General features: G+C 35.7%; 1 protein-coding gene across 1 annotated transcript; it reads right to left on the bottom strand.

Annotated features, from left to right (window-relative positions):
- Positions 1-13,638: 13,638 nt before the first annotated feature.
- On the bottom strand, positions 13,639-240,548 carry LOC150107669 (uncharacterized). The gene is made up of 12 exons (XM_090392164.1): positions 240,366-240,548; positions 206,941-207,003; positions 192,901-193,039; positions 185,147-185,237; positions 155,271-155,406; positions 125,073-125,236; positions 115,081-115,116; positions 108,223-108,242; positions 97,875-98,022; positions 78,218-78,318; positions 49,306-49,475; positions 13,639-13,808 (listed from the first exon to the last, which is right to left on the bottom strand). The coding sequence occupies exons 1-12, from the start codon at positions 240,445-240,447 to the stop codon at positions 13,639-13,641; spliced, it is 1,320 nt and encodes a 439-aa protein (XP_090248290.1). The 5' UTR covers positions 240,448-240,548.
- Between the last annotated feature and the right edge of the window lie 47,810 nt (positions 240,549-288,358).

Here is a 288,358-nt window from a genome sequence, read left to right on the forward strand (position 1 = left end):
GGTAAAATGAGCACAGTGTGAAGCACAGGGAGTGTGGCTTGCCATGATTTGGGTGGTGCACCATTTATTATATTTTTTCAATAATGTTGTAAAATATCATCACAGTCAGATCTTTTAGGACCTTTAAATGCATAAGAATCAACTATTAAAAAGTTAATGTGGTATGTAACAAATAAAAATAAATATTTCCAATTCATTCAGCTAGCAATTTCATGAAAAATGTGAAAATGAAAGTGGACATGGTATTCACTTAGACCAAACCATCTAAGATTTATTTAAGGTGTAGCATACTACTACTACTAACCTTTTGCTATTGTTTACTCTCAATTTTAACAAGGTTAAAGGAAGAAAATTAGTTCTGAGAATAAAAAGAGAAATTAGCTACTGATAATTTAACAAGGATAAAAAAAAAAATCAAAGATTGTATACCTCTGGTACACAAACATCAAGAAAATGCACCTGAAAATGAAATCATACAAAGCAAAATAGGATATGTATAACAGTGAAATGAATCATCTGTGATTTAAAATCTGAGAGTACAGATGTCTCAAGGTTTAGAACACTAAGGTTTTAAAAGTCAGTGATATAACTTTATTTTTAAAGCACTGACAAAAACTGAAAATGCTTAGTTAAAAGCTAAAAATTACAGCAAACTAACATTGAATTAATCTAAGTACAATAGCTATAATTAAGAACCATTTAAAAACAGAATATCACACAAAATTCATTAGCAGATAACAAAAGGAAAACTGAGGATGAGAGTAAATCAAAAATAGCAGCAGTAGTATGTATATAAACAGATTACTTGTTATTTCATTTAATTCTATGAAGAATTTTTTTCACAAACTGTCAACAGCAATAACATGAAAATGTTAATGTAGAAAAAAAAGAGATAAGATTTACAGTATAATAACTGAGAGAGCTTCCCCCTCACAATAAATTTTATCCAGATATAAATATGATTACATGTGACTTGCACATTAAGGAAACACTATAACAGGCTTCTTTAAAATACAAAATATTTTCAATATTTTGTATTTCAAATGCTGAAGCCAAAATTGGCATTAAAAACTACTCAAAAATAGCAGGTGTTTCTTAATTTCCTAAAAAAAGTTGCCCTGATTTACTGTCTTCCTCCCATATAAATTGGAGGAAGACAGTAAATCGTTGAAGTTGCACCCTTCAATTTGGAAAGGCCTAAGTTCGAGTCTCATCATGATGGGAGGAATCTTTATATGGACTTTTTCAATTGAAGGTGAGTTAGCCGATCTCATATGGAGGTAGCATGGTTTTTTCTCCCGGAAACTCTGATTTTTCATCCAGCATACAGACAAATCGACCCTTCAGAACACACGCAATTTACAGACAAAAAAATACTAGCTGTGGTGGTGGTGTTAGACAGTAGATGACGCTGATGAAGATGATTGGTAGTAGAGGTTTGGTGTAGTGGTGGAGAAGGAGAGTTGTACAATAGGTGTCCTCCCGCGATGGGTCTTCGGACTCCTTGGAAGTGTCATGAATAATAATATTCAAGAAAAGAGAAGTCCTATCTACAGATTGAAGCCTGGCAAACTTGCTGAATTTCCAGTTTACCTTATGAGATTAAACAAATCATTTTAAAAAAGAGATACTTTGGTATATAAGCATTTAATAAAAATAAGCAAAAGGGACACACTAATGAAGTCTCATACTCGAATGTGACTCAAAGATATGTCTGCATCTATTTCTTAGTTCTGTTAGTCACCAAACAAGCCATTATGCTGCAATGATTTTGATAATCATCTAAAATTATATGTTTAGCCTACCCCAAAAATAGGGCATTGAATTTATTTTGTATTTCACCAAAAAAATCAGATGAAAAAAATACGACTTGGAGTTCTTTTGGTCAATTGATCCATAGTATTAGTTATACCAAAATCAAATGATCAATGAATATTACTAATTAGCAATGTGCTTTTAATATGCTGATAGTGTTCTAAAAAAATTCATATTAACAATAATGTTAAAAAACAAAAAAGCCAACTACTGATTTCTCTCAAAGATAAACCAACACCATTTTCTCTACTTAGATGCTAATAAGTTCTCTATTTGTTCCATTTGTATTACTTTGGCCAGACTTGTCAATCGGCATAGAAGAGTACTACAGAAAATAAAAATTATGTCAGGCTTGTAGCAGCATAACTGTAGTTTTACACATCATGGAGAGTACTTAAAAAAAAAAAAAAACTGTGCATTCAAATATGAATGTTTATATTTAAAGTTGCATGAAATGCATTATATACAGCGAAACCTCGATTCATCATTTTTACCGTCATTTTCTGACATATCTCATCTGCCTTTATTGGTCCCAGAACACTATTTTTCCCCAGCTTCATCAATCCTCAAACTTTCATTTCACTGTATTGATCATTTACAAATGACGGTTGTTATCCTGACACAACATTTTCCCACATGGATAGTTTTTTTTTTTTTAATTTGAAACATGTACTCGTTGCTCTCCTTTCTTTTCTTTGGACTAAGTGAAGGCTTGGCAACACTTGTCGAGAATAACACTTCATCACGGATGGTCATGTGCATGTCACTTTTGAGCTTTACTTCATTGCAAGTGGTTCTGTGTAATTTCATGTGCTTCACAGTTTCATCTGTTACCCTGATTTAACCATTTATGAATTAATTCGTTCCTGTTTTTATTATAGCCTTCATTATATTTTATTTCTGTTATTGTGTTATTTCCTTTGTTCTTGTTAGTTATTTTATTATCCTTGGAACATGTCCCAACCTAAAAAGCAAGTGAGAACTCTGCACGAGCAATTGAAAATAGTAGAGGAGGTAGAAAAGAATCCCAGAGAGAAATGTGTTAACATTGCCAAATGTCTTGGGTTGACTCCAAGCACACCACTCGATATTTGCAAAGGACAATGAAATCTGAAAGCAAATAGAAAAATGTAGCAACAACAGTAAGAAGATGAAAACAGGTAAGCAGTCAACATTCGCTGAGTTGAAAAGGGTATTCTTCACAAGAGTACCAGCAGGCATGGATATTGAATATTCCAGTTGATGGAACCATTCTTTGTGAAAAGGCAAAGATGAGTACAGGCGTAGATGAACACAGAAAATTTCACTGCATCCAACAGCTGGATAATGAGGTTAAAGGACTGGCATGGCATAGTATACAAGAAGTTAGCTGGAGAAAGTGTTACAGTGGACAGCAAAAGCATGGCTGGAAATAATGTCATCTTTGTTGGAGGGCTACAAACCAAATAGCATTTATAATGCAGATGAGATGGGGCTTTTCTACAACATACTTCCTGATAGAACCTTGGCTCACAAAGGAGAGTCTTGTTATGACATGAAAAACTCTAAGGATAGACTTACTGTTTTACTTTGTGTTAACAGTGATGAAGGTGACAAACAAGTGCCAGAAAATTGGAAAATTTCCAAAACTGCAATATTTCAAGAATATAAAAAAAAATCACCTGCCAAATACTATGCAAACAAAAAAGCAACAGAAAAGAAGATAAATATGTTGGAAGCAATGCACTACACTGTGGCAGCCTGGCAACAAGTAATCCAGGAGACAATTGAAAATTGTTTTTGGAAAGCTGGCTATGTGCAGGGACAATTTTCAGGCAATAGTGACATATTGACCAATGATGATGACAATTTCAGACAAGACTGGGAAAAGTTCAGTGGCATGAACAAAGATAAATTCAAGGAGTAGATCTCTATGAACTACCATGTGCAACCAGTAATATGGAGAAGAAGAAGAAGATGGCAAACCTGAAGTTGTGCTGAACTTTGAAGTGCTGATGAAAGTAAAAGCTTTCTTTTATGCATATAGCATGAGTGACAGTAATCATGAAAGTGTTCTAGGCCTTGAAAAATTGCACTTTGAACTGAGGCATAAAGTTTGCACAAAACAAATGTCAATCAAAGATTTTTTTTCAGCAAGAAGTAATGTTTTAAATATACTGCAATGTATCATATACTATATTTCAGTGAATATTAATCATTAAAATGTTCTTATCTATAATTTTTAATGGTTTCCTGGTACTATTATTTTCCTGTACATATCGTTTTTGTTCTCAATCCCTCTAAAAATGATGAATCGGTTTTACTGTATCATTCTGAAATGATACAGTAAAATGACAGCACTTCATGCATCTTGGCAAAGTTCAGCACAACTTCAGGTTTGCCATCTTCTTTCCCTCTATATTACTGGTTGCACATGGTAATTCATAGAGATCTAGTCCTTGAATTTATCTTTGTTCATGCCACTGAACTTTTCCCAGTCTTGTCTGAAATCGTCATCAACAATATAATTATATACACTCAATAATCTAAATATCCTTCTTAAAAGTCATATAATGCAACTGTACTTTCATAGAGATGTGTTATATTTTGTAATAGTGTATTACTTTAGTCCTCCAGCAAACAAGTGACAGCATCTTAATGAAACTATTTGAATATGCTTAGTTTCTAGTAACACAACCAATGATAACTATTGTTTACATGAAATTACATCTGATCGACTGAACTGTTTACCTTGTATCTCAGCACTGATGATGCTATATAAAGACAAGGAAAAATATTTGTATACTTTAAAAATTTCATTATTACACTAATTTTCATTCTCATTTGGATGTAACTATTCAGTATGACTGTCTGCAGTTATTTGTCAGTACTATCATCTTGCACACAGAGAGAGATAAATGACACATTAGCATAGAATCTGCCAGGAAGGAAGAGAGAGAGAGAGTGTGTATCATAAAATGATATCAATGAGATCTGAAATGAGATTTAAAAAAAAAAAAAAAAGCTGTTTTGCATTTCTTGCAACTCAAAACAGCCTTATATCGTTGGTGGAGTAAAATGAATTAGGTATATGAAAACCAGCACAATATATATGTTGAGATACAATTGACAAAGCTGCCTGATTAACACCAACAAAAACAGAATTCCAATTTTAATTCTACCATTTCTGCTCAGATAGCAAATGAGGTTAGATGGTGATATTGCCATATTTCTAATATCATAAAAAATATCAAGAATTGAAAACATTAGTTTTTAAGCCTTCAACCTATTTTTGATTCAAAAATTAGATGAATTTGAAAAGTGTTTAAATTCTTAAAGAGTATTATCTCAAAAGAAAATAAGCACTGAAGCAATTCATGGAATAACTGAGATAATTTATGGCAAAACTATTTCTATCAGAAACGATCACTTTTTAGAGTGCTTCTTAATTTAAAAAACTTCCTGAGCTAGTGCTGTTCATTACAGGATAAGCATAAATACTGGCAGTAAGAAATGTATATGAAGCTTACTTGAATGATTATATATATATATAATCATTATTAATATAACAGATAGTCATATATATATATATATATGCCTGCAAGGTTGCTATTCTGGTGAGCATACTTTTGTGATTTTAATTTCACACACCTTAAACATCATTTTGAATAAATCAACCACCATTTTACTGCTTCCTACCTCCCTCCCCACGAATCGATTAATTGAAACAGATTTACACCTACAACAAAAAAACAAAAATCTTTAAGAGATTAGCACATTGATAACCTTAATGTTTGCTAAATTGAAAACTAACTTATCCATTCATTAAATTTATATCTGACATTTCACATCTAATTCATTTCTAATTTCTTGAGACTAAAACATTTTTGGTAGATTTGTTTAAAAATAAATAAATAAAAATAAACAAAACTTGCAAATAAAGTTGAAATTTTAAGTCTAATCTACAATAATCAACTTAAAATATGTTGTCAAAATTTGCTAATTTACAACCTCAAATTATTCTCTGCAGAACAATCCAAAATACCAAGGAAGTCAAAGTAGAAATAGCACAAAATCATTTCAAAATACACAATAATAAGAATAATAAAATTCATTCAGTATACAATAATTCAACAAAGGCCAGGTTTATATAATGAAATTATATAACTAAGTGGAATTGTAGTTTGTTACTGAAGCACAAATATTTGTTTACTCACCAGTAAATTTTTTACCTGAATGAAAATAAACCTAATTACTTGTTATTTGTTACTAATTAAAAATCTTTTTTTTGCCTTTCTCATTTACTACAATTGTACGTATCACAGATACTATATATTCAGAAGTCTATAAGCAAAGTTTCTAAACCATGAGGAATTATTTTAAAATTTATATCTCACATTTCACATCTAATTTCTTGAGACTAAAACATTTTTGGTAGATTTGTTTAAATAACATAAAAGTATAGAAATTATAATTTGCATAAATGTTTCCTCATTAACAGTCACATATTCAGGCTTATGTGCTGGTTTAAACTCATTAGGTTCAATGGATCCTATATTCCATTTCGGTCAGAGAGACATCATCAGGGATACAATCTAGAAAACTGGAAAAGCAAACGAAAACTATAAGTGGAAAATGTTAGACTAAAAGCTTAAAGTCCTATGAGGGGGAACTCTCTATGGATGTTGTTGGGTGGGAGGCCTAAGAATTCAAATTTCCCAAATCTTTGGAAGTTTATATTTGTTGCAGTGAAGTATAATAACTATAGGCCTATCTGTGTGTCAGGTGTTGTGGTTAAGTTGTTGGAGAAACTTGTGAGAACTAGGATCCAGAGTTGGGTTGACAACAATGGTATTATCTTTGATGGACAGTATGAATTTGCTAAAGGGAGGTCATGTTTTAGTAATCTACTTACTTATTACAATAAAATGACTGCTTCCTTGGACAGAGGAGAAGGATACACAGTAATATACTTAGATTTCACAAAGGCTTTTGATAGAGTACCTCATGATAAATTGATAGTCAAACTAGAGCAGATGGGGTTTGATATTAGATTAGTGCATCGGATTGGAGACTGGCTATCTGATAGGTATCAACAAGCTGTGTATGGGGGGGGGGGGGGGAGAGCGATATCCAGGAAAAGGAAAGTCACTAGCGGAGTGCCTCAGGGGTCTGTTTTGGGGCCATTACTGTTTAACTTGTATATTAACGATATAGGTGAAGATTTAGATGGAGATATTCAGTTGTTTGCAGATGATGCAAAGTTGGGATGAACCATGAAGAGTAGTGAAGATGTTGTGGCCTTACAAGAAGACTTGAATAAATTGAGTGATTGGGCACGGAAATGGGGATGCGAGTTCAATGTTGCAAAATGTAAGGGGTTTTAAAATTTGGAAAACAAAGATGGGATGCAGAATTTATGCTTGGTGAGGATATATTGTTGGAGGTGGAAGAAATAAGAGATCTGGGGAGTGATAGTGGATAAGGATCTGAAATTTAGGGGACACATAGCCAAAATTGTGAAGACAGCACAAAAGGCTTCTGGGAATGATGCAGAGGACACTGACGTGTAGAAGTAGGGATATTCTTGTTCCGTTGCATAAGGCTTTGATTAGGCCACACATGGACTATTGTGCACAGATTTGGTCATCTGGTTTTCAGAAGGATGAAGAGATATTGGAAAGGGTACAAAGGCGATTGACTAAAGTAGTTTCTGACCTCTGGAATGTCGAGTATGAGGAAAGATTGAGAAGATGTGAATTGTAGAGTCTGGTGGACAGGAGGAAGATGGGAGATATGATAGAGACCTACAAGTTGGTAAGGGGTTGTTATAGGATCAATGCTGGAGAAGTTCTATAGAAAATCATGGGAGAACCAGAGGTCATCCCTGGAAACTGTATAAAGAGGGTGTGAGTAGGGGGAGTGAGAGGCAGGTTTTTTCGTGCAGAGTTGTAAATGATTGGAATGCCTTGCCTGAGAGTGTGGTGTCTGCAAGGAGTTTGAATGTGTTCAAGGCACGGTATGATGAGCTGTGCGTGTGATAAAAGGACCTCACAGATGAGGCTTTGACTCCATGAGGTCTTAGGGTAATAATAATAAAAGGACCTCCCAGATGAGTTTTTGACTCCATGAGGTCTTGGGGTAATAATAATAATCGTTCCCATCCCCCATTTGATTCTTTTCAAGGTATCTGAGGCATGGTTAGCTAGACCAGACTGACCATAATTATGGCAGCAGATCTCCCAGTTTGACCATAATAAGATAAATTTGCAAGAACAAGGAATCTTGTAAACACCTGGAAAAAGGGAAGGTTTGCAGTAAAAGCAGTGCAGAGATGATATTTCTTTTAGAGTTTTAGCTATTTTTTCTGAGATGCCTGGACAGGAACATCTGGTAAATAACACCATATTTCGGAGCGGGCGTTCTGTAAATGGAGAAAGAAAGGGCGCTATTGAGAAGACTTGTGATTAGAGTATCTAGAAAAATCAGGGTATAATTATTATTATTATTTTTATTCTACAGTGAACTGGATTCTGGGATGCTGGCTGTTGAGGGGGGGGGGGCTGTATCAAGGGCATTTTTTTTTTTAGATGTTAAAAATATCATGGGGGGGGGGGCATTTTTCAGTAAAGCTAAAGTATCAGAAAGAGATATTGATAATTAAAGGACTGACATAAAAGTTCACCATGGTATTATTTAAAACTAAATTTTGGATTTAGTTTTGAATAATAATAATATGGTGAGCTTTTATGTCATTTTTCAGTAAAACTAAATATTAGAAAGGGGAATATTGGTAAATAAAGCCCCTGCCCATGATATCGTTGATCTTTTCAACTTTGCTATCCATGCTGGCTACTTCTCTTGGAGAATACCATATATAAACAGAGAAAGGGGATAGCCATGGGCTCTCCCCCCCCCTCTAGCCAATTTCTATAACAAACATTTTGAAAAACATGCCCTTGAAATTTGCCATTCTCAAACCTATCTGGAAGATATATTGATGATGTTTTCTCTATTTGAACACACAGCTCACACACACATTAAACTTCTTCCTCCTCCACTTCAACAGCCAACACACCGGAATCCAGTTCTGTAGGCTAAATAAATAATAATAATAATAGCCTGCATTTTCTAGATGCTCTAATTACGTCTTCCCAATAGCAACCTTTCTCAGTTTACAGAAAACCTATCCACACAGGTATAGGCATACATAAACTTTCCTATCACTCCCACCCTCTCAAAAATATGGTATTGTCAAAACACTTGTCAACAGAGCCTCCAATCTCTGTTATTTACCAGACCTTCCTGTCCAATGGTTACAGGTTACAAAAAGATTAACAAATTGGTTGTTCCTCCCATCTCTTCACATCACTCTCAACATACAGACTGCAGTAATGCTATTACTATGTCATATATTTGAGTTGGATTGGAGAGGGAGGGAGGGATTAGGTACCTCAGAAAAAATAGCCAGAATTCTAAAGAAGTATAATCTCCGTACTGCTTTCTAACTTCATCCGAACCTGGCTGCTCTTGTCTGCTATGCTAGCGATCCTCTACCCCTGTCTGTTAAAGGGGGTTTACAAAGATATTTACAAGGTGTTCTTGCAAATTAAAATCTTATTATAGTCAAAATGGGAGATTAACTGCAACAAGTTGAAAAATGTTTCTTAGAAACAGCAGCAGACTTGAAAAACCAGCTTAATCTTAATGCATATGGTTGTGATAAACTTCCCAATATTTGAAAAACTTGAATTCTTAGGCCTCCTGCCCAACAGCACTTATAGATGGTGCCTCTCATTTTTCCCCACTCATTGTTTTGATATATTGTTTTTGTGTGCTTTTCCAATTTTCTAGATTGTATTTCTAATGATGTCTGTGACTGAGACAAAATACAGAATCAACTAAACATGTATTTAATTATTTCTCTGTGCTATATTCATTCCATTAAATCTAATAATGAGTTTCCACATTACTGTGAATATTTTCTGTAACTATAAATAACTACAAACTAGGGTTTCAAGTTTATACACAGCTTACTAAATTAATAATGAAATAATAATAATAAAAAACTGAAGATTAAAGTGGAGAGAGTTCCTCTGTGTCAAATTCACAAGGCATTCATGACAGGTGCCCTTTGGTCACAAAGACCTGAGTTTGAATCCTGTCTTGGATGCAAAGAATGTTTCAAGGATTTTTTCAAGTGAAAATTAGTAGGTCTTATGTGGAGGTGGTAGAATTTTTCACCATATTACTCCCACATGAGACATTCTTGAAACAAGTTTTTCATCTTATAGAACAAGCAAATTGGTTAGAGAAATACAGGCAAGTTGTTTTAGTTGTAATTCCAACCAACCCAACAACTCACATATATAAAAGTGTGGACAAAAATATACAAATATTACTGGGAGAAAAGTGAGAGTTGAAACAAGACCCAACTAGACCCAATATCAAAATCTGAAGAATAGTAGCCAAGGAAGCACATGGTGAAGATGTCTGTAGAAACAGAAAAAACAAGAACTCCTTGGTCAATTCAAAAAGTTTGAGAAGCAGTCCAAGAAAAGAAGAAATCATGTGGAGAAAAAATTATTAGTACTAAGAGTACTAATAATTTTTTCTCCGCATGATTTCATGACAATATTGACACAAATATAAGAAAGCTAAATTATATTTAAAAAGAAACATGGAGAAAGTTCTTCCCCATATTTCTTTTTTATACACAGATATATGATTAAGACTAACACATATACAGATCAACAATATTACTGCCTTAAAAATAATTTGTAATTTAAAACATCAATGCAGCATTTATGGTTCCTCAATCTAAATTATTTTTTAATTCGAAACTACACTTAATTTTTACAAAAAACATTTAAAAAAATAGTCTAACATTTAGATGTGTGACAACAGCTCGAATGGACGTTTTAATTCAAGGAATATGAGACTTCGAATATTAACAATATAAGATATAGTATGATTATATTATTTCTATTCCTGATTGTTATAAGGTCACATGTAATTATTAACTAATGATAAAGTACTGATGTAGCATTTAGTCTATATTCATACTGACCCCCCCCCCTTACACACACACACACACCTACTTTCATTAATATCAGTAATATTAATAATTTTAAATAAAAAAGTGAGCATTACTAATATACTAGTTTCTTCAGTTATCAGTATACTATATATTTAATCTTCTTATGATTAATTAAATGTTATTAAAACATATAAAGATTTATCACACACTTTTTTTTTTAATTTTTATCCTAGGAACAAAAATTTTAAAAAAGAAAATGTTTGCAGGCAATGTATTCATAAGATAGCTGAAGTGCATAAAAACTGTCTTATTAATTAAAATAATTTGGGATATTAAATAGTAATGCTTTATTACTGTATGTAAAACTTTCATTTTTAAGGGCAAAAGAAATAATCATCTCTTTTAAATAATCTTTCTGAGTCATTTTCATGAGAGGCATTCTTGCATGAACTGAACGAGCAGTAAAATATACAGAAAACATTTAGAGATACAGCATAACATGGAAATGTCAATTAAAAAAAAAAAAAACACTTGCGATTAGTAGGCAACCAATCAGGTGAAAATTAGAAATAACCCAAAAATAATAGAACCAAGTGATGACTTTTAAATACTTAGGAGGAATCCAGATTAACTCAGGAGGAATAACAGAAAATAAAGTGAAAGGGCAGCCACTTAAGTCAAACAAAATTTCTTGATATTTAAACAGAACAATATGGAAAAATAAAATTTAAATATTGTAACTAAGACAAGTGTTTAACTTATGCAGATGAAACAGTTAAACACTACTACAGAAATGAAAACACTTGGGAAAAATTATGTGTGTGTGTGTGGGGGGGGGGGGGACAAAATTTTCTAAGATCAGATCAGAAAGGATATAGCACAATGGGCCTAAGTTCCAATCAGCAAATGAATGGCAAAACCATGTTAACAGAATGCAAAATCGGAAACCAAATACTAAAAGATGGGTTGCAAGACCAAGCAAATTGTAAAAAGAGAGAGAGAGACTGCAATCAACAAAGTTAAGTGAGAATTTCCGAGCTCACGTATGAAAATCAGCTGGAAATTACAACTTCAACAAATATTTGATGAATTAAGAGCTCGCTTTTAATTCATCAGATATTAATTTTTTTTTGTTATTATTTTTAAAATTTCATTTTGCTTAAAGAACTTCAGACTTTGAAGTTCTTTAAGCAAACACTTTGCAATGTTCATGATATTGAACACTGTGAATATCTGAATGCATGTTTAAATATTTTTTTCAATAACATGGATGCTTTAAATTTGGAAAAATTAAGTGACTTTTTTAATGGACAATGCAAGATGAATTTTTATTAAAAAATGGATTATAGCAATGAATAAAATACAGTATGGTCAGATAGGTTTATACTTGCATGCAGGAAAATTTATTTCCATTAGATAAAAAAGTTCCCAGTTATGTTTAGTAACCATATGTGAACACACTTTCTGTGCTTAATATTATATTTAAAAACAAACAAAAAAATGACAACAGTTCTTTTAATTCTAATTAAAATGTGGATTTTAGAATACTTCTACATATCTATGATTCAAGATTAAATTAAATTGGATGTGAAGATAAAATATCTGCACCATAGCAAAAAAAAAAAAAAGTTTATTAGAAAGCATTATTTATTAAGATTTTGTTATAAGTGACAAACTAATAAATGTTATTTGTAGTCAGTGTGATGTCTATACCAAACCAAATCATGAGTTCATTTCTAATTCCAATCTCTTCAGAAAAACATCATAGATAGAAGATGATATGTTTTGTTACATATGAGCATTAATGAAATGTTAAACATGTTCAAAACAATGTTTTTTCTAGCTTTTTATCTCTTCTCTTTGCACAAGACAGACACTGTTCCCAATGGTATCTCCCTTCTATTTTCTGCTATGTTAGTCAGGAGAAATTAAAGCCTCGAACTTGGAAACAAAATCATGATTTGGAAAGGCATACACTATTGTGATAAATGGACAAATGTTAAGTCTTTGATATTTTTTTACATTTTTTAAAGCCATAATACAGAAGATTATGTTTATTAAATATAATAACCTAATTTCTTTCATATGTAATATGTCATAATTGTTTCTTCTGAGCAAGATTCTCTGTTCTATATAGAATGTTTCCATAGCAAATGCAATTTTAATCACTAAGCTTGGATATTATCCAAGAATAAGCTTGGATAATAACACAATATTGAAATGTTACAACTGCTATATAAAGAAAAGAATATATAAATATGTGAATAATTTACAAGATTAATCTACAGATGCAAAACATGTACATAAAAAAATACATCCATAATAGCAATAATTCAAAAAATAGATTTAAAAGGCAAATTTAAAAATGATAAAAAAATGCCCTTTTTTAACAACACTCAAAAAAAAATTATATACTTAATTTACATCTCTTTTAACCATTTATTTATTGCTATCTAGATATACTATTTTTAGCGAGCATTATCAAGATTTAGAAAGTCATATCATTATGATATACATTACATAATTTAATATTCATTAAATTCTATTTTTTAAACCATAATAAAGATACACTAATTGATTATTATATTAAAACGATATTTAATACAATAGCATTTTTTAATTAAAGTAATGATGACAACTGATAATGCATCAAAAATTTTAAAGACCCACATATTATATAGAAAATATTTAATAAATTAAATGCATATAGAGATTTATACAATTCACATTTCTACTGGAATGACTCCTACTTTCACTGAAGACTTGGTCAGCAAATTTTGCAGAAACAAAATTAGTCCCAATTATTACTGAGTTTTACACCCATCCTTTTGCTTCCTTAGTTTCTTCCCCTTATCAAGTGAAGCTGTTCGCCTTTGTCCTTGTATAGGCATATATGGTGGAACTGCATTATCTCCATCCTCTTCTCCACTATCATAATATCCATTGTTGATTCCACTGCTAACTGGAGAATTGCCTTTAAGAAATAAACCATGAAATGATATTCAGTAATAAATAAATTTGAATGAAAATATTTAATCTAATCTCTTCTATTATATATTAAGCTACATTTATGGATGAAACAGATAAAACATGTAATTTGTGCTAAAATAAATAAAAATTATAAGTTTAGTGTAATCAACACAAAATTAAGAGTATGATAAGTAAGGTTTACTACACTCCATATTTGTAAAGATCTAGCTTCCCATGATGTTACCCTTAATAAAGCATGAAATTATTTGGGAAGTGTGCTGTGAACTAAAGAATACTTACAACTTAATGAAGCTCTAATTATAAAAATGAGCAACAGTGATTACTTCACATGAAAGTTTTTGTTTCTTTATGCTATGAAACAATATAGTGAAAACAATAATATAATTTCAGTATATATGTAATCAAAAATCCCTAAATGATAATTGCTGTTAGTTTCTCTGGCATTCTTTCCACCTGCAGGTTTTACCTAAATGAAAAACAACAGAACAATCCAATTTGTCAACACAGTGTAGACTGTACCTAAGCATTAAGTACTAGCATCACCAAATTTGATACAGAGCTTAATCTTATAACTGGTTATAAAAGTATAACCATTATAACCTTTTATATTCTTCCTTATAAAAGGAAGAATATAAAAGAAGACACTCCCTATTATAACTTTTGAATTAACTGATTTTCTTACTGAGAAATAATGAATCTAGATCGTTTACATAATATAGTTAAAGAGTAAAGGTAGATTTAGTTTTTCCATTTGTACATCTATTCCTTCCAGCAACCTTTCATTTCTTTCTCTCTTTTTTACATGCAGTCCCTTCTTACATTTTTTGTCTCCATCATTCACTTTATCTAACAGATAAGATTAGGTGTCGATGGTTATTCATGACTTATTTTTAATGGTATTAACAACACTAAATGAACTATTTTATAAAAGGATGTTTTATTAACTGTTTATATTTTGCTGAATTTCATATCAGCATCATCAGAGCACAACACAGCATGTATATGTGACAGTGAGTAAGTGAAACAATACACTTGTAACAGACAAAAGATCTAAAATCCTATTTTGGGGTCCTCTAATGTTGTAAAAATAAAATTAAATTAAATTAAACTTTAAAAAAATTTGCCAAATGAATGCAACCATATTTGTTCAGGTTAGGAGAATTCTTCATGGCCATGGCTGACTCAAAAAATAACCTTTCAGATCTGTAATGACTTTTAAATAGCACATTGGTTTTCTTCCATCTAATCCTGCATGAAGGAGTGTCCAAAAGCATGGTCTGCAAGTCCTGACTTGCCATAATAATGGTAGCAAATGTATTTTTTATGTTCTTCCAGGCAGATGTTAACAGATCTTACTGTCTGCCCATAGTAGATCAAGTCACAGTTGCAGGGAACTTCATACACTCAAGGGTGTGCTAGAGGGTGAAGTTTATCCTTAGGTGAGCAGATCAGAGTTGCAAATTTAACATCAGGTTTGAATATGATGTGAAAGCAATGTTTCATTAGTACTTTGGCTATTTTTTCTGATGTACCTCTCACACAGGGAACAGAAATTTTTTACAAAAGTAGAGGGTTTGTCAGTGGGGGTGGCAAGATATTTGGCTAACCTGTTGGGCAAGTTTATACGTGGGACTATCTGCAAAATTCGATGCAGTAGGAATTTTTTTCTTAACTTTGCATCAACTTTTACAGAGGTCACAAATATTGTATACAGAAGGATACTGTAATTTAACACTGATTGTGGATTTTTGTTATTACGAATTTTGTATATAAGGTTTATATTAACTCTGTAGTTATAATAATTTTGTGATTTGAAAAACATGCAAGTATATATTGAAACAATAGGAATGTTAAACTGTATATTTCAAGGGTAATGTCTCAGAAAGCGGCTCGGCATTTGAAGTGGTTCCGATTTTAGAGAAATGACTTAGAAGCTTAGTTTGTAAGGTAAAGTGGCTTCAAATGTTCGAGCTTAACCTAATGTATGTCTCAAGGACAGTGCAACAAGAGGCAGCGAACATCTAAGGATGACCCGTGTTTGGTAAATAAGATTGTTTTTGTGTGTTCTGTGGGAAACAGAAGTAGTCAACAACTCTGAAGGTCACATCCCCTTTTGGGGAGGAATGTTAGGGGTTCTCAACCCTTAATCCAGGGCCCGCAAAAGGAAGTATAAGAAAGGATCAAGAAAAACTCGAAGGGGGATTCCAGAGGCAGCAGTGGCAATATGTAGTAGGTGGAGGAGACATTACCCTTGAAACTGTATGCAGCAACGCAATGGTAAAATGCCGGTATGCAGAAGCAGAAACGAGGAAGGAAGCGCAGGCTCCTCGTAGTGTCTTGGGATCCAGCATCGCGGACGTGGGTCCATTGGATGTCTGGAGAGAAGTAGGGAGATGTTGAAGGAGAAGTCAAACCATGATATGCATCATGTCCCAGAAACCCTCAACGATGTGACAGCACTAAAAAAAGAAGCCCTCACGAATGTTGAGGTCCAGGATGGAAAAGTAGTCAGTATCAGTATAGTGTGCATCCATTCCCTGGAAATCTTCACGATGTGACGGCGCTAAAGAAAAGAAGCCTGCATGAATTGAAGCCCAGGACAGAAAGGCAGTCAGTATCGGTGTAAGATGCTCCAAGCCCCGGAAATCCTCCAAGATGCAACAGCACTAAAGAAAAGAAGCCCGCATGAGTGTTGAGGCCAAGGACGGAAAAGAAGTCAGTGGAACCAGATAAGAGATGAAAGAGCCAGTTCAGATATATGTGTCAAGAGAAGAACTGTGAGTAAAACCTTTATGTGCATGTTTAACATTGCGGAAGATTGACTGATATTTGGCAGGACATTTAGAGTTAAATTGTGATTATTTGTTCCGACTAAGAGGCTGAAGAATAATCAGTATAATTTAGATATGAGAAACTTGTTGATTGAAATATATATACAGGGTGTTCGGGATAAATTTGACAGTTTCGTAAGGAAAAAGAAAATCTTCTTTGTATCTATTAAATTTAATGAATTGACAAAAAAACATTACAGGCAGAGTTAATTACAATACTATCAACAAGATTTACTCAAAATAACCACCATTAGCATCGATCACAGCTTCAATTCTGCTTCGGAACCTCGAACAAGCTGATGCTACAGTCTCCCTGGGAAGGGCCGCAAAAACTGTTTTAATTTTATCCATTAACTGGGCTTTTGTATTACTGGAAGTGCGATTGGTGTCTTTTTCAACTGCGCCCCATACAAAATAATCCATGGGGTTAAGGTCTGGGGAGTTTGGAGGCCAAACATTTGGACTGGTGAAGTCGTAGAAATTTTCAGACAACCATTTTTGACTTTTCCCAGAGGTGTGGCAAGGGGCCGAATCCTGCTGCCATACATACGGCCTACCATTGGCTACCCTTGTTATCCAGGGCTTGACTACAGTTAGCAACTCCACGAACAAAGCCCGAATTCCAATGCCAGGGTTCTTCAACACCTGTTCCTGCAGATTTGCGAGGAATTATGCTGTATGAACGCAATCAGATCGTCTGCTAGGGATCTTTCTTCTTGCTACATCCTCGTAGTCACCATTGCAAGTCTCTAGTTCATGCCTGATTGTTTTTACTGTATTCAGGGAGCATTGGGCATCAGTCGTAATATCCTTATTTTGATGGCGGGCACGAATCATCATGATACAAGTTATTCTCTTCCATGATTCAGGTGGGTTCCAGCTATCCATCCTTTCTGACATCTTGTATATGAATGAAGAAGGGTCCAAACTTTTAAATGAAGAGAAGTGTGTGTTAATACATGTAACTTACGGAAAAATATAATTAATTATAAATATGTCAAATTTATCCCGAACACCCTGTATATATATTTCAATCAACAGAAATATATTATTTATTCATGCAATATATACGTAGGCTGTTCAATAAGTAATAAGACTATATTTATACAGAAAACAGATTACGTTTGATTGTCATCATTTACATGGTCTTTTTCGAACTACTGTGAGACGCAATGCATTTGTCCCAACGTTGCGTCCGCTTCTTAAACACATGTGAGAGTCCGTTTTTTTGAGAGTTCTGTCAAAGTCACCTCTGCAGCTTTTACACATGCTTTGTTGCTTTCGAAATGGCGGCCTCTTAGTGGTTTCTTGAGCTGAGGAAACAGCCAGAATTCACACGGTGTGAGATCAGGACCGTATGGAGGTGGTAGGATATCTGTGTTGTTCTTCTGCAAAACGTCCACTACACACCAGCAATATGTGGCCTTGCATTATTGTGGTGCAATAAGAAGCCATTCTTCAGCAATGGACGCTTCCTTTTAACATGCTTGATGATAATCGCTGCTGTGTTGATCATTGTCTCTGTGATGGACGTTGAAGGTCTTCCCTCACGTTCAAGATCTTCCACATTTTGCCTTCCTTCCTTAAAAGTTTTATGCCAGCGAAAAACACTTGCCCTCGACATTGCTTCATCGTGGAAAGCTTCGCGTATCATGTTAATAGTGTCCGATGGCGATTTTTGCAAACGCACACGAAATTTAATCGCATGACACTGTTCCAAGGACGCTTCCATTTCGAAGACTGGTCGCACCTCGTAGGCGCACCGATGAGTACTTGCGTTTAGTCATGTGACACTCTGGCACATCAGCCCATATACGCCATCTATCAACCTCTTTTGTTAATACATACAGCAACATTTCTTTATTCTACAGAAATTAATATTGTGATGAGTGGTTTCGCCACAGTAAAATTAGTCTTATTACTTATTGAACAGCCCACGTATATATACTGCATGAATAAATTGGTATTGGGATGGGATATGATAATATTGCTGCATGTTTTAATGTGTGTACAATTATGAGATATCATAATTCTTAGCTTTAGAATTTTTTTGTTTTAGAAGAGCCAATTCATTTAAGAAACTGTATGATTGCATCCTAGTTTAATAAAAATGTTTGTTATGTTAAAGAATGTGTATTCACTGATCCTTAATCCAATGCACTGCTTCTAAAAATATGTGAACCTATGAGCGAAGGTAAATAAGAGTAGCCACGATTGTCAATAACGCTTAAGATAGTTCTAGAGAGATTCTGCAGGTGAATCTTAATTATATTTAATACCCATAAAGGGGAATCTTGGTGGCACAGTTGTAACATTAAATAAATTTTCCAAGGTTCCCAAGATATTAGAAACTAGATAACTGTAGTATCTTAAGAAAAAGTGTAAAATTAGAGTACAGAGCATAAAGTAGATAAAAGTATAATATTACAAAAAGAACAACAGAAAAAACATTTACATATCTATGCTATTGACTATGGGGAATAATATATTTGTGTATTCTTGGTAATCCATAAATGGGGGGTGGTTTCGCATTAACCGGTTTTATTTATTTGATGATTTCTTTTTGGCAGGAAGTCACTTTTTTCAATAATTTGTGGACTTTTTCCCTTTGAGACAGTGGCAATCTTGATCTATAATTTGGTATGTAGAACCCACATAGAAGATCTTGCATTTGGATCTTGCTTTGGAAACATTTGTCACTTACCTTAACAGCCAACACCCCAAAATCCATTTCACAGTAGAAAAAGAATCTAATAACTTTTTACCATTTCTTGACACTTTAGTCACCAGCCTTTCAGATGGATCACCATCTTTTTTCCATTTACAGAAAACCAATACACATACACAGGAAGATATCTACATAAAAAATCACATCACTATCCAGTCCAACAGTATGGCATTTTAAAAACACACAGAGTCAGAACCATTTGTACTAATGATACAGCTCTGTCCACAGAACTCAAATATTTGTGCCACATTTTCTTGGTCAAAGGCTGCCATTCCTACAAAATAGATAAAATACTACACAGCCCCATTACTTCTCCCTCCTCTAATACACAGGAACACAACATTACCATTTTTGTTTCCTATGTCAGAGGTACATCAGAAAAAAGAGCCAAAGTACGAATGAAACATGGCCTTCACACCATATTCAAACCTCATATTAAATTAGCAACTCTGATCTGTTTGCCTAAAGATAAACTTCACCCTCTAGCACACCCTGGAGTGTATGAAGTTCCCTGTGACTTGACCTACTATGGGCAGACAGGAAGATCTGTTAACATCCACCTGGAAGAACATAAAAAATACATTCGTTACCATTATTATGGCAAGTCAGGACTGGCAGACCACACTTTGGACACCCCTTTCACACAGTACTAGATGGAAGAAAACCGATGTGCTATTTAGAAGTCATTACAGATCCAAAAGTTTATTGTTTGAGTAAGCCATGTCTATGAAGAATTTTCCTAACCTGAACAAATATGGTTGCATTAATTTTCTAAAAATTTGCAAGACTTATCTTAAGAGCAACTCCCACATAGTTGTAATAAAAAAAAAAATTTTTTTTTATTTTTCACTTTCTCACTGCTACGTATACATGCTGTGTTGTACTCTAATGATGCTGATTTGAAATTCGGCACAATATAAGCAGTCAATAAAACATCCTTTTCTAAAATAGTTCGTTTGGTGTTTTTAATACCATTAAAAGTAAGTCATGGACATTAATCACTTATATGTCAATGAAGAGCAAGAATCAGGCACACTTAATTGCTGTAGTGTGTTCCCCACAATTTAATTAAAATAGCGTATGTTGTTTTCTTTCTTGTTTTATTATTTTTCATGCCGGCTCTAGAACATAGCATTTAATAGAGCATTAAGTGGGGATATACTGTCTGGCATTCCTCTCTCCTCACTTTCCCAATCACACAGCTGTTACACAATGGTTATTAAGGTGTGGTTTAAGGCCAATTTAGAACGAGTAATTAACACGTACTACAAAGCCAAAAACATATGTGAGAACATACCTAATTAATTTTTATAATAATGGTTCATGCCAGAACTGATGTTTTTGGTTCTGGCATGAACTTATGACATTTAATATAGAAAATTAATGCACATAAATTCCTTACTTTGAGAAAAGCAGTAAAAAATATCATCATCATCAAATTCCTGCCATGTACTCTCAAGGGGTGTACAGGATATGATAGTACTACATGAAAAAAATTACATCATTATTAATTTCCTATCTACAATTTTCCTCCAATCAGTCTGTTACTTGTCAAGACTCCAACATTATCAGATCTTATATTTCTATCGTCTAAGGCACTTTATACCGTATCAATCCACCTATATCTTGGTCTTCCTCTGGGTCGTTTTGCTGCCAACCTGGCAGAGAACACCTGTTTTGCTAATCTTTCCTCGCCCCTTCTGTTTAAGTGACCATACCACCTGAGATTAGCTCTGCTAATGCATTCCTGGATGCTGACAATGTCAAGTTCTTTCCTAATATCCTCGTTTTTAATATGATATTGCCATTGTTGCCATCTGTTCAAACCCCAAATCTTTTGCAGAACTCTCATATCTGTGGTCTCTAGTCTTTGGTCAAGTGTTTTACTTCTGACCCAGCTCTCAGATCCATAAGTTAAAACTGGTTTGAACACTGTCTTGTATACAGCTAATTTAGTGTTTTGACTAATTTCTCTCTTATTCCATATGAATTTATTCAAATGACTTCCTACTACACACAGCTTTATTGATTCTGTTGTCTATTTCTATATTTAATTTACCATCTTCACTAAAAATTGTGCCTAAGTAGCTGAATTGTTTTACTTGTTCCACAGGTTCTCTGTTTACAACACAGTTGACATTTTCAACGATTCTGCCTATTTTCATTGTCTTTGTCTTTTTATTGCTGACCTTCATACCATATCTATTACAACAGCTATTCAATTTAGTCAGAGAATCTTGCAGACTTGTAGCAGATTTATTTAGAAGTATAACATCATCTGCATAAAGCAAAGAGCTGACATTAACATCTCCAATTCTGATATCATGTTTAATACCAGTTTCCTTCATAATGTGATCCATATAGATAATCATATAACAGAGGGAATAATGTACATCCTTGTCTCACATCAGATTTAACATTAAACCATCTTCCTGTACTTCCTTCAATTCTAACTGCTGACTTACAACTCAAATAAAGACTAAGTATTGCTTGATATAATGCCCCATTGACACCATATAACTGCAGTGTATTGAATAGCTTCTCTCTTGACACCTTGTCATATGTCTTTTCCAAATCGACAAAACTTAAATACAGATCTTTGTTATATTCCCATGCTTTCTCGACTATTTGTCGTAAAGTGAAGATCTAATCCTGACAGTCACTATTTGGCCTGAATCCAGCTTGTTCTTCACCAAGCTTTTCTTCCACAATTCTTCTCAACCATTTCCCAAGTATACTTGCATAGATCTTGCCAGGAACACTCAGTAGGGAAATACCTCTGTAATTCTCACATTCAGTTTTATTTCCCTTTTTATATATGGGTACTATGAGAGCTCTACTCCGATCATCGGGAATTCGTCCCTCTGTCCAGGCTTTCTGAACTATGTGGTGCAGCCTCTGTAAGACTCTTATACCACCATACTTCAGCATTTCTGGTCGAATATCATCCACTCCTAATGCCTTTCCACATTTCAAGCCTTTGATGGCTTTTTTTATGTAAAGTATGGAAAAGTATTCCTGACTGCATGCCTGGTCAGTGTTTTTTACCACTGTGCTGTCATCACTGCTTGATTCATTTAGCAGTTTTTCAAAGTAATTACTCCATACTTCAAGGATATCTTTTTCTCCCGTTTTCATGTCACCTTTATCATCTCTAACTCCTTTTACAGCACTCTTTCCTCCATTCCTAAGCTTCTTCAACAACCTCCAGAATATTTTGCCACCTTCTTGAAATTTATTTTCTATATTCTTGCCAAAGTCCTCCCATGACTTTTGATTAGCTAGTTTTACACAGTGTTTAGCATTCTTGCATTTGTCTCTATATTCTCTAAGAGCACAAGCTGACTTGTTTGACAGGAACTTTTGATATGCTTTCCTCTTTTCCTTCACTGCCTCTTTAACTTCCTGTGTCCACCAGGGAGTTCTGATTTTTTTAATCCTTGCACACAACCTCACCACATGCCTCTCTGGCAGAATCAATCAATGTTTCCTTCAGAGTTTGCCACTGAATCTCCAAGGTTTGATTCCTGTTCTCAAACTCTTTCATTTTCTTTTCAATAATATTTCTGTATTTTAGTCTACAGGTCACATCTGAGAGCTGCTCAACTTTTATTCGCTTTAAAACTTTCTTACATGTTATTCTTTTCAATATGAAATTCAAGTTTTATCTTGCTCAAGACTAAATAGTGATCACTTCCAATTTCAAATCCTCTGTACACTCTGGTGTCCTACACCAGGGAGAAAACATCACAATCAACAATAACATAGTCAATGAGACTTTTCTTATTCCTAGCCTCTTCTCTCTATTTGAATTTCTGCACATTTTTATGTTGGAACATGGTGTTAGTAATAACCAGTCCATGTCCTGAGCAGAAATCCAACAGATATTTGCCATTATTATTAGCTTTGCTCTTTTCTCCAAATATTCCCAAAATATTTTTGTATGTCTCACAATCATTTCCTACTCTGCTATTCAGATCCCCAACGAGGACCAACTTTTCATTTTTCATTGTGTCAGTTGCTTTTTCTAAAGCCTCAAAAAATTCCTCCACTTCTACCTCAGTAGAACCTTCTGTGGGACCATAGGCACAAATAAGTCTCATTGTCCAGTTCCCCCCATTCTCATATTTGCCCACATTACTCTACTTGAGACTGCCTGCCATTCAAGAAGATTAGCCTCGTATTTTGTGTTGAATACTATGGCTACTCCTTCTTTTCCTTGATTGTCATTGCCTGAATATAACATTTTGTATTTATTGCTCAGAAAGATCTCACCAGTTTTGGTCTTTTTTGTTTCAGTCACCCCTATTATGTCGATCTGGTACTTATCTAATTCCTCAGCTAGCTCCATTTCTTTGTCATTCAGGCTTCTTACGTTGATAGTACCGATCTGTAACTTTGGTGATGTTGAGTTGGGGTTTGTTTTCAGATTTGTTCCAGTAGCTGACTTTTCGCTGTTCGCCCTGGTTCCCTGGCGAAAACAATGGGGCGCCTTATTTAACTGGATGACACCCCAGCCGGCATGAAATTTTGTCATGTTGTACCATCATTTATTATTTTGGTTTAACCAATAAGAATACAATTTGGTCGGCTAAATCCCAAATTGCCAGCCCATCCTCGTTCGTTCAGTATCCAAGTAGATACCCAACAGGGTGCACCACGAGAAGGTGAGGATTTAGGTCAGAAGCACTGGTCGGTTCTCTGCATTCCTTTCAAGGCTATGTGGAGGTCTCCTCTCAGTTATACAGCTTTGACCCTTAAGCACCCCTCCGCCCCCAGTAAAATATATTTATTTTTAAAAGCTTATACACTATAATGGTTGGCTTCAATGATATCACCTCACTAGAAGTCTGGCCTTTTCCAAACATTATTTGCATCTCAAAAGCAGCACCCATTTTTTTTTTTTTTTTTTTTTTTTTTTTTTTTTTTGCAGTGGCAAATAAAAACTGATAATGACCTGCAAGGCTTTTTATTTTACAAATTATTTTCAAATCTAGCAAAAAATGGACTACTCTTCACTCATTTGTATTATATTTGCATAAGACAACCAAAAAGATTTATGCCGCTCTTTGCAAAGTGAATATTTTGACAAAAATCACATGAAAAAAAAAAAAAAAAATGCAAAAATCAATTAATACCTGGTATGCATAGTTCAGTAAAATAGTGAAAGCAATGATAAAATATGCACTTCAAATTTTTATATGACTCCCATTCACAAAAGGCTGTAAACTTATATACAATAAGGTGTGATCAAAAAGTATGGTGAATGTTAGAATTCAAGAAAGTTTATTAACCTAAATACAAATATACATTAATTTCCTTCAAAATAGTCTCCTTGGCTTGCCACACACTTTTTATCAACATTACAGTCACTTTTTGAAACATTTCTGGAAGATATCTTTCTTTAGTTATTCTTAACTGGTAATTAGTTTACGGAATTAACAATGCATATAAAGTATATTAATTAAAGGTAACTTTAATGAATAACTTCTATATTTCGGCAACGCCACATTGCCATCTTCAGGAACATAAAGATATGGTATGTGCACTCAGGAACTAACACAAAGCAAATGAGGAAGTAAGCAAGAAACTAATAAATTTTTTTTTTGTTCCTAAAGTCCTAATGGTGCCCTCTTGCGGGCTAATTTGGTAGTCTTGGCAGTTGGGCTGAAGTTCTCATAATGAAAGTCTCCCAAATTTGGGGCAGTTTCATGCACCCAAATTTGTTGAGGTTAGGAACGTTTTTTAGAGCTGCTGAAGATTCTTTGAATAATCTTTCGTATTTAAACTTGCTGCGATGAATTATTTTTGTTTTCTTCCAATGAATTTTATGGTGGGTATCTAAGGCATGGTCTGCCAGCCCAGAGCGGCTGTACTGGTGAAACTGGATGTAGTCTTGGTGTTCTGAAATCCTGATATTTGATGTTCTGCCTGTTTGGCCAAAGTAGGACAATTTGCAGCTGCAAGGGACCTGGTATACACCAGGTAGGTCTAGGGGAAGTGGTTGGTCTTTGGTAGAGCAGATAAGGGATGCCAACTTTTTATATGGTCTGTAACAGGAAGTAAGGTCATATTTTTTGAGGATATTGGTTATTTTCTCAGAGGTGCCCTGGATGTAGGGGATGGTGATAGACTTGGTGTAATCTTTATTGTGGAGGGGGGGGAGGGGGAGTTGTGGTTTACAGGTTTTAGTATTTTTTGGATTTTTTTGGGGTTATAGCCATTGGCTAAGAAAGTGTTGAGGATGTGGTTTAGTTCAATAGTCAGGGCCTAGTCATCTGAGCAGATTAATTTTGCCCTATTATATAGTGTTTTTATCACCCCATATTGTTGTGAGGGGGGACTAGTTATTCTTATTTTTTTGTCTGACAAGAACTGTCAAATAAGAAGAGATATGTGGCAAGGAACATTATTGTGATGCAACTGAAACCATTTTCCCACTTTTTGTGATGCGATGCATATTGTTCTACAAAGACACCAGTACCCCTTTATAATATTCAGAGTCAACTGTAGTTTCTTTAGGTATGAACTTTCCCTGGACATTCTCCTTCCGATTGAAAAAGAAAATTACAGAACTTTATAACTGGATTTCAACTGACATGCCCTTTTCAGCTGAGGTGAGTTGGGTATTTTCCATTGTGAACATTGAATCTTAGCCTCAGAATTATAACTGTACACCCAAGATTCTCCCCTGTTACAGCATTTTGGAAAAAGTTCAGATATGAATTTGCATAATCATGCAATTCCAAGGAAATCACTAAATGCTCTCCTTTGGAAAAGCTGTAAAAATGAGCAGAACAAATTTTGCACTCACTCATTTCATGTTCAAATCTTATGCCAAAATGTCAACTGAAAATGAGATGTGAAGATCATCAGCAATTTCTCAAATGGTCAATCTTCAGTTTGATTGAATCATTTCATTCATTTACATAACATTTTTGTCTGTGCACAAATTTGAAGGGCATCCCAGTCATTCTTTATCATCAATTGATTTAAAACTACCGAACCATTTGTAAACAGTCTTGGGCATGACAGCACCATCTCCATAAACTGCTACTAACATTTCATGAATTTCTGATGATGCACTCCTATCCCATTTAAAACAAAATTGTATGTTCACTCGTTCATGATTACCAATTTCTATTTTTGCAACAATGATGCAAAGAACAGGTACACAGCACAGTGTACTGTATTTATAACTAAGTGAGTGAACTCAAACTTGAAACTCATTGTGTGTCTGACACACAGATATGTGATCATGTGATTCCTCTAAGCTTCGCTCTCCTCCGATAGAGAATATGTCTATGTTCTGTTTTGATAACACCTCATATATTATCACTGTGGGTGGGCTAAGGATTTTTCCATTTTTTATTAATTATATATTTCTTGTATTTTTTTTTTATTATTATTAAGAGAGACCTCATGGACTCATTCAGGGAGGCCACATATCACCCTCACCAGCTCACACCTTTTCTTGAATTCATTCACACTTCCTGCACTCATAACATCCAAAAGGCAATCCATTCTAGTCGTGTACAACTCCATGAGAGAAAAATCTGGCTCTCACTTCACTCACCATATCTTCACTGTATTCATTCTCGACTTCCATGAATCCTTTCATCATTTCTCTCAAACCTCCATAAAATGAAATATCCCATCTGCTAGTATTTTGTATAACCCTTTCAGAAGTTTATTAAGATTTAATCATATCATCCCTCTTTCTTCTGTTTGCTAATGCATATCAATCACAAATTCTCAATCTGTCTTCATAAACTGTATTCCACAATCCCAATATAATCTTTAACACACTCCTTTGCATCCTCTCCATGGAAATCAGGAGACCAAACCTGCACACAGTAGTCCAAGTGAAGTCATATTAAGGCCTTGTAAAGAACAAAAATTATTTCCGTATCCTGACATGTTAAGATTTGTTTTAGCATTGCAATTATCCCCTGAGTTGTATTTACAATCTTTGCTATATGTCTCTTGATCTTCAACATCCTATTTATTAAAACTCCAAGATCAAGCCTGATCAATTTCTTCTAGCATAATCCCATCAATATAATATGTCACTGGATATCTCATTATAACAAAGTACTTAATTTACATTTACTAACGTTGAGGTGACAGCTAGTTTCACATGCTCATAATTCCAGCCTACTGGACTTTGAAAAAGCATTTGGCAGTATTCCACATGGAACTCTGTTGCATAAATTGGAGCAAATGGGAATGAATCTGAAGTGGTGATATGGATTAGAGAGTGGCTAATGAACAGATATCAAAGAGTGGTTTATGAAGGAGTTGAGACCATAAGAAGCAGGGTGACAGGGCTCAGTACTTGATCCTCTGTTGTTTAATTTGTACATTAATGATATTGGACATACCGCATTTTCCAGTATATAAGACACACCCAAGAAATTTAATACAATTTTCTGGAAAAAACCTAAACTTTAAACCATTTCAAAATTGTAATTTTTTCGATGTTGAATCACATATTTATGAAAAGAAATGATTTTGTCTTCATATTCTTTTGGCATTTTTTGACTGATTTTTGTTTTTGTACGCATACAAAGTCCACTGTGTTTCATGAAACGGTAACATCATGACGCGCCACCTTTAAAATCTTCAATGTTACACTCACAGACTACTTTGACTGCATATGTACGAATCATTTTTGATGCAAAATTTTGTCGATTTTCTTGCACCCATTTCAAAACTTCGGTCTCTAGTTCTGGCCACTTCGCAATTTTTCCACGTTCCACGCTTTTCATTACGCAAATTGTACAAAATCTCCTTGTGACCACGCCAAGTTCTAATCATTTTTTCTGTAGGCAGAGATCCAAAATGTCTTTCAGCTTCCCTATTCCTGTGTTCTTCCGCATATTTTACAACCTGCAATTTGTAACTTGAAGAATATGAATGTCGCCTGTTTTTCTCCATCATTAAAATCTACATGGAAATATCATATCTCACCACGTCAACTCAATACTGATAAACGTTGGTAACTGATTACTCAGATAAGATATTATGAAACTTGAATAGGCACACCCTGTTCTTAGCCAATGATGTGGTAGAAGTCACGTGAAGGTCACGCATCAATTTGATTGCACCATTAACCGCCTACAAAGATCTTGGAACATAAAAGGGAGTGAGTATGACTTTGAAAAGAGGAAACAATCTTTACCTTCATTATATAAGATGCACCCCATTTTTAAGATAAAAAAGTGCGTCTTATACACTGGAAAATACAGTAATTTGACAGGAAATATCCACTTGTTTTCTGATGATGCAAAATTGAAAAGAGTAATAGTCAATGAAGGTGATGTAGATATCGTGCAGGATGAGTTAAATATGCTAGCAGTATAGGCAAAGGAAAATGGCTACCAGTTTAATGTGGCTAAGTGTAAGGTGATGCACTTTGGGAGGATGAAATTACATGATGTATACTATATTAATGGAAATGAACTGCAAGAAGTTGAGGAGGCAAGAAACTTGGGAAGTGATTCTGGACAGAGAACTGAAGTTTAGAGAGCACAGGGCAAAGATGGCCAAAACAGCATATCAAATTATGTGGTTGTTGAAGAACACACTGCCAAGCAGGGATAAGGAAGTTATGGTTCTACTTTATAAGGCATTAATAAGGCCACACTTAGACTACTGTGCACAGGTCTAGCTACTTAGATCCCTTGGTGATGAAGAAGTGGCGGAGAGAATTCAGAAGCGAGTGTCAAAGATTGTGACATGTCTGTGGAATGCTTCCTATGAGAACAGGAGGTTTTTGGAGCCTGCAGATGAAGGTCTGTAGGCTCCAAAAACTAGTCGATAGGTGTAAGAGACGAGATACGATAGAAGTTATTGAAGGGATTTTATAGAATTGATAGTGATGATGATACTCCTAGAAATGGAGGAGATGTGATGAAGTATATATGTTATTAAAGGGATTTTATAGAATTGATACTGATGATGATACTCCTAGAAATTGTGTTAGAGTGTTAGGACTAGATTTTTTGCTTGATGATGAATAGGTAGAATGCATTGCCAGAGATAGTTGTGAGTGCTTCATCTGTGATGAGTTTAAGGAGAGGTATGATAGGTATTGTGTGAATAATGGCTAGTGTATACAGTCAATATAGGGTTCCCGCAATCAGTCTTCCGACTATATTGAGACACCCACCTGTATATAATAATAATCTAGAAATCTCACTCTAAAGAGTGGAACTTTTTCAAGTCACTTGAGGCCTCCAATAAGAAGGGCATGGTCTTATCAGGTGATGAAATCCATCTCCCTCCTAAAGACAATCACAAACATCCATGCCCATAGTGAAATTCAATCAAATAGCTTGTTTGATGGAGAACAGATATGCTAATCACTTGGCTAACCAGACTGACCACTACAGTTATTCATATACTTGACAACTATGAACTTGGCAGAGAAGATACAATGAGTGAACACATTCTAAAGGCAGTTTTAAAAAAAAATCACATCAGGTGTTGAGCCACTTAATGATATGGCTTGTGAGGGATGACCGATTGACAATGAACCTAAGATCATCATCAAATTCCTGATATATACCCTCAAGGGGTGTACAGGATATGATAGTACTACATGAAAAATTTACATCATAACTAACTAACTAACTTCCCATCTACAATTTTCCTCCAAATCAGTCTGTAAAATGTCAAGACTCCAATATTATCAGGTCTTATATTTCTGTCTTCTAAGGCACTTTTTTTTTTACTGTATCAATCCACCTATATCTTGGTCTTCCTCTGGGTCTTTTCCCTGCCAACCTGGCAGAGAACACTTGTTTTGCTAATATTTCCTCTTCCATTCTGTTTAAGTTACCACACCACCTGAGATTAGCTCTGCTAACGCATTCCTGGATGCTGATTTCCTAATATCCTCGTTTTTAATATGATATTGCCATTGATGCCATCTGTTCATGCCTCTAATCTCTCTCAGGACTCTCATATCTACAGTCTCTAGTCTTTGGTCAAGTGTTTTACTTCTGACCTAGCTCTCAGATCCATCATCATCATCAAATTCCTGCCAACCCTCAATGGGGTGTACGGGATATGATGTACTACATGAAAAATTTACATCATTACTAACTTCCTATCTACAATTTTCCTCCAAATCAGTCTGTTGCTTGTCAAGATTCCAACGTTATGAGATCTTATATTTCTATCGTCTAAGGCACATTGTACCATATCAATCCACCTATATCTTGGTTTTCCTGCCAACCTGGCAGAGAACACTTGTTTTGCTAATCTTTCCTCACCCATTCTGATCAAGTGACCATACCACCTGAGATTAGCTCTGCTAACGCATTCCTGGATACTGACAATATCAAGTTCTTTCCTGATATCTCATTTTTAATATGATATTGCCATTGATGCCATCTGTTCACACCTCTAATCTTTCTCAGGACTCTCATATCTGCAGTCTCTAGTCTTTGGTCAAGTGTTTTACTTCTGACCTAGCTCTCAGATCCATAAGTTAAAATTGGTTTGAACACTGTCTTGTATATAGCTAATTTAGTGTTTTGACTAATTTCTCTCTTATTCCATATAAATTTATTCAATTGACTTCCTACCATACCAGCTTTGTTGATTCTGTTGTCTATTCCAATATTTAATTTACTATTTTCACTAAAAATCGTGCCTAAATAGCTGAAATGTTTTACTTGTTAGACAGGTTCTCGATTCACAACGCAGTTGACATCTTCAACGATTCTGCCTATTTTCATTGTCTTTGTCTTTATTGCTGACCTTCATACCATAACTATTACAACAGTTATTAAATTTAGTCAGGGAATCTTGCAGATTTGTAGCGGATTTATTTAGAAGTATAACATCGTCCGCATAAAGCAAAGAGCTGACACTGACATCTCCAATTTTGATATTATGTTTAATACCATTTTCCTTCATAATGTGAACCATATAGATAATGAATAAAAGAGGGGACAATGTACATCCTTGTCTCACATCAGATTTAACATTAAACCATCTTCCTGTACTTTCTTCAATTCTAATTGCTGACTTAAAACTCAAATACAGACTAAGTATTACTTGATATAATGCCCCATTGTCACCATGTAACTAGAGTATTGAATAGCTTCTCTTTTGGCACCTTGTCATATGCCTTTTCCAGATCGACAAAACTTAAATACTGATCTGTGATACATTCCCATGATTTCTCCATTATTTGTCGTAAAGTGAAGATCTGATCCTGACAGCCTCTATTTGGCCTGAATCCAGCTTGTTCTTCACCAAGGTTTTCTTCCACAATTCTTCTCAACCATTTCTCAAGTATACTGGCATAAATCTTGCCCGGAACACTGAGTAGTGAAATACCTCTGTAATTCTCACATTGTTTCATTTCCCTTTTTATATATGGGTACTATGAGAGCTCTGCTCCAATCATCAGGAATTCGTCCCTCTGTCCAGGCCTTTTGAACTAGGCAGTGCAGCCAGTGTAACATTTTTATACCTCCATACTTCAGCATTTCTGGTTGAATATCGTCTACTCCAGTTGCCTTTCCACATTTGAAGCCTTTGATGACTTCTTCTACTTCAAGTATGGATATGTATTCCTGACTGTATGCCTGTTGAGTGTTTTTTACCACTGTGCTATCACTGCTTGTTTCTTTTAGCAATTTTTCGAAGTAATTACTCCATACTTCAAGGATATCTTTTTTACCTGTTTTCATGTCACCTTTATCATCTCTAACTCCTTTTACATCACTCTTTCCTCCATTTATAAGCTTCTTCAACAACCTCCAGAATATTTTGCCACCTTCTTGATATTTATTTTCTATGTTCTTGCCAAAGTCATCCCATGACTTTTGTTTAGCTAGTTTTACGAAGTGTTTAGCTTTCTTTTCCTTCACCGCCTCCATAACTTCCTGTATCCACCATGGAGTTCTGATTTTTCTATCCTTGCAGACAACCTCACCACATGCCTCTCTGGCTGAATCAATCAGGATTTTTTTCAAGGCTTGCCACTGAATCTCCAAGGTTTGCTTCCTGTTCTCAAACTCTTTCATTTTTTTTTTTTTCAATAATCTTTGTGTATTTTAGTCTATAGTTCACATCTGAGAGCTGCTCAACTTTTATTTGCTTTAAAACTTTCTTACATGTCATTCTGTTCAATATGAAATTCAATTTTATTCTGCTCAAGACTAAATAGTGATCACTTCCAATTTCAAATCCTCTGTACACTCTGGTGTCCTGCACCAGGGAGAAAACATCACTATCAACAATAACATAGTCAATGAGACTTCTATTATTCCTTGTCTCTTCTCTCCAAATGAATTTGTGGACATTTTTATGTTGGAAGATTGTGTTAGTAATAACCAGTCCATGTCCTGAGCAGAAATCCAACAGGTATTTGCCATTTTCATTAGCTTTGTCTTTTCTCCAAATTTTCCCAATATATTTTTGTATGTCTGACAGTCATTTTCTACTCGGCTATTTAGATCCCCAACAAGGACCAACTTTTCCTTTTTCATTGTGTCAGATGCTTTCTCTAAAGACTCAAAAAAACTCCTCCACTTCTACCTTAGTAGAACCTCCTGTGGGACCATAGGCACAAATAAGTCTCGTTGTCCAGTTCCCCATTCTGATATTTGCCCAAATCACTCTACTTGACACTGCCTGCCATTCAAGAAGATTAGCCTCATATTTAGTGTAGAATACTATGGCTGCTACTCCTTTTCCTTGGTTGTCATTGCCTGAATATAACATTTTCTATTTTGTATATATTGATCAAAAAGATCTCACCAGTTTTTGTCTTTTTTGTTTCAGTCAACCTTATTATGTCCATCTGGTACTTATCTAAACTCCTCAGCTAGCTCCATTTCTTTGCTATTCAGGCTTCCTATGTTGATAGTATACCGATCGTTAACTCTGGTGATGTTGAGCTTGGGGTGTGTTTCAGATTTGTTCCAGTAGCTGATTTTTCACTGTTCACCCTGCACCCCTGGGAAAAATAATGGGGCTTTGTTTAACCGGGCGACGCCCAACGGGTATGAAATTTTGTCGTGTTGTACCATCGTTTTGTATTTTGGTTTAAGCCAATAAGAATACAATTTGGTTGGCTAAATCCCAAATTGCCAGCCCATCCTCGTTCGTTCAGTATCCAGTTAGATACCCAACAGGGTGCACCACGAGAAGGTGAGGACTGGGCATTAGGTCAGAAGCCCTGGTCGGTTCTCCGCATTTCTTTAAAGGCTATGTGGAGGTCTCCTCTCAGTTAAACAGCTTTGACCCTTAAGCACCCCAAAAAATTAATTAATTAATAATTATTATTTTGGGAACAGTACAAAAGAAATATTTTATTTTAGATGGGAGGAGAATTATTATTCTCCATTTGATTGAAAGTACATTTGTTATATACAGTTCAGGAAAACAATGGCTTGCCATTAAAAAACAGACTTGTATATTCATATTCAAGTGAAACTACTGTTTTTGTTTATAGTTTGTTTTGATAAATATTTCTCCTTCAGAAATCTTCTAACAGCTAACTTCTTTTGTTTGCTTGTGAGAAAGTCATTATGCCAAAAATGTTATTTACTACTTTTTTCTTTTTAAATTGATGTAACCAAGAAGCTTCAGTGATTATATTTTAATTTAACGATAACACAAAAAGCATTCATTGGCCCCAAGACTTGCACTTCCCAGCAGCATACGAAGCGTTCCTTAAAGTTATTATTACAGTAATATCCCCCCCCCCCGCGCCCAACTATGCCACTTCACTTTATAACGATCCACTTATACGACTCTTTTCAGTTATGATTGTTGTTTATTTATTTATTTATTTGTCATTTATTTGACACACCATTTTGCTCACATGATGTTTTAGCAACAAGATGTTTTCATGAACCAATCAATGTGTTTTCATAACTGTTTTTTTTACGACATTCATTGATTGCTACATCTGTTTGTGTTTCAGTGTTGCACGGTGAATTATAAATTGTTTATTACTATTGTTTTATTTTATTGTTATTAATAATGGTAGATACCATTCAAAGTAAGGGTACTGTTGCTTCCAGTGAAAAGAAGATGCATAAACCTATTACATTTTATACGTGCTGTATAAAAAGCCATTTTTATACAGCTTCCAGGAATGGCATGGCTTCTTGTTATCCCTTCCTGGTCCCAACCCAATCTATGAAAAATCTGATCCACATTAATCTGGTAATAACCCCTTACCAAAGTATATGTCTCAATGACCACCACACACACACACACACACACACACACACACACACACACACACACACACACACACTTGTCCTATCCTTCTATCTGATAGACTTTAATGCCTTTTGATTACTCAGCATTCCAGAGACCAGAAACCACTTTAGTCAATCACCTCTGAACCATTTCCAACATCTCTTGATTCTTTTTAAAACCTGGTTACCAAATCTGTGCACAATAGTCTGATCAAAGCTTTATATAGTGGAATCGTGATGTACTTACTTACTCCTAAATGTGAGTGTTTTCACTATCATTCCCATAATGCACTGTGTTGTCCTCACAATTTAGCAAAATTGTCTCCAAAATTTCAGGTCTTATCCACCAACCAACACCCCAGATCCCTCATCTCCCCCACCTCCTCTAAGATATCACCCCACAAATCTTATACTATGCACCCTATCTCTTCTTCCAAAACTGTAAAGTCTTTCACTTTGTTACGTTGAACTGTTCCTTTTTATTCGCTCATTCAGAAAATCTATTCAAGTCCACTTGCAAGGTTAACAACATCCGTTATACTCCTCATAGTTCTCTCAACTTTGCATCATCTGTAAATAACTGTATATCACCATTCAAGACCTTCCCAATATCATTTACATACAAATTAAACAGCAACCAAACAGAGGGGCACACCACTAGTGGCTTTCCTCTTCTGGGACATCGCACACACATATTCAACTTGCTGATGCCTACCAGACAGCTATTCTCTAATCCAGTGCACTAATCTAGTATTCAACTCATCTGTTCCAGTTTAATTATCAGCTTGTGATGTAGCAATCTATCAAAAGATACTCCTTTGGAACATGGGTAAATCTGACTAGTGATAAAAAGGAAAGTTAAAGCTGTTATTAATTCCTTGGAACATTCCCTCAAGACACGTGGTGATAAAATTCAAGCCAAATATACTGCCAGTGACTGAAGAATAAGCAAGTGAAGGCAGGGGCTGAAAGGCACCAAAGACAGAGCCCACTTTCAGAAGGATGCAGTCAATGATCAAACTATTTATACGCAACTGTACTGAATATGACATTTGTAAAAATTTAGACAAAGGTTCCCATATAAATGACATCAAATTTCAGAGACTGCCAATTTGCTTGCAGTCTGAAATTTGTGCAAGTCATGTTTTTGCATCACAATCACACAAGTGGTGGTTGTCAGTCTGTTCTCACAATGATGTTCATAATCACTGATGCAATTGTGAACATCCAGTACAGGGATCAGCAACCTTTTCAGACTCACAGGCCGCATTCAACTTTTATTTTTAATAATCGGGCCACAAGCGTTTTTTTTTTTTTTTTTTTTTTTTTTCAGTCCAGTTCTAAAGAATCAATAGTTTCTTTTATTTTTATGAACAAACCATTGTCGGTTGCGGTACCTTTTAAACTACACAAAGTGGCCAATTCTTCATGAACTTTAAAGTCACTATTGATGCCCGAATAAATACCATTAACTGCTCAATGTATATTACATCAGTTACTTTCATCTTTGCCAGAGCGCAACAATCAAATGATTTTGCTTTAAATTTAAGATGCTCAAATAAATGAGTTCTGATTTCTTCTACTCACTTTGTAACTCCTGGCAGATAAACTAATATCTTGAAATAATGTCTACTTTTCTGGGTGTATTCATTCAATTACAGCTAATAAACATTGTTTAATAAATTCTGTATAGGGCTTTCTTTCTTTCGTTCAACTTCATTCTTTCGCTACGACATAACTAGCACGAACAACAGATTCATTATGAATACTTTGCTTCTTAAATATATTATGCTGAGCAGTCAAAGAAGCTTGTAATTTATTAATTTGATTTTTTCCAAGTTCACAGTTCAAATCCTTGTATTGGCTTTCATGTTCATTCTTGTAATGACATATGATATTATATTCTTTCATAACAGCAACACTTTTATGACAAATGAGACAAAGGGGCTTATCCCAATTTTCAATATTGTTTTAAATTTAAGTTGCTCAAATAAATTGGTTCTGATTTCTTCTACTCACCTTGTACAAGTATATTAGTTTATCCTGTTAGATAAACTAATATCTTGAAATAACATCTTCTTTTCTTGTTCCATTTATCATTAAATCTTCTTCCTTTATCTGCAATTTTATGTTTTCTTGAATCCATTTTTGAAATTATTTTTAACAAATACATATCCTCTTAAAATAATAGTCCATGTTATTGAATTATATTAAAAGACGGACTAGGGAACGTGCCTTCAAAATCTTGGTTGCCATCAGATGAAGTTGTCTTTGTTATCCCCACTCATGATGACTCGCGCCAAGTTGCACGGCAATATCACGAAGTATAGGTATAAAATTCTTTTTAATTTATTCATATCATAAAATGTATTAAAATAATTCAACATTCGGGCCACATGCCATGTAGGTATGGTAATGGCATGTGGGCCACTTTAATGGGCCACCAAAAATGCATGTTTGGGCTGCATGCGGCCCAAACATGCATTTTTGCCACTTGCTGACTCCTGATCCAGTAAACTGCTGTTGCATATATCAAAACCAACATCCTCAGCAAATTTTCATCTCTGATAAAATGAAGTTGGTATCATCTGTTATGAATTTTTACCCTTTAGCCAAAAATCTGCAGGAAGGATATCCATTCAGTAAAAAAAAAATTCTTTTAAATTTATCCCACATGGAAGGCTGTAAAACCAATAGCATGGTGTTATATGTAGACAAGTGATTAAGAAAAAAACTGCTTATGTGTGTTTTTGAACAACTAGAGGTTGTGAACCTTAGGAAAATTACTATCCAGAAAGATTTCAATAGCACAGAGGTAGACGGAATGAAAGAGGAGGATGAGAAGTTGTCTGATATGTTTATTGATGAACAGTGAAGAGATATAAAACAGTTGCTAGTGTGCAGCAGTGGAAGCTGCAGCATATGTGTAATGCACTGGTCCAGAAATGGATTATGCAGGTTAACCAAAGATGTGCCTTTAGGACAATACAAAGAGAAACAATGCATATCAATCCCAGACAAGCTCTATAGCCTTGACTGAGAAAATCTATCCCATCCTTCATATTTGCCAGACATCCCATCATTATTTTTTCTCACTTCTAGTATACATATATGCTACTGACAATTTTGCCTAAGACTTGGCAGCAGAAACAGAGATGAATGATTCTAATCAGTTCAAAATATCAGGAGTTCCACAGGAATAGTATGTATTTATAAATTTGTATTTTGCTGGGAAAAGGTTACTGGTTATAAAAAGTGATTATTTTACCAAATAAAACCTTTTTGATAATTTTTTTTAGGAATTATAATTATTATTACACAGTCAGATGACTCATCATGGAAGACCCAACCTATCCACACAATATCTATTACACTTGAACTCACTGACTGACAGAGCATTCAACACTGACTTCCACTCACAATCTCTCCCTCTCTAAAAAAAATCCCCTTGCTAACCACACTCTTAGTCAATTTCCAGGGATGACCTCTTGTTCTGTCTCCATTAGTCTTTCTTTGCACTAACCCAACAAAAACCCAACTTATCATTGGGGTTTCCAAGAAATGGTGACGATCTGAATACAATAATCCAGATGTGGCATTATCAAGACCTTATGGAGGAATGAAAACTTTCTTATCTCCACTGTGTGTGTGTGTGTGTTCGTTCTTCATTAACCAGTAATCTATGATCTACACTGATCACTTCTGCAACAATATCCTCTGAACATGTGTATTAAAGCTTATGTGCTGGGAGAAACTCACGTTAGAGACTTAATGAGGTGAAACAACTGAGGAAGGATTAAAAAGAATATTTATTTATTCCAATATTTCATCTCAGTCACTGAGACATTGCCAGAGAGTACAATACGAGACGTAACACACACATACACACACACACACAAAGGCAACACAAAACTAAGTGAAACACATGGAAAAGACTCAAGTTCTAACTAGGTGGGGTGTCCTCTGTGGGTACTTGTTGGCAGCCTAGAATGTAAACTGGGATCTTGAAGTATTAGTGTTTACCATATTTTGGGAAGTTTAATGCAACCATATTTATTCAAATTATGCTGATTTCTGAGAGCAGCTGCAGATTCCAAAAAGTCTTTCTCTTCTAAATTTACTGCAGTGGAGCATGGTGGTCTTTTTCCAATTGATTCTATGAGCCCTATCCATGGTCTGCAAGGCCCAATTCATTACAGTCATGACTTAGAGATGTATTTTCTGTGTTCTTCAATGCAGATGTTGGCTGATCTTCTTGTCTGTCCATAGTAGGCTAACCTGGAGTATATAGAACAGAAAGCTCTATATACTCCAGGAATTGAGAGAGAGAGAGATCTGTCCTGGCACAACATGGAATTGGAAACACTAGCCACAGGATCCAGTGGGAAAACACATATATCCATATATAATATAAACATGAAAGGTTATACAAAGAGTGCTGAAGCCCTACTTCATTAATCTAACCTCAATCATAACGACTGCCTTCCAATTTTTAAACTAAAGTGTGGGAAATTCTTGTCCCCTCCCATCTCTTTTAATTTTATTTTTGGCCCAATAGTCATAACCTACAAACATACAACTGTATACATACAGGGATTCCAATTTAATGCATGTGCACTACTGTTTCTTTATTCAAATTCCTTACTGTTGTTCACTGTTTGCACTGATTGATGTCTTATGATATGCAAAACAAAATACCTGTATAATAAATCTAATTTTTACTGCGGTACACATATGATTCTATAGGCTTAGAGCTATTTTGCCAACATTACCCTCAAGTCCGTAGTCTCCCAATTTCCAGCAATCCAGTACCATCAATGTGATACACAGTATGCTATTTTTTCATCCTGAAGTGCAAAAATGTTACCTTTTGCAACATTAAATTGGCAACGATTATCCTTCACCCACAAATTTATTAAGTCATCCTGCAGGATATTTACATCATCTTTATCAACTATTTTCCTTCCCACTTTTGGATCATCAGCAAACAACTTAATATCCCCCACCCCCATATCATTAATATACTAATTAAAGGGTAATGGCCCTACTACATAGCCTTGAGGCATTCCACTAGTCACCCTCATTCTCATAGATTCCATTCCATTGATCTCTGCCTCATGGCTACTCCCCCCCACCTCACATGCCATCAGATTCATATCATTCCCACTTGCACCAACTTAGTTTTCCATGTGGCATTCTGTCAAAGGTGCTGCAAAGTCTAGCAGCATCATTGTGTAGCTATTTCCATTATTAATTCTGCTGACATTCTATTATAAATTACTAAGGTAGGGCCTATCCTTTATGAAGCTGTGCTGCCCACCATGAGTATTGTATCCCTATCTACCCATTCTTGGATTTTACATTTAACTTTTCCAAAAACTTTAACCACCACCTGAGATACTAATTCATCTGTAATTTGCTACGCCTGTCTTAAAGCCAACTTTATGTAACTTTAACTAACTTTATGTAACTATCATACTCTCTTTCCACTTCCTTGAAACCTTGTCAGATTAAACAACTTCATAAGAGTCATTACCAATTCTCTTGTATATTCATTATACAAACTATGGAAGCAACTACCATGTTAAAGTAAAAATTTCAGTTGAATATAAACCAAAATAATCACTCAACATTTTGACCTTCGCATTAAGGTCATCATATGGAGCACGCGCACACACACACACACACACACACACACACACACACACACACACACACACACACACACGCACGCACGCACACAAAGAAACAAGCTACATAATCTACATGGTATGCTAAAGTTATATTAATTTGGTCAACCATTAAAACTACTGGCCTGACCTCTGGGAAAAAAAAAATACTAAATCAACGCTAGAGTCCTGTTATTATTATTATTATCTGGTTGGTTACAAAAAATAAATTAAGCTAGAGAGCAACATGCTCACATAATTACTCATATATACACATTTTTATGCCACTATTATTGTTTAGATTAGGATGGTTGATCAAGATTTCACAGACTTCTTTAAATTTACGTTTATATCTGGGTTTTTATGATGTAAAGAACAGGTGTAAGGAGTTAAAGGCATGATCTGAGAGGCCTGCTTCACCAAAATTGTTAAATTTAATGTGTTGTGTTCTCTTTTACAGATAGGAATTGTACACCCAGTTTCACTAATATAAGGTAAGTTACAGGTGCAATGGATGCAATATACTCCAGGGTGAGCCAATGGGGGGGGGGGACCTTAGAGGTGTTGAATTTGTACAGATAATGAATTTTGATCATCATGTAATCATGAAGGAAAGTATTCTCTTGCATATTCTTGTAACATACAGGCTAACAAACTATCCAGTCCCACTACTGTAGTCACATTGATATTTGTTAATATGCTGAGCACCTCCAGTTCATCCACCTCCACCAGACTATCAGCAATGGATGATATACCCTTGCAAAGGGATCAATTGGTAGCTATTTCACCTCTTCTGTCACTTTCCTACCATCGGTACTGATTAATCTTAGCTAAATTATAATCTGATTTAGTCTTCCTTACCATACTAGTCATTCTTCTTGCCTGTACTTTGTACTGCTCACAAGTATGCCATCAACCTTTTTCTTTATATTCCTTCCACAATGGTTTCTTTTTTTGCAGTTCCTGTTTTATATCACTACTCATCTATTTAACCTCCACTCGATTTATCCTCCTAACAATCCCATTTACTTCCCATGCAGTACTGACATTCTTTCCTTGTAACTTTTTAAATTGTGGCACTGCTCCAAGCTGCATCCTCAGTCTGTCATACTTACCAGTTCAACATAAATCCTTTCTTGACAGAGAATTCCATTTGTTTAGCAACTTTCCCAGAACAAAACTGCATGGTCACTTTTCCATGATCAGAGGCAGAATATTTACTACAGTTACATATTCTGATGCTATTACTAGATCCAGCACTCTCAAACCCCTGGTTATCCTCCATGCTGAGCACCTCCAGTTCATCTACCACAATTTTTGCACCAGACTGTCATATCAGGATGTTTCAGGTAATAATCCCTTAGTAACTGTATAAATTCCATTTCTATCTTGCCATGTCCCCTTTCCTCCCTCTAATCTATGATCCCATAGTTAAAGTTTCCCATAATAACTGCTTGGCCTGCACTCATTTGTGCTAATCTACTGATGCATGGCATCCACATTTTTCAATAGACTCCCTAGTTTATAGCAGCAAACATCGATAGATTTGTCCCATTCCTCTTTATCTCACACCAGACAACCTCAAATTAACTATTGCCCTCAGACTTAAAATTGTCCTTAATTTCTATTTTGTTGGTCAAAGTTCTTCAGACATCAGCAATATTATTGGTATCATCAGTAAAAAAAATTATCAGTATCGGTTCACTGATACCGATAATTTTTGGTTAAGCTGAGATGACTAATGCCGAAAACTCCTTTCCTTTATTTCTAATACTTGCATTTATGTACACATATTTCAACATTCCCTTAGATCCACAGTTACCAGTATAATGTCATTACCAACCTATTCAAGATCTGAAACCTGTGAAACTGTATTTGACATTGCATAATCATTTCTGTGGATGAGTGGATATGACTGGACTGCATTTGAATGATTTTGGAATTAGATAAACATCTAACTCCAAAACTATTTGTTTAAGAAAAAGAGAGAGAGTTGTTCAGCAGGAGATCAGAAGTGCAAAATTGGTAAAAATAGCAGTTCTGAGGTGGGGGGAAAGAGATGCAGTCAAATGTGGGTTCAGCCACTGCAACCAATTTTGCACTTCTAATCTCCTGCTGAACCTCTCTCTCTAAAACAAATAGTTTTGGAGTTAGATGTTTATCTAATTCCAAAATCATTCAAATGCAGTCCAGTCATATCCACTCAAATATGCCTATAAACTGCACACTATTCCTCTTGAACAACTTCTCACTGACTCATTAGTAATCATGGTCCTTCTTCTTCTCTATTCAGTCCTATCATACCAAGGCAAAAGACTTGCAATCTTTACATTCTCAATCTTTTTCACAACAACCTCTGAGCAACACTTTCATATCTTCTATCATTGCATGTTTCTCAAATTTTAAATAATTTCTGCCTGCCAAAATAATCAACTCTTTCACTTCTCCCCTCTGCACACTGCAAAGACCTTCACTAACATCCTTGATCTTCACACATAAGAAGCATGATTTAACATACTTAAAGAGACTTACAATCTTTACATTCTCGCTCTTCTTTTTTGCTCCTATGGACAACACTTTTGTATCTTCTTTCATAGCATGTTTCTCGATTTTTTAATCATTTATGACTGCCAATGTAATCAACTCTTTTACTTCTCTCCTCTGCACACAGCTTCATCCTTGATCTTCACACCTGAAACATGCTTTTTGACACACTCATTAAAAAAGCGCAACATTAATATGAGAAATATTACATTAGTGCACACATAAGTACACCTCTTATCACTGAATCTCCATAAAATAGCTTCTTTTTTTCCAGCTTCTTGCTTTCACTTTTTCTTTCAATTCTCCTTCCTGCTATGCCATATGCCAATCATTTCTCATGCTCAGTTTGTCCTGTGAAGGACTGAATAAGCATGCTGTGTCTCTCATCACTGTCACCTCATTATCCACAGCTACTTGTTCCCACTTTCATTCATATTCCATCTACAATCACTCCCTCCTTCCACTGCATTCTCTACACTCACTATCTTGCCCTACATCATTAATATTTGTTACTTCATTCTTCTGCTTTTTTTTTGGCATGATTCATATTTCTTGCACTTTCATGAAACACTTGCAACACACTCTTTCATACTATAAGCCATTCACTCTTGGTAATGAGTACATTGAATAGACACAAAATCTCTTATGTTAAACTCAGTGAATAAGAAAGCTCTGGATGTCATTTTTCTTATATGCACCAGTGTCATGCAAAACGCTTTTTAAATGACACTGCGTAATGAAATTTACAAACAAACACACTCAACTATACAGTCTAAAATAAGTAAAACACTACCAATAATAATTACTAAAATAAAAAGACAGGTGTGTGCCACATGTGACACTGCTACTTCCATGAATGATGCTAGCCAGATGAAAAATTATTTAAATATATATTTAAAGTATTCTGTACACCCTCTGAGGATCATCATAAAAGTTTTAAGTGGGGCTGTGTTAAGATTGGGGTAAGACATTAACTAAACTAAAAAAAAAGTAAAATTATAAGTAAAAACTTAATAGCAAAAATAATCTATAGTTAAATATATTTGAAAATATAACTAAGCTACAGTATAATACTACCTAATGGTTATGCCACATGTAACAGATGGATGATGATATAGTTCATGTGTTTACTCATGGCCAAAACTTCTTGAAAGCTGGTCTATTTGCTAAGTAATTCATGCAAGCTGACTACATGAATTGTTTAAATTTTAAAGGGGGGGGGGAGGGGCTATAACCACTTCTTACATTTTCAGTACTACATCTTTTAAAGTTATAAAATCATTAATGAATTCATTTCAGTTAAATTCATCACTCTTGCAACTATAAAGTTAATTAGTGAAGTTGGAAAAGAAAAATCTAAGATTTTTTTTTTTTAAGCTATGGAGCACTCCCTTTGTGACAACTAGGCTAAAAAAGTCATAATCAAGTGAGGTTTAAATCAAAACTTATTAATGCATATACCTGTGTAAAAACTTTTGTAGGTAAAGCCAGTAAAAACTTGCCAAAGACTTGATCAGAGCTGAGGCAGTATACAATTAAAAGTGATGAGCATAAGATACTGACACCTGAGTGTAGAAATAACATTCAGATAAATGAAAAATGTAAAAACTCAATAAAAATGACCAAAACGATGAATTATGTAAATTTTGGATTTTGAAAGAACTGAGAATAAAGAAACAGGAACAAAAACCTGTTTTATATATATATATATATATATATATATATATATGGTAAGCCTGCAAGATACATGATGAGTGCTGATCGTTTCATTAAAGCATCATCAGATGTGCATAGCCAAAAACTCCCTGTGAGTCAGGGAGTTTTTGGCTATGCATAAAAACACGTTTTTGGCAAACGTGTATCAGGAGTTTGGTTGGTTTGAGAGTATATGGGAGTTGGGCTCGTTTGAAAGTAGGGGAAGTAATTTATTTTGTTTTTTTTACCATGAAGGGGAACAGCACAGGAGGTTGATTGGTCAACCTATAGTACATTAGTACCGTGAATGGGTGGTGGGTTGGGAAATGAGGAATTTGTTTACATTTGATTTGAATGACTTTAAATTGTATTCGTTGGGAAACACAGCAGGGTCATTTCGTGTTTATGGCACATTGGATGGTTCTTATTGCTAATGATTCAAAACAACATAATTTGAATTAAATTTCTTGGAAATCAATGATGACCTTTTCGATTTCAGGGGTATGTTTAGATTGTATTGCATGCAGGAATATCTTGGTATGTTTTTTCTTTGTGATAGAAAGTAAGAAATCTGGTATGGGAATATTACAATCTCAATAATGCTCAATTAAGTGAGATTTAATAAAAAGAATGGTAGAATGAACATAGCAGGTATTGCAACCAGACTCGCAGTTAAACTTATGGATGACATTATGACATAATAGCATGTCAGTCTGAGTTATAGTAGTTCTGTTTCAGTAAATTTTGTAGTGTGCTGTCAGTAGTGGTAAAGATAATTCTGTAAATTGAATATTTGAAGATTCGTTTTATGGCTTTATAAATGTTTTGGATATATAGGAACTTTAAAACTATATGCAGTTTTGATATGTGGCTATGAGAAAAAAGGAGGTGATTTTGGGCTGAGTGAATGATGTAGTCTATGAGTTGTTTGGGATACTGTTGAGAGCTGGAGATGGGTAATTTTTTGGTTAAAAGCTGTAGTTGAAGATGGTTGGCCTCAGAATTTTAACTATTTTTAACAAATTTTTAGGCATTAATAACTTGTGTTAAATGATAGATATTTCTGATGCAATAAGGGTGAACTTCTATTCTCCTTGGCTGCAGCTCATCAGCTATTATCAACAATGCTCCTCCCCCCATTTTATTCTCCCTGTCATTTCTGAACAGTGACAGCTGAACTGGATAGGGGTAATGGGTTTACAGTAATGCTACTGGACCTTGCCAAGGCTTTTGATAGGATACCACATAGAACCCTAATCAGTAAACTGGAGCAGATGGGGGATAGATTGGTGAGGGGTTGGTGAGATGGATAGGAGGGTGGTTGAAGGAGAGATACCAGAGAGTGGTTTATTCAGGAGTGGAGTCTAAAAGACGGCTTGTGACTAGTGGAGTGCCACAGGGCTCTGTTCTTGGACCACTGCTTTTCAATTTGTTCATCAATGATATAGGAAAGGATTTGAGAGGAAGTGTTCACTTGTTTGCTGATGATGCAAAGTTGGGTAGAGCAATTATGAGTGAACAGGATGTCAAAATTTTACAGGATGATTTGCATAGTTTGGAGGACTGGGCTAGGAAAAATGGATGTCAATTTAATGTGCCAAAGCATAAGGTTATGCACTTTGGGGTGAAAAGAATAGCAGCAGTATATCGCATTGGTGGAACCGTACTCCAGGAGATTGATGAGGCCAGGGATTTGGGAGTGTTGGTGGATAGGGAATTGAAGTTTAGGGGGCACATTGCAAAAGTGACTAAAACAACTCACCAAATCACTTGGCTTCCGAAAAATACTTTAACATGCAGATACAAACAAGTTGTTGTTCCTCTGTATCGAGCCTTGATAAGACCCCATCTGGACTACTGTGCCCAGTTATGGGCACCAGGGTTTCTTCGTGATGGGGAGGAGGTGGAGAGGATCCAGAGACGAGTGACCAAGATGATAGCAGGTCTGTGGAATGAACCTTATGAGAATAGGTTGAAGTTTTGTGGGTTGCAGAAATTGGTAGATAGGCGAAGGAGGGGTGATATGATTGAGACATTCAAATTACTGAAGGGTTTCTATAAGATTGATCCAGAAGATATTTTTGAAAATATGACTGGTGGTGGGAGGACTAGGGGCCATGAATGGAAGCTGGGCAAGGGCGTGGTTGACAAGGGTGTTAGATGTAGGTACTTGGAGAGTAGTGAATGAGTGGAATAAGCTTCCAGAGCCTGTTGTGGGTGCTATGACCGTGAATGAGTTCAAGGCAAGGTATGACAGATACTGTGTGAATGTCGAATAGTTGTTCTGGACATGATGTTAGGGCCTCCCTCGATGAGTCTGTCGACTCCTTGGAGTTGCCCGGAACAATAATAATAATAATAATCTACCATAATAAGAGATGCCAGTGGGTAGAGAGGGGAATAAGAATTGTTTTTCCGTAAGGGCAGGAAAAAAAGTTCAGAGAATATACCACCAATGTTCTGGGCCCATGGGAAGACTGAAAATTTGTTCATAAAACTGGTTATTGTATTTAAAGTAATTTACTAAGATTATTAGTTTTATTAGAGAGAGGATATCTGTAAGAGGTAATTTTGTGTGTTCCAATAAAGTCTGGTCATTTATAAGAGTGTGTGGATGATGTCTAAGGTTCTGGGACATCAATGTTTGTATATAAAGCAGAAAGAATATTACTAGATGATGTGCTTGTTATGTTGGAAGAGTTGATTAGTATTTTTTATAATAAATTTTGAATATTTTAACAATGGTTTTAGTAGAAGTGCAATAAATTTGGAAAAGGGAGCTCTTGTGATATGCTCGTACATGTTGATTTAAACATTTTTCAATTTGATTTATATGTGGAGTGGGGTCTTCGATGATTATTTTATGTGTTAGAATCATTGACAATGTCTAAGATTTTATTATGGTAATCTGTTTTGTTTATTATTATGTAATATCTCCTTTCCAGCTTTACTGATAATAATATCAGTTATGTAAAAAAAAAAATAATAATAATAATATAGCATGTGCAAGTCTCGGTGAGAGATTTTGTATAGGATAGGAATTATTTGACTATTTGTGATATTGTCTTTTGGAAAAAATGTCTTTGTTTGGATCATCTTCTAGTTTAGTTTGGGCTTTAATGAAGCATTCTTTTCTGTAGAAAGTTTCTGTGGGAATAGTAAAATTTAAACCTTTGTTTAACTCTACTAGAGAAAATATATGGTTAGATAAATTTATAAAGGAGCTAAAAGCTCATTTATGTTTACTCTCTTTGGGTGCAGAATAAGTTGGGGGTGGGGAAGCAGAATGTGCTTGTTTATACTAATGAACAGTGAGTTAATTAGTGAATTTTTATTTCAGGATGATGTATACATGAAAATATACTGAACAACATAATATATTCATTATGTTGCTTCATTACAACATTCATGTAAAAGCAAGCAGCCACCAAAGTTTATGATTTACATAGCACTGAAGAAGTAAGATAACCTCTCCAATGAATCAAAACTAGTACAACAATGACAAAGGTTGTCCTTTCAAATTTTATTTAAGAAAGCAAAATTGGTGAAAATGAGCATGTAATAAAAATAAGTGTTAATATTCTTAATTTATACATATAAATTTAGTATGAAAAAAATATGCTGACTTGACAATTAATGAATAGTTTGTCTTGTGTAACTAAATTATGCAGCATAAAGCACCTGGTTTTTGAAACCAAAAAATAGTAGAAAATGAATAAAAATATTCAATCATAATAGAATTACACAGTAGCTTTATTAAACAAATAAATTATAAAAACCTGCAATTTTAAAAATAGTAATTTCAAAATATATTGATCATGTTATGGCTTTGCCTCACAAATCACTCAGGAGATTCATTACCTGTTTTAGGAGTTTCAATTTGGCACTTTATATCTTGCAAAAGTCTCAGACAAGGACTGAAATATTGATAATTACATGACAATTTTAACCACACATTAATTTCCATATGCTTCATTGATACAACTAATCTTTTAAGGTACCTGTGGCATGACTATAAATAATAAATTACACGATAACCACAGTAATTAACTTTAATGAAATGAAAGTACAGATATTTCGTACTGAAAATAACAGTACATCCGTGTACCAAATCAAACTACCAAAAAGAGTCTTGGCAAAGCATTAATGCAATTCTAAATGAAATTTGATACGGCAAACTTTTCATTATAAATAATTCCTTTGGTTCTTAGAAGTTCACACAATAGTAAACACTGCCTTTATCAACAACAAACCTAAAAATGATTTCAAATAAACAGCAGGATAGAAGTGAAGCATACCTGGAGAATGACTGACTATTCTTTCTGGAGAAAGGCCAGGACTACTTGATTATGATAACTGGGCACTAGTTTGGCTATTTAAAGTTTTTCTGATAGCAGTATTTTTTACCTGTCCTGATGCCATTGCCTTTTCATCTTCCATATTGTTTCTACACACTGATGATGTACTGTTATTTTCAGTATGCAATATCTTTCATTTCATTAAAGTTAATTACTGTGGTTATCATGTAATTTATATTAAAAACTAATTTTGCAAATCCTATTACAGTAAATGCATTCACCAAATCAAAGGTACAAAAAAAAAGGTCTTGACAAAGCATCAATGCAATTTAAACGAAATCTGATAAAGCAAACTTTTCATTATAAATAATTCCTTTGATTCTTAGAAGTTCACATAATAGTAAACACTGCAGTTATCAACAACAACAACCCTAAAAAAAATTTGAAATAAACAGCAGGACAGAAGTGAAGCATACCTGGAGAATGACTGACTATTCTTTCTGGAGAAAGGCCAGGACTACTTGATTGTGATAACTGGGGACTAGTTTGGCTATTTAAAGTTTTTCTCCGGCTGTAAGTAGGATCAATTGCCATAGCAATATTTTTTACCTGTCCTGATGCCATTGCCTTTTCATCTTCCATATACCTATAAGCAGCAACAATATGATTTTCTCTTAGATATTTTGCATCCCTAACCTTCTTCAACAATTAGTAGAATTCTTTGCTTAGAAACAAAATGAAATATTGAAATACAATATTATGCAATTTTGGAGTTTGGTTAGAAAAACAAAATTGTTGAAGTCTCTATATACCATTTAGGACCAAGTCTGGACAATATTTAATCTTCACCTCTTTAAGTCCATTTCTAAGCATCCAGAATGCCTGAAAATTCTCTGACAATTTGAAACTATATGGCCTAAAGTGTATTATACACTGCTTGGAAAGAAGTCTGTTGACTTCTTTCCAAGTTACCCATGCAAGGTGCACTGTATCATGTAACAAGTTGTGTTTGTAACCAGTATAAATTGGAGGAATATGATGTACCCAAGTCATTGCAATTGTGTCTGGAGAAAATGGCTGAGTAGGGAACTGATGGAGTTTGAAGGAGGCATTGTGATAGGATGTTATAAGCCTATCTGTTCAACAAATTGGGGCATCCGAGGTCAACAATTAGTGATACCATACTGAGATGGTATGGTATCACTTCGTAGCATCCAACAGTCATTGGAACATGACTGCTGGATGCTACGAAGGATATGTAAAAACTGCCATTCGTCGGCCAACATGTTGAATGCAGAGTTGCGGACATTGAATGGACCACAATCTGCACAAAATCATTCAGAATTGAGGCTCACAACATGGGTTTCCATGGTAGAATCACAATATGCAAGCCTAACATTACCTGAACCAACATGCAGCATCATCTTTAGTGTGCAAAGAGTGTGTGCAGTGGGATGTGAAAGCTTGGAGAGCTGTGTCATAGAGCAACGAATCATGCTACACCATCCACCACGCAAATGTCCAGTGAACATTGGAGGTGGCAGTGTGATGTATGGTCATGTTTTTCCTGGTTAGGCTCATACCTCTGTTTGTGGTGCCACAAACATTGAACTCTGATAGGTATCTGAACATTCCGGACAATGCAGTGCTCTTACTTTGTGGCATTGCTACGGAATTGACCATTGTCTATTTCAGCAAGACAATGTACCATGTCATAAACGCTAAATAAATAACCATTTATTTAGCGTTTGGCTAAGAAGAATACATGTATATACCACTACACACACACACACACACAAAGAAAAAAAATGGACATACAAGACAATAAAATGTATAAAAGATGTATAAAATAATACAATAGTATGAAGTGATACTGTAGTCATATATACATATAAATATATACAAGCAAGCATAAAGTCCATGCCCTCATTACATGCCTACAGAAAGAATGGTTCAAAATTCCCATTGATCGCTATCATATGCTTCTGGAAAGTGTGCCCAGCAGGATAGCTGCACTCATCACAGCAAAAAGAGGTACTACAATATTATTAAGATGTGTGCCATGGCTGGTTGTTTCCTCATATTTATGGTGTCTGTTGATTTCTTCCAAAGCAGTGTAAGGGTGTATACCTTGCTTGCGAATTTTTGATGCTCCATATCTTCTGGATGTTTTAACATGGTAGGACTTGAATTTGTTAACTGTTTCTTTAGGCAAGGAAGTGACTTTTTTCAATGATTTGCACATCTTATTCTTTTGTGAGTTAAGTTCCCAAGCAAGTTCCAAAAGCCAAAATAATAGCTTCTGTTGAACGGGGAATATACAACCTGCCTCCAGCAACAGTCAATAACATTTGTTTAGATGTGGCCAACATCCTAATCCATTCTAAGCCTCCCAAAAATAATATCCCACACAAAGAAATTATTGCTCTAAAAGAGCTACACAATAATAACCACATTATCATAACCAAAGCAGACAAAGGTAACGCAACTGTGGTGATGAATTCAACAGAATATGAAAGCAAAATGCACACACTCCTACAAGATCAGTCAACATACCATATTATAGATCAGGATCTCACTAACTCACAAAAGAAAAAGGTGTGCAAATCTTTGAAAAAAGTCACTTCCTTGACCTAAAGAACCAGTTAACAAACTCAAGCCCTACCACGTTAAAACACCCAGAATATATGGAACACAAAAAATTCACAAAAAAGGTATATATACCCTTACACCCTATTGTGGATAGTATAAACAGTCCCACATATAAACTTGCTAGACATCTAGCCAAGCTACTAGTCACTATCACAAACAATTCTCTCTTTTTTGTTAAAAATTCTACCTACCCAAAAAGTATTTTAGAAAACCATACCTTAGAAAGTTCAGACATAATGGTGAGTTTTGATATCATCTCACTATTCACAAATGTACCGTTAAACGAAACCCTTGAATTACTAAAGTCACATTTTCCCCCTGATATATTTCAACTACTTAAATTCACAGCACAGGCAGGTTATTTTACATGGAAAGGGAAAATATACAGCAATGGACTTGTACAACTTCTACATAGAACACTTGGAAAAGCTAGCTATCAATACATCCACTCTCAAACCAAGGCTTTTGGCTATGCTATGTTGATGATGTGCTTGCTATTTGGCCACATGGCCCAGACACATTGGATACATTCTTAGTGCATTTAAATAGTCAACACACAAAAATCCACTTTACAATGGAACTAGAAGCTGACAACTGTCTGCCCTTCCTGGATCCACTAATCACACAGCTTCCAGATAGTTCCTTATCATTTTCGGTTTATAGAAAACCCACACATACAGGGAGATATTTACACAAACAATTACACCATCACCCATCTCAACAACATGGTATCCTAAAAACACTAACCTACAGAGCTAGACAGATTTGTTTCAATGACATTGCTCTCACTGCTGAACTCACTCACTCACATCACACATTTTTGGCCAATGGCTATAATCCCTATAAGATCAACAAAATACTAAATGCTCTCCAGAAATCCCCCCCCCCCCCAATGTCTACAACAGAAGACAAAAACTGTCACCATCCCACACATTAAAGGCACATCTGAAAAAAAATATCTAGAGTGCTTAACAAACATCAACTATGCACTGTATTTAAACCGTATGTGAAATTGACAACTTTTATCTGTTCACCCAAGGGTAGAATCACTTCCAGGAGTCTATGAAGTGCCCTGCTTTGTATGACCAAGCTTACTATGGACATCCACCTCAGTGAACATAAAAAAATACATCCAGCACTACTGCTATGACAAGTTCAGGTCTAGCAGACCATGCTTTAGATACCCTAATTAGTATTTTTTTTTTCCCCAATCGATCCTGCACACAGGATCGATTGGAAAAAAATAAAAGTGAGGTTGTTCCTGGAATAAACAGAAGCCTTGAAACATACTCCAAATCTCAATAAGTATGGCTGTATAAATTTGCCAAAGATTTCAGAGACTTTCATCCTAAGACCAAATTAATACTTGCTTTCTGTCTTTTTTTTTTTTTTTCTCCCAATATAGATGGATAATTAGGACTTTCATGTTGTACATTACAACTGTTCAAACTAGTCCCACTGTTATACCTGATTGTTGTTATCTCGCATACTGTGACAAACTGTTTTTGTGCTCTGAAGATGCTGGATAGAATATCAGCGAAATATCAGCAATAAGTTAATAAATATTTTCTTATCAATCTGTGTTCTCATCTATACCATTAAAATTAATCAACATGGTTTGAAACACTGTCTTGTATACAGCTAATTTAGTGTTTTGACTAATTTCTTTCTTACTTATTCCATATAAATTTACTGAGCTGACTTCTTACCATACCAGCTTTACTAATTCTGTTGTCTATTTCCATATTTAATTTGCCATCTTCACTAAAAATTGTGCCTAAATAACTCAAATGTCACACTTGTTCTATAACTTCAAGATTCAAGGTACAGTTGATGTTTCCAATGTTTGTACCTATTTTCATTGTTTTTTTCTTTCTTTTTTTCTGCTGATTTTCACACCAAACTGATTATGACAGTTATTCAATTATTGTTATTATTAAGAGAGACCTCCAGAGACAGGAACTCATCAAGGAAGGTCATAATTATTCACACCAGCTGTCATAACTGTTCTTGAATTCATTCATACTACTTGCATGCATGCGCGCGCACGCACGCACACACACACACACACAACATCCAAAGGCAATCCATTCCAATCACTCACTGCTCTATGAGAGAAATATTTAGCCCTAACCTCCCCTTATCGATAGTGTTCATTCTCAACTTCCATGGATGCCCTTGTGTCCTTTTCCCACCCTCTATAAAATGAAAAATTCCATTTACTAAAATTCTGTATAATCCTTTCAGAAGTTTGCAGGTATCAATAACACCCCTCTTTCTCCTGTCTGCTAGTGTCAGCAGCCTACCAATTCTCAATCTGTCTTCACAATCCTGATATCATTTTTGACACTCTCTTCACAGTGTTGGCATCATCACGGAAAACAGGAGACCAGACTTGCACGAATTAGTCTAAGTGGGGCCTTATCAAGGCCTTGCAAACTGCAAAATGACCATCTTATCTTTACATGTCAAGATTTGTTTCAGTATTGCACTTATTCTCTGAGCTGTATTTGCAATTTTTGCTCTATGACCCTTGAACTTCAACTTCCTGTCTACTAAAACTCTAAGATTGATAACCTCATCATTCTCTTCAAGCATAATCCCACCAATATGATACAACATCGGATATCTAATCACACTGAACAGTATAACCTTACATTTATTAACATCAAAATGACAGCCATTCTCACATGCCCACAGTTCTAGCTTATTCAAATCATTTTGCAAGTAATGCATATCAGCAGCACTCCTGATATGCATTACTTACTCGGTGCACAATAGATAAAGTATCTATTGTGGACCAAGGATTGATCCTTGAGGTACACCACTCTTATCCATACTAATATTTTGTAATCCAATCCCACATTCTCCAATTTATGCAACAACCTTCCATATATTCTGTGAAAAGCCTTAGCAAAATCCAAAAGTATCACAGCGAATCCATTCACACTGTCTAACTCAGTGGAACCATTATTACAGAATGTGAGCAAGTTACTAAAACATGACCTTCCCTTAGTAAACCCATGCTGTTCATTGCCAAGTAGAGATTTTCTGTCAACCCATTTCTGAATGCGAGTCCTAACTTTTCCGAAATCTTTAACACCACTCCTGAGATAGATTGGTCAATAGTTGGATACATGTGTTTTTGCATCACCCTTGTGCAATGAGAGACATTTCCTTTCTTTCAGTGTAGCACGGTGATCAGCATTCATTTTAGAAATTATGGACTTTACAACTGTGTTATAAAAAACTCTTTTAATTTCCTGACGTTTCGATCTTCATATTAAGATCATCATCTGGAGCATATACAAATATACAGGACAAGCTGGGTTACATTACATACAGTAAGTTACAGAAACAATGATTTGATCACTGGTTATTCTACTGGCATGACCTCTAGTAAAAATAAAAAAAAATATTTAGAAACTACATCAAGCTAAATTCTATTTATGATAACATGAATAAACATTCTCTTTCTTATAGATGGTTTTCTTTCAGTAATAATGATGTCCTATTTTTAGCATTACAATTGTTATTTTTGATTTAGGATCCTGGATTATCTATAGTCCTGTTTATAGTTACTCTTAGAGAGTAAGGTTCCATGGGTAGAATATGTGCCTTCCATATGTTTGGGATTTTTAGACCATCAGTATTGTTCAGATTAGGGTGATTGATAATAATCTCACAGGCTTCCTTAAATGTGCGTTCATACCATGTTTTGGTTCACACCAAAACACGCACATTTAAGGACTCATTTAAGGTATGAACACACATTTAAGTTGTCTGATGTAGATAACTAGTGCTTTTCCAGTCAATTCTATGTAAGGTGTTCAGGGCATGATCAGAAAGGCCAGCTTCACCATAATTATTATATTTAATGTGTCGTTTATGTTCTTTTTGTCTGATAGGAATTGTGCGTCCTGTTTCCCCCATATATGGTATGTTACAGGAGCAATAAATATGGTATACCCCAGGGTGGGCCAGCGGAGGGAGTGGGTCTTTGGATGAGTTGAGTAAGCTTTGTTAAAAACTATCAGCCTAGTATATGCAACATTGAACTCATCGCTACCTCTTCACCTTATGAGAAACTCATGTGGATGAGGAAGAAATACTAGAGCTGTTGCACAAACTGAATAAGAATTCTGCAATAGGAACTGATGGGATATCAGCTGGCCCCACCCTGGAGTATACCATATTTATTGCTTTTGTAACATACCATATATAGGGGAAACAGGGCGCACAATTCCTATCAGACAAAAAGAACATAAACGACACATTAAATATGATAATTGCATTAAGGAGAGCGGTTGGAGTCTGGTTAAACAATGATAGTGGAATGAATGTGTGCAAAAAGTGTAAAGAATGCGAGGATATAAAGAGTGTTTCAGGTCGTGTGAGTGATATCATTGTCGAAAGTGAGAATCTAGATAACAGTGATATGCGAGGTATGAATGGTGATATTTGTGAGGTAGTACCTGATAACTGTGAGAGTGGCATTGAAAGTGAGAATGAAAGTAAACATACAGAACGATTGAATGAATCATCGGAGAATAAAAATGATGACACTGACGCAATGAGTGAGATCACTCTACTACATGGAGCGATACATAGGGCAAATCGGCAGTTGGAGCGCTGGCAAAAATGTTTACCAAGCGTACTAATAATCGGCAAAAGTATGATAGAAAAAATAAGGGTATGATAGTGAGTGTAAACAAAATGAAAGAGCGAGTGTTGTATGGAGATTCCTTAGTAAGAGGTGTGTTAGTTGAGAGTTTAACAAAATCGTACCAACCTGGTGCAAACATTAAGAATGTAAGCGAGTCAATTAGAATGCAAAAGCAGCAGGTGAAAGAATTGATAGTGGTGGCAGGTACAAATGATTTGAAAGGAAACAAAATGCTATGAGTGAGGTTGTGAAGGAATTGCTTGAGGTACCATAAGAGAAGAGTGAGAGAGTTAGGATGGTGAGTCTGTTGCCGCAGTATGACAGTGAAGAGTATAGAAGGAGGGCCATAATTGCTAATGACTTTCGAGATTTGCAGGTGCTCCAACTGCCACTTTGCACTGTGTAATACTCCGCATAACCATACGATCTCACTGCTTACAAATAATTCCTCATTTTTTTCATCATTTAAACCATTTTCTCTCTCTGTATAATTGCTTTCACTCTCTCTTTTTGATCACCGTTCTCATTGCCATTTTGTACAATATCGTAATTCCCTATCAAGCCACTAATTTCTGGCTTTCTTCTACCACAACAATCTCAAGACCCGACACATACTTCAATTCCTCACTTTCCTTACACTTTCTGCACAGTCTCTCATCACTATCATTTTCCATCCAAACTCCAACCTCTTTTGGGAAAGCATACATTCCACACACATATCACACTGGACAAACTCCCTCACATTAAAGTTTTTGAACAACGCCGTCGTATTTTTGGATGCCATTATTTTTCATCGCATTGGCACCAGGTGCTACTCTATGAAACGTATCTTTAAAATACTAAGTTAAATAAAACTAAATTCACACCAAAATTACACAGACACAACAAGCTACCAAAAATAAACAATACTACTTAAAGATTTAAACCAATATTCCAATTTTCACTCAAAATAATACTTAGCTTTCAGGAGCTCTCTGAAAACACTATGAATATTAACCAAGGCAACAAACAAATTCTACTCTTTTGTTTCTGATACACTTCACATTTGTGTACAGACATAATAAATTATCTACATGCTCTTTTGTATACACTAGTATAGCCTGCATGACACATTTCGACAATTGCAGATCTCTGTTACTATCTAGTTCCTTACTTATGCAAAAATCGCTAGACACGTTGGATAGGTCCGAACTGGAGGAATACAGAATCGTTTCCTCTTCATAATCATTTCCACAATAATAATAATAATAACCATTCCTTTGATTAACACAGTTATCTACAATTGTCACTTTTACACACAGATTTTCTCGATTCCTCCAATCAGATATGTTTTCCCCAACTCTCTTTGTTAGGTTTTATATCAATTAATCATTTTTCAAGACTCCTGATGCTAAATGCATTCAAGTTCAGGCCATATCTTTTATACAAACACAATCTTCTCTCAAACAAATCTGAAAACAAACCACAACTTAATCACCAGAGTTAAATATCAGTACTATCAACATAAGAAGCCTGAATGGCAAAGAAGTGGAGCTAGCTGAGGAATTAGATAAGTACCAGATCAACATAATAGGGGTGACTGAAACAAAAAAGACAAAAACTGGTGAGATCTTTCTGAGCAATAAATACAAAATGTTATATTCAAGCAATGACAATCAAGGAAAAGAAGGAGTAGCCATAGTCTTCAAAACAAAATACGAGGCTAATCTTCTTGAATGGCAGGCAGTCTCAAGTAAAGTAACGTGGGCAAATATGAGAATGGGGAAACTGGACAATGAGACTTATTTGTGCCTACGGTCCCACAGAAGGTTCTACCAAAGTAGAAGTGGAGGAATTTTTTGAGGCTTTAGAAAAAGCAACCGACACAATGAAAAAGGAAAAGTCGGTCCTTGTTGAGAATCTAAATAGCAGAGTAGGAAATGATTGTCAGACACACAAAAATATTTTGGGAAAATTTGGAGAAAACAGCAAAGTTAATAATCATGGCAAATACTTCTTGGATTTCGGCTCAGGACATGGACTAGTTATTACTAACACCATGTTCCAACATAAAAATGTGCAGAAATTCAAATGGAGAGAAGAGGCAAGGAATAAGAAAGGTCTCATTGACTATGTTATTGTTGATAGTGATGTTTTCTCCCTGGTGCAGGACACCAGAGTGTACAGAGGATTTGAAATTGGAAGTGATCACTATTTAGTCTTGAGCAGGATAAAATTGAATTCATCATCATCAAATTCCTGACATATGCCCTCAAGGGGTGTAAAGGATATGATAGTACTTCATGAAAAATTTACCTCATTACTAACTTCCTACCTACAATTTTCCTCCAAATCAGTCTGTTACTTGTCAAGCTCCAACATCATTATCAGATCTTATATTTCTATCATCTAAGGCACAATCCACCTATATCTTAGTGTTCCTATGGGTCGTTTTCCTACCAACCTGGCAGAAAACAGTTGTTTTGCTAATCTTTCCTTGCCATTCTGTTCAAGTGACCATACCACCTGTGATTAGCTCTGTTAATTCCTGGATGCTGACAATGTCAATGTCCTAATATCTTCATTTTTAATATGATGTTGCCATTGATGCCATCTGTTCATGCCTGTAATCTTTCTCAGGAATTCTCTTGTCTCTGGTCGAGAAAGTTTTTCTTCTGACCCAGCTCTCAGATCGATAAGTTAAAACTCGTTTGAATACGGTCTTGTATAGAGCTAATTTAGTGTTCCGATTAATTTCTCTCTTATTCCATATGAATTTATTCAATTCACTTCCTACAATACCAGCTTTGTTGATTTGTTGTCTATTTCTATATTTAATTTACCATCTTCACTAAAAATCGTGCCTAAGTAGTTGAAATGTTTTACTTGTTCCACAGGTTCCCCATTCAAAACACAGTTGACATTTTCAATGATTCCACCTACTTTCATTGTCTTTGTCTTTTTATTGCAGCCTTCATACCATATCTATTACAACAGTTATTCAATTTAGCCAGGGAATCTTGCAAACTTGTAGCGGATTTATTTAGAAGTATAACATTGTTCGCATAAAGCAAAGAGCTGACATTAACATCTCAAATTCTGATATCATGTTTAATACCACTTTCTTTCATAAAGTGATCCATATATATAATGAATAACAGAGGGTATAATATACATCCTTGTCTCACACCAGATTTAAGATTAAACCATCTTTCTGTACTTCCTTCGATTCTAACTACTGACTTGCAACTCAAATAAAGACTAAGTATTGTTTGATATAATGCCCCATTGACACCATATAACTGCAGCGTATTGAATAGCTTCTCTCTTGGCACCTTATCATATGTCTTTTCCAGATCGACAAAACTTAAATACAGATCTTTGTTATATTCCCATGCTTTCTCAACTAACTGTCGTAAAGTGAAGATCTGATCCTGACAGCCTCTATTTGGCCAGAATCCAGCTTGTTCTTCACCAAGCTCTCTTCCACAATCCTTCTCAACCGTTTCTCAAGTATACTTGCATATGTCTTACCAGGAACACTCAGTAATGAAATGGCTCACATTCAGTTTTATTTCCCTTTTAATATATGGGTACTATGAGAGCTCTATGCCGATCATCTGGAATTCGTCCTTCTGGCCAGGCCTTCTGAACTATGCACTGCAGCCACTGTATGACTTTTATACCTCCATACGTGAGTATTTCTGGTCGAATATCATCTACTCCTGCTGCCTTTCCACATTTCAGGCTTTTGATGGCTTTTTCTATTTCAGGTATGGATATGTATTCCTGATTGCATGCCTGGTCAGTGTTTTTTATCACTGTTCTGTCACTGCTTGTTTCATTTAGCAATTTTTCGAAGTAATTACTCCATACTTCAAGGATATCTTTTTCTTCTGTTTTCATGTCAGCTTTATCATCTCTAACTCCTTTTACAGCACTCTTTCCACCATTTCTAAGCTTCTTCAACAACCTCCAGAATATCTTACCACCTTCTTGATATTTATTTTCTATGTTCTTGCCAAAGTCCTCGCATGACTTTTGTTTAGCTAGTTTTACGCAGTATTTAACTTTCTTACATTTGTCTCTGTATTTTCTAAGAGCACAAGCTGACTTATATCCCAGGAACTTTTGGTATGCTTTCTTCTTTTCCTTCAATGTCTCTTTAACTTTCTGTGTACACCATGGGGTTCTGATTTTTCTATCCTTGCAGACAACTTCACCACATGCTTCTCTGGCTGAATCAATCAAGTTACTTCAGGAATTTCCAACACTAAACCTCCAAGGTTTGATTCCTGTTCTCAAACTCTTTCATTTTTTCTTCAATAATCTTCGTGTATTTTAGTCTACACTTCACATCTGAGAGCTGCTCAACTTTTATTTGCTTTAAAACTTTCTTACATGTTCTACTTTTCAATATGAAATTCAATTTTATCCTGCTCAAGACTAAATGGTGATCACTTCCAATTTCAAATCTCCTCTGTACACTATAGTGTCCTGCACCAGTGGGAAAACACCACCATCAACAATAACAGTCAATGAGACTTTTCTTATTCCTTGCCTCTTCTCTCCATGTGAATCTCTGCACATTTTTATGTTGGAACTTGGTGTTAGTAATAACTAGTCCATGTCCTGAGCAGAAATCAAATAGATATATGCCATTATTATTAGCTTTGCTCTTTTCTCCAAATTTTCCCAAAATATTTTTGTATGCCTTTCAATAATTTCCTACTCTGCTATTTAGATCCCCAACAAGGACCAACTTTTACTTTTTCATTGTGCCAGTTGCTTTTTCTAAAGTCTCAAAAAATTCCTCCACTTCTACCTTAGTAGAACCATCTGTGGGACCATAGGCACAAGTAAGTCTCATTGTCCAGTTCCCCATTCTCATATTTTCCCACATTACTTTATGTTGCATCAGAAAGATCTCACCAGTTTTTGTCTTTTTTGTTTCAGTCACCCGTATTATGTCGATCTGATACTTATCTAATTCCTCAGCTAGCTCCATTTCTTTGCCATTCTGGCTTCTTATGTTGATAGTACCAATGTTTAACTCTGGTGATGTTGAGTTGGGGTGCGATTTCAGATTTGATCCAGTAGCTGACTTTTCGCTGTTTGTCCTGGTTCCCTGGCGAAAACAACGAGGGCCTTGTTTAACCGGGCGACACCCCAGCCGGCATGAAATTTTGTCATGTATCATCATTTTGTATTTTGGTTTAGCCAGTAAGAATACAATTTGGTCGAATAAATTCCAAATTGCCAGTCCATCCTCATTCGTTCGGTATCCAGGTAGATACCCAACAGGGTGCACCACGAGAAGGTGAGGATTAGACATTAGGTCAGAAGCCCTGGTAGATTCTCCGCATTCTTTTAAAGGCTATGTTGGAGTCTCCTATGAGTTATACAGCTTTGACCCTTAGGAAACCCTGTGGTCAGGGGGTGCTTCTTAAGGGTGGTATTAAACATGATATCAAAATTGTAGATGTTAATATCAGCTCTTTGCTTTATGCGGACGATGTTATACATCTAAATAAATCCGCTACTAGTCTGCAAGATTCACTAACTAAATTGAATAACTGTTGTAATATATATGGTATAAAGGTCAGCAATAAAAAGACAAAGACAATGAAAATAGGCAGAATCATTGAAAATGTCAACTGTGTTGTGAATGGAGAACCTGTGGAACAAGTAAAACATTTCAGCTACTTAGGGACGATTTTTAATGAAGATGATATTAAATTAAATATAGAATTAGACAACAGAATCAACAAAGCTGGTATGGTAGGAAGTCAATTGAATAAATTCATATGGAATAAGAGAGAAATTAGTCGGAACACTAAATTAGCTGTATACAAGACAGTGTTCAAACCAGTTTTAACTTATAGACCTGAGAGCTGGGTCAGAAGTAAAACACTTGACCAAAGACTAGAGACTACAGATATGAGAGTCCTGAGAGAGAGAGAGATTAGAGGCATGAACAGATGGCATCGATGGCAATATCATATTAAAAACGAGGATATTAGAAAAGAACTTGATATTGTCAGCATCCAGGAATGCGTTAGCAGAGCTAATCTCAGGTGGTATGGTGACTTAAGCAGAACGGGCAAGGAAAGATTAGCAAAACAGTTGTTCTCTGCCAGGTTGGCAGGAAAACGACCCAGAGGAAGACCAAGATATAGGTGGACTGATACAGTACAAAGTGCCTTAGATAATAGAAATGTAAGATCTGATAATGTTGGAGTCTTGACAAGTAACAGATTGATTTGGAGGAAAATTGTAAATAGGAAGTTAGTAATGATCTAAATTTTTCATGTAGTACTATCATATCCTGTACACCCTTGAGGATACATGGCAGGAATTTGATGATGATGATGATGATGATGTGTTATAATTTTAATTTCTGCTCTGGGAAAACTTGACGTTATAACTGCCTCATCAATGGATTGTTTTATGATAGTCACCATATGAAATAACATCCTTCTTTTATAATCAACTTTACTTACCAAATTTTTGTTATTACACACTAACTTACCTGATTCCATGCTTTGTTTTCCATTCTGCTGTTCAGATTTTTGTATTCTCTCTCTTTGTTCCTCTAAAAGCTGCTGGACTTTCTGTAGTTCCCTCACTGTCTGTCTAATAATCTGCTTTAACCTAGCAATCTCAGAGATAAATTATTTTCAATATCCTCTTCATTATTGTCTAGTGGACAAAATCTTCTTGTTCCCTACTTTGCTGTTCTTGTTAGCATTCTGTTTCTTCTGCATTTTTTGGTGCAATTTAACAGTTGTATTTAACTTTTTGATTGTTAATATTTGGTCCTTTTTTTATACTAAATAAGAGACATTTTCTTTGGATTTTATTGGACCATGATTCTTTATAATTATATGTATATAATCATCTACCAGTTTCGCTAGCTGGAGTCTGTCTGGCTCCTTCAGGACGAGAGTGGTTATACTAACATTAAATGCCACAACAGAAGAATGCAGTAATGACCTTAAAATCAGTTAAAAAAATTTGAAAAGGATGTGTGACATTAAGAGCATAAAGCATGGAGACAATCATTGTGGGTTGTTTTTCTCTATAGAAACAACCCACAGCGACATCCTCAAGTGATACAGTACACATCGTCATACCTTATGCAGGCTCAGTCTCCACCAAAATAGCAAAAATCATGAAGTCTTTCAAATACGCAGGAGTATACAACATCCCATGTTCCTGTGGACTGAATTATGTAGGCCAAACATCACGAAGCCTAGAAATTCTAAAAAAAAGAACATATTGGAGATGTCAACAACAACAGAACAGACACCTCAGGATTAGCACACCATTTCTCAATTTTGAACCATTCCATTGATTGGGACAACAGCTCCGTGTCGTACATTGAAGAAGATTTCAAATGTAGAAACTTTAACGAAGCTGTAGTGGTACTCCGGACAGGAAACAATATCAATAGAAATCAAGGCATGATATTAAAAGACATTTGAAAAAGCTTAATAAATTCACTATGTTCAGCAGAACTGAATTACATGAAAAACTATAAAACGAGATCTACTAACAATGATTAAGTCTCCACGCTTTATGCTCTTAACGTCACGCATCCTTTTTCAATTTTTTTAACTGATTATAAGGTCGTTACTGTTCTTCTGTTGTAGCATTTAATGTTAGTATAACCACTCTCGTCCTGAAGAAGCCAGACAGACTCCAGCTGGTGAAACTGATAGACTATTATATACATATGATTATAAAGAATCATGGTCCAATAAAATGCAAAGAAAATGTCCATTATTTAGCTGTATTTAACATTAAAATATTACAATAAAAATATGCCATAAAGACACTAAATACTCTAAAACACTAATTTTCAAAGGAAAAAACAATAAAACAGACAAAAATCACCAATTTTACATGTGCGCTAAATTACACCAACCACTCTCCATGTTAGTCATGGAATCTTACAGACTTGTACTAGATTTATTCAGAAGTATAACATCACCTGCATAAAGTAAAGAGCTAAGATTAACATTGACAATTTTGATATCGGATTTAATACCACTTCCTTTTATAATGTGATCCATATAGATAATGAATAACAGTGAAGATAATGTGCACCCTTGGTGCACACCTGATTTAACCTCAAATCATCTTCTTGTACCTCTTTCAAATATATATTATGTATTGCGTGATATAATGTCCCAATTACACCATATAACTGTAGCACTTTGATGAGCTTTTCTTTAGGCATCTTGTCATATGGCTTTTCCAAATATATGAAACTTAAATATAAATCTTTGCTATATTCCAAAGATTTCTCAACATTTGCCTTAAAGTGATCTGATTCTGACAACCTTTATTTGGTCTGAATCTAGGTTGTTCTTCACTCTTTCCTTCTACAATTTTTTTTAGCTGTTTCTCAAGTACACTTGCATAAATCTTACCATGAACACTCAGTAGGGAAATTTCTCTGTAATTCTTACATTCGGTTTTATTTCCTTTTAACAGATATGTACTATTATGTATTAATCATCTAAAATTTGCACCAGTGACCAGGCAATTTAAATTATACAGTCTAGCCATTGTGAAACTTTTATTCCTCAATACTGAAGCATTTTGATCTAATCAGTGCGACAGGATATGGTGTCGCACTGATTAGATCGTCGGCTTGTCGAGAGCTCCTGAAAAGATTAGTATTATTTTGTGTTAACATTAGATATTTTACTAGAATTTTAAGTAGTATTGTTTGCATTTTGTTTCTTGGTGTGTCTGTGCAATTTTTGCGTGTTTTCTGTTATTTTAATTAGTATGCCTTGCGAAGAGCGGTGGGAGTCTGGTTAGAAAGTGATAGTGGAATTAATATGCGTAGAAAGTGTAAAGAGAATAAGGACTTAAAGCGTGTTTCGTGTGTCGAGACTGATATCGTTAACGATAGTCAGAATGTAGAAAATGGCAGTGTGCTAGAGAATTGCGTGGTAGTGCCAGATAGGTGTGAGAGCGTCGCTGAAAGTGTAAATGAAGGTAGAAACACAGAAAGAATGGATGATTTGATCGATAATGAAAATGGTGAGATAAATCCGAGTAGCGAAATTGCCCGTTTGAATGGCGCGATACACAGAGCCAAAAGACAACTGGAGCGTATGGAAAAATGTGTGTTGAACGTACCGACAAATAACCGGCGGAAGTCTGTGAGGGCAAATAATAGAATGTTCGTAAACGTCAATAAAATGAAGGAGCGAGTGCTGTATGGGGATTCGCTATTAAGAGGCGTAATAATTGAGAGTTTAACGAAGTCGTACCAGCCGGGTGCGAACATAAAGGACGTCAGCGAATCTATTCGACTGCAAAAACAGAGGGTGAAAGAGATGATAATCGTGGCAGGAACAAATGATTTGAAAGAGGACAAAATGGAAATGATAGAGGATGTGAGGGAGTTGTTTGAGGTAGCAAAAGAGAAGAGTGAGAGAGTTAGGATGGTGAGTATCTTACCACGGTATGACAGCGAAGTGTTTAGAAGGAGGGCCATAATTGCCAATGACTTTATGCGTGGGTTATGCATGGAGAATTGCGTGGAATTTGTGGATGTGTATAATGAGTTCGATGGGCGAAAGGACTTATATAAGATGGATGGATTACATTTGAATGGAGTTGGTGTACGGAGACTTGAAAGAGTGTTGATGAATGATGTGGAAGTGGATGTACAGACTCAGGGAAACTAGATTTATTAAGAGGGGGGAGTAGATATGCAGACTTTAGGGGGAGGCAGTTAAGTGTATGAATGAGTATATTATGCCTGGGTGAGTACGACGGACAACAAATCAGAATGGGATAGTTAGTATAGGGCATCAAAGTAAGGATGGGACAAATGGGCTCTGTGATTCATGTACACTAATGCCAGGAGTATTAGGAACAAGAAGGAAGAGTTTTTGGCAATGGTTGGCACTTCCAGGCCACAGGTTGTCGGTATTAGTGAAACATGGCTGACAGAAGATGATAAAGCTAGTGGGATTGAATGCGACGGGTATAGCGTGTTCAGGAGTGACAGGGTGAATAAAAAGGGGGGGAGGAGTGTTATTGATGATAGCTGATGAGCTTCAGCCAAGGAGTATAGAAGTTGAACTGCAGGATGGGGAAAAAAAGCACATTTGAGGCTGTTTGGTGTGAGATAGAATCTAGCAGAACAAAATATACAATTGGGTGCTGCTATAGACCGGGTGATGGAGTGGATGGTGGGGATAGTATGCATAAGCAAATAGAAGAAATGAGTGGAAGGAGGGTAATTATTATGGGTGATTTCAATTATGGTAACATTGACTGGAAAGAGGAGAGGGCACATGGGAGGAAGGAATTGGATTTTATGCAGTTATTAAGGGACAACTATCTACGGCAACATGTACTGGAAAATACCAGGGGGCAGAGAGTGCTGGACCTAGTAATTGCAACTGAGAATGTGGCTGTAACGAACATGACTTGGGAGGTGGCTAAAGGAGTCAAATTTACAATTAAGACAGGGTACATGTGGAATTACCGGGCTGGTAAGTATGACAAGCTTAGGTGTGTGCTTGGCTCAATGCCATGGCATGTAAAACTGCAAGGGCTGGATATTGATAGTGCATGGGAGGTGGTTAAGAACTGTTTGCAGGAGGCAATGGTTGACTATACCAAGAGTCCGAATAATAAATCAAGTAGGGGTTAAATGGATGAATAACATTATTAAGCTTGAGCTGCAAAAAAAGAAACAATTGTGGAGGGAATTTAAGGAGAAGGGTGACCATCAGGTGCAGGAACAGCATAAAGCTCAGGCCAGGATGGTAACAAGGGTGGTAAGAAAAGCACAAGCAGATTACGAAAGGAAATTGGCCATGCAGGCTAAAGAGAATTCCAAACAGTTTTTTCAATATGTTGCAAGTAAAAGGAAAAATGCTCATGGTAGAATGATCTTAAAAAATGCCGAGAGTAGGGAGGTAACCGAATCAGTCGATGTTGTGGAATTACTGAGCGAGCACTTTGCAAGAGTATATCATCCAGGTGGTGACTCTGCAGAAATGGAAGAACCAACAGCTTATACTGGATTGTGATGAATGAAGTAGAGGTAACTAGTCCATTACAGAACCTCAATGTCAATACATCTGTGGGATTGGATGGTATACCAGCTCGTGTCGTACGTGAAGCGGCCAAAGAATTGTCAGTGCCCTTGACCATTTTGTTTAATTTGAGCCTCAGGACTGGGTCAGTCCCAAGGGGGTGGAAAGAGAGGAAAATAGTTCCACTGCACAAAGGTGGTTCCAAGGCTGCTGTTGAAAATTACCAGCCAATCAGCATAACAGGAATCATTATCAAGGTCTTAGAGAAAATAGTCAAGAGGAAAATGCAAGATTGGATAGAAGAAAATGGGATACTGTATCGGGGACAGCATGGTTTTGTGAAGGGTAGGTCATGCCTCAGTAACTTGCTCACGTATTATAACACAGTGACGGCTGAACTGGATAAGGGTAATGGGTTTACAGTTATTCTACTGGACCTTGCTAAGGCCTTTGACAGGATACCACATGGAATTCTAATCAGTAAATTGCAGCATATGGGAATGGACATAGGGTTGGTGAGATGGATAGGAGGGTGGTTGACGGAGAGATAGAGAGTGGTTTACTCAGGAGTAGAGTCCACAAGACGGCCTGTGACTAGTGGTGTGCCACAAGGATCTGTTCTTGGACCACTGCTGTTTAATTTGTTCATAAATGATATAGGAAAGGATCTGAGAGGAACAGTTCATTTGTTTGCAGATGATGCGAAGTTGGGTAGGGCAATAGTGAATGCAGATGAGGTCAAAATTTTGCAGGATGATTTGGATAGATTGGAGGTCTGGACTAGGGAGAATGGATGTCAATTTAATGTGGCAAAATGTAAGGTTATGCATTTTGGGGTGAAAAGATTGGAGGCAGTTTACTGCATTGGTGGAACCGTGCTCCAGGAAATTGATGAGGCACGAGATTTAGGAGTGTTGGTGGATAAGGAATTGAAATTTAGGGGACACATTGCAAAAGTGGCCAAATCAGCTCATCAAATCACTTGGTTGCTGAAGAATACGTTGACAAGCAGAGACAAGTAGGTTATTGTTTCTCTGTATCGAGCCATGATAAGACCCCATCTCGACTACTGTGCTCAGATTTGGTCATCTAGGTTTCTTCTTGATGGGGAGGAGGTGGAGAGGATCCAGAGGCGAGTGACCAAGATGATAGCAGGTCTGTGGAATGAATCGTATGAGAACAGGTTGAGGATTTGTGGGTTACAAAAATTGGTTGATAGGCGGAGGAGGGGAGATATGATTGAGACATTGAAATTACTGAAGGGTTTCTATAAAATTAATTCAGAAGATATTTTTGAGAACAGGGCTGGTTGTGGGAGGACTAGGGGACATCCATGGAAACTGGGCAAAAGTGTGGTTAGTAAAGGTGTTAGAGCTGGGTTCTTTACTTTTAGAGTAGTGAATGAGTAGAATGTGCTCCCTGAGTCTGTGGTGGATGCTGTGACAGTGAATGAGTTTAAGGCGAGGTATGATAGATACTGTATGAATGTCGAATAGTTGTGATGAATATGATTTAGGGCCTCCCTCGATGAGTCTAATGACTCCCTGGAGTTGTCCGTAATAATAGTAATAATTTCTAGCAGGATATCATCTTCTCAGCTACTATTCAAGATTTCAGGTTTTTGATGGCTTTTTCTACCTCTAGTACTTTTCTGCACTCCTGATTGCATTCCTCTTGATTATTTTCTGCTACTGTTCCGTCACTTCGTGTTTCATTCAATAATCTTTCAAAGTAGTTATTCCAGAACATCTAGATTATCTTTATCTTTAGTTATCATGTCACCTTTATCATCTCCGATTCTTTTTATAGTACTCTTTCCTCCATTTCTAAGCTTTTTTCAACAGTCTCCAAAACATTCTGCCACCTTTCTGATATTCATTTTGTAGGTTCTTACCAAAGTCTTCCCATGACTTTTGTTTAGCTACTTTTACATAGTGCTTCAGTTTCTTACATTTTTCTCTGTATTTTCTAAGAGTACAAGCTGACTTACTTGTCAGGAACTTTCTATATGTTTTCTTCTTTTCCAAACTGGCTCTTTAGCTTCTTGAGTCCACCATGGAGTTCTGATTTTCTATTCTTATAGAAGACAACTTCTCCACATGCCTCTCTGGCTGAATCAATCAAAGTTTTCTTCAGGGTTTGCAATTGAATCTCCAATATTTGTTTTCTTGTGTTTGTCTTTCATTTTTTTTCTTGAATGTTTGTGTATTTTAGTCTACAGTTTACCTATGACAGCTGTTCAACTTTGATTTGTTTCAAAACTTTCTTATACATCCTTTTCTATATGAAGTTCAATTTTATTCTGCTCCTTTCTTCCTCAACACTAAATGGTAATCACTTCCAATTTCAAATCCTCTGTATCTTGTTTTGACCCTGTGAGAAAATGGCTATCAACAATAACATAGCCATTGAAGCTTTTCTTATTTCTTGCTTCTTCTATTCATGTGAATTTGTTCACAATTTTATGTTGGCACATGGTGTTAGTAATAACTAGTACATGTCATGAACAGAAAACAAAGTAATTACCATTATTATTAGCTTTGTTTTTTTTTTCCTCCAAATTTTCCCGGAACATTTCTATGCGTCTGGTAATAATTTCGTACTCTGCTGCTTAGATCTCTAACAAGGGCCAACTTTTCCTTTTTAATCGTGTCAGCTGCCTTCTCTAATCCTCAAAAAATCCCTCCATTTCTTCCTTAATAGAACCTTCTGCATGTTCTTTTTAGGCACAAAATATGAGGATGTGCTGAAAAGTTGTGATAATTACCATGAAGGAATTGAGGTGTTTGACATGTCTTTTTATATATTTTAAAAGAACAAATAATTACAATTTGATGAAGCATGAGGGTGGGTTAAAGGATTTAAGATATGTTCTTTTTTGTGGTTATATCAGTTGCTTTAATATCATTTTTATTCTAGGTGTTTATCAGAATTTTTCAGCCCCCCCCCGTCTGGTTTCCCATTCTGATATTTTCCCACATCACTCTACTTGATACTGTCTGTCACTCAAGAAGATTATCTTAATATTTAGTGTCGAATACTATAGCTACTCCTTCTTTTCTTTGATTGTTATTGCCAGAATACAACATTTTGTATTTGTTGTTCAGAAAGATATCTAACCTGTTTTTTTGTCTTCTTTAAATCGTGCCTATCATGTCAATGATTTCATTATTGAACCTTCTTACCAATCTTGAACTTTTCTGATGTTCAGTTGGGACGTGTTGGAGGATTTGTTCCAGCAGCTGACTTTGTGCTGTTAAGTCTGGTTCTCTGAAAAAACAATGGAGAGGGGGGGGGGCTTGTTTAATCCGACAATGACTCAGCCAGCATGAATTTCTATTATATTGTATCATCATTTTACATTGTGGTTTAGGCTAAAACTGCACACCCATCCTCATTTGTTCAGTATCCAGGTAGATACTTAACAAGGTGTACCATGAGAAGGAGAGGATTGAACATTAGGTCAGAAGCCCCAGTCAGTTTTCTCCATTCTTTAGAAGGCTACATGGAGGAGGTCTCATCCCAGTTATACAGCTTTGACCTTAAGCACTCCATTGTTACTATACTTTATTTAGTGATATAATAAAACTACTTGTTTTTCTTGGTTCTGTAGTATAGTGCTTGTTGAAGATGGGATATTTTTTTAACACTATAGTAACATTTTCATTCTAGTCTTCGGAAAGAATAGATGTAACGGGTAAAAACATCCCATCTTCAACAAACTTTTTTCATTTATTCGTGAATAAAAATGAATCTTGTGTATTATAAGAAGTGGACTGCAACCACTGATCTCCAACAGAGTACTAGAATATGTGAGATATCCATTACTGATAAGAGAGTAAAGCTGCTGCTAATGCAAAAAAAAAAAGATGTAATGAAAGGAGGATTTGTGAAAGGGTGGATAATTCCAATAATGACTGGAAATTATGTATATATCATTATCTAAAAAGTGCATAATGATCATCGGTAAATAAAAGAAAATTCTTAGAAAACCAAGCAAAATATAAATAAAATACAGAAATAAATACACACGACAAGCAGTACAAATTGTGTCCACAGTTTGTAGGATCACATATTATTCGTTCCGCCCAGCAACTTATAGGATACACATATAATATCATAAATGCCAATTATTAATAATTCGTTCACCAGTAATGAAATTATTTCTATTCCCACATGTTCTTTCTCTCCCTTGTATTCCCTATTCTCACATGGCTCATTAATGGTGCCTCACATATTTACACCTTTCAGTAATTCAAATATACCAACTAAATATAGCAATCTCATATTAGAAAACTATTGTTTGTTAATATATCCTAAAACAAGCACATTGGACCCATCTTCTATGCAGATTTGGCTAGAAATGAACTATAACAAGATGTAATTGTGTCTGCTGTCACAGGGGTAAGTCGTTTTCTCTCGCACTGCCAGATGGTTAGTGGTGAGAGAGTTCTGATTGCTCTGATGTGAACATGTTAAATGATCCGAAAACTGTGTTATTGAGACCAAAGATGGGTCTTTCAAGCCACTTCGTGCCTTCGATAAGCAAGATGGCTGTTTTACACTGGGTAATGAAATTTATCTTCATCAGAGTGCATTCATAAACATCTATCCCCATGACGGTATTGGAACCCAATGCCTGTTGGACGGAGGATGAATATGCTATATGTTGCAACAACTGTGCACATTTAAGTTTGTATAGTTTTGTTAATGCCAATTTTTTGATGAAGAAAAATTGTGAATACAAATATTTGTAAGGAAGGGTGTGCAGTTGATGTAGGAACAGAAAAGGGAGGGAAGCAATGAGGGAAACAGACTGAGGCTTCCAATCCAAAGTCCAGTCCATCTTGTTACAAACTATTATGAAAGATACAGACTAAGTAGAAAACATTGCAATAATTAGATTTAAATATGTTACTGAATGCTGTTAAAATACAAAGATAAAAAGTGAAAATGTTAATAATTTTGTCCAGAATTATTGAAAGTATGGAATGTGAGAGGATATGAAGGAATTACTGGAGAAAAAAAAAAAAAAGCCGTTATAATTTTGCTGCTGTCTGTTGTTAAGGTATGACAGGAGTGAAATGCAAAGAACCATGACAGCAAATGAGTTAATGCAATGGTTGTGAATGAAGAAGAGTGTGCACATTTTAGATGAAGGTATGAGTTAAAGTTAACAGCAAGGATGGAAAAAAAATCACAATGCCATGGATAAAAGCATTTTAAGAGATAGTCCTGGAAAAGAAGAAAGTATATTGAAAGTTCCTAGCAAGAAAAGAGGAAAATGCCCTAAAAAAATGTAAGAGAGCTAAACTATGTGCAAAAGCAGCTAATAAAATGACAAGAACATAAAATATAATATCAGGAGAGTGGCAGGAAAAGGCTATTGAAATATAACTATTGCTATGGAAAAAGCTATGAAATAAAGGAAAAAGTACTGTAAAGGAATCAGAGATAATAAAGGTAATAGGAAAAAAACTGAAACAAGCAATGACAGAAGAGTGGTAGAAAATATTCAAAAGGTATGCAATCACGAGTATTTATCAATATTTGAGGCAAAGGCTTTTAAAAAGAATGAAATGATGAAGGGCAACTGAAACAGATTTGGCCAGAAAAGCTCAATGGAAGCATAGAAGTTTTAAACTAATTACATGCAAGCATGCACCACATAATTCAGAAAAACTGGTCAGAAAGTTGAATTCTGATGACTGGAGTACTCTTATCATTCCCTTCTATAAAAAGGGAAATAAACTGAATGCAAGAATTAAAGGAACTTCTCTACTAAATGGTCCAGGTTCTAGATTTATTCAAGCATGCTTGAGGAGAGGATAAAAAAAAATCTTTCATTTTCTATGATGCCAAAACAAGATATAAGTTTTAGCCAATATCTTGAAAGAAGAACATCTACACAACTGAAAGATATTTGCTCAAACAATCACATCATCATCTTCCAGAGTCACCTTTAGGTGGCATACTGTGTGTACAGAAATTATTAAAACCCCAGAAGAATAAGTAACTTTTTCGTATTTTAGTTGAAAATATTAGGTTAACTTATAGTAGATTTTGTTTTAAATGGATATGTGATTGACTGTGTTATTTAGTTTGTAAGTAAACTTTGTATTTTTTTTTTAAATACGGTATAGTTGGCATGGCCCCAACAATGGTGGTAAAGACCATATTGTAGGGAGATATGAATTTGTGGGATTTTGTGCAGTGTAGCAGGTGTGAAACGTATTTGTTGAGAAAATTGATATGTGGAAGGAACTGAAACTGGAAAAAAAGTGTGTATTAAATATTTCAAAAGTGAGCACCTATTAGGTGACCAGAACATGGCTAATGTTAATAGAGGGGGAGGGGGAATACCAACAGTAGGATGAAAAATATTGGAATTAATGCCAAATGTGTAGCCATGGAAATAGAAGAGAAAAAATGGAGATAAATAGAGAAATAGTGCACCTGAATATTATCCTTCATAGGGCAAAACACAAAACTGAAAGATTGAAAGACAAAAAAATTGCAGAAGCTGCAAGACATTAGCATGGCTGAGAAGAGAAAGAAACCGGCAGTCCAAAGTAGTAATAGAGACAACGTAAACAAAAAAGAAAAACAGTTAAGGAGAAAATTATTTACAGAGACTAAATGATCAGGGGAGTACTTAATGAAAGTGCGACAAAATCATGTTTCCTTGGTGCAAAAAAAGGTAAGGCAAAGAAACTGATTGCCATGGTTGGCAAAAATGATTTAAAGGCAAGAAGTATTCTATGACGGAGGATGTAAAAGAGTTGTTGAAAGAGGCAAAACTGAAGAGCAAGAAGGTGAAGATTGTCTCCTGCCATGCTATGATAGATGTGAACTTAAGAAGATGAGAGTGTTGAGGGCTAATGAATTAATACGTAAGTTGTGCAGAAGGAATGATGTAGGATTTGTGGATCTGTGGTCTGTTTGACAGAAAGGATTTGTACAGTGTTGATGGACTGCATCCAAATGGTTTTGGTGTTAGGAGTCTAGAGAGAGCATACTTCACCAAGCATGCTGAAGTGCAAATTCAGAAAAACTTAAGCAATTAACATAGAAGCAGATGAGTTCATGTGAAGGCACCCATTAGGCGAGTGATGTGAGAATGACCAAGTGCGGAATCTAGATTTTCAAAAAACACTGAATAGGGTAGTCAATTCCGGAAGTAAAGGTGGGTGAGGACCTAAAGAGACGCTTCAGTTTCTATATACTAATACCAGAAGTATCAGGAACAAGAGGGAGAAGTTTTGGACACTGGTTAGTGCAACTCACCAAAAGTTATAGGCATTAGTGAGACTTGGTTACAGCAGATGATGTAATTACAGAGAGGGGAATGTGAAGGATTTAGTATTTTCAGGGAAGATAGAGAAGATAGGAAGGGAGAGGGGTACTGCTGGTGATAGCGGATGAATTGCAGTGAAAAAAATAGAAAAATAGGTGGGAGGGTGACTGTTCATGTGAAGCAGTCTGGTGTGAGATCAAACGCAGTAAGACAAAATATACAGTTGGTTGTTGCTATAGGTGAGGGAGTTTCAGAGATGATCTGGAAGACATGCATTGCCAAATTAGTACAACGAGTACAAGTTGAGTGATTATTATGGGTGACTTCAACTATGGAGATATAGACTGGAAGGAAATAGAATTTATATACCTACTAAGAGATAATTACTTAAGGCACCATGTGATGGAGGGAACTAGGGATGGGAGAGTATATTAGACCTGGTCATAAGATCAGAAGAGCTATCCATAACCAAGGTTGGCACATTACCTCTGATTGGTGAAAGTGACTATGCAGTCTTCACTTGGGAGATTGTAAAACATGAGGAATATTCTGCAAAGAAGGGGTATATGTTGAACAAGGCAGTTATGACAAGCTTAGAAGAAAGCTTAAATCTGTGCCACAGCATAAAACACTTCAGGGTAAGATGTTAGTAGTGCATGGGAGATAGTCAAGGGTCATTAAAAGGAAGCAATATTAAATTGTATACCTAAGGTAAGGAGGATTAATCAGGTAGGAGTTAGATGGATGAGTGATATCATTAAGTGTGAGCTACAGAAGAAGAAAAGGTGTCGAGGGTACATAAGGAGAAAGGTGGCTAGCAAATTCATGAATAATACAAGGCTCAGGCAAGAAAGGTAACCAGCATGGCAAGGAAGGCAAAATCAGATTACAAGAAGTAATCAGGTAGCTGATTACTTCTTGTAATCTGATTCTAGATTACAAGAAGTAATCAGCTGAGCAAGCCAAAGGAAATCTCAAAGAGTTCTTTCATTACATGGCAAGTAAGATGAAGAATGACCATGAAAGACTAACCTTAATGAGTGATGATCATGAGGTGACAAAAGCAGATAAAATAGTTCAGTTACTGAGTTATATTATCCAAGTGAGGTTAATGCTTTAACATATGTGACAGACACACTAATGTGTGAACAGAGGGAGGTGGATGAATTGGAGGTTCTTAGGATATTGCATAATCTATGTAAATACAGCTGTGGGATTAGTTGGGATATTAACTCAGGTTTTACAAGAATGTGCAAAGGAACTGGTAATGTCTCTAACTATGCTCTTTAATTTTAAGTCTCAGCTCTAGTAGAGTTCCAAGCGAGGTGAAAGAGGAAAAAATAATTCCTTTGCATAGGGAGGTTCTCAGACTACAGTAGTAAATTATAGACCAATCAGTATCTCAGATATGATGGTAAAAGTACTGGAAAAATTAGATAAAAAGAGAATTCAAGAATGGGTGGATAAAGATATGATACTGTATAAAGGGCAACATGGTTTTTGTGAAGGGTAGGTCACGTCTTAGTAATTTATTAATTTTTTATAATAGAGTAACAATCGAGTTGGATAAAGAAAATGAACTACACATTGATTTTGCAAAGGCATTTGACAGAATACCACATGGAACACTCTTACACAAATTAAAACAAATGGGGATAGAGAGGACAATGGTTATGTGAATAAGAGGGTAGCTGCTGGACATATATCAAAAAGTGGTATATGGAGGGAAAGAATTAATACAAAACAGGTGACTAGTGGTGTGCCACAAGGTTCAGTGCTGGGTTCACCACAGTTTAATTTGTAGATAAATGATATAGGAAATATTCAGTTGTTTGCAGATGATGCAAAATTAAGTAGAGTAATAGTGAATCAAGGCAGTGTGGAGTGCTTACAGGATGATTTAAATAAGCTGTGGGTATGGGCAAAAGATAATGGTGTCACTTTAATGTGGAGAAATGTAAAGTTATGCATTTTGGGATAACTAGATTACAAGCTGTGTGTGTGTGTATACCACATTAATGAAACTTTAATCCACGAAATAGATGAAGCTACAGATTTAGGGGTGGTGGTAGACAGAAAGTTCAAGTTTAGAGTTGTAAAGTTGCCCATAAGATTACTTGGATATTGAAGAACATATTAACAAGTTAGGGATAAGGAAGTTGTTATTCCTCTTTACAAGATTACCTGGAGTAATCCAGGTAATCTTGTAAAGAGGAATCTTGTACTCAGATCTGGTCTCCTGGGGATGAGGAAGCAGTGGAGAAGATTCGGAGGAAAGTGACCAAGATGGCGAGCGGACTATGGAATGTTCTCTATGAGGATAGACTGAGGGTGTGGATTGCAGAAACTGGTCAATAGGAGAAAAGGGGATGTGACAGAAACATTTAACTTGCTCAAAGGATTTTATAGGATTGATGCAGGGGAAATGTTTCAACACTTGGCTAGAGGGATCAGAACAAGGGGTCATCCATGGAAGTTGAATAAAGGTGTGGTGATCAGGGGTGTGAGAACTAGATTTTTTGCTCAGAGAGTTGTGAATGAGTGGTATGGGTTGTCGGAGTCAGTTGTGAGGTCTTTGTCTGTCTATGTGTTTAAGGAGAGCTATGACAGATTGTGTGGATAGTTTAGGTCTCCCATAATGAGTCTTTGGATTCCACTGAGACATCCATACAACAACAACAATAATAATAATCCAGATCAAGAATATATGACATATGTTCAAAAAAAACTCAAAGAATATTATCTGTTCTTATGATAATTATCTACCTTTGCCGCATATTTTTAGCTAATGGCTATAATCCCAAAAAAAATAGAAAAAATACTAAATACCTCCCTCAAATCTACTCCCTCACCTAATATTCTTCACCATAGAAAAACTGTTACTATCTCATGCATTCATGGCATATCTGAAAAGATATCCAGAGTGTATAATAAATATCAGCTCACCTAAGGACAAATTCTCTCCTTTATTACATCCAAGAGTATATGAAGCGTCTTGCACTTTTGACCTGGCTCACTACTACAGACAGACAGGAAGATCTATTGTCATCTTCCTCGGAGAACATAAATACATTCAGCAATATCATTATGACATTTATTATTATTTTAACGGCTATTTTTGCCTGTTTTCGTTTAGGAGTGTCCCTTATTTTAAAAATCATTATGACAAGTCGGGACTAGCAGACCATGCCTTGAATATCCCTTCACACAGGATAAGATGGAGAAAAACAAGTGCTACACAGAAGTTATTATATGTCAGACAGACAGACAGATTGGTTTTGTAATCAGCAACAGCATTAACAATTCCTGAACCTCAACAAGTATAGCTGTATCTATTTATCAAAAACTTTGTGGACAGTCATTATAAGATTGAGTCAATACTTGTTAACTCTCTCTCTCTCTCTCTCTTTATCCAACAATAGATGGTGCCAATTAGGACTTTAGTTATAAAGTTTCTTGTATTATCCATTACAATTTTAAACTGTTTGTATGGTCTGAAGATGCTGAGTATAACACCAACGAAATATTAACAAATAGTAAATAAAATGAATTATTTTTTTTTTCTCTTGTGTTGTGAACTAATAGTGCTAAATAAACTAAACATGAACTGCCAACACACAAGCCTATCTACCCGGTGATGTAAGGTGATGAATGTATAACTATTTAAAATTTTTCTATTGAATTAAAAATATGCAAAATACTAATTGCTGGTTTACCTTTCTGCTTCGTTTGTTAGTCTAGATTCAACACCTGATTTATTACTGCAATCCTCTTCATGATCTGAAGAAAAGGGATAACGAACCTCTTCAATCATCTCCTGTTAAAAATAATATTTACAATTTAATATATATTCATGAATACTTCAAGCATAAAATGTTTATTAACATGTAGATTTAATTATTTAAAACATTTTCAAGTCAATATCTAATCACCAGTCTGGTTGGCTAAGTGAATGGCTTACTTCTTCTCAACCAGCAAGCCATGGGGGGGGGGGGGGTTGAATTTCAAATAGGCATAGATTTTATGAATGTTTTTAAATGGGAGATGAATTTCACTGGCCAGTGTGAGACCACTATGCCACTTATTGTTACCCTGAACTGGCTTAAAATTTTAAGTTTTATGTTTGGCCTCTGGTCTAGAGTTTACAGATTATGCAAAAATTAAAAAAATAAAGATATGATATACACCTAAACCTCTTTTTATGTGAATTTGGAGTTATGCGAATTGGGATATCAAAAAGAATTTTTTTATGCGATTTTTATTCACTTTTATGTGACCAACCTGTCTAAGTTAGGAAAAAATATGTAATTCAAGAAAATTCTGAGAATTTTGTACAATTGCATTCTCGTTTCAATTAAGAAAATTCTAAATTCTTACGAATTCATTTATTGGGAATTCCACGAATTACATAACCGACTGCGCATAAAAAAGCAGTTCTCAGCAGTTTGAATGTGTTTTAGGAGACAACACAGTTACCGCATTTTTTGCATTTGCATTTTTTAAGTGAAATCAAAATAAAAATCACATTATAAAATTAATAATTTTGCCAAGAAATAATAAATGGCAAGCTATATGTAATTTTCAAATTTTCATTTTATTAACCGAAGATTTTAATCCAGCCATCATATGATGTTGCCGATAACAAAAAAAAAAAAAAAAAAAAAAGGAAAGTCGTTTCCTTGGACATAAAAATTTAAATTTTAGATCGTCTTCAAACTGGGGAAGGTGCGACAGCTGTGGGTAAGCACTTTGGAGTCTGTGAAATCAACTGTCAGATCTATAAAGAGAAATGAAGAGGCCATTAGAAAAGCGGTATGTTCTGGTACAAAATCGAGTGCAAAATTATCATTATACACAAGAGATGTTGTTCTAGAAAAGGCCGTAAAAGCTTTAGTGATATGGATAGAAGATAATGTACAAAAAAGAATGCCAGTTGACGAAATTTGATCAAGCAATCAGCACTGAGATTTTATGAACAGATTAAAAAACTGCAGCCAGATACTTCATCTCAATCAAGGAAGAAATATGAATTTCATGCAAGCAATGGTTGGCTGGCTAAGTTTATTAAAAGACATGCTTTTCATAATATAAAAATTAAAGGTGAAATGGCTGCTGCTGATGAAACAGCTGCTAAAGCATTTCCCACAAAAACTTGCTAAAATAATTAAAGATGGAGGTTACACTCGTGAACAAGTTTATAATATGGATGAAACCAGCCTTTTCTGGAAAAAATGCCAAAGAGACCTTACGTATCAAAAATGCAAAAAACCGTTGGTGGGTTCAAAGCAGCAAAGGATCCCATAACACTCCTATTTTGTTCGAACACTTTAGGAGATCGGATGTTAAAACCACTGCTCATAAATCGATTATTAAGACCACAGCCAATGAAAGGCATAGATTTTCAAAAATTGCCAGTTTGTTGGATGGCCAACAAAAAAACTTGGGTGACCATTGATATTTTCAATGAGTGGTTCCACAAACATTTTGTGCCAGAAGTTAGATGCTATTTGAATGACAAGGGTCTCGAATTTAAAGTGCTTTTGATTCTTGATAATGCATCCGGTCATCCTACCATAGAACACCCAAATGTGCAATTTTTTTTTCTGCCACCCAATACCACATCATTGCTACAACCTCTAGATTAGGGTATAATTGCAACTTTTAAAACATTATGTCAGACGAACATTTCAGTTCATTTTGAACAAGTTGAATGATCATGAAACACTGTCAGTTATGGATGTGTGAAAAAAATTTTCAATTATGGATTGTATTGATCAGGTTCAATTATCGTTATCTGAATTGAGACCAGAAACTATGAATGCATGCTGGAAAGCTATTTGGCCCGCATGTGTTAATGAGAATGCTCCTGTTCCCTTCAATCACACTGCAGAATTCCCAAATATAATAAGTTTGGCAAGTGAAATTGGTAGAGAAGGATTCGATGATCTTACGTCGGCAGATATCAAAGAATTGTTAATTGATAAACCTCTTAACGAAGACGAAATAGTGGAGGTTGTTTCTGAGACTCCTGAAAGCAAAGAAGTTAATGATAATGATCAAGATAATTCTACTTTTACTGCTAATATAATTAAAGGAGGTCTTAAACTGGCCAGTAATTTAGGCAATTATTTTGCCCAACATGATCCAAATGAAGAACGTGCTGGAAAGTTTTAACGTGAGCTTAAGTTGTTAATGTCTTCATAAAGAGAATTATATCGTGACTTATCTAAAGCATCAACACAGTGATTAATAACTGAGTTCATGCCTAAAACTACTGAAACAACCAGTGGTACTTTTCTTCAAGAGATGACAAGAAGAGTTCCACAAGTTGAGGCAGAAGTCGATGATGATAATACCACATCTAGTAGTTCTAGTGATATTACAGTCTCACAAAAACGAAAGCTTTTCGCGTTTATTGTCAGAAACTGATAGCAAATAACATAATTTTTTTATAGAATCCTTAGCAAACAACTGAAATGAATATGTTTTTTTTTAAGTTATTAAAATTCATTATATGATGTGTGTTCTCCATGAAATGTAAATAAAAATCTTATGATCCTAACGAATTTAATGTTTGTTTTTTTCATTATTTTGCTTATATTTCAGGTTTGGAACCAATCTTCACTTTTTCTATGGAGTCAGTAGTTCTTTTTACGTGAATTCTATTTGTGTAATTTTTAGGAACGTATCTATCAAGTAAAAAGAGGTTTAGGTGTGCACACACACACACACACACTGTCCAACCACAGATGTGAACCCCCCCCCCCCCCAACACTTCTGAGCATGGCAGAAGAAGGTGAATCCATTCCGATAATAAGGTGATCAATGCATTGCTTGGGATGAGTGTTTATTATTATACGTTGGAAAATTAGCCTTTCTTTTATGAAAATTCTCATTTTTAAAGTGGTAACTATTTTGTTTGTACAACAGTTGAAAAATTTTATGTATAAAGCACGTGATTTTGCGTGTCAGTGATGAATTTGTACATTGCCTTATTCCTTTCTTCCTTTTAACATGAATTGACTCTTCTTGGCAATCTGTCAGCCAGGGTTCGCATCTGCAGTCGGAAAGTGTGTGTGTATATATATATATCTTCTTCTTCTACGCGTTATTCCCGCTTCCTATGCAGGGTCCACATGTTACTTTTAGATGCGACTTCTTGTTAATACAACTCCCAACCGTCCCCTCGCCTGGTCTGCCGCTGGGGGGGGGGGGGTATATTTTTGACTGTAGAGGCGTATGTTCACGAGGCCGGTTTGCCTGTTTGCGGGATGAAAAACACCAGATAAACTGGCGGAAAAACCCTATGGCTAACTTGGCTATGCCTGAGGAAGATCCTCAAATTCCTCACGTCTACAACGGGAATCGAACCTGGGACACTCCTTCCCCGGGCATATGGTTGCGAAGCGCAAAGCCACTAGGCTAACCGCACGGTAAAGTGTGTGTGTGTGTGTATATATATATAAAACCCTTAGTCTACCCACACAGTACTAATGTACTATAAGATTACAACCTTTCATAGATGAAAATCATATAAAAAGAACTCTGACAAAAACTGAAAAAAAAAAAAAAAAACAGGACTACTTGAGTAGTGATCCATAACCTTAGATCAAAATGAAATCCATATCATTATAGTAAAGTTTTATTTTATTATTATAAACAAATGACTTTGGCCATATATCAATTACAACTGTTGCATAATATACAAATCATAATTTTAATTGCAGTAAAAATTTATATAATTCAAGCAGATTATTCAGCACTGCTGAAATAATTAATTTCACGAGGTCCCATCCACACGTTATAAAATAATAAAAACTCAGTTTTCAAGTCTAGCAGCTCTTAAAATCAATCCACTTTCTCATTTCATAATAGCCCAAATTTATACATTATTTCTTAAGCAAACTTTTTCCTGCTAAAAATTCTTCTTCTTCTCTTCAAGGATTAGGCACTTGCCTGTTCCAGTTTCACTGGTTGTTCCATCTTGTAACCAGTTTCTGCTCTCTCTCTCTCTTTGATCCATATTTATCCACCTCTTCTGGTAGCAGATATATGTCCATCCTAAATAAATGTTCTTCCCATTTCTCTCTAAATTTCTTGTTCTTTTCATTTATCTTGTAAATATCTTGTCTCTTATGAAGTCTTCATGTTTTATATAGTACAATTTTGTGCATCCTTTATTTCCACTTAAAAATCTTATTTATACAGCTTGTATTTTACTTTCATCTTTCTTTTTAACAGTCCCCTGTTTTTGAGCCATATAATAAAGTGAAAAAGGCCATTACTTTATAAAATTTAGTTGAAATTCTCACCTTGTTTTTTAATTCATTTTATTTCATTCTGCAATTTCTTTACTTTTTCATTTATATCTTTATCTTTTAGATATGTTATTATGCAGCCTAAATAATGATACTATGTCACCTGTTCTATTATTTTATTTTCTGTGACAATTTTTGATCTAACATGATCATGGCCTTTAAATGCCATGATGTATGTTTTCTTTTTGAAATTTTTTAATTGTATCGTTGGCTTATTTTAATTCATAAACTGAATTTTGAAGGTTATCTTTACTGTCCTCTAATGAAGCATTCCCCAAGTTTTTTCTATGACAGAACACTTCACAAATCCTGAAATTTTAACAGAACACGTTGAAAATTTAAAAAAGTTTTTAAAAAAGGTGATAAACCTTTTGGCAACTCCCATAGGCACAGATGACTTGCTACTGCTTCTGCCTGGTATCTCCAGCTCTGGGCCTGGCTCCCACTGAAGAGACCTCAATAAAGGTCGAAACTAGTCTGGGTAGATGGCCAATCCCTTTAATGCATAACAGTATACATATCCACATAGGAAATGTGTTTTGCATTTGGGAGATACTGGGTTAGAAGTGCCTGGTAGCTTGCTCCACCTTTGCCACGAGTTGCCTTGGTGTTGCACTACTTACTGGATAAGATAGTACAACACTATATTTAGTCCTGAAGATATTTTCAGGCGCGAACTTTGTTTGCTCTCACTGGGATAAAGGATTAAACTAAATCTATTATATTTAACAGAACACCTTGGTTAAAGTCAAGTATAATCGGTCTCATATTCAATGTAAAGCTAAGCGCACACTATCGCTGAATCAAGCTGTATCGCATCACATGTTTCCTAAAATAGATACCTCCGTACTTCACTCGCGCTTGGGGGTATCAACAACCGTGGGCGGCTGAGTCAAGGCCAGTGCGAATTGGCCTTAATAGAACAATCCACATGCAAAATGAGGAGTGCCTGATTTTCAAACATGTTTGAACTTGTCGCAGCATTTAAAACCATTCCAGGCTCATATTAATTTTGATAATTTTTTCGCAGAACACTTATTCACTTTCTGCAGAACACAATTTGGGAAACCCTGCTCTAATGTAATCTGATCACCTGCATACAGCACTGTATTGATAACAGTTTTTCTAGTTAACTGGGTACCTTGTTTTATTGTTGATTGGAGATAAGCTACATCCCTCTCTTACACCTTGATTAATTTCAATCTCCTCTGATAATTTATTACCTATCCATAATAAAGCTTAATGGTATAATTAACAATAAGTGGAAAAAACACATTTACTAAACTCACTAATATTTCATTGGTTTTCTACCCAGCATCTGATGATGCTGGGTAGAAAAGTATCACAGTACTATTCTACCCAGCATGTAGAAACAGTATCAAAATGAAACTGTGATAGGCACACAGCACAAAACCAAGTAATTGTAGAAACAATTTAAATTGTAACTGACACCTAACGTCCTTATGTGGTGCCCTCTATGGATCAGCAACTGCAAAGTTAATTGAGAGAAGTCCAGCTATTAATTACGTCTTAAAATGATAGTCTACCAGATCTTTGATAAATAAATGCAACCATACTTACTGAAGGCCCATGCAGTTAGCCTAGTGGCTGTGCACTTTGGAATCATATGTCTAGGGAAGTAGTGTCCAAGGTTCGATTCCTGTTGGTGATGTGAGGAGCTGAAAGATCTTCCTCAGCCATAGCCAAGTTAGCTGGTCTTGGGCATGGACAGTAGGGTTTTTTCCCCAGTTTATCCTGGCAATTTTCATCCCACAAAGCAGGCAAACCGGCCTTAAAAACTCAACACTACAGGACATAGGATACACCAGGGCTTAGGGCTGACCACCTTATCCTGTGAATGGCTTAGGTCCGATGATTAATAAACCCTCGACACCACAAGGTAAAAGAGGGTAAAAGGAAAATGAGAAATTTATTAAAGTTTGGAGAGTGCTTCGTAGCTGATTCTAAGAAATAGCCTCAGACCTGTAATGACTTCTGCATAATAAAGATGTTTTTCCTCCATCTGATCCTATGTGAAGGAGTATCCAGAGCAAGGTCTGCCAATCCGGACTTGCCATACAGATGATCTCGGATATAATTTTTATGTTCTTCAAGGAATATGTTAACTGATCTACCAGTCTGTCCACAGTAGATTAACTTGCAGGCACAAAGAACTTTATACACTCCCAGATGTTCAAGAGAACGAAGTCAATCTTTAGGAGAATGTATAAAAGAAGCTAGCTGAATGAAAGATTTAAGAGTGGTATGGAGATCATATTTGTAAACAAGACTATTTTTTCTGATGTACCCTTAACATGTGGAATGTTAAGAAGGAATGGAAGGGGGGGGGGGGGGGGGGAATGAATGCAATTTTTTTATTTTATTTTATTTTATATGGCTGTAGCCATTGGCTAAAAAGGCATTGCGAAGATCCTTAAGGTCAGTTTCAAGGGCTGTGTCATTTATTTGAACAAATAGCCCTGTCTCAGTGAGTAAGAGTTTTGAAGATGACATATTGTTGGGAATGGTGGTAGTGTGCTTGTTTATGTAAATACCTACCAGTATGAGTGAGTTTTCTGTAGATAGAGATGGCTAATGAGCCATTGGAAAGTTGTCTCACAGTGTATCTAAAAAGGAGAGAGACTATTGTTACTTTCTTTTTCTATGGTGAAGTTTATTTTAGGAATGTTAGCTGTTAAGACGCATTAAAAATGTATCTAAAGTATCTGAACCATGAGGACAAACAGCAAACACATCATCAACATAGCACAGCAAATGTTTTTTTCTGTGAGAGCTTGGTTTTCAAAATGCTTCATATAGGAGTTTGCTGGGGGGGGGGGGACCCATAGCAGTCCCATCTAGCTTTCCCCAGGAAATAACCTGCTTATATGGTGCATCTGAATAATTCAATTATATCAGGTGGAAATGTGGCTTGATAAGATCAAGGGTTTATATTAAAGATACATTAAGGAAAACTGAGGGAAATCAAAACTGACCATGAAATTTGACCATAACAGTCCAAAACAGTTTGTAAGTTTTCATAGAATACTTCACTCTCTTCTTCAGGCCTATCTGTGTGGGGTGCATAAACTACCACAATTGATACATTGGTAGGCTGAGCCTTACGTCTAATGGAGAGTATCCTATCATTAATGGGGTTATAACCAAGAAGGCTTCTTGCCTGAGCTGTCTTCAGTATCACAGCTACCCCATGATGTTTTGAGTCACCACCTGAGTAAATAACTAGCTTACCATCCTGTCTTTTGAAGTGACCCTCTCCATTCCATCTGTTCTCTGTAATTCCCAAGATGTCAATTTTATAACTATCCATCTTTACAGACAATCTCAACAGTATCCATCTGTAAATCCCGGACATTCCATGCGCCTATGTAAAATTCCTTTCTAAGATTAATCTTGTCTTGCTCATTCACAGTATTACTGACTTTTGATGGAGTTAATGGTGTTAACCATTAACTCCATCATTAACCATTAACTCAATATGGTGTTGATGGGGCATTATATCAAGCAATACTTAGTCTTTATTTGAGTTGTAAGTCAGCAGTTAGAATTGAAGGAAGTACAGGAAGTTGGTTTAATGTTAAATCTGCTGTCAGACAAGGATGTACATTATCCCCTCTATTATTCATCATCTATATGGATCACATTATGAGGGAAAGTGGTATTAAACCTGATACCAAAATTGGAGGTGTTAATATCAGCTCTTTGCTTTATGCAGATGATGTTTTACTTCTAAATAAATCTGCTACAAGTCAGAAAGATTCCCTGACTAAATTGAATAACAGTTGTAATAGATATGGTATGAAGGTCAGCATTAAAAAGACAAAGACAATGAAAATAGGCAGAAACATTGAAAATATCAACTGCATTGTGAATGGAGAACTTATAGAAAAAGTAAAACATTTCAGCTACTTAGGCATGATTTTTAGTGAAGATGGTAAATTAAATATGGAAATAAATTTAGTTTAATCCTTTATCCAAGTGTGAGCAAACAAAGTTTGCACCTGAAAATATCTTCAGGACTGGGTAAGGTGGTACAACACCAGAACACTCCTAGCAAAGGTGGAGCAAGCTACCAACACTCCTATCTCAGTATCTCCCATAATGCAAAGCACATCTCCTTGCGGATATGTCTAATGTTATGCATTAAGGGAAGGGCCCCTTAATGCATAACATTAGACTAAATTTATTATACTCTAACCAAGTGAAAAATAAGCTTTCAACATAAATATGGAAATAGACAACAGAATCAACAAGGCTGGTATGTTAGGAAGTTAAATGAATAAATCGAATAAGAGTATATAGCTAATTTAGTGGGCTAATTTCTCTCTTATTCGATTTATTATTCAGATGCAGTCTAGTCTTTGGTCAAGTGTTTAAACCAAAGACTAGACTGCATCTGTTCAGCAAGACCGCTACAATGCTCATAATTGACCACATCTGTTCATGCCCCTATTCATGTTTCTCATCCTGAGAAAGATTAGGGGCATGAACAGATGGCATCAATGGCAATATCATGTTAAAAACAAGGATATTAGGAAAGAACTTGATATTGTCAACATCCAGGAATACAATAGTAGAGCTAATCTCAGGTGGTATGCTGATTTAAGCAGAATGGGAGAGGAAAGATTAGCAAAACAAGTGTTCTCTGCCAGGTTAGCAGGAAAAAGACCCAGAGGAAGTCCAAGATATAGGTGGATTGATACAGTAAAAAGTGCCTTAATAAATTTAGTTTAATCCTTTATCCAAGTGTGAGCAAATAAAGGGAACCAGGGCGAACAGCGAAAAGTCAGCTACTGGAACAAATCTGAAAACAAACCCCAACTCAACATCACCAGAGTTAAAGATCGGTACTAACAACGTAAGAAGCCTGAATGGCAAAGAAATGGAGCTAGCTGAGGAATGATAAGTACCAGATCGACATAATAGGGGTGACTGAAACAAAAAAGACCAAAACTGGTGAGATCTTTCTGAGCAATAAATAAAAAATGTTATATTCAGGCAATGACAATCAACGAAAAGAAGGAGTAGCCATAGTATTCAACACAAAATACGAGGCTAATCTTCTTGAATGGCAGTCAGTCTCAAGTAGAGTAATATGGGCAAATATGAGAATGGGGAACTGGACAATGAGACTTATTTGTGCCTATTGTCCCACAGAAGGTTCTACTAAGGGTAGAAGTGGAGGAATTTTTTGAGGCTTTAGAAAAAGCAACTGACACAATGAAAAAGGAAAAGTTGGTCCTTGTTGGGGATCTAAATAGTAGAGAAGGAAATGATTGTGAGACATACAAAAATATTTTGGGAAAATTTGGAGAAAAGAGCAAAGCTAATAATAATGGCAAATATCTGTTGGATTTCTGCTTAGGACATGGACTGCTTATTACTAACACCATGTTCCAACATAAAAATGTGCACAAATTCACATGGAGAGAAGAGGCTAGGAATAAGAAAAGTCTCATTGACTATGTTATTGTTGATAGTGATGTTTTCTCCCTGGTGCAGGACACCAGAGTGTACAGAGGATTTGAAATTGGAAGTGATCACTATTTAGTCTTGAGCAGGATAAAATTGAATTTCATATTGAACAGAATGACATGTAAGAAAGTTTTAAAGCGAATAAAAGTTGAGCAGCTCTCAGATGTGACCTGTAGACTAAAATACAGAAATATTATTGAAAAGAAAATGAAAGAGTTTGAGAACAGGAATCAAACCTTGGAGATTCAGTGGCAAACTCTGAAGGAAACATTGATTGATTCTGCCAGAGAGGCATGTGGTGAGGTTGTGTGCAAGGATAAAAAAAATCAGAACTCCCTGGTGGACACAGGAAGTTAAAGAGGCAGTGAAGGAAAAGAGGAAAGCATATCAAAAGTTCCTGGCAAATAAGTCAGCTTTTACTCTTACAGAATACAGAGACAAATGTAAGAAAGCTAAACAGTGTGTAAAACTAGCTAAACAAAAGTCATGGGAGGACTTTGGCAAGAATATAGAAAATAAATATCAAGAAGGTGGCAAAATATTCTGGAGGTTGTTGAAGAAGCTTAGGAATGGAGGAAAGAGTGCTGTAAAAGGAATTAGAGATGATAAAGGTGAAATGAAAACAGGAGAAAAAGATATCCTTGAAGTATGGAGTAATTACTTTGAAAAACTGCTAAATGAAACAAGCAGTGATGACAGCACAGTGATAAAAAACACTGACCAGGCATGTAGTCAGGAATACATATCCATACTTGAAGTAGAAAAAGCCATCAAAGGCTTGAAATGTGGAAAGGCAGCAGGAGTAGATGATATTCGACCAGAAATGCTGAAGTATGGTGGTATAAGAGTCTTACAGTGGCTGCACTGCATAGTTCAGAAAGCCTGGACAGAGGGACGAATTCCCGATGATTGGAGTAGAGCTCTCATAGTACCCATATATTAAAAGGGAAATAAAACTGAATGTGAGAATTACAGAGGTATTTCCCTACTCAGTGTTCCTGGTAAGATCTATGCAAGTATACTTGAGAAACGGTTGAGAAGAATTGTGGAAGAAAAGCTTGGTGAAGAACAAGCTGGATTCAGGCCAAATAGAGGCTGTCAGGATCAGATCTTCACTTTACGACAAATAGTCGAGAAAGCATGGGAATATAACAAAGATCTGTATTTAAGTTTTGTCGATTTGGAAAAGGCATATGACAAGGTGCCAAGAGAGAAGCTATTCAATACGCTGCAGTTATATGGTGTCAATGGGGCATTATATCAAGCAATACTTAGTCTTTATTTGAGTTGTAAGTCAGCAGTTAGAATTGAAGGAAGTACAGGAAGATGGTTTAATGTTAAATCTGGTGTGAGACAAGGATGTACATTATCCCCTCTGTTATTCATTATCTATATGGATCACATTATGAAGGAATGTGGTATTAAACCTGATATCAAAATTGGAGATGTTAATGTCAGCTCTTTGCTTTATGCGGATGATGTTATACTTCTAAATAAATCCGCTACAAGTCTGCAAGATTCTCTGACTAAATTGAATAGCTGTTGTAATATATATGGTATGAAGGTCAGCAATAAAAAGACAAAGACAATGAAAATAGGCAGAATCATTGAAAATGTCAACTGTGTTGTGAATGGAGAACCTGTGGAACAAGTAAAACATTTCAGCTACTTAGGCACAATATTTACTGAAGATGGTAAACTAAATATAGAAATAGACAACAGAATCAGCAAAGCTGGTATCGTGGGAAGTCAATTGAATAAATTCATATGGAATAAGAAAGAAATTAGTCAGAACACTAAATTAGCCGTATGCAAGACTGTGTTCAAACCAATTTTAACTTATGGATCTGAGAGCTGGGTCAGAAGTAAAACACTTGACCAAAGACTAGAGACCGCAGATATGAGAGTCCTGAGAAAGATTAGAGGCGTGAACAGATGGCATCAATGGCAATATCATATTAAAAATGAGGATATTAGGAAAGAACTTGACATTGTAGTCATCCAGGAATGCGTTAGCAGAGCTAATTTCAGATGGTATGGTCACTTAAATAGAATGGGAGAGGAAAGATTAGCAAAACAAGTGTTCTCTGCCAGGTTGGCAGGAAAACGACCCAGAGGAAGACCAAGATATAGGTGGATTGATACGGTACAAAGTGCCTCAGATGATAGAAATATAAGATCTGATAATGTTGGAGTCTTGACAAGTAACAGACTGATTTGGAGGAAAATTGTAGACAGGAAGTTAGTAATGATGTAATTTTTTCTTGTAGTACTGTCATATCCTGTACACCCCTTGAGGGTACATGGCAGGAATTTGATGATGATGATGATGATGTTAAAAGGAAAGTCTAAAGTTCTTTGTGCCCATAAGTTGGTCTTACTTTGGACTTGTAGATCACTTAACATAGACCTTGAAAAACATAAAAATTACATCTGAAATCATCTGTGTGGCAAGTTGGGATTGGCAGACAATGCTGTAGATATTTCTCTACATAAGATCAGATGAAGAAAAAAAAATCTTTATTATGTAGAACTCATTACAGGTCTGAGAAGCTATTCTTAGAATTCACATCAGCTATGAAGCACTCGTCCAACCTCAACAAGCATGGCTGCATCTGGGAGACTATCATTTTAGCACACCATAGCCTAACTTCTCTGAATTAATTTTGTAGTTATCTGACCCATAGAGGGCACTATAAGGACATTACGTGTCAGTTACAATTACTTGGTTTAGTGCTGTATGCCTTGTCACAATTTCCTTGTGCTCTGATGATGCTGGGTAGAAAGCAGCTAAATATTAGCGAGTTCAATAAATGTATTTTTTCCCATTGGTGTTAGTTATACTGTTAAGATTTATTATGGATAATGAACACCTAAGCCTTTCTGTATTAATTTATTACCTAATTAATTGTATCTTTATAAAAATTTTGTATAGCTTATACCAAATGTAATGGATATTACATTTGGTATAATTGATAAAATTATTTATATGTTTAAGATGTTTTTTAGAGTTAGATTTAACACAAGAGAAGTATTATCATATGGCAAAAACTTTATCAGAATGAAATAAATTCTTTACTGATTGAAAAAAATGATAAAAAAAAAAGAAAGAAATCCACATTTCTATAGTTTCATATTATAAGCCAAAAAATCATAAAACATGAGAGTTATAGGTAGAATGCATAATGTAGTCAGAAGCTTTGGACTTCATTAGGTATTTGAAGTTTTTACTCCACGGGCTACTTTTTTTTATGTTGCATAGTCTAAAAAGTGAAGTTATCTGTAAGGACAGACAAATAAGAACTCCAATGCAGACTAATAGGAAGTTGAAGAAGCAGTCTGGTGGAGGGGGAATCAAATTATATAAAAAGTCCTCAATAGTAAGTTAGTATCCACTTCTAGAGAATATAGAAAAAATATAGACAAGCTAAGTTATGTGTAAAGATAGCTAAACAAAAATGACAAAGATTTTGGAAGGATCATGTAGGATAAATATCAAGAAGGTGGCAAAATTAGGTGCTACCAAGAAACATTACAAATAGAGGAAAAAGCATATGACAAAAAGGGGAATTATGATATTGAACAATATGCAGTATCATAATGTCCTTTGATTTTCAAATGAAGAGTTGCATGCAGATATAATCTGCATCATTATTATTATTATTGTACACCTCCATGGAGTCTGAAGACTCATCGCAGAAGACCCAAACTATCCACACAATCTATTATACCTCTCCTTGAACTCATTAACAAAATGCTAACAACTGATTCTGGAATGTATTCCATTCATTCACAACTCTCCAAGCAAAAAATCTAGTCCTAGATTTTTGAACCCTACTAACACACTTTTATGATCAACTTCCAGAGATAACTTCTTGTTCTGTCCCCCCTCTAGACAGGTGCTGAAACCTTTGCCATGCATCAATCCTATAAAACCTTTAAGCAACTTAATGTTTCTATCATATCCAATCTTTTTCTCCTATCAACCAACTTCTGCAATCCACACATCCTCACAATCTGTCCTCATAGGGAACATTCCACAGACCACTCACCATCTTCGTCACTTGCCACTGAATCTTCTCCACTGCTTCCTCATCCCCCAAGAAACCAAAGAGACCAGATCTGAGCACACTAATCAGGGTGTATCAGGATCTTATAAAGAGGAAGTACAAATTCTTCCTTATCTCTCTGCTTGTTATTGTGTTCTTCAATAACCAAGTAATCTTATCAGCTACCTTAGTAATATGTCCTCTAAACTTCAACTCTCTGTCTACCATTACCCCTAAATCCCTATTTCATCTATTTCCTGGAGTACAGTGTCATCAATGCTGTACACAGCTTATAATCTATTTATCCCAAAATGCATAACTTTACATTCCTCCACATTAAACTGATACCCATTATATTTTGCCTATACTGACAGCTTATTTAAATCATCCTGCAAGCTCTCCACATCACCTTGATTCACTATTACTTTACCTAATTTTGCATCATCAGCAAAACAACTGAATATTTTCTTTCAATTTATTTCCTATATTATTTATCTACAAATTAAACAGTAATGGTCCTAGCACTGATCCTTATGTCACACCACAAGTCATCAGCTTTTGCCTGGATTCTGCTCCTCCATACACCACTGTCTGATATCTGTCTAGCAGCCATCCTCTTATCCAAATAACCAACATCATATCCATCCCTATTTGTCTAATTTGCATATCAGTTCCATGTGGTATTTGGTCAAATGCCTTTGCAAAATCCAGCAGAATCATCATGTAGTCATTTCCTCTATCCAACTCAGCTGTTTATCTATTATAAAAAGTTAGTAAATTACTAAGGCATGGCCAACCCTTAACAAAGCAATATTGCCCCCTGGTACAGTATAATATTTTATCTACCCATCCTTGAATTCTTTTTTTAACTAATTTTTTCAGTACTTTTACCACTACTCATGGTCGCTTGGTGTCGCACTGATTAGATCGTCGGCTTGCCGAGAGTTCCTGAAAAGATTAGTAGTATTTTGTGTTAACATTAGATATTTTACTAGAATTTTAAGTAGTATTGTTTACTTTTTGTTTCTTGGTGTGTCTGTGCAATTTTTGCGTATTTTCTGTTATTTTAATTATTATTTTTAAGAAAAGATAGCATACACATGGCACCAATAAAGAAAAAAATGGTGGCCAGGTCGCCATGTTTGTTTAAGAGTTTTGATGTGAACGAATTTATGCAATGTGCTGTCTGTGAGATGTATGCCTTGCGAAGAGCGGTGGGAGTCTGGTTAGAAAGTGATAGTGGAATTAATATGTGTAAAAAGGGTAAAGAGAATGAGGACTTCAAGCGTGTTTCGTGTGTCGATAGTGATATCATTAACGATAGTCGGAATGTAGAAAATGGCGGTGTGCTAGAGAATTGCGTGATAGTGCCAGATAGGTGTGAGAGCGTCGCAGAAAATGTAAATGAAGGTAGAAACACAGAAAGAATGGATGATTTGATCGATAATGAAAATGGTGAGATAAATGCGAGTAGCGAAATTGCCCGTTTGAATGGTGCGATACACAGAGCCAAAAGACAACTGAAGCGTATGGAAAAATGTGTGTTGAACGTACCGACAAATAACCGGCGGAAGTCTGTGATGGCAAATAATAGAATGTTCGCAAATGTCAATAAAATGAAGGAGCGAGTGCTGTATGGGGATTCGCTATTAAGAGGCGTAATAATTGAGAGTTTAACGAAGCCGTACCAGCCGGGTGCGAACATAAAGGACGTCAGCGAATCTATTCGACTGCAAAAACAGAGGGTGAAAGAGATGATAATCGTGGCAGGAATGAATGATTTGAAAGAGGACAAAATGGAAATGATAGAGGATGTGAGGAAGTTGTTTGAGGTAGCAAAAGAGAAGTGAGAGAGTTAGGATGGTGAGTATCTTACCACAGTATGACAGCGAAGTGTTTAGAAGGAGGGCCATAATTGCCAATGACTTTATGCATTGGTTATGCATGGGGAGTGGTGTGGAATTTGTGGATGTGTGGAATGAGTTCGATGGGCGAAAGGACTTATATAAGATGGATGGGTTGCATTTGAATGGAGTTGGTGTACAGAGACTTGAAAGAGTGTTGATGAATGATGTGAAAGTGGATGTACAGACTCAGGGAAACTAGATTTATTAAGGGGGGGAGAGTAGATATGCAGACTTTAGGGGGGCAGTTAAGTGTATGAATGAGTATATTATGCCCGAGTGAGTACGACGGACAACAAATCAGAATGGGATAGTTAGTATAAGGCATCAAAGTAAGGATGGGACAAATGGGCTTCTGCGATTCACGTACACTAATGCCAGGAGTATTAGGAACAAGAAGGAAGAGTTTTTGGCCATGGTTGGCACTTCCAGGCCACAGGTTGTCGGTATTAGTGAAACATGGCTGACAGAAGATGATAAAGCTAGTGGGATTGAATGTGACGGGTATAGCATGTTCAGGAGTGACAGGGTGAATAAAAAGGGGGGGAGGAGTGTTATTGATGATAGCTGATGAGCTTCAGCCAAGGAGTATAGAAGTTGAACTGCATGATGGGGAAAAAAGCACATTTGAGGCTGTTTGGTGTGAGATAGAATCTAGCAGAACAAAATATACAATTGGGTGCTGCTATAGACCGGGTGATGGAGTGGATGGTGGGGATAGTATGCATAAGCAAATAGAAGAAATGAGTGGAAGGAGGGTAATTATTAAGGGTGATTTCAATTATGGTAACATTGACTGGAAAGAGGAGAGGGCACATGGGAGGAAGGAATTGGATTTTATGCAACGGCAACATGTATTGGAAAATACCAGGGGGCAGAGAGTGCTGGAGATAGTAATTGCAACCGAGAATGTGGCTGTAACGAACATGACCATGTTGCCACCGATTGGTGAGAGTGACCATAAGGTCATGACTTGGGAGGTGGCTAAAGGAGTCGAATTTACAATTAAGACAGGGTACATGTGGAATTACCGGGCTGGTAAGTATGACAAGCTTAGGTGTGTGCTTGGCTCAATGCCATGGCATGTAAAACTGCAAGGGCTGGATATTGATAGTGCATGGGAGGTGGTTAAGAACTGTTTGCAGGAGGCAATGGTTGACTGTATACCAAGAGTCCGAATAATAAATCAAGTAGGGGTTAAATGGATGAATAACACTATTAAGCTTGAGCTGCAAAAAAAGAAAAAATTGTTGAGAGAATTTAAGGAGAAGGGTGACCATCAGGTGCAGGAACAGTATAAAGCTCAGGCCAGGTTGGTAACAAGGGTGGTAAGAAAAGCAAAAGCAGATTACGAAAGGAAATTGGCCATGCAGGCTAAAGAGAATCCCAAACAGTTTTTTCAATATGTTGCAAGTAAAAGGAAAAATGCTCATGGTAGAATGATCTTAAAAAATGCTGAGGATAGGGAGGTAACCGAATCAGTCGATATTGTGGAATTACTGAGCGAGCACTTTGCAAGAGTATATCATCCAGGTGGTGACTTTGCAAGAATGGAAGAACCAAGAGCTTATACTGGAATTGTGATGAATGAAGTAGAGGTAACTAGTCTATTACAGAACCTCAATGTCAATACATCTGTGGGATTGGATGGTATACCAGCTCGTGTCGTAAGTGAAGCGGCCAAAGAATTGTCAGTGCCCTTGACCATTTTGTTTAATTTGAGCCTCAGGACTGGGTCAGTCCCAAGGGGGTGGAAAGAGAGGAAAATAGTTCCACTGCACAAAGGTGGTTCCAAGGCTGCTGTTGAAAATTACCGGCCAATCAGCATAACAGGAATCATTATCAAGGTCTTAGAGAAAATAGTCAAGAGGAAAATACAAGATTGGATAGAAGAAAATGGGATACTGTATCGGGGACAGCATGGTTTTGTGAAGGGTAGGTCATGCCTCAGTAACCTGATCACGTATTATAACACAGTGACGGCTGAACTGGATAAGGGTAATGGGTTTACAGTGATTCTACTGGACCTTGCTAAGGCCTTTGACAGGATACCACATGGAATTCTAATCAGTAAATTGCAGCATATGGGAATGGACATAGGGTTAGTGAGATGGATAGGGGGGGGGGGTGGTTGACGGAGAGATAGAGAGTGGTTTACTCAGGAGTAGAGTCCACAAGACGGCCTGTGACTAGTGGTGTGCCACAAGGATCTGTTCTTGGACCACTGCTGTTTAATTTGTTCATAAATGATATAGGAAAGGATCTGAGAGAAACAGTTCATTTGTTTGCGGATGATGCGAAGTTGGGTAGGGCAATAGTGAATGCAGATGACGTCAAAATTTTGCAGGATGATTTGGATATATTGGAGGTCAGGGCTAAGGAGAATGGATGTCAATTTAATGTGGCAAAATGTAAGGTTATGCATTTTGGGGTGAAAAGATTGGCGGCAGTTTACTGCATTGGTGGAACTGTGCTCCAGGAAATTGATGGGGCACGAGATTTAGGAGTGTTGGTGGATAAGGAATTGAAATTTAGGGGACACATTGCAAAAGTGGCCAAATCAGCTCATCAAATCACTAATTGCTGAAGAATACATTGACAAGCAGAGACAAGCAGGTTATTGTTCCTCTGTATCGAGCCTTGATAAGACCCCATCTAGACTACTGTGCTCAGATTTGGTCATCTAGGTTTCTTCTTGATGGGGAGGAGGTGGAGAGGATCCAGAGGCGAGTGACCAAGATGATAGCAGGTCTGTGGAATGAACCGTTTGAGAACAGGTTGAGGATTTGTGGGTTGCAAAAATTGGTTGATAGGCGGAGGAGGGGAGATATGATTGAGACATTCAAATTACTGAAAGGTTTCTATAAAATTAATTCAGAAGATATTTTTGAGAACAGGGCTGGTTGTGGGAGGACTAGGGGACATCCATGGAAACTGGGCAAAAGTGTGGTTAGTAAAGGTGTTAGAGCTGGGTTCTTTACTTTTAGAGTAGTGAATGAGTGGAATGCGCTCCCTGAGTCTGTGGTGGATGCTGTGACAGTGAATGAGTTTAAGGCGAGGTATGATAGATACTGTATGAATGTCAAATAGTCGTGATGAATATGATTTTGGGCCTCCCTCGATGAGTCTAATGACTCCCTGGAGTTGCCCGTAATACTCCTGAGATATTGATTGGTCTATAATTTGCTATTGTAGTCCTAGAACCTTCCTATGCAATGGAATTATTTTTCCTCTTTCTACTCCCTTGGAACTCTACTAGAGCTTTGGTGGGCCATCTATGGACCTTCCTTGGAGTTCATTAACAGCATGAACTCCATGGATTACATAAATTCTTCTTTAACTAATTTACACTTAAAAACCACTATCAAATAAATTTGAGGTCAGTTTTATACTGCGAGAAGAAAACCAGAGCATCAAAGAATAATTCATTTAGTGCTGTCAGAGAAAAAAAAAAGCAACATATTTAGGTAATTACTGTGACCAATAAAAAATTGGCCAAAAAAATATTTTTTCCCTAACAAGGTTAACATTGCCTATACATGTCTCAAACGTGTATAGGCAATAACACTTATACATGTATCACAAACATTAACAAAATTTGCTTACCATTTCTTGCTGCTGTAATAATGCTTTCTGTCTTGCTTTTTCCTTCAACTTTTTTGCTTTTGCTCTTTCTTGTTCTTGCAAAACTCTTGCTAATTCTCGGTCTTGAGCTTCAATAGCAACTTGGCGATCACGTATATTCTGTCCTCGCCTCTAGAAGATAGAATGTTTGTAAAAAGAGGACAAATGAAGAGCCACACGTATAGAATATTCCAAAATGTTTCTACAAAACTTTAGATCCCACAAACAGAATGTAAACTTTTTATTTGCAATACAATAAATACTTATTGCAAATACTTATTATTTGCAATACAATATATAATTTTTTTTTTATTTATTATCATCAAGAGGCTGCAAAACCTATAGAAAATCAATGCTGTTCATGGTAGGGATCAAGAGGAAATATCTGTTCATATTCTTTTGAAGAGCTAGAGGTTATAGTCATTGTGGAATATTTCATGGAGAAAGCTGTTCACAGAACACATGTATATGGAACAATAGATGAATGGGAGCAGCAAGTTCAGTGACAGTTAAACATTCTGAATTGCTGGCCAAGCTAAAGAGGCCAATTAACTCAAGTTCAGCTGAATAGCATCGAAATGATAACTTTACAACCAAAAGACTCATTTCTTTGACAAAACTACAGAGGTACTCTATATAAGTAACAATGGTAAGGATAAAAGTACTTGTTAACTAACAGATTCAGTAGATGGTCATTCAAAGTAGGATAAGTTTTCTGGGAGACTGAAATTAACAAACTAGGAATAAAAACAGCTAGATTTTGGCAGATGACACAAATTCCATGAAGTGTCGGCATTAAAATGTGTGGTGATTCCATAATAAGAGGGGTCAAAAACATTCCCATGTAGGTCAGATCATAAAAATGTGACTTTAGTGTGTATCCCTGAAAATAGACTAAATGATCAAAACAAAGCTATCTGTGAAAAATATGAATAGAAATTCTGATTTGTTTACAAGTGAAAAGAAATCATTATAACTAGTTTTATAAAAGACTAAAGGAGAATTTTTTTTGATGAATTTTTCATATCATCATCAAACCATCATCATCATCAAATTCCTGCCATGTACCCTCAAGGGGTGTACAGGATATGACAGTACTACATGAAAAAATTACATCATTACTAACTTCCTGTCTACAATTTTCCTCCAAATCAGTCTGTTACTTGTCAAGACTCCAACATTATCAGATCTTATATTTCTATCGTCTAAGGCACTTTGTACTGTATCAATCCACCTATATCTTGGTCTTCCTCTGGGTCGTTTTCCTGCCAACCTGGCAGAGAACACTTGTTTTGCTAATCTTTCCTCTCCCATTCTATTTAAGTGACCATACCATCTGAGATTAGCTCTGCTAACGCATTCCTGGATGCTGACAATGCCAAGTTCTTTCCTAATATCCTCGTTTTTAATATGATATTGCCATTGATGCCATCTGTTCACGCCTCTAATCTTTCTCAGGACTCTCATATCTGCAGTCTCTAGTCTTTGGTCAAGTGTTTTACTTCTGACCCAGCTCTGAGATCCATAGGTTAAAACTGGTTTGAACACAGTCTTGTATACAGCTAATTTAGTGTTCCGACTAATTTCTTTCTTATTCCATATGAATTTATTCAATTGACTTCCCACGATACCAGCTTTGCTGATTCTGTTGTCTATTTCTATATTTAGTTTACCATCTTCAGTAAAAATTGTGCCTAAGTAGCTGAAATGTTTTACTTGTTCCACAGGTTCTCCATTCACAACACAGTTGACATTTTCAATGTTTCTGCCTATTTTCATTGTCTTTGTCTTTTTATTGCTGACCTTCATACCATATCTATTACAACAGCTATTCAATTTAGTCAGAGAATCTTGCAGACTTGTAGCAGATTTATTTAGAAGTATAACATCATCTGCATAAAGCAAAGAGCTGACATTAACATCTCCAATTTTGATATCATGTTTAATACCAATTCCTTCATAATGTGATCTATAGATATTGAATAACAGAGGGGATAATGTACATCCTTGTCCCACACCAGATTTAACATTAAACCATCTTCCTGTACTTCAATTCTACCTGCTGACTCACAACTCAAATAAAGACTAAGTATTGCTTGATATAATGCCCCATTGACACCATATAACTGCAGCGTATTGAATAGCTTCTCTCTTGGCACCTTGTCATATGCCTTTTCCAAATCGACAAAACTTAAATACAGATCTTTGTTATATTTCCATGCTTTCTCGACTATTTGTCGTAAAGTGAAGATCTGATCCTGACAGCCTCTATTTGGCCCGAATCCAGCTTGTTCTTCACCAAGCGTTTCTTCCACAATTCTTCTCAACCATTTTTCAAGTATACTTGCATAGATCTTGCCAGGAACACTCAGTAGGGAAATACCTCTGTAATTCTCACATTCAGTTTTATTTCCCTTTTTATATATGGGTACTATGAGAGCTCTACTCCAATCATCGGGAATTCATCCCTCTGTCCAGGCTTTCTGAACTATGCATTGCAGCCACTGTAAGACTTTTATACCACCATACTTCAGCATTTCTGGTCGAATATCATCTACTCCTGCTGCCTTTCCACATTTCAAGCCTTTGATGGCTTTTTCTACTTCAAGTATGGATATGTATTCCTGACTGCATGCCTGGTCAGTGTTTTTTATCACTGTACTGTCATCTCTGCTTGTTTCATTTAGCAGTTTTTCAAAGTAATTACTCCATACTTCAAGGATATCTTTTTCTCCCGTTTTCATGTCACCTTTATCATCTCTAACTCCTTTTACAGCACTCTTTCCTCCATTCCTAAGCTTCTTCAACAACCTCCAGAATATTGTGCCACCTTCTTGATATTTATTTTCTATATTCTTGCCGAAGTCCTCCCATGACTTTTGTTTAGCTAGTTTTACACACTGTTTAGCTTTCTTACATTTGTCTCTGTATTCTGTAAGAGTAAAAGCTGACTTATTTGCCAGGAACTTTTGATATGCTTTCTTCTTTTCCTTCACTGCCTCTTTAACTTCCTGTGTCCACCAGGGAGTTCTGATTTTTTTATCCTTGCACACACACAACCTCACCACATGCCTCTCTGGCAGAATCAATCAATGTTTTCTTCAGAGTTTGCCACTGAATCTCCAAGGTTTGATTCCTGTTCTCAAACTCTTTCATTTTCTTTTCAATAATATTTCTGTATTTTAGTCTACAGTTCACATCTGAGAGCTGCTCAACTTTTATGCGCTTTAAAACTTTCTTACATGTTATTCTTATTATTTACTAAATCAAAAGTTAAAAAAGGTAAATTTCCATAATATAATGCCCAGATTTGATAACAAGGAATCCAAGACCAGAGAGAGAGAGAGAGAGAGAGAGAGAGAGATTGTGATTATGAGATTTATGATTATTGAATTCCTATTTGGGTAGGAATATCAAGAAGGCATGGAGTTTGTACAGTTCAAGGGAGGAACACGTTACCATTGTGCAGGAAGTATTGATAATAGTCTGCTATCTAAAGAGATAAGGAGAAACAAATATTATTAATAATGATTTTAATATAAGAGGTAATGAATGAAAATGAAACAACCAACTAAAACAGGCAGGAAATTTTTGAGAATTATTTGAAGTTATAAGCGGGAACCTACATAAAGGGAGTAAAATCTTGGATTTCATAACAGCATTACAGGAACAATGACAATGGACTGAATGATCTAATTAATTAGGATACCTATGTGACAGTAATCATCCGACTTGAAATTAAGGGTTCCAGTAGTTGGAAGAATTATAGTCAAGGCAACTAAAACAACAAGGTCAGCATATTATGTCTATTAACTGTGTGTTCTCTAACCAGTTTGAGTGTTTGGAAAACACACATAATTCTTTGGTCATATGAATGCTAGGATCAAACGATGGCAGCACTAGTTTTTTGTACTCTCTCTCACTCCTGAAAAGCATTTATTGCTTAATAATACACTGACGTCACTGTCTTTTTGCTTTGGTCATAATTCCAATCACTCCAACCCTTAATTCCACCTGCATATAAGACCAGTTAACTCATCTTCAGTTAAGAAACCCTTTATAAAAGTTACAAATTTCCTAGATGATATTCATTAAGAGGAGAAGTGACAATTAGAAAGCTTTGAGAATGGAGTGTTAAGAAAACCAATGTTCAGAGTACATTAAGGAGTATTAACTGGAAGACATTTTGCATAATTTAATGCCTCAGTTTATTCCAAATAAATTTCATAATAAATTTGGAGCTGGCTTGATGAATAATCAAGTTCTCTAAGAATATGTTATAATAAAAAGGTGTAGAAAAAATACAGAAATAACAATTCAGAAGAATACAGCTATAGAAAGAATCTGATAAATATAGATAATATGTGTAATAAATATAAGGAACTAGCATTAACTAAGTTGTTAATTAAAAATTGTAGAGCAACATTTAAATTAGTTAGCTGGAAATGCTAAGATTAATCAAAAACAATAACAGTCTCCCTTTCCTAGATACTCTGATTACATGCCAGCCTAATGGATCCCTGGCTTTCTCGGTTTACAGAAAACCTACACATACAGGTAGATACATTCACCAGCGTTCACGCCATTCCCCCCCTCCCAACAATATGGGATTATAAAAACCCTATATAACAAGGCAAAATTAATCAGTTCAGATAACAATGCCCTTACTACTGAACTTATTCATATTCTTAACACCTTTGTAGCCAACGGATGCAAGCCCCATAAAATTCAAAAAATATTAAAACCAGTTAACACTACCCCCCACCACCACCACCACAATGACTACTCTAAATCTGTCACAATTCCTTATATTCGTGATACTTCTGAAAAGTTAACAAAAATCTTAAAAAAATATGACTTGACAACTTGTTACAAACCATATCAAAAATTGGCATCTCTTATCCGCTCTCCCAAGGACAGCCACTTCCTCTAGACTTACCTGGAGTTTACCTGGTCCCTTGTAGTTGTAAACTGTCTTACTATGGCCAAACAGGCAGGACTGCTAATATCACGATATCTGAACATAAGAATTATATCCGTTTCCACCGTTATAGCCACTCAGGACTTGCTGACCATGCTTTGGACCCTGCCATAAAATGCGTTGGAAGAAAGCTTCCTTGCTACACCGCAGCAAGTTTAAATATGAGAGATTATTCTTAGAATCAGTCTCAGCCCCTTAAGAAACTCCCCAAACCTCAATAAATTTGAATGCATGAGACTACCCCAAATATGGGAGGCTTGCATTCTTAGAACATCAGCCCAAACAGCCAAGATTAATACCCAATTTGGCCCACTGGGTGGTACCCTTTAGGACTGACTTCAGTTGTTTTCTTCAGCCATTTTTGCTCAGTGTTAGTGTCTGCATGCACATTTCATTAATTTTTATGTTCCCTGAAGATGGCAATGTAACATTACTGAAATATTGGAAGTATTAATTAAAGTTATTTAGTTAATATAATAATATACGTTGTTCTTTCCTTAAAATTAACAGTTATTAATCAAAAACATTTTTTCACATTTATAAATAAGCAAGGTGCTGTGTAGTTCTGTGGAAATTATTTACATCTATAGTGCTAGGCTGCCCAAAGAAAGAGGGTTCTAAGTTCAATTCAAGTCACTGACTAAGGGAAGTTTTTCCTTAGCATTTCTTCAGCCAGTTCCCAAGTTAGCCTCTGACACAGGAAAATAGTTTTTCATCCTGGAAACTTGGGTTTTTAACCCTATACCTCAAGAAAATTGATCATAGAACTTGCTGTTATATAGCAATAAATATGAATGCTAGGCTCAAAAGATGGCAGCACTTGTTTTTTGTATACTCTCTCACTCCTGAAAAGCATTTATTGATAGTCTGAGCTTACCATCAATAAATGCGTGAATAATAGAGACTGGTTGTTCATTTACTAGTCTTCAAAAGTCAGTCAGGACTAAAGGAGCTCCTCACCTATTCCCTTTTGGGAATAAAAGGATTAGAGGATTTTATATATATATATATATATATATATATATATATATATATATATATAAAATGGTATAACATAGCATATATTATAGAAATTATAGAATTATAGAAATCTTAGAAATGATCCAGCTGGAGTTGCAGAAGTTAAGTATTTTGCAAGTGTATATGTGTAAAAGGCAAAATATTTACATAATACACACCCACACATGCAACAGTGATATACAAATTTATTAACTACACTAACAAATATTTCATTTTACATCTTATAAATCACCATTACTATTGACTGAACAACAACAAAAGTATTTTGTTAATGTGATCAATAAATTAATATTTATGTAATAAAAGAAAAAATACCATTTGAAAGGTCAAGCTTTACCTAATGATATAATACAGGAGGAGGAAACTGTTGATATCTTAAATGATTTGCCAATTAATAAGACTGAAGTAACAATATCTCCCCCTTGGTGATATGTTGTTGACAAGATAACAAGAAAATCTAGAAATTGTATCCAGGTTTCCTTCACAGGAATCCCTTATTCAGCACAGCACAACATGGTTTTGTTAAAGGGAAATCTATTATGAGAGTTGCCTAAGGTACAAAGCTTAAAATAACTGGGAAGTGCACATACTCTTTTAAGGAATGTGGAAACTGACCAGCTTTTGACCTAATGGGAAAAAAAAAAAGTCCTAACTATTTTCATCAGGGACCCAGAACAAATAGTGAAAATTTTAGCTACTGGAACAAAATTCAACTCAACATCAGCAGAATTTCAAGATAGCCACCATCAACTGAAAAAGTGAAAATGACAGAAGAATGAGAATAACAGGTCAGCATAATTGGTGTTACTAAAACAAGGAAAAAAAAAAAAAAAAAAACAGGTCAGGTTCTTCTAAATAACAAATACAATATGTTGTGGAGTTATTAAGCTATTGCCCATCACTTTCTGTAGCTAGTACCAAGACATATCATGACAATTACTAATGCTATAACACGTTCTGGTAGACCAGGGCACACTGGCCATATGTGCAATGTGTGCGATGCACACAGGCACCAGGATAGTAAAGGCGTCAAAGAGGAGGAAATACTTTTTAAAAAAAATGTTTTTTTAAAGTGATTTTTTTTATTGGGGGGGGGCACCAACTAAAGTTTTGCACACAGGCGCCGGACACTACTGGTACGTTACTGGGTATAGGGGCAGCAACTAAAGTTTTTCACACAGGCGCCAGACAGTACTGGTGCACCCCTGGGTAGAGACTAACATGCCACAGCTAATTACTACTTGTTTGGGATGTATCAGAAACACAAAAGCCTGCGGAATTCATTCATTGAGAAAAACTGCAGTCAAACATAGCTAAGTTTAGCTGCATGCATTGATCATACAAATCTCAATTATCCTATAGATTAAAAATAGACACAAATGTTATAACAGTCCTCTGATATTACTCTTGTACAAAGTTTTAGGAAATTATTTGTGAACTCCTGAGAGTAAATGTGTAAAGTTCATCTCCCAAAAATCAGATACAAAAATGCCTAACATCAATTGTTATAATCATCTTCTTCCTAACATGGAATATAGGCCATGTGGCCTGTTCCGGTCTTATGCCATCTCTTTCTTGGTCTTCCGATTCTGTTATAATCATTAAATATATTAATGTGACATTTGCTTTTCATTTGATAAAACCTAGATTTGAATCCCGTGTAGAACAAGAGGAACATTTACAAGTATATTTTTAAACTGAAATTTAGTTTACTCATCTCACAAGGAGGTGAAAAAGTTTTTTCCACTTCCAAGAAGACAGCGACTAGAGAACATGCAAAATTAATAGGCTACAGTGATTAGGGAAAGGAAGAGTAGCTATAGCATTCAACACTAAACATGAGAATGATCTTGAATGGCAGGCAGTATTAAATAGTAATGTGGGCAAATGTCAAAATGATGAATTGAGCAATGAGCCTTATTTGTGCCTATGGTCCCAGAGAGGGTTATACTAAAGAAGTGCAGGAATTTTTTTTCATTAGAGAAGGTAGTGATGCAAAGAAAAAGTTTGTCCCTGTTGAAGATCTAAACAGCAGACTGGGAAATGAATACTACATATAGAAATATTTTGGGAAAATTTGGAGAAAACAGCAAAGTTAACAATAATGGCAAATTTCTGCTGGATATCTGTTAAGGACATCAACTAGTCATTACTATCATCATTTTCCAACATAAATGCACAAATTCACATGGAAGGAAGACACAAAATAAGAAGTCTCATTAACGATGTTCTTGTTGATAGTGATATCTTTCATGCTGGTTTACTTGTAGGACACAAGAGTATTCAAGGGATTTGAAACAGGAAGTGACTGAGTGGGCAGTTCAGTCTCCACCAGTAGTTAATCAGAGATAGCTGTCACATGACTATCACTAATTACAAGCAGCAACTGATGAAGAGACAGGCAAACAACTGCTATCATCTCTTGGTACCTAACTCTAACAGGATATGTTACTGTCTGAAATAATATGGGTTCTGTCTATTAACTTGGGAACCAGTTTAGGTACAACTTAGAAGAGTTTCTCTAGTTGGCGACTAGACTTGAACTCAAGTCTATCTTTGGGCAGCCTAGAGCAGAGGATGCAAGTGCCACTTCTACTGAGCTACAGAGGCCTCAGTGAGAGAAAAATTGAATATTATACCAAAAAAAAAAAGTGTGTAAAAAATTTAAAAAAAAAATAACTACATCAAGCAGCTTTCACATGTAAACTGTAGACTCACACATAGAAATATTATTCAAGAAAAAATGAAAGTGTTGAAAACAAGGACCAAACCTTGGAGACTGAAGAAAATGTTGATGGATTCAACCAGAGACATGTGAAGAAGTTGTTTGAAAGGACAGAAAAATTAGAAGTTCAGGTGGACTTGGAATTTAAAGAGGCAATCATGGAAAAGAAAGTACACTGAAAGTTCCTAGCAACTAAGTCCTCTGAAGTAATACAGACAAAAATGTAAGAAGGTGAAGCAATGTTTAAAAAGTAGTTAAACAAAAGTCATGGAAAGAATGTGCAGAGTGGTAAAAATACAGAAGAGAAATATCAAAGGGGGACTACTGAGAAACCTTAAAAATGGAGGAAACTGCACTGTAAAAGGAATTATAGGTGATAAAGGTGAAAACTGAAGCTATTCTAGATGATGTCTGGGGTAATTTGAAGCATTGCTAAATGAAACAGGAAGTGATAAATGTCATAATCCGGTATATACCCCCAGAGGGTATGTATCAGGAATTTGATTATGAGGATATCTATTGCATGAAACCTGCTTACTTTTTATAAAGAAGCCTCTATGGAAATAAATCAAAGTAATGGTTACGACATGATTTATTTCATTGTGTTCTACATTAGAACCTACTAATTAAACCACACCAAACAAGTAATGAGGATAAGTAGGAAACTGAGTATTACCTCTCTGGACCTGGCTGAGGACACCTAAGGACAATCACAAAATATCCATACCCATGACGGTATTCAAACCTGCAGCCTGGAGAGGGAGTACACTACCACTCAGGTGGTAGATGAATTTCACTGCTCGGTTCAAGAACACTACTGTTTATGAGAGGCCTATTTCGAAATGGCTTGAAAAAGTTTATCATCGATTTCTAGCAAAGGTTTCTGAACCAGGTAAAAAATAAAGAAAATACAAAACAATTATAAAGATTAATAAAAATAGGGTAAAAAATCCTTAGTCCATCCACAGTACTGATGTATTATAGGTTTATAATATTTCGTAAGTGGGAGTCGAATAAAAAAGACAGATGACAGAAAGTAATATTTAGAGGAGACTTTAGACTATCTTCTTTAAAGATGGTTACTAAAATTAGGGCTTATTTCATATATTCATAAATGATTTAGGTTCAAATATTAAGAGTAAAATTTCTCTCTTTGATGATATGAAGCATATAAACTTATTCAACTATTTGGATAACCCTCATTCTTTACAGGGCAATCTTTGCCAAAGTCTGGAAGAGTGGACAAGCAAGGTTTAAAATTTAATGTGAATAAATGCAAGTATATGCAATTTAGTAGGAACATAGTATTAGATTACACTGACTAAACAGGCTTCAAAAAGGGTTAATAAATACATTAATGAGGATGTTGGTAGAGAATTTAAGTTCGTGAATCATAGCAAAACCACTACTAAAGCTTAACATATTGTGGATTTGGTTAAAAGAAGCACTTATAAGAGAATGGAAGCTATGATACCATTATAAGTCTCTAGTTGTTGTTTTCTTCAATTCATAGAACAGATGAAGTTCCAAAAGGTTCATGTCAAGACTTATGGAGAAAAGGAGAGGTGGGGGGAAGAGTTTGAGAAAGCATTATCCACCAATACTTTTCTGTAAGATAAGGTACCTTGTGTGAAATGTGCACTCATGCAACGCAAAACAGGCATGATATCCCGACCTAAGTTAGAATCTTCTTCCAATCCTTTCTCCAAGTCATATTTCTCAGAAAGAACAGAAAGTAAGCACATGGCATTTTTACTCAGTCTGACTTATGAGTGACAGGAGTATGGAAACATATCATCTCACTGGCCATGCATATGTAGGTGTGCAGAACTTTTGAAATTACCCTTGTGTGTGTGTGCGTGTAAATATAAGACAAGAGATTGTTGCACTTGACTAAACCATTCTTCTTCTAATAAAACTGTAACGAAAGGAGTTAAGAATGGATAACAACACCTAATTCATTTTTTAGTTCTCATTATTAGAAATATGTGAAATGACAATAAATTCACCACTTCTGTAGCCCTATTATGTAACTTGAAGAAAAAAAGTTATTGTGAAATATGAGTGAATTAAAAATTTATATGATTACCTAATATAAATGATATAGATGATTACCTAATGCACCACTGAACATGTATGTATTATTGTTTGTTTATATATATGTATAAACAAATAAATAAGAACATGAAGTCCATGCAGCTCAATTTTGGCTTTAATCAAACCATTTTTGGTGGCAAAATTATGACTAAAGTATGTATGCCAAAATAGGCTAATGTTTCTCAGATGCACACTTCTAACACTCAGATTTTTTTTTTTTTTTTTTTTTTAAATACCACTATTTGACAATTTTTGAATAATTTATTTTAGTGTAGATTTCATTATTTTCATGATAGTTCTCATAAAAGCAATGGAAATATCAGCAATCAAAAATCTGACATTGAATAATTTCAAGCTGTATGTCAACATGACCATATGCTTATTTATTCAATATCAAATTTTGAACTCATGATTGCACTGCAACATGTATGCTGCAGTGTAATCCTGAATTCAATGTATTGTAAAAATTTTTTCCATCGTTCTATCTTTATTGGCAAAATATTTTGAAGTGTTCATAATCATCACACACACACACACACACACACACATACAGAGATATCAACCAAAACTATTCCTTTTTATAGGCAAAATTATATGAAATGATAACAATTCCCTTCTGGCTTTATGCAATTTAATGAACTTTGGTGTTTATGATCACTATTAAAATTTGTCATCTCAATGGACTGTTTTAGTGAAAAAATTAGGGAAGCATAATTATGTATATAATATATGAAGCAAAAATGGCTTTAGATTCAATTATTTGGTAAGAAATAGTCACTATACAAGAATGCTATTACAAAGTGCACTTTTTGTTACGATTCTCTGCAATTATTACTTTGTTTTTCCAATCTCTCTATTTATATAGGGAGGTAGTCTCCTCTGAGTGCTCCAGTTGGAAAACTGGATATCCTAACCCACAGAGATCATGGAGAAGAGATTTGGACAATAGGGGAAACATGGTAGCACTGTGAGTGAGAAAATAGTGAATTTTGCCATAAGGTGGTATAAACAAAGGAGCAAGACTGACTACACAGTCGTTTGACTTGCACGATGGGTCTTACTTGGCCTGAACATACCTTGCTTGTGAAGTGTTTCTATAGGAATGGGGAAAATGCTGCAGCAGCATTTTGTGAGTACCTAAAGACCTTGCAAAAAAAGCCCTAATAACACCAAATACAGTGCAACATCAATTTTAAGAGACAGGCAGTTTGACAGTCCAAAACAGAAAGGTGATGTAAATCTGAAATTCTGCAAATGACAGTAGATGTTGCAAGTGCAGTTGTCGAGCAGTCAAATGAGATTGTTGTAGGTTCATGCACTGCACATGCTGAAGCAAGAGAATTGGATTTGCTATTCACAACATTATGGAAAACTTCGCATAAAGCATTGCATGATGCTACTCATATTGAACTCGGTCACAGCCAAGAGAGTTACAAAAGGGGAGATGCTAGTATTCAAGGAACATTTGAATTGACATTTCTGGCACACAAGGATTGGCCTTAGAACATCCTATAGATGATGAAGCACATTTTCATGTTTCAAAACTGCTGCATCTGGGATACAGAAAATCCCTTTGCATTTCATCACGTTTCCTTACATTTAGGGATGCACCGAATACTCGGTTTTGCTTTGGTATTCAGCTGATTTGGTGTTTTTCAGATATTTGGCTTCGACCGAATTAGTAGAATATAATTCGGTAGTCAGCAGGCCAAAGCAGAAATATTCCTGTTACAAGTTATAATAAATGCAATTAATCTGGAAAAGCCTTCTCATATCTTGTGCACCGTTCAAATAGCAGGGTTTTGAAGGCTAATGAGTAAACTTATTTCACAGTACAATTTCTCAGAAGATTTTTTTTGGCTCTATCAGGTTATTCCTTGAAATTTTTTTTTTTCAAAAGGCAGAAATATTTATGACGAAGCCAGTTGTATGCCAAAAAATTCATTTTCTACATCATAACTTAACATGAATTCATTTTGATTATTAAATCCAGAATTATCCTCTATATTTCACAGTTTAAAATAAGTTGCATTAACATGTATATTTTTTATGTGAAGAAACAAGTGCAATATTTTTTAATGATATTTATGCTGTATTGTTTTTTTAAAGACAATGTTCTCTATGAAATTAAATCCTCCATTTCAATATAATAGTTTTATTATATCAAAATGGAGGATATTATGGACCCATCTATATTTTATAGTCAAATACAAAACAAAGCGAAGTTTCAAAAATATACCAGCAGGCTTATGAGAACAAGACGAGAATTGGAGTTAACCTTGGCTGCACGATTTAAACAACACAAACTCTAATCCACAATTGTATATTCACCTTTTATTAATGCATTGAGTAAGTTTCACCAGCCTAAAACACCAGGCTTCAAATTTACGGAGTCAAAAAAATACATGTGGAAGAGAAGACAATAGCTCATTCACAATGCTGTAACTTAGAATGTCAGTATGTTAAATTCATCATAAGTGATCTCCAGATGGATGCATGATAAAATATTAAACTATAGAGTGAAGATGCTTATATTTGTCTTAGATAGATGTTATAATAGATATTATTACAGATTCATCTATATTTTATAGCAACATATGGAACAAGGGAAAGTAAGAAATGCAGGAAAATTTCCTTACTTAATATTGAATATTATGTATCTTTTAACATTTTTGTATGCTTTTTTTATTCAATGGAATTTAAGAATTTTAAAGCATTCCCCCCTTTAAAAATGGATTTAAATAAAAAATAAAAACATAATGTTCGCATCGAAAGCAACTTTGTGTGAACTTTAAGGGGGAAAAAAATAAAAAAATGGTGAAACATCCATTAGTTATATTGTATTCATATTTTGTATTCATATTTAGTTATATTGTAGTTTTTGATGTGTTTAATTAAAATAAAGTTTGGTTCCTGTCATAAATTTACTTTTAAAAGATGTTTTAGTGATGTGTATAAATATGCAATGTAGATTATAATAATACTTTATTCATACTTATACATTATAATAACATTTCATACATCCTGCACATTGTTAAGTTCATTATTAATACAGCTAACCCTCGTATAATACGGATGTTAGGTTCCATAGAAATTGTGTTATATAAATCGCGTTATGCAAGACTCAGATCACATAGAAAAAGTAGGGTTATGTTCCGATATAATTTTTTTTAAAAATTATATAAACAACAATGACATATCCAACAAAAATATATTTTTATTTAATTCGGGTAATTCATTTAAATTAAGAAAACATATGAGCTATGAAACAAATACATAGTATAAACTTATAAAAATTACATATTCTACGTAAACTTCATTGCATATAATGCATAAATTAGGCAAAATAAAATAAGCTGCATATTTTAATCGTCATCACTGTCTTCAAAACTAACATTTTGTAATGCTCTTTCTTTACAAGTGTCCAGACGACGTCATCTCTTGGACATCATTTGTATAATTCTCGTTGCATACTTCAGCTGGTTTAGTTATCAAGAAGTCAGTAATAAGACCTTGCTTACCACTATGCTGCAATTTTTTATGAAGTTCATAATATGGAGCTAAACAAATATCCAATTGTCTCGTGAATTTTCCGGAGCACTCCATTGAGGGATCATTATCCATAAAATAACTTCCTACTTTTCTTGCCAAGTCTAATCCTTCTACTAATTTCTGTAAACTGAATTCTTTAAAGGATTCATCACAATCTGAATTTTCAGCAGACTTTCCCTGCCATTTGATTCGCCATCATCTATTAACTGTACCAGTTCCTCCTCATTTATATCTATTTCCCCATCAATTCATTCATTAAGTTTGTTTTCGACCATATCGCAAAAGCCCTCTAAGTGGCCATTACTATAAAAATAATTTTTTTACATAAAAAAAGCATGGCATATTGTATGTAACTCACCAGAAAATAAAGTGCTCAGCTGAGATTAACACACTTATAGTTTTTAATGCGCTCTCCTGGCAGAAAATGAAAACAATTTTCAAAATAAACACTTTTTATGGTAAACAATTGACGTACATGTGTGCTAAAGGGTATTTCCCCTAATATAAATTCGCTACTTATAACTACATGCACGATATGGACAGACGCAAATTTACCGAAGATAAAATTTGATTTTTAAGTCGCGTGGGCGGTGAAAAATATATGAAAAGATAAAGGGTTACTACAATTTGTAGACAGTGTTATATCAAAGCTGCACTGTATAAATACCAGATTGAACAAGAGTTAGTAACAATTTGCAGACCGCGTTATACGAGGGTTACCTGTATATGTTTTTAAAATACATTCAATTTAACAAACTTTCGGCAATAACGGACACCCCTTCCCACCAATTAGTCCGTTAAATTGAGGGTCTACTGCATACATAAACTTGGAGTTTCGAATAAAGAGAGAGAGAGAGCTTATGAGAATGCAATCATCTGCATCTGAGTTGTCATTGCTTGCACTACTTAAAAACCTTTCCAAGTTTCTCAAGTAGTGCATGAAATAAATTGATCTGTTTATTTTATAAATCTGAAATGATGTTTAGGCTCTTTGATAATTACTCTTAAGAACCGACTGCTGTTCACTTATGAAAAATATAATTTTTTGGTATCGAATGAGAATTCTTGTTATTTTCAATCTGCCTGATCTCTGATGAAAACTAACTGTTTGAAACAGCTGTCAGGCCAGTGAAACCTTAAACAAAAGAACTAATATAAAGCAAATATATGGATACCTCAACAGCTCGCATGTCTTTTTAGTAGTGCAAGCTAAGGTAACTCTGATGCTGAAGATTACATTCTCATAAGCTATCCAGTCAGCTTTCAAACCTTTCAAAGTTTATATATATATATATATTTATTTATTTTCATTTGAACACATGGTGAGGTGAAATATTATTAACCATGTTTTTTAATCTTTCTTCATTTTGCAATTTGGCCAAAGCATAATTAATTAAATTTTAAACATTGCAAATTGAATTTTATAAATAAATGCTTTGAACAAAAAAAAAATACTCATTAAAAATTTTTATCAATTTTTAGTGAGCGTTATTACTATTTGAAAACATTTGCTTAAAAATTTTAATTCAGCATGCTTCAGCCAAATTTCAAACTGAATATTCGGTTTCGTTTGCTAAATCCTGCTTCACCGCATCCCTACTTACATTCTCTAAAGGTCACAGTATAGACAGGATTTATAGCTAAGTTCATTATCGGGTTGTTTTTTCTTCGAACAAATCCATCAAACCGAACACATGACCTGCATAGTCACAGCTGCACATTATCAGGATGTGCTGAGCAGTTTTGTCATCCTGCAACTGCAACAAAGAGTGTAGCTAAACACAACTGTGTTGATGAAGGATGGAGCACCTCTCCACATAGGATGGGAAGTTCAACTATTATTACGTCAACATTTCATGGATGATAGAGTAACCAGTTCCTCATGTTCTATAAAATGGCCACTGCGTTCACCAGACCACTGACTTTTAGCTTCGGGGTTACCTCAAAAGCAAGGCATATCAAGGCAAAGTTCTTCACCTGGCAAGTTTGAAAAACAGAATTCCATATAATGTGCGAAACCTTTCAACAGATCAGTTGTGTTTCACTGCAGACAATGCTATATGGTGGTATTAGCTATTGGTCCTGCACAAAGAATAATACATTGAGTATCACCTAAATGGATCATCTGAATCTTCTTTACAGCTCCATGTAGCATGTCAACTCTATATGATGTTTTTTTTGTATCACATTATTTTATGAAATGAGCAAAATAAACATCATTGAATAACTTTATTTGTCATTGACTCAGAATCATTTCACAATCACATACCATCTGATTCACATTAATGTAATTTTCTCCTGCTCACAGAACCATGGTCAGTTTTGAACTAACTTCTTTACAAAATCTCCTCTACATGATCGTTAGGTATCAACCAAGTTTAAGAGGATTTCATCTAATGGTTCTCTCTCTCTCTCTCTCTCTACAGACTGCTCTGGACATACATTGATTCAAAACACCCTGCATGAATGTGAGTAATTTTTGAGTTTATGCTATTGTCATCACTCCTAGATGGATTTAAGTCTTCCAGTGGTATGCTAATAATGATAATTAAAAGAAATTGAAGACCTTCATTTTGCATATATTTTTACTTAATATCTTTCTTTTCTTTTTATTTTTTTAAGCATTTTCAACTGGATAACTGTTCAAATAAGTATGAATTGCTGAAATATCAGAATGATGTGCATTTTCGTAAGATTGTACTAATTCAAACTACATCAATAACTAAGCTTTCAATTTCTAAAACCTATGAAATCAAGAGATTTACATTAAATATAATAATCAGATTTTTGTAATATTAAGATATTAAACTTACTTTAGACTCTTGTTCCTGCAACAGACTTGCTAATTCCTAAACAGAACAGTAGCATTTTTGTTAAAAACAAAATTATTAATTTCATATAAGCAGCATTTTTTTTTGACAGGATTTTTTTAACAATAAAAATAGTATTTGTATAATAAACAAAAAAAGTCAGACTGACTTTGATCCAGCGTATAGATAACAAATGCATGTTTCTAATGTGTAATAATAAATGATAATTATTATTATTATGGGTGACTCCAAGGAGTCCTTAGACTCATCGAGGGAGGCCCTAAACATCATGTCCATCACAACTATTCGACATTCACACAGTATCTATCATACTTTGCCTTGAACTCATTCACTGTCATATCACCCACAACAGACTCTGGCAGCTTATTCCACTCATTCACCACTCTAAAAGTAAAAAATCCAGCTCTAGCACCCTTACTAACCACAATCTTGCCCAGCTTCCATGGATGTCCCCTAGTCCTCCTACAACCAGTCCTGTTCTCAAAAATATCCTCTGAATTAATCTTATAGAAACCCTTCAGCAATTTGAATGTCTCAATCATATCTCCCCTTTTCTGCCTATCAACCAATTTCTGCAACCCACAAATCTTCAACCTGTTTTCATAAGGTTTATTCCATAGACCTGCTATCATCTTGGTCACTCACCTATGGATTCTCTCAACCTCCTCCCCATCAAAAAGAAACCTAGGTGACCAAATCTGGGCACAGTAGTCAAGATGGGAGTCTTATCAAGGCTCGATACAGAGGAACAATAACTTGCTTATCTCTGCTCATCAAAGTATTCTTCAGTATCCAAGTGATTTGATGAGCTAATTTAGCCACTTTTGCGATGTGCCCCCTAAACTTAAACTCCCTATCCACCAACACTCCCAAGTCCCTGGCCTCATCAATCTCCTGGAGTATAGTTCCACCAATGTGATATACTGCTGCTAATCTTTTCACCCAAAATGCATAACCTTACATTTTGCCACATTAAATTGACATCCATTCTCCTTAGCCCATACCTCCAATCTATCCAAATTATCCTGCAAAATTTTGACATCTTCTGCCTTCACTATTGCCCTACTCAACTTTGCATCATCATCAGTGAACAAATGAACCGTTCCGCTCGGATCCTTCCCTATATCGTTAATGAACAAATTAAACAGCAGTGGTCCAAGAACAGAATCCTGCAGCACACCACTAGTCACAGGCCATCTTTTGGACTCTACTTCTGAGTAAACTACTCTCTGGTATCTCTCCATCAACCATCCTCCTATCCATCTCACCAACCTTATATCCATTCCCATATGTTGCAGTTTACAGATTAGACTTCCATGTGGTATCCTGTCAAAGGCCTTAGCCAGGTCCAGCAGTATCACTGTAAACCCATTACCCTTATCCAGTTCAATAAATAAATATTCCCAGATATTCAGTAATCAGAGTTATTCAGTGATTTGCTTACTGCCAGAATTGGCAGCAGGCAAATAATTTTGATACACAGTGTTATGAAAAAATAAAAAACTTTACAATGTGGAAATTTTAATGAAAAGCATCTTCCTCTTCAAGCACCCTGTGCTCTGACATTTGACTTAGTCATAATTCTCTTTAGCACAACATTATCATAGTGTATCCATTCCATTGTTCCATAACACTGTTATAAAATATGAGAAAATTGCTAAAACATGACCTTCCTTTCATGCTGTTCCTTGTAGAGTATAGCATGATTATCTACCCATTTCTGTATGCGAGTTCTTACCAACTTCTCTAAAATCGTCACATACCAGAGATACTCAATATCAGATGGAATATCAGCCTGTTTGCTACAATATAGCAAACGGGCTGATATTCCATCTGTCCCTATATACAAATTTTTGTCCAGGATATACAACAGCTCTTCAACCTCATTTTCATGAACCTCTAACTCTTTATCGAATGTAACAGTAGCACTAAGCACCATGTTACATACACCTAGTTGATATATCTTAGCAAAGTAAGCACTCATTAATTGAATGATCTCATTAGTTTCTGATACTTGAGTACCATCTGCATTCAATAAAGTTATTCTTCCACATTCATTCTTTATTTTGCTTGCGGCATAATGATAAAATTCTTCTGGATTGCCTTTAGCTTATGAAGTTAATTTCTTTTCATATTCAGGTTTAGCATTCCTAACAATATCTGTTACTTTTCTGTCCTGAGTTTTATATTTCATAACTTCAATTCTTATTCCTCTAACTCTTATCTCACGATATTCTTTCCACATCATCTTCTTCCTGTGGAGCTCTTGATTAATAAGGTTGCACATCCATTTCACTCCCAACCTATTTATTCTTCGAACACTAGGGATACATTCAGATACAGCCTCATTTATGCACTTTTTCAAAAGATTCTCATGCATTGCTGACATTTTTCCCATTCCGTAACTGATACCATGGGACTAAAGATAGTATTCTCCTAAGTTGATCATAATTTTCAGCTTTGTAGTTCAGCATGAAACCTGTTTTAATCGGAGCATCAATACAATTAGATACTTCCCAAGAAAGCACATCATGATCGCTGTCACCAGTTAGTGATAAAATAGCCATATTCTTGACAGAGATCCCTTATGACGATATGAGCAAATCCAACATTCTTTGACCTCGAGTTCCTTCTTTCACATGCTGCTCGAGAAAGTTGTCTCGCAACAATTCAATAAATTTCTCTTCTTTCTTATCACGAGATTTCTCTTCTACCCAATCAATGTTCGTAAAATTAAAGTCGCCCATAATGATCATATGTTATAAAGACTAAACTGATGATGCATTTCTTTGTCAACTGCAACCGAGCCGCCAGGTCTGTAGCAATGCCCCACCATATATTTCATTCTGTTAACTTCCACTTCACACCAAATAGACTCAAACTCAACATTACATGGGACACAGTTGCATTATGGTTTTCATGTGTTTCTACCCTAGCTGGACTTTAGTCATCTGATATCATTAGTAGCACTTCTACTCCTATCTCTTCTGTCATTCCTAAAAATAGTATACCCATTACACTCAATCCCACTTACCATATCTGATTCTGATAGGGTTTCACTAATGCCAGCAATCTGAGAGGCCACATCGTATTCAATAAAGCAGCGAACTCAACCCCTTTGTTTCTAATGCTCCTGGCATGTGTGTGTAGACATAATAAATTACCACCTAGCCTATTCTTATAATTAGGTATGCAGTCTATTTGGTCTTGTTCTAGAATTTTCTCTTTTCCCTTCCTAGACATACTTAAAAGATCCAAATCCAAAGCATATTTTTCCACTCCTTTGCCACATATATAACCATGTTCGAAGACAGTTATATCTTTATCACGTTTGCATACCATAGCTGAACTTGCACACACCTTTTTCCCCATTCCTCCCTTGATGATCTAGTTTTCCTGACTCTCTGCATTAGGTCTCATACCAAGAAGTAATACCTCTAGGCTTCTGATGCCAAATGAAATCAAGTGCAGGCCATCCTTGTTATACAAGTTTTTTCTGCCATCAAAGATACCCCACACATCTAAAAACTCGCATCCATATCTTCTCCATAGCCTGCGCATGAAATCATTTTCTATCATTGATGAGACCTCAATAAAGGTTGAAACCGGTCTGGGTAGTGACCTCCTCTCATAATGTAGAACAGTAATACATCTCCTAGGAGAAGTTCACATTATGGGTAAATACCAAGAATAGTGATTGGAAGCTTGCTCCACCCTTACTATGAGTTGCCTCAGTTTGCACTGCCAAATGGGTTCAGGTGTTGCACTATCCAGGTATTTTGCTTATGCTTGGAATCGCCAAACTTTATATAGTTTCTATATTCGGCATGAAACTCTGAGTTTTTTTATTCGGCTAAGAAACAATATGGAATGTAATATCCCTTAACTTAAATAAGTTCATGTCACTGAATTGAAGCCTTTGGCTCTTCATATAATTAATAATGTCTACCTTTGTTTCCTTGATGACTATAGAAAGGCTTTTGACTCTGTTGATCATGTGCAACTGTGGACTGTGCTAAGTAACAATGGGAGTACCAGAGCATTTCATTATCCTTCTGAGGAATCTTTATTATGAAAAAGAAGCTACTGTCCAAACAGATCTTGAAGAAACTAAGTATTTCACTATAGGAAAAGGGATGCAACAAGGATGTATTTTATCTCTGTACCTGTTTAACTTGTACAGCGAATACATTTTAAGAATGGCAGTGCTGGAGAAGTCTTCAGTTAGAATTAAAATTGTGGAAGAAATAATAATTTGAGGTATGCTGATGATACCACCTTGCTAAAAGAATGCAAAGAAGATTTGGAAGAACTTATTATGAAAGTTAAAGAAGAAAGTGCTAAATATGGTCTTAAACTTAACCTCAAAAAAACAAAAGTATGGCAACATGTGAACTTAATGATTTTGAAGTAGATGGGGAGAAAATGGAAGCAGTTAAAAATTTTGTGCTCCTAGGATCCTGAATTGATAAAGATGGTTATTCTACTGAAGAAGTTAGAAGATCATTACTCAGAAAGAAAGCAATGACAAATTTAAGCAAGATCTTTAAAGATAAAGATATTAGCCTCGCAACAAAAATCAGAATCGTGAAAGAAATGGTATTCCCTGTGGTACTGTATGGATGTGAAAATTGGACCCTGAGAAAGAGTGAAAGAAGGAAGATAGATGCATTTGAATTATGGGTTTGGAGACGCTTACAAAGAATACCAATGGACTGCAAAGCAAACCAATAAATCAATGATAGACAGAATAAAGCCAGATTGCTCCCTCGAAGCTATGATCATCAAGCAAAAATTGTCATACTTCGGACATATTATGCGAGCAAATGACAGCCTGGAGAAGATGATGATGATGCTTTCTAAAGTTGATGGTAGCAGGAGAAGAGGAAGACCAAGAATTAGATAGGTGGATGGAGTTAAAGAAGCAACTGGAATACACTTGAAATTCTGAAAGACATGGCCAGGGACAGATCTGAATGGAGAATGTATGTTCATAGAATCACCAGGAGTCGAAAACAACTCGATGGAACATAACAAACAAGCCCAAGCTGTTTTAAGTCCTTATAGCTATCTGCGCTCCATATGCCATGTAAAGAGATGGTTGCGCAAATAAACCTCGGAGTTTCCCCATGCTCCTCCCGTATCTTACTAACTAGATCTTGGTTATTCTTATAATAGCTTACCATATTATTATGGCTATAGGCAAGTGGGTGCCCTGTTCCCACCATCTGGGCATCAACTACCCAAACATCACCATCTCTTTTAATCACTGTTTGGCTTACACAAACCCGCAGAGGTCCTATAATGTGGCTCCACCGCAGTCTCCCAACCTTTGTTCTTAAAGCAGTTGTTCAGAATGGAGACCACGGCGTCATGCCTCCACATGCGGACCCCATGAGTGCAGAAGCAACACTGGGCTATATGAGATAATGTCTCGCTGTAGTGGCAGCCAGCGCTACAGTTTGAGTCGTCACTACCCCATCGAGCTGTGCAGGCTCGAATGGGCAGGGCATTATTCCTCGTCCTGATAAGGCCAATATACTCGAACCCAGGGAGGAATCCGGTGCCATCATGATGGGAAGGCACCAGATATGACTCTTTTAAAGGAGCAACATCTACAGAACAGTGCAGCAGAGATGCCCATCTCTTGTGTTCTGCAGGTGCTGACTCAATTAAGGTAACTTGATAATGGGACCAGCCTTTAGCCCACCTAAAGTCTTCTTGTATTAATGGACTATAGACAGCCTCTCTGTAGATAGGGGAAGAAGATAGTTCTAACTTTGCAATTCTGGACAGCTGCAGGCATGGGATCAGCCATCTAAGTGATGGAACTCTGAGCCTGCCATCCTTCACCCTCGATTGGAAATATGCAGTAGGGATGTCAGGTAGCAGTTGGAGCCATGATCTCATGGCTGAACAGATAGCCCTGTCCATTCGGGACAGTACCGAGATATATGTCCTACCAAGCACCGACTTGTGGTAAAAGCGAGGTAGGAGATAGTGGGAAAGGAAAACAGTCTTTGCTGGGGCTTGAGAGGAGCTCTCCTCAAAAAAGCGATCCCAGCTTCTAGGATAGAAGGCACAGAAGACCTTCCCGTTGGAGTGAACATGATACGAGGTACCTCCACTCTTCCAGGATGGTCAAAGCATACAACAGCCTCCCATGCAGGGAAAAACTCTATAGTCTCGACCTTAAGCTTCTTGTCACACCAGCAGGGACAAGAGCTAAAGAGCAGGCTTCTCTACATTAATAGAAAGGCCTGGTCAAGGAGTTCCTGCAAGCCCATCTTAATAGAGGCTACGAGAATAAGATCGTCCACAAAGGCCATAGCATTAAAGGAAGAAGCGGCTGAGAGTAGCCTATATGGCTAAGAAGGGAGTGAAGAAACTCATCTATGATGCAGTTAAAGAAAAGCGGAGATAGAGGATCACCCTGGCGAACACCCTGCACCGTGGGAATAGCAGTTGCACGGGACCTTGTTGTGATAGTGATGGAGCTACCCAAGTATAGCTCCATAACATAGGAAAGAAAGGGTTCTGGACATCCAGCAATAGACAGCACTCGAAGGAGAGCAGGAAGGGAGACTCTATCAAAGGCCTTTTGGAGGTCCAGCGATGCCATATATAGAGGCTTAAGGCAGCGTTGGGAATCAGAGAGAAGAGAAGAAAGAAGATATATATTCTCGGCACAGCCATCCAAAGGGACAAAAGCTCTCTATCTATAATCATGCTGTATATGTTGCTGAAGTTGTTTAACTAAGATTTTATGATAGAGTCTAAGTATCACAGGGGAGATGGTAATAGGTCTAAAGTCTGATGCATGGATTGAAGTTTCTTTCTTCAGAATGAAGATAGTTCTTGAAGCACGTAGGTATGGTAAGGAGAATGTCCAATAAGTCTTGAAGAATCTTCAACGGCACCTTCCAAAGCCTAGCCGCAGGAAAGCCATCAGGTCCAGAGGCAGAGAAATTGGATGGAAGAGCTGCTTTGATCTCCTGGATGGAGACAGGCTGGTAGATTTGAAGGGCAGGAATGGACTTCAATATCGTAGGTGGTCATCATCAGAGATTGTGGAGGTGGAGCAGAAAAGACTGTACTCCCTACCTGTGGCAGACAGGCTGCCAATTCTTGAACTAAGGCTTTGTAACTAGCTTTTCATCTATGACACTTGATGGCATCCAAAGATCTTAATGGGAATACCCTAAATAAAGCCTCATTGATGTTCTTTATTCCTCGAGCCGTCAACTGGATCTCATGAGCGGCAAGGATTTTTTCTTCTTTGGCAGTCCAACATGCTTTGACGAGCTCAGTTCTTATTGCAGCGCTGGCTTCTGCTGGATGTTTTGAGGTGCCATGCACACCAAGGCCAACTGCGGTGGAGAATGCATGATCGCAGACCTGACACACCAAGTGTCTGAGATTTGGAACTCCTTGGTTGCCGGAACAAGCATGATGAGAACTTGAAGAAAGGGGTTGATGACAGTCCTCGCAGAGCTTTCTTTTAACTTTCTTCCTGAGGATGGCGCTGGGATGGGTGGCAGGATCACCTCCAAACAAGAAACAGATATCTGGAATCACACTTGATGAGTTTCCTGGCTCCGGCCTATAAGAGTCGGAGTTTTCATCTGATGAGTTATTGCAAGTGAGGAAACTTAACCCTACCAGGGCTGCTAACCCTGGAAGGGAGGAATAGCGTAGCAGGCCAGTCAGTCACCAGAAGGTGTCCAGGAATCGCCCCTAGGAGGCCGCCTACTGTTGCACTTGCAGACTCGCATCCCCCGTATATCACTTTTTGATATCTATCAGTCAGCCATACTGTCATCCATGCTACTACTTTATAATCCAACATATTTATCCAATTTATGCAACAGTTTTCTATGCTGTATTCTGTCAAAAGCCTTAACAAAATCCAAAAGTATTAGGGTGTATCCATTCCACTTGTCTAGTTCAATAGTAACATTATTATAGAATGTGAGCAATTTGCTAAAACATGACCTTCCTTTAGTAAACCCATGCTGTTCATTACAAAGTAGAGATTCTCTGTCAACCCATTTCTGAATGCGAGCCCTAACCTACTTTTCCAAAATCTTCACCACCACTCCTGATATGCTGATTAGTCGATAGTTGGATACATCAGTCTTTGCACCACCCTTGTGCAATGGGATTACCATAGATTCTTTCCACTTCTGCAGAATCTTCATTGTTCTGAGATTCAAATTATGTAGCCTGGTTAGAGGAATAGGCAGTTCAGCTGAACATTCTTTTGTGCAACAGGTCTAATACCTCCTCCTCATACACCTAGGTTTCTTCATCCAGTGATGACGTGGTAGCAATGAACTCAATGTTGTATACACCAGGCTGATAGCTTTTAGCAAAATGGACACTCATTAGTTGAACAACCTCTTCTGCATCTGTCACCTTCACACCATCTGCATTCAGAAGAGTTATTCTTTCATATTCATTCTTTCTTCTACTTGCAGCATATTGATAGGATTATTTGCAGTTATCTTTAGCTTGTAGAGCCAGTTTCTTTTCATACTCAGACTTAGTTTTCCATACAACAGTTGTGACTCTTCTGGCCTGCTGCTTATAATTTTCATAATAGACATCATCCTTATGCAGACGGTATTCCTTCCACATCATCCATTTCTTACAAATCACTTGTTTGATACGATTACACATCAACTCAACTCCTACCCTATTTATTCTTCGAACTCTCAGACACATTCTGATATTGCATTGTTTAAGTATTTTATTTTTAAATGCTTCCCATCACTGTCGATATTCCATCATCCAGCAACCGATACCACTGCACTGAACTAAGTATGCTCCTCAGTTGGTCATAATTTCCTGCTTTGTAGTTCAACATGTAGTAACCTTTTCTGAATGAACATTCATAAACTTAGCCACTTGTCAACCGAAGCAGAACAGTTACATCTTTAATTTAAACACCCTCTGACACTATAGTCAAATTTTCTGTCATATGCTGCTTGAGGAAGTCATCCTGCAACAGCTCAATAAATTCAGTTTCATTCTTCTCATGAGATTTACTGCTACCCAGTCAATATTTGGATAATTAAAGTATCCCGTTATTACTCTTTTCGAACCCATTGTCTCTATTTAGTGGTGCATTTCTTCTTCACTAGAAAACAGATCCACCAGGTCTGTAACAATACTCCACTATGTAATTGATCTTGTTAGATTCCATCTCACACCAGATGGCTTCAAATTCACTGCCACATGAAATACTGTTACTAGTACTAGAATCATAATTCTCAACACTATGGATTCAAGTCATCTGATATCATTAGCAGCACACCCTGCTTCTCTCCTATCCTGTTTATTCTTCCTAAAAATACTGCACACTTTAAACTAGATACCTGTTAATATAACTGATTCTGATAGCCAGGTCTCACTAATGCCTATAATCTGAGGTCCCAACATACTGACCAAGGCAACAAACTCTACTTTGTTTCTGATACCCCTAAAATTTCATTTAGATTGTTTTGATGGTTTGTCATAGTGAGCAAGTTCAGTGTAACATGCCTTTTATAATATAGTTTGATTATACACAAGAGTGAAATATTGCATACACACTAATGAACAAATCCAAATAAAGATTATGTAGAAAACTGGTGGCTATCAATATAAATGATATGAAAGTATTCTACAAAAATTGATAAAAAATGGCTTCAGTGATAATAAACCTACGTTTTCTTTTCTTTTTTTTGAAGTACTAATTTTAGATTTTTGCATAAGATAATGGAAGTAAAGAATGTCTAACAATTAACAAATGCATCTTGACATCCAAATGCCCTTGCATGCATAAATGATTTGCCATTATTCGCCTAGCCACATCTGTTTCTAAAACTAGATTCTGATATTATACTAGATATATCTTTAACTAGACACTGGAAGAATTTTCAGCAACTAAACATCAACCATTATATTTATATAAATTAGTATGAGCATACTGCATCTTGTTCCTCTTGAAATTTGCGAAGCTCTTCTTCAGTTAATCCTGGGGGTGGTTTTAAGCAAAAATCAGTGAGGTCTGAATTTCTGATGTAACCTGAATGTTCACCAATTTTTAGAGATATATCTGAAAATGTTTGTGATAAATCTTCTGTTTTGTCTTCTGTAAATAAAGATACAATGTGTTAAATAAAGACATAGCAAACAGTACATTTCAGAATATGATTTATGCATATATGTAAACAAAATACAGAAAATTCATTAATTGACGTGATATCTAGCCACACAATATCATGTATATATATTACAAAACACTCATGTGCTGACTGACTGCTCAATGATGCTACTAAGTGTTTCACTGGCATGTGACTAGACAGAGGTTTGTAATACAAGCCAGATATTGAATAGCTAGTATCCTATTGATCACTATAGTGTTATCAACTACTGTCTCCTGCGCCACCAGTGAAAGACAAAAAATTAACATATATTTTACATTCTCATCCTTCCAATATGATCACAAATCATAAGGATGTAATAGTAACCAAATTTGTCCATCAGATATTCCAAGTGCATAGTTTATAAAATTAGTAACTTGTGTAGCCATCACATGACATATGATCATTATGTATGTTCATTTAGGTTGCTAAATAAACAACAAAATTACATTATAACAACAGCGATAAACTTGAAAGTAGTACAGATAATTTGTACTGAAACTATACTGATGTACTGTTATTTTCAGTACAAAATATCTGTACAGTGAACCCTCGATTTAAAGGACAAAATTTCCAGTCTGTATGTCACATGTGAAAATTAATACCCTGTTAATTTTAAAATGCTTTTAACCAAGATTTGCTTATAATTAAATTAACAGGTTATTTTTTGTTATTAATTTCCTGTTATTTTTAACAAATTTTGGTGAATAGGCCATTATATGTTGGAAAAACACTAGTAATTAATTTAGCTGACATAAATGAGTCACCGCTCATAAAACATGTTCGGTGAATGATTAGGATGTGATCACACCAATCAATGTAATTGGTTCTTTTGTCGCGCATGGCTTTCTGCGGCAGTTTTATTACACACACATTTTCGTAATTTTAGGGAATTAATTATAAAAAAACAGCAGAATTCAAAAGTTCAAAAAAAACTTGGTTTAGGTAATCCTGCTTTGAAAAAACTATCAAGTGCCTCAACACTGAACATTAACTACACATTAACTTATCTAAAAGTCTCTGTAAAACAATTTGTTGGTTATTACACTGCTAATATTGATAAAATTGCAGTATAATGTTACAGATATTTTTATTTAAAAAAATTTGTGATTTAACGGACTTTCGATTTAATGGACATCCCTTAGCCCCTATTAGTCCGTTAAATCGAGAGTTTACTGTACTTTCATTCACGTCTATTACTGTGGTTATCATGTAATTTTTTTTGTTTTATACCTTTAAAGATTATGTTGCTAAATGGATATAAATGATATTGACTATATATTCATTCAGCAACCTCACATTAAGGTATCTACTAGTATATAAATATATTAGAAATATATACACTAATAAAAAATATTTTATATAGAACCACCTATACAATCTTTCTCACTTCACACAGGAAATGATTATTATTATTATTGTACAGGCACTTCCATGGAGTCAAAAACTCATCGTCGAACACCCAAACTATCTACACATATAATAAAACTATTTTTCTTACCTAAAATTTTATTTTACACATTGTCTGTCCTACTCATTGAAATAGAACTTCAAAAGTTTAGCCAGCAGTAACTCAGTTGTCTGCACAGATGTCTGTGATACAGTGCAACTTGTTTTAACAACTGTGTTGATATTCAAATAGAATATATATGGAGGTTTTTTGAAGGGAGAGTATAATTTATAGTTTTGGTATTTTATTCCTTAAATTAACAGCTGAAACAATTTCTTTCAGTAGTGAATGACTACCAGAAGATATAAACCTAAAAGAAGGTATCTCATAATATATATATATATATGTATGTGTGTGTGTGTGTGTGTGTGTGTGTGAGGGACGACCAGAAAGTAAGTTCCGTTTTTAAATATTTTCACTGTCGCAATGGTACACATGCTTAGTTTGTTGATTCGATAGCAAGGCTTGGTGCCATTTTCAGACATTCTCACAGTGCATACACTTCTTGGTGTGTGTTTATAATATCTAAGAAAATCGAATTGCCCGCCGCATGTGAAATTAGGTCAGTTATCTATTTCTTGAATGCGAGGAATATTAAAGCAGCTGAAATTCATCAGCAAATCATTGAGGTTTACGGAGAACATGCAATGAGTGATTTAATTGCTTCAATGGATTCAACAACTTCTCGCCACCTCCGGCTAGGAACAATTCCATCATCTCCCATATAGTCCTGACCTCGCGCCAAGCAACTTTCACCAGTTCAAACATCTGAAATCTTTCCTTGGTGGCCGGAGGTTTCAAGATGACAACGAGGTCAAAGAAGCGATCAATACGTGGTTTGCGTCACAGGCAGCAACCTGCTACGATGAAGGTATACAACTCTTGGTGCCCCGTTATGATAAGTGCCTGAACAATGGTGGAAATTATTTAGGAAAGTAGTAAAAGATGTCTACTTTAATTTCCAATAAAGTCTTTTTTGTAAGTATCTTTTTGTTTCTCTGACAGCCCATCGGAACTGACTTTCTGGATGTCCCTAGTATACGTATACATATATATATATTTTTTTTTTAATAAACTATAAGTTTTAGACAATTATTTTCCTTTAATAACTGCACTGCTGTTGGAACCCATACTGATATGTGTCAGCAATAAAAGTTGAATAAGAGAAGGCACATTATAATTATTTTAAGAGAAAAAGTTACAATTTCTTTTAATAGTGATACTGTTGCTCACGAAGTTTGCACATTTTAAGACATGGTGTAGTATATACACTGGAGAAAAGAAGGAAACAGCAGTCTGGAGACGGAGACAGAGACAGAAACAGTTCATAAATGAAAGTGTTGTCTAGACTGTACAGTCAACAGAGTTCTTTGCGCTTTTTTTCCTGAAGTTTATTTATAGATTTATTATTATATTTTTTTTATTCAAAGAAAGAGAGAAAAAGAAAGATGCTAGCACTGAAGCACTGAATCAGAGCAAAGAGTTTCAATTTTGAAGAATTATATGTGCATACAAATGCAATGGTAAACAGAATTTGTAAAGTTTGAAAGGATTAATGAAGAATTTTTGTGTCAAACTTTGTAAAATTTATCTTCAGAATAAAAAAAAAATTAAGTTGTGTGTGAGATAATCTTTTAAATTAAATTTTATGTAAATAAATGTATTCATGTATTTTTGATATTCAGGAATTTGATATTTAGAAAATCTACCAGGAAATTGGAAAAACATTTGACTAAACATAGACAAGATAAGAAAAAGGATGAGAACAAGAACAAGCAGGAAAGTACCAAACTTAGTAATAAAAATATTAATAGAAAGGTAAGTCAGTTAAAATCAACGAAAAAAAGAGATGATATGATGAGACTCAATTTTAAAATTGCACTCGCTGAGGGAGTTACCACTTCTAGTTTCCTGGTAGCAAAAATTAAATATATGACAAACGCAATTCAAAACTAAAAAAGAAAAGTAAACGAGATGGTAGTTCTGGTAGGTACTAATATTTTAAGTAGTGACAAATATAGTATGAGAGAAGATATGAAAGGTCTGTCGGAAGAAGCAAGAAAGAAATATGAGAGTAAAAATTGTAGGATCACTACTCAGATATGACAGTACTGAGTTAAAGAGGGCAATGATAGCAAATGATTTCATGCGCAGGCTATGTAGAAGATATAGATGTGAGTTTTTAGATGTGTGGGGTGTGTTTGATGGCAGAAAAAACTTGTATAACAAGGATGGCCTGCACTTGATTTCATTTGGCATCAGAAGACTAGAGGAATTACTTCTTGGTATGAGACCTAATGCAGAGAGTCAGGAAAACTAGATCATCAAGGGAGGAATGGGGAAAAAGGTGTGTGCAAGTTCAGCTATGGTATGCAAACGTGATAAAGATAACTGTCTTCGAACATGGTTATATATGTGGCAAAGGAGTGGAAAAATATGCTTTGGATTCGGATCTTTTAAGTATGTCTAGGGAGGGAAAAGAGAAAATTCTAGAACAAGACCAAATAGACTGCATACCTAATTATAAGAATAGGCTAGGTGGTAATTTATTATGTCTACACACACATGCCAGGAGCATTAGAAACAAAGGGGTTGAGTTCGCTGCTTTATTGAATACGATGTGGCCTCTCAGATTGCTGGCATTAGTGAAACCCTATCAGAATCAGATATGGTAAGTGGGATTGAGTGTAATGGGTATACTATTTTTAGGAATGACAGAAGAGATAGGAGTAGAAGTGCTACTAATGATATCAGATGACTAAAGTCCAGTTAGGGTAGAAACACATGAAAACCATAATGCAACTATGTCCCATGTAATGGTGCGTTTGTCTATTTGGTGTGAAGTGGAAGTTAACAGAATGAAATATATGGTGGGGCATTGCTACAGACCTGGCGGCTCGGTTACAGTTGACAAAGAAATGCATCATCAATTTAGTCTTTATAACGAATGATCATTATGGGCGACTTTAATTTTACGAACATTGATTGGATAGAAGAGAAATCTCGTGATAAGAAAGAAGAGAAATTTATTGAACTGTTGCGAGACAACTTTCTCAAGCAGCATGTGAAAGAAGGAACTCGAGGTCAAAGAGTGTTGGATTTGCTCATATCGTCATAAGGGATCTCTGTCAAGAATATGGCTGTTTTATCACCAACTGGCGAAAGTGATCATGGCGTGCTTTCTTGGGAAGTATCTAATTGTATTGATGCTCCGATTAAAACAGGTTTCATGCTGAACTACAAAGCTGAAAATTATGATCAACTTAGGAGAATACTATTTTAGTCCATTGGTATCAGTTACGGAATGGGAAAAATGTCAGCAACGCATGAGAATCTTTTGAAAAAGTGCATAAATGAGGCTGTATCTGAATGTATCCCTAGTGTTCGAAGAATAAATAGGTTGGGAGTAAAATGAATTGTGCAACCTTATTAATCAAGAGATCCACAAGAAGAAGATGATGTGGAAAGAATATTGTGAGAATAAGAATGGGAGTTATGAAATATATAAAACTCAGGACAGAAAAGTAATGGATATTGTTAGGAAAGCTAAACCTGAGTATGAAAAGAAATTAACTACGTAAGCTAAAGGCAATCCAGAAGAATTTTATCATTATGCCGCAAGCAAAATAAAGAATGAATGTGGAAGAATAACTTTATTGAATGCAGATGGTACTCGAGTGTCAGAATCTAATGAGATCGTTCAATTAATGAGTGCTCACTTTGCTAAGATATATCAACTAGGTGTATGTAACATGGTACTCAGTGCTACTGTTACATTCGATGAAGAGTTAGAGGTTCATGAAAATTAGGTTTAGAGCTGTTGCATAACCTGGACAAGAATTTTTCTTAAGGGACGGATGGAATATCAGCCTGTTTGCTAAAGGAACGTTCAGTCGAATTGGCTATACCTTTCACATGTTTGTATAATGAGTCTGAGCTCAGAAATGATACCACAGGAATGTATGAGAGTTCCATTGTACAAGGGTGGTGCAAAAACTAATGTGTCTAATTATCAACCTATCAGTATCTCTGGTCTTGTAGTGAAGATTTTAGAGAAGTTGGTAAGAACTCGCATACAGAAATGTGTAGATAAATAATGCAAGGAACAGCATGGGTTTATGAAAGATCATGTTTTAGCAATTTGCTCATATTTTATAACAATGTTACGGCCGAGTTGGATAAAGGAATGGATACACTATTATAATGTTGGATTTTTCTAAGGCCTTTGATAGGATTCCACATGAGAGGCTGTTGCATAAACTGGAGAACATGGGATTGAAATATAATCTATTGACTTGGATCATGAATGGTTGACAGAGAGATATCAAAAAGTGGTATACAGTGGGTGTGAATCAGCCAGATATAAGGTGACCAGTGGTGTACCTCAGGATTCAGTCCTTTGGCAATTACTGTTCAATCTATACATTAATGACATCAGGACCTAACATCTGATGTGCAATTGTTTGCTGATAATGTGAAGATAGGCAGGGCAATCAAGGATGCTACTGATATTCAGCAATTACAAAATTATTTTAATAGACTAGAAATATGGGCAAATGAAAATGGCTAACAGTTTAATCTTAGTAAATGTAAAATTATGCACTTTGGCATGATTAGAGTTCCAGTGGCATATTATATTAGCAGGGTTATGCTACAAGAAACTGAAGAGGCAAGGGGATCTTGGTATATTGGTGGAAAGGAATTTAAAGTTCAAAGGTCACATAAAAAAGTTGCAAATACAACTCAAGAGGATAACTGCAATGTTGAAGCGAACTTTGACATTTAAGTCTAAGGAAGTCATTTTGCATCTTTATAAGGCTTTGATAAGACTACACCTGGATTGTTGTGTGTAGATTTGGTCTCCTGGGTTCCAAGCAGAAAGGGTTTCAAGTAGAAGCTGTAGAAAGGGTGCAAAGAAGAGCAAAGATTATATCTGGATTATAGGATTTAGATTATGAGGATAGATTGCAGACTCTGGTTAACAGGAAAAAGAGGGGTGATATGATAGAGGATTATAAACTTTTGAATGGGTGTTATAGGATATTAACTGATGAAATTTTTTGGTATATGGAAGGTGGGGAGAAAACATGAGGCATCCAGTTTGTTCACAGTCAAGAAAGGGGGTAAGAGCTAGGTTTTTCTCCCAGATAGCAGAGTGTATCTAGTGTGAATGAATTTAAGAGACGGTATGAAGGTATGATAGCTGGTTTTGGTGATTTATAGCCTCCCTCAATGAGTCCTTGACTTCCTGGAGGTCTCAGATAATGATAATATTATTAATTAAACATATAATTTACACATAATTCTTAAGGTTTCTACCTGGTCTCTGAAGAGAACCAACCAGTTCAAAACAGCTGTCAGGTCAGTGAAACGTTATCAAAATGGACTAATAAAAGGCAAATTTATAGATGTTTGGGCAGTGCCTGTGTTCTAAGTAGTCCACCCTAAGGCAACTCACGAATGCCAGGGAGCATATTCCCATAAGCTCTCTGGTCAACTTACCTTATGAAACTTTCACAGTTTCTATCTTTGCCTTTGAAATAATGCTGGCTCTAATATTTACTTTAGTTATATAATTTTGTATTGCCAAATTGTAGCCTTTTGGCTCTTTATTTCAGTAATATAATTTACAATTCCTAAAGATCTTTTTGAGACTAAGATAAGTGAATGCAATGAATGAATTCTAATAAAGACACAAGAAACCAATGCTGTTTTTAGTTAAAAAATTTTAAATACTGGAATGAAAAAAAAATAGAATCTTAGCTGCAGTAAAGAATCTGACATTACTCATTCAGTTTTATGAACATTAATCATGGAAATATTTGTAACAATACAAATAGCAGAATGTGGGCCGAGTATTTAAGAGAACATATAGGGTCACTATTCCAAATGTGAGAACAACATAAAATGTTTGTATGGCTCTGTAATTCATAAAGAGATAAAGCAATAACCTGAGCAAAAGGGGGAAACTAATATTTTGAAGATGAAGTGATATTTGTAATGTATTTATGCAAAGAAAGATGTGAAGGGAAATCTTATCATGACCAGACATTTCAATGCTGTCAAAAGCAACACTTTGAGGGCAGAGGTATTTTCTCATCATCAATTTCGTGATATGTATCCCCAAGGGGTGTTCAGGTTACTATGACAGCACTAGATGAGTAATTTTACATTATTATTAATTTCCTATCAACAATTTTCTTCCAAATTAGTCTATCACTTGTGAGCACTCCAATCATGTCATATCTAACATTTTGTGCTTCTACGGCACTTCTAACCATATCAATCCACCTAGGCCTTGGTCTTCCACTGAGTCTCTTTTCTGACATCTTGGCATCAAACACCTGTTTTGCTAACCTTTCTTCACCCATTCTATTTAAGTGGCCATACTACCTTGGATTAGCTCTGATGACACATTCTTGAATGCTAATAATGTCAAATTCCTTTCTAATATCTTCATTGTTAATACGATTCTGCCATTAATGCCATCAGTTCACTCTCCCTAATTTTTCTCCAAACCCTAAAACCCACAAACTTCTGTTTGTGGTCTCTAGTCTTTGATCAAGTGCTTTATTTCTAACTCTACTTTCAGATCCATAACTTAAAACTAGTCTAAACACTGTCTTGTATACCGATAGTTTCACGTTTTGGCTAATTCTCTCTTATTCCATATAAATTTATTCAGTTGGCTACTCCCCATACCAGCTTTGCATATTCTGTTATCTATTTCCAGATTTAACTTGCCATTTTCACTAAAAACTGTGCTTAAATAGCTGAAATAATTTACATGTTCTATAAGATCTCCATTCAGAATGCAGCTGCAGTTTTTCTATATTCCTGCCTATTTTCGTAGTTTTGGTCTTTTCATTGCTGATTTTCATGCCAAATTTGTTAAGCTTTATTCAATTTAGTTAGAGAAGCCTGAGACTTGCACTAGATGTGTTTAGGAGTACAACATCACCTGCATAAAGCAAAGAACTAAATTTGACATCTTCAATTCTAATATCAGGCTTGATGCTACTTTCTTTCATAATATGATCTATATAGATGACATAGATGAAGAATAAGAGTAGATATAAGGTGCATCCTTACTCCCGATTTCACATCAAACCATCCTACTTTATTTCCTTCAATTCTAACTGCTGACTGAAAACTTAAATATAGGCTATGTATTGCTCTGTATAATGTTCCATTCATCCCATATAATTGTAGTGTTTTGAAAAGCTTTTCTCTGGACACCTTGTCGTATATGCTTTTTCAGATCTACAAAACATAAATACAGATCTTTGTCAATATGCCCACGATTTCACAACTATTTGTCTTAAAGTGCAAATCTGATCTTGACAACCTCTATTTGACCTGAATCAGGCTTGTTCTTCTCCAAGTTTCTCTTCTACAATCTTACGCAGAACACTAAGTAGAGAAATTCCTGTGTAATTCTCACATTCAGTTTTTTTTTCTTTTTTAATTTATACTATGAGAGCTCTACTCCAATCATTGGGAATTCGACCTTCTGACCAAGTCCTCTGAATTATGCAGTGCAAAACTTTTATAGCTCCTTACTTAAACATTTCTGGTCAAATATCATCTACTCCAGCTGCATTTCTACATTTCAAGTTTTTGACGGCTTTTTCCATCTTTAAATATTGATATGTAGTCCTGTTTGCATTCCTCTTGAAAATTTGCTAGTATGGTTCTGTCACTGCTTAGTTTGTTTAACAGTCTTTCAAAGTAATTACTCCAGACACTAGGACAGGGGTGGGGAACCCATGGCATGCCAATAACTGTCTTCCAGCATGCAACCAAGGGCTCACCTTACATATCCAACATCTTCGCTGAGGTGTATATTTTAACTTAATAGAATACAATTTTATTAAGTAGAGTGATATCAAATAAAAATGCAATAAAGAAACAAACACTATCAACTGTTTTAGTAATAATAAGTAATAAGAAAATGAAACAAACATCCTATTTCCAAGTCATCTATCTCCATGACACACAGATGTACAAGTTTCATCCTGTTCAGTTGTTGCATCATTTGCCAAGCAGCTAAACGTGGCGCGACTCCTTTACCATCAGTTTATATTTTTTTTCGTGCTTTGTACAGAATTTATTGGTTTTCCAAAGTGTGCATATATGTGGCTTTAGATTTAATTAAATCATAAGTTATTAAAATATGGATTGGAAGTGTTTATTGTCAATTAATATGTTTAATTTATTAGATATAAATGCAAATTTTCTTTACATTGCCATAAACATAAGTTGTGAAATGTATTATCGACATTCAGGATTATGAGGTGTTATCTGCACATGATTAGATGGCATGTTTACCCTGCTCTTTCTTTTGCGTGTGTGTAAGTTTGCTTAAACTTGCAAGTTCGATTTTCTTTCCATTAGTAATCCTTACATTGATGGTGCCTATCTTCAGTTCTTCTAATGTTGGGTTTATTCTTCTTCTTCTAGATGTTGAGTTGAAGATTGTTCCAGTAGCTGACTTTTTACTGTTCGCCCTGGTTCTCTGATAAAAACAGCAGGGTCCTTGTTTAACCAGGCGATGCCCCAGCCAGCATGAAATCTCATCATGTTATACCATCATATGCATTTGTGATTTAAGCCAACAGAGAGTACAATTTGGTTGGCTAAGTCCTAAACTGCCAGCCCATCCTCGTTTGTTCAGTACACAGAAGATACCTACTAACAAGGTGCACCACACGAAGGTGAGGATTGGATCTTAGGTCAGAAGCCCCCAGTAAGTTCTCTGCTTTCCTGAAAGGCAATATGAAGATCTCCTACCAGTTATTTGGCTTTGACCCTTAAGCAACCTGGGGATATTTTCTGTTAGAAATAAAACAACACAGAGTTTTATAAAGTTCATCAGCACTCCACTGAAGAATGGTGTGGAGATCAGGTTTAGGTTTGGAGAGATTGGCGATTTGTGTAGTACAAGGTCTGTCAAATGATAGATAGAAATGCCCTATCATCTGCAAAGCAATGCACTGAATTTGCAGTTCAATTGGAGAAGGCCAACAGAAAGAAGAGTATGTGAAAGCCTTATAAAACACAAACATTAGTTGCAAAGTTTGTAAATAAAGATCTCTCTCTCCACCATCACATGTATTGTTTAACAGTCAGAAAGCTGGAAATACAGCTGCAGAAGTCAGACTATATCATGAGAACTAGATAATAGTCCTTTGTGCACAACCTGATCAAATAGTATAGAAATATCAACACCACAAATTCCCAGAGTTTTCCATAGCATTTGTTCAAAGGTGAGTGACATACTCAAGGTATCCAAGTTGATCAACAGTAGCATAATTCATACTGACAAATGTTTATTAGTTGAGCAGTTTCATGAAGCACAGAAGGTATATTAATGTTTTTCCCCCATTAATTTAGAAAGAACTGAAACAAAGGAAATAGCAATAAACAGAATACAAAAGGATCAGCATACAATAAAGCACACAACATATACCAGCTTAGACACTGAATATTATTACTTATGGTATCACAATACCGACTGAGCCTCTGTAGAAAGACCCAGGTTCGATTCCCATCCGTGACGTGAGGAACGAACCTTTATCTGGTCTCTTTCAACTAAAGGTTAATTAGCCGGTCTCATACGGAGGTAGAGAGGGGGGGGGTTTCACCCAGAAACTTGGGAGGTTTTTTTTGTTCCCCAGAACAGGCAAACTGGCCCTGTGAACACACACACACACACACACACACACACACACACACACACACACACACACAGATTTACAGCCATGAATATTTACAACAATGTGGAAGAGATAGAGTCCTCACCACATTATCCTTATGCCCATAGTCAACCATGAGTCACATCATGGTAGTGAACCTCCTGGATGGAAACGACACATGACGATGATTACAATAAGAAAACAATAAATTATAAAAACATGTTTCTTGACTAGCTTATATTTTGCTGGATTTCAAACCAGCATTGACATCCTTGAAGAACACAAAATATACATTTACTACCATCATTATAGAAAGTCAAGATTGGTAGACCACAGATGAGATAAAAGAAAACCATGCACCATATAGAAGGTCAGACTTTTTTTTTTGAGTTACAGGTCAGAGACTATTTTTAGTCAGCAATGGATATGATGCATTCTCCTAACCATAACAAATAATAATAATAAATTTAGTTTAATCCTTTATCCAAGTGTGAGCAAACAAAGTTTGCACCTGAAAGTATCTTCAGGACTGGGGTAAGGTGGTACAACACTAGGACGACTCCTTGCAAAGGTGGAGCAAGCTACCAACACTCCTATCTCAATATCTCCCATAATGCAAAACACATCTCCTTGCAGATATGTCTAATGTTATCCGCAAGGAGATGTGTTTTGCATTATGGGAGATACTGAGATAGGAGGGTTGGTAGCTTGCTCCACCTTTGCAAGGAGTCGCCCTGGTGTTGTACCACCTTACCCCAGTCCTGAAGATACTTTCAGGTGCAAACTTTGTTTGCTCACACTTGGATAAAGGATTAACCCAAATTTATTATAGTCTAACCAAGTGAAAAATAAACTTTCAACTAACCATAACAAGTATGGCTGAATTAATCTGCCAAAAATTTGGGAGACAATATCTTAACATCAGCTTCAACACAACTGTAATAACCTCTTTTATATAGCATTGGGGAACCACATTAGGACATGAGATCTTTTGTTCATTACAATTTGAAATGCTTCACTTATTCACTGTGTGCAGACAGCAGTGTGCTGAGGATGTTGGTTTTAAACACATTGAAATATAAGCTAATCCATAAACATCTTTTTATAATATAGTGATTTTAGGTTGTAATAATGTAAAAAAAAAGTTATGAATAAGCCGAAAACATGAAAAAGTACAGTTGCAAACAATAATAGAAGACATGTACGGAAGTAGTAAAAAATAAAGCAAGAAATTATAAAAATGAAATTCCAGAATAAACATTGAAATTTTGAAATATTACCTTAGTTTAAATTAATATATCTTATTATTGTCACTTAACTAAATTAATGCCACTTCATGTGTACATATTTAATTCACAGTGAACTAAATATGTGTATTCCAACCAGTCAGTGTTGAACAAGTGATGATCAGTAACCTGAATTATCAGTCTAAAAGGAAGGGAATGAAAAATAGATGCTGTGAACAAGTCAGCTTTCTGAATGAACTAATATGGGACATTAGTTGTCCGCAAAATTAGAAAGATGACTTATTCACACCAGCTGTACCAATCATGTTTCCATTCCCTTAGGCTGCTGCCTAATGCAAGCTAACTATTCATCACTTGTGTCCCTTTCCTCTTTGTAACTAGAACGGACCAATTATAAAGTTGACTGGATGCCTAGGTGTTCAGGTTATTTTTGATTTTAAATGGTGCAGATCACACATATTTAATTCAGTATGATTTCAAGTGGCACTAATTTAAGCTAAATGCAACATTTCAAAATTTATATGTTAATTCCGAATGTTCATTTTTATAATTTTATACTCTTGTAGTTCTCTTCTTTCTTCCGTGATTGTTTGTATTTGTGCTTTTTCATGTCATTTGTGTATTTTACATATAGTTTCTACCAGTACTTTGTGTTCCTGACAGAATGTTGTCAATGTACATTTCTCACCACAGCCTTTCTTTACTGACCTCAGCTACAGTTTTGTTCTTTCTTTCATAATTTTAATACAAAAGGAATAAATATTATGAACTATTTTTGTAGCTCATGTAGAAAAACTATTTTTAAGTCTGTTTTGGAAAAGTACTCTAACAAGTGTCAATCTTTAAGCCATGGAGCTCATTCATTTCTCTAGAAAGAAAATCTACATCATAGTAGCACAAATTCCACTCTTTGCCTCAAAAATGTCTTGAGAATTTTGTTTCTATTTATAGAAAAGTTTCATTCATGAAGCAAATATTTGTTGAAGACTAGACCCAACCAGTTCCCAATGCTGTTTAAGTAAATTCACATCTCTGACAAAATCATTTAATTCTATTTTTAATTAGATGAGGTGTGTTAATTTCATAAATGCTTTCAAGTTGTTATGAAAACTTCCTATACACAATGAAAGTAGAAGGTTCGTCATCTGTTAGTAATGCAATATTTTGTATTGGTGGTAGAACAGATGCTAGAAGATCTAAAGAATGAGATGCTAGTCATGGTCTGGATATGGTATCAAATGTTCTTTGTTGTTTTTTAATAGAAAATACAAATATATCAGTTAAAGAAAAATTTTAGTTAAAAAAAGTCCTTGATTCATATCCTAAACTGAATTTGAATCCAGATCTTTCTAGAAAAACACTAAATATTGGAATGTTGTGATTCTGCCAAGAAGACAGAATAAACAGAAGTGACCATCTATCTAATCTTAGTTAAGCATAGTTCTGCTAATGGTCTAAGTTACCAATTTGGGATGCCATTGATTCTCTCAAAATCAATGGCATCCCAAATTGGTAACTCCTGGAATACCACTGATTCCCTGAATCAACTGAGAAAAATTAACTTCACAGGATATGTAACAATAATGAATGGCACACATATTTTTACTAGGTCCCCAAAGTAATGAAAGTATGCAATACTGACCACACATAAGTCATGTTTGCTTGATACTTGTTAATACATAACAAATGTAGTCTGCACTTGATTTACTGTTCTAATTTTTAAATGTGATAAATACAGAAACAGAGATTTAAAGATGTCTGAATATAAAAACTATAACAGATTAATACAGTTTGAATTACAGTATTCTTGTATTTCTTGATGTGATAATAATTTAAAATTTTAGTATTACTGGCTTAATTTATAAAATATGAAACCTATGCAAAGCATATACATTTGTTAAAAAAATCCTCAATTAATGAAAGTTTTCTGGGTTGCAGATTGTGATTCTGTACCTTGAAATACATTAGAATCATTTAATTTCAGTTATAAAAAAAGTTTTAATTCATTAACCAGGCTTATTATGAGTTTTCAAAGAATGTACAGATACACCCTACCACAGAGTATCTCAAACTCTAAGGAATTAAATTACACAATGTTTGGATGAGTAATAGAATGTCACAGGCTGATAGATAGCCTTAGGGTACAATAAACTTTACTTTCAGAAACTGCACCAATAAAATTGCGAAGATTGCCTGAGTGTTATTTAACATATGCATGGCTGTCATAAAAAACTGGAAAATGTGAAGGGGAAAAAAAAAATGCATATTAAATTGCTCTTTAAATATATATGCTACCTCCCCACCCAATAGTTTTTTTTGTACTCTAAACCAGTGCAACAAAACCTACAGCCCCCAAGGGGGGGCCGGGGGCCATAGGTTTTGTTGAGGGGGGGGGGGCGTGATATAATGAAAACAAATTTAAAATGTTTTAAGACTAAGTAGATTTTTTTTATTCTTAAAGAAACGTATTTAACTTTTATTATTTATTATTTCTTTTTTGTTATTTTTTATATTTTAATGGAAAAATTCACATATTGGTGTTGGTTCACAAACTTTGCTTCCTGCATATTTCTGCACTTAATGAATATTAGTATATATTGCTTATTCATATGTTTCATTTCAAAGTAGTGGTTAATTGTATTTACTTCGAATGCTCTCCAGGGAAGCTCCAAATCTTCCTGTCCCTTTCATCACGCGTTCGTAATCAGGGACTGTTGATACTGACTTTATATACATATCTAAACTCGTTTTATATTATCACTGTCATCCGAGCTAGTTTTCTGTTACCAATAAAAGTTTCGCATATACTTCACACATGAAAAAAAGCTTAAACAAGTTCATGTGGAGAGATAGTAATTCGCTTGCATTGTAAACAACACCCCTCCCTAACAGCCACTTACTGCAGAGGCAATAAAACAAGTACTTTTATTATGCCAGTGAATAAGGTATGGGGAGTCTGTGTAATATATTTCTCGATAGTGCAATTAGAGACAACTAGGATAAAAACACACAATTAATGAATCACATGTCCCCCTCATACAGAAACTATGCTGTATAGACTGAAACAAAACCATATATTGCATGGGCAAACACAGTATCTAACTAAAAACTATTGTTATTAATTAGATGTGCGTGAGTTCGATTTCCCAAGGCAGCAATAAAATTCAACCGAATGTGTTAAAATTCATAAAAGTGTTAAAACTAAGTAATATATATATATATATAATGAATGTTATGGCAGTTTCACATACGGAATTCGGTTGAAGAGAGTTAGCATTTCAACTCAATTGTCAGCTATGCTTTTATCTTTCGGTTGCACAATCGTTTGTTAATACTGCACCAATCATATGCACGTTTTAACCTCCCTACCGGCTAGGACGTCTATAGACGTCCAACTAAATCTGGATATGATTCAGCCCACCTGTTTAAAGAACCTGGATAAGAAGTGCAATTTGATTGTCATGTCCATTAGAAGGTGTGATAAACCCTCACGCTGAAGAGAACGGTTAATCGGATTATCTCCCGTTCGTAGCTGCCTCTCAGTTGCCTATAACAAGAAACGGACTTTCTTGTTCCATGCTGGTGAACTGGATTTTAGTTATATATAATAGACTAAAAATAGAGAAATTATTTATATTTTTGTTTTCTCTTTTTATTGTACAATACAATTTTAATTTCTGGACAAAATAAAGGTCTTGCATAATTTCTTCACTTAAATATTGCCTTACCTTGGAGAACCAATTTAATTATTTTTTTTGCGCTAATTTTTTTCTAATCGCTTAGTAGACAAAATATTTTTCTTTGTTCTCGAAGAAATTAATTCACTATAATTATTTGAAATATTCTTTTAAAAAAAGAAAAGAAAACCGGCTGCCGACGTTCCAGTTTATATTATTTTTATTTTTGTACAAAACCTTCGGAATCGAATAATACTTAACAGATTTCCTTTAGAGAATAACATGAAATTCTTTAATCATATTACTAAATTTTTTCTTCATGTTGTATAGTAATCTGTACTTTCACTTTCTTGGTTTCCTTGTATAATTGGTCATTACAAAACGAAATTAACAGTTATGATTTAAATTTATATTTTCCGCATAATTCAGATATTTTATTCTCCAATTTTTAAAGTAAGCGATACATTTGCTTATTTTTATCATTCAAAATATGTATATCAAATGTGAAATTTCATTTCCATATTTTTACAATAGAATTGAACTTTATTTCGCCTCTGATAGTTTAACCCCCCCCCCCGTTGCATTACTATCACACATCCGAAAACTGTTATGAAACATAGGTACAGTTTTTATTTAATTCGTTATTTTTCTCTAGAAATTGTTCCACATTGTGTGTGCATACAACGACACTATGGGTTGAGTCGACAGGTGCGATCAGCAGCTATCATTCTACTCTGTAATGAGGAAACAGCATAAAAAATATTACAAAAAAGTGTTTGGACATGTTATTTGAATTTTGAAGTGTTTGGATTTTGTTATTTGGAACAGTTTCCTCCTGTACAAGAAAAAATGTTTGTCTACCATAACATATCTAGAATACAGAATAGAAATTGCGAAAGCATTGCTGCATGCACCTTCTTCAACAAGCAGAAAAACAGGAAATCCTGCCAGACATCTGAGGTTGAAGGCTGCTAACTCCAACCATTATCCCGAAAATCTACCCCCAACTGCTAATAAAAAAAAAAAACCTGCACGCAAATATTATGTATGTAATAAAAAAAATATCAGAAAGGAAACAAAAATTTGGTGCCCTGAGTGTAAAACTGCTTTGTGTGTTTACCCTTGCTTCAAGGTGTTCCACGTTGTTCAAGAATTTTAAATTCTGAACAGTATGAAATAAAAAATGTTTCTTTTCAGGGCCATCAAAACAGTCCTTTTCAGGACTACAAATATTGATAGAGGGATACCCGAATGCACTGTTTCTTTTTCATCTTGAAGGCTAATTTTTAAGTTCTTTTTATGACACAGAGAAACTGGAAAGAGTATTCCAGGTAAAGTATTTCATCAAAACAATAAAAAATAATGAAATAAAATCTACCCTATATATATATATATATATAAAATGATAAGCCTTTTTATGTCATGTTTATCGAAACGTTTTGAAACTCAGGGGCTACCCTGAGTGTCGAGTCTTCAGAATTCAGGGGCGGAATCCCCTTTCGAGTTATCACAATTGAAGGAGAACTGGTCTACCATACCGGAACACGGGGGGTTGGGCATAGCCCCCTAGTTAATAAATGAAATATATAAATAATAACGGGAACATTTTCACCTTGCCAACACTCAACATTGATGTGATATGGGTTCCAAATTTCTTGTTTTGGAGATATATATATATATATATATATATATATATATATATATTACAAAGCTTTGTAATAAAAATTTCTGCTACAATAAAGTTTGGCAGAATCAACAATATTATTACTACCTTATTTCTGTTTCTCGTGTGGGAGAAAAATGGTAAAATGTCACTCTTATAATTATATGAGATGTTATAATGGCAAAAATAGTAAGAAAAAAGTCATTTGCACTTTCTCTTCAAATCACAAAGAAAGAACATTGTAAAATTCAGTCAGTGGAAAAGAAAATACTACATATTTTTCTCCTGTTATCTGATGTTTTTTCTTGTAGTACAAAGAAGAAATCACTGCATATAACATGAAGTCTGCAGGAGGGAAAAAAATCTGGAAATTGGCTACATTATAACGAACAGAGAAATCGTGTCAGAAAAATTATTCACGTAAGATTCTAATCTCAGCAGACATAACATTTTCTTCTAGATTAGATATCTAAAGTAACTGAACCTTTGCTACTATTTTACACTAAAATGAATGGGTACGTTCCCCAAGTGATTTACATTTGTAACAGCTGTCTTGCGAACGATTTATGAAATAAATTATCTGACATATCTGCAGATTGATTAGGTCTATACCCCCCCCCAAAAAAAAGAAGATTATGAAACGCATATGCACTTTTTCTTTGAAAATAATTCAAAACCTCTTTTTCAAGATAATTGTATGATTTAATTTCTAATTTTTGATAATAAAAGTGAAACTGATCATTATAAATTAAGCAATTATTTTGGCATAAATAATGTATAAGCATGTAAAAGTAATATCAGTATTTCTGTTAGGAAATAGGTAATCAACAATCGAAAAGGAAACAAGACATTCTCGAATTATTCTGCACTACAGCCTGAGGCACTTTAGTGTTCTCCCCTTTCTTCTCAATAGCACTGAGAGTAATAAGCCTTCAACTTTTCCTCCAGCTAAGAGGATATTACCAAGTATTTAGAAGACGTAGATTATTTCAGAAATAGCTTCCAGCAGCAGAAGTAATATTTAGATGTTTTTAAAGAAAAACAGGCACAAATAATACTACTGAACTTTCGTTTGTGTGGTATGCATATAAACAATTTTGCATGGTGAAAATATAGCATATTATTTCTAAAATTTCACATAATTTCAGTGGACAGTAGAACAGCTGGTTTTAGATTGCAAATAAATAGAACAGAATTAGAAGCCTCACAATACAATCTGATTGCCGTATATCTTTTGTCAAAATGGTAAAATGAAGTATTTGATTTTGAATGCTGTCTAGAAAAGCTTTCAAACCTGTGAGTTCTAGGAGAAGATAAGGGGGGGGGGAAGCATTAGAAAATCTTCAAAATGAAAAAGAATTTTGAATCATTCCGTATATGATATTTTTCACATTATATTTTCAACATATCTACGAGGATGTGCACTAGATATTATCGTAATATGCATAATACAAATAAATAAATAAATGACGAAGGCGAAGAATCACTGCTAAAATATCATTGGATATAAATTTTTGATACCAAAAAGAAACGATCGGAAACCAAGTAATGCAATTTAGCATTTTAACATTTTTTTTTTAATTTTGTCTTTATGAATAACAAAAAATCGTTTCTAAATCTGAAATGTGATGATCCATATAATGCAATTTCGCTAGAAACGAAAGAAAAAGGACATATTTATTTCAATAAATATTATTTAAAAATAGAAATATTTGACATAATATTTTCAAAGCAAACATTCGAAAATTCGAAAAAAATTATTCAATTATTATACGTAAAGTGAAAGAAAACAATCAGTGCAACTCTTCCGGTGCACTGATTTGTAGAATAAAATGCACCAAATTTACTATCACTAAATAGATTCATTGCAAAAGCTGATCAGTGGTCATTTCAGGATTGATTTTTTTTGCATATGTGAAATTCGTTTCAATTTTTGGGAAGAATCATAATAAATCATTTTAGAGGCAAGAAAGGTCAAATAACTTAGGACAGCAAATGAAATTCTAAGCAACACAATAGACGTAAAGACAGGGGACACAAAGGTCACTCAGCAACAGTTAATCTACTAATGGCTATAGAATAGCCGTAACGAGATTAACAGCGGAGATAGCTAATGGCATGATAAAAGGTAGAATGCCAACAAAGTTTTGATCCATGAAAACAGCTAGGGAGTGTTGAATATTTCATCCACACTGGCCGGTTGGGAGGTTAATAACCTGCCTTTGCTGTCTGTTTCGCGTTAGGCTTAATTACCATAAAGGGAGAAAAGTCACAAAAGAGAAAAATGTTCCTGGTCCGGAGATTCCCTTATTCAGGTAATATTCACTAATTTCATGTTATCATTCTGTGGTGTGCCAGTATCAGTAAGTGGTGATATTATTTGATCTATTCTACATTAAAAAATTTAACCCTGAGATGGATAAGTGGCTGATAAAAAATAAAAAAAAAAATCCCGCGAACAATCAGAAGCAGAAACAGACTCAAGAAAAAGGACAGTATTTCATATTTTACAGAATAGCCTGCATCGTCTTCAGAACCAAAAACGGTAAGAGGCAAAAAATATAATATATGCATTTGATTTTTGCAATATTCGCTGTGTATGTTTTGTATTGAATATAAATACAATAAATATTATAATAATATATCTCTCTATTACGATTTTTTTTTCGAGGGGGGGTGTGAAATATTTTAATTTTTGCAAAGGGGGCCCTGACATCCAGAAGTTTGGGAAGCACTGCTATAAACCTAAGGATGTTGAAATAAAATATGGTGAAATGTATCAACTTACATTTGGTACATTATAGGGGCTGGCAATCGGCAGCCTGTATGCAGCGCAAATGCGAATTTTTGGCAGCCCATAAAAGGTTTACCATTGTAAAATCTTGTATAGAAAGAATTTTGTATAAAATTCTTATATACTGATTTTACTTGAGAAAGAAAGTCAATGCAAAATACTTGTAGTTAAATTAACAATTTTTCATAAGTGTTTTATGTAATCTGTTAAAATATTAGAATGAATTGTTAAGTTATTTGACCACTAATATGTAATCTATAAAAATAATAGAATTAATTGCTAAGTTATTTGACTGCCAATATTGTACAAACAAAGAGATAGCCCAAACAGAATTAGAATGTAGACCTGAGGCTATTGGCAGGCGCGAAGGTCAGAGAGTTACGGAGTTTTCCTGCCATTACTCAGTGATTTTTGTAGGGGAGAAGGTACCCCTGGTATAACATCCGGGGAACTCGATCTAAAGAAGTTCCAAGGCCGTCGAGGGAGAATAAAAAGGGAGCAAGTGCTCTGCTCCCGGCTCTTTATGCTTTTTAGCTCTTGCTCTGACTGTCTCTGTTCCTGACTTGTTCTGGTGTCGCTTCGAATAAGGTACAACGATAGGAGAATTTTAACAGTGGTGTCGGCCTGTTCCAGAAAGTCACGTCGCGAAGTTCCTTAAGCGATCTCCAGGAATGCTGTATTGTCGTTGCCATGGAATAACGTCTGTTTGCAGTTCTAATGGGAAAGAAGGTTATATTCGTGATCTCTAGAATCGTGAATGCTGAACTGGCTGAGAAATGTATCAAGTAAGATCAATGTAGAACTGTTATGGATTGTGAACCTTAGAGCAGGGACTGTTGATTATATAGCTGCTAGCATATTGTAAGGTTATGAAAAACGGAAAAACGCACTTCCATATCATTGTGAAATAGTTATCTAAGGAGTTCTAAGCATTTGTTAATGTTAAGTGTTAAAGGGAGATTGAATGTGTAGCTTAGTTAAGCATAGTTCTGCTAATGGTCTAAGTTAAACTGTTTTAAAGTGTGTATGAAACTAACACGTGTATGACGTATATGTGAACGTAAATAATTGTCTTTGTCTCTAAGCTAATGGCTAGAAGTACTAATTTAAGTAATTTGAGAACCAGACGCATGAGTTGCTTTGTTACTTCGCAGAATTGATAAGAGCCTGATAAATTTGATATGTGTGAAATCCTTTTTCCTTTAATTTGTAATTTCCATGTCTTAGTATGAATAAATTGTTTTGTTGCCTGATTTCGACTTACCAATGCACTTCTCATAAAAATATAGAACCTGTGTAGCCACAACTGACTAATAATAAGTTTCAAACGTTGCTTGATTTAGTGCTGAATTTTAGAGATGTTTCCGTGTTCCGCTGAGAATTTCTCTTACATGTTCAGGAAGACAAACAATTCCTTTGCGTGATCTTTAATGGCGCAGTCGTTACACAAATAAATTTTTAAAGATCAGTGTTAGAGAAAGCCAGCTAGTTAGACAAAGGAATTGACTCCAGCCAGAGGCAATTCCTAAATCTATACTACACGCACACATGAAAGTAGCATAGTTACGACCTTGTGGGGGGGATGAAATTGTAGACTAAGGTCATAAGACTGTCTCAAGCAACAACGATATTACAACTCGGAGTTACGCCTGTTAAGATAAGAAATTAAGAAGTTAAGAAGTGAAAAAAATAGTGAGATATAATAAAGGAAGTTCAAAAGATACAAACTTAAATAAAAGATCAATTATTTTTACTCCACACTAACATGGCATGTGGCTTGTGTGTTGAATTATTTAAATAATACATTTTATAATATGAATAAATTAAAAATAATTTTATACCTATACTTCGTGATATTGACATGCAAATTGGAGTGAGTCAATCGTGTGAGTCATCATGAGTGGGGATAACAAAGGCGACTTCATCCGAGGAAAACCAAGATTTTGGTGCACTTTTCCCTGGTCCGTCTTTTAATATAATTCAATAACATCAACTATTAATTTCACAGGATATATATTTGTTAAAAATAATTTCAAAATGGGTTCAAGAAAATGTAAAATTGCAGAAGAAGTTATAAGGTTTAATGATGAATGGAGCAGCAAATACTTCTTTATCGAAAATGGGGGTAAGCCTCTTTTGTCGAATAAGCATTTTCTGATATGAATTTTAGAAAAAGTAAAATTTCTTCTTGATTGACTCATGAACATTTGCATGCTTCGATTCGAATTGGCACCTCAGGTTATAAAGTGGATACAGACAATTTGGCTAAGGGAAAACAATCACAAAAGTCACATTAAGCAGGGAGACACACATTGTGATGCATAAACTATATTACTTGGTTTTTAAATAATGATAAATTTTCATTGAGCTTCATTTTTTAAAGTATTTTTATATATATAAGAGTGGTCTGAAAAGTTCTCAGCCTTGACCATAGGTGGCAACACTATCAGCAAGATTTTTTTTTCCAAGTTATAATTTAATAGTTTTCCATCTTTCATAAGCATCCATATGAAACTGCAAATCATTCTATCAAGTAGTTTGTTTTATACAGCTGTCTGAAGCAAAAGTGTTGTCTGTATCCCTTGAAATGGATAAAATTGAATATCGTGCAGTTATAAAATTATTTATAAAAGAAGGTGGGGTGCTTAAGGGTCAAAACTGTATAACTGAGAGGAGACCTCCACATAGCCTTTAAAGGAATGCAGAGAACCGACCAGGGCTTCTGACCCAATGTCCAATCCTCACCTTCTCGTGGTGCACCCTATAATAAATTTAGTTTAATCCTATATCCAAGTGTGAGCAAACAAAGTTTGCGCCTGAAAGTATCTTCAGGACTGGGTTAAGGTGATACAACACCAGGGCAACTCGTTGCAAAGGTGGAGCAAGCTACCAACACTCCTATCTTAGTATCTCCTATAATGCAAAACACATCTCCTTGCAGATATGTCTAATGTTATGCATTAAGGGAAGGGCCACTACCCAGACCGGTTTCGACCTTTATTGAGGTCTCTTCAGTGGGAGCCAGGCCCAAGTCGAGATATCAGGCAGAAGCATTAGCAGGTCATCTCCACCTATAGGAATTGCCAATTGGTGTGCCACCCTTTTTTAATAAATTACTCTGGATTTAGAGAAAGATGTTGAAAGTTTATTTTCCACTTGGTTAGAGTATAACATATTTAGTTTAATCCTTTATCCAAGTGTGAGCAAACAAAGTTTGCACCTGAAAGTATCTTCAGGACTGGGTTAAGGTGATACAACACCAGGGCAACTCGTTGCAAAGGTGGAGCAAGCTACTAACAACACTCCTATCTTAGTATCTCCTATAATGCAAAACACATCTCCTTGCGAATATGTCTAATGTTATGCATTAAGGGAAGGGCCACTGCCCAGACCGGTTTCGACCTTTATTGAGGTCTCTTCACTTGGATTCACTTGGATTCTTCACTTCACTTTATTGAGGCTCACACTTGGATAAAGGATTAAACTAAATTTATTATACTCTAACCAAGTGGAAAATAAACTTTCAACATCTTTCTCTAAATCCAGAGTAATTTATTAAAAAAGGGTGGCACACCAATTGGCAATTCCTATAGGTGGAGATGACCTGCTAATGCTTCTGCCTGATATCTCGACTCGGGCCTGGCTCCCACTGAAGAGACCTCAATAAAGGTCGAAATCGGTCTGGGTAGTGGCCCTTCCCTTAATGCATAACATTAGACATATCCGCAAGGAGATGTGTTTTGCATTATAGGAGATATAGGAGATACTAAGATAGGATTGTTGGTAGCTTGCTCCACCTTTGCAACGAGTTGCCCTGGTGTTGTATCACCTTAACCCAGTCCTGAAGATACTTTCAGGCGCAAACTTTGTTTGCTCACACTTGGATAAAGGATTAAACTAAATATGTTATACTCTAACCAAGTGGAAAATAAACTTTCAACATCTTTCTCTAAATCCAGAGTAATTTATTAAAAAAGGGTGGCACACCAATTGGCAATTCCTATAGGTGGAGATGACCTGCTAATGCTTCTGCCTGATATCTCGACTTGGGCCTGGCTCCCACTGAAGAGACCTCAATAAAGGTCGAAACCGGTCTGGGTAGTGGCCCTTCCCTTAATGCATAACATTAGACATATCCGCAAGGAGATGTGTTTTGCATTATTATAGGAGATACTAAGATAGGAGTGTTGGTATCTTGCTCCACCTTTGCAACGAGTTGCCCTGGTGTTGTATCACCTTAACCCAGTCCTGAAGATACTTTCAGGCGCAAACTTTGTTTGCTCACACTTGGATAAAGGATTAAACTAAATTTATTATACTCTAACCAAGTGGAAAATAAACTTTCAACGTGGTGCACCCTGTTGGGTATCTACTTGGATACCCAACAGGGTGTCCAAGTAGATACCCAACAGGGTGCACCAAAATAACCAAAATATAGAATGATGGTACAACATGACAAAATTTCATGCCGGCTGAGGCGTCGCCCGGTTAAACAAGGCCCCCGTTGTTTTCGCCAGGGAACCAGGGCAAACAGCGAAAAGTCAGCTACTGGAACAAATCTGAAAATAAACCCCAACTCAACATCACCAGAGTTAAAGATCGGTACTATCAACGTAAGAAGCCTGAATGGCAAAGAAATGGAGCTAGCTGAGGAATTAGATAAGTACCAGATCGACATAATAGGGGTGACTGAAACAAAAAAGACAAAAACTGGTGAGATCTTTCTGAGCAATAAATACAAAATGTTATATTCAGGCAATGACAATCAACGAAAAGAAGGAGTAGCCATAGTATTCAACACAAAATACGAGGCTAATCTTCTTGAATGGCAGTCAGTCTCAAGTAGAGTAATGTGAGCAAATATGAGAATGGGGAACTGGACAATGAGACTTATTTGTGCCTATGGACCCACAGAAGGTTCTACTAAGGTAGAAGTGGAGGAATTTTTTGAGGCTTTAGAAAAAGCAACTGACACAATGAAAAATGAAAAGTTGGTCCTTGTTGGGGATCTAAATAGCAGAGTAGGAAATGATTGTGAGACATACAAAAATATTTTGGGAAAATTTGGAGAAAAGAGCAAAGCTAATAATAATGGCAAATATCTGTTGGATTTCTGCTCAGGACATGGACTGGTTATTACTAACACCATGTTCCAACATAAAAATGTGCACAAATTCACATGGAGAGAAGAGGCTAGGAATAAGAAAAGTCTCATTGACTATGTTATTGTTGATAGTGATGTTTTCTCCCTGGTGCAGGACACCAGAGTGTACAGAGGATTTGAAATTGGAAATGATCACTATTTAGTCTTGAGCAGGATAAAATTGAATTTCATATTGAAAAGAATAACATGTAAGAAAGTTTCAAAGCGAATAAAAGTTGAGCAGCTCTCAGATGTGAGCTGTAGACTAAAATACACAAAGATTATTGAAGGAAAAATGAAAGAGTTTGAGAACAGTAATCAAACCTCGGAGAATCAGTGGCAAACTCTGAAGAAAACATTGATTGATTCTGCCAGAGAGGCATGTGGTGAGGTTGTGTGCAAGGATAAAAAAATCAGAACTCCCTGGTGGACACAGGAAGTTAAAGAGGCAGTGAAGGAAAAGAAGAAAGCATATCAAAAGTTCCTGTCAAATAAGTCAGCTTGTGCTCTTAGACAATATAGAGACAAATGCAAGAATGCTAAACACTGTGTAAAATTAGCTAAACAAAAGTCATGGGAGGACTTTGGCAAGAATATAGAAAATAAATATCAAGAAGGTGGCAAAATATTCTGGAGGTTGTTGAAGAAGCTTAAGAATGGAGGAAAGAGTACTGTAAAAGGAATTAGAGATGATAAAGGTGACATGAAAACGGGAGAAAAAGATATCCTTGAAGTATGGAGTAATTACTTTGAAAAACTGCTAAATGAAACAAGCAGTGATGACAGCACAGTGGTTAAAAACACTGACCACTCATGCAGTCAGGAATACATATCCATACTTGAAGTAGAAAAAGCCATCAAAGGCTTGAAATGTGGAAAGGCAGCAGGAGTAGATGATATTCGACCAGAAATGCTGAAGTATGGAGGTATAAAAGTCATACAGTGGCTGCACTGCATAGTTCAGAAGGCCTGGCCAGAAGGATGAATTCCAGATGTTCGGCATAGAGCTCTCATAGTACCCATATATTAAAAGGGAAATAAAACTGAATGTGAGAATTACAGAGCCATTTCATTACTGAGTGTTCCTGGTAAGACATATGCAAGTATACTTGAGAAACGGTTGAGAAGGATTGTGGAAGAGAGCTTGGTGAAGAACAAGCTGGATTCTGGCCAAATAGAGGCTGTCAGGATCAGATCTTCACTTTACGACAATTAGTTGAGAAAGCATGGGAATATAACAAAGATCTGTATTTAAGTTTTGTCGATCTGGAAAAGGCATATGATAAGGTGCCAAGAGAGAAGCTATTCAATACGCTGCAGTTATATGGTGTCAATGGGGCATTATATCAAGCAATACTTAGTCTTTATTTGAGTTGCAAGTCAGTAGTTAGAATCGAAGGAAGTACAGGAAGATGGTTTAATCTTAAATCTGGTGTGAGACAAGGATGTATATTATACCCTCTGTTATTCATTATCTATATGGATCACATTATGAAGGAAAGTGGTATTAAACCTGAAATCAAAATTGGAGATGTTAATGTCAGCTCTTTGCTTTATGCGGATGATGTTATACTTCTAAATAAATCCGCTACAAGTCTGCAAGATTCTCTGACTAAATTGAATAGCTCTTGTAATAGATATGGTATGAAGGTCAGCAATAAAAAGACAAAGACAATGAAAATAGGCAGAATCATTGAAAATGTCAACTGTGTTGTGAATGGAGAACCTGTGGAACAAGTAAAACATTTCAGCTATTTAGGCACGATTTTTACTGAAGATGGTAAATTAAATATAGAAATAGACAACAGAATCAGCAAAGCTGGTATGGTGGGAAGTCAATTGAATAAATTCATATGGAATAAGAGAGAAATTAGTCGGAACACTAAATTAGCTGTATACAAGACAGTGTTCAAACCAGTTTTAACTTATGGATCTGAGAGCTGGGTCAGAAGTAAAACACTTGACCAAATACTAGAGACTTCAGATATGAGAGTCCTGAGAAAGATTATAGGCATGAACAGATGGCATCAATGGCAGTATCATATTAAAAACGAGGATATTAGGAAAGAACTTGACATTGTCAGCATCCAGGAATGCGTTAGCAGAGCTAATCTCAGGTGGTATGGTCACTTAAACAGAATGGGCGAGGAAAGATTAGCAAAACAAGTGTTCTCTGCCAGCTTGTCAGGAAAACGACCGAGAGGAAGACCAAGATATAGGTGGATTGATACGGTACAAAGTGCTTTAGACGATAGAAATATAAGATCTGATAATGTTGGAGTGTTGACAAGTAACAGACTGATTTGGAGGAAAATTGTAGATAGGAAATTAATAATGATGTAATTTTTTTCATGTAGTACTATCCTATCCTGTACACCCCTTGAGGGTACATGGCAGGAATTTGATGATGATGATGTAAAAGAAGGTTTAATGCCAAAAGAAATTCATTCAAAGTTTATAAAAGTTTATTCACTCTTCTCCTTCGTTTTCAACAATTAAGAAATTGGTTGCCGAGTTTAAACGTGGCCATACCAGCCTTGAAGATGATTCACGTGAAGGACGTCCAAAAAGTGTAACACCAGAAATCAATGATCAAGTGCACAATATGGTATTGGATGACCGGCGAGTCAAAGTGAGTGAAATTGCTGAGACTATAGGCAATTCAAACGAATATGTAGGATATATTTTGCATGAAGAAGAATTGCAAATGAAAAAGATTTGCACAAGATGGGTGGCATGCTTGCTCACAGCTATCAAAAACGCACTCGCATGAAAATCTCTGAACAGTGCTTGGTGCATTTCAACAAGAATAAAATTGATTTTTTGCATCGATTTATTACTATGGATGAGACTTGGATTCACCATTACGCACCAGAATCCAAACAGCAGTCAAAACAGTGGACGGAAGCTGGTTGTTCAACACCAAAAGGAGACAAAATCGGTTCCATCAGCAGGAAAGGTCATGGCATCAGTGTTTTGGGATACTAAAGGCATTTTGTTTATTAACTATTTTCAAAAGGGTAAAACAATAACCAGGGAATATTATTCTGATCTTTTAACCAGACTAGACAAAAAAAAGTCCCAGTTTGCAGTAGTAAAAAAATCATCTTTCATCAGGACAATGTACCTGCTCACAAAATTAAGGGATGTTCCAACACTATGAACTGTTGGAACATCCACCCTATTCCCCAGATTTGGCTCCCTCTGACTTCTATCTCTTCCTCGCTGGTCAGCATTTTTCTTCAAATCAAGAGGTGATTGCAGCTGTAGAGGGGTATTTTGCAGATCTTATGGAGAACAACTACAGGGATGGGATAATGGCACTGGAGCATCGCTGGATTAAGAGAGATTATGTTGAAAAATAAAAATAATTTTGAAATTATAAATTCGTTTTTTCATTGTTAGGCCGATATGAGGGTGGTCTGAGAACTTTTCAGACCACCTTCATATTTTCTCTTAATTAAACGTTTGCAGCCTGATTATTAAAAATAAAATTTGAATGTGGTCCGCGAGTCTGAAAAGGTTGCCAACCCGTGGTCCATTATATTCCTTATGTGAGAAAAAGTTCTGTTGCTGAAAGTTTGTTTTTCACTTGGTTAGAGTATAATAAAATTAGTTTAATCCTTTATCCAAGTGTGAGCATCTCAGTATCTCCTATAATGCAAAACAGTGTTTTGCATTATAGGAGATACTGAGATAGGAGTGTTGGTAGCTTGTTCCACCTTTGCAACGAGTTGCCCTGGTGTTGTACCGCCTTACCCCAGTCCTGAAGATGCTTTCAGGCGCAAACTTTGTTTGCTCACACTTGGATAAAGGATTAAACTAATTTTATTAAGTTCTGTTGCTATTAGAAATTTAATATACTTCCTGGATCAATGCAGCTGGAAAAATGAAGTCAGAAACTGTGAAAATTAAACTATCAACAGAAGATGATCTCACAGTATGAAAGCTACACTAAAGAATGCCAAGATTTGAAGAAAGATTAATAAGTTCAGAATGAATGAAGGCATTAGAAAAACAACAAAACACAAATAATTTAACAGAATATGGTAAAGAGGATTGAAGGTGGAAATGGATATAATTAATATAAGGACTGAGAACTGTGTATATTTGTGAAGTGGATATAGGAGTGGAGAGGTTTGCATTCTATTTTTGACTACTTGTGTATCTTTTTTTTTTCCTCACAATTCTTTTAAGCAAGCTGAAGCTGAGATTAATATGGAATATGTAGTGTTGTTGAATTCTTCAGAGCTACTATAAAATACAGATTACATTCCAGAATTATGACTAATATTTAAACAAAAGCATACCATTATTTTTTGAACTAGATCCCAATTGCTGAGCTCTTGCTTTTTCAACTTGTCTTAATTCTCTGCCTAATTCTTTTTCTCTTCTCTTCCTTTCAAATCTCTGCTTCTCTTTATCTTGCAAATGTTTTGCTAGCTTCTATAAAATCAAAATAATTGTTGTCATATGCTTTGTCATAAAGTTTACATATAAAGAAATTTTAATGAAATATTATGAAACTATTGTAGTAGTACAGGTATTTGTGCAGATAATGGAAAAAAGGATTTCTTATGATAAAAATTGTTTATTTAATTTTCACATTTTTTTAAACCATGAAAATGGCAAAATTACGTATGTTAAAAATATCCTATTATTTTTTATCACATTTGCTAACAGTGATAAAAAAAAGATTAAAATATTAAAACAAAAAAGGGTGAGGTATATATAATGGGGGGGGAGGGGTACAGTTAAGTGACTAATGTTTACTTTAAGTAGCAAACACCAGCCACTTAACTGTAAAGATGTCTAAAAAAAGTAAGACATAATAATTCACTAGTTATATAGTCAGGCCTCAACTTATGGGATTCTGTTCCAAAGATCCCATCATAAAGATTGTAAGTCAGAATTCACTACATGAACCATAAGGTTATGTTGATAACTGACATCATGCTTGAACACTAAAATGTTTGGTATACTGATTTATTATATTTTTAAATTTTACTCTTTGTTTATAGTGAAATAATACAATATACAAATTATAACAAAATTACTGTATACAGCACTGTACTCTAATAAATAATGACACAAATGCAGAGTGTTTCTGTGCACTTACAGTAATAATCAGCTAGAGCAATTCTTCAAAGCAGATGCTTTGTTAATTGTACAATTTATCAGAGAAAGGAGGCTAGGTCATCAACAAATTCTTCAAATTCAGGAATTGTAACAAAGCATTCTGTAGATAGTTATGTAATGTCTAGACTCATCTTCAAGAATAAGGTGATAACAGGAGTGAGCTTCTTTAAAATTTTGCACATTATGTCCAACTTAATCTGCACAGGTGGCCTTTTCTTTTCTGCATAAATTTTCTAACAAGCAACTACAGCTTGCATCATTCTTCTGCTTTGCTAAATCTCTTCATGTTAGGGTTCATTTCCTCATACAGCTGAACTCCTTATTAACAGAAGCTAATGTCAGTTTTTTACTTAACTTTTTTTTTCCTTTCTTCTTTCTCTGCAACTAAAATGACAACGTTACAGAAAGTTGCTTTCTATAAGAATGCTATTTGGGAACTCTTTATTGTCAATGAAGAGTTCACTCTGCTATACATCTTCATTGTCGATCTCCAACTCTTGGCCTAGAAGTACTAATCTTAACTTCTTGTAAGCTTTTGTCTTTGTTGAATCCTGTGAATGCATGAACACATATTTTCAGCAGCAGCAGCTTCTTCCACATACCATTCATACACTCCATTCTCACCTCACTCCATACTGCATCTATGTTCTTTGTACAATGCAAGATATATTTCTTGCATTGTACAAAATTATACTTCCTAAAGAATATATCTTGCAGGAGGTTTTCTAACCATTTCTGAAGGGTTAGAAAACCTTCAGAGACAGCAACAGACTGAGAAAAAGTATTTCTTAAATAATATGTATAATAAACAATAACTTAAAGACTATCTCTTTAAATTTCTTGAGTCCACCATGAAATTCTGATTTGAATTTTTTTTTTTTTTTCTCCCAGACAATATTATATGCTTCCTTGGCTAAGTTGATCAATGTTTTCTTCAGATTTTTTTTCATGATATCCAATTTGATTCCTTCTCCAATATTTGTGAATTTACAAGTGATCTCTGAAAGTTTCTCAATTTCATTTCTTTATAAAAGTTTTTAGCATATTTTTATTTTAAAGAGATACTCAATTTTATCCTGTTCAAAACTAATTATCACCTATTTTAAATTCCCTGTCTATATACTCTTGTATCCTCACTCTCTAAATATATCACTATCAACAATAACATAATAAATAATAATTTTCTTATTTCTTATTTTCTCTTGATGTGATTCTATATGTATCTTGATGTTGGAAAATGTTAATGACAAGTCCATGTCCTAGCAGAGATATTTATCATTATTTGTGGAGTAACTAGTTTAATCAAAATAAGAAAAATTGTAAGGGAAATGAACTTTGCTAGCAACTTGCCATTAACAAATTAGCAGTCTTTATACTCTTGAGCAGAGAACTATGTAAGAATGTATAACTGTCAGATTTTATGGGAAGACAACGTATACTAGAATATCAACCCTGAAGTCTGTCCTAAAGGTGCCCCTAGTGGGCTAAATTGGGTTGTCTTGGCTGTTGGACTGATGTTCTTAGAATGCAAGCTTCCCACATTTGAGGCAGTCTCATGCATCCAAATTTATTGAGGTTCGAGGAGTTTTTAGAGCTGAGGCTGATTCCAGGAATATTCTCCCATATTTATACTTGCTGCAGTGTAGTCAAGTGGCTTTCTTCAAGCATATTTTGTTTTGTGGTGGGTGTCCAAAGCATGGTCAGCAAGTCCTGAGTGGCTGTATTGGTGGAACCAGATATAGTCCTTATCCTGATATTAGCTGTCCTGCCTGTTTACCTATAGTAGGACAGTTTGCAACTACAAGGGACCTGGTATATTCTAAGGGAAGTGGCTGGTCTTTGGTGGAGAAGATAAGAGATGCCAATTTATTATATGGTTTGTAACAAGTTGTCAGTTCATATTTTTTTAAGATTTTTGTTAGTTTTTCAGAAGATCCCTGGATATAAGGAATGTTGATAGATTTAGAGTAATCTCTGTTATGAAGTGAGAAGGTGGGGATAGTGTGATTGCTAGTGAATGTATCTACCTGTATGTGTAGGCTTTCTGTAAACAGAAAGCAAGGGATCCATCGGGCTGGCAGGAAATGAGTGTCTAGGAAAGGGAGACTGTTATTGTTTTCCTTTTCCAAGGTAAACTGGATCCTGGGGGTGTTGATTGTTTAAGTGTATGTTAAGAAGTTGTGGAGTGCATCCAAGCCATGCGGTCAATTAGCGAACACATCATCAACATAGCATTGCCAAACAGTAGGTTTATGTGGAGCCGAGTTTAAGGCTTTTTCTTCAAAGATCTCCATAAAGAAGTTGGCCAAGGGTGGAGAACCCATGGCTGTCCCTTCTATCTGTTTGTAGAATGTAAGAATGTCTTGATTTACTGTGTTAAATTAGGAATCTCCATTACAGACATGACATTCTTGATGTTGTAAACTTCTTATTAAAGTCAATCCTCAGAAGCAAAGATATGGATTCTGGTTAATAAGATCATATTTATACCATACTTTGTGTGTGTGTGTGTGTGAGAGAGAGAGAGAGAGAGAGAGAGAGAGAGAGAGAGACTTCAACATTATTAGAGCTTACATTTCTATTGTCTAAGGCACATTTTACTGTATCAATCCACCTATATCTTGGTCTTCCTCTGGGTCGTTTTCCTGCCAACCTGGCAAAGAACACCTGTTTTGCTAATCCTTCCTCGCCCATTCTGTTTAAATGACCATACCATCTGAGATTAGCTCTGCTAACGCATTCCTGGATGCTGACAATGTCAAGTTCCTTCCTAATATCCTCATTTTTAATATGATATTGTCATTGATGCCATCTGTTCATGCCCCTAATCTTTCTCAGGACTCTCATATCTGCAGTCTCTAGTCTTTGGTCAAGTGTTTTACTTCTGACCCAGCTCTCAGATCCATAAGTTACAACTGATTTGAACACTGCTTGAATACAGCTAATTTCTCTCTTATTCCATATGAATTTATTCAACTGACTTCCTACCATACCAGCTTTGTTGATTCTGTTGACTATTTCCATATTTAATTTACCATCTTCACTAAAAATCGTACCTAAGCAGCTGAAATGTTTTACTTGTTCCACAGGTTCTCCATTCACAATGCAGTTGACATTTTCAATGATTCTGCCTATTTTCCTTGTCTTTGTCTTGTTATTGCTGACCTTCATACCATAACCATTACAATAGTTATTAAATTTAGTAAGGGAATCTTGCAGACTTCTAGCGGATTTATTTAGAAGTATAAAATCATCCACATAAAGCAGAGCTGACATTAACATCTCCAAATTTGATATCAGGTTTAATACCACTTTTCTTCATAATGTGATCCATATAGATAATGAATAACAGAGGGTATAATATACATCCTTGTCTCACACCAGATTTAAGATTAAACCATCTTCCTGTACTTCCTTCGATTCTAACTACTGACTTGCAACTCAAATAAAGACTAAGTATTGCTTGATATAATGCCCCATTGACCATATCTGTAGTATTTTGAATAGCTTCTCTCTTGGCACCTTGTCATATGCCTTTTCCAGATCTACAAAACTTAAATACAGATCTTTGTTATATTCTCATGATTTCTCAACTATGTGTCGTAAAAGTGAAGATCTGATCCTGACAGCCTCTATTTGGCCTGAACCAGCTTGTTCTTCACCAAGCTTTCCTTCCACAATTCTTCTCAACCATTTCTCAAGTATACTTGCATAATCTTACCAGGAACACTCAGTAGGAATCTCATCTCATCTTCTTTTTATCCTCTTTTACCTTGCAGTGTCAAGGGTTTAATTAATCATCGGAACTCAAACTGTTCACAGGATGATGTGGTCAGCCCTATGCCACGGTGTATCCTATGTCCTGTAGTGTTGAGTTCTCAAGACTGGTTTGCCTGCTTTTGTAGGATGAAAAACCCCAGGATAAACTGGGGGGACGCTACTGTCCACGCCGAAGACCGGCTAACTTCGCTATGGCTGAGAAAGATCCTTAAGCTCCTCACGTCACCAACAGGAATCGAACCTAGGACACTCCTTCCCTAGGCATATGGTTGCGAAGTGCACAGCTACTAGGCTAACTGCACTCAGTACGGATATACCTCTGTAATTCTCACATTCAGTTTTATTTCCCTTTTTATATATGGGTACTGAGAGCTCTACTCCAATCATCTGGAATTCGTCCCTCTGTTCAGGGCTTCTTAACTATGCAGTGCAGGCACTGTAGGACTTTTATACCTCCATACTTCAGCATTTCTGGCTGAATATCATCTATTCCTGCTGCCTTTCCACATTTCAAGCCTTTGATGGCTTTTTCTACTTCAAGTATGGATATATACGTAGGCTGTTCAATAAGTTATAAGACTATATTTATACAGAAAACAGATTACCTTTAATCGTCATCATTTACATGGTCTTTTTCGAAGTAACTACCATGAGACGCGATGCATTTGTCCCAACGTTGCGTCCACTTCTTAAACACATGTGAAAGTCCGTTTTTTGAGAGTTCTTTCAAAACCGCCTCTGCAGCTTTTACACATACTTTTTTGCTTTTTTGTTGGGGGGGGGGGGAGGCATTGTCCAGCACAAGAAGTGCTTTCAAAGATAGATTTTTCATTTCAAGATATATTTCTGGGGGCAAACACTTTGTGGATTTACTCTATAAAAAACTGCCCTGTTAGATCTCCACATCTAGTTTACTTTTTATTACATTGTTGGATTTAAACAGTCTGGGATTTTTTTGAGTGAAACACTAACAAAGATTAAATTTTATAGTCACCACAAGCATTACCACACAACAACAGAGTTAGCCATTCCTTCATCAGTTTGTGTTCTGGCAATGCTTTCTCTTCTTGTTGATATAAGTTCGCTTAGGCATCTTTTCCAGAAAAGTCCCACAATTAAACACTTGCTGAGGAATAAATCCCTCTGCCCCTACATAAGTTTTAAATTCATCCACAAATTGATTAGCAGCCTCTTTGTTAGCACACTGGCAGCTTCTCCATGCTTACTACACTATGGATCCCAGTTCTCTTTTTAAAACGCTCAAACCATTCCCTACTAGCTTTAAAATCATCACTGTTGGCACTAGATACCAGGTTTGAACACTTAAGGTCACTATGTAGTTGCTCAGTTTCTTCGCAAATTATTGCTTCCAAAATACTCTCACCTGCCATTTGTTTATTGTTAATCCACACTAACAAAAGTTTCTCCATTTCCTCAACAGCCTGAGATCTTTTAGGATACAAAGTTTTCAATCCTTTTGCCACATCAGTCTTTTTAATTGCTTCTCTATTTTTAATAATAGTACAGATTGTCGATTTTGCCATGTTATAATCTTTAGAAAGTTCAGAATATGAGTTCCATTTTCCCATTTAGCTATAAGTTATTTCTTGAGTTCAATAGTTGGTCCAGGTGCTCTCTTTTTCTATATATTTTCATCACTGCACTTTAGCCATATTAACTAATTATTAAATAAATGCCACAACTCTTCTTCTTCTGCAGCTTCTCCCATTTAAGTGGGGAGTCACTGTTGATGATGAGTCTCCTCCACATCCTCCTGTCTTGGGCTGTCACCATATCCAAGTTCTTCATCCTCAAGTCCTCTTCTACCAGCTCCCTCCATCTCTTCTTTGGCCGCCCACGCTCCTTCCTTGCACATCCATCTGCATGACCCTTCTTCCCACATATTTGTCCTCCCTCCTCATCACATGACCAAACCATCTCAACCTTGCCTCCTGTATCTTCACTCCTAAGTTCGTAACTTTCACTGTTCCCCTCACATAGTCATTTCTCAGACAAATAAATGCCACAACACAACTGGAAAAAAAAAAAAAAAATTGAATTAGAAAGTATTTTATCAAAATACTTTCTAATTTCTAATATGATACACACTAAAGAGTGGATTCACAGCACTTGAATAGAACCAAATGCACTGACATGAACTGTTCATCGACTACAGGGATAATGCTGGCTCACTGAGCATCTGTGCATTCATAAAACGAACAAGTTCTCCAATCGGTACAATTATTTTTCAAGGGAAAAGTTCATAACACAATTTGTTTGTAATTGAAGGCGTTTGTATAAGGAGGTTTTGCTATGTTGCATTTATTTTCTATATATATGAAATTGTTTTAATTAGAATGGAGACCCTTAATTTCAGAAATTGGAAATTAAGGCTGTAGCCCATGGAATTCTTTGGACAGCCATCAATTTGGAATAGTGAAAATAAGGAATAAACATAGCTTGTGTTCAGGAAACTAAGAGGAAAGTAATAAAGCCTTCAGAAATCCATATTGGAAGTTTTCATGATATTTAGTAATGTACCTAAAAATTTGTTTACAAGTTCCACCCTGTCTTTTCCTCTTTCATTCACACTTTTCCCAATGCTTCAAATACAAAAAAGTCTCTAGGATCTGAAACCAGTTTTATGTGTTTACATACTATTTAGTGTATTAAAAAAATCACCATAGGTTTTTTTTTTTTTTCCTAGTGCTCAAATTTAAAAGGGATACTAAGGCTAATGATTGGAGAACATTTCCGAATGCCATGTTTAGCCCATCTAACTTTTGGAACCTGATGTGCAGTCAAACTTCAACATTAGCCATCAGAGATGGCAGACAATTGCTTTCACCTCATGGTCCCTAACATAATATATATTGTTGTCTGAAATAGTGTGGACTCTTCAGTTTATTTTCTTGAGTTTACAGGACAAAAAAAAAATCAAAATTTCTGGGAGGAAAAACCCACTTGACTGTGCCAGAGATCAACTAACTAGGGACTAGTCAAAGAAAGGCTTAAAAAAGTTCCTCTAGTCAGCAACTAGAATTGAACTTCTTTCTTTGGGCAGCCTAGTACTATGGATGTAAACACCTCTTACAAAGGGCTACACAGGACTTTATACTTTTTTTTAAAATATCAATATATATTTCTAGTATTGGTCTTTTTAATGCTTATTTCCATTCCAAATTTATTACAGTTGTTATTCAGTTTCATTAGGGAAGCCTGCAGACATCTACTGGATTTGTTTAGGGAGTACATCATCTGCTTAAATTAAAGAGTAAAGCTGAATATCTCCAATTTTGATATCATACCTAATGACCCTTTCCCTCATAATGATGTCCATATAGATGATGAATAACAGCAGCGCTAATGTACCCCTTGTCTCGCCCTGAATGAACGTATTTTCAGGTATTTCCTTCAATTTTAACTGCCAACATATAACTACAATGTTTGAACACTTTTCTCTTGGTATCTTGTCATATACCTTTTCAGGCTTGACTAAACTATAATGTAAATTCTATATACATTCTATATTCTATAATATAAATTCTACACAATGAAAATTATAATATAGATTATTGTTATATTTCCACAATTTCTGATCATGACACTCCCAAGTTTCCTTCCACAATGTTTCTTAGCCTCTTCTAAGGTATGTATACATAAATTTGGGAATGTTCAATAAAGAAATTGCTCTCTTGCTTTATTTTCCTTTTCATAGTCATTTGTCACTATGACCAGGCCAAATGAATTATACAAGTGTAGCGACTACATAATTACAAACTCTGATACCTTCATATTTGAGCATTTCTGGTCAATAATCTACTCCAGCTGCCTTTTCCCATTTCAGGTTTTGATGGGTTTTCTTACCTCAAGTACTGATATGTACTTCTGAGTGAAATGACATTGAGTATTTTCTACCACTGTTCTGACACTACTTGTTTCACTTGGTAATCTTTCAAAGTAATTACTCCAGACATCTACAATATCTTTATATTCAGTTTTGACATTGCCCTCATTGTCTGATTCCTTTTACCATGCTCTTTCTTCCATTTCGAAATGCTTAATAGCATCCAGAATTTTGTCACCTTCCTGATGTTAATTTTTTATGTTCTTACCAAAGTCTTTCCATGACTTTAGCTAGTTTTGCACAGTGCTTTCCTTTCTTACATTTTTCTCTGTATCCTCTCAGAGCACAAGTTGATGTACTTCCCAGGAACTTTTGGTACACTTTCATCTTTTCCTTGACTGCCTCTAACTTCCTGCATGTACCAAGGAGTTCCAATCTTCCTATCCTGGACAACTTACCCATATGCTTCTCTGGTTGAATCATTGCTTTCTTCAGTTTGCCAATGAGCTTCAAAGGTTTGATTCTTGTCTCCAAGCTCTTTCATTTTTCCTGAATAATATTTGTATATTTCAGTCTACAGTTCACCTCTGCAAGTCAACCTGAAAGCAGGTTGACTTTGAATCTTTTAAAAACTTTCTTACATGCTCATCTTTTTAATATATTATTCAATTTTATTCTATTCAAAACAAAATAGTAATCATTTCCTATTTCAAATCCCCTGTACACACAAGTCATGCGATTTGTCAACAGCTGTGAAGATAGCCTAGTCAATGAGGCTTTTATTTCTTTTGTTTTCTATGAATTTGTGCACCTCTTTATGTTGAAACATAGTATTAATAATGACTAGTTCATATCCTCAACAGAAATCCAGCAGAAACTTAAGGTTATTATTAGCTTTGCTCTTTTCTGCAAATTATCCCAAAGTATTTTTTTCTTTTTCTGTGTTGGCTCCTTTCTCTAATGACTTAAAAAATTTCTCCACTTCTTTAGCAGAATCTTCTGTGGGACCACAGGCATAAATAAGTCTTATTGTCTATTTCCCCATTTTGATATTTGCCATCATCACTCTGCTTGACACTGCCTGACATTCAAGAAGCTTGTCCTTATATTCAATATTGAATACTACAGTTACTCTCTTCTTTCCCTGAGCATTATTACCTGAAATATAAATCTTAGATGTGTCTTTTAGAAGAATGTCACTGTTTTTGTCTTCATTGTTTCAGTAATACTAATTATGTCAACCTGGTGCTTCTATTACTTCTGCCAGTTCTACTTCTTTTCCTATTGGTACTTCAGATGCTGATGGTAACAATCTCAAATTCTACTGATGACTGATTTATGGTTTACTGGTGCAAGGACAGCAAAGGTCATACTGCCAAAGCAAAAGTTGCAGCAGTACACAAGGTAATAATAAATAATAATAAAGCAACAAAATTAGTAAATAATATGTTCTGTACAAAAAGCAAATTTAAAAAAAATTATAAATTAAGCAATGCAGTATCTACACAAACAGAATTTCTAATCATATGTGCTGATATAAATTTAAGTCTTTGTCAAAAGTTAAAAATGTCATGCGATTTGTCCAAGTCTGATAAGATCTGCCTGAGTGTACGTAGCTCAGCTAAATGAGTAAAAATTTCATTCCTGTAATGTGAAGTGCTAATTTGGAATTTGTTCCAAATTGTTTAAGGTTATTTATTAACTATTATTTAAGGTTATTGAATAAATACTTTTGCTTAACTGAGTGAGATCTCAGTTACCATGAATTTCCATCATATTGTAGCATCATTTTGTATTTGGTTTAAGCCAATAAGATGTTTTATTAGTTAACTAAATCCTAAATTGCCACCCTCTTCTCATTTTTTTTAGTATCCAGGTATCCAACTAATGAGGGTGGTGCACTATGAGAAGGTGAGGACTGGACATTATGTCAAAAGTCCAGTCTTCACCTTCCACTCAGTTCTCCACATTGCTTAAAAGGCTATGTGGAGGTCTCTGACCAGTTATCCAGATTTGACCCTTAGGTGATCCCCCAGATGTTAATGAAATGAATTTAAATTATATGACCCTCCAATTCTGCATCAATGAAACTGAGAGACATAAAAGCACTTTAAATCGCTATCTATGAACAGGCAACATGGTATACAATATTTTCTCATTTGTTTATATAAAATTAATGTTTAAAAACTATTTTGTCACTTTCTCTGTCACACAACAACTTAAAAAATTCCAACCTTGTACAGAATATGCCACTGAAACCACTCATATGGCCTATTAAAAAACTATATTACAGCAGATTTCTCCAAGATAAACTTTTCAAAAAAAAAAAAAAAACTAATTTATTCAATAAATTTAAACCACAACTGCCTTGTTGTGGTTTAAGGGTTTAAGGTTATTGAATAAATATCCCCCCCCCACACACACACACACTTTTTTAATGAAGGAATATAGCACTGATATCTTCTGAGTTTACTGGTATCCGATCTTGTGTAATACCGTAATATGGATAAGTATTACTTTACATCCTTACTTTTACATTTAAAAAGCATTCAACTGATTCTCTTATCCTTCTTAGAGTTGCTATGTTAATGTTATATCACTTTGAAAATGGCTAGTGACACAACTGAAATAAAATTATTATTAAAACAGACCACCAGGGAATCAGAGGACTCGTTAAGGAAACTATGTATCACCTGCATCAGCTGCCATACTTTTACTTGAATTCATTCATACTACCTGCACTTACTACTTAACCCTTCTTGACTGCATCCATCCTCAACTTCCACGAATGCTCTCTAGTCCTCCCACCCTCCATAAAATGAAAACTTCCATCCATTGATATCCTGTATGACCCATTTAGAAGTTTATATCTTTTTCCTTTCCTTTAGCATCACACGGTGATCAGCATTCATTTTAGACAAATTATGGAGACTAAACATGTTAGAAATAATTACTTCAATTTCCTGATGTTCTTCATATTAAAGTTATCATCTGGAGTATGCACATATATACAGAGAAAGCTATATTACATTTCAAACAGTATGTCAAAGAGACAATGATTTGATCAACCGTTATTCTACTAGCCTGACCTCTAGTGGGAAAAAAAACTTGCATCAAAGCTATATTCTATTTATAACATCATCAGAGAACAAATTCATATAGTTTTATTGCAGCAAAAGTGGTGTCCTAATTTAAAATGAAAGTTATTATATTAGAGTTAAGATCCTGGATTACTTACAGTATTATTTATAATTAACTCTTAGACGAAAAGGTTGTGTGTGTAGAATATGTGCCTTCTATATTCTTGGGATTTTTAGGCCATCATTATTGTTAAGATTAGGGTGGTCAATAAGAATTTCACAGGCCTCCTTAAATTTATGTTCATACCATGTTTTGGTGTGATGTAAACTGCCTTTCCAGTCAAAGGTGGCATTTAAGTTGTATTTCTGTAGTATAAATATTAATATAATATAAAATATATAAGATAAAATAAACAGAATACTACAGAAATACAACCTTAATGCCACCTTTAAACCTCTTGCAAAATTAAAGAACTTATTCAACTCATCCAAGGATCCACTGTAAAACTCGATGTAGCTTAGAAATACCAAAGCGCTTTACATCGATTTTTACTAAGGTCAAGTCTCATGAGAACTTTTACAAAAAATAACCTTGTTTGTCTCTATGTATTTTATGTTAAAGATTAATGTAAATAACCCTATGGGAATTGATGTATTTACTGTTTTAACTAAAGTTTACAGAATGTCAAAAACAAAGGCAATGCTTTGTCATTGGAAGTTTTGTACAATAGCTATGTATAAGAGCACAAGAAAGTTGTTTAATAATTAAGTGTGTGAGAAAATTGTTAGCAAGCTCTGCACATGAACACTTTCAAAGCTAGTATCAAAGAGGTCTGCTAGTTTCACAGAAGTTTCCGCTGCCCGAAAAGACAAGGAAAAAAGAGCGCATGGAGGAGAAGAGAGAACGGGCAAGCCTTAACAAAAAGATCAAGGAGAACTGCCGATTTCTTCGGGGTTTACAACCCTTGGTGCAAGGTCCTGAGAAGGCAATAAGAACATCGAGAGGAGAGTCCAGGTCCAGTTGACAAGAGAGAAGAGGCGAAGTCCAGTTGCTGACAGAGGAGAGCCGAATTCTAGTTGCCGAGAGAGAGCAGAGGCAAAGCGCTGTTACCGAAGAGAGCCATAAGCAGTCGGACCCAGAGGAAAAATTGGGAGAACAGCCGATGCCAAGTGCCAGTCGGATGTCCTAGTGCTGCGGGAAGTCAACTGAAGCCAAAAGCTGCAGAATGATCAATGATCTTCAAGCCTGAATGCTAAAACTTCTTGCCTAAATTTTTGAGCACCGGAAGATTGCAGTCCAAGACCACTGATTTTTCGACAAAGCCCCCCCCCCCCTCACAAAACAAGATTACATCCTCTAATGTACATTCTTTTGTAATTTAGGAGATGATATATCATAGATGGACTGATAAGAAATAGTAATAATAAATATCTATAAGAGAGTCCTCTGATTTGTTGTTAACTGGAATATAAATTGTAAGATAACTTGCCATAACTAGCTAATCTCTAGAGTCCTCTGAGTTGTTGTTAACTGGAATATAAATTGTAAGATAACTTGCCATAGCTAACTAATCTAATTTCTTTATGAGTAATTTAGTCTCGACAATTTGATTTTTTTAAGCAGAGAGGTAACAGAGTAAATATATTGTTTAGTCATTTAATATTGAAAAGAGAAAGTTTGTTTCTTTATACCAAAAGGATAGGTAGAGAGAGAAGAGTAACTTCCCTATCGCTTATTTAATGTACTTTATTTTAAATGTAAATAAATGTGTTTTAATTATATCTATATAGTGCTGCCTGATTGTTTATTTTACAATGCACTGTTCCTAAAAAAAAATATCGGACTTGTGAGCAGGAAACCGAGTGAGATAGTCAAAGCGTATAGTTAAGTGCAAAATAGACCACGACTGTTTGTGTAAAGTTTTACTGAAGGAATTTGTGTTAGAGAAAGAGAGAGAGAGAAATCAACTGGCCATATTACTGAGTTTTATGCCAATTAAAAGATATTAGTGGAGCAGTCTCAAAAAAAAATAAAATTTTCTAGTATCCGTAGGCATAAGACTTGTAGTGTGAAAAGTAGATAAACATAGTATGCAATAGTATAAGCAAGAAAGGTTACGAGAGAGAAAGCTTGCACTGCTAATTAGAATAACGGTATTACCAAGTAGGCTTTATAAATAACAAGTAATAGCACAACATTATTACACCACTTCCTCTGCTGGCCCATCCTGGAGTATACCATATTCATTGCACCTGTAATTTGCTCTCTATAGGTGAAACAGGATTCAAAATTCCTATATGAAAAAAGGAACATAAACAGCATTAAATTTAATAACTATGATAAATTTGGCCTTTGTGATCATGCCTGAATGCTCTACATAAAATCGACTAGAAAGGCACTTGCTGTTTACATCACACCAAAATGTGGTATGAACATAAATTTAAGGAGGCCTGTGCAATTCTTATCAACCACCCTAATCTTAATAATAATGATGGTCTAAAAATCCCAAGAATATATAGAAGGCACATATTCTACCCACATAACCTCTTCATTTAAGAGTTAATTATAAATAGGACTGCAAGTAATTCAGGATCTTAACTCTAATATAACAACTGTCATGTTACTATTGACTATTAACTATTAAATTATTTCAGAAAATTACCACGTATACTATAATATTAATTAAAAGAAAACTTTAATTAATACTTCCTATATTTCAGCAATGTCACATCAGCATCTTCATGGGAACATAAAAACTATGACACGTGCATGTAGGCACTAACAATGAGCAAATGAGGCAGAACAGAGAGAAACTAACATTGTCCCTAGAGTTCCTAAAGGTGCCCCTTAGTGCAGTGCTTCCCAACCTTTTTCACGTCATGACACACCTCACAAGCATAAATAATTTCATGACGCACCTCACAAGCATAAATAATTTCACGACACACTATGAAGGAACAGTTTTCTATTAAGATGATTAATTTCTTCTATTTCATATAGGGATTCAATTAATAAGATCTTTCTTTTAAATATTTCTGCATTATAATACATAAACATTCCAGCTAGACATTCGTTTCAGATGTCTTCTTATGCAGTTCTTCTAATCCATACATCCTCAGTGATTGATATTTGACATAGTTTTTATATCGCATCTATGAACTAAATTGTCAGATTTGACTGAGTGAAACTGTGATTAAATTTTTAGAACACTTATTTTATAAAATTATGATGTGAAAATACAAAAGTAAAATTAATTATACACAAAAGAATTACTGACTATGTATAAATATGCTAATAATAATAATAATAATTTAATGACAAAATAAACATTTTAAGTATTAATATAAATATCTACAATATTCTTTTGCCACAGTTAATACATATATTTCCTTCTTATTTCAGTGAGATACTTGGGCTTGCTTCTGTGAACACAACTTTTTTATATCTGGGTCTATGGTCGAAAGAGCTACACGCAATTCATGATCAAGACTCTTCATGATGATCTCTTTAAATTCTTGATAGTGAGCATAGAAGAGAAACTTTGTTCACACATGTATGTTGTAGCAAATGGTAAAAGAATGTTTATAGCTTTTTTGCCGATGGATGGAAACTCCTTTTTTGCAGTTACCCAGAATTGCGATAATGGAACATCTTTAAACTCAACTTCAAGGGTATGATCACTTTTTAAGTCTAATAACTCCTTTTCTTTCACTGATAAATCGAATGCCATGAATGAAGATGCACATGGATTTCGAATCCAATCGAATTTCTTTGTCTCCGCTAATTCAAAGTAGTGATGAAGCTTTCTCTCAAGCATGCATAGGTGTTGATCTACAAGTTCTAGTAGTTCTTTTTTTTTAGGATCCAAACTACAACACCGACTAAACATTTCAAGGGAACCACTTTTCACCACATCTTTCTAAAGTTGAATTTTGTTTTTGAATTCATTAATATTCATTACTATATTCTCAAGTGGTCCTTGCATTTTTCGATTAAGTTCATTTAGGTATTCAAATATGTCAGCTAAGTAGGTCATTTTTTGCAACCAGTAATTGTCTTCCAACTTAGCTGAATACTGAGAGTAACCTTCAAGAAATATTTTTAATTCTTCATTCAACTCATGAACTCTGGACTGAACTCTCCCTCTGGCCAACGAACTTCAGTATGGAACAACAAAGATTGATGTTCTGATCTCATTTCATCACATAAAATTGAAAAAAGATGCGATTGAAGTGGTCTACTTTTGATCAAATTCACCATTTTTATAATGTCATTAAGAGTGGACTTTAATTCTAGAGGTAAACTATTTGACATGAGAGCTTCTCTATGAATAAAGCAGTGTATTATTTGAACATCAGGGTTTTCAGACCGAACTTCGGATGCCAAGCCTCTGACCATTCCTGTCATTGCAGCCCTAACATCAGGACATAAAATTACGCAATTTTTTATTGAAATTTTGTTTGTATCAAAGTATTCATTGATCACTTTAAAGATTTCCTTTCCAGTTGTTTGTTTCTGAAGTTCTTTGCAGAATAAATAATGCTCTTTCAGCCCTTTCTCATCAGGAATTCGAACAAGTGCAATTAGCTGACAACAGTTGCTAACATCTGTTGATTCATCAACCTGTAAGGAAAATTTCTTAACTTCACAAATTTTCTGGATTAGTGTTCCTTCTATGCTAACTGATATGTCTTCAATGTGCCTGCTGATCATATTATTTGAAAGCGGTACTTTTTCAATTTCTTTTACTTCATCGATTCCAAGCATAGTTTGACAATTTCCACACAAGCTGGTAAAATGAGTGATTCAGCAATTGTGTGAAGCCTCTTGTCTTTAGCTATCAATCTCGCGACTTTGTAACTTGCTTCTAGAGCTCCATTAGATACCGTTGTGGCTGATCTCGTGAAAGAACTTTGCATTTGAATTTGAGTTTGCAGAAATTTAAAATAGTTAAAATCCTTATCTATGTACGAAGGATGCTTAGTATAAAGGTGTCGATGTAGTTTACTTGGCACCATCGCTTCATTTGACAACTTTTCTAGGCATATGAGACATTGAGACACAGAAGAATTATCGGAGCACATGAAACCAAATTTCAGATAATCCTCTTTATATAGTCTATGACTATGTGTGCCTTAAACTTTTTCTTTGGTTCACTTTCTTGGGCTCACGAATTTGATGGATTTTCTGATTTTTTTAAATATTTGTCCATTATTGTGAGTAACTGAAAATTAAATTCAATAGAATTAAAATATGTGCAAATAAACAAGCCATTGAATAGAAAGATATAAATCACATGAAACTAAAAATACTACATTATAATCGAGGATATCAACTAGGCATTGTAACTAGGGCATCTAAAATACCGGAACACGAAAACTGTGTTAGGAAAATGCCTATTAATGACAGAAAGTCCATGTTTACCAAGCTTAAGCTATACAAATTACACATTAATCATTTTGTAACTCATAATGTCAGCATCCATTGTCCAAAAAATATCTCAGATACCTTTTGATTCTGAAGAAAATACATTACGAAAAAATGGTTAACTATAAGAAAAAAAATGGCTCACCAGTGTTTATTTTATCATGCGAACGTACTTCTTTCTTGTATGACCATTATAGCTTCAGCTAAAATGAATGTTATAGATCGACGGTAACAGGAAAAAGCGTCTTTGTCAGCAAATAATAACAATTCGACTTATGTTCCACAAACTATCACATTTGTTAAAACACAAATTCAGAAAAAGACGCAATAAGACATTCCCGCTAAGGTGTTTTACACAGACCACTTAGCAACACTGAACATCCACTTGAACGCAGTTCTTACAAAAATGATATGCTCTTGAAACACTTGACTGGTACTCTCACAACACAACAGACGAGTTGGAACTGAAGCAGAGTAATGATCTTCTGAGTCGTAGATGCAAAATGTGAGGGAGGGAGTAATAGCGCCTATGACATTCTGGCAGGTCGCCTTCACACGTGCGTAGTTAGAAAAGAGCAATAAAGCGAAAAGGGAACCACTCGGTAGCCTAGCCCTCCGATTCCATCGCCCCATAATCAGGACTTTGCGGTTAAATTTTTCACGGCACACCAGTGTACCGTGTCACATCAGTTGGGAAGCACTGCCTTAGTAGGCTAAACTGGGTTTCTTGGCTGTTGGGCTGATGTTCTCATGATGCAAGCTTCCCAAACAAAGTTCAGATGCAAACAAAGTTTGCACCTGAAATATAATCAGGACTGAGGCAAAGCCCCAGTCCTGATTATATAATACAAAGCACATATCCTTATGTGATACTAAGGCAAGTGATGTAAAGTCATTAGCTTCTACATATGAGTTGCCATAGTCCTGATTATATTTCAGGTGCAAACTTTGTTTGCATACATTTGGATAAGGATTAAACCAAGTATATAATTTCTTGATATCTTTAATTTATAGTATAACCAAGTGGTAAAACTTCCAGAAACTTTTTAAGTCAAAAATAATCAAAAAGGAAATTCAAGATTGAACATTACTTAAATTTAGGGGATATTAAATCCCACATAGTTTTAAAACCGAATAAGAAACTCAAAGATTGGAATCAGAGAGTTTCTTGCCAAATATAGTAAACTATAAAGTATCGGCGAACACTTAGCATGAGCTAATGCAAGTGACCCTAGTACGTAGTACAATACCGGACGACTCGTTGCAAAGGTGAGGGAAGTTCAGATCGCTATTCTTAGGTATTTTCCATAATGTAAAAACACATTTCCTAGGAAATGTATGCTGTTATTACATTATGGAGGGAGGTCACTACCCAGACCGGTTTCAGCCTTTTTTGAGGCTTCATCAGTGAGTAGCTAGACCTAATAGCGAAGTGTAAAGCGAAAAGAACTTATAAACTCTGCGAACGAGTTCTCCAAACAGGTGCAACCATTAAGTTACTTACGTATAAAAAGCTAATAAGCTTCATTTCGGCAATAAAAGTTCTTTTAAGTTCTTTTCGCTATACACTTTAGTATTAGGACTAGCTACTCACTGATGAAGCTTCAAAAAAGGCTGAAACCGGTCTGGGTAGTGACCTCCCTCCATAATGTAATAACATGTAATAACAACATACATTTCCTAGGAAATGTGTTTTTACATTATGGAAAATACCTAAGAATAGCGATCTGAACTTTCTCCACCTTTGCAACGAGTCGTCCGGTATTGTACTACGTACTAGGGTCACTTGCATTAGCTCACGCTAAGTGTTCGCCGATACTTTATAGTTTACTATATTTGGCAAGAAACTCTCTGATTCCAATCTTTGAGTTTCTTATTCGGTTTTAAAACTATGTGGGATTTAATATCCCCGAAATTTAAGTAATGTTTTTATTGTCGAAATGAAGCTTATTAGCTCTTTATACTTAAGTATCAAGATTGAACATTTTATTTTTACCATAAAGTATATATACCATATATACGTAGGCTGTTCAATAAGTAATAAGATTATATTTATACAGAAAACAGATTACCTTTAATCATCATCATTTACATGGTCTTTTTCAAAGTAACTACCATGAGCTTGATGCATTTGTCCCAACGTTGCGTCTACTTCTTAAATACATGTGAGAGTTCTTTCAAAACCGCCTCCACAGTTTCTACACATGTTTTGTTGCTTTCGAAATGGTGGCCTCTTAGTGGTTTCTTGAGCTGAGGAAACAGCCAGAAATCGCACGGTGCAAGATCAGGACTGTATGGAGGGTGTGGTAGGATATCTGTGTTTTTCTGCAAAACGTCCACTACACAACCAGCAATATGTGGCCTTGCATTATCGTGGTGCAATAAGAAGCCATTCTTCAGCAATGGACGCTTCCTTTTGATGTGCTTGATGATAATCGCTGCTGTGTTGATCATTGTCTCTGTGATGAACGTTGAAGGTCTTCCCTAACATTCAAGATCTTCCACATTTTGCCTTCCTTTCTTAAAAGTTTTATGCCAGCGAAAAACACTTGCCCTCGACATTGCTTCATCATGGAAAGCTTCGCATATCATGTTAAAAGTGTCTGATGCTGATTTTTGCAAACGCACACAAAATTTAATCACATAACGCTGTTCCAAGGATGCTTCCATTTCGAAGACTGGTCACGCCTTGTAGGCGCGCCGATGAGCAATTGCGTTTAGTCACGTGACACTCTGGCACATCAGCTCATATATACGCCATCTATCAACCTCTTTTGTTAATACAGACAGCAACATTTCTTTATTCCACAGAAATTAATATTGTGATGAGTGGTTTCGCCACAGCAAAATTAGTCTTATTACTTATTGAACAGCCCACGTATATACTATTCTTTCCTATGGACTATTTCAAATCTCAGTAGTTTCAGGAGCAAATTTAGTTAGTTTAACAGACATAATAATAAAAAGGGATAAGTTTTTATCCACATTGTCATGTATTTTAACACAATTAAGACTTCTTAGCTTTTTTTTTAATTTTTTTTTTACCATAATAATTTTTTTCTAAAACAAACTGAAAATTAGCAGAACTGAGTTATTCAGATTGTCAAAATTCATAACAACTCAAACTGAATGTGGCTATATATCTTATCAAATTTAGTTCTATAAGCCTGATTACATTAACTCTTACTCCATTTATAATGCTAGTGTATTATAAGTCAAGATCCTTTTGTAGATGGGATTCAAGTGAAATATTCAGTACACTACAGTTCAGTTTTAAGAATGACACTGTAAGCAATATAACATCAGATATGTATTAAACAAAATGCATTTTTTAAACATCATTACTAAAACACAATGCATGATAGTAGCATGGTAGTAACATATTGAGTAAACAGGAGCTACTTTTCTTTGTGTTAAGTTTATTTTCACTTTTTAAATTTTATATTAAAGTCAAGGACAAATTTTATTTTAATTATTTCTTTACTACAACAATAATAATATCCAATCATTAACTAACATACTTAATTTGAAATAAAAAGTGCATATTAGTATCTCTAGTGTGGTAGTGAAGATTTTAGAGATGTTGGTAAGAACTTACATACAGAAATGGGTAGACAAGCATTCAATACTCTGCAGGGAACTAAAGGGTTTACTAAAAGAAGGTCATGTTTTAGCAATTTGCTCATATTTTATAACAATGTTATGGGTGATTTGGATAAAGGGAATGGATACACTATGATAATGTTGGATTTTTCTAAGGCATCTGATAGGATACCACACGATAGGCTGTTGACTGTAAACTGGAGAATATGGGATTGGAATATAATCTATTGACTTGGATCAAGGGATGGTTGACAGACAGATCAAAAAGTGGTATACAGTGGGTGTGAATCTGCCAGATTTAAGGTAACTAGTGGTGTACCAAAGGGTTCAGTCCTTGGGCCATTATTGTTCAATCTATACATTAACAACATCAAGCAGCGTCTATCATCCGATGTGCAAATGTTTGCTGATGATGCAAAGATAGGCAGGGTAATCAGGAATGCTACCGATATTCAGCATTTACAAAATGATTTGAATACACTGGAAATCTGGGCAAACGAAAATGGCTGTCAGTTTAATGTTAGTAAGTGTAATGTTATGCACTTTGGCATGATTAGAGTTCCAGCGGCATATTATATTAGCAGGATTATGCTACAAGAAACTGAAGAAGCAAGGGATCTTGGTGTATTGATGGATAAGAATTTAAAGTTCAAAGGTCACATAGCAAAAGTTGCAAATACAACTCAGAGGATAATTGCGACGTTGAAGCGAACCTTGACATGTAAGGATAAGGAAGTCATTTTGCCTCTTTATAAGGCTTTGATAAGACCACACTTGGATTAATTACTGTGTGCAGATTTGGTCTCCCGGGTTCCAAGGGGATAAAGAAGCTGTGGAAAGGGTGCAAAGAAGAGTTACAGAGATTATATCCGGATTACGGGATTTAGATTATGAGGACAGATTGCGGGTATGTGAATTGCAAACTCTGGTTAACAGGAGAAAGAGGGGTGATATGATAGAGGTCTATAAACTTTTGAATGGGTGTAATAGCATTTCAAATGATGAAATTTTTTGTATTTTTCTTCAGTAGATCCTGTACCAATCTTTGCATTGCAATCCCCACACACTATAGTGTATGTTGTTTTTTTCTGTAATGTTTCTTGTAGGCGTTCATAAAAGTTTTCTATTTATTCTTTGTCAGCTGTTGAAGTAGGTGCATAAACTACAATTATTTTTCTTGTTACTGATTTTCCTATTTTTAATTTTAGTGTTCCTAGTCGTTCAGAATGGATTGTTCAAGAAATAATATTTTTAGTTAGCTTTTCGTTTATGATGAAGCCAACTCCTCCAGCCCTTGTAGCGTTATCTGCAGCTCCCAGGAAAATTTGGTTGCCATTGTTCCATTTTCTGTTAATTCAGAGCTTCTTTGGGTTTCACAAATATCAAGGACATCAAACTTTACGTTTTGCAGTTCTCAAAACAGGAAATCAATATGGGAGTCAGAAGACAGAGTATGAGTGTTGAAGAAACCAATAAATAGAGTCAAATTTCCAGATAGTGGGCTACATTCCTCTGTGGGATTCTTAGCACCCACCTGCTCTTGCAGATTTCTCACCACCACCACCTTGGCGATTGCAAAAAAGCCATGCAGGACTGGGGGCCTTTTTCTTCTTCTACTTGCTGGCATCTTTACAGTGGTCTACAGCACTTCTCCTGATGATGGTTATGAAGTGCAGGTCCACAGCTCCTTATTCATTATTCGGAGCTGCCCGCTTGGGCACTCCTCATCCGCCACCTAAGAGACGCTTAGCAGGGGGGTGAGGTCCCGATTCCATTATATAAATCCCCAATCACACTAGATCTGGATTATGATGCTTAGATCTGGTCATCAGATCTGGCCTCATGATATGCTGATAACTAAGCCTACACTGCAACTTAAATATCTTCTTCATGTAGCTTCCTCAGTGAGAGGGTGCAGCACCATGTCCTTCCAGTTCTCTCTGTTGGTGGCTTTCCTTTTTGTTTCTGTATAGCCATGTGATCCTCTCCATGACCTTATATCTTCAAGCCATGTGTCCTTCGTTTTTTGCCTCTTGATCCTTTTTTCCATAATTTTTCCTTCTAAAACTGTTAGTATCCTCTGTCCTGCTGAACCTCTCAGTACATTACCTACCAATCTCATCTTTCTCTTGATCATTTCCTGTAATAAAGATCTCTGTCTTCTCATTCTCTGTAGGACATCTGTATTTGTCACATGTTCTGCCCATGGGATTTTCAGAGCTCTCCTATAGCACCACATTTCAAAGGCCATTATCTGTTGTCTTACTCTCTTCTTGAATATCCAGGTCTCACTTCCATATGTGAAAATTGGCCACACTAATGTTCTTATCATTCTTTTCTTTGTCTCGATACTCACAGAACTTCTGAGCAGATCTTTATTTTTCCAGAATGCATCTTTAGTTATGGCTGTTCTTATTTTTATTTCTTTATCTTGCTTTTCATCTGCAGTAAAATAGGTGCCTAAATATTTGAATTCTGTTGTGTGTTCAATTTTCATATTGTATATGAATATTTCTGGCTCAGATCTGCTTTCTTTTGAGATTTTCATAAATTTGGTCTTTTTTGCATTTATATCTAATCTAAATTCTTTACCTTCTGCAATTAGTAGCTGCAGTAATTTGATTAATTTGTTTCTGTTTTCTGCTATTAGAATGGTATCATCAGCATATCTAAGATTGTTGTATTTTATACCATTGATAATAATTCCTATTTTTCAATCTTTTTCATCACTGTCTCACTTAAATATCAAGTTAGTGAAATGGAATGGAGATTGGCTGTCTGATAAACATCAGAGTTGTGTATGGGAAAAAGCAGCATCAAGGAAGATGGTCACAGGTGGATTCCCAACAGGGTTCATATACTGGGACCTCTGTTGTTTAACCTTTATACCAATGACAGTGTCAGTAGATTGCAGGAAGATATTCACTTGTATGCAAATGATGTGAAGCTGGAAAGGACCATTAGTGATAGTGCACGAGAGGATGTGGAGAAGACAAGGATCCTTGGCTAATGATTGATAAAAATTTGCACTGTAGGGAACATCACAAAGATGAAGGTAACACAGACTGTTACATTACTGAGAATGACATTGATCAGCAGAGATTAAAAAAAAAGTGGTGATTCCATTGCATAAATCCCCAAATGCATTACATCTGTCTGGATTATGATACTTAGATCTGGTCATCAGAATTTGAAGGGGTTAAATCATCTTTGGAGAAGGTATAGAAGTAAAAAACAAAATTGATATCAGGACTGTAGAATGTCAGTTATGAGGTTAGACTGAAGGCATGCTGAGTGCAGAGTTTCAGAGACAGAAAATAAAGAGGTGATATCACTGAGACATTTAAATTGTCAAGTAGTTACAGAATTGATACTGGGAAATGAGCTTTCATATAGTAGAATAATGGAAAGGAGCAAGAAGGGGTCATCCCTGTTGGTTGTGAAAGGAAGTGGCATAATGGTGAGAAGTGGCTTTTTGACATGGAGTGTGGATGGAATGTTATTATTCTTAAATAATAGTATCCATGTTATTGCACGGGGTGCTTAAGGGTCAAAGCTGTATAACTGAGAGGAAACCTCTACATAGCCTTTAAAGGAATGTGGAGAACCGACCAGGGTTTCTGAACTAATGTCCAATCCTCACCTTCTTGTGGTGCACCCAGTTGGGTATCTACCTGGATACTGAACGAACAAGGATGGGCCAGCAATTTGGGATTTAGCCGAACAAATTGTATTCTATTGGTTAAACCAAAATACAAATTTTAGTACAACATGACAAAATTTCATGCTGGCTGGGGCATCGCCTGGTTAAACAAGGCCCCCGTTGTTTTCGCCAGGGAACCAGGGCAAACAGCGAAAAGTCAGCTACTGGAACAAATCTGAAAATAAACCCCAACTCAACATCACCAGAGTTAAAGATCAGTACTATCAACGTAAGAAGCCTGAATGGCAAAGAAATGGAGCTAGCTGAGGAATTAGATAAGTACCAGATCGATATAATAGGGATGACTGAAACAAAAAAAGACAAAAACTGTGAGATCTTTCTGAGCAATAAATACAAAATGTTATATTCAGGCAATGACAATCAACGAAAAGAAGAAGTAGCCATAGTATTCAACACAAAATACGAGGCTAATCTTCTTGAATGGCAGGCAGTCTCAAGTAGAGTGATGTGGGCAAATATGAGAATGGGGAACTAGACAATGAGACTATTTGTGCCTATAGTCCCACAGAAGGTTCTACTAAGGTAGAAGTGGAGGAATTTTTTGATCCTTTAGAAAAAACAACTCCACAATGAAAAAGGAAAAGTCGGTCCTTGTTGAGGATCTAAACAGCAGAGTAGAAAATGATTGTCAGACATACAAAAATATTTTGGGAAAATTTGGAGAAAAGAGCAAAGCTAATAATAATGGCAAATACCTGTTGGATTTCTGCTCAGGACATGGACTGGTTATTACTAACACCATGTTCCAACATAAAAATGTGCACAAATTCACATGGAGAGAAGAGGCGAGGAATAAGAAAAGTCTCACTGATTATGTTATTTTTGATAGTGATGTTTTCTCCCTGGTGAAGGACACCAGAGTGAACAGAGGATTTGAAATTGGAAGTGATCACTATTTAGTCTTGAGCAGGATAAAATTGAATTTCATATCGAAAAGAATAACATGTAAGAAAGTTTTAAAGCGAATAAAAGTTCAGCAGCTCTCAGATGTGAACTGTAGATTAAAATACACAAAGATTATTGAAGAAAAAATGAAAGCGTTTGAAAACAGGAACCAAACCTTGGAAATTCAGTGGCAACCCTTGAAGAAAACCCTGAACTGATTCAGCCAGAGAGGCACGTGGTGAGGTTGTCTGCAAGGATAGAAAAATCAGGACTCCATGTGGACATAGGAAGTTAAAGAGGTAGTGAAGGAAAAGAAGAAATCATATCAAAAGTTTCCGGCAAATAAATCAGCTTTTGCTCTTAGAGAATACAGAAATAAAAATGTAAGAAATCGAAACACCGTGTAAAACTAGCTAAACAAAAGTCATGGGAGGACTTTGGCAAGAACATAGAAAATAAATATCAAGAAGGTGGTAAGATATTCTGGAGATTGTTGAAGAAGCTTAGAAATGGAGGAAAGAGTGCTGTAAAAGGAGTTAGAGATAATAAAGGTGACATGAAAACAGGAGAAAAAGATATCCTTGAAGTATGGAGTAATTACTTTGAAAAATTGCTAAATAAAACAAGCAGTGATAACACAGTGGTAAAAAACTCAACAGGCATACAGTCAGGAATACATATCCATACTTGAAGTAGAAAAAGTCATCAAAGGCTTGAAATGTGGAAAGGCAGCAGGAGCAGATGATATTCGACCAGAAATGCTGAAGTATAGTGGTATAAAAGTCTTACAGTGGCTGTACTGCATAGTTCAGAAAGCCTGGACAGAGGGACGAATTCCCAATGATTGGAGTAGAGCTCTAATAGTGCCCATATATAAAAAGGGAAATAAAACTGAATGAAAATTACAGAGGTATTTCCCTACTGAGTGTTCCTGGCAAGATCTATGCAAGTATACTTGAGAAAAGGTTCAGAAGAATTGTGGAAGAAAAGCTTGGTGAAGAACAAGCTGGATTCAGGTCAAATAGAGGCTGTCAAGATCAGATCTTCACTTTACGACAAATAGTCGAGAAAGCATGGGAATATAACAAAGATCTGTATTTAAGTTTTGTCGATCTGGAAAAGGCATATGACAAGGTGCCAAGAGAGATGCTATTCAATACGCTACAGTTATATGGTGTCAATGGGACATTATATCAGGCAATACTTAGTCTGTATTTGAGTTGTAAGTCAGCAGTTAGAATTGAAAGATGTACAAGAAGATGGTTTAATGTTAAATCTGGTGTGAGACAAGGATGTACATTATCCCCTCTGTTATTCATTATCTATATGGATCACATTATGAAGTGGTATTAAACATGATATCAGAATTGGAGATGTTAATGTCAGCTCTTTGTTTTATGCAGACGATGTTATACTTCTAAATAAATCTGCTACAAGTTTGCAAGATTCCCTGACTAAATTGAATAGCTGCTGTAATAGATATGGTATGAAGGTCAGCAATAAAAAGACAAAGACAATAAAAATAGGCAGAATCATTGAAAATGTCAAATGTGTTGTGAATGGAGAACCTGTGGAACAAGTAAAACATTTCAGCTACTTAGGCACGATTTTTAGTGAAGATGGCAAATTAAATATGGAAATAGACAACAGAATCAACAAAGCTGGTATGGTAGGAAGTTAATAGAATAAATTCATATGAAATAAGAGAGAAATTAGTTGGAACACTAAATTAGCTGTATACAAGACAGTGTTCAAACCAGTTTTAACTTATGAATCTGAGAGCTGGGTCAGAAGTAAAACACTTGACCAAAGACTAGAGACCGCAGATATGAGAGTTCTGAGAAAGATTAAAGGCGTGAACAGATGGCATCAATCACAATATCATATTAAAAACGAGGATATTAGGAAAGAACTTGACATTGTCGGCATCCAGGAATGCGTTAGCAGAGCTAATCTCAGGTGGTATGGTCACTTAAACAGAATGGGCGAGGAAAAATTAGCAAAACAAGTGCTTTCTACCAGGTTGGCAGGAAAACAACCCAGAGGAAGACCAAGATATAGGTGGATTGATACGGTACATTGTGCCTTAGACGACAGAAATATAAGATCTGATAATGATAATATTGGAGTCTTGACAAGTAATAGACTGATTTGGAGGAAAATTGTAGATAGGAGGTCAGTAATGATGTAAATTTTTCATGTAGTACTATCATATCCTGTACACCCCTTGAGGGTACATGTCTGGAATTTGATGAACCAGATTTATTTACATAATTTAATGTAAATAAATTATGTAACTTTAATGTAAAAAACATTAAATGTAATGTTTAATGTAAATTATATATTACATTAAACATTTACACAATGTTTAATGGTTTATGTCTTAAACAGTTTTTGTATGTTTGCCTTACTTATTGAACCTATAAGGGAATGCTGGTCATTACAAATACCTGCTGTATCAATTATTGCTGATTTTGTCATAATGGAATATGACCAATAAGATTAGGATACATACGTGTCATTTATCTTAAAATGGCCAGTCATACTGCAAGGTAACTAGTTAATTTCAACACAAGAAATTAAAAGAGATGCTCAATAGACGGTGCTAAGATTATTTCTTTTCCAGCAACAGAATATGCAGAATTTGACACTTAATAGTGGATATTAAAACTTGGAAATCTGAATAAGAAATATTTATTTTCCCAAAACCTAAATATTTTTCAATCAACTGTTTTTTGAGTTGTCACTGTCATGTGACATCATTGGCCTTGTCCATCCAACAATGTTTCAGAACCAATCAGAATTTACAAATGCACTAATATATATGTAGTCTTAAGAATTTTATTTTATTGAGTTCTTTTCCAATATTTCCTTATAATGGCAGAGAAGAAATCATTTGCTTTTTTTCCCATAAAAGCATTCAAGATTTAAGTGTTATGAGCAAAAATGTGAAAAATGGTAGTAATAAAATAATAATAGTCTTATCTAGCCTGCCCATAAATACTGTTACAGCATGAACAGTGCATAAACCTTTAATCTATTAGTAAATCATTTGCAGCTTTCAGCACATATAAACCACATATATAACGTTCATATAGCAGCACTCAATGTTCAAAATTTCTCCCCTTTTGCCTTCATGCAAGCCCAAAGTCTCTGAGGCCACATATCGATGGCAGCATGCACAACATCCAACAGAAATGCTCCAAATCCACCTTCAGGCCTGATGATACTGGGATATCATTTCTTGCAGGCTACTCTCTCACGCTCCGACCACAATTTACTCATATTGGGACTTCCAGACAGCCATTCAGATGGTGATATGTAGTGGGCACATTCACCTCCAACCACTATTGCGTGGTCCTCACCATGTGTGCAGGGGCTGAGTCCTGTTTTCATGCCTAACATGAAACAAGGTATTGTTCAAGAGCCATACCAATTCCAGCACAGCATCCTGATACACTATGCTGGAGGCTTGACCCCCTTTTCTTGCAAAAATGCAACTTGGATACTCCCTGATACATTACCCCCACCAAACCATCACTGACATGGGGCAATGACCTCTGAATCCTGGGTGCCATGGCATCTGTTGTGTGACAATCCATTCCATATACCCGATTGTTTTGTGGTTAAACAACTCTTCAATGAAAATCTTCTCATCTGTGAAGGGCTCTGTATCTGATGTTTGCATACCACTGGAGAAGTGCATTTGATTTCATCACCTTGTGCTGCATAAGATCTTGGGGGTGAGAACAATGATTGGTTATCGGTTAGTACACATGACATAGTTCTCTGTGAAGTGTTCATCTCTCTCGCGACATCACTTTCTGCATGCTCACAAGATTATGGTGGAGGCATGCCTTCATAGCCCTCACAAGCTATTGCATCCTAATGCAGCATGGTCAATCTGTTCTTCGGTGGTCAAATACGTCTTCTGTATCATTATAACAGTTAATAGTTCAATGCACAAAACATTCTATTGATTCTGAGTTTTTTAGCGTGTCGAAAATACAGGTGACTGCATTCCAACTTTGTGAAGTGCAATTACAGCTACACAATTCTCATAATCTTCCCACTGAATGTTAATCCATATATGCTAGACAACTTTCTAAACTCACAAATATTGGCTGTGCACAGTGCAACTAAAGGAACAGTATTATTTATAACAAGACTGTGTATAATGGGTGAAATTTTTTCTTCACAGACTGATAAGCACACTAATACATAATAGTTAACACACTTGCTTCAACACTGATAAGTATACAGGGGAAAAATTAGCCATAGCAATAACAAAAGCTTATAAATTGACCAGATTTAGGAATAAACATTTGACTATGATATATTACGTGACCATGGTAGAGTACACTAAGGATAACATCTGACAAGTGAGATATATGGCCAGATTGGTGAGCCAAGACAAAATTTTTCCAGCCTCTCACAGATATCTGAATGCAATTTCAACGGCCCTTCACATCCATGTTTTAAATGTGTAAACACATCAGGGATGATAGGACGGTTAAAGCAGCCTGCTAATTTTTCAATGAATGATATTAATGAATTTCAATGGTTTCCTAAATGAAGGTATCTAGTAAGATCAATTTAAAATATCAAACTCAAACACACAGTAATAAAATATCAGACTAACCTGCCAAATGAAAAGATTTCAAAATTAGCCTTATAATATAAGTTAGAAATGTAAATACCTCATCTTCTTGCTCAATATGCTTTTGTTTCTCTGTTTCTTGTTGAAGTCTTTCTTGAAGTTCCAGTGCAACTCTGGCATCATGCTCCTCTCTTAAATAAAATAACTTTATATATATATTCAAATTCATGTATATTCCTATACATAGTAGCTGTTATCAACTGATACTTTTTAATAAGATAAATGGTTCAAGAAACAATTCAATAAAAAGGTATTTAATGTCACATTAGGCAATTCATTTTAGAGGTTTCTTTACATAAAACTGAATGTGAAGGTCATTTGACAAACCTCATTGAAAAATTTATCTGTTGCTATATGGTATTTAACAGTAAATATTAATTTTCCAAGGTTGAGAACAGACTGAATGAGATACCTAGTTTGCAATTTTGCTAACGTTGATATTCTTATACTGATTCAAAAACAGAAGAGTATACAGAAGATTTGAAATAGGAAGTGATCACTATTTAGTTTTGAGCAGGATAAAAGTGAACTTGATGTTGAAAAGAAGAACATGTAAGAAAATTTTAAAACAAAATTGAGCACCTTTCGGATGGGAAGTGTGAACTCAAATACACAAGCATCAATCAAGAAAGAAAAAAAAATTTGAAAACAAGAACTAAACCTCATAGATTCAGTGACAAACCCTGAAGAAAACACTGATTCAGCCAGAGAGGCATGTGGTAAGGTTGTCTATAAGGATAGAAAAATCATAACTTCATGGTGAACTCAGAAAGTTAAAGAAGCAGTCAAGGAAAAGATAAAAGTATATTGAAAGTTCTTTGCAATTAACTCAGCTTGTATTCTTAAAAAATACAGAGAAAATTCATGGGAAGACTTTGGCAAGAACATAGAAAATAAATATCAAGAAGGTGGCAAGATATTCTAGAGGTTCTTAAAGAAGCTCAGAAATGGAGGAAAGAGTGCTGTAAAAGGAATTAGAGAAGAAAGGTGACATGAAAACTAAAGAAAAAAATATCCTTGAAGTATGGAGTAATTACTTTGAAAAATTGCTAAATGAAACAATCAGTGACAGCACAATGGTAAAAAACACTGACCAGGCATGAGTCAGGAATACATATCCATACTTGAAGTAGAAAAAAAAAAGCCATCAAAAGCCTGTGGAAAAAGCCATCAAAAATGTGGAAAGGCAAATGGAAATAGTTGATATTCAACCAGAAATGCTCAAGTATGGAGCTATAAAAGTCTTACACTGGCTGCACTGCATAGTTCAGAAGGCCTGGACAGAGGGACGAATTCCAGATAATTGGAGTAGAGCAAAACGTGTTCTCTGCCAGGTTACAAGGAAAAAGACCCAGAGGAAGACCAAGATATATATGTGGATTGATACAGTAAAAAGTGCTTTAGAAGACAGAAATATAAGATCTGATAATCTTGGAGTCTTGACAGATAACAGATTGATTTGGAAGAAAATTGCTGATGGTAAGTTGTAATGATGTATGTTCTTCATGTATTAGTACTATCATAATATCCTGTACACTCCTTGAGGGTAAGTGTCAGGAATTTGATGATGATGAAAATTTTATATAGCATTTTTTTTTTTTTTTTAATATACAGTATGTAAAAGCTTTGTACCCTCCAAATGCTGAATTATACTCCACTGTTGACTTTGCTACAGATTTTGCCATGGAAATTTTGCAATATTTTGAAAGGGGTTAAAAAAAAAAAAAATCAGCTAATGCCTTTTTATTCCTGTATATATAGGGAGTAGGCGAGGCCGTTTTTATCCCTATCTAACTTTTGGAGACTGAGTGGGCAGTTCAATCTCCACTGGTACCCAATCAGCGATAGCTTGCCCAAGGCTATCACTAATTAAGTGACATGCAGTGAAGAGAGATGGCACAACAAGTGCCGCCATCTTGTGGTCCCTAACACAATATATTTAATGTCTGAAATAATGTGGGTTCTACGGTCAATTTTCTTGAGTTTACAGGATGAAAAACGTGAGTTTTCCGGGAGAAAAAACCTGCTTGCCCGTGCCAGAGATCGACTAACTTGGGAACCGGTCGAAAAAAGACTTAGAAAAATTTCCTCTAGTCGCCAACTAGATTCAAAAGCAAATAAGCAAGCTGTAAATTTCATAGCAATTACTAATAGAAATCAACTGGAATACTTGCTGATCACTCAAATAGTAACTGAAAATTGTTTATTCAACAACAAACAGATATGTTCTTCTGGGTGATCCACAAATGTCCTAATCAAGGACACAATCCTTCTATTACAGGACAAATTCCATTCTATTACAGGACAAATTCCATCCCAACATCACAGTGCACTTTGTACATTCTGGCTATTTAAAGTGTGGCAAAACACTTTCTACCTACAAAAAAAAAAGGCATAGCCATGGGCTCACCATTACTCCACCCCCAATTGCTAACTTTTACATGGAATATTTTGAGCAATGTGCTCTAGATTTCTCCCCTTTAAAACTCAGTCTGGCTTAGATATATTGACGATATTTTTGCTATCTGGCCCCATGGCTGCCAGACATTAGACACTTTCCTCAGCCACCTAAACAAACAACTCAAACACATACAATTCACAACTGAGATTGAAAAGCAGAACACACTTCTGTTTCTAAATACACTTGTCACACATGTTTCTTATGACAGTCTTTCCTTCACTGTTTATTGGAAATCAAGACATACTGGCCAATATATACACATAAACTCCTACAGCAACCAAACAAAAACTAGGTGTCATTAACACCTAGAAAAGAGGGCTTTATGTGCTCCAATGAACAAGCACTTAAAGATGAATTAAAAGTTATCAGCAATACCTTCCTAAAAATGGCTACAGCCAAAATTCTATCAACAAAATTCTTCACAAGATCTCACTTAAAAACAAAAATAAAGTAGACTATAATAAAACTGTAACCATTCTATGCATTAAAGGAATATCAATAAAATAAACAGAAGACTACAGAAATACAGCCTTAAAATCGCCTTTAAACCTCCTGCAAAATTAAAAACTTACTCATCCAAGGATCCACTCCCTCTACTGGCCTACCCTGGAGAATGCCATATTCATTGCACCTGTAATTTGCCCTATATAGGGGAAACAGGATGCACAATTCCTATCAGAAAAAAGAAACATAAACAACACATTAAATACAATAACTATGGTAAAGCTGGCCTTTCTGGTCATGCCCTGAACACTTTACATAGAATTGACTGGAAAAGCACCTGTTGTTTACATCAGGCCAAAACATGGTCTGAACATAAATTTAAGGAGGTATGTGAAATTCTTATCAACCACTCTTATTGTTATGTTGATAACAATAAGAATCTTAATAATAACGAAGGTCTAAAAATCCCAAGAATATGGAAGGCCCATATTCTACCCAGTTAACCTTTCTTCCTAAGAGTTAATTATAAATAGGACCAAAGGTAATCCAGGATCTTAAATCTAATATAACAATTGTCGTGTTAAATTAGGACATCATTTTTACTATAATAAAACAATCTATATGAAAGAATGTTTCTCTGATGTGTCTTAAATAGAATATAGCTTTGGTGTAGTTATTTTATTTTATTTATTTTAATTTTATTTTCACTAGAGGTCAGGCAAGAATAACTTGATCAAATCATTGTCAAAAGTACATTTCAAATGTAATATGTGAAATGTAATATACTTTTGAATATCCAAGAATACATTTAAAAGTATAAATACCAGTGTTCCTTTATATCTCACCCAACATAACTACAAACCGTCTTGTATTAATTCACAAATTATACACTGCAGTGTTCACAATTCTTTTATATTCGAAGTGGGTAGAGTTGGTAAGAAAGCAGCTAAATCGTTAGATATAAGTCAAATTATGTCAGGCAACTGCATATATTGTCAGGCTGCTTCATCTGTTTTATAACACAAAAAACTGATTTACAGTGTTTTGTTCCATAAAATTTTTCAACTGACTTACAGTCAAAAACCTTAAATATTTAGAGAAGCCTCATGAAGGTTGTTTTCTTGATCATAAATTAGTAAATAATAATATTTGGTTAACCGATCAAGTGTTGATCAATTTTATTAATTAACTGGACCAACTAGTTTCGCCACACTTATCTGTTGGCGTCTTCAGGGCACTTACATATAGGTTTAAACACTCTCACAATTATGCGTAACTGCAAAACTGACAAGAATAAAAACTGACTAGAATAATTACAAATAAAATAGTATCAAACGTGAGTGAAACATGTATCGCGTGTACAAGATCAGCTAGCTGTTGCTGAGGAACCTTCTGTAGTTTGTATTAAAGTTAATTTCTTCCGTTTTTAAGGCTCTGATTAGGGTTTTCCATATCTCTGGGAGTATTAGGCCTTGATTTCTGTTAAGGTTCACAGTAGAACGGGAGACTGTGGCTGCTTCTTTGAACATTCTTGAATGGTAATCTTCCTCTAAGTAAGGGGAACAGCTTTTGTCCCACTCGATGACATGGTTAGTTGTAGAGAAATGAGACGATAGGCCAGAAATGTCCTGTCTGTTGTTTTTGACATAGCCAATGTGCTCCTTTTGCCTGATTTCGAGGCTTCTCGAAGTCTGTCGGATGTAACTAGAGCCACATGAGCATGGAATATTATAAACTCCAGCATATTTGTAGAAAGGATGGTTGTCTTTTGGAGATCTTAGTAGTTTACTAATAGATTCTATTGGTTTGAATGTTACTCTTATTAACAATTTTAATAAATACTATAATAATTCTTCATCATAGTAATGCTTATTACTATAATAAGCATTACTATGATGAAGAATCCACTTGTGGGATCACACCTCAAGTCTAAAACCACACTTTTCCTTTAAACACCCCAAAACATTTTTGGAGAACATACATTAGTTGGATATAAACTCTCACACTATTTACACAATTTGAACATGCAAGTGCTTGTTAGAACCAGCAAAGACCATATTAATTGCATGACTAATCTGTGACTGTAGAGAGTATGTAGTGCCAAGTCTATGGTAACACCCTCACCATATATTTCATCATGGTAGCTTCAAATTCACTGCTACATATATGTGGTCCGCACATGAAAGGCCACAAGACCTAAAGCACACTTGTGTTGTGTGCAGGCAAGAGGAATAGACAAAAGGAGGAGTCTGTTCACATTTTGTTTGAACAGCTGAATGTTGTAATCTTTGGAGAAGGCAGAGAGGGATAAACTGTTCCAAAGGACAGAAGTAAATGGAATAAAAGAGGAAATAGTGAAGTTGGTTCGATAAGTTTTAAGATGACCTGTAAAAGGGGTGTTGGTTAGCAGTGGCCCTTGTTTTTAATGATTTTGGAGGAGAGTGGAGGAATAATAGTGGCCAATTCAGCAGAGCACTGTCCATGAAAGTGTCTGTAGAAGAGGCACAAGGCAAAAACTGAATGTCTAAGAGAGAGGGATTGAAGTGGGTCTGTAAGAGAGGGATTATTAATTAGCCAGACTGCCCTCTTCTGGATAGAATTGAGCAATCTTAGAGAGGATTTTGGTGCACCACCCTAAATATGGGAGCAATATTCCATGGTGGGGGGGGGGGGGGATTTGGGCTTTGTATAGAGTTAGCAGCTGTGAAGTAGTCTTGTGCGAAAAAGTACACCAAGTTTTTTGGCAGCTGCAGAAGCTATAGTTGAAATATGGTTGTGCCAAGAAAGATCAGAGGTGCAAGTCAATCCAAGAAAAGAGATTAGACAGAACTAGGTTCTGGTGACATCGAAATTTACAAGGTTGTCCTTTTCCCATTGGGATATAGGCTAGGAGATCTGAGTTTAGGTCCCTGATCATGGCAGATTTTGAGAATTCTAATACTTGAGCACCATCAGATTTGTCAAATGAAAAGGATGAATAGAGTGTCTTGTTGTCAACAAAACTATGGATAGGATTGGAAGTCTGTGGGAGCAAGTTGTTTATATACAAGAGAAAGAGAGTACATGAAAGAACAGAACCCTGGGGGTACTCCTGAATTGGTAGGGAAATCTGAGGAGAGTAAGCCGTCCACCATGACACATAGTGAGCAACCAGTGAGAAAGTTGGCGATCCAGTTGCAGAGTGGGGAAGCCAGACTGATTAAATGCTTTTGAAATGTCGAGGGCAACCACATGAGTTTCGCCAAATTTTTCCATGGCTTGAGTCCAGAGGTGGGTGGTGAAAGCAAGAAGATTAGCTGTAGATCATAAGTGGCAGAATCCATACTGTTGGTCACTGATTAGTTGGTATGTCTCTAAATATTTCAAGAGTTGGTTGTTGATTATCTTCTCCATAATTTTTGAGAGAACAGAAGTGAGAGAGCAATTGGTCGGTAGTTCATTGGTTGACTTTTATCACCTTTCTTTGGGATGGGCTGGATGTGGACCTGTTTCCATGTTGTTGGGTAGATGCCAGTTGAATAAGACAGATTGAAGAGGTGATACAGGATAGGTGTTAGTTCTGGGGCACAATTTTTTAACACATTATGTGGGATACCATCAGGACCAGATGCCTTGTCTGTGTTCAGGTTGTTAACAGATGTCTTTTTGTCGGAAGACTATGGGAGACATGAAGGGAGCCGTTCTTTGTGAAGTGGAGGGAACTTTGCCCAGGTCATTAATGCAGGAATTGGAAAAGAAGAGTGATGCAAGTAAGTTGGCCTTGTCTTTTGGTGAGATGACTACAGGACCATCTGGATGTGAGAGTGGTGGAAACTGGGTGGGCAGAAGTTGCACCCTAGGACTTGGCAAGGGAAAACAGAAGGAGCAACTGCCATTTGGGCAGGAGGCAAGTTTGCAGCATTTGGTTCTTTTAACGTCTGACTTGGACATGATTCTTTTGCAACTGTTGCAAGCTGCAGCATAGGCAGAGAAGGTATACAGTTTTGGTCTTGAGCCAACTGCAGTAAGCTGAGGTTTTATCTTTTACAGCATTGGCACACTTTTTTGAGAACCAAGGCTTGGATGGTAGCTGAGAGTTTGGATTTGATAGAGAATGAAAGTTTTCATTCCTGTGAGGATGATTTCTGTTATTCAGTCTGAGCACGGGTTTGGATCAGAAGAATTGAAGTAGTAGTCAGACTCTGAGAAGGAGGAATAGATGTCAAGATGTGTGTGTGTGTGTGTGTGTGTGTGTGTGTGTGTGTGTGTGTGTGTGTGTGTGTGTGTGTGTGTGTGTGTGTGTGTGTGTGTGTGATGTGAATTGTTTTGAAACTCATTTTGCACAAACTTTGTGGTAGTGATATTCTTTTGACTTTACAGGCAGAATCATAAATGCAGTTTAAACTTCATGGAAAGTCATTCTTTCCAGTTGATGAACCAACTTTTTCAGTGTTTTGACATTGATGAGCACTCTGATCAGTGTTCATCAATAACACTTGTCCAGACATTTTTAAACATAAATCAGTTTATTCATGCTAAAAACTGTTTTGCTGCTTCACTGCAGCAAAACAAATGATTATTTGTGTTTTGAAGAGTCTGATGAATTTTTATCATCAAACAAAGTGAAATTCGTTTTATTTTCACATGAAAACTGAATGACCTCTGTGTCTCTTTATGCTCTTCTCTGGTGCACACATCAGTGCAGATAGATAAGCAAGACTATTATGGTTTCATAATACCTTACTTAAATAACAATGCTTCATATTCATGATTGTGTGCCAGATGAAGCCGATAAAAAAATCAAATAGAACATTACAAATACTTTCTTATTTCACAATGTACATAAACCTAAAATTCAGTATAAAACCAAACATTTCTTTAGTGTATCCTGGAAACACAAATAAACTTACTGTTCATCAAGCAATCTTTCATAGGAAATTTTCAGCAATTCTGCTTCTTCCTCTTCACTTTTCTGTGTATTTTTTGCTTCCTGAATATCTGACTGTAACACACGGTTTCTTTGTCGGTTTTGACCATAGTGCTGTTCAACTAGAGATGAAAATTTTCTTAAATAAAGGAAGCTATAAAAATTAATGCATTCTAGCTTTAAAAAAAAAAAAAATATAATATATATATATATATATATATATATATATATATGAAAGACAGCTACTAAATCTATTAGTATTCTTTTTAGAATAGCTGATGGTTTAACTCTTGAGAAAACTTAGTGAAGAAGGCAGTTCCAGAAAACAGATGAAGATGGAATAAAAAGGGAGAACTAGTTCAATGGGCTTGCAGTTCAAGTGCAAATATCTGCTAGCCAGTTGCAACTCATGTTCTACTAAGCTTAAGAAAAAAGTAAAGATATGATAATGTCAATTCAGTGGAACAGTGCCCAGAGAAGCAACTACAGAAAAAAAAAAAATCAGCGAAATAGTCACCAGTCGTCACTTTAATCTTCCAGTATAACCTCTTCCACTTATTATGTAATGTTGTATCCCTCATAATATTTCTGACAGACAAAATACAGTAATGACTAAATTTGTGTTTAATTATTTTTCTGTGCTGTATTTGTTCCACTAAACCTAACTATGAGTTTAAATCAGTTTAAATAAGCCTAAATCATCAAACAATCTTCATTGTTTGATGAAGATTGTTTAACCAGAATAAGTTGCTGCTTAATGTGTCAAAAGGAACTGTCTGTTTTTTCAGAAGAAAACTACATAATTCTTGTTAGCAGTGTTATCTACATTTTAAATTTGCTTCCTTTGAAAGAGATTTCATCCATTAATTTGAGAGAACTGTTTGTTTCCCTTATAACATTCTTTTCCATCTTTTTGTCTTAAAAATATCCTTTCCTTCAGATTATTCTGTCCACAACTTCCAGAACATATTCTGTTCTAATCAATTCACTATATCAAATCTAATCAAAAATACAAACTTTGCACAAGCACACTATTGCCTAGCACAGCAAATAACATGGAGGTAAAATGAAATTAAAATCATCACCATCTTGTGTAGACAAGATGACAGTTTTTTTTACAGGTGTGAAAACCTTTGGAAAGTTCAATATTTTCTTGTTTTTATCAACTTTTTTTTTAAGTTACAGAAATAAAACTAAATTCAAAGTGAGAAATTACAAGTTTGATACCAATAAATATCATAAGAAAACAATTTGCAACAGGCCAAAAGCTATACCAAGATTTCTTTCATATAAAACATTATTAAAGAAATTGATAATTAAAAGAAATAAGGCATTATACATTTAGTAAAACGTTCATAAATATATAATATTAATAATAATAATAATAAAAATTTTCTTTCCTTTTTATTTTTATTTTTTTTCAAACTGGCCATCACTAAAAAACTGAAGATAATCTGATATTGCAGGTATCTACAATAGCAGATATCCAACATTTCTACATCTGAGTCTACAGTTCATCACTAAAAGCTACTTTTTATCTACATCTTACTTTGCTTCTTTTTGATCAATTCTTTTTAAAAATTTTTGTATATATTTTTATTTTAAACATGATATTTAATTTTATCCTGTTCAAAACTAAAGGTATCACTTCTGATTTCAATTCTCCTGTTTTATGTCTTGAACCAGAATGAATATATCCCTATCAGAAATGACACTCAATTAGAATTTTCTTATTTCTTGTGTCTCCTCTCCATGTAAAGTTTGCACATCTTTATCCTGAATGAAATCCAGCAAGTACTTTCCATTATTGCTCTTTTCTCCACTTTGTTACTTTTCCTTATTGGTAAAGTAACAGCTTGTTCTTTGTTTCACTTTTTCTTTGTTTCTATCTGCTTTTTTAATGATTTGAAAAATTCCACACTTCTTTAGTAGGAAGTATTTGTGCCTATGTCCCATCTTCTCTGGGACCATAGGCACAAATAAATCTCATTGTACAATTCTCCATTTTGATATTTGCACAAATCGCTCTATTTGATGCTACCTGTCATTCAAGATTATTTTCAAGTTGAGTGTTGAATACTAGCTTCTCTTTCTTTGTCTGATCACTACTACCTAATATATCTCGTAATTATTATTTAGAAGAATCTCGCCTGTTTGTGTCTTTGTTTTAGTAACCCCAATTCTTTTTACATGATATTTCTCCAATTTTTCTGCCAATTCCACTTCTTTTCTGTAATTCTTGTGTGAACTGTGATTGTTTACAAGTATGCTGATATTGGATTTGTCACAGTAACTGCCTTTTCACTGTTCGCTTTGCTTCCCTGACAAAAATAGTAGGTTTAAGCTAACAGAGAATACAATTTGGTTGGCTAAATCCCCAAATTGCCAACCTTATTTCATTCATTAATCTTCTACTAATGGTGTGCACCATGAGAAAGTCAAGATGGATATTATGTCAAAATCTCTAGACAGTTTTTCACCATTCTTTAAAAGGCTATGTGGAGGCCTGTGTATAAGTCAGTAAAATGAGTTTTTTCAGCCTTTCTTTGGTTCAATCTGGAAAAATAATTTCTCAAGTGATTATTTTTCCGATTGCTGTGCTTATTATACGGCTGTATGTAAAAACTGTATCAAAATTCAAATTATCCATGTCTCATTCTAATATTTGCCAATGATAATCTAAGATCATCATGAAGCATAAACTCTTTGTGATTGTCACATAAACAGCACGTAAAGCATAGCTATTGTTCATTTGACCTGTATGCTTTCCATATTTAAGATTATATTAATTAATAAATTAAAGTATTCAAAGTTATTCTACAATTAATTACACTAGACCAATTAAGATGAGTGCTGATGCGCTATGCACTCTTAAAACTTTCATACATCAATAAAAATGCAATCATACAGTCAAATTGATTTGAATTTTGTAGCCCTGGTTGCATAAGCCCCACGAAAGCACAACCAACCTAAATGGGCAGTGCCATAACAAGGGCATGCGAAAGAGGTGCCCACCAAGGGTGCAACTAGGTTTGGGGAGCAAAATGTAAAAAATGTAAAAAATAAAAATAAATAAATAGATATAAAAGTCTGCTATTTCATATTGTATTTTTAAATTTCGGCAATACACTGCTTTAGACATACAAATTCTGCAACACAGCGGAATTCCACTATATTTTGTAACACCGGCGAGCTCCAATTCGTCTCGAGTTAAATGGCAACGATAGTGCCTAATATCACAACTTGAACCACTTGAACATAACATTTCTTTGCGATTATTCTCGTTTTTGTCTCAAGTAAATTGTTCCACCGCACCATTAACTATTAATGAATGTATTTTCCCATTTTATGATTTTTTCAAATTTTGTATCTCCAAATTCCTGTCTAATCTTAAACATTTACATAGATAATCTAATACATTCTTCCGTTATCCTCCTAATGTGTCTATCTGCCCATCCCAAGTTTATTACCTTCACTATTATAATTTTAATCCCTTTATGACCTTCTTTCGATATCATTCCATCCCTCGTTTCATGACCCACCCGCAAAAATTATTTGCCAGCCCTTATTTACGCTCATCAAACCCAGGATCCAATGAAAATCACAATCTTCCCACCCTCAATATTTCCATTCGTCTCTACTTTTTGTAGATAAGAGAATTTCAAAAATCATGTAATATTATTAGTCTTGTTGTCATTCAAAAGATCAGTTATGTTGTAATTATAGTGATATTTTCGCTCTTTTGTGGAACAAAACATACTGGAAAAGACAAGACAGATAATTTTGTTTATATACAACATACTGGCATACTGAGTAAGTACCATAAATAATTATATTAATAAAAACACAAATTTAAATTAAAAAACACTTCTAGGGTAATATTCCACAAAAAATCTTCCTGCATAGTTTAAAAAAATAAGAGAACAGAAGATTGAAAATATAAAGAAAAATATAACTCCAAATGATATTTTTATTAAAAAATCATCTACACCTCTAGTTCATTCAAACTTAACAACTGAATTAAATCTGCCTTCTACAAGTAGTCATGTTTCATGTGAAATTGAAACAGAAGAGAAAAGTACAACTAAACATCAAAACCAGGAAATCAAGAAACAATGTAATAATGATAATTATATGGTGGATGTTAAATTAGAAAATATTGATAATGCAAAAATAATAGATTTTAATGATCCCACAACATGGCATATAACTAATAGTAACATACAAATATTTGTTTGACATAGACCCGAGCTGTGCGATAATATGAGTGTTTATCCTGATACAGAAAATCGGCATTTTGATAAAAAATGGTTTGTAAAAACCATGTCAAACGGAGAACAAGTACCCAGAAATTGGTTGATATATTGCAAGCGAAAAGATGCACTGTTCTGTTTTCCATGTATTCTTTTTGGAAAAAATCAGACTGCATGGACAACTGCGGGGTTTCGAGACTGGCAGCATCTGAATCCTATGTTACCATGTCATGAAAATTCATTATATCATAAAAAAATGACGTTGAATGGAAAATTTTCAAATCAAAAATTAAGAAAGATGGTTTTATAGACGATCAATTACAAGAAGCAATTTTAAAAGAAAAAGAAAAGTGGAAGCATATTTTAAAAGTTATTTTGGATCCCATTCTGCAATGCGTAAAAAAATAATGACACTTTGAGAGGATCTTGTGAAAAAATTGTCATCCTGAATGAGGAAAATTTTTGAACACGACAGAATTAATTAGTCATTACAATCCTATTATTGCGCAACATATTGAAAGTCATAAGAAAAATCAAGTTAATTATTTCTCTTCTATAATACAAAATGATATAATTAATATAGTTCTATTAATTGTGAAGCATATTAATATAATTAATATGCTTCTAAAATTAGACAGCATATTATTTCAAATATTGAAAAAGCAAAATATTTTTCTATTTTATTTGATAGCACACCCGACACTTCTCACCAGGAACAGATAACTCAAATTTTGCGCTATTTTGACATTGATCCTAACACAAATAAATGTAGCACTGAAGAAACCTTCATAGATATTGTGAAACATGAAAAAAATGGCGAAGCACTTGCGAATGATATTGAAAAAAAGTTAATATCAGATGGATTAAATATTAGAAATATAAGAGGAGAGTCATATGATAATGGAGCGAATATGGCAAGTAAATATAAGGGGGTACAAGCCAGGATATTTTGTTTAAACAATATGGTGAGGATTGTTCCATGCACTGCTCACAGCCTTAATTTAATAGGCGTTCAAACATCTGTTCAAATGAAATCATGTTTTGGAACAATTAAACAATTGTTTAACTTTTTTGTAAATTCTACTAGCAGATGGGATCTTTTAAAGGATAAATTATCTGTTCTTCTTAAAGATTTAAGTGACACGAGGTGGTCCGCGAAAGTCTTACGAAATCAAATGCCTTTAATAATACAACTTCTTAATGAAATGTGTGATGGACAAAGACAAGTTACAGTAGACTCTGTAACAAATGCTCGAATGTTGCTAAAATTATTAACAAAATTTAATTTTGTTGCACTATTAATATTTTGGGATACAATATTAGGAAAGATAAATAAAGTAAATGTACTTTTACAAGAAAAAAAACCACAGTCGAAAATGATAAAAGCTCTAAAAAATGAAATTCAACAGTACCGAAATGATTTTTTCTATTCGCTTCACAATTCAGCAAAAAGATTAGCCAAAACAATAAATATTGAAAAACTTGCATTTCCAGAAAAGAGACGGTGCAAAATGAAAAATATGCCTGGTGAGAAAGCTACTGATGATTCGTTTGCCATGAATGAAACTTAATTACTAAAAAAAGAAATCTGTGAAGTTTTAGATCTAATACTCATACAACTCAATGATAGATTTACTGTTTTACGAGAGGTTGCAAACGACTTCAGTTTTTTAAATGGACACGCTTTAAAAATTATGCAGCTAAATGATCTCAAACAATGCGCAGCTGAACTGACATTGAAATATAATAGAGACTTAGATGCTCCAGAATTTGTATGTGAAACTGAGAGTTTCAAATATCAAGCCATGGAAGTTTTTGAAAATTTAGCCGATATGGACGCTTTTCAAATCTTGCAAAAAAATTACGAACTCTCATTACAAAACATGTATCCAAATCTAGACATAGCATTAAGGATTTTCATAACAATGCCTGTAACAACAGCTTCCTGCGAATGTTCATTTGGCAAATTGAAAATTGTAAAATCATACCTTCGTTCTTCTATTGGACAAGAGTGATTGACAAACATGTCTATAATATCAATTGAAAAAAGGTACTGCAAAAACATTAAAGTATGACGATATAATAGATGTGTTTGCAAATGAAAAAGCTAGAAAAATTTCTTTATAAAATATGCTGAACTTATTTTTGTTTTTATTATATTATTTTATAATAATATAATAAAAGTATACCTATTATACCTATGTCTTGTATTTCTTTAATCTATTTGTCATTGAATGTGAATAAAAATTTGTTCTTATTTAATAGATTATTTATTTATACAAATATATAATTGGATTTACAGGTAACAACTCATTTTGATGGGATTAATAGTAAGTATTTAACATATTGCATTTAGTAAAATATAATTTGTTACATTTAAATTTTTCAAATTTTTGTCATTTTTGGGGTGGGGGGTGCAAGTTAGACACTCGCCACAGGCACTTCATACCCTCATTACGGCACTGTAAAGGGACATGTGACGCCACTGATATTCAGATATATTAACTTAGCTCTTTATTTCATACAGGTGATTCCATGCTCCTAAATGAATCCAGTACGAGTCACCAAGAATAACAAGAATTGATAAAGGTGATGCAGACATCCTGCAGAATGATTTAAATAAGCTAGCATTGTGGGCAAAAGACAATGATTGTGAATTTAATTTTGTAAAATGTAAAGTTATGCACTTCAGGTTGAAATGGTTACATACTGTGTACCACATTGATGGTACTGGATTGCAGGAGACTAATGAAACTAGAGACTTGGGGGATAATGGTGGAAAGGTCAATTATTATGGCCTGTGAACAGTTGATGTTCACAGGGCATAATAATTGGCAAAATAGCTCAAAGGATTACTTGGATGTCAAAAACATACTAATAAATAATGATAGGGAAGTTATTGTCCTTTATAAGGCTATGAATATGTAGTGCCTTGAAAGATACCAAAAATCTGATAATATTGTAAGCTTGATAAATACAGAACTGATTAAGAAGAAAATTGCAAGGCACTACTAATTGCACCAAATTACCTATATCTTGGTCTTTTTCTGTGCATTTTTTACTGCCATCTTGTTATTAAGTACCTGTTTTACTAATTATTCTTTTCTCATCTGTTTAAGTGACCATATCACCTTAGCTCTTCTCAACATTTCTTTTCTCCTTTCCTTTCTGATGTCTTTATTTTTAATATGATTCTTCATGTTCACAATTGTGATTTTCTTAGAACTTTCATATTTGCAAGTTCTAAGAAAAAGAATCTACTCTTTATTTAGCTGATTTATTTATAACTAAGCTCCATGGATTAAAACTGGTTTAAAGGCTGTCTTGTATATTGTTAGTTTAGTGATTTGGATAACTTATAATATATGTCAGCAAATTGTTGACATGAAACATGTAATAATGTAATCTTATCTATGAAGTACGTACTTTTAGGATGTACAGGATACCGTGATATCAGGAATTGATTAATAATTAAAAAAAAGTGAATATTTAATTCACTTTTTTTTAATTAAAAAAGTGAATTAAAAAATTAAAATTAAAAATTAAATCACAAGTTAGTAGGCCATGAGATATATCCTAGAGTGAACATGTTAAGTTACTAAAAATAGTAGTTATTCTCCTATGAATCAACATAATTTTTCTAAAATATATATATATGTGGGGTGCTTAAGGGTCAAAGCTGTATAACTGAGAGGAGATCTCTATAGCCTTTAAAGGAATGCAGAGAACCGACCAGGACTTTTGATCTAATGTCCAATCATCACCTTCTCGTGGTGCACCCTGTTAGGTACCTACCTCGATACTGAACAAACGAGGATGGGCCGGCAATTTGGGATTTAACCGACCAAATTGTATTCTTATTGGTTAAACAAGGACCCTGTTGTTTTCGCCAGGGAACCAGGATGAACAGCGAAAAGTCAGCTACTGGAACAAATCCTAAAACACACCCCCAACTCAACATCACCAGAATTCAAGATTGGTACTATCAACATAGAAAGCCTGAATGGCAAAGAAATGGGGCTAGCTGAGGAATTAGATAAGTACCAGATCAATATAATGGGGTGACTGAAACAAAAAAGACAAAAACGGGTGAGATCTGTCTGAGCAACAAATACAAAATGTTATATTCAGGCAATGACAATCAAGGAAAAGGAGTTGCCACAGTATTCAACACTTAATACAAGGCTCATCTTCTTGAATGGCAGGCAGTCTCAAGTAGAGTGATGTGGGCAAATATCAGATGTGGGCAAATATGCCTATGGTCCCACAGAAAGTTCTACTAAGGTAGAAATGGAGGAATTTTAGCATATGATTGTCAAACATACAAAAATATTTTGGGAAAATTTGGAGAAAAGAGCAAAGCTAATAATAATGGAAAATAATTGTTGGATTTCTGCTCGGGACATGGACTGGTTATTACTAACACAATGTTCCAACATAAAAATGTGCACAAATTCACATGGATAGAAGAGGCAAGGAATAACAAAAGTCTCATTGACTATGTTATTGTTGATAGTGAAGTTTTCTCCTTGGTGCAGGACACCAGAATGTACAGAGGATTTGAAATTGGAAGTGATCACCATTTGGTCTTGAGCAGGATAAAATTGAATTCCATATTGAAAAGAAGAGCGTATAAGAAAGTTTTAAAGTGAATAAAAGTTGAGCAGCTCTCGGATCTAAACTGTAGACTAAAATACACAAAGATTATTGAAGAAAAAATGAAAGAGTTTGAGAACAGGAACCAAACTTTGGAGATTCAGTAGCAAGCCTTGAAGAAAACCCTGATTGATTCAGCCAGAGAGGCATGTGGATAGAAAAATCAGAACTCCATGGTGGATACAGGAAGTTAAAGAGGCAGTGAAGGAAAAGAAGAAAGCATCAAAAGTTCCTGGCAAATAAGTCTGCTTTTGCTCTTGGAGAATACAGAGACAAATGTAAGAATGCAAAACACTGTGTAAAACTAGATAAACAAAAGTCATGGGAAGACTTTGGTAAGAACATAGAAAATAAATATCAAGAAGGTGGCAAGATATTCAGGAAGTTGGTGATGAAGAAACTCAGAAATGGAAGAAAGAATCAGAGATGATAAAGGTGACATGAAAACTGGAGAAAAAGATATCTTTGAAGTATGGAGTAATTACTTTGAAAAATTGCTAAATAAAACAAGCAGTAATAGCAAAGTGGTATAAACCACTCAATATTCAAGTAGTCAGGAATACATATCCATACTTGAAATAGAAAAAGCCATCAAAGGCCTGAAATGTGCAAAAGCAGCAAGAGTAGATGATATTCGACCAGAAATGCTGAAGTATGGAGGTATAAAAGTCCTACAATAATTGCACTTCATAGTTCAGAAGGCTTGGACAGAGGTACAAATTCCGGATGATTGGAGTAGAGCTAGAGCTCTCATAGTATCATATAGCACTGTAATTCTCTGTAATTCTCATAGTACTGAGAATTAGAGAGGTATTTCTCTGAGTGTTCCTGGTAAGATTCATGCAAGTATATGGTAGAAATGGTAGAATGCCGAAGAATAAGCTGGATTCAGGCCAAATAGAGGTGGTCAGGATCAGATTTTCACTTTACGACAAATGGTTGAGAAATCATGGGAATATAACAAAGATCTGTATTTAACTTTTGTAGATCTGGAAAAGGCATATGACAATGTGCCAATGTGACAATGTGTCAAAATACTACAGATATGATCAATGGGGCATTATATCAAGCAATACTCAGCAGTTAGAACTGAAGGAAGTACAGGAAGATGGTTTAATGTTAAATCTGGTGTCAGACAAGGATGTACATTATCCCCTCTGTTATTCATTATCTATATGGATGACATTATGAAGGAAAGCGGTATTAAACCTGATATCAAAATTGGAGATGTTAATGTCATATCTTTGCTTTATACGGACGATGTTATTTTTCTAAATAAATCAACTACAAGTCCGCAAGATTCTCTGATGAAATTGAATAACTGTTGTAATAGATATGATATGAAGGTCGGCATTAAAAAGACAAAGACAATGAAAATAGACAGAAACATTGAAAATATCAACTGCATTGTGAATAGAGAACCTATAGAACAAGTAAAACATTTTAGCTAGATGGCACGATTTTTAGTGAAGATGGTAAATTAAATATGGAAATAGACAAGAGAATCAACAAAGCTGGTATGGTAGGAAGTCAACTGAATAAACTTATATGGAATAAGAGAGAAGTTAGCCGTATATAAGACAGTGTTCAAACCAATTTTATTTTATGGATCTGAGAGCTGGGTCAGAAGTAAAACATTTGACCAAACACTAAAGAATGCAGATATGAGAGTGATGAAAAAGATTAGGTGCATGAACAGATGGCATCGATGGCAATATCATCTTATAAATGAAGATATTAGGAAAGAACTTGATGTTGTCAGCATCCAGGAATGCACTAGCAGAGCTAATCTCATGTGGTATGGTCACTTAAACAGACTGAGGAAAAATTAGAAAAAAGTGTTCTCTGCCAGGTTGGCAGAAAAAAGACGAGAGGAAGCCCAAGATATATGTGGATTGATATGGTGAAAAGTGCCTTAGAAAGCAGAAATATAAGATCTGATAATGTTGGAGTATTGACAGGTAACAGACTGATTTTTAGGAAAATTGTATATATGAAGTTAGTAATGAGCTACAGATTTCTTGGGAAGGCTCTGATTTCATATAAAGCACACAGAAAAAACGATGACAAAAGTGAATGCAAGAAACAACATACTAAGAAAGCTTACCTCCTCCAAATGGGATGCAGACCCTAGCACACTATCTTCTGCCTTGGCCATTTGCTATTTCTTCTGCTGAATATGTCTGCCTGGTATGGTCCATATACTGCCATGCTGAAAAAACTGGACCCAGCATTGAATGAAAGCTGCAACTTAATTACAGGATGCCTGAAACCAACACCACTAAAAGATTGGCTGGTATTGCATACCCCTTTCAATTCGAAGATCTGCATTCTCAACTGATGAAAGAAGCATACAAATGAATGCTGAACGCCACCCATTATTTGGCCAGACCACGGTGCCCCCTAAGACTAAGATATCGACATAGCTTCTTGGCAACTGATGAACCATCAAAAACCCTCCGGAGACAAGACTTCAACAATGGCTTGCACTATACCTGGAGAATAATACTGGTATTCCAACAGCCAAACATCTTCCATGTGGTGCCCACTTGGACTAGAATACTTGGAAAAGCCTCAGACTTCGAACAACAGGACGCTGCAAACAAAACCTCATCAAATGGGGCTACCTCACTGGACCAGATAACTGTGAGTGTGGGACAACCCAATCCATGGAACACCTTTTTTCTTGTCCCTTTCTTCAATCATCTTGCACAAAAAAGGACCTTATATCCTACACAGAAAGAGCAATTGATTGCGCAAGATACTGGAGGAACATCTGACCATATTTATTGTATATAACTTATGTACAGCTTCTTTTTTCATATTTTACTTATTATTCCCTGTATAATTCATCTATCAAATTTAAGCTGTTCTCATTTGTAATCTATCCTAATTTGTTGTAAATAATGCTGTACCATTTACTTACTACTGTACCACTTGTGTTTGGATACGAAATAAATAAATAAAGTAATGATGTAAAATTTTCATGTAGTACTGTCATATTTTGTACACCTCTTGAAGGTATGTATATTCATCTGTTTTTGACTCACTGTTATATAAAACTGACTGACTCTGACTCTATTATATAAAATGTCTCTCTGATGTTTCTCTAGTCATAGGAGGATTGACTTCTCAGTCTGGCCATAGTATGGTCCCACAATCACATATTACCTTGTATACACTGGGGAAATGAAGATGGTTATGAGCCTATTTTGAGTGGCTTAGAACTGATCTTAGTTTTGAAAGAGTCAAAAAACACGTTTTAATATTAAATTTCTTCAAAATTCTTCCTATTTTCTGGGAGAGTGAGCTGATGAAAGGTAAAGAAATATAACTCTTGGGGTTGTTAGGGATCACTGTATTGTTTCGAGGGTGCTGGTATAGTTGCCTTGGAACATTTGTGAAAAGAGCCACAACATCAAAGCTCGCCATAACATCGGAATTCTTCAGCTTTATATCTTTAATTTTAGAAGCAAAGTCCGTCGAATTTTAATATAAGAGGAAGATTTTGCTACTAGACCTTTTAATGAGGATGCTAGATATTTTGATAAGTTATATGTCAGTGAATCAATAGTATAAACTATTGTCCTGAGTGGACAATTTGTTTTATGCACCTTTGGTAGGCCGTATAATCTTGGAATAAGTGAATGTAAGGATGTTCTCAGTATTTTAAAAAAACAAGATATCTAAAAAGATTTTTGCTCTCCTCTCACACTGTATTAATTCGGGATATTTTAAGTTCGAAGACAAAATTTACAAATAGAACAAAGGACTATCTATGGGTAGCCCTCTGTCTCCAATACTAGCCCACATTTTCTTCGAGAAATTCGAGGAAAAAGCCATTTCTAAAGAAACATTAAAACCTAGAACATGGTTCCGCTATGTAGATGATATATTCCTTATTTGGGAGCATGGTGTAGAGAATATTCACATCTTCCTAAATCATTTAAACAACTTTCACCAAGACATAAAATTTACCATTGAGATTGAAGAAAATGGTTCCCTTTCATTTTTAGACATGAAACATACTAGGATGTCTGATTCTTTAAAAATCTCAATCTTCAGGAAATCAACACACATGGATAGATATCTACATGCATCCTCACATCACTATCCCACACAACAGTTAGGTATCATTTCCACATTGGCTCACCATGCTCGCTCAGTATTGTCCGATGAAGAAGAACTTAAAAATGAACTAACATACCTAAAAAGAACTTTTTTAAATAATGGATACTCTTCCAAAAACATTAAGAGGCAACTATACCAGCACCCTCGAAACAATACAGAGATCCCTAACAACCCCAAGGGTTATATTTCTTTACCTTTCATCAGCTCACTCTCCTGGAAACTAGGAAGAATTTTGAAGAAATTTAATACTAAAACGTGTTTTTCAACTATTCCAAAACTAAGGTCAGTTCTAAGCCACCTAAAACAGGCTCATAACCATCTTCAGTTCCCCGGTGTATACAAAGTAATATGTGATTGTGGGAGGTCATACTATGGCCAGACTGAGAAGTCAATCCTCCTATGGCTAGAAGAACATCAGAGAGACATTTTATATAATAGAGTCAGAGCAAGCGCACTCTCAAGTCGCATCTTATTTTCAGTGAACACAAGCAATGAAGGCCGCCAACATGGAGTAGAGTGGGAGGCAACATCGCACGTTTGTATTTGTCACGATGAAGTGGAACGGCGCATAGTTGATTCCAGAGAAATTGCCCTTGACTCGTCTCATATCAACAGCAATCTCAGTTATAGTCTAGATGACTTGCATAGTTCTGCCATTAGGGACTGGCATACGTGTGATCTCATATGCTCACATTTGAACAACAATAGAACTATAGAGCAGACTATAACGACAATTCAAACTTAACTTTAGTTCACAAGTCTGTTATTACAACAGCACTGTGTTTTTATGGTTTTTTATGTTTTTTAATTGCTTTAAGTGTTACCACACCCGAAAAAGTCATTTTTGACGAAACATGTTGTGTGCTCCATTAAATTAATTTATCTATTTCTCAGTTTCAGTCAGTCAAAAAAAGATGAACATATCCAATCACCGAGTCAATGTAACTACTGATTATATATATATTATAAACTTTATTACTTACTTTCTTCAGACTGAAGTTTATAAGCTAAGACACCATCTTCTCTTACCAGCCACTCTCGGCACACTGTTGAATAAATTAAAAATAAGAGATTTAGAACATGACAAAAAATCACTATGGTATCATATGCAATGGTTCTGCCAAGTCTTATATACTAAAATATTTACAAAAGATTTATAAATGAAACAAACGTTTTTACAGATCAAAAATTACGAATAATAAACTACAATGAACTCTCAATAAAACAAACCCAAAAGGACTAAATCAATGAATTTCCTTCACAACAGCAGTAATGCTATAAGCATCACGAGCATTAATACTTGCTATACTGAGCAAAATCCCTAACAGTATGTACTATAGTGACAGCTGCCTGCAATTATACTGTGAATTCAAAAAAATATGTAACTTACATATTTATAAAGAAACTCTTCTTCTTCTCTTCTGTCTAAGACAGGTTGAGTCTTCTCTTGAGCAGGATTTTCCAGTCTTCTCTATTCCTTGCTGTTCTTTATTAATTTCAGTCAGGTAATTCTTGGTCTTCCAGATCTTCTTTTTTCAGTTGGAAAAGTATTGATTAGGATGTTAGGAAGTCTGTCTGCTTCCATGCGTACAGTGTGTCCAAACTATTTAAGTGTTTTTTTCTATTATTGTCTTTTTATACAATAGTTCTTGTCTGACTGTGATGTTTGTTTTCTTTTCTATCCAACTTGTTCTATTTATTTTTCTTAAGCATTTCATTTCAAATGCCAACAGTTTTTTCTCCTCTCTTTTTTTAACTGTCCACGCTTCTGCTCCATAGATGACTGTTGGTATAATTATTGCTTCATATAATTTGATTTTGGCTTGCTTAGATATCTTGTTTGTTTTCCAGATTTTCTGTAATTTTCCCATGGTGGTCCATCCTATTGCTATTCTGTGTTTGTTTTGAGTTCATCAATTGTTTCTGTTAGTTTTGATCCAAGGTATATGAAGTTGTCTACTTGTTCTATTTGTTCTCCGTTTAGGGTGGCTGAGATGGTAGTTCCGTTCCTCCCTATTTTCATCACTTTTGTCTTTTGTATATTTATTGTCATATCATATGTTTTACAGGTTTCGTTTAGTTTGTTGATAAACTTTTGTAGTTCATTTGGGGTTCTTGCAAGAAGGACGAGATCATCTGCATATTTGATATTATTTATGTTTAAACCATTAACATTGATTCCAGGCTCATTGTCTATTGCCTTCTTTACATCTTCTTCTAGATATATGTTGAATAGGCATGGGGATAATGGGCATCCTTGCATTACTCCTTTTTGGATCTCTATGGGTTCTGTTGTGAGTGTGTCCTTTTTAATTATTGCATTTGTCTTAGAGTAATATTTTATCAGAAACTGTATTATATATTTGTCTATTGCTTTTTCTAGTAGAATTTCAAGAAGGATTTCTCTGTTGATGTTATCGAAAGCTTGTTTAAAGTCCACACAGCAACAATATAGTTCTTTATGGTCTTCCAAGTTGAGCTCTGCTAGTTGGTACAATGTGAAAATTTGGTCTATTGTTGAATAGTTTCCTCGGAAACCAGCTTGTTCTATGCCTATCATTTCTTCATAAGTGTTTTTTAATCTATTTTGTATAATTCTTATGAATATTTTATAGGTGTGAGGGAGTAAATTGATTGGTCTGTAATTTCTGCAGTCTCTTTTGTCTCCTTTCTTGTATATTGGGATAATCTTTCCAGTTCTCCAGTCATCTGGGATCTCTCCTGTTTGTAGTATTTTATTGATTAGGGTTGTTAAATATTCTATTAATATGCTGCCTCCATATGACCACAGTTCAGTAGGGATAGTATCAATGCCTGGTGCTTTATTGTTTTTCATCTGTTTTATTGCGTATCTAACTTCTTCTTGTAAAATTTTTGGGTGATCATTATTTTCTTCTATTGTTGGCATTGTAGTTTTGTTTCCGTGGTGGAAGATAGTCTTAAAATGGTTTGACCAGATTTTTCTTATATATTCAATATTCCTGGTTTCAGTCATCTTGTTGTTTATCATTGTTACTGCTTTTGCTGAGAATTCCTTTGTAATTTCTCTTACAGTATCATGGAAGACTTTTTAGGTTGTTTTGTTGGTATGCTTCTTGGCATTTCTTGGCTTTTTCTTCTAACCATTTTTCTTTGGCTTTTTTGCATAGGTTATCAACTTTATTTTTTAGTGCTCTGTATTTTTCTCTATTCTCTTCATTGTTTTGTTGGTTTACAAGTATCTTGGCCTCTTTTTTCTCTTCTATGGTAGCTATGATTTCTTGGGTTATCCACTGTTTGTTTATTTTGGGTTTGGAACCTAGAGTATATTTTGCAATTGATAATACTATTTCTTTTCCTTCTTCCCAGTATTTTCTGCTGTTCTAGAAGATGGAGGGTTTTAATTTCAAGCACATCTGTTCTAAAAATCAACTTCTGCTTGAGCTATCTTTTAGTTTTGATAGGTTGATGTTTTCTTCTTTTCTGATATTGTTTTTCCTGTTGAATTTTATCTTCACTTTGGCAATTAATATTTCGTGGTCAGTGTCAAAATCAAAACTTCTTAATGTTCGTACATTATTTACTGATCTTTTTCATTGTTTGTTTATGATGATATAATCTATACAGTTCTTTATATTACCATCTGGGGATGTCCATGTATATTTATTATTAGGGCGTTGATAGAACAATGTGTTTGTAATCATTAGATCGTTTGCTTTACAGAAGTGGAGTAACTGTTCTCCTCTGTCGTTAAGATCTCCGTATCCAAATTTCCCCATCACATCTTTTTTGTCTGCTGTGAACTGTCCTATTTTAGCATTAAAATCTCCCATCAATATCATGAGTTCTCTATTTTTGGGATTATCTATTTCCTGTTGTAGTTCTTCATAGAAATTTTCTATTTCTTCCTCCGAATGGTTACTGTCTGGTGCATATATTTGGATTGTTTTAATTGTTTGACCTTCTTCTTTTGCTTGAAGTTTGGCTGTGATTATTCTAGGAGACACTGGGTTTATTTCAATTACTGAGTGTGTAAGTTTCTTTTCAATTAATAATGCAACTCCTTCTCTGTGTATGTTATCTTTTCTTCCTGAGAAGTACAGTCTTCCTTCTGGTAAATCCATGAATCCATCTCAACACCAATGTGTCTCTGATAAACCTAAAATACTCCATTTCAGTCTTTTTATTTCCTGGACTAATTGCAATTTTCCAGGTCAATATAGTGATCTTATGTTGAGGATGGCTACATGTTTCACATCCTTGGCTGACCACATTGCTGATTTCTCACCTACTCTATGTGGTCTTCGAGTAGGTGCGTCGGTTGTCCCGTATGCAGTAGCACTATCTCAGTTTGTAGACTTTGACTTTCTCCTGCTCATGAAAGTTACTGGGATAATAATGTAGCCAGCTTGCCATGCCTCTGCTACATCCTTTGGTCCACGGCTCTTTATTCTTTATTCAGAGCAACCCATTTGGGTTTCCCCCATCTGCCACCCGGGGGACACGCCTGGTAGGAGTGTGGTCTCCCCCATGTTAAATCTGTTCCTCATGTATATCATAATAAACTTCAATGAAAGAAACTGTCTGGTCAGATAGACCAAACCTTTCCATTTCTTTCTGTCCTTCCATATTTCTTCAAGAACAATGTTCCAGTTCAAATTTCTGTATCTTTCATTTTTCTCTCCACCTTTTTTTAGTTTTCCTCTTGGTTTCTCCCTTTAATTTTCATTTTATACATAAAAGGGTGATCTGAAAAGTTCTCGGCCTCGACCATAGATGGCAACACTATCAGCAAGATTTTTTTTTCCTAAGGTGGTACATCTGTCATACGCATCCATGTGAAATTGCAAGTCATTCTATCAAGTCGTTTGTTTCATAAAGCTGTCTGAAGCAAAAGTGTTGTCCATATCCCTTGAAATGGATAAAATTGAGTATCGTGCAGTTATAAAATTCTTTGTAAAAGAAGGTTTAACGTCAAAAGAAATTCATTTATGGGCACTCTTCTCCTTCGTTTTCGACAATTAAGAAATGGGCTGCCGAGTTTAAACGTGGCCGGACCAGTCTTGAAGATGATCTACATGAATGACATCCAAAAAGTATAACAACGCCAGAAATCACGATCAAGTGCACGATATGGTATTGGATAACCGACAACTCAAAGTGCGTGAAATTGCTGAGACTATAGGCATTTCAAAAGAATGTGTAGGATATAATTTTCATGAAGAATTGCAAATGAAGAAGCTTTGCGCAAGATGGGTGCCATGCTTGCTCACAGCAGATCAAAAATGCACTCGCATGAAAATATCTAAACAATGCTTAGAGCATTTTAACAAGAATAAAACTGATTTCATGCATTGATTTTTTACTATGGATGAGACTTGGATTCACCATTACACACCAGAATCCAAACAGCAGTCAAAACAGTGGACAGAATGTGGTCGTTCAGCACCAAAGAAGACAAAGTCAGTTCCATCAGCAGAAAAGGTCATGGCATTGGTGTTTTGGAATGCTAAAGGCATTTTGTTTATTAATTATCTTGAAAATGATAAACCAATAACAGGGGAATATTATTCCGATCTTTTAACCAGACTAGACGAATAAATTCGTGAGAAAAGACCCAGTTTGCAGAAGAAAAAAATCATCTTTCATCAGGACAATGCACCTGCCCACAAAGGTATTTTGGCAATGGAAAAATTAAGGGATCTGCACTATGAATTGTTGGAACATCCAACCTATTCCCCAGATTTGGCTCCCTCTGACTTCTATCTCTTCCCAAAAAACTCTTCCTCGTTTGTCAACATTTTAATTCGAATCAAGAGATGATTACAGCTGTAGACGGGTATTTTACAGATCTTACTGAGAACCACTACATGGATGGGATGATGGCGCTGGAATAAATGTATTAGTCTTAAGGGAGATTATGTTGAAAAATAAAAATAATTTTGAAATTATAAATTCGTTTTTACAATGTTAGGCTGAGAACTTTATAGACCACCCTCATATTCTCCTTGTTTTTTTTTTTTTTTTTTTGTGTATTCATTCTCTTTCCATGTCCAAACCACTTCAAGCAGGAGTTTACAAACATTTCTTCCCAACATTTTATAGTATCAATACATTTTGAATGTTCATATTTCTTATCCTATTTTTCTTTTTTTTGTCATTATCCACAAAACTCATTTTCAATATCTGCATTATATTTTATGTTGCAGTAAGTTCTCCATGATTCTGCACATAAAGACAAAAAGTAGCATAATCATGGAGAAGTAATTCTGTTAATAAAAACCTTACACTTAAGTGAGACTTCAATGTTCCAAAATATTAACCTCCCTGCTGGCCGAGGTGGATGATATAGTGAGACCAAATTGCACTTCTTATCCATGTTATTCAACAAGTGTTACAGAATCGTATCTAGATTTAGCTGGACATCTATTGACGTTATGGCTTGGATGGGGGGGGGGGGGGGGGTTAAAGCTTTAGTCCAATGAAATCCTCCTCCTCAATATCTCCTGATCTAAACTCCATCACTAGAAAGTACACTTCCCAAATATTTTACTACTCTTCACAACTTGCCCATTGAGTCTAACACCTTAATTTGAAGATTTTCTCCAAGACTTATAGGGCCATAGTCCTGTGTCATGCTGTTTTCATTTGTAGCTCTTCTTTTCTGAATGTACCCAAATCACTATATCATCTGCAAATGTGGATGCTTCTCCTTTCTAGTCATTCACAGAATCGAGGACATTATTCATCACCACAATGAACAGCAATGGAGATAAGATATTTCCAGTGGACTGGAATAAGCAAGTATGCATAACAGATCACATTACAGAATACCTGTGATGTAAATGCCATCACTATGATGACATTACTATATGCTGAAATGAATCTATAGCTATTCCAGTATACAATGAGAGTGATTTGAATATATAATATGCTTTTAAAAAAATCCCTCACGTGTATATATAAGAAATCTTGCACACATGTGGAGTAGAGTGCCCTCCAATGATGTGTCCTTGTTGGTGTCACATAATAATAATAATATATACATTTCATGTTATGATAATTAGTTTCTTTAGAACTTCTGTATGTGATCTTTTTTAATAAATCTTATACATCAATATGTAAACATAAATTCTTTAAAAAATAAGCGGCTAGTGAAAATCTGACACACACAAAAAAAAGCTGTTATTTTCCTATGTTTTAGAAAGTTCACCTAGGGGAAAAGGCTTCATAAATCTTTGCATGATCACAATATAACACTCATGTTGACTGCTTTGTTATCAAAAGGATAAAGTCATATTTCTGTGATGCTGCAAACCACACTTCCAACTTTGGAAATTTAGAGGAATTCTGTGGAAATCTGTTCAACAAGTCCTGGGGGGATAAATCATTGTGAAAACTAAAGGTACCCACAACCAGAAAAGCATATTTTTGCTACCCAGAAGAAATGGCAATAAACCTACAGTTTACAGATATCTTCACTGTCCAGTGAAACAACCCCAATTTGCTTCCTGGAGGCTCGAAGCAGCCAATTTTATATGCAACGCAGAGCATGCCAAATATTCATGTGCCATGCTCTTTGAGAGCATCACACTACAAAAACCTAGTTAAGTACAGTAATTCCGATAGAAAAACACTTAAATAACAAGAAGGAACACACAACAAAATTCAATTAAAAAAACTTTTCCATGTCCACTTTGAAATTATGAATTTCAACATAAATATAAACAACATGCACTACTACAGTTATACAAGACCAAACTCCTATTGCTATCAAAATTCCAGCTAGATGCCACACAACTTCCTTTTAAGAATGATTTGAACTGTTATTCTTTACCTTTTATGAAATTGTGGCAAAGTCATTACCATGTTTTTATTTCAATGTCTTCTAGTAGTAGCCAGTCACAGAGCTTCTTAAATTGGTTTTCACATCTATAATAGACTACAAAATATGTTCCAATCTACTGTATGAAATTTTATAAAAAAAACAGAGATCAGTCTTAACAAAAACAAATATCAGTATGAAAATGGTAATGGAAGACCTGTGAGTGGCGTTGAATGGCGATTCAATTATTAGAAGTGTGGTAAACAAGAAGATGCACATGATTTGTTTTCCTGGAGGTACAATGAATAGTAATTGAGGCATTGAATATGAGAGCAAAAAAGTTGGTAATGAAAGTAGGGACAAATGATCTGACTGGGAACAAGGAAAATGTAAGATTGAATATCAAGAGGTTATTGAGAAGAATAAAAGATAATAGTGTGATAGTAAAGATAGTCACAGTGTGTTGCCCATGTATGAAAGAGTTGAGATGAGGCAGAGAGCAAGAATTATGAATGATATGTCAGTGTAAATGTGTGAAGAGATAGGAGTGCAGTTTGTTAATGTGTTGAATGAGTTTGAAAGAAGAACTGAATTATATAAGAGTGATGGACTGTATTTGAATGGTTTTGGTGTGAGTCATTTGGAGAGATTGCTGCTTGTGGAAGGGAGAGTAATGAGTGCAGAGAATGGATTTGAGAAGGTAACAAATGATGTGAGGCTTTAGAAAAAGCAACTGACACAATGAAAAAGGAAAAGTTGGTCCTTGTTGGGGATCTAAATAGTAGAGTAGGAAATGATTGTGAGACATACAAAAATATTTTGGGAAAATTTGGAGAAAAAAGCAAAGCTAATAATAATGGCAAATATCTGTTGGATTTCTGCTCAGGACATGGACTGGTTATTACTAACACCATGTTCCAACATAAAAATGTGCACAAATTCACATGGAGAGAAGAGGCTAGGAATAAGAAAAGTCTCATTGACTATGTTATTGTTGATAGTGATGTTTTCTCCCTAGTGCAGGACACCAGAGTGTACAGAGGATTTGAAATTGGAAGTGATCACTATTTACTCTTGAGCAGGATAAAATTGAATTTCATATTGAAAAGAATAACATGTAAGAAAGTTTTAAAGCGAATAAAAGTTGAGCAGCTCTCAGATGTGAACTGTAGACTAAAATACAGAAATATTATTGAAAAGAAAATGAAAGAGTTTGAGAACAGGAATCAAACCTTGGAGATTCAGTGGCAAACTCTGAAGGAAACATTGATTGATTCTGCCAGAGAGGCATGTGGTGAGGTTGTGTGCAAGGATAAAAAAATCAGAACTCCCTGGTGGACACAGGAAGTTAAAGAGGCAGTGAAGGAAAAGAAGAAAGCATATCAAAAGTTCCTGGCAAATAAGTCAGCTTTTACTCTTACAGAATACAGAGACAAATGTAAGAAAGCTAAACAGTGTGTAAAACTAGCTAAACAAAAGTCATGGGAGGACTTTGGCAAGAATATAGAAAATAAATATCAAGAAGGTGGCAAAATATTCTGGAGGTTGTTGAAAAAGCTTAGGAATGGAGGAAAGAGTGCTGTAAAAGGAATTAGAGATGATAAAGGTGAAATGAAAACAGGAGAAAAAGATATCCTTGAAGTATGGAGTAATTACTTTGAAAAACTGCTAAATGAAACAAGCAGTGATGACAGCACAGTGATAAAAAACACTGACCAGGCATGCAGTCAGGAATACATATCCATACTTGAAGTAGAAAAAGCCATCAAAGGCTTGAAATGTGGAAAGGCAACAGGAGTAGATGATATTCGACCGGAAATGCTGAAGTATGGTGGTATAAGAGTCTTACAGTGGCTGCACTGCATAGTTCAGAAAGCCTGGACAGAGGGACGAATTCCCAATGATTGGAGTAGAGCTCTCATAGTACCCATATATAAAAAGGGAAATAAAACTGAATGTGAGAATTACAGAGGTATTTCCCTACTGAGTGTTCCTGGCAAGATCTATGCAAGTATACTTGAGAAACGGTTGAGAAGAATTGTGGAAGAAAAGCTTGGTGAAGAACAAGCTGGATTCAGGCCAAATAGAGGCTGTCAGGATCAGATCTTCACTTTACGACAAATAGTCGAGAAAGCATGGGAATATAACAAAGATCTGTATTTAAGTTTTGTCGATTTGGAAAAGGCATATGACAAGGTGCCAAGAGAGAAGCTATTCAATACGCTGCAGTTATATGGTGTCAATGGGACATTATATCAAGCAATACTTAGTCTTTATTTGAATTGTGAGTCAGCAGTTAGAATTGAAGGAAGTACAGGAAGATGGTTTAATGTTAAATCTGGTGTGAGACAAGGATGTACATTATCCCCTCTGTTATTCATTATCTATATGGATCACATTATGAAGGAATGTGGTATTAAACCTGATATCAAAATTGGAGATGTTAATGTCAGCTCTTTGCTTTATGCGGATGATGTTATACTTCTAAATAAATCCGCTACAAGTCTGCAAGATTCTCTGACTAAATTGAATAGCTGTTGTAATAGATATGGTATGAAGGTCAGCAATAAAAAGACAAAGACAATGAAAATAGGCAGAATCAATAAAAATGTCAACTGTGTTGTGAATGGAGAACCTGTGGAACAAGTAAAACATTTCAGCTACTTAGGCACAATTTTTACTGAAGATGGTAAACTAAATATAGAAATAGACAACAGAATCAGCAAAGCTGGTATCGTGGGAAGTCAATTGAATAAATTCATATGGAATAAGAGAGAAATTAGTCGGAACACTAAATTAGCTGTATACAAGACTGTGTTCAAACCAATTTTAACTTATGGATCTGAGAGCTGGGTCAGAAGTAAAACACTTGACCAAAGACTAGAGACCGCAGATATGAGAGTCCTGAGAAAGATTAGAGGCGTGAACAGATGGCATCAATGGCAATATCATATTAAAAATGAGGATATTAGGAAAGAACTTGACATTGTCAGCATCCAGGAATGCGTTAGCAGAGCTAATCTCAGATGGTATGGTCACTTAAATAGAATGGGAGAGGAAAGATTAGCAAAACAAGTGTTCTCTGCCAGGTTGGCAGGAAAACGACCCAGAGGAAGACCGAGATATAGGTGGATTGATACGGTACAAAGTGCCTTAGATGATAGAAATATAAGATCTGATAATGTTGGAGTCTTGACAAGTAACAGACTGATTTGGAGGAAAATTGTAGATAGAAAGTTAGTAATGATGTAATTTTTTCATGTAGTACTGTCATATCCTGTACACCCCTTGAGGGTACATGGCAGGAATTTGATGATGATGATGATGATGATGAGAAATGATGTGAAAGAGAAGGAGAGGAAGGAAGGAAGGAAGATTGAAGTGGTGCTTATGAATGAAGAAGTGGGTAGCATGAGAGTAGAGAATGAGAGAACAAGTGTGCAAGACAAAATAGGGAAAGGGGAAGACTCAGGGTAGACAGAGGAACAACGTGAGAAAGGTTGATGCTCCAAGAGGATGTGAATGTGCGTGTAGATAAAAAGGAAAAGGGCTAACCTGGGGGATATATGGAAAACAGTTGGATTGGAAAAAGAAATGGCTCAAGGAAAGTATGAAGTCACATCTAATAAGTGGTATCAAGAAAACTTTTATAGATCCAGGAATGAATTTATGTTTGTATCAGCAAAAAGGGAAATTAAATGGTTGCATTGATTGAGTTTGTTCACCCTAAAATTGTTGGTATAAGTTAGACATGGCTAGATGAGGATGACATCCTGACAGGAATAAAAAGAGAGAGATGGAGTGCTATTGATCACAGAAAAAGAGTTATGTCCATACAAGGTAGAGATGTAAGGGTGAAATAGTGGTAATGGTTTTGAGGCAGTATGGTGTGATATAGAGGTGAATAGAATGAAATCCATTGTTGGATGTTGCTATAGACCTGGTAATGTGGAGGGTAGTGACCAGGAAATGTATAAGCAAATTAGCCAAGCAAATAGGAAAAGAGCGATTTTAATTATGCAAGATATATTGGGAATGATATAGCAACTACAAGTACAAAAAATGAGTTTCTTGAGTTTTTGAAGGACAACTACCTCTCAGGCAGTATGTAACTGAGGATATACAAGGATTGAGGGTCTTCGATTTGATCATCTTATCAGAGGATATTATTATAAATGAGGTGTTAAATCTCCCTCCATTTGGTGAGTGTGACCATGAAATGATTACCTGGATTGTTGCCAGCTATGTGAGGACTTCCATGAGGAAAGGGTATATATGGAACTACAAGGCTGGTGATTATGAGAGGCTCAAGAGACAACTTGAGCTGTAGCATGAAATGAGGAGTTGGGTGAAAAGGAAATCAATGCTGCTTGGGTGACACTCAAGAGCTATTTAGTAGAAGCAATGTCTAAATGTATTCCAAAGGTTAGAAGATTAAATAAGCTAAGTGTGAAAATGGATGAATGAAGAGATTAAGCAGCAATACAGAGAAAAAAGGCATTATGGGACAACATAAGAGGAGTGGTAATAGTCAATTCCATGAGGAATACGAACAGCAGGTGAACAGGTGAGGAGGGTGGCTTGGTAAGGATAGCAAAAGTTCAGTATGAGCAGAAGTTAGCTAATGAAGCAAAAAAAAAAAAAAAAAAAACTCCAGGGAGTCCTTCTGAATGATTATGATAGGATAGCATTGATTGGAGAAAATGGTATAAGGCCAACTGCTGCAGAGGATATAGTTGAGATATTTAATGAGCAGTTTCATAAAGGTCTTTCATCCTTGTGAATGTGACATTATGGAAAGTTTAAGAGCAGCAAATGAGGAGAGACCGACTGTGAGTGAGGAAGAGGTATATGAGGAATTAAGCAAACTTGATATTAACCTTGTGGAGGTCGTGGCTGATCTGACAGATACAAGCAAATTGTTTAATATAAATATTCTTACACATATCCGGTGTATAGCTTGGAGGTCATGAGTAGCTATGCATGCATATATTACGAGTGATATTCCACATGTTTATGCGGTCAGTTTTGGTTTAACACGTGTTATGTAAAGGTTTGTGATATTTCATAGTAAACTGTATCTGAGAGATACCACGACCTCCGATGTCAGTATAGTATTGGTTTAGTTTTTTTTTTATTATTATTATTTACTGTTGAAAATGGCTGGAAAAATATATCAATTGGATAATCCATCAGATGTTGAAGAGATTCAGCGATTTTGTTACTTGAGTCTAATGATGAGAATGATAAAGTCGACTGCAGAAGTGAAAGTGGTATTTGATAGTAAATTGTATGAGAGATACCGCAAACTCCAATGTTAGTATAATATTGGTTTAGGTATTGTTTTTTTCTTTGTTTCTTTGTTCAATAATTTCTAGATTGTAACTGAAAATAAATAAACCATCATGTATTACAAATGCAGTGTTTTTTTTTTTAAGTTTTATCGCATTTTAGCACATACTAATAATGAATGTATCTCTCAGATACATGCGACTTATGCTGCAATTTTTTTGCCTGCGACCTCAGTAGGGTTAATAAGAGTGTGAGAGAGGGAGTTGACATCTGCCTTGGAATATTTGTTTAATATGAGTCTTACACTGGGTCAAGTTCCAAACTAATGGAAAGACGGCAAGATTGTACTGCTTCATAAAGAAGGTGAGAATTCAAATATCAAATTATAAGCCAATCTGTGTGTCAACTGTTGTGGTTAAAGCATTGGAAATGACTAGTGAGAATCAGGATCCAGAATTGGGTTGACAGTATTATCTTTGATAGACACCACAGATTTGCTAAAAGGAGATCATGTTTTAGTAATCTACTTACTTATTGCAATAAGATAACAGCAGCATTTGATATGGGAGATGGATACACACTAGTATACTTAAACTTTGCAAAGACTTTTGATAGATTATTGCATGATAAATTGATAGTCAAACGAGAACGGATGGGATTGGAAATTAGACTAGTGCACTAGATTTGAGATTAGCTGTCAGGTATCAACAAGTTGTGTATGGGGGAGCAATATCCCAGAAGAGAAAGTTCCTAGTGGTCTGTTTTAGGAGTCACTGCTGTTTAACCTATATGTTAATGATATTGGGGAGGATTTGAATGGGGATATATAGCTGTTTGCAGATGACACAAAGTTGGGATGAACTATGAGGAGTAGAGCAGTTGTTCTGGTCTTAACAGAAAACTTGAATAGATTGAGTGAATGGGCACAGAATAGGGATGCAAGTTCAATGTTGTGAAATGTATGGTTTTAAAATTTGGAAAACAAAGATGAGATGTAGAATTTACTCTTGGTGGGGATATATTGTGGAAGTGGATCTGAAATTTAGAGGACATACTGCCAAAATTGTGAAGACAACAAAACAAATGCTAGGAATGATGCAGAAGACACTGACTTTGCAGAAGTAAGGAGATTCTGGTTCCATTGTATAAGGCTCTGATTAGGCCACATATGGAATACTGTGCACAGATTTGGTCAACTGGGTTTCAAAAGGATGAAGAGATGTTGGAGAGAGTACAGAGGCGATTGACCAAAATAGTTTTTGATCTCTGGAATGTTGAATATGAGGAAAGGTCAAGACAATGCAATATGCAAAGTCTAGTGAAGAGGGGAAGGAGGAGGAAGAATGATATGATAGAGATGAACAAGTCAGTAAGAGGTTGTTATAGGAACATTGAAGAGATTTTTCATAAAATGGTGAGAACACAATAGGTCATCTATTGAGTTCCCACTTGGAAGCTATATAAGGAAGGTATGAGAAAGGGAATGAGAAGCAGGTTTTTTGCATGGACAGTTGTGAATGATTGGAATGCAAAGAATTTAAACGTGTTTATGGTGCAGTATGATGAGCTGCATGTATGACAAAAGGGACCTCCTAGACCCCATGGAGTTTGTGACTCCATGAGATCTTAGGATAATAATAATAATTATTATTATTATAACTTAATCTCCCTCTTGCATGCATGAATATGTGTGTGTGCATGCATATATATATTTGATGTTCAGGTATTTGGTTTCTTTAGAACTATCTAACTCTCCCCTCCCCTCTAGGTGCAGCATTTTTACAGAACACAAAAGAAGGAAGAGACAGTAGCATGGTGCAGTTAATGAAAACTTATTTGTTTTTGGTTTCAATGGTGTAAGGACATCTATGGCCAAGCTGCACCAGTACAAGAGCCTAAATGGTATAAAAATCAGTATATAAAAACGGATATAAACAGTGTGTAAAAACAAATGTAAAAAATTATAAAAGTGTAGAAAAATTTGCAAAAAACAGCCATAAAAATGAGATAATAAAGATATATATATATATATATATATATATATATATATATATATATATATATATACACACACACACACATGCTAAATGCTAATAAAACTAATATGTACATAATTTATATAAGATGGTATACATTGATACTCTACAAAAATTTAAAAACAAGGGTGAGACTTGGTGAATCTGAGTGTATAGGGCTCAGAGAGATTATAAATGTGACTAAAATAGTGCCTGTGGTTGTTGGTTAAATGAGGGCAATTGATTAAAATATGACTAATAGTCCGGTATTATTCCAACATAGCTTGGAATCCAACAGAAGTGTACATCCAGTGTAGTTTCCTTAAATAGGGGAAGAGATACTGAATTCAGGAGAACACTGGATGTTTCTGTAGCCCTAGACATCTTATTACAGTAGGGAACTTTGTGAATCTGAATATAGTATGCACCTTTGGTAGTGATTCAGTCTTATGTATTTGAGTGCAAGCTCTATAAACATACAGCACAGCTGCAAAGCTGTTACATTCTAGTGGGTATAATGAGCAGATATTATTGGACAACTTTCTCTATCCTATCTCCACACATAAAAAAAAAAAGAAAAAGTCTAAATCAAAAGCATGGGTCTACCCCATTACTAGATTCATGATCATGTTCACTGACATTCATATCATTGTCATATTTGCATACCTTAACTGAACTTACACATTTTCACCATCCGCCCATGAAGATCGATCTAGTTTCCCTGATTCCATGAATTAGGTCTCACCTCCAATAAATAATTTCTCCAGGCTCCTGATATTAAGCCTATTCAAGTGCACACCCATCCCTCTTATACTAGTCAATTCTACCATCAAACTCACAACACACATTCAAAAATACACCTACTTCTATATAACTACATTGAATTATTTGCTATTATAGCCACTCTTTTTAACTCAGTACTATTACATTTCAGTAACAGGCTAATAATTCCTCCCTCTCTTCTTCCAACAATCCTTTCATATCTTCTCATACAGTGATATTGTGCTTCTCACTGCTTAAAAAAAAAAAAACAAAGAAAGAAATAAAAAGCCTTTCTTGGTCTGTTAATGGTTACAAGGAGAGGTATAATGGACATCATGTTAATGGTTTGGGTCTCCCACAATTAACAATGAGCTGATAATGGAGGCACCCGTGCAATAATAAATCATTTGTTCCTATGAGACTACCATCTCTTACTTTTCTTAAATGCATTTGTCACATCCTTAATTTTCTCTCCTGGAAAGCTCAAAGTAGTGACTCCATCTAAGATGCAAATTTAATGAGCAAATCATCAAACTATATTACTTTCTTTTCGTACATTCTAACTGACTTACCATATTATTATTCACTGACATCTTACCAAATTCCATGCTTTTCTGTCTCTTACTGTTCTGCTTATTTTTCTTAACCTGTCAGTTTTTTTTAAACGTTTTTTCTAACTCCTGAGTTTGATCTGCTTTAAGCTGGAAATTTCAAATGTCAAATTATACTCATTTGTATCATTGATATTGGTGTTGTAATGTTTCTATTCAGCAGGGCCTTTAAAGGCTCTTATCTATAGCATCTACATCAGTCTTTGCTTTTGACTCCACTCCTGAGAGATTTTTGGTGTGTGTTCTGGGGGCCAATATGTCTGTACATGGGATGAAAAACCCAAGTTTCCAGAAGAAAAAACCCCGCTACCACTGTGTGAGATCGGCTAACTCACCTTCAGCTGAAAAAGCTCAAGGTGTTTATCAGAACTTTTCAGCCCCCCCCCCTCCCCCTCCCATATAAGAAGTGGGAATTCAGAATGAAATGAGTAACAAAGGAATGAAGTGAGTGTTTAGTTATGGAAAATGAAAACAGTAGTGATATCAAAAGTGATTAAATTTTCAGTTATTTATTAGACTATTACTTAAATTAAGGGGATATTAAATCCCACATAGTTTTAAAACCGAATAAGAAACTCAAAGATTGGAATCAGAGAGTTTCTTGCCGAATATAGTAAACTATAAAGTATCGGCGACACTAGCGTTAGCAAATGTAAGTGATCCTAGTACGTAGTACAATACCGGACGACTCGTTGCAAAGGTGAGGGAAGTTCAGATCGCTATTCTTAGGTATTTTCCATAATGTAAAAACACATTTCCTAGGAAATGTATGCTGTTATTACATTATGGCGGGAGGTCACTACCCAGACCGGTTTCAGCCTTTTTTGAGGCTTCATCAGTGAGTAGCTAGACCTAATACCGAAGTGTATAGTGAAAAGAACTTATATACACTTCGGTATTAGGTCTAGCTACTAATACAGTTAATACATTGAGTTGTGAATTTTCGTTACAAGAAGAATAATTAGTTACCTTGTCAACGGATCGTACTCTAAAAATGAAATTCTCTCAAATAACTCTTGAAATATTTTGGATTTTTATCCAAGCCAAATACCCAGCTCTTTCCACAAGGGCACTAAAAATTTTGTTACAGTTTTCAACAACATATTTGTGTGAGCCAGTATAAAAACTAAAAAGCGTGAAAGACACTAAAATAGACAAAGAGATAAGGGTAGCTATATCACATATTAGACCTGATATTGCTGAAATTTGCAAACGCCAACAAGCTCAAGTATCGCATTAAAATAAGTTCCATTTTTATAAAAGGCAAGTTCGCGCATATTTTTATTGTTAGTTTTTTGACAACGTTTTTGGTGTTCCCCAAATTTTTCTTATAATCAAAAGTGCTCAGTGACTTTGAAAAGGTTAAGAACCACTGATCTAACCTAAGGCAACCTCAAGTACAAACATGCATGTAAAGGTTTAGAATGTTGTATAGGATTAAAGGTTTTCTAATGTGTAGATTTAGAACCTTTCATGGACGGAAACATAAAAATAAAGAAATAATATAAAAGAAAGAAAGAACTGCTATAGCATATTCACAAGATAAAAACTAAGTAGCAACAGACATTTAACAATGTAAATAAAACAAAGTACACACTAGTCTTAATATGTGTCCAGTGGCACTTGAATTGTAAGAATTTTTTACTAAATAATTTAAGGAAATTACGTCAACTAAGATATACATTAAAATAAATTTTAATATGCTTCAATATTTCGGCAACGTCATGTTGCCATTTTCAAGAAACTCAAATACAAGACACGTGCATGCAGGCACAACAAACAGTAAGTGAGGAAGAAGCAGGAAGCTATTATTTCTCCTAAAGTCCTGATGGTGTCCCCTAGCAAGCAATGTTGGTATTCTCAGGCGATTGGGCTGAAGGACTTCTGATGTAGGTTTCCCAATTTTGAGGCAGTCTCATGCAGCCAAATTTGTTGAGGTTTGGATTGTTTCTTAGGGCTGAAGCTGATTCCATGAAAAGCCATTCATATTTGTATTTATACTACGGTGAATTATCGTGGCTTTCTTCCACCGTATTCTATGGCAGGTATCCAGCACATGGTCAGCAAGACCAGAGTGGCTGTATTGGTGAAACCGGATGTAGTCCTTGTGTTCTGAAATTCTGATATTTGCTGTCCTGCCTGTTTGGCATAAGTAGGACAGCTCACAGCTGCAAGGGACCTGGTATACACCAGGTAGGTCTTTGGTAGAGCAGATAAGGGATGCCAATTTTTTATATGGTCTGTAACAAGAAGTTAAGGAACAAATAGAGGACAGCCATGGGTTCTCCACTCTCCCCACCCTTGGCCAACTTTTATATGGAGACTTTTGAAGAGAAAGCCTTAAACTCTGCCCCACAAAAACCAACCATTTAGCTTCACTATGTTGATGATGTGTTCGCTATTTGGCCACATGGCTCCGATGCACTCCACTCCTTCCTAACACACTTACATAACCAACACCCCAGAAATCAAATTCACCCTGGAAGAAGAAAAAAACAACTGCCTTCCTTTCTTAGACACACTAGTCACCTGCCAGCCTGATGGAATCTTGGTTTTCTCAGTCTATAGAAAACCCACCCATACAGGCAGATACATTCACCAACAACCTCCTCACAACAATATGGAGTAATTAAGACACTACACAACAGGGCTAAACTTATCTGTTCAAATGACAATGTCCTAACCACAGAACTAAACCACATTCTCAACACTTTCTCAGCCAATGGCTACCGCCCCAAAAAATATTGAAACCAGTAAACCACAATTCCAACCACACACACAACAAGGATTACTCTAAATCTATCACCATACCTTATATCTGAGGAACCTCGGAAAAATAACCAAAATCTTAAAAAAATACTACTACCTAACTTCTTGTTACAGACCATATAAAAAATTGGCATCCCTTATCCGCTCTACTAAAGACCAAACCCCCCCCCCCCCCCAGACCTACCTGGTGTATACCAGGTCCCTTGCAGCTGTAAGCTGTCCTACTTTGGCCAAACAGGCAGGACAGCAAATATCAGAATTTCAGAACACAAGGACTACATCTAGTTTCACCAATACAGCCACTATGGTCTTGCTGACCATGCGCTGGATACCTGCCATAGAATACGGTGGAAGAAAGCCACGATAATACACCGTAGTATAATATACAATTATGAATGGCTTTTCATGGAATCAGCTTCAGCCCTAAGAAACAATCCAAACCTCAACAAATTTGGCTGCATGAGACTGCCTCAAATTTGGGAAACCTACATCAGAAGTCCTTCAGCCCAATCGCCCAAGAATACCAACATTGCTTGCTAGGGGGCACCATCAGGACTTTAGGAGAAATAATAGCTTCTTGCTTCTTCCTCACTTACTGTTTGTTGTGCATGCATGAACATGTCGTGTTCTTAAGTTTCTTGAAAATGGCAACGTGACGTTGCCGAAATATTGAAGTAATATTTATTTTTTTAATATTAATTTATTTTAATGTATATCCTAGTTGACGTTGTAATTTCCTTAAATTATTTAGTAAAAAATGTGCTGGATACCTGCCATAGAATACGGTGGAAGAAAGCCATGATAATACACCGTAGTATAAATACAAATATGAATGGCTTTTCATGGAATCAGCTTCAGCCCTAAGAAACAATCCAAACCTCAACAAATTTGGCTGCATGAGACTGCCTCAAATTTGGGAAACCTACATCAGAAGACCTTCTGCTCAATTGCCCAAGAATACCAACATTGCCCGCTACGGGGACACCATCAGGACTTTAGGAGAAATAATAGCTTCCTGCTTCTTCCTCACTTACTGTTTGTTGTGCCTGCGTGCACGTGTCTTGTTCTTAAGTTTCTTGAAAATGGCAACGTGACGTTGCCGAAATAATGAAGTATATTAAAATTTATTTTAATGTATATTCTAGTTGACGTTGTAATTTCCTTAAATTATTTAGTAAAAAATGCATAACCAACGTCTAAGCTTTTCCACGAGAATTATAAGAAGACTATGTCATTTGGCGGAACATAGTGTTTTCCAAATTTCTAGCAACTCAATACAGTCCTACCTGTTGCTGTGAATGTTTTAGTGCTGCAGCAGATTCAAATTTATAACTACTTCTGTGAAGGATAGTAGTGTTGTTCATCTACTTTTGTGTGGAAGGTTGAAAAGTCTGCATGAGCAAGCTAACTATAGCATGTATATTTTGTGTATGTGTGTAGCAGATATGAAGTGTTCTTTACAACTGTCCAAAACGGGACAATTTGCAGGTTGAGGATTATCTCAATACACACACACTTTGTTCTGCAAAAGAATAAAGAACATCTTTAGAGCAAAAGAATGTAATAACAAAAGCAGCTGTCAGGCAACATCCATTTACAACATCCATGTATAAGCTGTCCTACTTTGGCCAAACAGGCAGGACAGCAAATATCAGAATTTCAGAAAACAGGGACTACATCTGGTTTTACCAATACAGCCACTCTGGTCTTGCTGACCATGCGCTGGATACCTGCCATAGAATACGGTGGAAGAAAGCCACAATAATACACCGCAGTAAATACAAATATTTACTGCGGTGTATATACAAATATTCACTGAACCAATTCCTCTTCCTATCCTTTCATTCCTCCAACAACTGTAGTTTTGAACGGCCCCTTTATGTCTTTCTCACAGACAACATTTAGCTGTTCAAGAAATACATCAATAGAGTCCTTCTTACTTACAATGGCACTGATGTGATATAGGTCTTGAAAATTTTCATATGTAGTCTGATATATCAATAAAAGATTTGCCATTTATATGATGTAAAGTGGCACACAACTTGCCTTTAATTAACATTCTGACATTGTTTTCTGATATGCCTCAAATATACTGGATGGGAATAAATCTGCTGTAATTAACCAAAGTGAGAGTTGGAGGATTCTGAATATTCACTTGATTGTTACTGAACTTCAACCTAGCACCTTAAAGTAGTGGCAGTTTGATGCTAGTTTGAAATTCAGCAAAATATTTAAGATGTACTACATGTTTCTGCTATGGTGTAATTATTACATTTTAAACCCAAAAAAAGAGTGATGATCATGCATCCAACAATATGAAATTGAAATGAGTTTGCATGTCATTTATGAATATTTTCATTGAATTAAGAAACAATACTGAATAAAAAAATGTAGAAAGAAGTTTTTTTTCACTTGATTATAACTTAAATTAAAAATGTCAAGAAATTATATTCTTGCTAAATCCTTTATCCAAGTGTAAGCAAACAAAGTGTGTGAAGTATCTTCATGACTAGACTACTTGTATATAGAGACTAAAGCAATATATAAGTACTCTAGTTGTGAAGATACTCCACATGCAAACTTTGTTTGCTTTCACTTGAATAAAGGATTAGACAAGAATATAATTTCTTGGCAAGGTTAATTTAACTGAATAAAAGTCAGTTATGTCAGAGACTAACTGTCCCTAACTGTCATAACACAATTAACATTTTTTTAACATAATATATGTATTTTTATTTATTTATTTATTTATTTTTTGCTGGTACCAATAATGCAAACTTTGGTGAGTATCTTTCTTTGATGATACATTTTGAAAATGATGTCTGTAAGGAAGTGTGTATCAGCAGCAATGGAAAGTGGTTGGCCAATCTTTGGTTGGCCCAAAGATTGAGTTTTGCTCTGGATTTTTCCTTGGTAAATATGCAGCAAAAACTGTTTTATATATGTACCAAAAAATGTAAAAGATTGCTGAACTGTTAGGTGAAATGAATGAAAGGAAGGAATGAGGCTAAAGAGTTTCAAAAAGGTGGTAGTCAAAAATGCATGACAGTGATAGTAATGACATCAAATGAAACGAAGTGAAAGAGTTTAGGCAAGAGTTGATGAAAGTGAAGAGTGAAATGAAAATTCTGGAAGATGAGATTGGCTATGCATGAGGAGGAGGAAGTTACAAAGCTAGATATGAAGCAAGTATCAAAGAGTAATCATACAGTATTATTCTTTGATTTCAATCATTGGAGATGTTGTGAATAAAAAAAAAAAAAAAAGGTATATAAAACTTGTTTTCCAAGTGAAACATTAAAACAAATAAATAATGCTTTGCATGGAAGGAACAGGCATTAGTAGTAGTTGTGGACACAAATGACTAGGATATGAAAAAGTAATGTGAATAGGGATTTGAGGAAGTTATTATTGTGGGGGAAGGGATTTAAAGGAAAATGTTGTTAAAAAAGTGGTTAGTGTATTGCTCATATATGATAATAGTGAATTGAGGAGAGCAGAGATAATGAATGGTAAGATGACCGAGTTGCATAAGAGAAGAGAAAAGGTTTGCTGCAAAAGTAGAGAATCAAGATGAAGTTAGTGTAGCTAAAGATTAGGGAAAAAGATTGTCAAGCAGGTTGTGGAATGCTGTGGAAAAAGATAGATACAAGGTTGAAGATGTAATTACAGCAGGACAAAGTGATGGAACAGGTCAGGATGAGAGCAATATGAACAGAAATCAGAGTTAGTATCAGGGAAATGGCAGTGAACCTAAAGAGACAGGTAAGTATAGCAGCAGGAAGAGATGGTGTTAGCAAAATAGTGTCAGAAAGAGCCGAGTTGTTATGCTTGTAGACTAATGCAAGGAGTATTAAAAAATAAGAGACTGAGTTTGATGCACTAATTAAGTAAATATGCTCAAAGATAATTAGGGTAAGCAAAACTTGGTTGTCTGAGGATTATGTAATGTTGGGAATAGAAATAGGACAGGAAGGTGAAAAGAGGGTGGGATAGATAGTATTGATGATAGTAGAAAAATTGTGTCCACTTTGAGTGGAAGTTTAAAATGGTAATAGAAGTACACATGAAGATTTTAAATCTGGTGTGATATTGAAATTTACAGAACAGTATATCTAACAGGATGTTGCCATAGGCCAGGGAATAAGAGAATACTGATTGTGAAATGCTTCAGCAAAATGGTTGAGCATGTAAAAAGAAGGTGATCCTAATGGGAGAGTTAAATTACAGTAATCTGAAATGAAAGGAGGAGATAGTGTATGGGAACAAGGAGAGTGAATCTGTTGATTTTCTGAGGGCCATCTTAAGTGATGGAACAGGTCAGTAGGTGGTGAAAATAACAAGCTTTTAGAGTTGCATTTGGTGATAATATCTTTTCTGCCTGACAGCAGTGTTAATAATAATTTGCATGGGAATTGATAAGAGAGTATCTGACATGTGCAATGCACAACTGCATATCAGAGTTAAGCAAGTAAACAGAACAGATGTCAAGAAAGTAGTGCTGGAAAAAGAAGTCATGGAGGACGTAGAAGATAGTCAGTAGTGATTAGCTGCATGAGGAGTGCAAGCTAGAAAGGTGACAAATATGATAAAGAAAAAGTGCAGTATGAGAGAAGACTAGCCAGTCAGGCTATGTGTAATCCAAGTCAATTCTGCTTTATGGCAAGCGAGAGGAAGAATAATGATGGCAGGGTGACAGCTGTAGATAGTTATAGTAGTAGAGTGACCATTACATAATGGTGTAAATCAGTGCTTCCCAAACTGTGGGCCACAGCCCCCCTTGGGGGACATAAGTTTTGTTGAGAGGGGCTGTGAAATAATGAAAGCAAATTTAAAATGTTTTAAGACTAAGTAGAATTTTTTTATTCTTAAAAGAAACGTATTTAGTTTTTATTATTTATTATTTCTTTTTTGTTCTTTTTTTATATTTTAATGGAAAAAAATCACATATTGGTGTTGGTCCACAAATTTTGCTTCTTGCGTATTTCGACGATTAATGAATATTAGTAAATATATGCTTATTCATATAAGTTTCATTTTAAAGGTATTGATAAGAAACACAAAAAATATTACAAATGCAAAATCTTGAATATAAATTGTATTGAATATAAATACAATAAATATTATAATAAGATATGTCTATATTATGATTTTTTTTTCAATGGGGACCGTGAAATATTTTAATTTTTCCAAAGGGGGGCGGGCCTTGGCATCCATAAGTTTGGGAAGCACTGGTGTAAATGATGCTGTGCAACACTGGAAACGTCTGACCTAGATCCATGTTTGTACAGTGGTACTATTTTGCCTCTCTTCCACTGTATAAAACACTTGATATATCTCTGATTCTTTCACCTTTAACCACCCGGCCAGCCATAATGTCTATAGATGTCAAGGATTACTATGGATGCAAAGTGCATATTAAAATTGTAATGATGGATACGAAGTGAATGAGGAATGTGTATTTTATCTAGATGGCCAGTTGTGTGGTTAATTCTAATATTTGCCTCCCTTTATCAAGTGTTGATTGAGTTAGATGTCAATGTTGGAGTGGACAATATATCATCATGTATTTTTAAGGAATATGCAAAAGGATTAGCTACGCCCTTGACCTGGTAATTTAATGACTCTTGAAGTGAGGAAGGTTCCTAAGCGGAAGGAAGGCAAAATAATACCACTCTACAACCATTACCATTGGATTCACATGAAATACCATGAACAAATAAATAAACTAAGTAAATATTATAAACCAGTCTGTATATTCACAGTTGTAATCAAGGTATTGAAGATATTGGTTAGGAACAGAATACAGGATTGGGTTGATGGACATAGAATTCTTTTTTGTTTTCTTATTTACTTAGTTTATTTATTTATTCATGATATTTCATGTGAATCCAATGGTAATCTTCAGTTCTTTGCTGATGATGGGGAGAATTATAAGGAGTGCCTGTTGTTAATTTCCTTCAGGAAGATTTGAATGTTTTTTTGTTTTTTTTTTTGCTTGGACAGATGAGTAGGATATTAGTTTTAATATTAATAAGTGCAAGACATTGCAGTAGATATTGTGATATGGCAGTACAGTATATTAGTGGATATGTGCTTCAGGAAGTACATGATATTCAAGAGCTGGGATAATGGTTAACAGCAGACTACAGTTTATTATTATTATAAAAACCTCCATGGAGTCAAAGACTCATCGTGGGAGGTCCACTGTTATACACACAGTTTATCATACTGTGCCTTAAATATATTCACTGTCTCTGCACACACCACACTCTCGGGCAAAGCATTCCAATCACTCACCACTCTCCATGCAAAAAACCTGCTCCTCACTCCCTTGCTCACACCCTCCTTATACAGCTTCCAGGAATGACCTCTTGTTCTCCTGCTATCCTCACCCATTCTGTGCAAAACCTCCTGACGTTAATCTGGTAATAACCACTTAACAGCTTATATGTCTCAATCATATCCCCCCCCCTCCTCCTATCCACCAATTTCTGCAAATTGCATTTTGTCAATCTGACTTCATACTCTACATTCCAGAGACCAGAAACCACCTTAGTCAATCGCCTCTGAACTTCTTCCAATGCAATTGCATCTTTTTGAAAACCAGGTGACCAGATCTGCGCACAGTAATCCATATGTGGCCTGATCAAAGCCTTATACAAAGGAACCATAACATCCTTACTTCTACAAGTCAATGTCCTCCACATCATTCCCATTATCCACTGTGTTGTCTTCACTATTTTAGTGACATGTCCCCGAAATTTTAGGTCCTTGTCTACAATCACTCCCAGATCTCTCATTTCCTCTACCTCTTCCAAGATATTCACACCGATTGTGTACTTTACATCCCATCTCTGCTTCCCAAATTTCAAAACCTTACACTTTGAAACATTGAATTGACATCCCCACTTATTTACCCATTCAGACAGTGTATTCAAGTCCTCTTGCAAAGCTACAGCATCCACACTACTCCTGATAGCTCTGCCCAACTTTGCATCATCTGCAAACAACTGCACATCACCATTCAGACCTCTCCAGATATCATTTACATACAAATTAAACAGCAATGGACCCAAAACAGACCCTTGAGGTACACCACTAGTAACTTTCCTCTTCTGGGATATCGCTCTTCCACAGACAACTCGCTAATACCGATCAGACAACCAATCTCCAATCCAGTGAACCAATCTACTGTTCAGCCCCATCCGTTCCAATTTAATTACCAGCTTGTCATGTGGCAATTTATCAAACACCTTTACAAAATCTAAATATACCACTGTATATGCAATACCCTTATCCAACGCATTTGTCACTTTATTATAAAAAGTAAACAGGTTGCTAAAGCATGATTTTCCTTTAGTAAATCCATGCTGGCCGCCAAAGAGTATTTTTCTGTTGTCAACCCAATTCTGAACTTTATTCCTAACTAACTTCTCTAATACCTTGACCACAACTCCAGACACACAGACTGGTCTATAATTCAAAGCCTTACTCTTATCACCTCTCTTATGAATTGGAACAATTTTACCCTCTTTCCACTCTTTTGGAACTTGACCCAGTGAGAGACTCATGTTGAAAAGATATACAAAAAGCTGTTGTTAACTCTCTGGCACATTCCCTCAAAACACGTGGTGAAATAGCATCAAGTCCCACAGCTTTATTTACATAAAGTCTATTCAATTCCTCATATACCTCCTGTTCACTTACTAACAGTTCCTCCTCCTCCTCCTCCTTTCCCACTGCTTTCAAGTTCTGCATGATGCCACATTCACAAGAATGAAATACCTTTAGAAATTGCTCACTAACTATCTCAACTATATCCTCCACAGTGGTTATCATTCCTCCGTTTTCACCAATCAATCCCATCCTACCATAATCGTTCTTTCTTCTACTGGCAACATATCGAAAAAACTCCTTAGGATTTTTTTTGGCCGCTTTAGCTAACTGCTGCTTATACTGCATTTTTACTACCCTTATCAAGCTAGTCACCTTCCTCGCCTGCTCTTTGTACTTCTCATGCAACTGGTTGTTATATATATACTCATTTTGTGTTTCTTCCTGTTTACCCTCTTGACCCTTGGAATACACTCTGATATTGCTTCCACCAAATAGTTCTTGAGTATGGCCCAAGTAGCATTGATATCCTTTCCATCCAGTTCCTCTTTCCAATTTATTATTGCAAGCTGTTTCCTGAGCTTTTCGTAATTACCAGTCTTATAATTCCACATACATCCCTTTCTAACAGACGTCGTCGAATGACTGGTCACCCTGCACGTGATCACCTCGTGGTCACTCTCACCAACTGGTGGAAGATTTGATACCTCATTTATAATAACATCATCTGATGAGATGATTAAATCCAATACTCTTGATCCTCCTGTACCCTCTGTTACATGCTGCCTAAGGTAATTATCTTTCAAAAACTCCAAAAATTCATTTTCTTTATCCCCAGATGCAGTCTCTTGCTTCCAGTCTATATTACCATAATTAAAGTCGCCCATAATGATAACTTGTTTCTTGCTAGCTAGGCCAATTTTCCTATACATTTCCTTCTCATTACCCTCCATATTACCAGGTCTATAGCAACACCCAACTAAATATTTCATCCTGTTTACTTCTACCTCACACCATACGGCCTCAAAACCGTGACCACTATTTGCACCTTGCAATTCCACCTTAGATGGGCACAACTCATCTGATACCATTAACAGTACTCCTCCTCCCTTTCTTCCCTGTCTATCTTCATGAAAAATATCATATCCATTCATCTCTATTCCTGTCAGGATGTCATCGTCATCTAACGTCTCACTTATACCAACAATTTTGGAGTGAACAGACTCGAGCAAAGCAACAATTTCGTTTCGCTTATTTCTAGCATTAGTGAATAAACATAAGTAATCATTACTGCTTCTACAAGTCCTAAGAACATCACTCCTGCGATGTGACTCTTCAATACCTTCCCCTGTCACTTCCTCTATATTACCACCAATTCTACAACTTTCTTCACACCTAAACTCTTTCCACCCATCCCAGGCCATCTCAATCTGTGTTTGTCTGCTTACACATTCACTTCTGAATTCAGCACCCGCATGTTTCATAAAGTTTCTCCCCATCCACCCTGACTCCTCCCGTTTCCCTGTTTGTGTTGTACCTCCACTCTCTCATTTACTTCATTCATAATCCTCCCCATTTGCAAGTGAACAAATACCTCTCCCTACCTTACTTTTTTGCTCTTTCATATCACTTTGCACCACGTCAGATATATTCATTACAGTCATTACTTCTCCTGCCAGTAACAATCTCTCCAGCAGACTCACACCAAAACCATTTAAATGCAGCCCATCTTCTTTATATAATTCCATCCGTCCCTCAAATTCCTCCGACACATTCACAAAATGCACTCCATTCTCCTCACATAACTGCGCTAACATATCATTCATAATCTTTGCCCGCCTCCTCAATTCATCACTATCGTACCTTGGCAACACACTGACTACCTTTCCTACCATACTATTATCTTTTACTCTCCTTAATAATCTCCTTATATCCAATCTGGCATTTTCCTTGTTCCCATCCAAATCATTTGTTCCTACTACAACCACCAACTCTTGTGCTCTCTTATTCCTCATGTCTAACGCTTCAATCACTCTCTCCATTCTACCACCAGGAAAACAAACCTTATGCATCTTCTCATTCACCACCCCTCTAATAATGGAATCTCCACAGAGAACCACTCTCGAATCATTAGATATATCTTTTGCATGCCCATCTTTCCTTCTGCTCTTATTCACTCTTCTGTGTTTAGTAGGCACATTCCAAGTACTGGAAAGATTGTACTCACACTGTTGCTAAGCAGTACATTAACAACTCAGGAATAAAAATTACATGGCTGGGTTGTTGGACATGGGATTCTTTATGATGGTCAGAATAGTTTTGCAAAAGTTTGTATATTTTAGCAATATACTTGCATTTTATGAAAAACTGATGAATATGTTGGATAAAGGAGGTTCATATAGAGTGATATTCTTGGACTTTACAAAAGCATTTAATAGATTACTTCATGATAGGCTACTATACAAGCTGCAGAAGATGGTAAAGGATAATAGACTGATTAGATGGATTAGAGACTGGCTCTCTGAACGACACCAGTGAGTTGTATATGCTGGAGTAATGTCTCGACAAAGGAAGGCAGGTGATGTGCCCCAAGATTCAGTTCTTAGTATCCTGTTGTTTAATTTATTTGTTATTGATATCCCATGTAGAATGACTGGGGATCTTCAGTTGTTTGCTGATGATGCAAAGCTTGGAGAATTGAATAGACTTTTAGCTTGGATAAATGGGTGGGTGCTACAGATTTATCATTAATGAATGCAAGGTATTACACTTTGGAATGCTTACAAATTGACTTCATGGAGGCTGGTGTGATAATAATAAGGGCTGTGTACAGTATTGTGGAGTACTGAGAGGCCAAATTGCAAGTGTTGTGAAGGATGCACATCACTTTGCTACTATGATAAAGAGGTAGTTAGCGGTTGTTCCTCTATATATAAAGCACTGATCAGAACACAGTTGAAGTACTGTATTCAGATTTGGTCACCATTTTCAGTGTGATGTAGAAACATTGGAGAAGGTCCAGAGACAAGTGAGTGACTAAGGCAATATCAGGAGACTATGAAATGTTGGTTATGAAGAGAGGTTAAAGGAATGTAATTCTGGTGGATAGAAGAAAAGGGTTGATATGATAAAGATATTTAAGTTAGTGAGGGAATTTTTTCAAATACAGAGGGGGAATAAAAAAAAAAAGTAGAAAATGAAAGGAGAAGAACAACAGCCCATTCTCCTGGAGTTACATAAGAGTATAGCAAAGGCATTAGAAGTAAATTTTTTACATGGAGAATCGGTTAATGGAACACATTACCAGAATTCATTGTGAATGCAAGAAATATAGAGGATTTTTATAGAGCCAACACACACAATGGGTCTGTTGACTTCATGTAGACTGGTGTGATAATAATAATAAACTGTATTTCCTTATAGGCATTTATGAAAGAAAGATTTCATTTAAGCATATTGTGTTGTAGTGGTAACAGAAATGGCTAACACTGCCTTCCCTGGAGAAGTTATCTTGATTTCTGGAATTATACAGCAAAGAACTGTACTTTTCCTCATAAAGATGAATAACATAATGCATGTTACTGAATAACTAACATGACACCTTGAGTTCAAGGAGTCACTGCATGAAACTACTTACACACTACATAATCCATTCATACCACAACATACACAGTCCATGAATACAGTATATAAATCATCATCTATAAACATTATTTACTAGCCACATGTATTTTTGTCTGTTAACCATGTGTGTGTTCTCTAGCCAATTTGCTGCATGCAGGATGAAGAACCTACATTTCCAGAAGGAAAACCCTTGATATCTCAGTATGAGACCAGCTTACTCACCTTCAGTTGAAAATAACAAATAAAGGCTCCTCTTGTTGTTGTTGCAATGAGTATCAAACTTAGTGCCTTTATTATAATTTTGGCTCTGGAAAAATACAGTAATCAAACTTTCAGCAGAGCACATAATTCTAGGAAATGTATAACTCTCTGATAACTGAGCAATCAGCAATATCATGACTAACACGTGTGTCACCAGAAGTGGCTCTGTTAGTGACTTTCCATCATTATGGAAGCATTTATTGTTTATCTTCAGAACTGTAGTTTATTTTTTTGTGAAAAGTGATATTTTACTTTTTATTTTGTCAATGGTTTTTTGAAGGGGGTGATGTTATGTTTTGTTTTTATTTCTTCGGAGATAGCTGTATTATTATTATTATTATTATTATTATTATTAGCATTCAGGGTTTGGTAATTTTTATGATGAATAGCTTTTTCTTTATTATTATTAGTATTCAGGGTTTGACAATTTTTATGATGAACTTTTTTTTTTTTTTTTTCTGTGTGTTCCATTTTGTTGCTAGTTTTATAGGTTTTGAGTTTTTCTCTATCTTTTGTAAGATGTTTTTCATTTCCTAATGCAAGTTTGTGAATTTTTAACATATTTTTATATTAAATAAAATATTTAATGTTTACTTTTTTTTTGTATTTCTGTGGTTATTTTTTGTTTCTGATATGTGGGTGATATTGTTTGGTCTGGTTTTTTTGAGATGTAATCAGGATTCCTCTGCTTGACACTAGTGATCTTTGGTTCTTGATATTAATGTTTCTAGTTTTGGTGTTGCTATATCTGTTTCTGAAGGGATGATATGTTAGCGTCATTGATTCAAAGGTTGGGTTAGCTCTCAAGGGTCAGAGGAAGAGATTTGATTCTTGGTACATGGTAAACCAACATATCACCCTTCACAGATACCACAACACCAAAAAGCCAGCCATCTGCACATGATTCTGTTATTCTTCCTCTTGGCTCTGCCTGTTACTCTCTGTCATTATTTTGTATGGAATTGGTTGTATTTCTTCTCTTGCTGTTTTTTTATTGTGTGCATGGGAGAGGGGAATCCTTTACATGTTGATGGCATTGCTGGTATGCCTCCTGGTGTAGTTTTACTTTGTGTTTTTTTCTTGCTTGTGATGTTTTCTTCTTAACTAAGCACATATGGGTAAGTGCTTTCTTGTTTCTTTATGTTCTATTTCCAAATGGTGTTACGATTATATTTGCTGCATGTTTCCTTCATGTTATGCAAATTATACTGTATTAATTTCACTCATTCACCACCTGCCTTGAAAAAAATCTCTTCACTTCTTTAGTCATATAACCACTGTACAGTTTCCAGGGATGATCTCTTGTTCTCACATCATCCATTACCTTATGCATTAATTCCCTTGTATCTATCTGAGACTCCTCTTACCAACTTACACACTGCAATCATATCACTTGTCCTGCAGACTGCATTCCCTTAATCTGTTCTCAAATTCAGCATTCAAGAAATTTACTCAGCCAAGTGAATTATCAGTGTAAATGGAATCAATATTTGTATACATTTCATGACTAATAGTTTCTGAAATGCATTTCAGAAAAGGAAATCAAAATTACTGGTAGTCATGGGCACAAATGACTTAGTTGGGGGGGAAAAAATGTTGATAGAAACTTGAGGAAGTTGTTGCAGTAGGTAAAGAAGAATAGTGTTGTTGAAAAAGTCGTAGGATTGTTGCCTAGATATGACAACAGTGAATTGAGAAGGAGAGCAGAGATAATGAATAGTAAGATGGCTGAGTTGTTTGAGGCAAAGGGAGTTCACAATTTGTAAATCTATGGAGTGAATTTTAAGGAAAGATGGAATGATTTAAAGTTGATGGAAACCAATTTGAATGGGTTTGGTGTTGGGTATTTAGAAAGGCTATTGTTTTCTGAGAAGGCACAGAGTCAAGAAATTATGTAGTAAATGATCAGAGTCTACTTGTTAAGCAGGATAGCACAACTAAACATACCACAAGAGACAGATGGATATGAGGTTGAAGATGCAGTTGCAGTAGCACAAGGTGAGGATGAGACAGGTAGAAATGGAAATCAGAGTGAGGATCAGGGAAATGGGAGTGGTCAGACCGAAGAGAGAGAGAGAGAGAGAGGGGTGTGGTATATAAGAATAGAGAATGTTGGACACAGGGATTGTTATGTTTGTACACAAATGTAAGGAGTATTCGAAACAAGAGAGCTGAGTTTGTTGCACTGATTGAGTCAGTATGCCCAAAGATAATCAGAATAAGTGAAACTTGGTTGTCTGAGGAGGATGTGACATCAGGAATAGAAATAGAAGGATATATAATTTTCCGGTAGGATAGAAATGTGAAAAGAGGGGGGGGGGGTTGTGCTGTTAATGATTGAAGAGGAATTGCATCCACAAAGTGTTTAAGTTGAAGGTGCATGCAGAGATTTTGAATTTTTGTGGTATGAAGTTGAAATAAACAAGTCGGTATATCTCATAGGATGCTGTTATAGGCCAGAGAATACTGATTGTGAAAATGTTTAGGCAAATTAGTTGGGCATGTAAAAAAGAAGGCGATTCTAATGGGAGACTTTGATTACAAGAACATATTGCTAGTGTTGCAAAGGCTGCACATCATAGTGCTGCTATGATAAGTGCTCTAACATGTAGGGAAAAGGAAGTGGTTGTGCCACTGTATAAAGCACTGGTCAGACCACACTTGGACTATTGTGCTCAAATCTGATCACTTGGTTTTCAGTGTGATTTGGAGACATTGGGGGATTCAGAGGCAAATGACTAAGACAATATCAGGACTTTGGACTGCTGGCTATGGAGAGAGGTTGAAAAAATGTGGATTGCAAAGTTTGGTGGATAGGAGGAAAAGAGGTAATGTGATAGAGACATTTAAGTTGGTGAGAGGATTTTATCAGATCAATCCACATGAGATTATAAAAAAGCAGAAAGTGAGAGGGGAAAACCAGAGGTTATCCCTGGAAGTTATGGAAAAGTGTGGTGAACAGGGATGTGAAGAGTAGATATTTTACATGGAGAATTGTCAGTGAATGGAATGCATTACCAGAATGCGTTGTTAGTGCAAGGAGCATTAAGGAGATTTTAAGATTAAGTATAATAAATATGTTATCTGTTGAATGAACCTCCAACAGTGAGTTTGCTGACTCCATGTAGGGTGCAATAATAATAATAATAATAACAAATGGCTGCTATCATGAAACTAAGGACCTTTAAATTATCTCCCTCTCACCTCAAAAAAAAAAAAAAAATATTGCATCCCTGATCATATCAGGTCACCTGTCCTTTATACATTAGTGAATAAATACTGATCACAGCTACATTCACAGGTAACTGATCAATTATAGCAACGCATAAGTATTAAACCACCTTCACGCACTCAAACTCAACCGTTGCAATGCAGCTTTCCAGGGAAATACTTTAAGTTCCATGTCGGGATTGTTGTGATGACAGATAACGCAAAGCTAGCTAGTCGAACAAACTTACTTTTTTAACAACAAAAATATGACAACCCAAATTGTTTATTGCTTATTCAGGAAAAGACATTTGTCTTAAAATTAGCTAGCTATCATTATTTAAATATCCTTGATATTTAAATAATATCATAATGATAATAGAATTTTTTTTAAGCCGGATGGTAGAAAATATATCGTTCACGTAGCAAGCGAACATTCTACTAACCTTGTTCAACTCTACCTTCTGGAATCCCTGCTGCTTCTTCAGGAATGTTATCATCAGCCATACTCCGTATTTGACATTCCATCTTTGCTGTATCTTATATACATCGACTGTTTGAGAAATCTTGCTACTTAAGAAAAAAAGAAAAGGTTGCGTGATAGTAACTGAGTTAATAACGAGGGCCAATTAGGTCAACATCACTATTCTTCTACATTCTAATACCACTTCGGAATTGCGAATTTTCATATAATCAACGAAACAAGATAAAAACTCAAGATAAATTACATCCACCTGTGCAGCAAAGCATAACATAATATAACATCGTGGTCCCTCAACTACGTCACTCAACGCCTCACTGCGCTCAAAAACATCTGTTATAATTCATCATAACAATAACCAGTTGACTGAATACAAAACAGTACTACAAACTCGAAAACAAAAATTGAAGAATTTTATTTTTTATTAAATATTATAAAACAAACTTTTTTATAGCGTTTATAAAAAAATTATTTATAAACCACTTTATAAATAAATAAAATTTTATTTATAAAGTGGTTTATATATAAAACCAAATGAGTATTAAGTGGAAGAGTATCGATATAAAGCTGAAAAAAAAAAAAAAAAAACATTCTAGAGGGAATATCAAGAAAAAAGTGATCAACACAAGTAATAAGAAGTACAGAAAAAAAGAGCTATTATGGATGAGAGAAAATTAGTTAATTAGGCGAAAATTAATCCAAAAGAGTTTTTTTTTTTTTCGCTATGTAGCAAGTAGGAAGAAGAAGAAGAACGATTATGGAAGAATAACTTTAATCAATACCAATGGTAGGAAGGTGATAGAAGCAGAAGAAATAGTTGAGTTACGAAGTGATCACTTTACATAAGTTTAACTACTATGTGCAGGCTGAAGTTGCTGATGTGAGGATGAAGATGCTCAGCATATTAATAAAAATATCAATGTGAAAACAGAAGTGAGGATGGATGACATATCCCATGTGCTACAATGATGTACGTGAGAACAGGCCGTACCTCTGACGAAGTTGTTTAATCATCTCCGCAAGGTTCCAAAGAAGAGGAAAGAGATTAAGATACTACCATTACATAAATATTTCTCCAAGACAGAAGATGCAAATTACAAACCATTTAATATCTCATGAATGATGATTAAAGTATTGGAAAGTTGTTATAGGAAAAATCCGGTAATGGGTGGAAAGACATATCATACTGTATGATGTGCAGCATGGCTTTGTGAAAGGAAATGACTATCTTAGAGTGATAGCGGAATTATATAAGGGAAATGGCTACATCATGATACTGATAGACTTTGCAAAGGCATTTGACAGAATACAACATGGAAAACTATTACATAAGTTCGAGCAAATGGGAATGAACATGAACCTGGATGGCATGGAGAGGGATGGCAGACAGACAGACACTAGAGAGTAGTGGATGGTTGAGTGTAATCTATGCGCATAAGCGTGACTGTAAACTGCCTCAAGGCTGTGTAATAAGGTCCGGTTTGGTTTATGTTTTATTAGCACAAAGACTACAACGGTCATACTGCGCCATAACAAACGTTTGCAGCAGTACACAAGGTTTAGAAAAAGTTACAAAAAATAAGTAAAAGAGTATTTAGATATACTGTAGATAAAATGACAGCAAAGGCTACAACTGCACACAGACAGTCAAAGATACATTGGTAAATAAAGTAATAGACTTCTGTAGTTGAATGAGTAAGAGGTTGCAAGACGGGGTATAAGCCTACCAAGGAGGATGCTATTTTGTATCGTACAGGTAGTGTTGGTAATGTTGATACCTATAGCTTCCATAGCTAGAAAGATGAGCATAACAAAAGGATGAACGACAGTCTGGCATGTGTGATGTAGACTAGTGACCTAATGAAAAGAGACTGGTCCATGTAAGGTGATCATGCAGAGATTTTAATTTAGGTCATAGCTGAGCGATAAATATTTTCATCTGAGTAATAAAGGGGGGGTTCATTTGATTATACATAAAGCCTTTGAATGGATGATGAGAGAAAAGCATCAGTAGCTATTCGGATAACCTGATGATGGATATGGTTCAACCACTGGAGTGTGCTCTATCTTGCAGAGCTGGGATCCATTTTGATCCACCCATGAATGATGCTCTGAGAAATTTTGACAAATTACTCAGAGCATCATTCATGTGTGGAATTCAAATAAGAGTCACATCCCATAAAATACTTAATTCCACTAGAGGAGTGATCTCAGAATGGGTACTCCTAGATGTTCCTAATGAGGAGATATGTCTGAAACTGAAAGATCATGGGGATGACAGGTTTAAGGCACATCCTGGTCTGTAGGGATGGTCACTGCTTCCAAACAGAAACATCATCCTTACTTTTGACACTCCAAAGCCTCCAACATCTGGAAAAGTGGGGTACAGTTGTCCTGTCACACTATACATCTCTCAGCCATTAAGATTCTGCAAGTGCTAGAATATATGGATATGCCAAAAGTGCCAGTTGCAGCGCGGTCGCTTGTGTCCAATGTGGTAGTAAACAGCATGACAATAAATCTTGTCCTGCAGGGAAAGCGAAATGTGCAAATTGACAGGAAGGTCATCCATCATACTCCAGTGCATGTGAGAAATGGAAAGAAGAAAAAGCAATACAAAAAATAAAAAAGAACAATATATATATATGTATATATATATATATATATATATATATATATATATATATATATATATATATATATATATATATATATATATATATATATATATATATATATATATATATATATATATATATATATATATATACCAAGATGCAAAAAGAAAGTTAATCACTGCATCTCCCACTCTGAGATCCTCTTATGCCGAGAAGGTAACAGTAAAGAACATGTCAGCAATAATTCAAACTCGCATATTTATTCCACAATTCGACAGTTTCACCATGCATTTACTTTGCAATCGTAACTTTTTCTCTTTTTAGTGCATCAACCCCACAATGTGCTGTCCAAATTCAGAAATGTGCCTTTTCAAGAGAACCCACTTATTAAAAATTATGACATGGTTGTCATTTAAAGACAGACCACCAGACCCTCATACAGAAAAATTGGATACATCAATAACCACATAAAATATTTTGAACAGACCAAATGATCACATCTGATAAAGTATGGATTTTCTTTCAGAGGGTGGTTGGACACCAGTTATCCATATCTCACAAAATGTAATTAGAAATATAAACCTGACAAGGATAAGTCCTTAACCTTCCGAAAAAATCTACGAATGCCAAACGATAGGAAAATTAATACAAAAGAATTGTCGTGGGCTTCGCGGGAATATCGAAGATATAAAGCACCATAAAACAGCTGATTTGTTTTCTATCAACTTATCATCTTCCGAATTTTATCCATACAGTTTTAGTATTAGTTGTTTGATTGACAGATTATATAAATTCGATCCAAGTTGTTTTTGACTCTGACATTTCGTATCATCTACTTTGGTCAGAGCTTGTTTAAATGCAATTAAGGTTGTTGTCTGCAGAGAGATAATTAAAACACATCGAGGATCCTACCCTGGGAATATTACTCTAATACGCAAGTACAGAACCGGAAATGGTCCTGCTGTTAGTGGAGTAGCTGGTGGACAGCCACATTCATTTTCATCATTTCCAACATAATACTGCTCTGGAAGCGGTAGCGATTCTCATAATCTGTGGTGTTTCTTATCACAGTATGCTCAACATGGTCCATGTAAGGTGATCATGTAGGGATTTAATTTTAGGTCATAGCTCAGCGATAAATATTTTCGTCTGAGTAATAAAGGGGGATTCATTTGATTATATATAAAGTCTTTGAACGGGTGATGAGAGAAAGGCATCAGTAACTATTCGGATACCCTGATGATGGATATGGTCCAACCACTGGAGTGTGCTTTTCTTTGCAGAGCTATAAACCTGGGATCCATTTTGATTCATTCAGCACTCCATTCAGTAGAGAATAGGGTGCAGAGGATATTCAATGCTTTTTTGCACTTTTTCCGAAGATGACTGCATAGAGAATTGTTAATTTTCTGGGAAAGATAAGTCCCAAAAATTTGGCCTCTTGTGCTACTGGTATATATATATAGGTTTGTCCAATTCTTAAATCAGGATTAGGGTGAAGGGTGCATTTTCGGTAAAAGTGCACATAGACGGTATTCTTTGCCAAAACCTTGAATCCCTGACAGTGAGCCCAGGATGATGTGAACTCATCGACATATAGGCAACTGCTTATTGTAAGAGGAACCTTCAGTGACTGAGTTCACTTTAAGACCAAAGAAGGTCATACTTAAGAAAAAATCTTGAGAAACATCCCTTCTTGGCAATATCGCCGAGATAACGTACTTTCCACTCTGAGTTGGAAGACTCGGCTGGAAAGAAAGGGTTTAATAAAAACGGATCGGTGTCCCCTTAGACATAGATTGAACAGGTCTTTTAATATACCATATCTCCAGGCTGTGTCATTATCTTTTTCAATGTTGAAGAACACTGAAACCGCATGTTCTTCTATCAGAAAAGCACCTCTTACACATGCTTCTAATTGGTCCAAGGTGATCGATGATTACGAAATAGTCGTAATCATCGATCATAGTCGTAATCCCCGAGTTAGTCGATCCCGCTAGCGGGTTTTTTCTCCCGGAAACTCGGATTTTTCGTCCCGTAAACTCAAGAAAATCGACCGTAGAACCCACACTATTTTCAGACATTAAATACGAGTGTTAGGGTTAGGGACCACGAGATGGCGGCACTAGCTTGCCGCCTTCTTCACTGCGTACCGATGAATCAGTCATAGCCTTGAGCCAGCTATCTCTGATTGGCTACCAGTGGAGATTGAACTGCCCACTCAGTCTCCAAAAGTTAGGGTAAACGGCCCCGCCTTCTCCCTATACGGAAACAACATAGGCGTTAGCTGAATTTTTTTTTTTTTTACTAATAACTGATCATTAATTAAACATCAATTAAACATAAACATCATTAAATTAATTTGTGCTGATTTTCATTGACATATCCCATTCTAATCACCAAAACTTTATAATATTATTATAAGTACTTACAAGTGAATGCAGACTTTTTCTCCTGTGTGTTGATAGTTTTACCCTCCTTTTGTTCATCGTGGAGATTGCTTTGTAGGCTGGTGGTGGATGACTCACTATCTGTTGCGTCACAAACACCTTCAATAAGAGATTTCTTAATACCAAAATTAAGCAAAATCCCTTGTCTCTTATTTATATTAAAATTTAAATCTGCAGGCCTATTACTTTTAAAAAATCGCTGCACTACGGTTTCGAATCTTCTACCCTACAATACGAACTTGAGAAGAATGTATTCAGTATTACTACCTTGATCTTCAATTTTAGTGGGAAATTTTCTTTATACTTCCTTGCTGATTGGTCACTAACATTTGCAACACAGATGTTATTTCGATCAGTTTTGAAAAACAGAGGATTCTCCACCCACCGTTGTAATCGGCTTGCAGGCAATTTTTATGACCGGTCATAAAAAAAAAATTATGTAGACATACTGTGAGATGATTGAAAAATTTCGCAGTGCAGGAAAAGAATAATGGTTGTGGAGTACGTTCTGTTTATCATGATCATGGTACTGGATTGTAGGAAATTGAGGTTAAGAATTTCGGGATACTGGTTGACAGAGAGTTAAAGTTCAGAGGGGGTATTGCAAAGGTTGGAAAATTCCTCTAACGATTACCAACATATGGAAGAACACATAATCAACTAAAGAGAGAAATATTATTGTCCATATTATTAAGACTATAAATCTGCCTCATCTTGATGTAACTGTGGGTCGATTTGGCCATTCGGGTGTTTGGTAAACAAGAAGTGGTGAACGGGATCCAGACATTAGAGCCCAAGCTAGTGACGGGTCTGTGGAAGGTTAAATTAAAACTTCTCAGAAAACACTTAATCGAGTGCAATTCATCGAAAAAGCAATTAGCCAAAGGGCAATTAGTCGAAAAGGCAATTCACCGAATGGCAATTCGTCGAAAAGACAATTCAACGAATGAACAATTAATCGAACGGCAATTCGTCGGAAATGCAATACATCGAAAATTTGCAAGAAAAATAATTTTTCTTGCAAATTATTGTTTAAAAGTGTTCGGTAACACTACCAAACGTTACTCAACATACCGACAACATATGAAAATGGTCAATGAAACGTAATAATCATTTTGTTGTATTTTAGAATCTTTTAACTAATTGTACATACTGCTTCATAGTGCAGATAGGGATTTATCTGTAGAGAAGAAATTTCGTTCTACAAGATTTTGTCACAATAACACTAGTCACACTGAAATTAAAACTTTAATCTTCTTCTTCTTCTTCTGCAGTATTTCCCACTTAAGTAGGGTCGCTGAATGTGGTGAGTCTCCTCCAAACCTCCTGTCTTGGACTGTAGCCACATCCAAATTCTTCATCCTCATTTCCTCCTCCACCATCTCTTCTTTGGCCGTCCATCCCTCTGAATGACCTTGCTTCTCACATACTCTTCCTACCTCCTCATCTTATGACCAAACCATCTCAACATTGCCTCGTGTATCTTTCTCCACCATTCCCCTTACATAGTCATTTCTCAGACGATCATTCAGGTCACACCACACATCCACCTAAGCATGCATTCTCGTCTCCCCTACCTCCATCCTGCTGATGGTATTTTTCCTCTGGGCCACAGTTTCCATAGCATACGTCATAGTTGGTCTCACTACTGTGCTGTAGATTTTGCCTTTTAGATTGATCTGCACCCTCTTATTGCATAGCACTCCAGTCATCTCTCTCCAGTTCCTCCATCCCACTTCCTTTTCAGCCTTACCATCCTCTTTCATTGTTGAAACTAAGTATCTAAAGTCACTGACCTTCCTGATGACATTTCCTTCCAGCTCCAGATCTGTCTCCTGGCTGCCATCCACTTTGCAACACATATACTCTGTCTTACTTCTGCTCAGTCCCATACCTCTCTACCAGTACTTTCCAGTTTAGCTGCCACTTCTTCTCTTGATTCTGCACACAGCATGATGTCATCTGCATACAACATAGTCCAAGGCGCATCTTCTCTCACTTTCTTCGTCACCACCTCCATCACAATATTAAACAGGAACGGATTTAATGCTGACCCTTGATGCAAGCCAAATGTCACTGGTCCGAACTCCTGTCTTCACATTTCTGTACATCTCCTGCACCAATCTGATATATTTCTCCGGTACCTTCTTCTCCCTCAGACTTCTTGCCTTGGTACTCTATCATACGCTTTCTCCAGATCAATAAATACCAGATGTAGCTCCCGTTGCTTCTCTCGAAACATTTCCATCATATGTCGTAACCTAAAGATAACATCTGTCGTCGATCGACCAGGCATGAAGCCAAATTGCTCCTTTGCAATCTCCATCTTCTTCCTCAGTCTTCCACCAAGAACCCTCCCTAGGATTTTCATTGTGTGGGACATCAACTTTATTTCTCTGTAATTCTTACAGTCTTGGGCCTTTACTCTTGTAGATGGGGACAAGAGTACTTTCCTCAGGTATATTTTCCTGTTGATAAACTTTTATTAACAGGTCCTACAGCAGGTCATTTCCCTCTTCCCCCAGTGACTTCCATGTCTCCACTGGGATCCTGTCAGGGCACACGATTTTCTATTCTTCATCCTATTTATGGCTTCCTCACTTCTATTATATTATTGTTCTGCACCATCCCCTCATAAGGTTCTCCATCTTCTCTGTGAATCCTTGCATTTTTTCATTCAAAAGCCCTTCAAAGTATATTCTCTATCTGTTTCTTATATCCACATCCCTCCTCAATACCCTTCATCTAGACTCTTTGTTCTGCCTCACTTGTATGATGTTCTTTGATGCCTTGTATCTACATTTTGCCAATCGACAAATCTTTCTCTGTCCTTCTTTGTTTCTAATTGATCATAAAAGTATTGATATGCCATGGCCTTCGCCTGTTGAACAACTCTCTTGGCTTCTCGCTTTTTCTCTCTGTACTCCTCTTCCACTCCCCACTTCTGCTTTGCCTTCCTCTTAGCCACCACTGTTTCTTGTTCATTATTATGCCACCACCAACCCTTCTTCTGCTCTCTAATCTTTCCGGATGTTTCACCAAGCACCCCAATTGCACAGCTTAGAATTATTTTTGAATTATGTCTCCACCAGTCTTGTACACAATCTGGTACATCCGAAATTAAAACTGTATATATCTTAATAGCAAAATTTCATTCTATATATATATATATATATATATATATATATATATACACTGTGAGACCACAGATGCGAAACTCTTCGACAACTCTGAGCATGGCAAGAGAAGGCGAATCCATTCCGATAATAGAGTAATCAATGCGTATCATGGGATGAGTATTTATTATTATATGGCCGAAAACTCTCTCTTTCTTTATTCTAGTTTTTTAAAATGGTAACTATTTTGTTTGTACAAAAGTTGGAAAATTTGACGTATAAAGCACGTGATTAAAGCCTGTGTAGCTGAGTGGATATGGTGCTGACAGCTTCGTGCTTGACAGCTTCGTGCTGTCAAGCGCCTTGCACACCAAGGCGCTTGACAGCACGAAGGAAAACTTTGTTTCGAATCTGGTCTTCGACTAGAGGAAATTTTTCTAAGCCTTTTTTCGATCTGTTCCCGAGTTAGTTGAGCTCTGGCATGGGCAAATGAGTTTTTTTTCTCTCCCGGAAACTCGGGTTTTTCGTCCCATTAACTCAAGAAAACCAACCGTAGAACACACATTATTTCAGACATTAAATATATTGTGTTAGGGAACACGACATGGCGGCAATTGTTGAGCCGTCTATCTTCACTGCGTGCCACTTAATTAGTGATAGCCTTGGGCAAGCTATATCTGATTGGCTGCCAGTGGAGATTGAACTGCCCACTCAGTCTCCAAAAGTTAGATAGGGCTAAACGGCCTCGCCTACTCCCTATACGGGAATAAAAATGCGTTAGCTGAATTTTTTTAAGCACGTGATTTCGCATGTTGGTGACGAATTCATACATCGCCTTATTCCTTTCTCCCCTTCAACATGAATTGACTCTTCTTGGCACATTGCCAGGCGGGGTTCTGTCATCTCTGGTCGGAGAGTATATATATATCAGTGGCGTTCCCTGCATATTTCCGTCGCGTGTGCTGTCATGTGGGGCGCTACAAAATTCATCTGAATTTGACCGTGTTATTGCATTTTTATTGATGTACGAAAGTTTTAAGAGTGCATAGCGCATCAGCGCTCATTCTAATTGGTTCAATGCAATTAATTACAGGGTAATTTTGAATACTTTAATTTATCAATTAATTGTAACCAAATCTGCATAGAGTGGAGGAACAATCTGTTTGTTTTAGGATTTATTAAATATTAATTATTATTTGACACCTCCAGGGAGTCCAAAGACTCATCGAGGGAGAGTGTGCCAACAGCATCGAACGATTGGTTCCCTTCCAACTACTAACCGCGCTCGAACTTAGTTAACTGAGCCATTAGTAGCAGAGGCTCTATCAATCGACCAACCTTTTAGTAAAACAACAATGAAGGAGAAAGCTCTATTTGATTGTTATATTTGAATTACTCAAAGGCGAAATATGTAAACCATCATTTATAAGACATGTGAGAATGGAAATTAAAGAAAAGAATAAGTGTGAATTGAAATACTTTCATTAATGGCAAACGAATTATTAACAATTAACATTTGTGATATGTGTGTCCTATAACTGATAACCGCAGTCCCCATGGGGGCCATTAGTTTTGTTGAGGGGGTCTGGAAATAATGAAAACAAATTTAAAATATTTTAACACTAAGTAGATTTTTTTTTAATCTTAAAAGAAGCGTATTTAATTTTTATTATTTATTATTTCATTTTTGCTATTTTTTATAATTTAACGGAAAAGATCACACGTTGGTGTTGGTTCACGTCTTTTACTTCCTGCGTATTTCGGCGCTTAATGAATATTAGTAAATGTAAGCTTATTCATATAAGTTTCATTTCAAAGGTATTGATAAGAAGCACAAAAAAAAAAAGCTTACAAGCGCAAAATCTTGCACTCATTTAAAACGGCTAAGTTTTTCGCGGTTTAAATTTATGTTTCATTGCTAGTGTACACAGGTGCGTGCGATTCTCAGGTGATAGGGGCCGTGAAATATTTTAATTTTTTTAAAGGGACCTTTACATCCATAAGTTTGGGAAGCACTGTCCTATAATTTGCTGAGTCGAGTGAATAGCATGTGATCCCATAAAATCTAAACGTGAATAAGTGAAAAATGAATTAAAATAAATAAAAAAATTAAATTACTTAAAAGAATTTACGAGGAGAGGAAAGAGATCTGTTTGCAAAGTATAAATAACTAACCGATAATAAAGTCCGCGTGGTTAGCCTAGTGGCTTTGCGCTTCGCAACCATATGCCTGGGGAATGAGTGTCCTAGGTTCGATTCCTGTCAGCGACGTGAGGAGCTCAAGGATCTTTCTCAGCCATAGCCAAGTTAGCCGGTCTTGGGCGTGGACAGCGGGGTTTTTTCCGCCAGTTTATCTGGTGTTTTTCATCCCGCAAGCAGGCAAACCAGTCCGAGGACACACACGGATTACAGTCAGGAATACTAACCCAGCCACCGGTCTGATTCGTCAGCCTATGCCGGTTCCGGAGCCCGGATAAAATTTGGGGGTACTAGATGGTACCGTGAACTCCCGTATAAAAGGGGAATGCTGTATCATCACACGGAATTTATTACCAATAATAAACAGCCGCCCATACATTTAGTAGTTGTTAAAAACTGTAGGGAGAGGCTAATCCAATGAGCTAATAATATTGATCGGTGATTCATTTAGGCTTGGCAGGAATACATGTGGTTTGATGGAGCAGCAAATCATCTCGTAAAATTTGTTGTGCTATTTCTCTGGTTTATGTATATTTCGCTCAGTTTTCTAAAATTTTCTTTTTGTTTACTGAGACTCAGTATAAATTTTATGCAATAATAGGATACATAATATCCGATCATTGTCCACACTTTCGGGAATCCTACATTTATTAGTTTTTTTTGTTTTTTAGTGTCAGCGGTTCTTCTGTCTTATCAAACTCACATATGCTGTTATTTTGTTATAGATCAACAACTTCTATAATACACAGAAGTGTATTCTTTCTTCTTTTTTTTTTTTTCATTTTTATTCAGGAACAGATAAATTTTTACTGTCTGCTTCCAAAGACTAGAATAAAAATATCCCTATACCATTAAAAAACTCTACAACCTCAACAAGTGCTATACTACACAAGCAAGAAAAACATTAGTTTGGTTTATTACTAAATACAGTAAAACGGATATTTAACATCTGTGTATTATATTTAAGAACTATTAGTGTAAGACAACGCCAAGGACCCCTTAATGGAAAACCGCACAGCTCCAGCAGACTATATACAGTATATATGAATCAGCTAACGCCTATGTTGTTCACATATAACATGAAATCAGCATGAATTGGATTTGAGATATTCGATATCATTCAGACGCTTAACAAATATTAATTTTAGAAATAAAACCACGGAAATTGGACTAAAATGTTATATAAATTTTGTTTATATAACATGTTAGTCCGACATGAAAAAGTGCGACCGCTCGACGCGGAAACGGCATACATACGCTAAAAGCTAGTACCTCCCTGGGAATAAAGGAACGACAGACACCCAGGTGCGAACGTGACCACCTATTAATATAATTTTAAATATGGAAAGCATAAAGGTCAAATGAACAATATGTTTCACCCGCGCCGTTTTCTGTGACAAAAATTAATTGGAAAATACTAGAGTGAGACACGGATAATTTGAATTTTGATACGATTTTTAAATACAGCCATATATAATGCACATAGAAATCGGAAAAAGTAATCACTTGGGAAATTGTCATTTTTCCGGACTAAATCAAAGAAAGGCTGAAATAACTCTTTTACTTACTTTATTTATACACAGGTTCCAAGCTTCTGTCGTTAGCACGTCATCATAAAATGAAGGTTTCCTTCAGTTCCATCATCAATGTCTTTACAATAGCGATTAAGCTTAGACTACACAGACTTTCCTGTGTTTGTGTTCCTCTATAACACGCATGTACTCTCTTCATAGCCGAAAAAGAATGCTCGACTGTAGCAGTAGAGCTCGGAATTGACATGATAAGTTCTGCTAACTTATAAATTTTCTTGAATGCAACCTGAAGATGATTTTCTTGCATGAATTTTAATATGTGATGCACTGGTTTCCTGGCAAATTCTTCAGAAGAAAATAGTAGTACTTTCAGTTCATTTTTCAAGCGAATATAGTCAAAAACTGAGCCATAGAAATCCTTTAAGTTTTCTAAAATATTATCAGGAAATGTCTTCGCATACTGACCATATCTTTCACTACAAAGAAGTTGAAAAAATTCAAGTTTCGAAAGAGAAGAGTATGTATCTTTCTTCCATCTCCAGGCACATGCAGTCTACTATTTCCTGGTATAATCGAAGCCACATGCTCTTCTCCGTCTCTTAGGTCTCGACTCATCAACTGCATGCTTCTCCTTTGATACCCAAATATCATCAAACCCATGTTCCCTGTCAGTTGCTTTCTAGTGTCATGCACTTTTTTACAACAGTACAATATATCATAGGATGAAGTTTGCAGTATATTATTCAAGACATCAGTATAGCCAAATAAAACAGAAAAAACGTCTAGTAACAAAATTGTTTGAAAATCTTACAAGAAATGCAAAAAACCAAGAGCTTTGATTACAGCATCCACGTCCCATTCCCCAGAATTCTCTACTATGTGTTCAAAAAATTCAATAAGTTGATTTCTGTGACATTTTACTGTGCTCGTTTAACGGGAAGTAAAGTTCCATGTAGTTGGTGCGACGGTGGGTAATTTTTTAGCAACAAAATCTTGCAAAGCATTTATTCTTTTCGATGATTTAGAAAAATATGCCACCAATGCACTGATAGTATGGAAAAACAATCTACATTTCTTGATATTCGAGAGGCTTTGCTTAAGAACTAAATTTAAAACGTGGGCATAGCAATGTGTAAATATTGCTAAAGGATATGCCTCAATAACTTTCCTCTGTAACCATTAATATGGGCACTCATTACATAGGCACCATGATAAGTTTTCCCAACTAACTTGCCCTTGATATTAAATTCCTCAACTATGTTTAAAACATGTTTAAAAATACCACTAGATATTCTATCATCACTTACGTCTGTAAATCCGATGAACCTTTTGTGTATTTGCCCATTACGGAAAAAACGGAAAAAGTTGTAGTTGCGATTTTGACATGACATCAGATTTTTCATCCAAAATAATGGCCACAAATGTAGCGGTAGCAATTTCTTTTTTTTATAGCATCTTTAATCACATCATATATAGCGCTAATAATATTATTTTGTACTGTGGAAGAAGTTCCTTGAAATACAGTCGAATCCTTTAAATGACTGTCTAAAAGAGGATCATATTCACTGAGCACATTTAAAAATTCTATATAATTTCCTCGATTAGCTGAATCTTCAGATTCATCATGACCATCTGAAAGGAAGCCCTTGATTAGCCAAATAGCATACAGTATCAATTAATCTTTTTAAAATGTCTATATTTTTCTTTGCCTGTTCATTATGACGGGTAACTTCAATCTTTCTTTCTTTGTTGATGAGAGTGTTAATTTTTTGTTTTCCAAGCATCTTGAGATTTAAAAATGACTGAACATGTGATTGGGAGAGCTCATGTTTTTGCACTGTTAAGTGGTTAAGGTCAGAATATCCATGCTTATTCCAAATACCTCTCTCTCTCTCTCTGGAAAATAATAAACATGGGCAACAAAAAAGTCTTGCCCGCACTTCACATCCAGTTAACCATTCTACTGTACTATATTGTGAAACAGAGAAATGCCTCATATACTCAGTTTTTGCATCTTTGTGCATGCTCTGTAAATTTGGAAGAGGAGGGCGAAGTTTACCTCCTTCAACTACAGTCATACAATTCGCAAACGCTCTGGCAAAAAACGGGACATTCAATAGATCGTTGACACTGTTTTCTATTGTAAATATGGGGAAAAATTATAAATCTAGGGAAAATTATATATTAAAACTTGTCTATATTATTATATATAAAAACTGGCCTACTACGTCAGTTCACAATTCCCACACGCCAAACAGAATGAAACTCAGTAAACAAAAACAGAAACTCATGACAAATGATAACACTGAATTGGTTGACACAATAACCGGTTAAATCACAGCCGCCCTCTTTGCATCTTTTCAATGGGCTCAAAGGTGTATGCATTTTGAAAGCACACCCGTTAATAGCTTAACGCGAATGTGAAGCAGTATGAAACACTCTTTATGAAACACTAATGCTTTATTACCCTCCTGAAGAGGTCAATAAAGCATTAGTATATTGTGTTTAATTTTAGGAATCACGCGAAGTCTGAAAACAGGGAAGCCTTTAACAGGAATAAATGCAAAAATATATATATTAAAGATACCAAGCAATTTTATAAACTACGTTTTAATCCTTTTTCCCAAGTAAGCAAACAGACAAGTAAGTCAAGTTTGCGCCTGCACGTAGTGCAAGTCTGAGGCAACTCGTGGTAAAGGTGGAGTAAGATCCGATCACTTGCCTTAGTATTTTCCCCTAATGCAAAGCACATCCCCTTGCGGAGATGTATGATGCTATGCATTAAAGGCAGGGGCCACTACCCAGACGTTCATTATAAACGTTTATTGAGGTCTCGTCAGTGGGAGCCAGACCTAAAAATGTCAAGGTTATATTAATGCAGAGCTTATAAATTTTACCTAAACGAGTTGTCACAAGGTGCTTTGACCTTATTAAACATAAATCTCAGGATGAGAGTAAGATGTAGAAAGTTTTTTACCTTGGGTATATAGTATATTAAAGATACCAAGCAATTTTATAAGCTAGGTTTTAATCATTTTTCCCACGTAAGCAAGTGCAAACTTGACTTACTTGTCTGTTTGCTTACTTGAGAAAAAGGATATATATATATATATATATATATATATATATATATATATATGTGTGTGTGTGTGTGTGTGTTACGGTTAAAGCGATAAATCCGGTTATTATTAATAATTGCCGGTTAAAGTGAATAATTCGAATTAATCATTTAACCAGTTAAAGTGAATAATTCCTAGAGGAGTCTGGTAAATGTAATAAAAACATGTTTGTAGGTTTTGTATATAGGTTTTCATTCTCAATAGAAATTATAATAGCTTAGGTTAGGTTAGGTTATAGTGATAAAAGTAAGGAAAGTACTTCTTTTGCACTCAATGAAATCAGAAATCATTATAAACTAACCTAACCTTTATCGGTTGGAAATCATTATAAACTAACCTAACCTTTATTGGTTATGTTAGTTTAGTTTAGGTTAACTTATAATGAAAGGAAAGTACCTCTTTTGCACTCAATGAAATTAGAAATCATTATAAACTAACCTAACCTAACCTGGATGTCACATTTCGAGCCAGAGTGTAGTCGTAGTTTGTCGTGGGCAGATTAATGGGGATGAAAGATAAACGTTGTTGTGGGTCGAGCTTAATGATTAAGGGCAGATAAATGGGGATAACAAATAAAAGTTGTGTGGGCAGATGAATGGGGATAATAGATAAACGTCGTTGCTGCCTCTTTCCTCATCAATGGAGAAAAACACTGATCAGTTCCTCTCTGATTTATCTATAATCCCAATTCATCTGCCCACAACAACTTTTATTTATTATTCCCATTTATCTGCCCTCAATCATTAAGCTCGGCCCACAACAACGTTTATCTTTATCTTTCATCCACATTAATCTGCCCACGACAAACTACAACTACACTGGTTCGACATGCGTCCAGGTTAGTTTAGGTTAGTTTATAATGAGTTCTGATTTCATTGAGTGCAAAAGAAGTACTTTGTTCATTATAAACTAACCTAACCTAAGCTGTTATAATTTCTATTGAGAATGAAAACCTATAAACATGTTTTTATTACATTTACCAGACTCCTCTAGGAATTATTCACTTTAACCGGTTAAAGTGATTAATTCTCGTAAATTATTCACTTTAACCGGTAATTATTAATAATAACCGGATTTATCACTTTAACCGTAACATATATATATATATAAGTTCTGTATCACTAAAATCTTGGTATTTCTAGCCTGGCTCCCACTGTTGAGACCTCAATAAAGGTCGAAACCAGTCTGGGTAGTGGCCCCTTGCCTTTAATATATAGCATCATACATCTCCTCAAGGAGATGGGCTGTGCATTAAGGGTAAATATTAAGAATAGTGATCAGAGCTCATTCTACTTTTACCATGAGTTGCCTTGACTTGCACTACTTTGAGGGTCAGCTAGACTTCCAATACGTGCAGGCGCAAACTTGACTTGTTTGTCTGCTTACTTGGGAAATGGAGTAAAACCAGGTTTAAAATAGCTTGGTATATAGCGCTAATAATATCATTTTGTACTGTGGAAGAAGTTCCTTGAAATACAGTCGAATCCTTTAAATGACTGACAGATTGCCAAGAATAGTCACTTCAGCCTGAAGGGGAGAAAGAAATAAAGAATATACGAAAGAACATACCTAGTATGTATATATATATATATATATATATATATATATATATATATATATATATATATATATATACTAGGGGGACTTCGCACCCCCCTGGCGCCCAATCCCCCCCCCGAGTTTCGGGCTGGTAATACAAAAAAAGTTTCAAATTTCGGCTTATCTTTTTATATATATATAGAGAGAGAGTAGATATATACAAATATACAATTTGATACAATATACAATTTGATGATATGATTGAATTTTTATTGATGTATGAAAGTTTTAACCGTGCATAGCGCATCAACGCTCGTCTTAATTGGTCCAATGTATTTAATTGAAGGATAACTTTGAATACTTTAATTATTAATTAATTATAACCAAATATTCGAGTGGGACAATGTGTTCGTTTTAAGATGTACTAGAAAACAATAATGAAGGAGTTAACTACGAGGATTGGCTAAAAAGTTCTCGGACTAACAATAAAAAAACAAATTTATAATTTCAAAATTATTTTTATTTTTCAACATAATCTCCCTTAAGACTAATACATTTATTCCAGCGCCATTATCCTGTCCTTGTAGTGGTTCTCAGTAAGATGTGCAAAATACCCCTCTACAGCTGCAATGACCTCTTGATTCGAAGAAAAACGCTAGCCAGCGAGGAAGAGTTTTAGTTTTGGGAAGAGACAGAAGTCAGAGGTAGCCAAGTCTGGGGAATAGGGTAGATGTTCCCACAATTCATAGTGCAGATCCCTTAATTTTGCCGTTGCCAAAACACCTTTGTCGGCAGGTGCATTGTCCTGATGAAAGATGGTTTTTTTTCTGCATGATATACAGGGTGTTCGGGATAAATTTGACATATTTATAATTAATTATATTTTTCCGTAAGTTATTATTATTATTATTATTATTATTATTATTCCTGATACCTCCAAGGAGTCCGAAGACTCATCGTGGGAGGACATCTACAATTCTCTCTACACCTAACCTCTACTACGAATCATCTCCATCAACGCCATCTACCGCCCACTTCCAACACCACCACAACTAGTAATTTTTGTCTGTAAATTGCGTGTGTTCTGATGGGCCGATTTGTATGTATGCGGGATGAAAAACCCGAGTTTCCGGGAGAAAAAACCCTGCTACCTCCATATGAGATCGGCTAACTCACCTTCGATTGAAATCGACCAGATAAAGATTCCTCCCGTCGCGACGAGAATCGAACTTAGGCCTATTCCAATCGAAGGGCGCAATGTACCGTCGTTCTTCCAATTGCGCTACGGAGGCGCTTTGTTACATGTATTAACACACACTTCTCTTCATTTAAAAGTTTGGACCCTTCTTCATTCATATACAAGATGTCAGAAAGGATGGATAGCTGGAACCCACCTGAATCATGGAAGAGAATAACTTGTATCATGATGATTCGTGCCCGCCATCAAAATAAGGATATTACGACTGCTGCCCAATGCTCCCTGAATACAGTAAAAACAATCAGGCATGAACTAGAGACTTGCAATGGTGACTACGAGGATGTAGCAAGAAGAAAGATCCCTAGCAGACGATCTGATTGCGTTCGTACAGCAGAATTCCTCGCAAATCTGCAGGAACAGGTGTTGAAGAACCCTGGCATTGGAATTCGGGCTTTGTTCGTGGAGTTGCTAACTGTAGTCAAGCCCTGGATAACAAGGGTAGCCAATGGTAGGCCGTATGTATGGCAGCAGGATTCGGCCCCTTGCCACACCTCTGGGAAAAGTCAAAAATGGTTGTCTGAAAATTTCTACGACTTCACCAGTCCAAATGTTTGGCCTCCAAACTCCCCAGACCTTAACCCCATGGATTATTTTGTATGGGGCGCAGTTGAAAAAAGACACCAATCGCACTTCCAGTAATACAAAAGCCCAGTTAATGGATAAAATTAAAACAGTTTTTGCGGCCCTTCCCAGGGAGACTGTAGCATCAGCTTGTTCGAGGTTCCGAAGCAGAATTGAAGCTGTGATCGATGCTAATGGTGGTTATTTTGAGTAAATCTTGTTGATAGTATTGTAATTAACTCTGCCTGTAATGTTTTTTGTCAATTCATTAAATTTAATAGATACAAAGAAGATTTTCTTTTTCCTTACGAAACTGTCAAATTTATCCCGAACACCCTGTATATTATCACGCAGACTAGACGAATAAATTCGTGAGAAAAAACCCTGTTTCTGCAAACCGGGTCTTTTCTCACGAATTTATTCGTCTAGTCTGGTTAAAAGATCAGAATAATATTCCCCTGTTATTGGTTTACCCTTTTCAAGATAATTAATAAACAAAATGCCTTTAGCATTCCAAAACACCGATGCCATGACCTTTCCTACTGATGGAACTGACTTTGTCTTCTTTGGCGTTGAACGACCAGCTTCTGTCCACTGTTTTGACTGCTGTTTGGATTCTGGTGTGTAATGGTGAATCCAAGTCTCATCCATAGTAAAAAATCGACGCACGAAATCAGTTTTATTCTTGTTAAAATGCTCTAAGCACTGTTTAGACATTTTCATGCGAGTGCATTTTTGATCTGCTGTGAGCTAGCGTGGCACCCATCTTGCGCAAAGCATTTTCATTTGTAATTATTCATGCAAAATGTATCCAACACGTTCTTTTGAAATGCCTAGAGTCTCAGAAGTTTCACGCACTTTGAGTGGCCGGTTATCCAATACCATATCGTGCACTTGATCAATGATTTCTGGTGTTGTTACACTTTTTGGACGTCCTTCACGTGGGTCATCTTCTTCAAGGCTGGTATGACCACGTTTAAATTCGGAAGCCCATTTCTTTATTGTCGAAAAATGAAGGAAAGGAGTGCCCGTAAACTTATGAACTTCGAATGAATTTCTTTTACAAAGAATTTTATAACAGCACGATACTTAATTTTATCCATTTCAAGGGATACAGACAATACTTTTGCTTCTCACAGCTGTGTAAAACAAACTACTTGATAGAATGACCTGCAATTTCACACGGATGCTTATGACAGATGTACCAACTTAGAAAAAAAATCGTGCCGATAGTGTTTCCATCTGTGATCAAGATCGAGAACTTTTCAGACCACCCTCGTATAATTAGTTAATATATTTGAATTACTCGAAGGTGCAAATATATAATAGTAGTAAATATGGAAGAGGATGACGAGGCTTACCTTCTTCGACTACAATCATACAATCCGCAAAAGCTCTGGCAATAAAAAGGACATTCAGTAGATCGTCAACAATGTTTCCCATTGTACATATGGACAAGAAAAGTTATAAATTAATTATAAAAAATTATATATTAAAAACTTGTCTATATCGGTGGTCCTAAATACGTCAGTACCTTCACGCACAGAAAACAGATGGAATTCAGACAACAAATACAGCAAACTCATGGCAACGTTCAGTTGGATTGGTTGACACAATAACCAATCACAACTACTGATTTATGAGGGCTATTGTCTCAGCACACACCCTTCCTCGCCTTCTGGATGGTTTAGAACCCCTGGAACTCTGTTTATAATTACTAATTGTCTCTTCGACCAGCTATCGGTGATTCTTCCGGTGGAGTTTGAACTTCCCTCTGTCTCGAATAATTGCATATGACAAAAACAACCTAACCCACTCCCTTGCTTTAGTAAATAAAATTCTCTTGCCAATAATTAACTGTCTGAGTACTTTATGTTTATTTTGCATTACTCTGCGCCCACAGATGGGAGCCCCTTCGACACTTCTGCGCATGTCAGAAAAAGGCGAATCCATTCTGATAATAGGGTAATCAATGTGTTTCATGGGATGAGTGTTTATTCTTATGCATCAGAAAATTAGCTTTTCTTTTATGAAAACTCTAGTTTTTAAAGTGGTAACTTTTTTGCTTACAACAATTGGAAAACGTATAAAGCACGTGATTTCGTGTGTTGGTAACAAATTCGTATATCACCGTATTCCTTTCTCCCCTTCAACATGAATTGACTCTTCTTGGCACATTGCGAGCCGTGGATCTCGTATCTGTGGTTGGACAGTACATCTCTACTTGTGTTGATTGATTTCTTTGCCATATTACCTCCTCGTGCTATATTTGTTACGTTTACATCGTTTTTTTTTTTCGTTTTTTTTTCTATAACTGGTGAGGAAAGAAGTGCCAGACAACCCTCTTAGCAATTTCAATATTTCTAGATCAGAAAAAAAAATTATAGGATTCTAATCACCGACTCCTCAAGTAATCTTTTCGAGACTTTTTTAATGATTTCTCGAGATTTTTGATGTATGATATAGGTATGTCGTTCTCCCCCCCCCCACTCTCCCTCTTGTTTACCCATTTATGTTTTTACAGTTCAGAATAGTTGATTGCATGAAACAGTACATAGCAGTATGGTGGCAGTGGCATGCTGTGCACTTAACTCCCACCATGATTAACTGTTGAAACCTAAATTTACTGCCAACCAATTCCTATAATATAAAGCTAAATGAATGCCACGTGTTACGAAAAAATGAAAGAACATTAGACTATTAAATACAATTATATTAAACTCCTATATAAATATCGCAATAATAATAATATACTTTTCTTAGAATAACTGGAGGGTAACCAGGAAAAGATAGTTTACTTTTAAATTAAGATTTATAAATAAGATCTGGAACTTCGTTATTTATTAGACCACAATAATTGATTAATTCTTATGGAGTGGAATGCCACGTGATACCTTCCATCTGAAGTGGTGCGAAAAATGTTTGTATCTTGTTGGCGACAGGTATGCACAGCATATTAACATTAAAAGAACAGTAATAAGTTTATGAGTAATTGATATTAGAGTTAAATACATCCAACGTTCATTCCTTCTTTTTAGAAAAAGAAAGAGCTAGAGTAAAGAAAAATTTTAGAGTGTAGTCGCTGCTTTAATATTTAAGAATATAAATAACCATACAAAATTCACCTGTGATAAACCGTGCACGAGCAGGGAACTGCTTCTGGAAGCATATATTACAAAGTAATATTGATAATAATATAAGATAATAATAAACAGATAAAGGATTTAGTAATATCGAGTGATTAAAATATACATTGTTTTATGCCACCAGATAGCACGTACTGCAAGTAAAGAATTGCATAACAGCAATTTAGAATCGAAACGCCTAATGCCGGAAGTCGAGCACGGTGGCGTTGCTCAGGAGCGAAATTAAAACTATATTTTATTTTAAAAGTACTTATAAAGCGAATATTTCGTAGGTGGGTGTTAAGTAATTTGCCCGCTTAAGTGAGAGGCTGTGTTACGTAAAGTGATCAAATATAAAAGGTGCTTAAGAAGGAATGTTTGGTTTACTTTGCTGTACCACTGATGACACCTGTTTTATCACCAATAAATTTCCTTTGGTTCATGTTCGCTTTTCATGTAATATCTCTGAAAGAAATTCGTTGATGGATAATTATTATTGACACAATTTTTAAAACAGATAACTTCTCCTTCACAATATTGGAGAATACGAGAGGAGGAGGATGATAAATTGGGATGGTTAGGAGTAGTGACGTCCACAGGAAAGGAAAAACACAATGCTACACACGTGCTGTATAAAACTTAGAACGGAGGCAAGATGAGATTGCATATTTGTATCAGGACCTTGGATTTGTATTCTGGTCGAACTAATCTGAGGTAAAATGATCAAATCGGCCTGTTTTATATTCTTTTTATTTTAGTATTCGACCATAAAATAGCTTGGAAAGTGAATGGATACAACTTATTGTCCCAGTAATGAGTCTGTTGACCCAAGAGGTTTGTTATATATCATCGTTCGAAATCAGGTGTTGTTATCAACCGTTCATGGCCTTGGTTTTATATATAATATATACTATATGTTATTCAGTTGTTTACAGATGATGATGAAAAGTTGCATAATAGTCAATCAAGCCAATGCAGAATGATTTAAATAAGCTGGCAGTCTGGGCAAAAGATAATAGATGTCAGTTTAATGTGGAAATGTATAAAGTTAGGCATTTTGAGATTCAAAGATTACAAGCTGTTTACCACATTGATGGAACTGTACTTACTCCAGGAAATTGATGAGACTTAGGTGGGGGGGGGGGCTGTTGGTGGATAGAGAGATGAAGTTGAGAGGGCATATTGCTGTGGTATCAAGGGTTGCTCATAGGATTACTTGGTTATTGAAAAACATACTAACATGCAGAGATAAATAAGTTATCATTCCTCATTATGAGACATTGATACATGCACATCTGGATTACTGTACCAGGTTGCCTGGATTTCTTAGAGATGAGAAAGTGGTGGAGAAGATCAGAAGCAAGCAACCAAGTTGGTGAGTGGGCTGTGGAATGTTCCCTTTGTTGATAGAGTTTGTGGGTTGCAGAAGTTGGTTGATAGGTGGAAAAGAGAGGACACAATAGAAACATTTAAGTTACTAAAAGGGTTTTATAGGATTAATGCAGGGGAAATATTTCAGCAGTTAGCTAGAGTGGAAGAACAGGAGGTCATCCCTTGGCAATTGAGTAAGAGTATAGTTAACAAAGATGTGAGGACTAGATTTTTTGGAGAGTGAGGAACAAGTGGAGTACATTGCTAGAGTCAGTTGTGAGTACTTTTGTTCTGTCAGTAGCTCAAAACGAGGTATGATAGATATTGTGTGGATAGTTTGGATCTCCTGTAAGGAGTCTTCAGACTCCATGCAGGTAACCATATAATAATAATATTAAAAAAAAATGCTAACACCTTTGATTCTCTTACAGAGAGTAGGTGAGGTCATTTTTCCCTAATGTTTTGGAGACTAAGGGGGGCAGTTCAATATCTACTGGAGACTAATTATAGATAGCTGGCCCAAGACTATCATGAACAGTATCTGGTGAAGAGAGATGGCAGAGAAAAGTGCTGCCATCTTGTGGTCCCTAATCCTAACACTATATATTTATTGCCTGAGATAGTGTGGATTCTACAGTCGATTTTCTTGAGTTTATAGGACAAAAACCTAAGTTTCCAGGGGGAAAAAAACCCTGCTTGCCTGTGCCAGAGATTGACTAACTCTTGGGAACTAGTCAAAGAAAGGCTTAGAAAATTTTCCTCTAGTCAGCGACTAGATTTGAAACTAGGTCTTCCTTTGTGCAGTCAAATGCTGTGGAGTGCAAACAGCATATATATATATATATATATATTTATACATATATATATATTTATACATACATACATATCCAAAGTAGCTCATAGAATTACTTGGTTATTGAAGAACATACTAACATGCAGAGATGCCTGTGTAGATATATGAGGAGAACATATATATATATATATATATATATATATAAGCGCCTCCATAGCGCAACTGGAAGAATGACGGTACATTGCACCCTTCGATTAGAATAGGCCTAAGTTTGATTCTCGTCGCGACGGGAGGAATCTTTATCTGGACGATTTTCAATCGAAGGTGAGTTAGCCGATCTCATATGGAGGTAGCAGGGTTTTTTCTCCTGGAAACTCGGGTTTTTCATCCCGCATACAGACAAATCGGCCCTTCAGAACACACGCAATTTACAGACAAAAAATACTAGTTGTGGTAGTGGTGGAGGTGGGCGGTAGATGGCGTTGATATCGAGATGATTCGTAGTAGAGGTTCGGTGTAGTAGTTGAGACAGTTGTAGGCGTCCTCCCACGATGAGAATAAAAAGACAGGAATAAAAAAAATAAAATAAATATCATCATCATCAGGCATATCAAGGATTTAGGCCTAGCATGGCCTGTTCCGGCCTTAGAAGTCATCGTTTAAGAGGACGTCCTGGTTTTCTTTATATATATATATATATATATATATATAAAATCAAGGCCTAAACATTTTGCTGTGTGAGGAGTGTATAGCTTTGGCATTTGAAAAGCAGAGCTTGAGAAAAAGCAGCTTGAATCACTGATGACAGCCTTATGTTTAAGTGGTGGATACCCCCCCCCTTCAAATTTCAAGGCATGTTTTTGCTATTCGCTTTTCTCAAATGGATTGGCAAATAGATAACTATATAGATTACTATACCATTATGATGTTTAGGATAATGGTATATGCATTAACTGTCAGAATTCAAGTGTTATACCATTTTCAAGTGTAGGAACTGAAACTGTTTTAAGGTTGAATACCAGACCGTGTTTACCCTAAATAAATGATATTGCTCTTGTATTGCAGTGATAAGTATTTATTATTATCATTAAACCTCTGTGGAGTCAAAAGATTCATCGTGGGAGGTCCCATTGTCTCACACAGAGCTGAAGTCCGTTTCAATCACTTACCACTCCCCTATGCAAAAAATTTACTCCTCACTTCTCTCCCTTGCTCTCTCCCTCCCTCACACCCTCATACAGTTTCCAGGCCTCTTGTTTTCATCTCTACCTATGCTATGAAAAATATCATTCACATTAATTACTAGTAATAACCCCTTAACAACTCATTTGTCCCAATGATTATTCCCCTCCTCCTCCTTTCCACTAGACTGCAATTTGCATTTCCTCAATCGGTTTCCATACTTTACATATCAGAGACCAGAAACCACCTTAGTCACTCATATCTGGGCCCTTTCCAATATATCATCCTTTTGAAAACCTGGTGAACTGTGCACATTAATCCGTATGCAGTATGAACAAAGCATTACATGATGGAATCATAAAATTGCTACTTCTACACTTCAGAGTCCTACACATCATTGCCATAACCTGCTGTGCTGCCTATCTCTTACATGCTTGGATTCTTTTAAGAATCTGGAACTTTGGATGAGTTATTTCAGTGATTTTTTTTTTAAACAAAAGTCAAAATGGTGTCTATCATATCTGTGTTCTGAATTTATAATAGTTGTGATCTTGGTGTCAAATTCATGCTTTGCCAGAATAGAGAATATGCTTTCCATTCTGGTGGATAGTTAAAACAATTATGATTGAAGTGACTGGTTTCAGTAGACAAAAGAAATAAAAGCAATAAACTTTTTCTCTGTAATTAGTTTAAAATATGGATAAAAATAAGAATATTTTTTTCAGGTATACCATTAAATATACTCCTTAACCAGTAGAAAGTTATTTTTGTATCATCCTGATATTGTATTTTGAATTGGTTTGGCATTGAACTCTTTGTGAGAGAATATTGGGAAGATAAACAGGAAAATGAGAGCTGTTCATGTAAAGTTGATACATAAATCAGCTCATCAAATCACTTGGTTACTGAAGAATACTTTGACGAACAGAGACAAGCAAGTTATTGTTCCTCTGTATCGAGCCTTGATAACACCCCATCTGACTACTGCGCCCAGATCTGGGCATCAGGGTTTCTTCTTGATGGGGAGGAGGTGGAGAGGATCCAGAAGCGAGTGACCAAGATGATAGCAGGTCTATGGAATGAACCTTATGAGAACAAGTTGAAGATTTGTGGGTTGCAGAAATTGGTTGATAGGCGGAAAAGGGGTGATATGATTGAGACATTCAAATTACTGAAGGGTTTCTATAAGATTAATTCGGAGGATATTTTTCAGAACAACTGGTGGTGGGAGGACACTAGGGGCCAGCCATGGAAACTGGGCAAGAATGTGGTTAGCAAGGGTGTTAGAACTAGGTTTTTTACTTGGAGAGTGGTGAATGAGTGGAATAAGCTGCCAGAGTCTGTTGTGGGTGTCATGAGTGTGAATGAGTTCAAGGCAAAGTATGATAGATACTGTGTGAATGTCAAATAGTTGTTCTTGACATGATGTTTAGGGGCCTCCCCTCGATGAGTCTAAGGACTCCTTGGAGTTGCTCGTAATAATAATAATACTGTATAATTATTATTAATATTATCAACAGATTTCCATGGAGTCAGGAGACTCATCATGGTGGGTTCCACTCTCACATGTTCAGTTCATTGTACTTCAACTTATGCTTTATATTTACTAATGCAAAAGTAGCAAAATAAGAGTTTGTACTTGAAAAAGCTGATTAACACAGTTTGTTTAGAAATTATTGGTGCTTTCAGAATGTTATTGTAGAGATTGCAACTTACTAGAGGTGGATGGGAGTTGGACATGAAAGTAATAAGGCTGGTCTGATTAGGTGTGGATTACTGTGCGTAGGTTTGGTCATTTGGATTTCAAGGAGGAGACAAATCATGGCGGGTCAAAGGCAGGTAAAAAAACTAATATCAGAAAAGATGAAGAGAACATAGTCTTCATAGTAATCAAGAGAAGCGCCTCATTCAGTATAGACAAAGCCCTTTGGTTAGAAAGACTTGGGTTCAATTTCCATCAGTGATGTGAGGAACCTTTATCTAGTCTCTTTTGACAAAAGGTGAGTTAGTCGGTCTCATACTTATGGGGTTTTTTCACCTGGAAACTTGGGTTTTTCATCCTCAAACAGGCAAACTAGCCCTGTGAACACACATAGAAGGTGTGTCCTATGTCTGTTCACAGACATAGGACACACCAGGAGGCATAGGGCTAACCACCTTAGCCTCAAGTTGTGGTTGCATTTGTGAAGTCCAAGAATATTTGGAAAGATTGTAGGTGCTTAAGTGCCTGCTAGAAGCACTGATAGGAATAGTAAACAAGAGAAAACTATCCTGCTTGGTTGAGCAGATAGTAATACTCTCTCTAGCAGGCTATTGGTTTTAATCCCACAGTGATGTGGATTTTTTTATTTCAATATTTTTCTTATTCCACACATGAAATGCTTTAAAGCATATAAAACATCAATTCCTTTTGCAAGCAGGGGTCAAGAGAGAAGTAAATCTGTTATTGGAAGAGCTGAAGGTTATAGTATTTGAGAGTATAACCTTCAGCTCTTCCAAGTTAGATTTCATTTCATCTACCAAGTTGGAAACAGCATTCTTCATGGAAGAATGCTGTTTCCAACTTGGTAGATGGAATGAGAGATGAATGGAAATAACAGATTTGGTGGATTTGAAATTTGCAGTGATCACTCATATTATTGTAGATTTAATACAAATGGGGGAAATTATTATTATTATTATTATTAAACAAGACCTCATGGAGTCAAAAACTCATCTAGGAGGTCCTTTTATCTCACACATCTCATCATACCGCGTCTTAAACACATTCAAACTCCTTGCAGACACCACACTCTCAGGCAAGGCATTCCAATCATTCACAACTCTGCACGAAAAAAACCTGCCTCTCACTCCCCTACTCACACCCTCTTTATACAGTTTCCAGGGATGACCTCTGGTTTTCCCCTGATCTCCCACTATTCGCTGTAGAACTTCTCCACCATTGATCCTATAACAACCTCTTACCAACTTGTAGGTATCTATCATATCTCCCCTCTTCCTTCTCTCCACTAGACTCTGCAAATTACATCTTTTCAATCTTTCCTCATACTCGACATTCCAGAGGTCAGAAACTACCTTAGTCAGTCGCCTTTGGACCCTTTCCAACATTTCTTCATCCTTCTGAAAACCAGGTGACCAAATATTTTCCTGGATATTGCACCCCCATACACAACTTGTTGATACCTATCAGATAGCCAGTCTCCAATCCAATGCACTAATCTAATATCCAACCCCATCTGCTCTAGTTTGACTGTCAACTTATCATGAGGTACTCTATCAAAAGCTTTTGCGAAATCCAAGTATATTACTGTGTATCCTTCTCCTCTGTCCAAGGAAGCAGTCACTTTATTGTAATAAATAAGTAGATTACTAAAACATGATCTCCCTTTAGCAAATCCATGCTGTCCATCAAAGATTATACCATTGTTGTCAACCTAACTCTGGATCCTAGTTCTCACAAGCTTCTCCAACAACTTAACCACAACACCTGACACACAGATAAGCCTATAGTTTGATGCTTGAGTTCGATCACCTCCTTTATGAAGTGGCACAATCTTGCCCTCCTTCCACTCTTTAGGGACTTGACCAAGTGCAAGACTCGTATTAAAAAAATATGTCAAGGCAGGTGTCAACTCTCTGGCAAATTCCTTCAGAATACGCGGTGATATATTATCAAGTCCCACAGCCTTATTTACATTTAGTTTACTCAACTCCCCAAACACCTCTTGCTCACTTACAGTCAGTCTCTCCTCCCCATCGTCACCTGCTCTTAATCTCTCCATGAAGTCACATTCACAAGATTGAAAGATCTTTATGAACTGCTCATTAAGTATCTCCACCACACATTCTGCAACAGCTGTCTTTATACCATTTTCTCCAATCAATGTCATCCTTCCATAATCATTCTTTCTTTTGCTGGCTACATATCGAAAGAACTCGCTAGGATTCTTTTTAGCTTCATTAGCTAACTGCTGTTCATATCTCTCTTTAGCTACTCTCACCAACCAAGTCACCCTCCTTGCCTGGTCTTTGTAGACCTCATGAAATTGGTTACTTCCACTTCTCTTATGCTGCCTCCACAATGCCCTTTTTCTCTGTATTGCATGCTTAATCTCTTTATTCATCCATCTCACACCTACTTTATTTAACCTTCTCACTCATGGTATACATTTAGACATTGCATCTACTAAATATTTTTTGAAAATCCCCCAAGCTGCATTGATCTCTTTTCCAGCTAACTCCTCATTCCATGCTACACCTGCAAGCTGTCTCCTGAGCTCTTCATAATCAACCCCCTTGTAGTTCCACATATACCCTTTTTTCACAGGGGTCCTTGCACTGCTGGCAACCGCCCAAGTAATCACCTCATGGTCACTTTCACCAATTGGTGGATGATTTGATACCTCATTGATAATTACATCCTCCGATGAGATGACCAAATCCAAGACCCTTAATCCTCTTGTGCCCTCTGTTACATACTGTCTGAAGTAGTTATCCCTCAAAAACTCAAGAAACTAATTTTCTTTACTTCCAGTTGCTATCTCTTCATTCCAGTCTATATTGCCATAATTAAAATCACCCATAATGATCACCCTTTTCTTATTTGCTTGGCTTATTTGACTATACATTTCACTATCACCACCATCCACATTACCAGGTCTATAACAACATCCCACCAAGTATTTGATTCTATTCACCTCTATCTCACACCATACTGCCTCAAAACCACTGGCCCCATTTCCCTCTTGCATCTCTACCTTGTATGGACATAACTCTTTCTCTATCATCAATAGCACTCCCCCTCCCTTTTTACCCCTTCTATCCTCACGAAACACATCATACCTTTCCATCTCTATTCCTGTCAGGATGTCATCCTCATCTAACCATGTCTCACTTATTCCAACAATCTCTGGGTGCACAGACGCAATTAGTGCAACCATTTCATCCGCCTTGTTTCTTATACTTCTAGCATTGGTATACAAACACAACAACTCATTTCTGGATCTACAGCTAGTTCCACTCACTCGATGTGATCTCTCCATGCTGGACTGGGGCCATTTCCCTTTCTGCTTCTTCATTTTAGAACCCTTTGCAATTCCATCTGTTTCCTTTTGATCCCTGATCATCCCATTACTTTCCTGCCTACACATGCTCTCACCTCCTCTTGGAGCATCCACCTTTCTCACGCTGTGTATCCCTGTCCACCCTGAGCCCCCCCGTTTCCCTGCTCCTCTTGCACACCTATTCTCTCATTTTCTATACTCATACTACTCACTTCCCCATTCATTTCCACTTCTTCAGTCTCTCCTGTCTTACTCTCCTGCTCTTCCACATCACTCCCCTCTCGATCTGATTCATTCTCTCTATTCACTTCTCCACTTTCCAGCAACAGTCTCTCCAAGCGACTCACACCATAACCACTCAAATGCAGTCCATCGCTCCCATACAGCTCACTTCGTCCCTCAAACTCATTCCACACATTAACAAACTGTACTCCCATCTCCTCACACATTTCAGCCAGAATATCATTCATAATCCTTGCTCTCCACCTCATTTCACCACAATCATACCTAGGCAACACACTGACTACCCTTCCTGTCACACTGTTCTCCTTTATCTTTCCAAGCAGTCTCCTGACATTCATTTTGACATGCTCTTTGTTCTCTCTCAAATCATTTGTACCAATTAATACAATTAACTCTTTTGCTCGTTCCTGCCTCATATTCAATGCCTCAATCACTCTACTCATTTTACCGCCTGGAAAACATACCTTGTGCATTTTATCCTCTAGCACACCTTTAATAATGGAGTCGCCATACAACGCCACTCGCTCATCTTTTGTTAACTCTTTCATGACATCATGATTTATTTTAATAGTTTTGACCTGAATTCTCTTAATTTCATTCCGCATCCATTTCATTTCTTGCTTCATCCAATCCAATTCACCTTCCGAACATCGCGACACATTCTCTCTATCATTAAATCTTTCTAACTTTCTAACTCTTGACCCCCTCTTCTCACTTTCCCTCTCATTCATCCTTCTTTGTTTCTGTACTTTCGGTCCAACATACGTCCAACTTTCACTCTCACATATCTTTCTTTGTTTCCGTACTTTCGGACTAACATGCGTCCAACTTTCGCTATCATTCTTCTCACTTTTACTGTCATTCATCTTTCTTTGGTTCAGTACTTTCGTTCCAACATGCGTCCAACTTTCGCCATCAGTCATTCTTTTTTCGCTATCATTCATTCTTTCGATTTTTTTTACTTGCGATTTCTGCATCACGCCATTTCTACTTTCATTCGTTCTCTCAATTTCGTTTCTTTCCGCCTCCCTTTCGTCCCTTTTAACATCCGTTACGGTTGTCAAATCGCTCTTTTTCTTTTTTCCTGATTTTTTAACATTTTTTCTCCTGTCTTACTCACCATCCTTCTCTTTCAAACGTGCACTCGCGACACAATCGGTACTAGCACTTTTTGTCATCAGTGAAATGATTTATGCCAGTTTATTAATTGGTTGAACTGAACATTGTCAAGAATTTTTAGAGAGGTTTTAGATGCACCATCCCAAATGTAATAGCAGTATTTCCAAGTTGGACAGATATGGAATTTCAGCAGAGTTAGTTAGCCAGAGAGATGAAAAGTGTAACCTCTTGAGCAAACAAATGATGCCAAGTGTTTTGGAAGCTGAGGATTCTATAGAAGTAATGTGCTTGTGCCAAGAAAGACTAGGGTTAAATGTCAGTCTAAAAAGAGTGATCTGGTCTTGAATGTTTGGCTGATCATTAACAAATGTAAGGGGAGAACTAAGGTATTTTTTGTGAGGAAAAAAGGACATTGTTTTGGAAGCACTGGAGGTGACTAGGTTATCATCACTTCTTTGAACAATGGTATAGAGATCATGTGAAGATTATGCACTGATGATATATGATCTTGAAGCTTGATGTTTGAACACAGCATTTGTTTTATGAGGAGGAGGAATGGAGGTGCTGTCACGAATGAATAGTGTGAGAAAATGGTCATTGAGAAAATGTCATTCATGTGTATGCGGCAGAGGTGAGTGAAATAAGACCCCAAGGAACACCCGCAGGTAGTAGGGAAAACCTGAAGAAAGGGCACCCTCCATCATTACACCCAGCAGAAGACATAAGAAAAACTTGCAGTCCAGTCACAGAAAGTGGAAGATGGATCTTAAGATGACAATTTTCCAAGAAGCCTTCAAATGCCAAACTCTAAAATGTTGAGTCCAATAACATAGATTTCTCCAAGCTTTTCATTATAATGTCTCCAGAGGCATGTGATGTAGGTGAGTAAATCTGCTATTGATCTTGACTGGTAGGATCCATATTGGTGGTAATTATTTGGCATCTCTCCAGTTGTTGAAGAATTTGACTGTCGATGTCTTTCTCCGTTATTTTATCTAGCAATGAAGTGAGATCTGTAGGTGATAATAATTTTAGTTTTGTCATCAAACTATATGGATTTTCTTCCATGCTGTGGGATGGATGTGTGTGTGTGATTTCAAGTCCTTTCAGGAAGATTTAAATAGCCTATTTAAATAACTTGGATAGATAATGAGTATCAGTTAATGACTTTTATTCCCTTATAGGGAGTTGGTAAGGCAGTTTTAGTCCTATCTGACTTTTGGAGACTGAGTGGGCAGTTCAGTCTCCACTGGTAGTCATGTAGAGATAGCTGGCCCAAGGCTAAGAGAGTGAGTATTACTGTTTTAAAGTACAAGGTTTTGCACTTTGGCATGAAGAATGTGAGACCGTGGCCTATATAATGGAATTTTACCCAAGTAGGTGAATGATATTTGAGATCCGGTGATTCTCTCTCATATATGCCAATCCAAAGATTGGTTGGTTGGTGTAGCAATGCTACTTTACAAATAGTGATTATAGAACAAGGTGACTTCCCATTGCCTTCCTTGTCCTAAGGATTTTTGTCTTACTGCATAAAAAACCTGAGTTTCTGGGAGAGGAAAAAAAAAAACCAAAGGGCTCTGTTGAAACCAGCTGAGCTACAGATGCTCTCAGAGGATGATGTAGTTAAGAGAAATCAGAAATTCAGCAACAGTTACTGCAGTCTTTTGCAAGTTTTATAAATGAGGTGTACCAATTATTTTGATCAAGCCACATGTGAACTATTATGTGAAAATTTTTTTGTTCACCTCTTACCTGTTTTTTACTCAGATAAGGAAACTGTAGAAAGATTGAGACAAGTGATTAAGGCACTCTGGAATGTTAAGAAATAGCTAAAGTGGATTGGCAAAGAGAGGTAGGTGTGTGTGATAGAGGCTTTTAAGTTGGCAAGGAAAATTTTGCAGGATTAATATAGAAGTGATTATACCGAGTGGAGGACAGCTAACATCAGTGATTGTGTTTTGCAGGCAGGGCTGGATCTGATTAAGAAAAGCTCTAGAGTCTTTTTCTTAATCTTCCAGCTTCATCTGTGAAGTTAGAGAAAGAATGCCTTTTGAACTGTGGAGGTTGAAATACCTAAAGAATATTATCTCACTGTTTTGGTAATTTTGTAATTGGTTATCAGGTAGACATGAAAGAGATTTTTCATAGAATGGGAGAGGGGAGTAGAACAAGAGGCCATTACTGGAAACTGTATAAGGAGGGGTGTGAGCAAAGGAGTGAGAAGCAGGTTCTTTGCATGGAGGGTGGTTGGTGAGTGGAATGCATTGCCTGAGTCTGTTGTGGATGTGGACACATTGAATCAGTTTAAGATGTGGTTGGATGAGCATTGTATGCAATACCTCCCACGATGAGTCTCTGACTCCATGGAGGTCAAATGTTGATAATAATAATAATGATAATAATGAATAATCCAAAATGCCAGTGCACTCATCAGAATTAGGAGAGTGGTAAAGGCAGCAAATGAAGTCTACAGCATGTAGCAAGAAAATCTTGAGGTAAAGCAGATCATATAAAGGAGATTCCAGGTCTGATAACCTGTGGCACAAAGTATCAAACTTGACAAAGGTACGTGTTTTGCCCTTCTTTCATTAAGTTTCTTATGTAAAAAAAATGCGAGTTGTATGCATGAAGGCTGGGATGCCATTTTAGGTTCAGTGATGAATAACGGATTGTATTTGGATATTAACACCAGTGGTGGTGCATATCACTGGTGTTAGTATTGAAAACCCTGGATGTTGGTATAACATCCATGTAAATTGATTCTTACATGGAATTTTGCTGTTATGTTGGATTTTTGGAATATTTTTGTTGTTTTTTGCACGTATTTATTTATTTATTTATTTTTATAAGACTGTAATTTATTATTCTCTCTTCTATGGTCATGACGCCTAGCATTCTTACAACATGTGAGAGTAAGCAGAAGAATTATTCACTATTCACTGAGACCTTTCTGAAGCATTACCAACAGATTCATTCTTTTGTGCTCTCTAGCAGCTAGCTTGCAAAAACTACTTTATCCTCAAATGGTAGAGCTACTGACTCCCTCGTTAATTAATTGCAGTGTGGATGATGGCTTTTCAGTGCAGACATAAAGAAAAGAAGAGGACAGAAACCAGAGTCTGTACACTGTGCATGAAACATGATAATAGCAACTTTCATGCTGCCTCCAGTAAGCAAGGTGGTGGTGTTTCACCTGGCATTTCCAACATGCTTTTAAGGCAACAGTGCTCTTAGTGAATGATTCATCATTCACATACACACACAGGCCTTTTATGACATGGTATATTACTGTCACTTCCAGACCTAGAATCTCATTCATATTTTGCAACCGAGTTCCACTTATGTAGCATGCAGTGTTATGCTTCATTGCTCAGATGTGCAAAACCTTGTACTCATTTTCTTAACTATTCCCTATCAAGTATCACCAGAAAACAGTTGAATATCCTCTTTCAAACTACATGCAATATCATTAACAAATAAGTTGAACATCAATGGTCCAAAAACAGATCTCTTTGATATCCGTAGTTTCAATCCCTTTCTGAGATGGTGCTCCTCCCATAAACAACCTGTCAGACCCAATCTCCTATATCTCATTAATGTATTATCCATCTCCATTGTATTTGACTTGTATCCCATCTTTTCATGATATAATCTGTCAATGCTTTTGCAAAGCATTGACAGATTATATCATGTAAGCCACTGTGTATAAATCTGCTTTATTCAGTTACAGCATTTGACATAATGAAATATTGTAATATTAAACATTTTATCTGGCATTTAACACAGTGGCGTATTTAGGTATAGGCTGTATAGGCCCAGGCCTAGAGTGGCAAATTTTGAGGGGTGGCGGAAATTTCCAAGCTCTCATTTTTTAGTTATAACATGTTCCTTATATGCTGCATCTACTCACAAGTAGAGAAATATTTTTCTTTTCCTCATTGTAAGTTTAGTCTGCAAGCATATTGGCATGTAATCAGATTCTGCATAACTATACAGACCAAGACACGTGCACGGAAAGCTACTGTATTGCTGTCAGTAACACAAAGGCACTAGGGATTAGTGGATTTGATCCCTTTCTTGCTGAGCACATTGCCAAAATCGGGAAAAAAAGGAAAAAGTTTCATTTCCTATCTTTCCTTTGCCACGCATGAGGAATTTATTAAAATAACGGGCGAGAAAGTAATCAAATTTATTGTGGAAGAACTTAAAATAGTAGTACTATTCCATAAGTGTTGACTCAACACTAGACCTGTCTCATGTTGATCAGCTAGCCTTCATTGTACGATATGTGAAAGAACATGGAACTTCTGTGGAGCATTTCATTCCTAACGTAAGTCACAAATCTGAAGAGTTACAAGAGGCGGTATTGACTTCACTAAACGAGCTTGGAATTGATGTAGCAAATTGCAGAGGGCAAGCATATGATAATGCTAGTAACATGTCAGGCAAGTACACAGGACTGCAAGCAAGAATTCTTGAAATAAATCCATTGGCAGAATTCATACCGTACACTGGATATTCTCTGTCTCAAATTGGTACTTGCGCTGCCGAATCCTGCCCATACTCTTCTGCATTTTTTGATGTCCTTCAGAAACTGTACGTATTTTTCACATCTTCAACACATCGGTGGAGTGTTCTAAGAAAGCACCTGGAAACTTTTGCAAAAGTAATCAAACGTCCTTTGCCTGCTCGTTGGTCAGCTTGTGACGATGCCTGTCGGAGTCTTCATGAGGGATGGACGGAAATAATTTCCACTTTGTCCAAAATTGAAAATGACACCAACCAGAAGAAAGTTACGTGGTGTGAAGCAAGTGGGATTCTATAGCAACTTCAGTCACTGGAGGTTGGGATCATGAGGGGACAGCACTTTCTGCGGAACCTAGGGGTGGCAAATACCTAAATATGCCACTGATTTAACATAAAAATATTTTAACATAGTATTGAATGCAGATTAAAATATTGATTTTAAGTATCTATATAAGAGTGATTTCACATTCATTTTTTTTCTTTCATGTAGATGGCAGAAATCTGTGCTTAAAAATATTTGATTATTTATGCAATTGATCCAGAATCTCAGTTTTTTCCATGTATTAACATAAAAATGTAGCTGCTTAGCTAGAGTTTTAGAAAGATATTTCTTTGGTAAGTTTGTGTTTTTATATAATAATCTATGAAATTTAGAAACAGGTAGTCAAGAAAAATTACTTCTATTACTGTATCTGCTCATTCTGTGTAATTGTGAAAATCTGTACATTTATTACATGATGGTAGACATAGACCAGGTTTGCAACTTATTGTTACTTGGTGTGCTTCAAAAAATTAATATAATAAGGGCAGTACCTTTTTTTTAATATATATTTTTAAAAATTGTGCTTGTGTAGCCCTTTCAGAATGGTATTTGCTTCCATAGCACTAGACTACAAGAAGAAATATCATTATAAATTTGAATCTAGTCACCGACAAGAGGAACTTTTTTTTTCCTTAGTCCTTTTCCAGTCAGTTCCTGAGTTGGTCAATCCTTGGTTTAGGCAAGTAGGGTTTTCCCAGAAACTAAGGTTTTAAACCCCACAGCTCAAGAAAATTGACCAAAGAGCTCTTGCTATTTCAGACAGTATGTATGTTATGTTTTGGGACACTGGGTGGCAACAATTGCTTCTGTATGCTCCTCCAGGGTCCTTTTGAAAAAAAAATCATTAATAGCCTGGGGAAGCTATCTGTGATGATTAAGGATCGAGATTGGATAGTTGGGGCTAAACAGCCTCACCTACTCCCTTTGGGGAATAAAAGACATTAGCAGATGTGTTTTTATTTATTTAAAAAAAAATTTTTTTTTTCAAAAAATAAATATAATAAATCAATTTTTTTTTCACAAGTGACAATTAGAGAGTTTAACTTAATTATTAGAAACACATAGGCCCAAGAATTAATAATTTATTATTGCAAATATTTTGACCTGAAACTAACATGCCATCATCAGTACACAAGCAAATTCACAAAGTGGAGCACAGACGGCTTTCACAGATGCTAGAGTGCAACCATGCAACAGATGGTTTAAAAAAAAAAAAGGACAGAGGAAACAGTTTCTGTTCTTCCCCTCTCCCAGGCCATTCAGCATGCAGTGTGAATGGTATCTTTCAAGAACATGCCAAGTATATTATTGTACAGATCCAGTACTTTCTCCATCTTTGAATAACATGTTCTGAAGGCTTCCTGATTAGCTGGTACATAATCTCACTGCTCTCTACACAGCCAAGTCATGCCTGAATGAAGGCTGTATAATGGTATACAAGGGGGGGGGGGCACTGTCAAGTCCACATAATGACATAGGGCTGGATGTCCTGTGTATGAGCAACAGATCTAGGAGTCTATCTCCTCTCACTGTATGTCCTCCTGCTCTTTTTTCTCTTCACCTTGCCATACTAGAGAGAAAGTAAAACTAAATAATTGTAGCTTTACTGCTGTTAAAATAAACAAAAAACTTCCCAAAAAATTTTAAAAATTAAAGATCTTACAAAATATCTTTTACATTCACTTGACCAACATTCATGGTATCAACACCAACCCAAATGATGTGCATAATCACCTGCAGACATCCGCACTTGATTTTCTGTTTTTGACTGATCTCAAAATCTCTGCCGCAGTCATCACTGCAACTCAGCTCGACTATCCAAACTGCACCACTATATGATTCCTTCCAAAACAATGGCAGTGCTTGTGCTTTTGTACGACTCATCATTCTTTGTCAGAAGATCCCTAATCTTGAATCCCTCATTTTTTTGACCTTTTGTGTACTGAACAAACTGGATGGAGAGTAGAGATATTTGCTCTAAGTAACAATTTAAAACTAATCATTCATCTCCCAACCAGGATCCCTGACAATCCTCTCCACACACACACTCAACACTCTGGAATTTTTCTTAAACAGTTCTCCTTCCAGGTACGCTGTCGAGATGACTACTTGGTAATTTAGATCACAATCTCATCCAAGTTTTGTGTCTTGTGTAATATCCCCCTCTCTACCATTCACAACCTGGTGGTGTAGGAATTATAACAATGCCAAGTATTTGGATCTGTTCTTCAGATCCAAATACTTGTTGTGATCTTGATACAGAAATTATACATGTTTTAATGCAAGTTTTCATTCCTTGCTCTGTTCAAATTCTCAGAGGTGACTGAAACAAAAAAGACAAAAACTGGTGAGATCTTTCTGAACAATAAATACAAAATATTATATTCAGGCAATGACAATTAAGGAAAAGAAGGAGTAGCCATAGTATTCAACACTAAATATGAGGCTAATGAATGGCAGGCACTTTCACCTAGAGTGACTTGGGCAAATATCAGAATGGGAAACTGGACAATGAGACTTATTTATGTCTATGGTCCCAGAGAAGGTTCTATTAAGGCAGAAGTGGAGGAATTTTTTGAGGCGTTAGAGAAAACAACTGACATGATGAAAAACGAAAAGTTGGTCCTTGTTGGGGAATCTAAATAGCAGAGCAGGAAATGATTGTCAGACATACAAAAATATTTTGGGAAAATTTGGAGAAAAGAGCAAAGCTAATATTAATGGCAAATATCTGTTGGATTTCTGCTCAGGACATGGACTGGTTATTACTAACACAATGTTCCAACATAAAAATGCACAAATTCACATGGAGAGAAGAGGCAAGGAATAAGAAAAGTCTCATTGACTGTTATTGTTGATTAGTGGTGTTTTCTCCCTGGTGTAGGACACTAGATTATACTGAGGATTTGAAATTGGAAGTGATCACTATTTAGTCTTGAGCAGGATAAAATTGAATTTCATATTGAAAAGAAGAACATGTAAGAAAGTTTGAAAGCAAATAAAATTTGAGCAGCTCTTAGATGTGAACTATAGACTAAACTATGCAAACGTTATTCAAAATAAAATGAAAGAGTTTGAGAACAGGAACCAAACCTTGGAGATTTAATGGCAAGTCCTGAAGAAAACATTGATTGATTCAGCCAGAGAGGCATGTCTGGCTCTCTGGTGAGGTTGTCTACAATAATAGAAAAATCAGAACTCCATTGTGGACACAAGAAATTAGAGAGGCAGTGAAGGAAAAAAAGAAAGCATATCAAAAGTTTCCTGGAAAATAAGTCAGCTTATGCTCTGAGGGAATACAGAGAGAAATAAAAAGAATGGAATTTATACAACCTAAGAGATAACTACCTGGGAACATGTTATGGAGCGGGTACATGAGATTCCAGAGTGTCCAAATGCCCCTGCTTGTTGAAAGCATTCATGTGATCATGACCTAGGAGATAGCCAGATATGCAGAATTTTCAATTAAGAAAGAATATATGTGAAATAACAAAGCAGATGATATACTTTTTTGTGACTTCTGGAAGTTTCATTTAATTTGTTATTGAGATTTTTTTATAAACTTCTCAGATATTCTTTTTTTTAATCTTTAAATAATAAATTACACGATAACCACAGTAAATAACTTTAATGAAATGAAAATACAGATATTTCAGATAAAGTCAGATAAGATATTTCAGATTTCATTACAGTAAAGTGCAGATATTCTTTCTGTCTCTGGAAGTATCATTTCATTTGTTTGAATTCTTCATAACAGTATTATTTGGCATGAGTTTTGAAGTCTTCTTGTGAAATCCAATAAGAAGTGTGGTTATGTTTAAAGTTTATCTAGACTAATAGCATAATACAATGTCAGCCAAGATTGTTTACTGAGAACTAAAAATTTACGGTAACTGATTTAAATGTATTTATAAAAACAAAATTTCTTGTCAACCTACTATTTATATAATTACTAACTGTGATATTTATAAAATAAATATTATTGTAGTTCTTATATAATTATGTATAAAATAATGCCTACAGTAATTCTTTTTTTTTTTAGCCATGAATGCCAACATAAGAAGAGGTTCATATTTCCTAATATTCTTATATGCAGCAGTCATTGTTGCTATTGTCATTGCTATTTATGTTTTAAATGAAAGTAACAATCAGGTAAAAGAGAGTAAAAAGTCATTTGAAGAATGCTATCAGAGAAAACAGTTGCTTCTATCTCAATTACAAGGTAAGATTTGTTTCTGAGGCCCTCCTGAATTATAACATTTATTAAGAAGGTTCAAATTTTTTTAGTGGAATGACAAAAATGAGATCTGACAGAGGTTTTCAGAATTTCTGTTAAATGAAGTTTATAAAGTTCATCTAATTTTTTTAATAAATCTACAAGGCTTAAGCCACATGATTGATTTTTTGTGTTCATTTTTCTTTCAGTTCAAAAACGTTTTTTTGTTTTCTTGTCATTTCCATAATTTATAGAACTTTTTGTTCACCTACATTACTTACCATCATTCCCCATCCTTTCAACTTCCTTTGAGGATCTTAAAATAAAAGCTTGTGCTTTTTAATATAAACATCCACACTCCTTATGCTACATTTCCTTGTTTACTACTTTCCTCTGTTTTCCTATCCCTTTTGCATTCCTGTTCTCTTATCATCTCTCAGACTACTACTACTATTGTTGCCATTAACACGTTCATTGCCAAGCTAAAAATTGGAATTTCGTGTGGTGGCCAAATTTTTTTTTTACTTGATAGCAACGTCCACGCGATAACGCATGATTGGCCGCCCGGTGAGAACTCGCATCACGCGATATCGCATGATTGACAATGAACGTGTTAATCCTATTCCACTCCTGATCTGCTTCACTTCTTACTTCCTCTGATATCTCGTTCACATCACTCATTACTTCTTGTGTAGAGGCTTAAGTGCTGTGAGGACATTATGTTGGAGATTTAATGGACTTTTTACAGCACTCACAAAGAATTAAAATAGAATTTAATACTTCCTATATTTCGTCCTAGTCACTAGGACATCTACGGGGATTACAAAGACAATTAATGTAACATGCACACAAAAACTTACAATACTAAGCCCAACCACGTGGGTGACAATAAAGTCCTATCTAGGTGGAGCGCCCTCTAAGGGCAGTTGTAGGTGGCCTGGAATGTAAGGTGGGACCTCTGGCGATGACTGTTTCCCAAATCTTCGGAAGCTTAATGCAACCGTATTTGTTAAGATTTGGTTGGTTTTTGAGAGCTGCTGCTGCTTCTAAGAAAAGTCTCTCTTTCTTGAATTTGCTGTGGTGGAGCATGGTGGTTTTTTTCCAAGATACTCTGTGGGTGGTGTCCAAAACATGGTCAGCCAAGCCTGAATGGCCATAGTTGTGTTTAACGATGTACGACTTGTGTTCCTCTAGGCGGATGGATGCTGATCTGCCTGTCTGTCCAAAGTACGCAAGCTTACAGGAACAGGGTACTTTGTAAACTCCAGGCAGAGAGAGAGGAGGGAGCTGATCTTTCGTAGAACGGATAAGGGTAGCCAGTTTGCGGTAGGGCTTATATGCTGTGTGTAGGTTATACTTTTTTAGTATCTTAGCTATTTTTTCCGAAGTGCCACGGATGTAGGGTATGGTGATGGCATTTTTAAATTCTTGTTGATGAGAGGGACGGGGAATGGGGGAGGAATTGATTATTTTTTTGATACTGTGTTCGCTGTAGCCATTGGAGAGGAAAGTTCTGTGTATGTGGTTAAGCTCAGTAGTGAGGGCGGTTCCACTGGAACAAAGATTGTGGGCTCTCTTGGTAAGGGTTTTAATGATGCCATATTGTTGTGAGGGGTGGTGGTGGGAGAGTTTGTGAATGTATCTGCCTGTGTGTGTGGGTTTTCTGTATACAGTGAAGGCAAGTGTATCATTAGGCAGGCGCGTGACTAAGGTGTCTAGGAAGGGTAAACAATTGTTCTTTTCCTTTTCCATAGTAAACTGGATTCTTGGATGTAGGCTATTGAGATGACCAAGGAAGGAATCTAACGTGTCTGGGCCATGAGGCCAAATAGAGAACACATCATCTACATATCTTAGCCAGATAGAAGGTTTGAGTGGGGCTGAGTCTATGGCTCGTTTTTCGAAATCTTCCATATAGAAATTGGCAAGGGGGGGTGAGAGGGGGGAGCCCATGGCGGTTCCCTCTATCTGCTTGTAGATTTTGTTATTCCAAGCAAAATACCCAGAGTTGATGGCAAAGGAAAAGAGATCTAAGATGTCAGGGGGAAAAACGTTTTCTAAAAGAGATAAAGTGTCAGTTAAGGGAATATTAGTAAACAAGGAGGAGATATCAAAGCTTACTAATATGTCTGTATTATTCAAGGTTAAATTTTCTGTGAGGGCTTTGAAGTGAGTAGAGTTTTTTATATAGGAAGCTGAATTTCCGGTGAGGGGGGACAGAGAGTTGGCCAGCTGTTTAGACAGTCTGTAACTGTCTAAACAGCTGGCCTTGGCAACACACTGACAATCTTTCTTTCTTTTCACACTTCCCTCCCCCATAGGACATCTGTTTGTGATGGCAGGGACCTGCAGTGATGGTATTGGCTCTTTCCATTCGTAATCTTTTTCTTTGCTTCTCTTCTAAACAGTAATCTTTTTCTTTGCTTCTCTTCTTGTATTCTTAACTTTGTTTCTCCTGAGTTTTTTTTTTTTTTTTTTTTTTTTTTTTTTAACCTATCCTGTCTTCCATACCACCATCACTGGGATCTAACACCCTACTGCCTTGTGTGTGTGTAACCCATGGTGTATTCTGTATTCTTACAGAATACAGAGACAAATGTAAGAAAGCTAAACAGTGTGTAAAACTAGCTAAACAAAAGTCATGGGAGGATTTTGGCAAGAATATAGAAAATAAATATCAAGAAGGTGGCAAAATATTCTGGAGGTTGTTGAAGAAGCTTAGGAATGGAGGAAAGAGTGCTGTAAAAGGAGTTAGAGATGATAAAGGTGACATGAAAACTGGAATAAAAGATATCCTTGAAGTATGGAGTAATTACTTTGAAAAACTGCTGAATGAAACAAGCAGTGATGACAGCACAGTGATAAAAAACACTGACCAGGCATGCAGTCAGGAATACATATCCATACTTGAAGTAGAAAAAGTTATCAAAGGCTTGAAATGTGGAAAGGCAGCAGGAGTAGATGATATTCGACCGGAAATGCTGAAGTATGGTGGTATAAGAGTCTTACAGTGGCTGCACTGCATAGTTCAGAAAGCCTGGACAGAGGGACGAATTCCCGATGATTGGAGTAGAGCTCTCATAGTACCCATATATAAAAAGGGAAATAAAACTGAATGTGAGAATTACAGAGGTATTTCCCTACTAAGTGTTCCTGGCAAGATCTATGCAAGTATTCTTGAGAAACGGTTGAGAAGAATTGTGGAAGAAAAGCTTGGTGAAGAACAAGCTGGATTCAGGCCAAATAGAGGCTGTCAGGATCAGATCTTCACTTTACGACAAATAGTCGAGAAAGCATGGGAATATAACAAAGATCTGTATTTAAGTTTTGTCGATTTGGAAAAGGCATATGACAAGGTGCCAAGAGAGAAGCTATTCAATACGCTGCAGTTATATGGTGTCAATGGGGCATTATATCAAACAATACTTAGTCTTTATTTGAGTTGTAAGTCAGCAGTTAGAATTGAAGGAAGTACAGGAAGATGGTTTAATGTTAAATCTGGTGTGAGACAAGGATGTACATTATCCCCTCTCTTATTCATTATCTATATGGATCACATTATGAAGGAAAGTGGTATTAAACCTGATATCAAAATTGGAGATGTTAATGTCAGCTCTTTGCTTTATGCGGATGATGTTATACTTCTAAATAAATCCGCTACAAGTCTGCAAGTTTCTCTGACTATATTCAATTGCTATTGTAATAGATATGGTATGAAGGTCAGCAATAAAAAGACAAAGACAATGAAAATAGGCAGAATCATTGAAAATGTGAACTGTGTTGTGAATGGAGAATCTGTGGAACAAGTAAAACATTTCAGCTACTTAGGCACGATTTTTACTGAAGATGGTAAATTAAATATAGAAATAGACAACAGAATCAACAAAGCTGGTATGGTGGGAAGTCAATTGAATAAATTCATATGGAATAAGAGAGAAATTAGTCGGAACACTAAATTAGCTGTATATATACAAGACAGTGTTCAAACCAGTTTTAACTTATGGATCTGAGAGCTGGGTCAGAAGTAAAACACTTGACCAAAGACTAGAGACCGCAGATATGAGAGTCCAGAGAAAGATTAGAGGCGTGAACAGATGGCATCAATGGCAATATCATATTAAAAATGAGGATATTAGGAAAGAACTTGACATTGTCAGCATCCAGGAATGCGTTAGGAGAGCTAATCTCAGGTGGTATGGTCACTTAAATAGAATGGGAGAGGAAAGATTAGCAAACCAAGTGTTCTCTGCCAGGTTGGCAGGAAAACGACTCAGAGGAAGACCAAGATATAGGTGGATTGATACGGTACAAAGTGCCTTAAGCGACAGAAATATAAGATCTGATAATGTTGGAATCTTGACAAGTAACAGACTGATTTGGAGGAAAATTGTAGATAGGAAGTTAGTCATGATGTAATTTTTTCATGTAGTACTGTCATATCCTGTACACCCCTTGAGGGTACATGGCAGGAATTTGATGATGATGATGATGAATTCTTCATCACTTGTGGGAGTCAGATCCAGAAGATCTCTTCTGGATCTAGCTCCCACTAATGAGATCTCAATAAAAGTTGAAAGTGTAGATGTTGATCAAGAGATATTTAACAGCATCAGTGTGCGTGTGTGAGTGAATAAGGTAGGTAGGTAGGTGTCAAATAAATGAACAAAGCGATTAAGTATGACATCTGGAAGAAGATGAATAATGGCAATAATCAGTTGTGTGAAGTGTATAAAGAGCAGGCTAGCATGGATGATAGCAAAAGTGTGGTATGAGCAGAAATTAGCAAATCAGACAAAAAAAAAAATCCAAGAGAGTTTTTTCAATATATGGCAAATAGAAGGAAGAATGATTATGGCAAGATGATATTAACAGATGAAAATAGTAGACTGGTAACTGTTGCAGAGGATATAGTTGAGGTATTCAGTGAGTAATCCGTCAGTGTATAATCATAAAAAGCTTGAGTGTAGAGGAAATGGGGGAAGATGACTTCCTGGTGAGTGAGCAGGAGGTATGTGAGGAGTTAGCTAAGCTTGATGTCAATAAGGATAGGACTTGATCATATATCACCACTTGTTTTAAAGGAATGTTCCAGGAAGTTAGCATCAGCCTTGGCTTACCTGTTTAAAAGAGTCTTGCAACAGCACAAGTTGTCCCACAGGGGTGAAAAAAAAGGTAAAATTGTTCCACTTCACAAAAGCAGTGTTATGACTAAGGCTACAAATTATAGGCTGATCTATATATCTGGAGCTGTGGTTAAGGTGTTAGAGAGATTGGTGAGAGCTTTGGATTTTGATAACTGTATTATTCTCTGATTGGCAGCATGGGTTTGTAAAAGGGAAGTCATGTTTTACCAGTTTTATTTATATACTATAAAAAGATGAGAAATGCATTGGACAAGAAAGGGGATGTGCATACATTGACATTCTTAGATTTACCAGTGGGTTTTGATACGTTGCCATGCAACAAGTTGGTAACTAAATTGGAGCAGACAAGTTTGGTACTAGAAGAGTGAGTTAGATAAGTAGGTGACTGGCTGTCAGGTATCAGCATGTTATGTATATGGGTGAGGTATCCTGAAAGAGGAAGGTCACTAGTGATGTGCACCAGGGCATCTGTTTTGGGGCCATTGTTGTTTAACCTGTATATTAATGATATTAAGATAGTTTAACTGGAGATGTTGAATTTGTTGTAAATAATGTAAAATTGGGAAAAACAGTGAAGAGTCAAGCTAATATTGTGACTGTGCAGGACTTGAATAGCTTATATGAATAGGAAAGTGACTGGAACTGTTAGTGTTCAGTGTTACAAAGTGTAAGGGTCTGAAATTTGGTAGGCAGCGACACAGTGTATACACATTGCATCGTATATACTTGGTTGAGAAATTTTGAAGATGGTTGAAGTGACGAAATCTGGCAATCCTGGTGGATAAGGACCTGAAGTTCAGGAGTCACATTGCCATCAGATTATAACAATGGTGCAAAACATGTGCAGAAATGAGGTTATGGTTCCATTGTATAAGGACTTCAACAGGCCTCATGAATTCTTGTTCACGGATTTGGTTACCTAGTAATGTGGATATATTAGAAAGGGTCCAGAGAAGCTTAACTAAGGTGTTAACAGCAATTTGGAATGTGAGGTATGAAGTGATATTTGCAAAGCCTTGTCAGTAAGAGGAGGATGAGGGATATGATTGAGATGTTTAAGTGCGTAAGTTTGTTCATAGAATGGGAGAAGGGAAGGAGTGGTAAAATAAGAAACCATCTCTGGGAACCGTTTAAGAAGGTTGTGAGCAAGGAAGTAAAAAGTGGGTTCTTTGCATGGAGAGTGGTTTGTAAGTGGAATGCATTGCTTGAAAGTGGTGTGTGTGTGTGTGCGTGTGTGTGGGTGTGTGTGTGAGAGAGAGACACACATTGAATTAGTTTAAAGCACAATTTGATGAGATTTTTGTGTATACATCCCATAATGAGTCTTTAGACTTCATGGGGTCTGGTGTTAATAATAAGCATCTCATTCTAGACAGGTTTCAGGTTTGACACAAAACTTAAGATTATTTGTTTGTTCTAAAAACTTGTTGCTCATTTTCATAATAAATGCATGAACAGACTTCAACAACAGAAGCAATCTAAAAATAAAACTTGCTGTTGGTATGACCACAATTTCTTGAGTGTTATCATTATAAAGTTAGGTGATGTGATGTGATGTAAGAAATCCAGAAGAAATTTTGATGTTCACAAATTTTTATATTTTTCTGTCTGGTATTTTGTATTATCTTATAAAAATGGAATGCTCAGAGCAATCTACCAACCTGTAAGAATTGATTCTTGAGTGATTTTGACAAAAAAGTTTCGTATTAACATGAGTCTAATTTCCAGTCAGCAGGGCTTGAAAAATTTTGTGCTGACTCACCAGTCATGCAAATATCTCACTCATCAGATATTGTCCTTGTTGTACTCTACCATGGTCCCCTAATATGTCATAGCATGTGTTTAATCTTGGATTTGGTCAGTTTAAGGTTTTGTTAATGTTATGGCTAATTTTTACTTTGTATAACTACTAGTTTTGAAACAAAAATGTCAGCTATTTATGCATTAGTGTGTGATTATCAGTCTGTGTTTTTTATTGACAAGGTTCTTAATGAAACATGTCAGCACATTACTGGCTGCCTTAAGCCTACAAAAATTGACCATCTCTACTCATGACATGTTGCAGTACATAGGAGACTAATATCAAGGAAAAGTTTTATTCACTTAGTGGAACTGTTAGTTGATTCCATAAACGTCAAGAACAATCTCCAGAGGCTCTGAACTTAAAAGAATCTCTTCTTTCTGGCTTACATCTAGACGGCAAAGATGGAAGACATTGAATACACTTCGTTCAGGAATGGGCAGATCAAAGCATAATATGACCAGATGGGGCTACACAGACGATGATAGCTGCTCATGTGATGAAACACAAACCATGGAACATCTTCTGCAATGCTGCATAATAGACATGATTAATATATGTACCTGAGAAGATTTAATGCAGTGTAATGAAACAGCTTTAAAGTATATTAGTCACTGGATAAGTGAAATTTCACATTTTATGTTTTTGTGTAATATT

This window comes from Typopeltis vanoorti, chromosome 4 (genome assembly GCF_054136105.1).
Source record: "Typopeltis vanoorti isolate ZY-2024b chromosome 4, IOZ_Tvanoo_1.0, whole genome shotgun sequence".
NCBI classification, from domain to species: domain Eukaryota; kingdom Metazoa; phylum Arthropoda; class Arachnida; order Uropygi; family Thelyphonidae; genus Typopeltis; species Typopeltis vanoorti.

Coding starts and splice junctions, on each gene's coding strand:
- LOC150107669 (XM_090392164.1), bottom strand. CDS start 240,447: ATGGAATGTCAAATACGGAGTATGGCTGATGATAACATTCCTGAAGAA. Junction 193,040..206,940: donor TAAACTTCAGTCTGAAGAAA/GTAAGTAATAAA, acceptor TTTCATCTCTAG/TTGAACAGCACTATGGTCAA. Junction 13,809..49,305: donor AATAGTCAGTCATTCTCCAG/GTATGCTTCACT, acceptor TATTTCTTAAAG/GCAATTCTCCAGTTAGCAGT.